This window comes from Mus musculus, chromosome 9, assembly GCF_000001635.26.
Source record: "Mus musculus strain C57BL/6J chromosome 9, GRCm38.p6 C57BL/6J".
Classification (NCBI taxonomy): domain Eukaryota; kingdom Metazoa; phylum Chordata; class Mammalia; order Rodentia; family Muridae; genus Mus; species Mus musculus.
The window spans coordinates 31,247,831-31,536,188 of record NC_000075.6 but is presented as its reverse complement, the minus strand read 5'-3'; the positions used below and the strand labels follow the sequence as shown (position 1 = coordinate 31,536,188).

At 43.7% G+C, this 288,358-nt stretch overlaps 4 protein-coding genes, 2 long non-coding RNA genes and 2 pseudogenes across 30 annotated transcripts; 4 read left to right on the top strand and 4 right to left on the bottom strand.

Annotated features, from left to right (window-relative positions):
* The first annotated feature begins 71,950 nt into the window (after nucleotides 1-71,950).
* Nucleotides 71,951-109,993, top strand: Tmem45b (transmembrane protein 45b). Of its 2 annotated transcripts, none has more exons than NM_144936.1 (6): nucleotides 71,951-72,023; nucleotides 104,669-104,868; nucleotides 107,010-107,219; nucleotides 107,484-107,668; nucleotides 108,093-108,238; nucleotides 109,233-109,993. In NM_144936.1, the coding sequence occupies exons 2-6, from the start codon at nucleotides 104,685-104,687 to the stop codon at nucleotides 109,342-109,344; spliced, it is 837 nt and encodes a 278-aa protein (NP_659185.1). In that variant the 5' UTR covers nucleotides 71,951-72,023; nucleotides 104,669-104,684; the 3' UTR covers nucleotides 109,345-109,993. The 2 variants fall into 2 exon arrangements, with proteins under 2 accessions (NP_659185.1, XP_011240784.1); XM_011242482.2 differs by lacking the exon at nucleotides 71,951-72,023 and adding an exon at nucleotides 75,184-75,285 and having other exon boundaries at nucleotides 109,233-109,636.
* Gm8162 (predicted gene 8162) lies at nucleotides 101,482-102,143 on the top strand (annotated as a pseudogene).
* A 4,862-nt stretch (nucleotides 109,994-114,855) lies between the features above and the next one.
* Nfrkb (nuclear factor related to kappa B binding protein) lies at nucleotides 114,856-150,027 on the bottom strand. Of its 7 annotated transcripts, none has more exons than XM_006510218.2 (26): nucleotides 149,919-150,027; nucleotides 147,140-147,312; nucleotides 144,025-144,226; nucleotides 141,359-141,486; nucleotides 139,692-139,866; nucleotides 139,052-139,189; nucleotides 138,396-138,469; nucleotides 137,545-137,629; nucleotides 136,860-137,040; nucleotides 136,142-136,250; nucleotides 135,486-135,612; nucleotides 135,186-135,251; nucleotides 134,054-134,133; nucleotides 133,911-133,954; nucleotides 133,115-133,175; nucleotides 132,560-132,734; nucleotides 130,532-130,638; nucleotides 126,793-126,916; nucleotides 126,265-126,344; nucleotides 125,911-126,125; nucleotides 125,552-125,822; nucleotides 124,800-125,012; nucleotides 121,405-122,172; nucleotides 117,107-117,213; nucleotides 116,240-116,375; nucleotides 114,856-116,134 (listed from the first exon to the last, which is right to left on the bottom strand). In XM_006510218.2, exons 2-26 carry the CDS (start codon nucleotides 147,272-147,274, stop codon nucleotides 116,009-116,011), a joined length of 3,927 nt encoding a protein of 1,308 aa, XP_006510281.1. In that variant the 5' UTR covers nucleotides 147,275-147,312; nucleotides 149,919-150,027; the 3' UTR covers nucleotides 114,856-116,008. The 7 variants fall into 7 exon arrangements, with proteins under 7 accessions (XP_006510281.1, XP_006510282.1, XP_030100146.1 ...); XM_006510219.2 differs by having other exon boundaries at nucleotides 133,115-133,172; XM_030244286.1 differs by having other exon boundaries at nucleotides 133,115-133,172; nucleotides 139,052-139,153; nucleotides 149,919-149,999.
* A 113-nt stretch (nucleotides 150,028-150,140) lies between these two features.
* On the top strand, nucleotides 150,141-151,186 carry 1700023A20Rik (RIKEN cDNA 1700023A20 gene). The gene has a single exon (NR_165167.1). It is a non-coding gene; the product is annotated as an RIKEN cDNA 1700023A20 gene (long non-coding RNA).
* A 3,271-nt stretch (nucleotides 151,187-154,457) lies between these two features.
* Prdm10 (PR domain containing 10) lies at nucleotides 154,458-260,079 on the bottom strand. 16 transcript variants are annotated; one of them, XM_006510464.4, is made up of 23 exons: nucleotides 255,527-260,079; nucleotides 222,568-222,762; nucleotides 219,855-220,019; nucleotides 217,618-217,677; nucleotides 210,355-210,562; nucleotides 208,632-208,873; nucleotides 206,324-206,527; nucleotides 200,800-200,872; nucleotides 198,767-198,884; nucleotides 195,730-195,859; nucleotides 194,705-194,947; nucleotides 192,923-192,934; nucleotides 189,049-189,396; nucleotides 186,922-187,077; nucleotides 182,723-182,902; nucleotides 181,604-181,714; nucleotides 178,847-179,047; nucleotides 177,038-177,181; nucleotides 176,270-176,440; nucleotides 175,228-175,368; nucleotides 173,690-173,858; nucleotides 165,262-165,365; nucleotides 154,458-157,849 (listed from the first exon to the last, which is right to left on the bottom strand). In XM_006510464.4, the coding sequence occupies exons 2-23, from the start codon at nucleotides 222,634-222,636 to the stop codon at nucleotides 157,646-157,648; spliced, it is 3,453 nt and encodes a 1,150-aa protein (XP_006510527.1). In that variant the 5' UTR covers nucleotides 222,637-222,762; nucleotides 255,527-260,079; the 3' UTR covers nucleotides 154,458-157,645. The 16 variants fall into 16 exon arrangements, 14 of the variants coding, with proteins under 14 accessions (XP_006510527.1, XP_006510531.1, XP_006510532.1 ...); XM_006510468.4 differs by having other exon boundaries at nucleotides 194,705-194,923; XM_006510469.4 differs by having other exon boundaries at nucleotides 219,855-219,944.
* Nucleotides 254,464-255,260, bottom strand: Gm10910 (predicted gene 10910). The gene has a single exon (NR_165839.1). It is a non-coding gene; the product is annotated as a predicted gene 10910 (long non-coding RNA).
* Nucleotides 260,080-260,767: 688 nt separating the features above from the next.
* On the bottom strand, nucleotides 260,768-281,387 carry Gm7244 (predicted gene 7244). 3 transcript variants are annotated; one of them, XM_011242584.1, is made up of 3 exons: nucleotides 281,338-281,387; nucleotides 264,716-265,614; nucleotides 260,768-261,448 (listed from the first exon to the last, which is right to left on the bottom strand). In XM_011242584.1, the coding sequence occupies exon 3, from the start codon at nucleotides 261,289-261,291 to the stop codon at nucleotides 260,914-260,916; it is 378 nt and encodes a 125-aa protein (XP_011240886.1). In that variant the 5' UTR covers nucleotides 261,292-261,448; nucleotides 264,716-265,614; nucleotides 281,338-281,387; the 3' UTR covers nucleotides 260,768-260,913. The 3 variants fall into 3 exon arrangements, 2 of the variants coding, with proteins under 2 accessions (XP_011240886.1, NP_001095067.1); XR_870535.1 differs by lacking the exon at nucleotides 260,768-261,448 and adding an exon at nucleotides 262,579-263,107 and having other exon boundaries at nucleotides 265,494-265,614; NM_001101597.2 differs by lacking the exon at nucleotides 281,338-281,387 and having other exon boundaries at nucleotides 260,804-261,448; nucleotides 264,716-264,788.
* Gm51733 lies at nucleotides 265,184-265,279 on the top strand (annotated as a pseudogene).
* Nucleotides 281,388-288,358: the final 6,971 nt, after the last annotated feature.

Below are 288,358 nucleotides of genomic sequence, written 5' to 3'. Positions count from 1 at the left end.
CCTTTCGATAAAATCTTGCTAGTGTATGCAATGGTGTCAGCGTTTGGATGCTGATTATGGGGTGGATCCCTGGATATAGCAGTCTCTACATGGTCCATCCTTTCATCTCAGCTCCAAACTTTGTCTCTGTAACTCCTTCCATGGGTGTTTTGTTCCCAATTCTAAGGAGGGGCATAGTGTCCACACTTCAGTCTTCATTCTTCTTGAGTTTCATGTGTTTAGCAAATTGTATCTTATATCTTGGGAATCCTAGGTTTGGGACTAATATCCACTTATCAGTGAGTACATATTGTGTGAGTTCCTTTGTGAATGTGTTACCTCACTCAGGATGATGCCCTCCAGGTCCATCCATTTGGCTAGGAATTTCATAAATTCATTCTTTTTAATAGCTGAGTAGTACTCCATTGTGTAGATGTACCACATTTTCTGTATCCATTCCTCTGTTGAGGGGCATCTGGGTTCTTTCCAGCTTCTGGCTATTATAAATAAGGCTGCTATGAACATAGTGGAGCATGTGTCCTTCTTACCAGTTGGGGCATCTTCTGGATATATGGCCAGGAGAGGTATTGTGGGATCCTCCGGTAGTACTATGTCCAATTTTCTGAGGAACCGCCAGACTGATTTCCAGAGTGGTTGTACAAGCCTGCAATCCCACCAACAATGGAGGGGTGTTCCTCTTTCTCCACATCCACACCAGCATCTGCTGTCACCTGAATTTTTGATCTTAGCCATTCTGACTGGTGTGAGGTGGAATCTCAGGGTTGTTTTGATTTGCATTTCCCTGGTGATTAAGGATGTTGAACATTTTTTCAGGTGCTTTTCTGCCATTCGGTATTCCTCAGGTGAGAATTCTTTGTTCAGTTCTGAGCCCCAGTTTTTAATGGGGTTATTTGATTTTCTGAAGTCCACCTTCTTGAGTTCTTTATATATATTGGATATTAGTCCCCTATCTGATTTGGGATAGGTAAAGATCCTTTCCCAATCTGTTGGTGGTCTTTTTGTCTTATTGACGGTGTCTTTTGCCTTGCAGAAACTTTGGAGTTTCATTAGGTCCCATTTGTCAATTCTCGATCTTACAGCACAAGCCATTGCTGTTCTGTTCAGGAATTTTTCCCCTGTGCCCATATCTTCAAGGCTTTTCCCCACTTTCTCCTCTATAAGTTTCAGTGTCTCTGGTTTTATGTGAAGTTCCTTGATCCACTTAGATTTGACCTTAGTACAAGGAGATAAGTATGGATCGATTAGCATTCTTCTACATGATAACAACCAGTTGTGCCAGCACCAATTGTTGAAAATGCTGTCTTTCTTCCACTGGATGGTTTTAGCTCCCTTGTCGAAGATCAAGTGAGCATAGGTGTGTGGGTTCATTTCTGGGTCTTCAATTCTATTCCATTGGTCTACTTGTCTGTCTCTATACCAGTACCATGCAGTTTTTATCACAATTGCTCTGTAGTAAAGCTTTAGGTCAGGCATGGTGATTCCACCAGAGGTTCTTTTATCCTTGAGAAGACTTTTTGCAATCCTAGGTTTTTTGTTATTCCAGATGAATTTGCAAATTGCTCCTTCTAATTCATTGAAGAATTGAGTTGGAATTTTGATGGGGATTGCATTGAATCTGTAGATTGCTTTTGGCAAGATAGCCATTTTCACAATGTTTATCCTGCCAATCCATGAGCATGGGAGATCTTTCCATCTTCTGAGATCTTCTTTAATTTCTTTCTTCAGAGATTTGAAGCTTTTATCATACAGATCTTTCACCTCCTTAGTTAGAGTCACGCCAAGATATTTTATATTATTTGTGACTATTGAGAAGGGTGTTGTTTCCCTAATTTCTTTCTCAGCCTGTTTATTCTTTGTATAGAGAAAGGCCATTGACTTGTTTGAGTTTATTTTATATCCAGCTACTTCACCGAAGCTGTTTATCAGGTTTAGGAGTTCTCTGGTAGAATTTTTAGGGTCACTTATATATACTATCATATCATCTGCAAAAAGTGATATTTTGACTTCCTCTTTTCCAATTTGTATCCCCTTGATCTCCTTTTGTTGTCGAATTGCTCTGGCTAATACTTCAAGTACTATGTTGAAAAGGTAGGGAGAAAGAGGGCAGCCTTGTCTAGTCCCTGATTTTAGTGGGATTGCTTCCAGCTTCTCACCATTTACTTTGATGTTGGCTACTGGTTTGCTGTAGATTGCTTTTATCATGTTTAGGTATGGGCCTTGAATTCCTGATCTTTCCAAAACTTTTATCATGAATGGGTGTTGAATCTTGTCAAATGCTTTTTCTGCATCTAACGAGATGATCATGTGGTTTTTGTCTTTGAGTTTGTTTATATAATGGATTACATTGATGGATTTTCGTATATTAAACCATCCCTGCATTCCTGGAATAAAACCTACTTGGTCAGGATGGATGATTGCTTTAATGTGTTCTTGGATTCGGTTAGCAAGAATTTTATTGAGGATTTTTGCATCGATATTCATAAGAGAAATTGGTCTGAAGTTCTCTATCTTTGTTGGGTCTTTCTGTGGTTTAGGTATCAGAGTAATAGTGGCTTCATAAAATGAGTTGGGTAGAGTACCTTCTACTTCTATTTTGTGAAATAGTTTGTGCAGAACTGGAATTAGATCTTCTTTGAAGGTCTGATAGAACTCTGCACTAAACCCGTCTGGTCCTGGGCTTTTTTTGGCTGGGAGACTATTAATAACTGCTTCTATTTCTTTAGGTGATATGGGACTGTTTAGATGGTCAACTTGATCCTGACTCAACTTTGGTACCTGGTATCTGTCCAGAAATTTGTCCATTTCGTCCAGGTTTTCCAGTTTTGTTGAATATAACCTTTTGTAGAAGGATCTGATGGTGTTTTGGATTTCTTCAGGATCTGTTGTTGTGTCTCCCTTTTCATTTCTGATTTTGTTAATTAGGATTTTGTCCCTGTGCCCTTTAGTGAGTCTAGCTAAGGGTTTATCTATCTTGTTGATTTTCTCAAAGAACCAACTCCTCGTTTGGTTAATTCTTTGAATAGTTCTTCTTGTTTCCACGGTAATGTGTTCTTTTAAGCTTTATAATCTAGAAGGCTTATACACTCCATGGATATAAATGCATTCAGTATGCAAAGAAGCCAGCAGCAATTAACACGGAGAATTAATTCTACTTTATTTTGCTCTTGCAGCAAAATTTAGAATTCTTGGCTTCTTAAAATAACAAGTGTACTACAACAACAGCAAAAACAAAAACATTGGCTCTCTTTTTTATATTTGTGTGTGCGTTCACACGCGTGCACACATGTGTGTACATTAGTGCCATGATGAATATGTAGAGGTCAGAGGACAATTTGCAGAAGTCAGTTCTCGCCTTCCAACATGTTCCCAAAGATCAAACATAGGTCTTACTATGTAGCTTGGTACCTGCATCTTCTGAGTCCTCTCGCTGGCCCAGAACTTTATACTCCTTAAAGATTTAGACTGGTGATAATGACTGCAAATAGAATCATTTAATGATGTACAAAGTGTATCCCATACATACAATATCAAAACACTTAGTCAGAGCAAATAGATGCAGACCTGGGCTTTAAATACCAAGACTTTCTCTCTGTCTCTCTCTCTGTCTCTGTCTCTCTCTCTCTCTCTCTCTCTCTCTCTGTCTGTGTGTGTGTGTGTGTGTGTGTCTGTGTGTGTGTGTGTGTCTGTGTCTCTCTCTGTCTCTGTCTCTCTCTGTCTCTCTCTCTCTGTGTGTGTGTGTGTGTCTGTGTCTCTCTCTGTCTCTGTCTCTCTCTGTTTCTCTGTGTGTGTGTCTTTCTCTGTCTCTCTCAGTCTCCATCCCTGTCTGTTTCTGTCTGTCTCTTTCTTCCTCCTCCCCCACCCCATTTCTCTCCCCCAAACAGACCACTCCAAACCCACCTACCTCTAATCCCTCCAGTAATTGGATACAGACAATTTTTTTATTTTGAAAAAGAAAAAAAAAGCAGGTTTTTCTTTTGAAAGATACTGATAAAAATAGCAAAGATGTGAAAAAAGATAGCCATCCTATGTTGAAAGTCTAGATGTAATAAATATTGTATGAAAAAGAACACTTCTGGTAACTTTGCATATATTCAATTTACATACTCTGGCTTTGCCAACATTTTCATAACACACAAATAAAATGTAAATATACAGCCCTGTACATTTCCAGTCAAAGACAGACATAAGTATTGAACACACTAGATCACCTTGAAATAAGTGTTTATAAAATGGTCCTTACAGTGTTTTGACATAAACATACCCAAATGAGCCTTAACTTTGTTAAGACTGAGTTTCCTAAGTAGTTAAAACCTGACGAAATCAGCAGAGACACACACAATCAGCTCCGTATGACATGAAATCTGGAAGCTAGGTATGGTACGCCTTTAATCTCAGCCCTCAGTAGCCAGAAGCAGGGAGACCTCAGTGAGCTCAAGGCCAGGCCACCCGGGCTACATAGTAAGAAAATAAAAGGCAGAAAAATCTGTCTTCTAAGCCAATTCCTTTCATAAATGTAAGCGCAGAACTAGGTCTTAAGGAAAAACTGTTGTTTCAGACACAGAGAATTCATTTCTAATTTTGCAGTGATCTGTAATCTTGACCTTAGAAACTCTTCTGGATACATTCACACTTCGAAACACTTTTCATAAATGTCTAAAAATAATGTCAGTGTCCTGGTTGTTTTTCTGGTGCTGTAATAAATGCCAAAACAAACAGGAGCAACTGGAGGGAGGAGACAGCAATTTCATCTTACAGCTTCCTAGGAGAGAAGCTGCGGCTATAGTTCTAACTGGATGCAGTACTGTCCTGGCTGCCGCTGACACATTAGTGCTCCTGTGAGCCCGCCACAGAGAAACTTCTTTTTGTTCTCAGTGGTGACAACACAGAAACCCAGTTGGTTAAGGTTCAGAGACCAATATACTGCCTTGTGCTCAGCCCTAAATGGGTCATCCCTAAACAGGACAGCAGGGCCGTTGTCAAAGAGGGACTTCAAAGACTGTTAAGGGACAGATGCAGCAGATTAATATTAGTCTTCTCTGTCAGTGTAAAACTTGTTTATGACAAGAAATCCAGATCTTTTCATCTTCCCTAAGACGTTTATGTAAATGTTTCAATTCATCCGCCTTTAAAACCTGGTAAAACCTCGTTCACACAGAGGTTCACTGCCTTCTCTGAAGGGAACTTGCGTGAACCACCCCGTCCCACACACCATTATTTCCATGCGCTGATTCTTTCTTAAGTCTACACAGTTTTGAGAGACTATAACTCAGTTTCCACCTGCATTAGAATAATATCAAGAGCGTTTCCTCCTCTCAGGGGTATCAACTGAACTCTGTGTAAGAAGTTACAATAAAACCAGGCACAAACCTTCACATCAGGTGGACAAGGCAACCCGGTAGGAGGAAAAGGGTCCCAAGGGCGGAGAAGAGGGTCAGACACCCCCACTCCCACCGTTAGGAGTTCTATAAGAACACCCAGCTATACAACCATAACATATATGCAGAGGACCTAGCTGAGACCCATACAGGATGTGTGCTTGTCTCTTAAGTCTCTGTGAGCTCACTAAGAGTCCTGCTTAACTGATTCTATGGGCCACGTTCTCGTGGTGTCCTCAACCCCTCTGCATCCTATAATCCTCCCTGTCCCTCTTCTGCAGGGCTCTCCTGGCTCTGCCTCGTCCAAATTTATTTCTAACACAAGGAAACAACGCTTTCCACATGCAACAGGGCAGTTGCACATATGAATTCACAGCAGTTTTGACGGTATGAACAAGGCCTGTGCAAGCTCAAGCCGGACCGACTCTCAGAATGGAGAGGGGAGATGAGCAAAAAGCCCCATCCTTGGCTGTGGGGCTTGGCAACTGACAGCTGCTAGGACCCGGAGAGTCGGGTTACTTTATGGGTGTGGCTACCATACTCCAGTGGACAGCCACACACCCAAGAGTACATGGGTAGAACAAATTGGGCATAATGGACTCTTAAAAAGAGAAAGACATAAAGTTGAGTGGGTAAAGAAGGGGGAATGGATGGAGGTGTTGGATTAATCAAAATACAGGGTACAAAACTATCCAAGAAGTAACTAAAAACATCAGGAAACAAACTTTTTGTCTTGTGTCACTGGGCTGGGGATGAGAGAGTGAGATGAGGGGGGTCTCAGGGGTGTGGTTTCTAGGTAAGGAGAAAGAGAGGGGGAGGGAGGGAGAGGACAGAAGGAACTTTTGTAGGCTACATAAGCAATTTGGAAGTGTAGCTTAAACACAGATTTTTAATTTTATGTAAATAGGGTCAAGTCAGGTGGTGGTTGGCTCAAAGAAATGGGAGCTTCACGTCCTAGTTTGACTATTGCAGTATGCAAAATATCCCAAGGCCACATATTAGCAATGGCGTTTGTTGTGCCTGAGGCGACGTGGCTTTTCTGAGGAATTGAGGATTTGTGGGGAGAGGCAGGGTGGGGAATGAGCATGCCTTTTTAACATTGCAAAGCAGACCTGGACTCCAGGTTCTGCCAGCATCTCTCAGTTCCTACCCGTTACAGGATATGGCTGGCATACCTATCTCCCTACCCTGAACATTCCATCCCAGGGGCTGGGCTGACCTTCTCCCAGAGGCTCTTCCCTATAAAATCCAGACCTTTTGGTTACCTGCTCTCTCTGTGCCTCTGTCTGCCTCCTCTCTGCCCCCTCTTCCCCGCTATGCTCCTTTCGTACTTCTGGACTCATAGACTGCTGTACTTGGTTCCTCTCTCTCCCTTCCCCTTCCCCTCTCCCCACATGGTCCAGGTTCATGACCACTCTGGACTCTCCCAGATAAATCTGCCCCTGGCTATGTTGTCCCACATACGTACAATAAACTTTTTCCTCACCACACAATACCTAGGAGCAGTCATGTCCTTCCCGTTCCTTTTTCTTTCTTTCTTTCACTCAGTGGCCGCTACTGGAGGGAGCCACTGGAACCTGCAGCCCTAGAGGCAGATCCAGGCAGATAAAAGGTGAAAGACTTCCTGGTACGTGTTAGAGTTAGGCCAGGGGAAAAGGGAGTGGAAAGCATGGAGAAGTGGGCAGATTTGACAGAGAATCTCTCCGAGGGGAGAGGTCAAAAGGAAATGAATGAGTTTGAATGAGACCTTAATGGAACAAGCTGGAATCCTCGTTAGCAGGTCTAGGAAGCAGTCTGGCTTGGAAGGAAAGAGGCGCTGACTGGAGAGGGCTAGAACTCTCCTTATCTTGTTAGGTGAAGACAGTTGGCTAGAAAGGAAGACAATTCGAGGCAACAGTTACTGTCCAGCCAGCTAGAGGACGTTTATTTAGTGCACCACATTCTTAGTTCCAGTATCTGAAGAGTAGCACACCACTGGCAGGGATGGCAGCAGTTTTCGTGACAAGAGAAAGAGCTTGAACACTGCAGCTTAGGACAAGAGTCAGATTTGAGAAGAGGGAGATGAAGCTCAGGAGACCTGCTAGATGAGTTTTGTAGAGAAGGAGAGAGAACAGGTGGGGTATTAAGAACAGAGGGGAAGGGCAACAGGAGCCAAGCCAAACTGACTGACTTCTGGATGTAGGTGGGTGGGAACCAAGCCAGATGGAAGACTGGATGTAGGGAAACTCAGACCACATTCCACTGTGCTGGGGGAAGACATGGAAGGTCTCTGACTTGTAAATCAAACATGCTGCCCTCAGATCAAAAATCACAGAGGAGGCAGCACACAATCTGACCATGTTTCAATAGAACACACGGTTTGGGGGCTTAATTGAATCCCCCTTTGACGAGGGTGGCGGTCCAGTGGTCATTCTGTAGAGTGAGAAAGGAAATTTTCAAATGGACAGGCTCTGGTGAAGGGGTGCCCCACTAGACCGGTGGTTCTCAACCTGTGGGTAGTGATTGCTTTAGGGATCAAAATGACCCTTTCACAGGGGTTGCCTTTAACCACTGGAAAACTCAGACATTTATACTACGAATCATAACAGGAGCAAAATAACAGTTATGAAGGAGCAAAAATAAATAAATAAAAATCCATGGTTAGGGGTCACCACAACATGAGGAACCGTATTAATGGGTCGTGACATTAGGAAGGTTGAGAACCAACCACTGCCACAGATAAAGACCAACGACATGCACAGATTCTCTGAAGGGACATCAGTAGTGCAACCTGCAGAGAATTCTGTACCCAGTGCCAGGATTTATGGTAAGTCTGCTTGGTGGCCAGTTAGAAAGAGGTTTTGTCACCAGGTGGTGGTTAAAGGGTCCCTGTAAGAGTTTCTCAAGAAGCAAGGGGTACAACGAGTTCATGTGGTCAACAGGAAGCACAAAAGAGCAGAAGGGGATGACACTGGAAAGCCCATACTCAACTCCCTGTACAAGCCACCAGGGTCATAGCCGTGGGAAAGCTGGAAAGCGGGTGAGGAGACCAATGGCAGCAGAGGGCGGCTCTGAGCTAGGAACCAAAGCCTACCTGCCATCTGCTTACAGGCTGGAGTCCATACAGGACAGACAATATTGGGGAAAGAGAATAAAGTTTCCTTTTATGGCCTGCAATTTTTCAATGTGTGTGTGTGTGTGTGTGTGTGTGTGTGTGTGTGTGTGTGTGTGTGTGTGTGTGTGTGTGTTTTGGAGGAGGGGGTCATCAGTGAGTCAGATAAAGGCTATCAACTGATCTAGAGGCATCAATCATGGCTGGTTATTAGCGGCAGCCAGGTTGGGGAGGGGACAACAATGGAGTGGGTAGGACAAGAATCCAGAGAAACAGGTTGCTTTAGTTCTAGGGACCAAGTAACTTACAGCTTGGGGGTTGTCATGGTTCAATTAAAATGAAGTAGTGTTACAAGAAAATGACCGTGTTTAACATCTAGATCAACAGAGCATGAAGTCACAAAAGCAAGCATAAATTTTGTGGGTCATTAGAAGTAATGGGAGGGATTTTTTGGTTTGGTTTGGTTTGGTTTTTCAAGACAGGGTTTCTCTGTGTAGCCTTGGCTGTCCTAGGACCAGGCTGGCTTCAAACTCAGAAATGAGCCTGCCTCTGCCTCCCAAGTGCTGGGATTAAAGGCTTGCACCACCACACCCAGCTGGGGAGGGATCTTTGATCCCTGAACTCATGAATGTTGACAGTGGTGGAAATATCATCCTTTGCTGAATGACCAGTCAGAACCCAAGTAGCAGCCATAGGAAACCTTGCCCTAGACTTTCACAGTACAACCACCTACCTGGCCACTGTAGCCCCAGGTTTGCCTCCCAGAAAGCTTGTCAAACTTGTTACATGGGTACCTAGATTTAAATCAACAACTTCTTAAAGTCTCCAAAAAGCCATTAAACCTTCATCTAAAACCAATTGCTTCAAGATGATGGGGATCATGGTAAAACCTGGACATAACATTAGCCAAAATCCATTTTAGCACTCTGTTTTATGTAAAAACATAAACAAACATTGCTTCATAGAGTACTATGGCAATGGGTGAGCATTTTAGAGATCCACAGATGGTAGTTTTTGGGAAATACAACATTTAAAAAAAATCTTTTTTGAAAAAAAAAATAAAGCAAAACCATGTTTAGAATAAGATCTAGTAAGAATGAAGTTTTGCAAGTTAGCTTCTAAGAAAACTTCAGAAAAGAGATCCCAGACCATCCTACAGATTCAGTTAGCTGAGAACAAGTATAGCTACTTGAAAACTGTAAGCACAAAGAATAGCCTCATATAATTAAGAGTCCTTGAGCTACCCACAAGGTTGAAACAGTAGCAACAGCAGTGACTAATAGCTAACACGGCTAGTGGCAAACAAATAAAAAATCAAAGATAGATGTAGGAGTGGGGTGGGGTGAGGCTTCAACCACACCTAACCATCCCTAACTGAGTAGGAAATCCAGGAACCATGGGTAACCAATGCCCTGCTTGGACCAGAGGAACATGCTTATAAAGAAACAAAAAAACAAAAACAAAAAAACAAAACAAAAACAAAAAAAACAAGACAAAACAAAACAAATAAATAAAACAATCCAAACAAACCACCAGAAGAGGAAGTTCCGTGGCTCTCTATTCTCCTGGAGACCACTTCTTCTTTTAGATGTTTGTCTCACCTTTCCTTCATTTCTCAGTTTCTTACTTGTCTTTCCGTCTTGATAAAGTTTGCTTCTGCTTATTCCACACCTTTAATCTTCACTGACTTGAGATGACAAACTTGGAGCCACTATCTCAGGTGGACTGTAGGGGTGGTTCTAATGCTACGGTCCTGTTCCCCAATTGGTTCTTTTTATTATTATTATTATTAGATATTTTCTTCATTTACATTTCAAATGCTATCCTGAATGTTCCCTATACCTGCCCCCACCCTGCTCCCCAAACCACCCACTCCCAATTCCTGGCCCTGGCATTCCCCTGTACTTGGCATATAAAGTTTGCAAGACCAAGGGGCCTCTCTTCCCAATGATGGTCGACTAGGCCATCCTCTGCTACATATGCAACTAGAGACACAGCTCTGGGGGGTACTAGTTGTTCCTCCTATAGGGTTGAAGACCCATTTAGCTCCTTTGGTATTTTCTCTAGCTCCTACATTGGGGGCTCTCTGTTCCATCTAATAGATGTCTGTGAACATATAAGTCTGTATTTGCCAGGCACTGGCATAGCCTCACAAGAGATAGCTATAGCAGGGTCCTGCCAGCAAATCTTGCTGGCATATGCAATAGTTTCTGGGTTTCCTGGTTGTTTATGGGATGAATTCCTAGGTGGGGCAGTCTCTGGATGATCCTTCCTTCCATCTCAGCTCCGGACTTTATCTCTGTAACTCCTTCCATGGGTATTTTGCTCCCCATTCTAAGAAGGAATGAAGTATCCACACTTTGGTCTTCCTTCTTGAGTTTCATTTGTTTTGCAAATGGTATCTTGGGTAGTCTAAACTTTTGGATTAATATTCACTTATCAGTGAGTGCATATCATGTGAGTTCTTTTGTGATTGGGTTACCTCACTCAGGATGATATCCTCCAGATCCATCCATTTGCCTAAGAATTTCATAAATTCATTGTTTTTAATTGCTGAGTACTCCATTGTGTAAATGTACCACATTTTCTGTATCCATTTCTCTGTTGAGGGACATCTGAGTTCTTTCCAGCTTCTGGCTATTATAAATAAGGCTACTATGAACATAGTAGAGCATATGTCCTTATTACAAGTTGGAACATCTTATGGGTATATGCCCAGGAGAGGTACTGCTGGATCTTCCAGTAGTACTATGTCCAACTTTCTGAGGAACCACCAGACTGATTTCCAGAGTGGTTGTACCAGTTTGCAACCCCACCAACAATGGAGGAGTGTTCCTCTTTCTCCACATCCTCTCCAGCATCTGCTCTCACCTGAATCTTTGATCTTAGCCATTCTGACTGGTGTGAGGTGGAATCTCAGGGTTGTTTTGATTTGCATTTCCCTAATGATTAAGGATGTTGAATATTTTTTCAGATGCTTCTCAGCCTTTAGATATTCCTCAGTTGAGAATTCTTTGTTTAGCTCTGTACCCCATTATTTAATAGTGTTATTTGATTTTCTGGAGTCCATCTTCTTGAGTTCTTTATATATATTGGATATTAGTCCCCTATCTGATTTAGGATTGGTAAAGATCCTCTCCCACTCTGTTGGTGACCTTTTGGTGTTATTGACAGTGTCTTTTGCCTTACAGAAGCTTTGCAATTTTATGAGGTCCCATTTGTCGATTCTCAATCTTACAGCACAAACCATTGGTGTTCTGTTTAGGCTTTCCTGTGCCCATATTTTTGAGGCTTCCCCCCCACACACTTTCTCCTCCATAAGTATCAGTGTCTCTGATTTTATGTGGAGTTCCTTGATCCACTTAGATTTGTACAAGGAGATAAGAACGGATCAATTCACATTCTTCTACATGATAAACCCCACTTGTGCCAGCAACATTTGTTGAAAATGCTGTCTTTTTTTCACTGGATGGTTTTAGCTCCCTTGTCAAAGATCAAGTGACCATGGGTGTTTGGGTTCATTTCTGGGTCTTCAATTCTATTCCATTGATCTACCTGTTTGTCGCTGTACCAGTACCATGCAGTTTTAATCACAATTGCTCTGTAGTACAGCTTGGGGTCAGGCATGATGATTCCCCCAGAGGTTCATTTATTGTTGAGAATAGTTTTTGCTATTCTAGGTTTTTTATTATTCCAGATGAATTTGCAAATTGCTCTTTATAATTTGGTGAAGAATTGAGTTGGAATTTTGATGGGGATTGCATTGAATCTGTAGATTGCTTTTGGCAAGATAGCCATTTTTACTATATTAATCCTGCCAATCCATGAGCATGGGAGATCTTTCCATTTTCCGAGATCTTCTTCAATTTCTTTCTTCAGAGACTTGACGTTCTTATCATGCAGATGTTTCACTTCCTTAGTTAGAGTCACACCAAGGTATTTTATATTATTTGTGATTATTGTGAAGTGTGTTGTTTCCCTAATTTCTTTCTCAGCCTGTTTATTCTTTGTGTAGAGAAAGGCCACTGATTTGTTTGAGTTTATTTTATATCCAGCTACTTCACTGAAGCTGTTTATCAGGTTTAGGAGTTCTCTGGTAGAATTTTTAGGGTCACTTATATATACTATCATATAATCTGCAAATAGCGATATTTTGACTTCTTCCTTTCCAATTTGTATCCCCTTGATCTCCTTTTGTTGTCGAATTGCTCTGGCTAGCACTTCAAGTACTATATTGAACAAGTAGGGAGAAAGTGGGCAGCCTTGTCTAGCCCCTGAGTTTAGTCAGATTGCTTCAAGCTTCTCTTCATTTAGTTTGATGTTGGCTACTGGTTTGCTGTATATTGCTTTTATTATGTTTTGGAATGGGCCTTGAATTCTTGATCTTTCCAAAACTTTTATCGTGAATGGGTGTTGGATTTTGCCAAATGCTTTCTCAGTATCTAATGAGATGATCATGTGGGTTTTGTCTTTGAGTCTTTTTATATAGTGGATTACGTTGTTGGATTTCCGTATATTAAACCATCCCTGTATCCCTGGGATGAAGCCTACTTGATCATGATGGATGATCGTTTTGATGTGTTCTTGGATTTGGTTTGCAAGGGTTTTATTGATCATTTTTGCGTTGATATTCATAAGGGAAACTGGTCTGAAGTTCTCTTTCTTTGTTGGGTCTTTATGTGGTTTAGGTATCAGAGTAATTGTGGTTTCATATAATGAATTTGGTAGAGTACCTTCTGTTTCTATTTTGTGGATAATATGAGGAAAATTGGAATTAAGTCTTCTTTGAAGGTCTGATAGAACTCTGCACTAAACCCATCTGGTCCTGAGCTTTTTTTGGTTGGGAGAATATTAATGACTGCTTGTATTTCTTTAGGGGATATGGGACTGTTTGCATCATTAATCTGATCCTGATTGAACTTTGATACCTGGTATCTGTGTAGAAAATTGTTCACTTCATCCAGGTTTTCCCAGTTTGTTGAATATAGCCTTTTGTAGTATAGGATCTGATGATGTTTTGGATTTCCTCGGGTTCTGTTGTTATGTCTCCCTTTTCATTTCTGATTTTGTTAATTAGGATACTGTCCCTGTGCCCTCTAGTGAGTCTGGCTAAAGGTTTATCTATCTTCTTGATTTTCTCAAAGAACCAGCTCCTGGTTTGGTTGATTCTGTGAATAGTTCTTTTTGTTTCCACTTGGTTGATTTCAGCCCTGAATTTGATTATTTCCTGCTTTCTACTCCTCTTGGGTAAATTTGCTTCCTTTTCTTCCAGAGCTTTTAAGTGTGCTGGCAGGCTGCTAGTGTATGTTCTCTCTAGTTTCTTTTTGGCGGCACTCAGAGCTATGAGTTTTTCTCTTAGGACTGCTTTCATTGTATCCCATAAGTTTGGGTATGTTGTGGCTTTATTTTCATTAAACTTTAAAAAGTCTTTTATTTCTTCTTTGACCAAGGTATCATTGAGTAGAGTGTTGTTCACATTCTACATGAATGTTGGCTTTCTATTATTTATATTGTTATTGAAGATCAGCCTTAGTCCAAGGTGATCTGATAGGATGCATGGAATAATTTCAATATTTTTGTATCTGTTGAGCCCTGTGATCAATTATATGGTCAATTTTGGAGAAGGTACCATGAGGTGCTGAGAAGAAGGTATATCCTTTTGTTTTAGGACAAAATGTTCTGTAGATATCTGTTAAATCCATTTGCTTCATAACTTCTGTTAGTTTCAATGTGTCTCTGTTTAGTTTCTGTTCCCATGACCTATCCATTGATAAGAGTGGAGTGTTGATGTCTCCTACTATTATTGTGTGAGGTGCAATGTGTGCTTTCAGATTTACTATAGTTTCTTTAATGAATGTGGCTGCCCTTGTATTTGGAGCACAGATATTCAGAATTGAGAGTTCATCTTGGAAGATTTTACCTTTGATGAGTATGAAGTGTCCCTCCTTTTCTTTTTTGATAACTTTGGGTTGAAAATCAATTTTATTCGATATTATAATGGATATTCCAGCTTGTTTCTTTGGACCATTTGCTTGGAAAATTGTTTTCCAGCCTTTTACTCTGAGGTAGTGTCTGTCTTTGTCCCTGAGGTGGGTTTCCTGTAAGCAGCAAAAGGTTATGTTCTGTTTATGTACCCAGTCTGTTAGTCTATGTCTTTATATTGGGGAATTGAGCCCATTGATATTAAGAGATATTAAGGAAAAGTAATTGTTGCTTCCTGCCATTTTTGTTGTTAGAGTTAGGATTCTGGTTTTGTGGCTGTCTTCCTTTAGGTTTGCTGAAGGATTACTTTCTTACTTTTTCTAGGGTGTAGTTTCCGTCCTTGTGTTGGTGTTTTCCCTTTATTATCCTTTGAAGGGCTGGATTCGTGGAAAGATATTGTGTGAATTTGGTTTTGTCATGGAATACTTTGGTTTCTCCATCTATGGTAATTGAGAGTTTTGCTGGGTATAGTAGCCTGGGCTGGCATTTGTGTTCTCTTAGAGTCTGTATAACATCTTTCCAAGATCTTCTGGCTTTCATAATCTCTGGTGAGAAGTCTGGTGTAATTCTAATAGGTCTGCCTTTTCCCTTACTGCATTTAATATTGTATCTTTATTTAGTGCGTTTAGTGTTTTGACTTTTATGTAATGGGAGGAATTTCTTTTCTGGTCCAGTCTATTTAGAGTTCTCTAGGCTTCTTGGATGTTCGTGAGCATCTCTTTCTTTAGGTTAGGGAAGTTTTCTTCTATAATTTTGTTGAAGATATTTACTGGCCCTTTAAGTTGAAAATCTTCATTCTCGTCTATACCTACTATCCTTAGGTTTGGTCTTCTCACTGTATCCTGGATTTCCTCGATGTTTTGAGTTAGGATCTTTTTGCATTTTGCATTTTCTTTTATTGTTGTGTCCATGGAATCTTCTGCACCCGAGATTCTTTCTTCAATCTCTTGCATTCTTTTGCTGATGCTTGCATCTATGTTTTCTGATTTCTTTCCTAGGATTTCTATCTCTAGAGTTGTCTCCCTTTGGGTTTTCTTTATTGTTTATAGTTCCATTTTTAGATCTTGGATGGTTTTGTTCAATTCCATCACCTGTTTGGTTGTGTTTTTCTGTAATTCTTTAAGGGATTTTTGTGTTTCTTCTTTAAGGACTTCATCCTATTTAGCAGTGTTCTCCTGTATTTCTTTAAGTGAGTTATTAATGCCCTTCTTAAAATCCTTTACCAGCATCATGAGATATGATTTTAAATCTGAATCTTGCTTTTTGGGTGTGTTGGGGTATCCAGGACTCATTGTGGTGGGAGTACTGAGTTCAAATGATGCCGAGTGGTCTTGGTTTCTGTTAGTAAGATTCTTATGTTTGCCTTTTGCCATTTGGTAATCTGTGGTGTTAGATGTTCTAGCTGTCTCTGGCTGGAGCTTGTTCCTCCTGTGATTCTGTTAGTCTCTATCTGCACTCCTTGGAGTCCAACTCTCTCCTGAGTGTCAGTGGTCAGAGTACTCTCTGCAGGTAACTTCTCCTCTTACAGGGAAGATGCACAGAGGTCTGGAGCTCAGCTCTGCCTCCTGGCTGAAGATGAAGGCCTGAAGGGACCCTGTCCAAGAAGCTATGTTGCTTCTGCAGTCTGCGCGCTCTCCTGCACAGACTGGTCTCTGAGAGACCCAGGATACAAGATGACAATCTCACCTGAGTCCCAAGGTCAGAGCCCTCCCCAGAAGCCAACTCTCCTCTGGCAGGGAAGGTGCCCAAAGGTCTGGGTCTCAGCTCCAATTCCTGGCTGAGGCCAGGGGTCAGAGCCCTCCCTGGAAGCTGACTCTACTCTGGTGGGGAAGATGTGTAGAGGTCTGGGTCTCAGCTATGCTTCCTGGCTGAAGCTGAAGGCCTGAAGGGATCCTATCGAAGAAACTCTGCTGCTTCCGCTGTCCGCATGCTCTCCTGTGCAGACTGGTCTCTGAGAGACCCGGAATAAAAGATCCCCCAATTGGTTCTTGATCTATCCATAAAGATGCCATAGGCCAATTGCTGGGTGGAAGAAATAGGCAGGACTTCTGGGTCCCCACATGGAAGTTAGCAGATGCTAATATGGAAGTAACTCTTAAAGACTCTTATCTTACCAGTCTAGTTAGAGGTAGGTCATTGAGATGTGTCTCAGAGCTTTTGGGATCTGCTTGAGATCTAATAGTAATAAAAGCACAGAGACGTCTATATAGGTTAAAGCTGTTGCCTGTTTGCTAGGGCAGTCTCTCCTCCTAGCTTAGCCCAACTTCTCCAGCAAGTCCCTCCACTTGGCTCTCACTGCTCCACCTTCCTACTCTGTCCCCTTTGCTGTCCATCCCACCAACTTCTGGCTTCCTCCTCTTTTATCAGCCTGCCCACCTGTCTCAGCTCTTTATCCCCACACCCACCCCCAAAAAAGCCACATTCCGTATTCATCCAGTCTGAAGCAATCAGCAAGACATCACCCATTTCTCTGTGTTGCCTTTTGGCCTTGAAGACTACAGGACCTTTGCCATGGTTGCTTTCTTTTTAACATGATAATTTCAGAGAATGGTCTTTGGGGCAGGTAAGGAAATACAAGCATTTACATATAGAAAGCAAGCAATGCATAGAAATGACAATAATATCCCACCAGCACTTGGCTCTGGCAGCACAGTAATTATTGAAAAGATATGGACACACCTGCATAGCCATTTGATTCAAGGGGTTCGGGTATCAGGATAGGCTATCCCAACTGAATGGGTCACTCAGTATAGGCAGTTGCTGCCAATTCTGACAACCTGAGTTCGATCCCTGATACCCAACAGTATAACAATAGAGCACCAACTCCTATGTATTGTCCCTGGACGTGTGTGTGTGTGTGTGTGTGTGTGTGTGTGTGTGTGTGTGTGTGTGTGATCTTAAAGGGGAGTACTAGGAATGTAGCTCAGAACATTGGCCTAAAATCTGAAAGCCCTGGGTTCAATTTCCAGCACCACTCCAAGAACATGTTAACAAGATAACTGAACTTTCAGTATACTTGTTAATTTCCTCTTGCTGTGATAAAATGTCATGACCTTACAGAGGATAGGCCTCTTTTGGGTTAAGGTTCCAGAGGGTCTGTAATGGCAGGCAGCATGGCAGTGACTGGAGCAGTAAGCTGAAAGGTCACGAGTTCAACCACAAGCAGAAAGCACAGGAAGCAAACCTGAATTGAGGTGAGGTGAGGCTATAAACTCTCAAAGCCTGTCCCAGGGACGTCCTTCCTCCAACCAGGCTTCTCTATCCACAGAGCCACTAACTAGGGACCAAGTATTCAAACTCAAATGAACCTACAGGGGAGAGTTTTCACTCAAACTACCACACTCCAGTCCCTGACCCACATAGGCTTGTAGCTATATCATAACATAGAATGTGTTTTATTCTACTTAAAAAGTCCCCATAGTTTTTCATGGTCTCAACGCTGTTTAAATGTCCAAAGTAAAAACTCTCCCCTAAGTCTCAAGGCAATCTTTTACTTGTAAAATCTGTAAAAATCAAAAAATTACATATTTCCAACCTACAGTGGTGCAGAATATATTCCCATTCCAGAAGGGAGAACTAGGGATACTAGGGAGGAAATATGGGAACGAAGAGAGACAGACACCAAACACAAACCAATTCCCATAGCTCCAGTGCTCCATCTCAAACGTCTCAAATGGTTCAGCTATGCTGCCAGCAACATTCATCTCTCCTTAAGGCTGGTTCTACTCTCTGTATGTAGATCCCCACATTCTGCCATCTCCAAAATCTTGGGGTCACTACTCCAACCAAGCCTTCCCTTCCACAGCACCACACAATGGCCCCTCAGGGTCTTCATGCAGAGACTTTCCTGCCACACATTGCCTGGTCTCACTGCGGTCTCTGAAACCCTTCATCCATCCTTGTCTCCGATGCCATGGGAGACTTCGCTTTGGAGTGTGGCCATCAGCTTAGGATGAAACCTGGCCTCCTTGGTTGGAGTAGTTTTGAATCACAACAGCCCTCCTCTGCATCTGCACCTGCCTCCAGGTTCCTGTTCTTCCTGAGTTTCTAACCCTGACTTCATCCAATGATAGGCTGTGATCTGGACATGTAAGCCAAGAATTTCAGCAGCCTGCACAGAGGGCATGTAAGAATTTCAGCAGCCTGCACAGAGGGCATGTAAGAATTTCAGCAGCCTGCACAGAGGGCATGTAAGAATTTCAGCAGCCTGCACAGAGGGCATGTAAGAATTTCAGCAGCCTGCACAGAGGGCATGTAAGAATTTCAGCAGCCTGCACAGAGGGCATGTAAGAATTTCAGCAGCCTGCCCAGAGGGCATGTAAGAATTTCAGCAGCCTGCCCAGAGGGCATGTAAGAATTTCAGCACCTGCCCAGAGGGCATGTAAGAATTTCAGCAGCCTGCACAGAGGGCATGTAAGAATTTCAGCAGCCTGCACAGAGGGCATGTAAGAATTTCAGCAGCCTGCACAGAGGGCATGTAAGAATTTGCTTTTGGCCTTCTTCCTCTCACTCTGGATGGCAAATTTTATCCTCTTGCTGAGGTTTTCTGTGGCTGGTATTAGAATCTACTTCTTCAGGACCCCAACACTGACCAAAGACCAGCTGAGACACCCAGTAGTGTGAGCTCAACAACTGTACAATTCTTGGCTTTTCCCTGGGGAAACAGCCATTGTTGGACTGGGAGAAGTGTTTCTTTCCAGTCTACACACTCTCAATGTGAACTTTGGTCAGGCCAAAGTGGTCTTTGGGGCCTCTACCGCACAGCAGTAATACCAGAATGGGAAAACCAGCAAAATAATCATAACCACGAATTTCCCCAAAGTGATGCCAAACATGAACACTATCACATGTAACCTGAGAAAGCAGGTCTGAAGTCTGGCACCGAAGCATATTAGTTTATTACCGCTACTACAAAAAGTCAAAGGAGAGGACTTTTTTCAGTCTGTCACCATCTTACAGCTACATAATTTCAAACATTTTCTATATTGTGTGGATTACCTTCCTACAATGCTGCCCATTTCCTGTGCTATACAGGAGCTTGTTAGCTCAATGCAGTCCCAATTGTCAGTCGCCAGTGTCTGTATTTGCTTTTGTTGCTTGTGGGCTTGATGTCATGGCCAATCAAAACATTCCTCAAACCAATGCCAATAAGCCATTGATATTGAAATGCATCACTTCCTCTCCTCCTCAAAATTACATGGCTTCAGGCCTCACATTTAATCCGTGTGCGTTCTGTGAACGGTAAGAGTACAGCTTTGCTCTTCCATTTGTGGATATTGAATTTCCCATCACTGTTTGTAAAGGCAACTGCTAAACATTCATAAGTAAGGGACACGATTCCACTACAGAAAGAGTCAGGCCAAATGGGCTCAGAGATGAGTTATTCCAAATATGTACTCGGGAAATCAGATTGATTTGGGAAGATGATTGTTGACGGAGCAGGGGCTGCCTAACTCCTCCCGTGACCAGTCTCATGTCAAAACCAATGACCATACAGCATATGAACATGGATTCAGAAGTCATTTTAAAAATACCAAATCAAATCTAACAGTGTGTAAAGTCTGTAGTTAACATCAATTCCACACAGTCTCAAAGAGTCGTTCAATAATCAGCCCCAACATCAGATCACAAAGTTTGGAGGATTGACCTTACCTGACATTGAGGCTGAATATCAAACTACAGAAGCGATTGGCTCTGACAGCAAACCAACCCTGGCGTAGACTGTGGGAGTTCCAGTGAGAATGGTGGCTCATCAGAGATTCATCAATTGTGCTAAATGGCCATGCTGGGGAGGATGTTTGCTCAGTGGAACTGAGGGAGGCAGGGGTTATGCTTAAATCTCTGTAGCTTTTGATTAATTTTGACATCAATTTTGCCTCTAAAAAATGAATTCTGGTTTTTTTTTAAAGTAATTTAGTAATTAGAGCAAAATAATAGCAATGACTTTTAATTGAAAAATATCATACAATGTATTTTGATCATGTGCCCCTCCCCCAACTCCTCTAAACCCTCCTTATCTCCCTACCCACCTAACTTGGTGCTCTCTTCTCTCTTTCAAAACAAAAAACAAGACAACGATGAAGAAGATGACAAGGAAGAAGGAGGAAGGAGGAGGAAGAGAGAAGAAGAAGAAGAAGAAAGAGAGAGGAAACAATGAAAAAATACAAAGAAGGAAATCAAAACAAACAAGTAAATGACAAATAAGACCTCTCCCCCACAAAAAAAGGCCAAAAGAAAAAATATCCACAGAAATACTAAGTTTGTTGTGTGTTGGTCAGCTATTCCTGTACATGAGGCCTGCCAAGCAGTGTGATTGATAATAGCCGGGAAGGCTTCACTGGAGAAACTGGATTTTTCCCTTTGCCAACCGGTGTCAATAGTAGATAACTTCTTGGTTAGTAATGGGATCCCATGTCCGCTCCCCATCTCAGTGCTGAGCCCTGGTCTGGTTTGAACTTCCACATGTCTTAGGAGTGCTGCCACAGTCTGTGAGTTCATATGATCATCGGTTCTGTTGGATCTGGAAGACATCAATAACAATGACTTTTAACGTTTATTATATATATATAATGTTCAACAGTAGCTCCCAGGCCAGGGAAAAAGGAAAAGATGTCTGTTAATGGGAGGCTTTTGCACTGCAAATGAGACACCATAGTAACCTGTGAAGTAATGTTGTGATAAATAAATTAAATATGTTGAAAGAACACATTGTGCCTGTCCTAGTCAGGGTTTCAGTTGCTGCAACAAAACACCATGACCAAAACAACTTGGAGAGGAAAGGGTTTGTTTGGCTTACACTTTCACATAGCTGTTCATCATCAAAGGAAGCTAGGATAGGCATTCAACAGAGCAGACACCTGAAGGCAGGAGCTGATGCGGAGACCATGGAGGGGTGCTGCTTGGCCTCTTTCTTATAGAACCCAGGACCATCAAGCCAGGGATAACATCACCTATACTGGGCTCTCCCCCATCAATCACTAATGCCCTGAAGCTGAATCTTATGGTATTATCTTCTCTATTGAGGTTCCCTTTTTTCAGATGTCTCTTGAGTCATCTTTTCAGATGTAGCCAGAGTTACATGTCCCTACTGACAACAGTGAAAAGAGACAAATGCAGGCCACCATCACTCTGTGTTTCTATGTCATTAGAGTAGAACAGAGCTCAAGCTGCTAAGTTCCACCAAATGCAGCCAAAGACATGAAAATATGTGGGTAATCGGTCTGTAGTCCCAGCTACTCTGGAGGCTGCACTGAGAGGAATGAATAAGCCTAGCAACTCTGGGTCAGCCTGGGCAACATAGTAAACCCATCTCAATACAATAACAATAATCATTATCATCATCATCATCATCACCATCATCATCATCATCAAACACACAAAATGGGCTGACTCAAAGTTAGAGACTTACTCGAGAGACCTAGAGGGAAGGGGTGGGGAGAGCCAAGGGACAAATGTGAGGAATGGAAACAGGTGACAACCCAGTAAAGAAAGCCGAATAAGGACGTGGGTAATTCTGATTAAATTATAAATTTACTAACCACCCAGTTATATGCTAATGTGCAAGAAACTCATTTTTGCTTGCATTTAAATTTTATTTTAACGCTACAAAAGTTTTTTTTTAATTTCTCTAAAAATTTTATATATCATGTACTATTTTCTTTGTATGGGTGTGCACATGCGCACATGCACACACGCACTCATGAACGGCACACATGTCAGAGGACAGGTTTGTAGAGTTGGTGCCCTCCTTCCACCTTTACAAGGTGTGCTGCCTAGTCTTAGCTGCCAACTCAGCATGGCCTGGAACCACCTGGGAAGAGAGTCTTTGGTTTTAATTAGAATGTTTTTCATACAATATATTTAGATTCTGTTTTTCATTGCAGTGAATCATTGTCTGGTTTGAGGCCTCTGTCTTCTGCTATTCTATCAGTAATGGAACCTCACTGGGACTCCTCTCGGACATGCTATTGTTGTTGTCCTGTGTCATGGAGATTCTGCAGTTTTGGATCCATGAGAACAGCCCCTTCATGCACGCCAGAAGTTCATCGGTATATGCTGGCATAGGCCAATTCAAAGCCCTGGATCTGGGCCTGAGATGTATCTAAACTGGTCAGCCTATAAGCTCTCCCATTCTCACAGTCTGAGGCCAGCTCACCAGCAACATTCGCAACTAGAGAAAGGTCTACCCTGCCTGTCCAGTTCCCCCAAGTGTTGCAGCTGGTGAGGGGTATGGCAAGTTCTCCCCCTCTCATGACCCTGGGGCCAGCTCTCCCACCTGCCATCAATGGCAAGGGACAAGGGAGAGGAGGAGGACATCACCTGAGCCGCCACCCAGCAGACAAGACTGAAAGGGTCGACAAGCTCTCCTGCTCTCACGCCCTTGCGGCTGGCTCACCCACAGCCCCCGTATCCAGGGCCAGCTCTACTGTGCTGCCCAGCAAAGGTGCAGGGCCACAAGAGACAGTGTTTAAAGTATTTGAATTTGAAAGTCTGTGAGACTTTTAAAGTTTGTACAATGTTTTCTATTGTTATGTCTTTATTAATGTGTAATCTTGGGTATGAACAAGAAAGGCAAGGTTGTGGCTTAACAGCTATGTGTTTGTGTGTCAAAGCTGACAAGGGGGTTAGCTGTCCTGGCTAGGTTTATGCCAACTTGACACAAGCTAGAGTCATCAGAGAGAAGGGACCCTCAATGGAGAAAATGCCTTCATAAAATGGGCTGTAGGCAAGCCTGTGGGCATATTCTTTATTAGTGATTGATCTAAAACCTCATGACACATGGTAACCTAATAAAAAAAAACTAAGAGTTTGATTAAATGAAATCTCAGTATCAGAGGTGTGCTACCTTCCTATGAGTTCTTGATATGGGAGGTCCAAGGGATTCCCCAAAACAATACAACAAATGCCACTGGTGCTGGTTGTCAAGCAGAACGAAATGGTAAGACCTAATTGCTGAAGGCACCATGTGTCCTGCCTACAGGACATAGAGAAATCCAACTGGAGCTGGGCTGGAAGATGCTCTGAAGGCTACTGGTAGAGGATTGTCCTCAACATGCTTACTCAGCTGTGGACCCTGAGTGCAATAACACCAACCAGCCCAGGAAGGTGTATCCACTGGAGCAACTGTGGCAAGTCTATTATGGGCAAAAGTAACTGCTTTCTGATTGGCAACGAGACACATTCTTCAAGAGAGAATTCATGTCAGGTATCATAAATCTGTTCAGAAGCCTGTAACTGAGGAGGAGACAAGCCCTAGTGGGGAAACTTCTGGAACTGTTCTTCTTAAGTGTACAAGCTGTCCCCATCAAACTGTTTTATGCCCATAAATCAACTTTGCTGTCAACTTTAGTGAAATAATCTTCGTTTTACAATGATTAGTGGTGATTGCAGTGATTCATAACCAGTCAGAATGCTTAAAATAAATGACTGTTGGATATTCAGCCAGAAATGGGAGATAGATAGGTAGATAGATGGATAGACAGATCACCAAGACTCAAGAAACATTAAAGAGGGAGGGAAAGAAAAATGGAAAGGGCCAAAGGAAGTGTGCCTGTGGGAGTTAGTGAGGTTAGTTAAGGATAGGGGGTTAGGCTTGGATTTAGAATCCCGGGTGATGGTTAGGGTTAGATTAGGGTTAGGTTTAGGTATAGGAGCTCCACACCCTGAAGATTTATGGGCAATTACTTGTTAGTTGGGGAAATAGGAACATAACAATTAGGAGGTGCCCATATTCCAGTAAACAAACCTTCACCTACACTCAAGTAAGGAATCCTAGTAAAGCTCATTGAGTCATTAAAACAAAAACACAAGACGCTGGTGAGATGGCTCATTGGGTAAGTGTAAGCCTGATGACCCAACCTAACATCAATGCCCAGAACTCATAATGAAAGGTGAGAACTGGTTCCCAAGTGTTCTTGGATTTCCACACATATATGAGATTTCATGGAATGCGTGGAGGTACACACACACACACACACACAGAAATAAAAATAATAGTAAAGTTTTTAAAGACTTGAAAGTAGAATGGGGGGTGCTTGTAGAAGAGGTAGGGCATCAGGAGGAGTGTAGGGCATCAGGAGAAGTCCAGCAAAGACAACAGAAGACAATGGGAAGGTGGGTATGCTTAAAACACATTAGGAACATGTATGAAAAAAAAACAGTGCTACCATTATTATATGTGATTAATAAATTCTACCTTAGAAGCTTAAAAGGAAAGCAGAAGTGACTATTTTGTGAGGTAAAGTAGACCTAAAGACAAAGACTATCAAGGATAATGAAGACTTTTGTTAATGACAGGAGATAATTAACCTAGAACGTAACAATTCTAAATGTCTATACTCCTAGTCACGAAGCTTCAAATTGAGTGTGGCAAAGACCAGCAGACATATAGGGAGACATAGTAAACTCTTAGCCAAAATTTGAATTTTACCATACCTTCTCAAATGTTTGCGGGGGACACTGTGAACTAACTTGTTCTCCTTATTCCTCTAAGATATTCTCCCCAACAGAATGCACACCCCTTTCACACTCCAAGGAACACTTAACTAAGACAGGCCATACTGTGGGTCAGAAGATAGATCTCAGCAAAGTTAAAATGACCTGAGTCAAAGTATGTACTGAGGCCGCAGTATAATTAAATTAGGAATCAAGAATAACAGTGTATCTGAAAACCCCTGAAATGTTGGGAAATTAAACACATACTTCATGTAAAAAATAAAAAAACATGATATAAAATCGTGACATGTTAACCCTGCTTCTAATAAAATCAAGGATAAGACCATGGTTATCATCAGCAGTGTTTTATATTGTTTTGGGGAATTTAACTAATGTGACAAGGCAAGAGAAATAAATAAACAATGTAAATATTGGAGAAGAAAAGAATTGTTTTTCACTTCGCTTAGGACAAGATCAAGTAGGTTCCGTTTACCCTTCATCACACTAACATGGCCCAATGGCTATAGCCTGATGTTCACATGTTTTAAGTGTTTTTATTTAGTAGGGGTGGTTCAAGCCATAGCGTGCATGAAATGATGAGAAGACAACTCTTGGGGGTCAATTCTTTCTACTCTGTGGGTTCCAAGGATAGACTTTTGTCATCGGGCTGGGTAGCAAGCACCTTTACTCACTACGCCTACGTAATTACCATCCCCAACGCTGGTACTTTGGTTTGCCCTAGCTAAAATGTACAGAGAAGTCAAGGCTATAGTAGTTTCTGATTTATCATTGTTTCGGACATGTTTACTACATCATCAGTCTGATCTCATTATCCTCCGTACTATAACTTAATAACTCCCTGAGTAATTTACTTTGATTACAATTGGGGTTGGAACTCCCTCGCCTTTGACTTTTGAGGCTACTTGAATGGTTTGAATTGCTTGTTGAGTACTTTCAATATGTGTGAAGAAGAATATAAAAAGACTTTGGGGAATTGACCTTAAGGTCCAGCAAGCTTGGTGGCGAGAAGTGCTATGTAGAGACTACTGTGTGTCAGAATGCACAGCCCCTGCTTTGCTCTTCAGAGCTGGACATGGGACAACTCTTCAGCTGTGCCTTTGCTAAGACGTCATGCTCTACTTCCATTGAAGCTTTTAGAAGCAATGTTGAGTCAAACATTATAGAAATGGCAGGTTTCCTTTCTGCAGGTCTTGGTACTAATGAACCAAAGCTTTTAAGAGGAAGCTGGGGATGGCAGAGTGAAAGCTATACTAACAGTGTATTAACAGGTTGACTAATTCAGGCTTTAAAATGTCAAAGTCAACCTCACTCTTCACTTCTTCCTAATCTTCTACACCCAGTGGCTCATTTCTTCCTTCTCTTCGACATTCCACTTCTGTCTGTATTTCTTGTGACATTTCAAACACAGAAAACCAAACCAAATCCTATTTATGATTACAATTTACGATCACATTTTTGTCAATGTTGCAAAGGCATAAGGGGATTACTAAAGAGCAGAAGATGGGGAAGGGAGGCAGGCAAAGGCATGTAAGTGTATCCTTGGCAAGAGAAGACACTGGAAGGAAAGACTCTCTTCTCAGCACTCAGCCCTACACTGTCCTCTTTTTAAAGACACTTAAAGAGTAACCAATTTGGTGCACTAAAGATTTCTCACATAAACACCAAAGTGCAGTCAGCTGGATGGCATTGACGATAAACCAGTCACCAATAATGCATCAGCGTTGCATTAAAGGACAAAAAAGAAAGAAAGAACTGGAAGCATTTCCTCCTTGTGTCATTTAGCCAAGAGCAAGCATGGATTTGACTTCTGTGTCTTCCCCTTTGTCTTCGGTGGTTTCTGTTTGTCTGCTGTATGAGTCTGGCTCTGTGCCTGCCCGCAGGCCACCTTGGTCCCTGTCCCTCTGTGTTTCTCTGTTCCTAAGAAAGGGCCCTTTCTCTCTTTTGCTGAAAGCATCACTCCAGTGAAGGAATGGGATGTGTTACATGAATCGTTACCAGTGTTTTACAAATGATTAAGTCCCCGACCCCAACTAAGCCAATAACAAAACACTATCAAGCAATATTCTAATTCTCTTTTCTGCACTTTATGGCCTGTGTTCATTTTATAAGGCTTCCTTCAGCTTATTTTCCTCTTTCAGCAAATGATGATCAGAAAACACACGCAAACCACATGCATTACTCTTGGATCAGGGTGTGGCAGAGTACATAACTTGAGATTTCAGTATGCATTAGCTTAGATTGCAAAAGCTGATTGTGTGAGAAATCCAAGTCAAGTAAGATTGGTTGTTACGTTGTTCTCTTAAAAGCAGGCCAAAGAAACAGACTGAGCTCATGATAGGAAATCATGGGGATTAAGTGACTTCGAGGTATATTATTAACTTTGGCTATGAAGTCTAACAAAAGTTCCCATCATTTAGACTGCAAGAAGTTTTTTGCTTATTTTCTTTTTTTAACCATAATGCATTGTCAGACAATATGTGCGTATCCATTATCAAAGATGTTATCATTTTTCCATTTTAACATTAATATTATATTCTCTCTACTGGAGAACATTTCCTATATGTTTCCTATGTGCCAAGCACAGTGTAATGTAAATATTTATCTGCTCTCATCTAAATTTGAATGTTTGGGTTATCACACCAACCCTATGTGGTAGATAATACCATTACCACTTTACACATTGAGGCACAGGAGTGCACAGTATTTACTGAGGTCAGAACCAGGTCAGAGCCAGGGTGTAAAGGAAAAAGAGAAAAAAAAAACAGATACAGGCTCCAGGCAGCAAACCAGACATAGAGGTGGAACCGGCCTTCACAGCTTAACTTCCAAGAATTCTCAAGGGCATGAGCAGCATCTGCCACTAAATCTTCTAAAGGAAAGAACAGCGTTTCAACATGACTCGTAAAAATAAAGTCCACCCAGGGGTGTGACCAGACTAGCAACTGCCACCTGACTCACAAAGGCATGTCCAGAACATGAAACTTTCAAGAAGCAAACAAACAGCCCCATGGAAAGTCTCATAGAATGGAGATCATATCATGGAGATGACAAAAATATAAAGTCTTTAAGGCAAGGAAAAATAACTAAAATCAATAACAAGGGTTGATTATAAAGTACAAATACACCACTTAGAAACCAAAGAGTTGGCTCAGCAGGTGATAGCACACAGGGTTCCTGAGGGCCTACGTTCAGCTTCCAGTACTCATAGTGGTTGGCTCATAGTCACATGGAACTCCAGGAGCTCTGGTGTCCTTTTCTGGTCTCTATTTGCACCCACATTCATGCACACATACCCCACACACAGACACACATGAGTACACATAAATAAAAACTAAAAATAAATAGTTTTTAAATGTACCATTTGAGGTTAATGAAAAGATCAAATATATGAAGCATGGCCATAAAGAGGGAAGAGAACAAAGCCCAGAGAGATAGCTTAACATTTAAGAGCATGCACAGCTCTTGCAGAAGGCCTGGATTCAGCTCCCAGGACCCACATCAGGCAACTCAACACCTATCGATAACTCCAACTCCAGAGTGGCAAACGCTCAACACAAACACACGTTAATAAAAACATTACTAAGGGACAGAGAAAATATTTATACATAGCCTGTATTCTCACTGAATCTATAGGTTGCCTTTAATAAGATAGCCATTTTCAACTATCAACTCTCCCAATCCATCAGCATGAGCAGTGTTACGGATCTCAGCTGTCTTCCTGTGTCTTTCCTTGGTCTTCCCATTGCAAAGGTCTTTTGCTTCTGGTGTTAGGCTTACTCTAGGGCTCTTTCTCTCTCTCTCTCTCTCTCTCATTCTTCCTCCCTCTTCCTCTCAACTGCCCCACTCTCATAGTGTGAATGAGGTTGTTTTCTTGATTTCTTTGTCAGTGTATTTGCCATTGGTCTGTAGAAAGGCTACCAATTTTTACATGTTAATTCTATATTCTGCTATTTTGCAGAAGGTTTGGTTTTGGGGTGTTTTTTTTGGTATAGTTTTTAGAATTTTGTATCATATCATCTGTGAGTAGGGATACTTTGATTTCTATTTTCTAGTCATAACACTTTTGTTTCTCTGGTCTTATTGCTCTAAGACTTCAGGTACCTTACTGAATAGGACTAGCAAGAGTGGCTACCCTTGTCTTGTTCCTGATTTTAATGGTAATGATTTGTGTTTCTCTGTTTATCATGATGTTGGTTATAGATTTATCATACATAGCCTTTATTGTGCTGAGGTGTGCCCCTTCTATCCCTAGCTTCTCCATGACTACTGTCATGAAGGGTTTTCATCAAATCCCTTTTCTGTATCTCTCAAGGTGATCATGACATTACTACTTTTGAGTCCATTTATGTTGTGAATTATATACATTGATTTATGTATATTGAGCCACCCTGCATGTCTAGAATGACCAACTTGATCATGATGAATGAACTTTTGTTGTCTTCTATGTTTCATTAGTTTAATTTATCTAAGTTTGTAAATCTTGTGAAGTGGAAATTTCTGGTTTCTTTGGAGGCGCAGTTGTATCATGTGATATTTTTCTGCCAACTGTCTTATGAGAGGATATTTTGCTGGAGCAGACATGTAGAGATTGTTTGCTGAGGCAAACATCTGAGGGGATATGTGATGTTTAGAAAGAGTATAAATAGACCCCAACAGACAGTGAATGACACTCTTGCATTGGTACGCCTTACAACACTTCGCTGGGCTTAACTGATCTTTGTTTATTGTGACTTTGAATAGGAAATGTGCCAAAGAACTTCTTATGGCACTCTGGCTGCTTCTTGCTGCTTCCTCAGACTCATGCCCATTCAACAGAGCCTTGCAGTTTCTACAGATCTGGACGCTGCTACTGAGTCATGTGTGGTGTTTGCCAATTGGACTGGATTCCACTACTGACTTGGGTTTGGTGTTTGGTGTTGGACTGGACTGCTGATATCCTGACAACAAAGATTGGAATCACCCCAAAGAACTACTCCTAAACAAGTCAATATCCCCCTTGTCCCATTAACCATCTTTCTCCCCTACCTTTGGTTGGTGAGCTAGAGAGGGAAGTTGAAGCATTTAAGAACCCTTACTAAATTAGGCTTTGAAATATCTAAGCCTACAATATTGTTTAGCTTTCCATTTGTTCTGTTTTAAAAATATTCTAGTTCTTTAATTTCTACTCCCATGGTAATTATTTCTCTCCATCTACTGGGGGACTGGTTTGTTCTTGTTTTCAAAATAAATCTTCCAAATAAACTAATATTTACCAAAACATTCCTAGTCTGTACCCAAAAGACCCCAAGTGGAAACATCAGAGACACTAGCACATCTATGTCTATTGCGATACTATTCACAATAGCTAAGTTAGATACCAACCTTGGTGGCCAACAACAGAGGAATGAGTAAAGAAACTGTGGAATATATACACAGTGGAATTTTTTGAGCATAAAAAGAATTGAAGGTGTATCACTTGCTGGAAAATTAATGTAGCTGGAGAGTTATATTAAGTGAACTTAGCCTGTTTCTGAAACACAAATAATGTATGCTTTTCCTCATTTGTGGTTTGTAGAGTTTATATAGGTTTACCATATACAAATATATCAAATGAAAGCAGTTAAACTATCTACAAGGACAAAGGGGACAAACAGGAAGAAGACTAAAAAATGGATTACATATCTAAATTAACTTTTCAAAAGGCTTAACTTTTTCTACAAGGCTTCATGGCCTAAGCCTTTTGTCCTAGCTACTTTGAAGGCTGATGCAGAGGGATTTCAAAGTCTTGTGTTCTAAAGCATGAGTACAGGGCCAATGTAAACAACTTAGCAAGTCCTTGTCTCAAAGTTAAAAATAGATTCAATACATAGGACCAGAACAGAGAGGGAGAGAGAGAGAGAGAGAGAGAGAGAGAGAGAGAGAGAGAGAGAAATGATAGACAGATACACAGATAGCTTTGTAAAAAGAATGACAAAAGAGTCTGTGGCCAGAGCTGATCCTGTGCCATAGGAGCTCCAGACCCAAATACTGCAGGGAGAAAGCTGGTTTCCCAGGAGTGCTGGCACACCTGTGAGCACAGGTCACACCACCACTCTGCTCAAGTTTCTGGCCCAAGAGGGACCCGCCCAGAGCCATCAGGACACAGGAACCAAGGGACAGAATCCTTCAGATTGCTGTCTGTGCCCCAGAGATGACCCTGTGCCACAGCTCTCCACACCCAAATTTATCCCCGAGAGAACTGGTCTCCTAAGAGTACCGACACACAGGTTTACAGGAGGAACAAGCCGCAGTGAGAGATAGCAAGACCAGCTAAAACCAGAAATATCCAGATGAAGAGAGGCAAGGGTAAGAACATAAGCAACAGAAACCAAGGTTACTTAGCATCATCAGAGCCCAGTTCTCCCACCACAGCAAGCCATGCATACCCCAACACACCAGAAAAGCAAGACTCTGATTTAAAATCACATCTCATGATGATGATAGAGGAATTTAAGAAGGACATAAATAACTCCCTTAAGCAAATACAGGAGAAAACAGGCAAACAGATAGAAGCCCTTAAAGAGGAAACACAAAAGTCCCTTAAAGAATTGCAGGAAAACACAACCAAATTGGTGAAGGAATTGAGCAAAACTATCCAGGATCTAAAATGGAAATAGAAATAATAAAGAAATCACAAAGGGAGACAACTCTGGAGATAGAAAACCTAGGAAAGAGATCAGAAATCAGAGACGCAAGCATCATCAACAAGAGATACAAGAGAGAATCCAAGAGATAGAAGAGAGAATCTCAGGTGCAGAAGATACCTTAGAAGACATTAACACAATAGTCAAAGAAAATGCAAAATGCAAAAAGCTCCTAACCCAAAACATCCAGGACACAATGAGAAGACCAAACCTGAGAATAATAGGTATAGAAGAGAGTGAAGATTCCCAACTTAAAGGGCCAGTAAATATCTTCAACAAAATTATAGAAGAAAACTTCCCTAACCTAAAGAAAGAGATACCCATGAACATACAAGAAGCCTACAGAACTCCAAATAGACTGGACCAGAAAAGAAATTCCTCCTATCACATAAAAGTTAAAACACCGAATGCACAAAACAAAAAATAATTAAAAGCAGTAAGGGAAAGAGGTCAAGTAACATATAAAGGCTAACCTATCAGAATTACACCAGCCTTCTCACCAGAGACTGTAAAAGCTAGAAGATCCTAGGCAGATGTCATAGAGACTCTAAGAGAACACAAATGCCAGCCCAGGCTACTAAACCCAGCAAACCTCTCAATTACCATAGATGGAGAAACCAAGATACTCCATGACAAAAAAAAAATTTTTATACCATATCTTTCCACAAATCCGGCCTAAAAGGATAATAGATGGAAAATTCCAACACAAGGAGGGAGACTACACCCTAGAAAAAGCAAGAAAGTAGTCTTCTTTCAACAAACCTAAAAAAAAAAAAGATAGCCACACAGACATAATTCCCCCTCTAACAACAAAAATAACAGGAAATGACAATCACTATTCCTTAGTATCACTTAACATCAGTGGACTCAATTCCCCAATAAAAAGACATAGACTAACAGAGAAGTCCTGTCCTAGATGACAAATTTAGATGTGAGTGTTAGAAAAGGCAAACCCACTGCAACAGTTGTATAACTCAACCAATGTGTCCCATAAGATTCAGTATGGTGTGTCTTCATTTTGATTGCTTTCTAGAGAGTTTTTAAGTTCTTTATTTCTTTTTATCCCTGACTAAGTGATCATGGAGATTAGAGTTCTTGTCAAAGACCGTAGGTGTCTGTAGGTCCATTTATTTCATAACCTCCTTTAGTCTCAATATGTCTCTGTTTAGTTACCAGTTTGACATGCTGTCCATTGTTAAGACTGGGTTACTGAAGAACCTCACTATTATTGTGTGAGTTTGATGTGTGATTTAGGCTTCTTGGTGTTTCATTTATGAATGAGGTTACCCTCGCATTTCAGGCATAGATATTTGGAACTGAGGTGTCATGTTGGTGACATTTTTGTTTGGTGAGTAAGAAGTGTCTATTTCTTTTGATTATATTGAAAGTCTATTTTTTTTTTAGATATTAGAATGGCACCTCCAGCTTGTTTGTTGTATCTCCTGGCTTAGAAACCCTTTTTCCAGTCCTTGGTTCTTAGGCAATAACTACCTTTGTTGCTGAGGTGTGTTTGTTTTATGCACTGGGATGATGGATCATGTTTACACATCTACTCAACCTTTCTCTTTTTATTGGTAAGTTGAGTCCATTTATGTTGAAAGACATTAATAATCAATTATTGTTAGTTCCAGATTGTTAAGTATTGAGTTTTACCATGTATTGTAATGCTAATTGTTGCTCCCCCCAAGACCTCCTTGCCCAAGAGAAGAGAGAATCTGAATGTAGAACCAAGTGATGCTATGTAACCTTGTCTCAAGTTATTTCTGATTGGTAAATAAAGATGCCAACAGCGAAAAGGAAAGGAAAGGAAAGGAAAGGAAAGGAAAGGAAAGGAAAGGAAAGGAAAGGAAAGGAAAGGAAAGGAAAGGAAAGGAAAGGAAAGGAAAGAAAAGAAAAGGAAAGAAAAGGAAAGAAAAGGAAAGAAAAGGAAAGAAAAGGGAAGAAAAGGAAAGAAAAGGGAAGGAAGGAAGGAAGGGAGGGAGGGAGGGAGGGAGGGAGGGAGGGAGGAAGGAAGGAAGGAAGGAAGGAAGGAAGGAAGGAAGGAAAAAGGAAGGAAGAACAAAAAATAATGACAAGAAAATACAAATTTGAAAAAATATTTACACAATAATCTGAACCCATTCTTGCAATTTCAGCACTAAGAGGTTGAGCATGGAGGGTGCGGTTGAGTCCTATTTGGACAACAAAGTCAAACACTATATTAAACAACAACAACAACAAAATGACATATCTAGGAAGAATGCCTATGAAACATGCACACAGAATTTTTAGAACTCAAAAAAATTGTTTTAATAGTTTAAGTTCAATTTTTAAGGTATATGTCTTTCTGTCTGTTTGTGGGTTGGTGTCCATAGGGGCACTGGATCCTCATAAAGCTGGAGTTACAGATAGTTGTGAGTTGCCCAGGGTTCTGACAACCAGACTCCATCCTCTGCAAGAACAGCAAGTGCTCTTAACTGCTGAGCTGTCTCTATAACCTTTCAAAGAGTATTTTTAAAATCCAGTTTTGTACATAGGGCCAAAAGCCTTGGCAGAGACCGTACTGGAGACAATAGCTAGACAGGGAAGATGCCTGTAAAAAGATACCTGTGTCATATGACTTCACAAAAATGCAAATTAACAATGAGGTTATCGTACTGATGCATAAAGCATTTTATCTTCATATTTTGAGTCAGAGTTTGATTGTTTTATGGTCTGTCTTAGGGTTTTACTACTGTGAGTAGACACCATGACTAAGGCAACTCTTATAAGCACAACATTTAATTGGGGCTGGCTTACAGTTTCAGAGGATTAGACCATTATTATCAAGGTAGGAGTATGAAAGCACCTAGGCAGACATGGTACAGGAGGAGCTGGGAGTTCATCTGAAGATCACTAGACGAAGACTGGCTCTCAGGTTGTTAGGAGGAGGGTCTCATTGTCCACCTTTACTGTGATACACTTTCTTCAACAAAGGCACACCTACTCCAACAAGACCACACCTCCTAATAGTGCCACTCCTTGGGCCAAGCATATTCAAGCCACCACAATGGTCCATAATGTATTAATACCTATCAGGGTTTTAGTTTAATTTTGCTTTGTTTTACTTATATAATAAAGGAGAAAACAAGTGTTATATAGTAAAGTTTTTTGTTTTTTTTTTAAAGTGCAGAGCAACAGGAACACCATTCACTGCCACATGAATGATGACTCATGCAGCCTCTCTGGGAAGGGATTTTTGAGGTTTCTTACAAACTGAAGCATAATCGTGTGTGTGTGTGTGTGTGTGTGTGTGTGTGTGTGTGTGTGTGTCTGTGTCTGTGTCTGTGTCTGTGTCTGTGTCTGTGTCTGTGTCTGTGTCTGTGTCTGTGTCTGTGTCTGTGTCTGTGTGTGTCTGTGTGTGTTTCCTGAGACAGGGTTTCTCTGTGTAACCCTGGCTATCTGGCTGTTCCAGAGTTCAATCTGTAGACCAGGCTGACCCCTAACTCAGAAATCTAACTGCCTCTGCCTCCTGGGTGCTGGGATGAAAAGCATGTACCACCACTGCTTGGCTAACAAACTCTTACCAAGGTTCTATTATTTGTCCTTTCTAATACTTACACAAAGCAATTTAAAATATACCTACATAACAGCTTGCATGGATGTTTATGAAACATTCATCCTGCTGCTTGTGCAGAGTACCCAGGTTCAATTCCCTGCACTCAAACCTTCTGTAATTGCAGTTCCAGGGGATCTGATGTTTTCCTCTGGCCTCTTCAGGAGTCAGGCATGTCCATGGAAACACCCACACACATAAGTTAGAAATGAATAAATATTGTTTAAAGTTGACCATCCAAATTTTTTTTAATTTTTGGATTGATCCATTTAAAGGAGTTCTTTGTTTAAAGTAAAAACATTGGATCCATTTGAGGACGAGCACTCCTGGCCATCTGGCCCCTCACCCAAGATATGGGATCCTCCTCCTCCTGGGGACTAGAATGATGATTGGAACGAGTTAGGGTAGGGGACAGAGGACATGCTGCTGCTGGCTGATTGAGAAAGGAGCACCTTTGTTTCCTGGGAGTGAGGACATGCAACAAGAGTTACCAGAGTCTTGGGGAAAAGATAGAGGAACTTTCTAGAACTAGACAGTGGCCTGGAAAACCATATCAAGATTTTCTTTCTCATCTTTTACAGATGGTCAATTGTCTATGTTGGATGGAGAGGCAGAAGTACTTACTGTTAAGCATCTGGCACATGAGAGCGTCAATGCTGCATGCTAGATTGCCATCTGCCCCTTTCAAGAGAAAGCTGATTATTAATGATTACATCCATTTCTGTGCTGATATTAGGCCTTCACATACACAAGGGTTAACTCTGGCTCTGGCCCTACAGGAGCAGACAATGCCTCAACCATTGGCAGTCATTCAACAAGGAAAAAGAAATAAATAATGACAAATAGCCCAACTTGATGTCAAGAGTTACTTGTAAAAAGAACTAAAGAGTTCTTTAATCTTGCCTTTATTTTACATTTTATGGATTGTATTCTGCTTTCTAAATAATAATAATAATAATAATAATAATAATAATAATAATAATAATGTTATTATTATAGTGCTGAAAGACCTGTTTAAAAAAAATAAAACTTAAATTAACCCTTTGAACTTGTATTTCTCATTTTAAAAAATTTTGTTAAATATTTTGGATGACTTAATACTGGTTTCTGCTATTTTATGCCCTGTAAAATATTAAACAACTAGCAATGCTCCTACATACATTGTCAAGCCTTTTCAGGAATTTTGCCAACAGATTGATATAACCCACAGCACACACATTCCATGTAACCCGCAGTCAATCCTTTGTGGAAAGAGCTAATAGACAACTTAAGTGTTACTTAAAAATAAAAGAGTATGACTACTCACAATATTTTATCTTCTATTTTACATACTTAAATTTTCTTTAAATGTGGGCAAGGGTGGTCTTACTGCCGAAAACTGTTTTAGGGCCACTCCCAAACAAGCCAGAACCACGGTTCTTTACAGAGGTGTCTGGCCAATTGAAAGGCCTGACTCCTTCTGGAGCTGAGGCTGTGTGTGGTTTTCTCCTTCAGGGTGCTGAAAAGTTGGGTGTGGATACCCGAAAGACTGACTCAACCAGTGGAAGATGGACTAGGAGGTTCCAAAGCTTCTGCAGAGGCTACACCTAAAGAAAGGAAAGAGGATGGAGCAATGGAACAAAACCCAAAGGACAGGGCCTCCCTACCGGTGGTGGATCACTGAGGAAGTCTCAGGGGAAGGGTGTGGCTGAAGAACTGCTGTGTCTGCTACCTTGTCTCTGTTGAATGCATTTGTCACTGCTGAGAATCCCCTGGGCTTACGTACCTGATCCTCCTGGGCTTCGCTTTGTTACCTGGGAAGGGAATAGCATCCCTGTCCGTGTTAATGACTCTGAGATCTTGGATGTCTCCCACCACTGACCATAATGTTCCCTAAGCAAAGATGGTCAGATGACAATTTAAGTATTAGTGTTCAAGCCCTGCATGATAAAACATCAACCATTCAACATTTGAAATTAGATGAATCACCCTCCTCCAAAGCTCTTATCTGCACCTATTACAGACATTCACCGTGATGGGTAGTCCCACACGGTTAACAACTAATAATGATTCATCTTTTACTAATAGGAATTTTAAGAAAATCTGTTATGAGGGGCAAATTCAACTTATCACTAGATTCCATTATAACCTACAGGTTAGACATTTGTAGAATATGCAAACTCCACCTTTAAGAAAGCAACTTTCAAAAAGAGAAAAACAGCTTGATCATCCCCCCAAGATAGTCTCACTATTATTTAATTTTTTAAAAAATTTCCCTAACCCTATTTATTACTATTTATTACTAACCCTACCCCTAGTTATTACCCAAGCGTCCCATCATTTCCAGGATGCTCAGCCTACATGTCGCCACTGTCCTGTCCCATATGGTATAAAGAACTTGGCCACTGGGTACCAAGATGAAAATTTTCAGACATTTTCTAAGCAGTTGCCTGGAATCTCAAGACAGGGAATAACAAAAGAAATTGCTGCTGTCTGACAAGGCACAGACCCTCCTGATGGCGAAGCATCATGCATTGCACTCTTGGGTATAGCATTGTACTTATCATACATCTTTTTGTACTTGTCCTAGGATTTCAAATGGCTCCAAACAAGAATAAATACCCTAAAGTTTAAAAAACAAAACAGGTCGAGAGAATGACCCATGGTGAACAATGCCTGGAACACTGTGAGAGAGGAGCTAGGGGAAAAAAAGGCAGAGAGCCTTTTACCTCTGGTGAGGTTTTCAGTTCTCTGAATTGTTCTTGGACCTCATTTCATGCTTCCAGTGTTAAACATTTACTTTCAATTTATAAAACATGTTTATTCTTGTTGGATGCCAGATCATAGCTATAGAACCTGATCTGGATAGGACATTCGGTCTTGCTTTCGTGCTTTCCTGGATATAATCTATGCTATGTGACAGGCAATTATGTTTAAATTAGTCTGTCCTGCCAGGCGTGGTGGCACACGCCTTTAATCCCAGCACTCCGGAGGCAGAGGCAGGCGGATTTCTGAGTTCAAGGCCAGCCTGATCTACAAAGTGAGTTCCAGGACAGCCAGGGCTAGACAGAGAAACCTTGTCTCGAAAAACCAAAAAAAAAAAAAAAAAAAGTCTGTCCTGAGAAAGTTCTGGCAAAGGACTGTTCATATTTAGTATGTGCTTCCCAGCATTTCATTTATTTGCTTGTTTTCCTGATTGTGGTTTTCGGAACTCAAACAACCTTCCTTGGATGTTTGCTTTGTGTATTAAAGTACACTGAAACTGAAGTCAGATTCTCTACAGCATCAGACTATAATCTGCCCCATTCCCCATTCCTCAGGTCCTCAGATCCAAGGTCCAACAGACAAGATGTGCACAGGTCAGCAGAAGTTGACACAGGGCTGGAGAGATGGCTGGATGATTAAGAATATTTGTTGTGCAAGCATGATGAGTGGAGTTTGAATATCAGCAGCCACATGCCTGAGTAGGTCTCATGTACACCTGCCACTCTAGCACTAAGAGAAACAGACACAGGAGGATTGCTGGGACTTCCAGCTCCCTGACTAGGCAAAACATAAGAGCCAGGGGTCCAGCAAGAAGGAGAGTGATGGTGTCTCCTCTGGTCTCCTCATGTGCACGTGTGCACATACACATATATCTTTACAACACACACACACACACACACAAAAAAAAAACTTCAGGGAAGTTAGGAGATATTTAAATGTGAAGAAAATGAGAACACCTTACCTCCACCACATACACACATACCCACAAGGTCGACAACGGTTCTACCTTTGCACTACACTCCAGCGAGAAAATATAAGCTGCCAAAATTCATGAGCTAAAGCAAAAGCAGGACAGGGGTCAGGGCAGAACTCCATCTGAGAACACTTGCCCAGAAAGATCTCAAATCAATAATCTAACATGACACTTCAAGGAAATGTTAAATCAAAACAACACAACAACAACAAACTAAACTCAAGTTTGCAGAAGAAAGGAAAGTAATAAATGCTAGAACAGATATAAATAAATAGAGAGAAGGAAGTCCACAAATGTGAGATTAACTCAATTGACAATGCTTGGGTTGACTGAGAAATAAAAGAAAATCCTGAAGTCATAAATAAAAGAGGAAATAATGCTATGGAATTTATATAAATGAAGAGGCTCGTGAGAGAGTTTGGGGAAACATTTTACTCCAACAAATTGGGTAACTGATACAACTTTAATGTCTGTGACCCTTCCAAAGTTCACACAAGCACTGAATACTGAAACAAAGACATCATGAATCATAACCCTTAGGGGGTCATTGAGTCATAATGATTCACCTTCATTCTAGGATCAGACACCCTTATTACAGGAGCCGTGACTATTCCTCTTCCAGTCTTTCTGCCACATGAAGATGCTGTGTGTCCTTCCTTTGGAGGGGAAACTGGACTTCTTACCACACTTCCTCAACATCACACTTCCTCAGTATTGCTTGATCTTGACCAATCCAGCCTCCAAAATTATAAGCAATACCCTTCTATTCATAGCCCATTCAGTCTTGTTATACCATAATAGGTATGTAACACACTTATTAGGTTCAGGTGTTCTGTTATAGCATCACAAATAGTTCAAGACAACAAACTGGATAAATGAACAAATTCCTGGGAAGAGATAATCTGCCAAAACTTAATCATGAAGGAATAGAAAACCCTGAAGACTTGCAGTCAGTAAGTTTGACTTAGTAATCAAAAAAAAAAAAAAAACAGTAATTGTCCAATAAAGAGAAAGCCTAATCTTAAATTACATCATCAATAAATTCTATCATATGGTTGAATAATTAACACCAATATTTCTCAAGCTCTTTAAAGAAAAATTGAAAAGAAGAGGATGTTTCCTAAGTCATCCCCATGAGTCCTACTACCAAAGACAAGGCAGCACAAGAAAGCTATAGACAAATATTCCTTGTAAATACTAATACAAAATTCTTACCCAGATACCGTCAAACTAAATGCAGTAACATCATAAAAGAAGCCAAAAAAAAGAAGCCAAATAATCCCTATTTTCAGATGATATGATACATAGAAGATTCCTTAAATTATACCAGAAAATGTCTAGAAACAACTATTTCAGCAAAAAGTGAAGTACAAAATCAACTTTAAAAAAAAAAATCAGTAGCCTTTGTAAATACCAACACACTGAGAACAAGATTATGGGAATACTCCCTTTTATAATAATATCAAAGACCAAAAAATATCTTAGAATAAGCCTAACAAGTAAATGACATCTGAAGTCTGTTGTGATCTGATAGGATGCATGGGATTATACCAATCTTCTTGTATTTATTGAGACTTGTTTTGTGACATGGTCAGTTTTGGAGAAGGTACCATGGGGTGCTGAGAAGAAGGTATATTCTTTTGTTCTAAGGTGTAATGTTTTGATTATATCCATTTGGTTCATGACCTCTATTAGTTTCATTGTGTCTAGGTTTAGTTTCTGTTTCAATGACCTGTCCATTGGTGAAAGTAGGGTGTTGAAGTCTCCCACAATTATTGTGTGAGGTTCAATATGTGTTTTGAGTTTTAATAAAATTTCTTTTAGGAATGTGGGTACCCTTGCATTTGGGGCATAGATGTTCAGAATTGAGACTTCCTCTTGGTGGATTTTTCCTTTGATGAGTATGAAGTGCCATTCCCAATCTCTTTTGATAAATTTTGGTTGTGTTGATATATTTTATTGGAAATTAGAATAGCAACTCCAGCTTGTTTCTTGGGACCATTTGCTTGGAAAACTTTTTCCAGCCTTTTACTCTGAAGTGGTGTTTGTCTTTGTCAGTGAGGTGTGTTTCTTGTATGCTGGATCCTGCTTGCATAACCAGTCTGTTAACCTATGTCTTTTTATTGGGGAATTGAGTCTACTCATGTTGAGAGATATTAAAGACCACTGTTTGTTGGTTCCTGATACTTTGCTGGACTTCAATAACAACAAAAACAATAGAAAGCCTACATGATCATGGAAATTGATCAATTCTCTACTCAAGGATAACTTGTTCAGGGAAGAAATAAAGAAAAGAAACTAAAGACTATCTAGAATTCAATGAAAATGAAGACACAGCATACCCAAACTTATGGGATACAATGAAAGTAGTGCTAAAAGGAAAATTCATAGCACTAAGTGCCCACATAAAGGAATTGGAGAGATCCTACACTAGCAACTTAACAGCACTCTTGAAAGCTCTAGAACAAAAAGAAACAAACACACCCAAGAGGAGTAGATGGCATGAAATAATCAAACTCAGGGCTGAAATCAATTAGAAACAAAGAGAACAATACAAATAAGCAACAAAACCAAGAGCTGGTTCTTTGAAAATATCAACAAGATAGATAAACCCTTAGCCAAACTAAATAAAAGACACAGAGACAGTAGCCAAATTAACAAAATCAGAAGTAAAAAGGGAGTCATAACAACAGAAGCTAAGAAATTTTTTAAAAATATATCAGATCTTACTACAAAACTTACACAACAAAACTGGAAAATATAGATGAAATGGATGATTTTCTAGACAGATATCACATACTAAAGTTAAATCAAGAACAAGTAAACTCTCTAAACAGTTCCATAACCCCTAAGGAAATAGAAATAGTCATTCAAAACCTCCCAACCATAAAAAAGCCCAGGGCCAGATGGTTTTAGTGTAGAATTCTCCCAGACCTTCAAAAAAGAGCTAATACCAATACTCCTCAAACTATTCCACAAAATAGAGACAAAAAGAACACCACCTAATTCATTCTATGAAACCACAGTTACTTTGATACCTAAACTCCACAAAGACCCAACAAAGATAGAGAACTTCAGACTAGTCTTACTTATGAACATCAATGCAAAAATACCTAATAAAATTCTCATAAACTGAATGCAAGAAAACATTAAAACTATCATTCATCACGATCAAGTAGGCTTCATCCCAGGGATTCAGGGATGGTTCAATATACAAAAATCCATCAATGTAATCCACTATATAAAAAAATTCAAAGGGAAAAAATCACATGATCATCCCATTAGATGCTGAAAAAGCCTATGACAAAAATCAACACCATTTCATGTTAAAAGTCTTGAAGACACCAGGAATTCAAGGCCCATATCTAAACATAATCAAAGAAATATATGAGCTGGCGAGATGGCTCAGTGAGTAAGAGCACTGACTGCTCTTCTGAGGTCATGAGTTCAAATCCCAGCAACCACATGGTGGCTCACAATGAGATATGACGCCCTCTTCTGGTGTGTCTGAAGATAGCTACAGTCTACTTATATATAATAATAAATAAATCTTTGGGCTGGAGCAAGCAGGGACTTAGCAAGCAGAGTTGACCAGAGTGAGAAGGAAATTGGAAAGGAAGAAGTCAAGGTATCACTATTTGTGGATAATATGAGAGTATACATAAGTAACCCAAAAAATTCTACCAAAGAATTTCTACAGCTGATAAACAACTTCAGCAAAGTGGTTAGGTATAAAATTAACTTTAAAAACTTAGAAGCCGGGGGCTGGTGAGATGGCTCAGTGGGTAAGAGCACCCGACTGCTCTTTCGAAGGTCAGGAGTTCAAATCCCAGCAACCACATGGTGGCTCACAACCATCCGTAACAAGATCTGACTCCCTCTTCTGGAGTGTCTGAAGACAGCTACAGTGTACTTACATATAATCAATAAATAAATCTTTAAAAAAAAAAAAAACTCAGAAGCCTTTCTTTATACAAGTGATAAACAGGCTGAAAAAGAAAATAGGGAGACAACACCCATCACAATAGTCACAAATAATATAAAATACCTTGGTATAATAACCAAACAAGTGAAAGACCTGTATAACAAGAACTTCAAGTCTCTGAAGAAAGTATTGAAGAAGACCTCAGAAGATGGAAAAATCTCCCATGCTCAAGGATTGGTAGAATTAACATAGTAAAAGTGGCCATCTTACCAAAAGCAATCTACAGATTCAATGCCATCCCCATCAAAATTCTAACACAATTCTTCCCAGACATGGAAAAAGCAGTTCTCAACTTCATATAGAAAAACAAAAAAGCCAGGATAGAAAAAACAACTCTCAACAATAAAACAACTTCCTGGGGGACTCACCATCTCTAACCTCAAGCTGTACTACAGACCAATAGTGATAAAAAACTGCATGGCATTGGTACTGAGACGGACAGGTCGATCAATGGAATAGAATGGAAGACCCAGAATTAAACCCACAAACCTATGGACACTTGATCTTTGATAAAGAAGCCAAAAATATACAGTGGCAAAACGAAAGCATCTTCAATAAATGGTGGTGGTGGTCTAACTGGCAGTCTGCATGTAGAAGAATGCAAATTGATCCATATTTATCTCCTGTATAAAACTCAATCCAAGTGGATCAAGGACCTCCACATAAAACCAGATACACTGAATCTAATAACAGAGAAAGTGGGAAATAGCCTCAAACACCTTGGCACTGGGGAAATTTTTCTGAACAGAACACCAATGGCTCAGACTCTAAGATCAACAATTGACAAATCAGACCTCATGAAACTGAAAAGCTTCTATTATAAGGCAAAGGACACTGTCAATAGGACAGAAGGGCAAACTACAGATTGGGAAAAGATCTTAACTAACACTACATCTGTTAGAGGGCTAATATCTAAAATACACAAGAAGTTAGACTACAAAAATCCATATAACCAAATTAAAAAATGGAGTGCAGAGCTAAACAGAGAATTCTCAGCAGAGGAATCTTAAATAGCTGGGAAGCACTTAAAGAACCAGGAGAATGAATCTAAATATGCAGCAGTAGGGGCTAGGAGGGAAGAGGAACCTCTAGAAAGTCTCAGAAACCTGGGATGTGAGAGGCTATCAGGACTTAATGGAGATGACATTAGGCAAAGTGCCCAACAGTGGGGAGATGGAACCGGAAGAGACCACCTCCAGTAGATAGACACGGCCCTCAGTTGAGGCAGGGGCCACCCACTCATCTTCAAATTTTTTAACCCGTAATTGTTCCTGTCTAAAGGAAATGTAGAGACAAAAATGGAGCAGAGACTGAAAAAAAAGGCCACCCAGTGACCAGCCCAGCTTGGGATCCATCCCATGAGCACACATCAAATCCTGACACTATTACTGAGGCCATATTCTACACACAGACAGGAGCCTAGCATGGCTGTCCTCTAAGAGGCTCTACCAGCAGCTGACTGAGGCAAATGCAGATACAGCCACCCATTGGATTGAAGTTGGGGAACTATATGGAAGAGTTAGCGGAAGGACTGAAGGAGCTGAAGGGGATTGATTGCAATCCCATAGAAAGAACAACAGTGTCAACTAACCCAGACCCCTCAGAGCTCCCAGAGACTAATCTAAAAACCAAGGAGTGTACATGAGTGGTTTGTGGCCCCAAGCACATATGTAGCAGAGGACTGCCTTGTGTGGCCTCAGTGGGAGAGGATGCGCTTAATCCTGTGGAAATTCAATGCCCCAGGGAAGCAGGATGCTGGTGGTGGTGAAGTGGGAGTGGGTGGGCCAAGGTGGAGGGATGGGTGAAGAACTCAGGGAGGGAGAACCATGAATGGGGGCAAATTTTGGAGTGTAAATAAACAAAATAATTCAATTAAAAAAAAAGATGTATGTAATGAGAACTTCAGATCTCTGAAGTAATAGATTGAGAAAGACACTAGAAAATGGACACAATCTCATGTCCTCAGATTGTTACTGTTGTGAAAATGAATATCCTACCAAAAGCCATTTGCAGATTCAGTGCAATCAAAATACGTACAGTATTCTTCACAGAAATAGGGGGGGGGGGGAAAGTCCTGAAATTCATATGGAACCAGAAAAGGAGTCCAATAGCGAAGGCAGTCCTCAGCAGAGAGAATAACATGGGAGAGATTGCCATCCCAGACTTCAAGACACTCTAGAGCTGTGGTAATGAGAACAGTCAGTACTACCACAGAAACAGACAAGTAGACGAATACATTGGGAAACCTAACTGTGAGTAATAGTAACTACAGTCTTTTGATATCCAACAAAAGACAAAACATACACTGGAGAAAGAAAACATTTTTCAACACATTGGGCTGAGAAAACTGTTACCCACATGCAGAAAAACAGAATTAGACCTGTATCTCTACCGTCCATAAAAATTAGCTCCAAGCTGGTCAGTGGTGGCACGTGCCTTTAATTCCAGCACTTGGGAGGCAGAGGCAGGCGGATTTCTGAGTTCGAGGCCAGCCTGGTCTACAGAGTGAGTTCCAGGACAGTCAGGGCTATACAGAGAAACCCTGTCTCAAAAAAAAAAAAAAAAAGCTCCAAATCCATCACAGGCCTCAGCTTGAACCCTGAACTGTTAACGGTGCTAGAAGAAAACATGGACGGTACTCTACAAGATTTGGGCGCAGGAAGGGACTTTCTGAGTAAAATTCCATTTTGCCCAGGCGCTAAGATCAACAACTGATGAGTGGAACCTTATAAAGCTAAAAAGCTTCTATAAGTTAAGGGAAAGAAATCAATGGAGTGAAGAAGCTTGTGGAATGGGAGAGAATCTTTACTAGATATATCTGGCAGAGGAATAGTATCCAGAGAATACAACTCAAAAACACAGAGTTAAGGAAATAAATGATCTAATTTGAAAATGGGCTAGGCAGTTGGCCAACACAAAACAGACCCCATGGGTTTCTTGCTGATCGTGGTGATGGTTGTTTGTTGGTTGGTTGTTTGGTTGTTTGTTTGTTTGGTTGGTCGGTTGGTTGGTTGGTTGGTTGGTTGGTTGGTTGGTCGGTCGGTTGGTTGGTTGGTTGGTTGGTCGGTTGGTTTTGTACATTTTTGTTTTGCTTTGATATATTTTGGTTTGGTTTGGTTTTCAAGACAGGGTCCCTGTGTTGCCCTGGCTGTCCTGGAATTCAATCTGTAGACCAAGCTGGCCTCAAACTCACAGAGATCTTTCTGCCTTTGCTTCCTGACTGCTGGGATCAAAAGTCTGTGCCATCACTGCCTGGTTTTGTTTTGATATTTTTGTCTTACTGATTTTCTTTTCTTTTTGTTTGTCTGTTTTAATTTTCAATTTTTGTTGTTTTTGTTATTGTTGTTGTTTTAGAGAGAAAAGAAAGTAATATGAAGTTAGGTAGGTAGGTAGAAAGTGGGGAGGGGCTGAGAGCAGTTGGGAGAGGAGAAAGAATATAATCAAAATACATTGAATGAAAAAATTAAGTAGGTTAAGGTTCTAAAGAGAGGATTTTTTTACCTTTTAATTGGTTTTTATTATTTTGAGATTATAATTATACCATTTACCCCTTCCCTTTCTTCCCTCCAGACCCTCTCATATACCCCTCTTTGCTCTCTTTCAAATTTATGACATCTTTTTATTAACATATATTATATTGTATGTATACATACATATTATATATGTGCATATACATTAATATATTAATATGTATATATACATATAAGTGTGTGTGCTTGCGAGTGTGTGTGTCTGCTGTCTGTGTGTGTGTGTGTGAGCACACATGTGGCAACTCACTATACATAATGAATGATACTTGTATGTGTGCTGTCAGGACTAGCCATTGGGTATTGGATAACTAATTGGTATGCTCCTCTCGGAGATGACTAGTCTTCCCTAGCTCAGCATTCCTTGGTTGCTTGTAGGTGTTTGTGTATGACTGGAGGATTGTTAGCTTTCTCCATCCATGTTAGCGTGTCTATAGGCGTCATTCTGTTCATCTCATGTTTAAGCAGCCATGTGCTGAGACTCTGTGAATGTAGATTATGACATTACTAGGAAACAAGAAGCTCACAGCAAACCCCCTGTTCCTCTGGTCTTTATAATCTTTCTACTCTCTCTTCCTCAACTATTCCCAAGCCTTAGGAGCAGGAGCTGTGTTCTAGATGTATCAGTAGGGACTGGGCTTTATAACTCTGCATTTTCATTGGTTTTGAGTTTCTGTAATGGCTTCCATCAAAAAGAGAGTTCCTAGTAGAAGAAACAAAAATGGCAAAGAAATCCCACACAGGGTATTTATCACACTTACTGATTAAAGAAATGCAAATTAAGACATCTTTGAGCTGACATCTTACACAAGTCTGAATAACTAAGACCAACAAAACAACTGACAACACATGCTGGCACCATGTGGGGAAAGGGCAACCCTGGTTCACTGTAGGTGGAAATGCAAACTGGTGCAGCTGAAAAATGAATCTAGCATAACCCCAAAGGACTCAGCAATCTCCTTCACAGGTACTTGCTAAGCCATGGCCACCACCAGCCTCTTCACAATAGCCAGAAAATGCAAATAACTTAAGTGTTCCTCCACTGATGAATGGGTAATGAAAACATGGAACATATACACAATGGGATACTGCCCATCTATACAGAATAATGAAACCATGACCTTTTCAGACAAATGAATGGGCCAAGAAAAGGTTATGCTGAGAGGTAACCCAGACCCAGAAAGCCAAACGCTGAATGTTCTCTCTCATCTGCGGCTCTCAGTCTCAAATCTTCAGGTGTGAGTATACAGCATGGAGTAGCCACCGAAACCAGGAAAACATCAAGGTACAGGAGAGCTGGGGAGGGGGGCTTGGGAGAGGAATAGCAGAATATAGGTGATATGAAGTGGGAAACAGAAAACCGGAGCAGGGAGCTCCCACTAGGGAGGAGAGGAGGAGGGCAATACAAAAAGAGAAGGATGGAGGAGGGACCAGGAAAGCAAAGATTGTTTGATAAAGACTCTAAAGAACTCGTTAAAAGTTAAAGACTATATATATACAAATTATACATATTAAAGAAAGGAATGTCATTAGGGCTAACAAAGTTCCCTACAAGAATCACAGACTAGCAAAAATTCCAGTACCACACATATGAAATCTCCTTTAGAATGTTTGATCAGAGAAGTCTAAGTAACTATCAAAACAAAGAGACTATGGGTGTTACCCTCAGTTGCCCCTCAGAGAGTCAAGGTAAGCCCCTGTTGCTGCAAACACTACATACATAGGACACAGGACTCAGATTATTCCAGATGGATCTAACCTGAGAGCCTTCCTGTGGTCTAGCTTCATTGGTACTAGCACACATTCTTCAAACTGCCAAGAGAAGGAAGCAATTAAGAGTTCTACCCAACTTCAATAGATAAAAAACAGTCTTAGTGGCTGTTTTATTACTGTGAAGTCACACCATGATCAAGGCAACTCTTATAAAAGAAAGTATTTGACTGGGGGCTGGCTTACAGTTTCAGAGGTTTAGTCCATTATCATCATGATGTGGAGCATGGTGGCATGTGAGGTGCTGGAGCAGTAACTGAGAGAGGCATGCCTGGTGTGTAGAGGAAAAGAGAGAGAGAGAGAGATTGGTATGGTATGGGAAAGTTCATAGCACTAAGTGCTCTCAAAAAGAAATAAGAAAGATCTCAAACTAGCAATTTAACAGCACACTTTAAATCTCTGGAACAAAAGAAGCAAACACACCCAAGAGGAGTAGATGGCAGGAAATAACCAAACTCAGGCTGAAATCAATAAAATACAAACAAAGAAAATAATACAAAGAATCATTGAAACAAAGAGTTAATTTTTTGAGAATATCAATGAGACAAACCCTTATCCAAAGTAAAAGTCAGAGAAAAAATATCCAAATTATCAAAATCAGAAACAAAAAGGGGGCCATCATAACAGACAGCAAGGTATCCAAGGAATCATTATTCCATACTATACCTATATTCCACAAAATTAGAAAATGGAAAGAAAATGGACAAATTTCTTGATCCCACTTACCAAAGTTAAATCAAGATCAGATAAACAATTTAAATAGACCTTAATCCCTAAGAAAATAGAAGCAGGCATTAAAAGTCTCCTGACCAAAAATATATAAGTCCAGGGTCAGACAGTTTTAGTATAGAATGCAAACAGACTTTCAAAGAAGAGCTAATACCAATGCGCCCCAAATTATTCCACAAAATAGAAACAGAAGGAACATTGTTAAGTTCAGTTTATGAGGCCACAGTCATCCTGATACCAAACCATACAAAGATTCAACAAAGAGAATTACAGACCAATTTCTGTAGAACGTGTCTCTCATAAACACCACCTGTCATTTAAAAAGCTGACGGCCAATGAGCTGAGGCAGGAACAGGAGGCAGGACAGTGGCAGCAAGAGAGAGGATTCTGGGAAGCAGTAAGAGATAAAAGAAAGATACAGGGAGAGCTGAGAAAGACAAGATGGGAGACAGCCTGAGAAGACAGACATAAACCACCTTCCCCATGATGGAGACTCTGAGGAAATGCTAAGAAGCCAGCCAACCGGGACTGAAGGAAAGGTTACTAACCACATGACGGACAGAATAGTTTAAATGGGTTAAATAGATTATGAGCTAGTCAGGGAATGAGCCGAAGTTTGTGGACTAGGCATAATAATAACTAGACTCAGAGTCATTACTGTTGAGAACTAAAGGGCCTGAAGGAAAAATGGATTTAAAAATTAGTTTTACAAATTTCCTTGATGGACATTAGTGTAAATACAAACCAAATCCAAAAACACATCAAAAACATCATCCACCATCATTGAGTAGGCTTCATCCAAGAGATGCAGAGATGGTTCAACATATAAAAATCTATCGATGAAATCCATCATCTAGGCGCTGGAAAGATGGCTCAGCAGTTAAGAGCACTGACTGCTCTTCCAGGAGTCCCAGCAACCACATGGTGGCTCACAACCATCTGAAATGGAATCAGATGCCCTCTTCTGGTGTTTCTGAAAACAGCTACAGTGTACCCATATACATAAAATAAATAATAAATCTTTAAAAAAAAAAGAAATCCATCATATAAACAAACTGAAAGGAAAAAGCCAAAAATAACAACAAAACAAACAAGCAAACAAACAAAACAAAAAACGTGATCATGCTGGAAAGGCCTTTGAGAAACTATAGTACCTCTTCATAATAAAAGTATTGTAGAAATTAGGAATACAAACGACAAACCTAAGTAAAGGAAACTTACAGCAAGCCTATAGTCCACATCAAATTAAATGGAGAGTGTTAGGGTCCGTGAATCACTGAAGAATGGTACCCCTAACTCAAATAGTATGCAAAAGCAAAGAATGTTTATTCCTGCATGCACAGGCCCAATTCCATCGGGATGGAAGAGCCCTGACTGAATTAGAAGATTCAGCTTTAAAGCCAAAAAGAGGAACACTAGGGCGGGGTAGGTTATCTATATCTTGATTGGTGGGTTCTATCCCTGGGGGTCTAGGCGATGCTATGATTCAGACTAACTATTCTTGCTTCATTCCAAGGAAAGGTAGCTCTTGACCTCTTGGCCACAAGTCTGGCTAACTGTCCTCTTACAAGCTGGGGAGGGGTCCCTTTTACATAAGCCTGTGGTTGTACCAGCAACTGACTTGCCCAGGTCTGGGCAGTAGAAACTCAGGCCTGGTCTCCTGGACTGCTAGTTTGCAGCCTGTCATGGAGTCAACCTCTCTCAGGCCAGTTCACTCCTTTCATTCTCTTCTACAATAAGGATCCATCTCAAATCCCTTAGTTGTTTTCATAGGCTGATATTGTTGTCTGAGAATCATTAGTTGAGCAGTGGAAATGTGTTCTTTGACAAACCTGACTAAAGCATTAACTATGTAGGGACCACATGTCAGAACTAATAGTAATATGATGTTATGGGGTCAGTTATGGTTGAGACTGGGGTGGTGAACCAAGGAGACCAGCTAAAGAGAGATGTGGAGTAGCCCTCCATTGTTCCCGAGGTGAGTCATCTGAACATTCTCTTGGTGGGACTGCAGCTGCTGGGCCATTTCTTTCCAGGCAGGCTTAACATGGGAGTGATGTATCCATGACCAGATCCCGTCCACCTTTACAGTCGTTGGTGTGGTCAGGATCACAGTGTGAAGTCCCCTCCAGCAAGGCTCTGGAGTCTTATGGGGATGCCTCTTGACACAGACTTCATCCCTTTGTTCAAAGCAATGGGGGTTAGGGGGTGAAGCAGATACATAAATCTGGTGAACGGTAGATCAGTTGCTTTGGAACCCTGTGGAGAGCTTCCAGAGATTCCAAAAATTTATATTGGTCATATTCAGCTAGAATATCAGATTGGAGATTAAGTAGCATGGAAGGGGACCTCCCATATAGTAGCTCAAAGTGGGTAAGACACAAAGTATAGAGAGTATTCCTAACCTTATATAAGGCATAAGGTAGGAGAGACTCCTAGTCACCATTAACTTCCAGAGTTAATTTGGATAAGGCCTCTTTGAGGATCCAATTCATCCTCTCTACCTGACCTGAACTTTTTTTTTTTAAGATTTATTTATTTACTTATTTATTTATTATATGTAAGTACACTGTAGCTGTCCTCAGACACTCCAGAAGAGGGAGTCAGATCTTGTTACGGATGGTTGTGAGCCACCATGTGGTTGCTGGGATTTGAACTCCTGAACTTCAGAAGAGCAGTCGGGTGCTCTTACCCACTGAGCCATCTCACCAGCCCCCCTGACCTGAACTTTGGGGTCTGTGGGTACAATGTAATTTCCAACGGTCCATCATCTAACCCAAGCAGGGTAGCTAGGCCGTACCTTGCTATGATTTCTTTTAAAATCTTTGCCACTACACTGGCAATTTCCTTCTTTGTTGGGTAGGCTTCTACCCATCCTGAGAAGTTATTTATAAAGGCTAACAGATATTTATGCCCATAGTTTCCTGGTTTTACCTCTGTGTAATCTATTTCCTAGTTGGCTCCAGGCCATTGGCCTCTGATTCTTGTTCCTGGAGTTTGTTGGCTGGGGTTGAAAGGATTCACAATCTGGAAGTTGGGGAAATTGGAGATTGCCTGGTCAGTGTCCTATATCAATTATTTTGTATTTTGGACCTCTTATCAATTCCTTCGGTTTTCAGTGGCCCAAACATGAAGCTTGGTGGACTTGGTGGATGAGCTGTCTGGCAAATTCCTTGGGTAGGATAGTGTGGCCTTCCTTGCTGTGCAACCATTCATCTTTCCTGTGGATTCCCTTGCACCTAGCCTGATCCTTCTTGTCCACTGCAGTGTAGTCAGGCACAGTTGAGATCGCTGTGAGCAGTGGGAGCCATGGCGGCTCCCCTGGCAGCCTTCCAGCCATCCTGTTTCCCCTGGCTGTCTCTAATAGTCCCCTTCGATGTTGAGGGAGAGCCATAGTGCTTCCAGTAGAGCCGCCATCTCTTCCTTATTTCTAATTCTTTTCCCATCTGCAGTCAATGATTCCCTTTCTTGGTATATGCACCCATGCATATGTGCAGTAGCAAATGCATACCTGACCTGCTATCAGTGGAGATACTGACTTTGTCCCCTTCTGTCAGCTTCAGAGCCTGAGTCAAGGCTATCAGCTCAGCTTTTGGGGTCAGTGTTCCTGGTGGTAGAACAGCTGCCCAAACAACAGAGTCCTGGGCCAAGTCCACTACTGATGCCCCTGCATACTTGGCCCCATTCTGAACAAAACTGCTCCTGTCTGTGAAATAGATGTGTTCAACATCTGGCCAGGGTGTCAGTCAGGTCTGGCCTAATGTTCTGAACCTGACCCATAGAGCACTCATGCTGTATATCTGAAGATGGGTCAGGTAGCAGGGTTGCAGAGTTCAGGGCAGATGATACCTTATATGGGGGCTTGAAGGTGTGTTATCCTGGCATTAGACGGCTGCCAGCTAGGTAGGTTCCTCAATACAATAAGGGGTGGTAATAATAAGTTCCTGCCCCATTGTTATCTTGTCGGCATCATTAACCATCAGGACTGTGGCAGCTACAATCCTTACCCAGGCTGGCCATCCCTGAGCCATTGAATTTAGCTTCTTGGGTAAATAGGCCACATGTCTTTTCCATGGGCCTAGGGTTTGAGTGAGCACTCATGCTTTTCCTCTCATCCTCATATAAGTGGAAGGGTTTGTGAATGTCTGGGAGGACCAGGGCAAGTGCCTCTAACAAGGCCTTTCTTAAAATCTTAAAAGCTGTGTCCATTTCAGGGGTCCATTCCAGTTTGTCTTCTTGCCCTCTAGTGACCTCATATAGTGGCCAAGCTATTTCAATAAATCCTGGCACCCAGCGTCTACAAAACCCAGCAGGCCCCCAAAATTCCATACTTTCCTTCAGGTAGATGGGACTGGGATACTGAGGATCGTCTGTTTCCAGGCAGCTGACAACAAACATTGACCACCCCTTGAGTTTGTACCCCTGACAGACAACCTCAGGTTGGCAGAGCTGGACCTTTTTAGCAGTCACTCAGTAGCCCAGTTGACTTAGTTCTCGTAGCAGATCCCATGTTGCTCCTTGGCAGGTCTTGGTATCTGGGGCCACTATCAGGAGGTCATCTACATATTGGAGCACAGTTATTTGGGGGTGGGCCTGCCAGTATTCACCCAAGTCCTCATGCAGTGCCTCATTGAAGGTGGTGGGTGAGTTCTTGAATCCCTGAGGCAGGCGTGTCCAAGTCAGTGTCCACTAAAGCCTCTTTCCAAGTCTTGCCACTCAAGGGTGAACAGGGCTGGCATTTTGGTGCCAAAGGCAAGCCGAAGAAAGCATTCTTCAGGTCTAGCATAGTGTATGGAGTATGCTCAGGAGGGAGGCTGCTCATCATGGCATAAGGGTTTGGTACTGGGGGTTGGATATCCTCCACCCACTTATTTACTTCCCTCAAATCAGCACAGGTACTAGTCACCATAATGAAGTGTCTTTACTGGAAGGAGGGAGAGCGGTGCTCCATGCTGATTGGCAAGGGACCAGGATCCCAGCTTCCTTCCTAGAGCCAGTTCATGTGTGAGGTTATCCCCGCCTAGGCCTCTCTTGACATTAGATATTTTCCCATGCCCCAACTTTTTTTTCCATTTTTTATTAGGTATTTAGCTCATTTACATTTCCAATGCTATACCAAAAGTCCCCCATACCCACCCACCCCCACTCCCCTACCCACCCACTTTCCCTTTTTGGCCCTGGCGTTCCCCTGTACTGGGGCATATAAAGTTTGCAAGTCCAATGGGCCTCTCTTTCCAGTGATGGCCAACTAGGCCATCTTTTGATACATATGCAGCTAGAGTCAAGAGCTCCAGGGTACTGGTTAGTTCATAATGTTGTTCCACCTATAGGGTTGCAGATCCCTTTAGCTCCTTGGCTACTTTCTCTAGCTCCTCCATTCATGCCCCAACTTTTAATTGAACTATAATTGGGGTCCTGTGATGGACAGTCCAATTGGATTTCTCTCTGTCCAAACTTCAGGGACCTCAGTCGGGAACTTCTGGAGCAGGGGGCTTGGGGGGATATTGGGTGAGGGAACAACTTGTATTCTTCTTCTAGGGCCAGGGTCAAATCATGCATAGGAGCATTCTTTTATTATTATTATTATTATTATTATTAGGTATTTTCTTCATTTACATTTCAAATGCTATCCCAAAAGTCCCCCAAACTCTCCCCTCCCCCACTCCCCTACCCATCCACTCCCACTTCTTGGCCCCGGTGTTCCCCTGTACTGAGGCATATAAAGATTGCAAGACCAAGGGGTCTCTCTTCCCAATGATGGCCGACTAGGCCATCTTCTGCTACATATGCAGCTAGAGACACGAGCTCCAGGGGTGCTGGTTAGTTCATATTGTTGTTCCACCTATAAGGTTGCAGACCCCTTTAGCTCCTTGGGTACTTTCTCTAGATCCTCCATTGGGGGCCCTGTGTTCCATCCAATAGCTGACTGTGAGCATCCACTTCTGTGCTTGCCAGGCACCAGCATAGCCTCATAAGAGACAGCTATATCAGGGTCCTTTCAGCAAAATCTTGCTGGCATATGCAATGGAATAGGGGCATTTTTAACCAGCATTTCCATTTTCTCTCAGCCAAAATGGGTTTCGGCTCCCACATTGGTGAGGAGATCTCTCTCCAGTAGAGGGTATTGGCATCCTGGGATGACCATAAAAGAGTGAGTTAGCCACCCCACTCCTAAGTCTACCTTTCTTCAGGTAGTCCATGGATAGGGCTTAGTGCCCATTGTCCCTTGTACCCATGATTTTCGATCTGACAATGGCCCCAGAGGGTTGTTTTAAAACAGAATGTGTCCACCAGTGTTCACCAGTGATCAATTGGTTTCCCCTCCACCTTCAGAGTTACGCAGGGCTCATGGATAGGAATTGAGGTCCGTTGCCCTCAGTCACTAACTTCCTCTGACTCCAGGGCTTTGGGTTTTCTGGTGGGACATCCATTTTTCCAGTGGCCCGTTTCTTTGCTGTAGGCACATTGGTCTTTCTTCAGTGTCACTCAAGGCTAGGATTCCCCACCAGCCCTACCTCTTCCTCTTTCCTGAACTGTGTCCCTCAGTTCCCTGTTGTCCTTGCAGTCTCCATTGGCAGCAGCTAGCATATTTTGGCCAATTCCCTGTTTTGTAGCTCCTTGGAGATTTCTCTATTGTTATAGACTTTCTCTGCTATAGCTACCAGCTCTGTCAACTGTTTAATCTCAAACCCTCCAAGCAGAGTTTTTGCTGTATATAAGGGGCTACCTGGTTATCAAAAGCCGTGCTCACTGCTAAGTAGCATCCTCCAGCTTCAGGATCAAAGTGGGTATAGGTTCCTTAGGCCTCCATGAGTCTTTCTAGAAGCCGCCTGGGGTTCTCATCTTTTTCTTGGGTAACCTGGCTTACCTTAGATAAATGTGTAGGCCACCTGGCAGCCTCTCAGACTCCCAGTAGAGTCTGGCTGTAGGCCCAGAGTCTCTCCTTACCTCCATCAGTGTTGTAATCCTAGTCAGGTAGAAACAAGGGAAAGTCCCCATCAATATCACCCTGAACCTAGGTGGAGGTCCCATTTGGCCCCGGAATCAACTTCCGGGTGACAACCACAGTCCTCTCTGTGGTGGTGAAGAGGCTCTGCAACAGTTGCTGACCCTCATCCCAGGTGGGCTGCTGAGTCCGAACAATTGAGTCTAGAAGCGCTGTAAGAGCTGATGGCCCTTCTGAAGTTAGGGGTGGGGGTGGGGGGGGAGTCATCTTTCAATTATACAGATTATTACTGGCAAAAGGCAAATAGGTCATGAACTGTCTCCCCAGGGGGTCCTGTGGCCCTGAGGGGTAGGTGCCTGATGAGAACCTGAGTTAGCTCTTTGGTCGGCTAGAGCCGGAGGATGGGGCAGACTCCAGGCTGAGTCAGGAACTTCGACCTCTGCCTGCGCCTACTGGGCAGAAACTGAGGCTGCAACATCAGGAGGAGATCAAAGATCCTCCTGGGGTCTGCAGGAGGAAGTAAGGCTGTCCACTGGAGCCTGCCCTCCTTCAAACGAAGGAGAGCAGGGGGTGGTGCAGCCCGTAGCAAAAAAGGGTTCCACTAAATACTGCCATGTGGCAATATAAGGCACCTCATCTGGGTGGTCCGAGGCCTCATAGAACACAGTCTTTGCCCGGTAAATGATAGTGAGATGGAAAGTCCCCTCCTGGGGCCACCCAACTTTAACAATGGGCCATTCGTTTCTGAAAAGGGTGTTGAATTTACCGAAATGGACAACCAACCCTGAATCCTCCACAACCTGGCCCAGTCCCGAAAATGGCCCAGAACCAGACTCAGAGGTATGCTCTGTGCCTGTCCCATTTTAAATTGTTGGTGGGATTGCAAGCTTGTATAACCACTCTGGAAATCAGTCTGGTGGTTCCTCAGAAAATTGGACATAGTACTACCGGAGGATCCCACAATACCTCTCCTGGACATATATCCAGAAGATGTCCCAACCGGTAAGAAGGACACATGTTCCACTATGTTCATAGCAGCCTTATTTATAATAGCCAGAAGCTGGAAAGAACCCAGATGCCCCTCAACAGAGGAATGGATACAAAAAAATGTGGTACATTTACACAATGGAGTACTACTCAGCTATTAAAAAGAATGAATTTATGAAATTCCTAGGCAAATGGTTGGACCTGGAGGGCATCGTCCTGAGTGAGGTAACCCAATCACAAAGGAACTCACACAATATGTGCTCACTGATAAGTGGATATTAGCCCAGAAACTTAGTATACCCGAGATATAAGATACAATTTGCAAAACACATGAAACTGAAGAAGAACGAAGACCAAAGTGTGGACACTTTGCCCCTTCTTAGAATTGGAAACAATCACCCATGGAAGGAGTTACAGAGACAAAGTTTGGAGCTGAGACAAAAGGATGGACCATCTAGAGACTGCCATATCCAAGGATTCATCCCATAATTAGCCTCCAAACGATGACACCATTGCATACACTAGCAAGCATTTGCTGAAAGGACCCTGATATAGCTGTCTCTTGTGAGACTAGGCCGGGGCATGAGGAACATGTGGATGCTCACAGTCAGCTATTGGATGGATCACAGGTCCCCCAATGGAGGAGCTAGAGAAAGTATCCAAGGAGCTAAAGAGATTTGCAACCCTGTAGGTGCAACAACATTATGAACTAACCAGTACCCCGGAGCTCTTGACTCTAGCTGCATATGTATCAAAAGATGGCCTAGTCGGCCATCACTGGAAAGAGAGGCCCATTGGACATGCAAACTTTATATGCCCCAGTACAGGGGAACGCCAGGACCAAAAAGTGGGAATGGGTGGGTAGGGAGTGGGGAGGAGGGTATGGGGGACTTTTGGGATAGCATTGGAAATGTAATTGAGGAAAATACATAATAAAAAAAATATTTTAAAAAATCAAGATGATGTCCTAAAAACTGGTACAGAATGACAACAGTCACTAACGGAACACACAGAGACCAGCACAGAAGGATGTTTTCCGGGAAAACAAAAGCAAAACAGGAACAGCCTTTCAAAGGGTCTCCCCCTCTGCCCACAAGAGTAGCAGAGCCCTGTGGCTAGTTCAGAAACCAGGTAGGAATATTCAGATTCTCCAGGAACCAGGTGAGGACTCTCGGGGGCTCTCCAGATTCCAGATGAGAGCACTGGGCGGGGGGGGGGGGGGGGGGTGTCTCCGGTGGGATTTCAGGTGGAGTTTCAGGGGTATCCCTCTTATCCCCCAGCCACTGGATGGCAAAATATTTGTCTGCTTTGTCCCTCCCATCCTCCAGGGTGGCACAGGCAGAAAACAAACATAAACACAGACACAGACACAGACTGAGCACTCTCAAACTAAACAATCAGTAGGGGAAGACACTTCCCAAAATGCTCAGCTATTTGAATGGGGACCTTCAGCGGTTTCCTGGCAAAGCCACTAAATGTTAGGGTCCGTGAACCCCTGAAGAATGCTACCCCTGACTCAAATAGTATACAAAAGCAAAGAGTGTTTATTCCTGATGTAGGGGCCTGTCTTAGTCAGGGTTTCTATTCCTGCACAAACATCATGACCAAGAAGCAAGTTGGGGAGGAAAGGGTTTATTCGGCTTACACTTTCATACTGCTGTTCATCACCAAAGGAAGTCAGGACTGGAACTCAAACAGGTCAGAAAGCAGGAGCTGATGCAGAGGCCATGGAGGGATGTTCTTTACTGGCTTGCTTCCCCTGGCTTGCTCAGCCTGCTCTCTTATAGAACCAAGACTACCAGCCCAGAGATGGTCCCACCCACAAGGGGCCTTTCCCCCTTGATCACTAATTGAGAAAATGCCTTACAGTTGGATCTCAAAGAGGCATTTCCTCAACTGAAGCTCCTTTCTCTGTGATAACTCCAGCTGTGTCAAGTTAACACAAAACTGTTGTGTCCGGCCAGCAGATCACAGCCTGGGTTCTAGCCTGGAAAGGCATTTGGAAACCTGGAAGAGAAGAGAGGCTAGGCGGTGAGAGAAAGAAATGTAGCTAAGACAGGCATTCTGATCAAAGCTCAAACAATCAAACCTTAATTTGTATATTAATAGTCAATGCCATATCTCTGAGCTCACAATTGCTTAAAATTGTTCGTCCCTCAGATACTATTAATTCTCAAATTTACAATTGCTTATACATATTTCTAGTTAATAAATAAATAAATTATGCACATGTGACTCTTAATAACTTTTCAAGCTTTCTAGTTACAACCGCTCCTTAAGAAAAATGATTGAAAGAGCAATTAGTCACTGCCCCTATACAGCCAAGTATTTAAAATATTTTGTCAACAAGTTATTATTTTAAAAGGTTAGGTATTGTGAAATTTTAAAACTTCAACTTCTTAAAAGACAAAAAAGAGAGAAATTGTATCCCCGTACATACTATTTAGTGTATTCCCATGCACACTATTTAAATCATACCTTTATTTTCAAAATTTTAAATTTAAATGTCAAAGAATTTAATAAATTCTTTTATAGTATCTTAAAAGGATCTACTTATTGGCTTATAGATTGATCCTAAAACAGCTACCTTATTAGAAAAGGGAAAAACAGCTTCTCTCCACAGAATGCTGCAGAAGCATATTAGTAATTCATGTGACAAGCTGGCAGGTAAGTTGACTCAGTGTCCTGATTAAAATGACTAAAAAACTAAATTAAATTCATGTTTTAGATCCATCCTTGCTTGTCATTTTTCCAGTTTAGACTAGCTTCTAGCCTTTTAACTTTATGACAATAATACATCAGAGACTATATATTCTGACTTAATAAAATTAGTCATTTAATAGTCATAATGATTTTTCTCTTTTCTTCAGTGTGACCAGTCATTCTAACTCAATCTTAGACTGGTCTAATATTCAGTCCAATGTTAGAGATTCCTATATTCTTAACTACCTAACAAAGTTAATTCAGAACACATCCCCCACTTCCAGAGAGTCTCTGGCCTTTTTACTATTCTAAAACCAGCCCAGAGACTGAGCTTGTGCCTTGCTAATTTACAACTAAATAAAGTACCTAGACTTCCCCAAAAGAAAATCTACTTTCCTACTTTCTCATTGTCTAGATTTTGTTTTTCAAGGAAGTTAATCAACATTCTCCAGCCGGACGTGCATCCCCCGCCCCCAAGAACACAGAGGTGGCAACTGCTATCTCCATTCCAAGGACATTCCAACACGTGGCTTTCAGTCTGAGTTAAAATTTAAGTTTACCAAGAGGGCTAAAAAAGTAGATATTTCTAGTATTAAAAGAGATTGGTTTTTATTTTGATAGATGGGCTTAGTTCCTTAGCTGGCCTCTGGCTTTTCACCCTTGCTGTTACTGCGAGATCCCCTTAGTTCCTCAGACTGTGGAAATAACAGAGATGAGGAAGATGACTTCCAGCTCCTATTTTAGCCACAAATCGTAGTGTTACTAATGACATAATTCTTGTCTAGGCCTTACTAAATCTGAGGTTGACATTTCTCCTTTAGAAGCTGCACAGTACTCAAAACTGTGCATACTGGTTCGTAATCATACGAATACAGTATAGGTATCGCTTAGTACAAAAAATTACTGCAGAAAGAGGTCCAGCCTGACCTGTTCTGAGTTTCCTGTGAGATATACCCAGTTTGCCGGAGGTTGGTATCTATTTACAGCTAAAAACCAAAAATATCTAAGGCTCTGCCTCCCCTCCCCAAAAGATACCAAGAGCCACAGGTATGGGTCGTGTCAGCACCCACAAAAAAAATCGGGTCAATGTCCACCCAAGCCAAGGTTAAAAGCCCACTCGTCTACGGATAAAAAAATCATTTGATCACCTCAGTTAAGCGTTGCCTTATTAAACTTAATTAATAGGGGAAGAGAGGTTGGAGACCATACTGTTGTAAGGGCAAGCCCTTCACAGCCTCCCACCCTAAAAAAGCCAATTGGCCTTGTACTACAGAGCCGGTCATACCCCTTCTTCCTGTTTCCCGCCTGTCATCCAAAAATGCGGAAGAATATCAACTCAGTGTTATTCTTAATTTAGTGTATTTCAAATTTGTTCAGTCAAACCCGCCAGGGTTCCAACGCCCTACTTAAAATTCAACTAGGAAGTTACCTATTCAGCACTAATTAACATTATAAAGTCAGAGCCTACTGCTTAGGGCTTTTCTGTTAGTTGTTTACTAGGGTAGAAAAGACAGTCTTATCCAGATACGGTTTACCATAAGAAAAGTTAGGGAATCCCACAGAGACAGGTTTTTTTCTTTAGCCCTAAAAATTCAGGCAGAACTATTGAGCATAGATAAATTTTTTGCCTCAGGCCAGCCTTTTTTTAATTTTTATTTTTATTAACAACAGGGAGGAGATGTAGTCTCCCCTCCCTCAGCCTGAAACCTGCTTGCTCAGGGGTTTCGTTCTGCCACGCCCACTGCTGGAACCTGCTGCTTTGCTGTTCGGAGCCATGCACGTGGTCACCCTGCTATTGGACCCCAAGATTAATTGGCGGGAATCGGGCCCCTTACCCTGCTTCATAACTGCGTGCAGAACAGTAAATTTGAGCTTTGATCAGAATGCCTGTCTTAGCTACATTTCTTTCTCTCGCCGCCTAGCCCCTCTTCTCTTCCAGGTTTCCAAATGCCTTTCCAGGCTAGAACCCAGGCTGTGATCTGCTGGCCAGACACAACACAAAACTAGCCAGTACAGGGCCCAATTCCATCGGGATAGAAGAACCCTGACTGAACTAGAAGATTCAGCTTTAAAGCCAAAAAGAGGAACACTAGGGAGGGATAGGTTATCTATATCTTGATTGGTGATTTCTATCTCTGGGGATCTGGGTGATGCTATGATTCAGACTAACTAGTCTTGTTTCATGTCAAGGAAAGATAGCTCTTGACCTCTTGACCACAAGTCTGGCTAACTGTCCTCTTTTCAAGCTAGGGAGGGGTCCCTTTTACATAAGCCTGTGGTTGTACCAGCAACTGACTTGCCCAGTTCTGGGCAGTAGAAACTCAGGCCTGGTCTCCTGGACTGCTAGTTTGCAGCCTGTCATAGAGTCAACCTCTCTCAGGCCAGTTCATTCCTTTCAAGTGAAATTCAAAAGCAATTCCACTAAAATCAGGAATAAGACAAGGCTGTCTGCTCTCTCCATGTCTATTCAATACAGTACTTGAAGTTCTAGCTGGAGCACTAAGACAACTAAAGGAGATCAAGGGGATACAGACTGGAAAGGAAGAAATCAAGGTATCACTATTTGCAGATGATATGATAGTATTCATAAGTGACCCTAAAATTCTACCAGGGAACTTTTACAGATGATAAGCACCTTCAGCAAAGCGGCTGGATACAAGATTAACTAAAAAAAAAAAAAAGAAAATCAGTAACCCTTCTCCCTTCTATATACAAATGATAAGAGGGCCGAGAAAGAGATTACAGACACAACATCTTTCATAATAGCCCCAAATAATATAAACTGTCCTGGTGTAACTCTAACCAAGCAAGTGAAAGACCTGTATGACAAGAATTTTAAGTCTCTGAAGAAAGAAACTGGAGAAGATCTCAGAAGATGGAAAGATCCCCCATCCTCGTGGAGTGGTAGGATTAACATAGTAAAAATGGCCATCTTGCCAAAAGCAATCTACAGATTCAACGAAATCCCCATTAAAATCCCAACACAATTCTTTACAGATCTTGAAAGACCAATTCTCAACTTCATATGGAAAAACAAAAAACTCAGGATAGCTAAAACCATCCTATACAATAGGAGAAATTCTGAAGATATCACCATCCCTGACCTCAGGCTGTGCTACAAAGAAATAGTAATTATAAAAAAACACAGTTCTGGCATAGAAACAGACAGATTTGGGATTGTCTGTATATACAAAGAAGAAAGAAAACCTCTTCAGCCAATAGTGGTGTTCTAACTGAACGTGGGCATGTAAAGAATGCAAATAGATCCATATTTACCACCCTGCAAAAACTCAGGTCCCAGTGGATCAAAGACTGCAGCATAAAACCAGACACACTGAACCTGATAGAAGAGAAATTGAGGAGTATCTAAATGAATTGTTACAGGAGACAACTTCCTGAAGAGAAGACCAACAGCTCAGGCACTAACATCAGCAATTAGTAAGTGGGATCTCATGAAACTGAAAAGCTTCTACAAAGCAAAGGACACTGTCAAAAGGACAAAATGGCAGCCCACAGAAAGTGAAAAGATCTTCACCAATCCCACATCTGACAGAGAGCTAATTTCCAAAATATATAAAGAACTCAAGAAACTAGATATCAGCAAACCAAATAATCCAATTTTAAAAATAGGGTGCAGGTCTAAAAGGAGGAATTCTCAACAGAGGAATCTGAGTTGGCTGAGAAGCACTTAAAGAAATGTTCAACATTCTTAGCCATCAGGGAAATGCAAATCATAACAACTCTGAGCTTCTATCTTATACCTGTCAGGAACATTAAGATCAGGTGACAACTCATGCTGGTAAGAATGTGCAGCAAGGGGAACACTCCTCTATTGCTTGTGAGACTGGAAATTTGTACAGCTACTTTGGAAATCATTATGGTGGTTCCTCAGAAAATTGGGAATCCATCTACCTGAAGACCCAGCTATGCCACTCCTGGGCATATAGCCAAAGAACGTTCTACCATACCACAAGGACTCTTGCTCAACTATGTTCATAGCAGCTTTATTTGTAATAGCCAGAAACTGAAGACAACCTAGATGTCCCTCAACTGAAGAATATATAAAGAAAATATAGTACATTTACACAATGGAGTGTTACTCGGCTGTTAAAAAACAATGACATCATAAAATTTGCAAGAAAATGGATGGAACTAGAAGAAAAATTATCCTAAGTGAAATAACCCAGACCCAGAAAGACAAACATGGTTTGTACTCACTTATAAGTGGATATTAGCTATAAAGTAAGGGATAACTATAATCCACAGACCCAAAGAAGCTAAGGAAGGATGGGGGTAGGGGGACATGAATCCCACTGAGAAGAGGAAATAGAATGGACATTGTGGCTGGACAGGGCTGGGGGTGTTTGGGGGGGGTGGGTATGAGAACAGGAAGGATGGGTTGATGGAGGGAGAGAGTACTGAAAGAGACAACTGGAATTTGGAGGCATCTCTAGGACAAGCTAGAAACCTAGTGTAATGGAAACTCTCAGAAATCTGTGCTAAGCCTCCTAGCAACGAACTGGCCATCTTCTAAAACCAGTCAAGACTTCCCGTGAAGGGCTGGGACACCAACCCAACCATAAAACCTTTGACCTATAATTCGCTCTGCTTATATGATGTGCTGGGGTTGGCTGAGTGGTAGTGACACCCAGCTTTAATCCAAGCACCCGGAAGGCAGAGGAAGATAAATCTCTGATCCCAAGGCCAGTCTGGTCTACAGAGCAAACTCCAGGATAGCCAGGGCTACACCGAGAAATCATGTCTCAGAGATAAATAAATAAATAGATGATAGATAGATAGATAGATAGATAGATAGATAGATAGATAGATAGATAGATGTGTAAAGGTAGTGTAGAAACTGTGGGAGTGGACAACCAAAAACTGGCCCAGCTTAAGAACCATGCCATTAGATAGAGTCCACTCCTGAGAAGGCCAGGACCCGGAGGCTGGGCAACCCAGAGACCTAGGATAGAAAATTATTCCTAATGATACTCTGCTATACTCAGAAGTTGGTGCCTAGCCCAGTTGTCAGCAGAGAGGCTCCATCCAGCAACTGATGGGAACAGATGCAGAGACTTGGAAGAGGGGACAAGAATTGTAGGAGTCAGAGTGTTCAAAGACAGCACAAGAAAATCCACTGAATCAACTAACCTTGGCTCGTAGGGGCTCACAGAGACTGAACTCCAGCCAGGAGCCTGCATGGAACTGACTTAAGCCCTCTGCATATAGAAAACAACTGTGAAGCTTGGTGTTCCTGTGGGACTCCTAACTGTGAAAGCAGGGGCTGTCTCTGCCTCTTTTGCTTGCTTTTGGAACCCTTTCCTCTTACTGGATTGCCTAGTCTAGCCTCAATAGGAGGGGAGGTGCCTTGTCTTAACTGAAACTTGATATGGTTGGTTGACTTCCATGGGAGAGAGGTCTGCCCTTATCTGAAAAGAATCAGAGGATACATAGGGCCCGTTCTCATTCAAACCAGCACAGAGAAGGTATGGCAAGAATTTATAACCAATTAAATTAGGAAAAGAAAGCCAAAAACAATGTAGGAAGGAATCTGGTTTTAGGCTTTTGATAGAGACATAACAAGCCAGAGGATAGTGAGGAAATTCATAGATCGACCTGATAAAACGGGGTTTGATGTTTAGGGCTCAGAGGCAGCCAGCAGAGAATAAAGATCAGAGCTAAAGCCTAGAAGGACAGGACTGCAAATATGAGCTGAAGCTTAAGGATCCAGCCTACAGAGGACGGACCCTGCAAGAGGGATAGAACCAAGGAGCCAGCTTACAGAGGACGGACCCTGCAAGAGGGATAGAACCAAGGAGCCAGCTTACAGTCTTACTTGGGGACTAGGACCTCTTTAGTTCTCTGATACAGCTTTGTTTATTTCTTCGTGGTCTCCACTTTTCAATGATGTAAGAATTATTTGCCAATTTGGAAACTATCTTTGAGCCACTTATTTTTATAGCCTTTATGGTTATGCTAGTGAATCAGCTCTGTGTAAGACAAGATGGACTGGTTTTAGTATTCTATGATTGCACTCTTCTCCAGAAACTGGGAGATTCTATAAGCTGGGAATTCTAAACAATTTTTTTTCTTTTTTCCTTTTTCTGAAGAAAACAAAAACAGCAAAATAAAACCCATTATTCCGTGATAAAATTTTTCAACAAATTAGAACTAGAAGAAAAATACTTCAACGTAACAAAAATCTGTATTTGAAAAGTTCACAACTAACCTCAAACTCAATGGTTTCTGAAAGAATGGGAGCTTTTTCTCTGAGATCAGGCATAAGACAGAAATGTCCAGTTTTGCTAAGCCTCCTCAACACAGAGTTATTCTACTTCAGTGAGTAAATGAAGGTGAAGGGGTGTGTCCACATTGGAAAGGGAGAAATTAAATTATCTTTGATCACAGGTGACATGATTTTTTTAAAGAGATTAGAAAACACTAAACCATTCTACAGGGGACAGGCGAAGAAAACTATTCAAAGTAATATGTGTATTCTGCTAAGTGTCAGGATACAAAAATTAACACTCAAAAATCATGTTTGTTTCTGTCCATAAGCAATTATCAACCTGAAAGGAATTCCTTCACCTTTTTTTATGCATGCACAGGGAGGGGTGCACACCAGCTGAAGAAACACCTGGAGTGTCACCTTCAGAAATATCATCCATATCTTATTGCCCTGGAGCTCAGCAATTAAACTAGACTGTGTGGCCATCAAGCCTTGAGTCTCAGGGATTCTCCCTCTCTCTGCCTCCGCAGTGCTGTGATAACAGGCATATGCTACCACGTTGAGCATCTGTGCTTTTTGAAACAGGGTTTCATGATATTGCCTTGATTAGCCTGGAACTCACGAAGTAGTCCAGGCCTCAAACTCACAGAGATCTGCCTAACTCTGCCTTCTAAGTAATGGGATTAAAGGCATGTGCTACCATGCCCTGATTACACTCAATCCTTTTACATGGTTCTGAGGACCAAACTCAGATCCCTGAGTTTCAAGGTGTGATGGTTTGTATTAAGCTTGGCCCAGGGAGTGGCACTATTAGGAGGTGTGGCCTTATTGGGGTAGGTGTGTTTCTGTGGGCATGGGCTTAAGATCCTAACTGCCCGGAAGTCAATCTTCCACCAGCAGCCTTCAAATGAAGATGTAGAACTCTCAGCTCCTCCTTCACCATGGCTGCTGGGATGTTGCCATGTTCCTCCCTTGAACCTGTGAACCTGTAAGCCAGCCACAGTTAAATGTTGTCTTTTATAAGACTTGCCTTGGTCATGGTGTCTGTTCACAGCAGTAAAACCCTAAGACACAAGATAAGCCCCTTACCAACTGAGCTCTCTCCCCAGCCTCCTCAAAAAAAAAATTAAGGTCTCACAATAGCACCCTGAGAAATGCGATTCCTCGAACACCTAGAAATACATTTGTGATCTAGGAGAGGAGGTCAGTGAGAGAAAAGGGAGGGGAAAGGAGGAGGGGGGAGGGGAGAGAAGGAGGGGAGAACCATTGTGCTAAGGATTTAGCCCAGTAGGCAGAATTCTTACCTAGCATGAAGCCCTGGGTACAATCCTCAGAACTTGTGTAAAATAGACATGATAGAAAACATCTGTAAATCTAGCACTCAGGCTGCAGAGGCAGGAGGATTTTCAGCTAGTGATCCGAAGGCCCAACTGTGGAGCAGGGTGTTGGGGAAATGGGAGAAAGAAGAAAGGGAGCATTAAAGAGGATTAAAGAGATTAAAGAGGAGAGAAGAGAGGAGGGGAGAGGAGAAGGGAGAGGAAAGAGAGAGAGATTTTGGGTATATTAACAAAAACTGAAAGCAGAGACTTGGATATTTGTACTCAAATGTTCATAGCCAAAATGTAGCAACAATCCAAATTTTTACCGCGAGATGAATGCATAAATTAAATGTTTTATAAATACACAATAAAATAGCACCAAACAAGAGAAGTGAAAATCTGATACCCATAGAATAAAAATGAAATCTGAAAATGTTATGCTAAGAGAAACAAGCCAGACCCACAAAGACAAACATTATGGAACTCCAATTACATGGGTACATCTAGTCATCAAACTCACAGAGACAGGAAGTGGGGCAGAGAAGTTCCTGGCCAATGGATGAATTTGGCCATGATATCATGAAGATTGATAGTGCTTGTACAGCATAGTGAAGATGCATAAAACCATTGGACTCTATAATCAAACAGTAGCCTAAATTGTATATGTTACATCATACATATTCTATTACAATTTTTAAAAAGGAAAACAAAATCCCTCACTAGTCTGCAAACCTTCTAATTTAACCATCCACTATAACTATTTCCTTTTCGGTGGATATAAATGTATTTTTTTGTAGTACCATACATTACAGAAGTAAACATTATGCATAACCATTGCCCAGCACTGACAACTATCAATGATTCTCTGCTTTACTTGCAGACAGGAGCCTAGCATAACTGCCATCAAAGAGACTTCACCTAGCAACCGATGGAAACAGATGCAGAGTCCCATAGCCAAGCATTAGGCAGAGCGTGGGGAGTCCTGTAGCAAAGGGAGAAGAATTGTAGGAGCCAGAGTGGTCAAGCACTCACTCACACACACACACACACACACACACACACACACACACAATTGAAAATAAAGACAGTGGTGGCACACACCTTTAATCCCAGCACTTGGGAGGCAGAGGCAGGCAGATTTCTGAGTTCGAGGCCAGCCTGGTCTACAGAGTGAGTTACAGGACAGCCAGGGCTACACAGAGAAACCCTGTCTTTAAATAAATAAATAAATAAATAAATAAATAAATAAATACAGATCTTTAAAAAGACTAAATTTATTCTTATTAAGCCATGTGTGATGGTGATCTGAGATGACATTAGTCATCTAATTACTAATTACTAATTAGATTACTAATGTCATCTCAGATCACCATGACTGAGAAGGGATAAAGGCTTTAAGATCATAACAAATTGAAGGCTAGCTTGGACTATATGAAACCTTATTTAAAAAAAAAAAAAACAACTATTATCCATTAATTCCTTACAGTTGGAAACCCCAAAGCTGTGGTTTTCAGATTAACAGGCAAGGTGAATATTATAGATTTTTTTTCCAGCCCATCTTCAAGTTTGATTTGTTGATCTTATAAACCAAGAGGGAAGTTGTTTTTCACTCGTTGGGATAGAGATTTGGCTACCATTAACAAAAACCTCAACTAGCCAAGACTTACACAGAACAGTTTCTTTTTCTTTCACATAACAGTCTGGAGATGGTCCTTGAGAGACTCACGCAGAGCAGTCCATGAAATCGTCAGAAGATCCCTCCTATACTGCTATCCTCTTGACTATAGCTCCTGGTCCAAGGTTAGCCCACCACCTTGTCACTGGTGAGAAAAAGGAATAAGGACGGACTCATCTCTTTCCTTTTAGGAAATTTGCCACTAGTTCCCTGTCTTCTAACCTCAGTTCAGTGACCTGAACTTAGTTATCTAACTCCTCCTTGAGAAAAATGGTACTTGTGGGTAACCATGTGTCCAGCTAGTAGCATGGTGATCAAGGGGAGACTGGATAGCAATCTACTTGTGTTTAAGATTGTTACTCTGTGTGCGTGCGTGCGTGCATGCGTGTGTGTGTGTGTGTGTGTGTGTGTGTGTGCTATGTATGTGCAGGTGCCTACAGAGACTAGGAAATGACTTTGATTACTGGAGCTGTGGTTACAGGCAGTTGTGAGCTGTGCCACTGGAGGCTGGAAACCAAGCTTCTAGAAAAACAGCAAGCACTCTTGACTGCTGATCCACTTCGCCAGCCCCAATGTTGAAAGCTTTTTAACACAGTTATGCTCGTAACATCTACAAAAATCAACCATTTCCCATGCCGTTCTTCTATTTCGTTTTCAGTTAGAACATAAAATAATGGATTTCAAATGACAGTTTCATACCTAGGTGACATTGTAACTTGCTGGTATTTGCCTGGTCCTCCTTCCCTCCCCCCTTCCCCTCCCACAGCTCTCCCGTGTAATCCTGACTGAAAGCAAGCAATTATTTTTGCCTTCCTTCTCCCTATTATCTTCTCATGTTTCTCCTTTTCCCCTCCTTTAGATCCCCTACCATCTTTCACATAGTCTCCTTTCACATTTTTTGTATATTTATTTAGATTCTACATCTGAGGACGCACATCATTTGTCCTTCTGAGACTAAAAAGACCACCCTCCTTTGTTAAAGTCCACACAAGGACATATCAGATACCACTCTGTTTTATTTCTTTGTGTTATTTGGAGCGTTTTAAATTATTGCTTATTTTTATTTTACACGTATGGGTGTTTTGCCCGCATATATGTCCCTGTACAAATTGTGCGGTGCCTGAAGAGAAAATTAGATCCTAAGAGACTGGAGTTATAAATCATTGTGAGATGCCATGTGGGTGTTGAGAACTGAACCCAGGTCTTTGGGAAGAGTAGCCAGTGCTCCTAACTGCTGTGCCACCCCTTCATCCCTACTTTTGTGTTTTGAGAGTCCGTGAAGCCCAGATTGCCCTTGAACTTGAAATCCCTTTGCCTCTAGCTCCTGAATGGTAAGATTATACAAATATGTGTCACCACTTGGGAGTTCTCTCTTTATCAGAAAACAATTTGATAATAATTCATATTATTGTATTATTTCAAAGTTGATTTCCTGATACTTGTCACTACTTCATTGAAACTGTTTGATTTTTATTAAAACTGTTGATCAATGAAGTTAACGACCGTCAAAGGTATACTTTAAAAACTGGTGTGTCTTAATATTTGGATGCTAAATTTGAGCCAGAGGTCCTAAGTATCTCAGGGCTGGGGAGGTAGCTCCATTGGTAAAGTGCTTGTGGGGCAAGAATGAGGGCTTAGGTTCTGATCCCCAGAATTCATATAAAATGCTAGGCGGGAAGCGGGCTGCACATCCCCGTATTCTCACTGCAGACAAGAGAGGATCCCTAAAGTTTGCTTGGCCCATAATCTAACTGAACAGGTGAGCAAGCTCCATAGTCAGTGAGTGACTTCATCTCAAAAATTAGGTGGAAGGTGAGAGAACACACCCAACATGGACCTAGCCTCCGCATGTACATACACACACACACACACACACACACACACACACACACACACACACACACAATCTCTGGGCTGAGGATGCAGTTCAATTGGTATTCTTCTAGCTTGTACCAAACCCTGTGTTCAACCACTAGAACTATATAAACCAGACACAGAGGGGTGCACACCTGCAATCCCAGTGCTTGTGAGGTACAAGCAGGAGGACCAGAAACCTAAAGTCATCTGTGGCTCTATGGTAAGGTAGAGGCACACCTGGGCTACATAAGACCCTGCCTCACAAAACATAAATGAAACTGTCAAAGCATCTTTACCAACCAGTAGCTCTATCAATAAAACTGCACACGGCTGTCTCGAGATCTTAGCCTATAAGGAAAGTAAAACAGTCCTGAGCAGAAAGCGTCAGAAGGAACTGGTGACCAAGTGCAGCCTCTCCCTGGCTGATGACTGTGTAGGGCTACTCCCTTTCCTCTGTTTCAAAATCTGCAGGTGTGGACACACTCCAGGACGGGACCTGATCCTTTGCTCTGAGGGCTAGTCCCCAAGCTGAGAATACAGATTTTTATATCGTTTTTGAAAACACAGCAGCTTTTCAGAGGTTCCTCTGCTAGTATCTCTCCCTGAGTTCTTTCTCTGAGTGTGCAGAGAGCTTTAGTGCTGGCATTCTCTTCATGTCTTTAGGAAGTACAAGGGGCAGCAACGGTGCAAAATAAGGTCAGTCTCTTAGCTACAAGTGCTACAGAGAGCAGCCACTATTGCAGCATCTTAAACACCACCCGGGAACTCCTCTCATGCCAATCCAGAACTGTGCCCACCTGACAGATTTTTGTCAAACGTGCACAAAGAAGATTGATTGGATGGATGGATGGATGGATGGATGGATGGATGGATGGATGTAGAAAAGAATAGAATGGAAAAGAAGAAGCCCACGTATCATCCACCGGAGCCTTCCTTGGCGGTGAGTGGTCAGTGACTATTTGTCCTGCGTGTTAGCTGTGGTTTTCCTGGCTGGAGAAATTCAGAGCTAGTCCCACTCAGAGCATTCCCTTCCTCCCAGGCCAGAAATCGCTTTGCATAACAGGAAGTCTCCATAAGTAGTGCACCTGGATGATCCAGGAACCTGGCTGGGCTTTCGGGAACACACTTTTAAAGGAGTGCCTGTGGTCCCCGAAAGCCTCTCTGAAGCAGGGGACTCTCTGAAGCAGGGGACTCTCTGAAGCAGGGGACTCTCAGAAACAGGGGACACTCGGAAGCAGGGAAAAGGTGCTTGGAAGAAAAGTACTGTGCTGAGCCACCTGAGGTCGTGCTAGCAGCAGGGTTAGGGCCATCTGAGGTTGCCAGCTCCTGCAGCGGGCGGGGCCGGGCGGGGCAGGGTGCAGACGCTTGCACCTCCTGGGCACCCGCGGTCACACGTGTGACCGAAGCTGGCAAGTGGACACCTCTGAGGCTCGGAAGAGGTAGGATTCCCGCTGGGTCAGGGGCTCAGGGCCGGGAGAAAGGGAGGCACCACCTGGGAAGGGAGGTGAGGATCCGGAGTCGGATCCTCAGGAAGGAGACAGAGAAGCGCTCACTCAGATGGAGGGAGGGTGCTGGAGTGCAGAGGGAGTCTAGTACCTAGGAAGCCGTTGGTTAGCCCCTTCGGGGCTAGGAGTAGTCCTCCTCACCAGCTCCCCCCGGGAGTTGCTCCTCTGTACTGTCCCCGGGGTCCTGGAACGATTCGGGTCCACAGCGTTACTGCGACTAGGTGACTAGGTGCGAAGCCTGGCATTCATTCTCAGGGAAGCAGGCGCTCCACCTTAGGTGGTGTGCCTATTAAGGAGACCTCGAGTTGTTTTCAGGGTGCCAGAATGACTCGCGCTCACTTGCACCCCATCTGTCGCTAAGACTCCATAAATACAGGAACCAGATACATTCCTCAGGCCGGGAAGTCTGATAATGAGAGACGGTTGATAACAGCTCCTCCAGGCCATCGTTTGGCCTCCGCTTCTAAAAGCCAAGAGTAAAGCCTTGGCCTTAGCAAGGAGAGCCTGAAAGTGGGGGCACCTGCCTGAATCCAGAGGGACTGAGTGGAGACAAGGCCCACCGTAATGGGAAAAAAAAAGATCTGTACTTCAGCAGGGAAAGGTGGGGCCTCATAAAATGGAACTTTAAAAGCGTAAGAGCAGTTGCCTCGCCTAAGGTCTCAGCAACGGCTGCTGCTTGCTGCTTCGTTCCATCTTTCCTGCCCCCCACACACTGCTCCCCCTGTCGCCCTTCCCTGGGTTCTATTTGACTTTGGGATTAGCATAGTTATCAAAGCTGGGAAGGCAGATGCATTTTATCTAACTACACACCTATCTAAATAGCTACTATGGTTTATTGTTCACAAGCAACCTACGCTTTCGGTTTTTTTGTCAATATGAGCTTTCTACGCAGTAGAGACTGGATTTTGAACGCCAAAGAGGCAGCTCTTTATGACAGTTTGTTGGCTTAGTAATAATGTGGTCACCTGCTGTTCTATAGTCTCCGGAAAAGACAAGAGACGGATAGTACCGCTGCACTGAATAGGAACCACTGTTTTAACAAAGGATGAGCATCGAGCAAGGTTTTATCTGGTTGCACAGTACCTGTAATAGTATTACAGAAACCAAACGTTCTTCCCTCTTACCAAAGAGCTTCAGTTTGCTCTTGTTTAGGAAGGTGGAAACAGGTACCATGGCGGCACTTTCCTTTGTATTCTGTGGTCCTTTCCCCTGCCTTCCTGGTGGATGCTGCCTCTGATGGCCAAGCTGAAGCTGTTGAATCTCACGGGATGCATCAGTCACTGTATCTGGTGTCTTCCCTGAAATGTTTTTGGCTAAAGCTATGACTTAATCTTAGCAAATGTTACTTTGAGGTGAGCACTGGAGAGGAGAGAGATTAAGAGGATTTCTGAGTCTTCCCATTACTTCAGGATGGTATCAGCTTCATGCTCAGTTGTACAAAGTGCAGACACCATGTATGATCAAGAGACGATCAAAGGTTATCACTCTTTTGCTTGTTGAACACAGTAGGTAAGGACAGCTTTGCCACTTAGAAAGCTACCTTCATAGCTGAAGTACCTGAGATTGCAAAACTTTTTAATTATAGGGAAATAAGTCACTGGTATGTTAACAAAAAATAGGTAGCTATATAAAAACATTTCATTTCCATATGTTTTACAGATGGTCATAAGACAAACAATAAATTGCTTACAACATTGCACCATACTTCAGTGAAAAATCAGAGGACACACACACATGTACTGAACTCTGAACTTTTCTACCCTTTTGACCACCCAGTTCCTTCTTCCTAGCCTTCTCTAGAGCTAGAAATGAAAACAGATTAAAGTTTAACTCTTTAGGTTTCTTTTATTGACATCCTTTAAAAGTAGATGAGCACAAGGCCCATATTAAGAGACCTGAAGAAAATTGAAAAAGTCTTTCAGTCACCTGGATGTGGTGCAGAGTTATAATGTAATGGCAAGCCACAGTGGTCCACAGCCAGGAGTTGGATCTCACAAAGCATCATCAGTATCTTGTGGGTAGGACAGCAAAATGGTGATTTAGAGACCACGGCATGACTTATGTACTAGGAGATAAGAGAAGGATCGCTAGTCCCTATGCAAAGACACTGAAGTCAAGCCATTTTGTACCTGTTCAGTGCTGTCCAGTTATGAAATGGCAGAGCCAAGCTCCAACTAGAATGTTTCCCAGAATATTCCAGTTCATACTAGGTTATTTTGTACAATTATTTTAAGTTTTATGATAGATTATAATTTGTTTCTCCTAAACATTCATATTCATTTTTATATATTGTTTGTTCTTTGAGAATTTCACAAATATATCCAATGTCTTTTGATCATATACATCCCACAATTTCCTCCCTCCAACTCATCCTGGACTACAACACACACACACACACACACACACACACACACTTTCCCTACCAATCTCATCTCTTTTCTCCTTTTTAAAAAAAAACCTACTAAATCAAATCAGTATTCCAACCATTCCTATGACTGTGGTGCCATTCACTGGAGTGTGAACCATCACAGCCCTGAAGGAAAAAATGACAAATCCTCCCCAAGTGGAGCCCAGTAGCCATTGACTGCCAATAGCTCCACAGCTAAGAATGGTATCCCATGTGTCCCTCTGCTGCCCATTCCGGAATGTTGATTGTCTTGACCTTGTGCAGGTCTTCAAGTCTTACACAGGTAACCAGTTACTGTGAATTCATGAGTAGCAGCAATTAAAAAAAAAAAAATCAGTTCTCAGAGCTTTCCCTAACCTTGGACTCTTAAAAACTTTCTGCCATTTCTTCTACAATGTTCCCTGCACCCTGGGTGGGGAGAGAGGTTATATAGACACACATTTAATGCTGAACACTGCATGGTGGTTTATTCTTTGTATTTTAATCAATTGTGTGTCTCTTCACTAATCACTGACCACTGCAAAAAGTAGCTTCTCAGATGAGAGCTGAGAACCACACTAATTTATGGATATGAATGGAAGTATTTAGAAGCCAGTTGATATTTAACTTAACAACAGCAGTAGGCTCTCCCCTAGAGCTCATGATCTCTCCAGCTGCAGGTTCCTGACCAGGGTTATGATACCAAGCATGAGATTCCCACTATGGAGTGATCCTTACATCCAATAAAAAGCAGCCAGTTACCGACACAGCACTCATGCCACTATGACGACATTGGTAATATCCTTCCAGGTCAGTCGTTACTGTTGCTCTCAAGAGTTCACAGCTGAATAAAACTGTTGCCTTTCTGCCCTTGTAGAATGCATAGAATTGTCCAGCACTGTGAAAGCTAGCCGGCTAGGAGAAAACTTCCAGTCCAGTACTGACTTGAATATCCTACAACCAAAGTGTGTGGTGTCTCCACCAATAGGGTCTTACCAGCAGGCTCTGATGGATAATCAAGAGCAATGGCATAGCTTGGGTTGTTTTAGGGATGACTGCTGAGATGTTGCTGCCTAACAACACAAGGGTATCCCATATAGGCACTGGGATTTTTGCTTAATAACTTATTGCTTCTAGAAGAAGCACCATCCCTCCATCTTTGAGTCAAACTTTTTTTTCATTGAGCTTATAAAATAGTACATTCCCATATGGCTTTTTCAAACCTCCTTAGTGTTAGTTACCCCTCCCACAACCCTTCCCTCTGCAATCCCATCCCCCGCCCCTTAATTAACACCTTCCATTATTCCCCCTTTTTCCCTCATATCATCTGTGTTCTGCTTTAAGATATTCCCAAAGCCCTTGGCAATTGTCCATCTCTAGTATCCTGGCTTCTACAGGCACCCCAAGTTATACACGCAAATCTAAGACTAAGCTGAATCCACATATGAGAGTGAGCATGTAGCATTTGTCCTTTTAGGCCTGAGTCACCTCACTTATGGGTGAGGAAAACCTGATGTTTTCCAGCTTCATAAATTTTCCTGCATGTTTTGTAATTTCATTTTTCTTTAGGGATGGATAAAATTCCCAGTGTGTGTGTACATATTTTCATTATGCGATTCATTAGTTGATGGGCATCTAGGTGAGTCCATTCCCTGGCTTTGTGATGGATGAGACCAGCAAGGAGTGTGGATAAGCAGGTGACCCTGCACTAGTTTGGAAAGGCCTTTGGGAATACGCTTTGGAGTGGTATAGCTGTATCTGTCATATGATACACACTTGGGGTTTTTGAGGAGCCTGAATACTGACTTCCAAAGAGGCTTCGCTGATTTACACTCCACCAACAGTGTAAGCCTTCCCCTTTCCCCACAGCCTTGCTGCCATTTGTTGTTTTGTTCTGTTTTGTTTTGTTTTGTTTTGTTCTCTTGATCTTTTTTTCCATTCTGTAGGCTACCTCTTTAGTTGATTAACAGTTGACTCCATAGTACAGGAAGTTTTTAATTTCATGAGGCCCCACTTGTTGGTTGTTGGTCTTATTTACCGCAAGGCCAGGATCCTATTCAGAAAGGCCTTGACCGAGTCTATATCCTGAAGTGGACTGGCTTTTTAAATTTTTCTTCTAGAAGTTTCAGAGTTTGGGGTATAGTACTCAAGTCTTTGGTACACGTGGAATTCATTTTTGAACATGATGAGAAATGATGACCTTTAAGGGTTGGAGAGACGGCTCAGAAGTTAAGAGCACTTACTGCTCTTGTGGAGGACTCACTTGGGTTTGGTTCCCAGTGCTCACAACCATCTATAATACCAGTTCCTGGGGACCCAATGCCCCTTCTGGCCTCTGCAGGCAATGCATGGATGTGATGCATCTCTTTTTCTACAGGTAGACATACAGTTTTCTCAGCACCGTTTTTTTTTTTTTTTTTTTTTGAAGAGACTGTCTTTTCTTCAATGTGTATTTTCATTAGCTTTGTCAAAAGCCAGGTGGCTAACTGTATTTAAACAAATGTCTGGGTCTTTAGTCAGTTCCTTTGGCCAATTTGTCTATTCGATGGCAGTATCTGACTGGTTTTATCACTGTGACACTTTTAGGGTCTATGATTCACCAAAGAATAACACCCTGGACTCAAATAGTATGCAAACGCAAAGAGTCTTTTATTCTGCAGAAGTCCCCCATGCTGGAGGCCCCCATTACTGAGACAGAGGGACAAGCAAGCGAGCTCACAGGCTCACTTTAAAGTACATTGGAGTTCTGGGATAGATGAACTTCATCTTACTCTATCTCTAAGCACTCCAGAACCATCACTGGAATGTAGAGGTTGGAGTCTGGATTTTTTTTTTCTATTAGTAATTAATTGACTTGCCTGGGCTTGCCTGGGCTTGCCAGGACTTGCCAGGGCTTGCCTAGTTCTTAGGCCTAGTCTCCTAAGCGCCAATTTGAAGCCTGTCATGGAGTCAGTCTAGTCTTGTCATTTCCCCCTTCAGTTTTGGGCCATCTCAAATCCTTGAGATGTTAAATAAATCTGTTCCTTAACAAACCTAACTGAAGCATTGGTTCTGTAGAGACCACAAGTCAAAGCTAACACCAGTAGGATTTGTCTTATAGTCTCTTTCTGACTAAGGCCATAGATTCTTTGGCCACCCCCTGAGTGGTCAACATAGAAACAAGATTTCTCATCTAAGGCTACACAGAGTCCTCCCTGCTGGAGGCACAGCGAGTCTAGGCCTCTTCTGTTCTGTAGGACTACCTCTGCCTGGGAGGATAGGGAGTCCTGCAGGGCCAGGATGGACTTTTTCATCTTCTGTAGATCTGCATCTCTCACCCTTCGTGGGGCTTTATAATGTTTATCTTGGAGTATTAGGGCTGAGCCCCCTACACTAGCAGCTCTGGCCAGCTCTATCCCAAGGAGAGGACCTAGTCACACAGCAGAAATGGACACACTTTTAACCCAATTTTTTGGAGGTGCTAGATGGTTGATGACATCCTCCGCAGAGAAATAAGTCAGTCTAGGTACAAATTGTGCTAGAACACAAAAATCCTCAGTCGTATTTCCATAAATGCATGGAGGAAACCCCAAGGTATAAGCCCATCAACAGTTTCTGGGGGCAGCACGTATCCTGAAACTGTAGGGGTTACAGTGCAGTTGCAGAGGTGGAAAAAGGCTACGGGTACTTTACTTCCAATGCAGAGTCCCTGTTCAGTAACCAACAGTTCTGTGTTAAGTCCTGGGAGAGAGGAGTTAAGAACCTGCTTGCTGTCCAATCACCCTTCTTGCCAGCCACTGTGAACTTGATGACAAGGCTGTTGCATCGCCCCCTGGGGTACCCACATAGTAAGGGGGCAGTGGCTGGTGCAGCAAAGCCCAAGCAGCCAGCAAGCAGGATCAGGAGCACTGGAGTCACAGTTTCAGCGGGTCGACAGGGTGTGGGGTGACATTCCATCATTCTTGTGGCAGTTCACCTGGAAGTCTCCTCCGCTGGGACCTCAGCTGTTGGATGTCTCTCTCCTAGAAGGCGTAACATGGGAGAGGTGTATCCATGTCCTGATCCCGTCTGTCTTAACAGCCATAGGCATGGTCAGGATCACAGTGCGAGGGCCTTTCCCATGAGGTTCCAGAGTCTTGTGGTTATGTCTGTTAATCCAGACTTCACCACCTGGTTCAAAGCAATGGAGGTTAGGAGTGGGGGGAGCAGACTGGTGGATGGCGGGCCAGAGTTGCTTCTGGATCCTATGGAGGGCTTCCAAGGGTTTTAAAAACTTATGTCGGTCATATTCAGCTAAGATATCAGACTCTCCAGTCTGATATCTTAGGGAGCATGGGAGAGAGCCTCCAATATAGGATTTCAAAGGGAGGGGGACCTAAAGTCTAGTGGGTGTTCCTAGCCCTATATAAGGCATAAGGTTGGAGAGATGCCCTGTCACTGCTAGTTTCAAGGGTTAATTTAGTCAAGGCCTCCTTCAGGGTTTGATTCATCCTCTCTACTTACCCTGAACTCTGGGGTCTGTATGTATAATTGGTCCCCAGAACCTGTGCTAGAGATTGAGTTACCTGAGAGATGAAGGTTGGTCCACTGTCAGACCCAAGCAGGGTAGGCAGGCCATACCTGGTGTGATGTCTCCCAGAGGCTTCTTTGTCACTGCGTTGACAGTCTCCGTCTTTGTAGGGTAGGCTTCTACCCATCCTGAAAAGGTATCTATAACAACTAGCAAATAGTTGTATCTATATGTTCCTGGTTTTATTTCTGTATAATCTATTTCCCAATCAGCCCCTGGCTGTTGACCCCTGATTCTGGTTTCTGTAGCAGCTCCTTGGCTGGGGCCTGAGTTCTCAGCCTGGCAGGTGGCACAGTCTGAGATACCTGATCAACCAAGGGTCCTAAGTCAGATACTTTGTACCTTGCCCCTCACAGCAATTCCTTCAGTTTTCGGTGACCAGGTGTGAAGCTTGATGAATCTGATGGATGAGTTGCTTAGCAATCTCCTTACGATGGTGCAGCCTTCAGAGGTCAGCAACCATCTGTCTCTTCTGTAAACTCATTGGCATTTCCCCTGATGTCAACAGTATATCCAGGGATGGTTCCCTGATGTCAACAGTATATCCAGGGATGGTTCCCTGGTGTCAACAGTATATCCAGGGATGGCTAGGAGTGCAGGGGGGCTGACAGAGCTACCAGGCTGTTGTCAGCGGAAGCTTGGCAGCCTCCCTTTCGGCTTTATCAGCTAGCCTATTCCCCTGACTGTTCCTGATGTCCCTTTCTGATTCCCGGGGCAATAAATTACGGCTACTTTGAGAGGAAGCCATGAATCCTCCAATAAAGCAAGTATTCCTTCCTTATTGTTGATGTTTTTTTCCTTCAGCAGTCAGTAATCCCATCTGCTGTCAGTGAAATGTTAGTTATGGCTCCTTTTGCCAGTTTTACAACCTGGCTTAGAACCTTTAGTTCAGCTTTCTGGGCTGAAGTTCTCAGCAGCAAAGCAGTTGTCCAAATAACAGACTCCAAGTCCATTACTGCCGCCCCTGCATACCTGATTCCATTCTGGATGAAGCTGTGCCCATTTGTGAAGTAGATATACCAAGAAGGCCACAGACTTGGATATGTTAACAATGCAACTTGCTACTTGGCTGATTTGTCCATCAGCTCTGGTAGTTTTCTGGAGTTCTGAAGATCATTCACACATAGAATCCTATCATCTGCAAATGGGGAAGCGTTGGCTTCTTCCTTTCCGATTCGTATTTGCGTGTGTGTGTGTGTGTGTGTGTGTGTGTGTGTGTTTCTCTGGTCTAATTACTCTAGCTAAGACCTCAAGCTCTGTATTGAATAGAAGTGGCGAGGGTGAGCACCCTTGTCCCATCCCAGTCTCTGTGGGTCTCAGTGGGTCTCAGTGGGTCTCAGTGGGAGTGCCTTTCAGTTTCTTTCTATTTAACATGGCGATGGCTATGAGATGACTTTTATATGACTTTTAGTGTGTTGAGATATGTTCCCTCCACCACTAATCTCTCAAGGGTTTTTCTCTCAAGATTATGTTGAATTTTGTCAAAGGTCTTTTCTGAATATATTGAGATGGTCATGTGGTATGTTTTTAGTTCACTTACATGATTAATTACACTATTAATAAGTTACATTTATTGAATCCATCTCTGAATCCATAGACTACAGGCAAATTAGTCATGGGGAATGCTCTTTTTGATGTATTGTTGACTTCAGTTTGTAAGTATTATATTGAGAATTTTTGTGTCTATGTTTATTGGGGAAATTTGCCAATAATTCTTTTTTTTTTTTTTTTTTTTGGTATCAGGGCACTGTTAGTTTTCTTAAAGGCAGTGTTTGATCAGAAGGGGTAAGTGCTAGTTCCACTGGCCCAAAGTATAAGTTAGGGCTGAGTGGAGATATAAGGTATACATTGAAATCTCTTGCATGGGTGCTATTTTTCTTCTCAGTCTTTCTACTCCAAGCTAAACTCATTGATTTTAACTTTTCTGTTCTCTTATGGAACATCTCATCTGCTGTGCAGGTTTCTGTGATAGCTAAGGCAGTCTATTGGGTCAAGGGGCCAGGAAAAGAACACCCTGATCTTGACTTGACCCCAAGCCAAAACCAGGGCCAAGAAAAACAATACCACTAATCCTTGAGTTTGCCTCAAGATCAGGCCACAAAAATCTCATCAATCCCAGGCCACCCTGGAAAGCTCACCCCTCTCTGGAAAGAAACCTTCTATAAAGTCTGCTTTCTGCTCGGCTTGCTCCTCTTTCTCACCCATCTGGAGACAGCCACCCTCCTGGGTTGTTTCCTCTCAGTAAATTTCTTGTGTGAGGTTTGCTGTGTGGTGTGACTTTGTGGTATTCCTGGGCCCCCAAATGTCAGAGTTCTGTCAGTGCAAGAGTATAATAACTCTTGGAGCAGAGCAATTATACTCGCACTGAGGGAAACCTATAGAGCTATACTTCTGTTGGAGAAGTCTTTCCCTCCAGAGCTGTAACATTTACACAATCTCTCTGCTCAGGTTTGCAGTTGCTGTGACCTGCCCCTGCTGGCAGTGGCAGCAGCGAGTGGAAGCATTGTTTAGAGGTTGTCTGTTTCAAGGTTCCCCACTGGGGTGCTCATGGTGGTCCCATGGGCAGTTGCTGAAGACCCCATGTATAAAAATGAAGCTTTTGTGGATTTTCTGGGAGCAGTCTTATAGCACAGTGTGCCACCAACTTCAGAGTCTGCTATTCTGCAGAGACAGTGGCTGCTGAGTTGGCTGTTGTCCCAGCAGGTCCATCAATGGTAGGGAAGTATACTGAAGGGCTGATCAAGTGGATGCTAGAGACTAGACAGCAGCTAATGGGAGTCTAAAACATTCCAGGTCCCTGGTTTCCCTAAGAATAATCAACTATTCCTTGCAACCTCCTTAAAATCTTCCATCTTACCAGATCTGGGTGTTTGTTTGTTTGTTTTTGTTTTTCGAGACAGGGTTTCTCTGTGTAGCCCTTGCTATCCTGGAACTCACTTTATAGACCAGGCTGGCCTCGAACTCAGAAATCCGCCTGCCTCTGATTCCCGAGTGTTGGAATTAAAGGTGTGCGCCACCACGCCTGGCTGATCTGTTTATTTTTAACACAGGGTCTCACTATGTAGTCAGGCTAACACTTCAATCCTCCTGGCTCAGACTCCCAACTGGAAGAAATCAATCATTTTGAAGTTCTTAATGAAACTGAATCATACAAAAATATAAATATATTCAATGTGTGCCGGGCGTGGTGGCGCACGCCTTTAATCCCAGCACTTGGGAGGCAGAGGAAGGTAGATTTCTGAGTTCCAGACCAGCCTGGTCTACAAAGTGAGTTCCAGGACAGCCAGGGCTATACAGAGAAACCCTGTCTCGAAAAAAAAAAAAAAAAAAAACAATATTCAATGTAACATAAAATCAGTTGTTGGAAGTAATGTTGGTGTGAACTGTTTCATGGACACTGAACAGTTACTCTTGATTCAAATTCTCAGAAGCGAATTTATAGATATTCTGCTTAGCCCATTGTATTCCCAGCTTTGCTTGGTGACCTAGGAAGAATAATCTAGAGCTGCAGATAGTCTTAAAGATGATCAAATCCAATCTCAGTCTTCAGAGATGAAAACTAAGTTTAGGGAGAACTAAACAAATCCCTCACAATGCGTCCTCAAATCGATTTCTTTTCAAAAGTCGCGATTAAGACTGGGCTCCCCCTGGCGTTGACACTATTGCTCCTTTTGGCATGTTGGGATGGGACAGAAAGGAAGAAGAGGCCAGGATACCTATCCCGTTAGAGAGCATATATCAGATGTCTTCTCAATGCCACACGGCCCTGTGAAACCAGCCTTTCACACGTGGGCCTTTGGGGACATTATAGATTCTAACTGTAGCAGACACAGGCAGGCCCATAGCTGTCCAGGATTTAAAGCTGTATTCTGTTCTTGACTCTGTTCCTACTTCTTGTTAGTTAGTTAGTTAGTTAGTTAGTTAGTTAGTTAGTTTTCCAAGACAGGGTTTCTCTGTTCTGGCTATCCTGGAACTCACTCTGTAAAACAGTCTGACCTCGAACTCATGGAGGTTCACCGGCCTCTGCCTCCTAAGTGCTGGGACTAAAGGCATGTGCTGCCACCACCGCCTGGCTCTGTCCCTACTTTAAAGCTGCTGAAAGGCTTCTGTGTGTTTTCTTTCCTATTGAAAATTATGAACTTATATTTAAAAGCAAGATTTCAGAACAGTGAAATTTCTTTAAGCACACGAACAACTAATTACTTTAGGGTAAACACTTATAAACGCTGAACGGATTCAGTAGGTTGTTATTTATATACTAATATGCTTACATGTATGTACCAATTAGAAAGAAAAGGGTCATCAGTTTCAGAGGGAATGGAGGTGATGTGAGAGAAGCTGAAGGGAAAAAAGAGGAAATGATGTAAGTACAGTACACATATGTTAAATTAAAAAGGAATAAATAAAATATGTGTTATCCAAATATAGTGGGATAAGTACTAATAATTAATGGGTACTAAGTACTAATCCTGAATAAATTAAGACCTTTGAAGACAGTAAACAGCCTGCCAAAGGAAGATCATTTTAAATTGAAAGACTTAGAGGTGGGGCATTTTACCATCCCTGGAAGCTTCCAGAAGACTTTCTAGAGGAAGCAAGGTCTGAGTTTTAGAAACTGAGTTGCAGTGAGTCAGGTGGAAAGAAACGGAAAGAACACACATGGTGGCAAGAATAACAAGGTATTCGGGAGGTTCGTAGTAGGGAGAACAGGTCAGGGAATGGGAAAAATTCCATCCTGAATAAATTCCCTGCAGTGTAAACTGATACAGACCACCTCACGCGGTAGGCGGGGCATGAAATGCTTTGCCCTTGATTGTAGTACAGTCAGATTTATTACAGGTCGTGACGCGACAGAAGGGAGTTTGATGGGGGCAGGGCAGGACGTGAGGCACTGCAAGTAGTCAAGACAAGAAAAGAACTGAGAAATGAAACAAGGTATTGTGGATGGTAAAGGAAAAAGAATGCTAGAATATTCAGGGAAACAAAGTCAGCAGCAGTTGAGTGTAGGGAAATATGCAATAGGAACTGTAAGGTAAGAACTCCCGGGATCCTGGCTTCTTGGGTCCTCGAGTTTGGGATATGAGTAGAGAAGCCAGCCTGGTGTCAAGGAAGATGGGGAATTTGGCCTGGGACATATAAATTCTGAAGGGTCTAAGAAACATCTATGTGCTTTTGTGTATCAGTCACATTAGCAGAGTGTTGGATTATAAATCTGATGAGGTCAGGCTATAGACAGAGTTATAGAAACCATCAACATGGAGATGACACTTAATCTATAGCTATACATTCTAGTAAAGGAACAGAAAATGGAAGTTAGCTTGCCTATAACAAATGACCAGTGAAGGGGGGAAATAGCAGAGCAGCCTGCAGAATGAGAGAGAAACTTCCTGGCTATTCATCCGACGAGAGATTAATATACAGAATAAAGCAAAGAACTCAAAAAAGCTAACACCAAAATAACAAGGACTGTGTCAAGTCTGCTGGCACATGCCTGTCACCCCGGCACTTAGGAGACAGGAATAGGAGGATATAATGAGTTCAACGTCACATAGTGAGTTCCAGACCTGGTGGTCTACATAATAACATCCTGTCTCAAAGCAGACAAAAATAGAGCTACTTTGTCTAGGCTCAATGAGAGAATATGTGCCTAGCCCTAATGCAACGTGCTATTCCAAGGCAGTGGGTATCCATGGGAGTCCTCTCCTTCTCTGAGGAGAAATGGGAGGGGGATGGGAAGAGAGAAGAGGGAGGGACTGGGAAGAGAGGAGGGAGGAGAAGCTGCAATCCGGATGTAACGTAAATAAATAAATGTTTTAAAAACAGACAAAAATAATAATGCTATACAGTCAATAAATGAACAAATGAACCTGACAGTTTAGGGTCTTGGAAACGTGTATGAATAGCCTGGGAATTTGACTTGATGACTTTAGAGCAATCTTTCCATTCTCACTGCCTTTTCCACTAAATTCAAGGTAGTATTTTGAGAGAGAGAGAGAGAGAGAGAGAGAGAGAGAGAGAGAGAGAGAGATCAAACTGTAAAATTAGGCAGGAACTGAGTTATCCTTGTTCATAGAAGTTTTGTTCCAAATGATGATAAGCAGGTTCAGATTCATATTACTCCCTCCAAGTGTGTTGTTCTTGAAGGGATAGCAGTGATGCTGGGAGCTGCCAAGTGTTAGAGGGCAGGGCACTCTAGACCTACTTCTATGGGTCACACTCTCGAGAGCAGGGATGGGCTTGATGGACTTCACAACAACGGCCATGTACGCACATCATCCGGTGAGCAGCAATTATCCACACCACACCTGCACTCTGTTACTAAGCAGCTCCCAGGACAGGGCTTAGTAGCAACCAGCAGGACTGGATGTATCGCAGATTGAACTTGGACAGAAAACACTGAGTTCCTGCAAAAAAATGGATAGGCTCAAAGTAAAAATGCTAACTAACATAATGAATTAAACTAATTAATTATTCACCAAACAAACGTAACAGACACTCCGTGCCCATTACAAAAAATACGCTCAGCCTCCACAGTCTTGCCATTTGATGATATGAAACTGTATTTGTTCTCTTTCATGAGTTCAGCTACTGGAAAGCAACAGACAGCAGCTTCAGTGGAACAAGTATACTTCTCTGAGCATAGAAATCCAGGTTTCTCCCCCATTGATACTGGGACCAGGTATAAAATCTCCAGATTAAAGAGAAAAGACTCATTAATTAAAACACTTACTCTAGTTAATTCTTAGTTATTTTCAGCTAATACTCCCAAGATTCCCCCAAAGATGGGGTGTGGTGGCTAGCTACTCTTCACTGATTAGTAGATCCAATTTAGAATCACCTAGGTATTCAAGGTGCGCTTCTTTGAGGACACTCCATCAGGTTAACTGGTGGGAGGGAGCATAGGCATCCTGAATGTGCAGGGCACCAGCCCATGGCCAGAGCTCCATGGAACGGCTAGGGATACCCAGAGAGCGCTGGCTTTCTTCTCCTCTGCTTCCAGCCCGACCATGCCTTAACCTGCTCTGCTCTGCCATACCCTGCCTACATAACAGACTGAAGCCCCTTTGCAAAATCACCCCCGTCCCCTAAGTCAGCCATGACAGACGTTATGCTTCGGCAACGAGAAAGCCAATACGGTAGGAGTTTCTGCCCCAGTTTTATGAAAGCCGAGAAGCAGAAATCTAGGAAAGTTGACCAAAGGTTTTGAAGGCAGAAGTGGCAAAACCAAGATTGAGTGCCGGTCTGACGCGCTACGCAGCCTGCTCCCTGGGAAGCCGGCTGCCTTCAGGAAATAGGCTGCGCTCAATGCTTCACTTGACTCTTTTTTACCTCAGGCGTTCTCCACCATGTGTGAGGTGGTGTATATTCTTTCCCAGAGATTCTTGGGCATCTAGGGCCACAAAGTCATTCTGATTTGACATTTCAGTATCCTCTTTTGTCAAATCCCAAACTTCAAGGTTTACTACCTGGTGGGTCCATGGGAGATGATGACTCATGATCTTTCTTGCTAAATGAGGTGAGAGAGCAAGGATGACGAAAATAGGTAATCTTATTCCTGTACCGATCTACCATATCAGTGAGCAGCTGCTAATGTCTGCCTGGCTTTAGTGGCATGGGCCCTTCCTGGAACTCCACCTATATTAACTGACTAATGTTTGCTTGTTTTTCAAGGAAGTTTTTGAGTCATTTCCCCTGAGTGACAGGTATTCTCTCCCATTATTTTCATACTCTCTAGACTCTAACAAAAGTTTTTATTACATATGTCATGCTGACGTGACTAATCACACATCACCGCAGCTAGAACAGGTTGAAAGCAAGGTCCTCCCTTGAAGAGCCACAGAATTTTTCAAGAGTAGAAGGCTAGACATGCAAACATGAGAGTCTGAGTACATAGTCCTAAAACACACAGAAATTCACACATGATAGCACGAGCCTGTAAGTCAGGAGCTCTTATGATGACATGGAAGGTGATATCATTTGTAGTTGCAGGTGTGCTAGCGGGTAATTCGTGGAGTTAGGGAAAACAGACATTATCAGAGAGAGAGAGAGAGAGAGAGAGAGAGAGAGAGAGAGAGATTCAACCATAAAAAGTAAAAAATGTCCATAGCTCAATCCTTTACTCCCAGAACTCATGAGGCAGAGGTAAGCATATATCTCTGTGAGTTCAGGTCCAGCCAGTGAGTTCCAGCAAAGGCTACATAATGAGACACTGTCTCAATAATAATAATAATAATAATAATAACACTTTTTTTAAAGTGAAAATTTCTGTATTACCAAGGATACCATTAAGAAAGCGAAAGCACAGCCCTGCGGTGATGGTGCACACCTTTAACCCCAGCACTCAGAGGCAGAAGCCAGTGGGTCCCTGAATTCAAAGCCAGCCATCTAGAGAGTCCTGTCTTCTAGGACAACCAGGGCCACACAGAGAAACCTTATCTGAAAAAAGGAAAGGAAAAGAAAAGAGAAGCCGGGCGTGGTGGCGCACGCGTTTAACCCCAGCACTCGGGAGGCAGAGGCAGGCAGATTTCTGAGTTCGAGGCCAGCCTGGTCTACAAAGTGAGTTCCAGGACAGCCAGGGCTACAGAGAGAAACCCTAACTCAGAAAAAAAAAAGAAGAAGAAGAAGAAGAAAAAAGAAAGAAAAGAAAAAGAAAGAAAAGAGAGAGGGAAAATGAGAGGGAGAGAGAGAAAAAGAGAGAAAGACAGACAGAGAAACCATAACTTACATAGTGAAGAAAATATCTATCAAGTCATTTCTCTGACTTGTATGTATCCAAAACACATATTAAAATTCAACAATAAATGACAACCCAATCCCAAATAGAAAATGTAGCTGAAAGAACTCTCCACAGTAGACATAAACACTTGAGAAGTACATAAAAACACATGGATTCCCAGCATTAGCCGCCACTAGGAAAACAAAGCAAAAGCGAGATACAACCTCATCCCAACTTAGGATGGAAACCACAAAGACACATTGTACTTACTAGTAGGATGTGGAGATGCTGTGGACCTCGGACATTGCTGGTGGGATTGGAAAATGGGGAGGCCCCCCAATGTTAAAATGGGACTGAGGATTTAGTGGAGTGTTAGCATCTCAAAGCCTCAGGCACCCAACACCAGGAAAGGAAACAAGCAAACAAACAAAAGTTATCATTTGGAGTTGCAGGCGTGCTAGCAGGTAATTCATGGAGTTAGGGAAAACAGATATTGTCAGAGGAAGGAGGGCTGAGACCAAACAAGATAAACCATTTATATATTAAAGGAGGTTATTCAGGAAAGCATCAGAGTAAAGAATTATTATTATTTATTTTTATCATGAGTTTCAAGATAGGGTTTCTCTGTGTAGCCCTGGCTATCCTGGAACTTACTCTGTAGACCAGGCTGGACTCAAACTCAGAGATGCCTCCCAAGAGCTGAAATTTAAGGTGTGTTATCATGCCCAGTTAGTAAAGAATTTATATAAAAAAAAATTCTATTAATTTGAGAATTTCATAGAACATATTTTGATCATATTCTTTCTCCTCCCCCAACTCAACTCCTCCCAGATCCTCTCCTACCTCTCTCCCCACCCAACTTCACGTAAAGATGGTTTATTTTAGGGTTGTCATGACTTTCATTAAAGTTAATCCCAGTTGATGGACATAGCAGCTTTAGAGTTCATGTCAAAAATTCTGATTGGCAGGGATTAGCAGACAAGTTCTTTCCCAACAGGTGACAACCTCTTCCAGTTCATAATAAGTCTCTGTGCTCAGTTTTTGAATGGATCACATTTTTAGGTACTGTTTCAGTCTTTCTTTCTTTCTTTCTTTCTTTCTTTCTTTCTTTCTTTCTTTAAGCAGAGGACTAGAACTACTGGTTCTGCATGCTTCCTTGTGAATAGGTATCTCCCGAAGTCTACTCTTGGTGTCAGTTGTACACAGCCCCAGCCTTGGGAGCCACAGAGGCCGCAAAGGCAGATGAAATTTTAAAAGAGAAGTATACTAGTTGGTTAGATCCTAAGTGTTGGGTTCCTTGAATTATTCTATGTGGGAGGGAATTAAAAAAAAAAAAGTCCAAGAAAGATTTTTAAGGTATTCGTGATGTCCAAATGTAGACAAGGTAAACCCTGGCATACAAAAGAATGATTCCACCCCTGAGAACTAGGCAAACTCCTTTGTATAAGTCTCATATAAGAAGACTATAGCCCAGAACAGGAGCAGCTCAGAGCATCTCCAACAGTCCTCATTCAGGGTATCTTATGAAAGGAATTTCAACTTTTTACTGGTTGACAGAAGTGGACTGTCTCAGACAAGCTGCTAAACTCTTCCACCACAAGAGTTCCTGTCACAGGAAACATTAGGTCACACAGAGAGGGGAGGAAGTGGGAAGAAGGAAGGAAGAGGGAAAGGGAGAGGGAGAGACTGGCTGTTTAAGAGACTAAACTAGCCAGGGATAATACCACACACCTTCAATCTCAGCACGCTAAGACAGCAGGTAGATTGGTCTCTGTGAGTTCAAGGCCAGCCTCATCTACATAGTTCCAGGGCAGCCAAGGATACTCAGTCAGACCCTATCTCAGAAAAACAAACAAACAAACAAACAAACAAACAAAAAAACCACCGCCAGGCAGTGGTGGCACACGCCTTTAATCCTAGCACTTGGGAGGCAGAGGCAGGCAGATTTCTGAGTTCGAGGGCAGCCTGTCTACAAAGTGAGTTCCAGGACAACCAGGGCTACACAGAGAAACTCTGTCTCAAAAAAAACAAAACAAAACAAAAAAACAAAAACAAACAAACAAACAAAAACAAAAAGCCCAACATAATTTGGTCTGAAATGCTCTGGCTGCCCAGTCACAAAGGTTCTAGTCCGTGTGAAATGCTTGACACAGCCCTTCTTTCTGGACCTTTAACTTCCAGCTCCTGCTAGCCAAACATCGCATTTTATGTGTGCAGAGAACAAATATTATCCCATGACCCCCAGTGTGAAGAAAGCCCGTCCCTGAGACCTGACTTAGGCAGAAGTGAGTAGGCAAGAAAGCAGCCTTCAGGAAGGAAAAGCTGTTGACAGAGCAATTAATTAAGGGGGAGGACTCCTGGAGCACACCAAACCACCACCGTCGCAGATCTGGTCTTCCTCCTTTGTCTTCTGTGTCTGACATAATGTTTACATGTGACATACAGCAGCAGTATTATTTCTAAAGTTAATTAAGAACTCAGTGTAGTCTAAGGAGGTGAAGAGATTATAGAGGTATATATAAAATTGTAAAAGAAAAAGGTTTTGATTTGTTTTTGTTTTTTGTTTTTTTTAGAAAAACTAAAGGTAGTAGCTGAGGGAAACAGGTTCTTTGTTTGTTTTTCCATTAACCAAAAATTTTATTTATGCATCCGTTTTATTTTAGGGTACTTTATTTTAAGTGGTTTTCCTAGTTGAAAAATATTGTCATACAAAACATTCTAATCAGTTTCCCGTCCTCCAACTCCTCTCAAATCCTCCCTACCCAGCCAACTCTAGGCTCTTCCTCTCTGTAGAAAACAACAGCAAGACAACAAACAAAAAAAAAAAAAAACATTTTTTTTTTAAAAAGAGAAATGCACACACAAAAAATAAAACCTACAAAAACACAAAATTGGAAACCATAATATACATGAACAATACCAGTAAGACAGAAAAAAAAAAAAAAAAAAAAGCCCAAACAAAGCAATACCGGGCACAAAATCTGCTAAAATAGCACGGCTACTTGCCCATCCACAGCGGGACCCCATCTAACCTGAACCTGCGTGTGCTGCCGCAGCCTCTCTGAGTTTATATGTGGGGTGCTAGATTTCTATTTAGCAAATTCAATAATCTTAAATATCGTCTTATTGTTTAGTGTGGCCAACTCTCATAACCTTTTCTGCCACACACAAAGCCTCTAATTTTGTCACAATATATTTTCATTTTAAATGATCTTTTAACACAAAACCTTGTTTACTATATAAAACTCACTCTTGTCCAAAACCACCTTCCTTTTTCTTAGCCTTCCTCATCAACAGTAAACTTCACACCTATGGCTTTAGATCTCTTTCTCTCACGACGGTGGTTCCTTTCTGCCTTTTGAAAATATCTTTCTCATCCTGAAAATACCTATTTCTCAACAAAGCAACTGTATCCTAAGTGACTACTCAGAAAGCTGCACGTGAGACAAAGAGGGAAATGTGCATGCTTTGTAAATGCTTAACAACCATAAACACAGCACCACTTCACATTTTAAGACATAAAGTTAGGTAACTGTCCATAAAGGAGACACTATGTAATGAAATATATCAGGCTTGTCTGTAAATCTCAAGATGTCCTTTTCTTTTAAATGATTATTTTCCCTGAGATTTTCATACAGTACATTTTGGGCATGTCCATGCTCGGCATCCTGCCACCCAGCCCCTCCCATTCCCCACTCCACACCCTTAATCAAGTCCAGTTTCTGTCGCCAAGCTACTTACTACTCTTGGACAACGTACATCGCTAAAGAAGGCTGACCCTCCCTCTCCCAGCAGCTTTGCAGTGTAGTGGAGGGGGGTTGGGTGCCCATGATACCCCCTCCATGTTGGGATTGTGTCTCGCTCGAGCTTTAGCAGGTCACAAGTGCGCTGTCCTAACTGCTGGGTGTTCATATGAGCAGCTGCCCTGCTGGGCCTGGAAATGCTTTCCTTGATGTTATCTCTCATCTCCCATCTCCATCTCTTACAATCTTTCCACCCATTCCCCGGGGCTTTGGGTAAAGGGGTGTGACGTGTCTATCCTGTTGAGAGACGAGCACTCCACGGTCTCTATTCTCTGCACACTCATCAGTTGGGAATCTCGTCACTAACTGCCAGCTACCACAGGGAGAAAGTTCTCTGCTGAGGACTGAAAGTTGTATTGACTTACAGGTAAAGAAATACATCATTAAGTCTTAATACTATATCCATTTTAGCAATAATAGTACTGGTTTCTCCCTTGGGGCCTTATTTAGCTTAATTAATTAATTAGTTCTTGGTCCTGTCAACACTGTGGGGTATAGATTCCATCTCGTGGAACAGGCCTTAAATTCTATCAGAAGATGTTTGGTTACTCCCATAACATTCGTGCCCTGTCTTAGTTAGTGGGAAAATCTGGAGAGATTTCATAACACACACACACACACACACACACACACACACACACACACACACACACACACACAAAGAAATGTAAATTTTTAAGTTTTAAAAATGTTTTAGGGCTGGTGAGATGGCTCAGTGGGTAAGAGCACCCGACTGCTCTTCCGAAGGTCCAGAGTTCAAATCCCAGCAACCACATGGTGGCTCAAAACCATCCACAACAAGATCCTCTTCTGGAGTGTCTGAAGACAGCTACAGTGTACTTACATATATTAATAAATAAATCTTTAAAAAATGTTTTAGTTTTTAAAAAATATTTTAGTTTTATTGTATCCTGGATTGACAAAAATAAGAGCTTGGTAAAACCCGCTTTTAACAGTCAAAAATCATCTTAAATGCACACACACACACACATACACACACACACACGTACACACCTTAAAAGTAAGCATATGCTGACAGTACTGCTCAACAAAATTTTTTAAATGTTTAAAATTTTTTAACATTTTTAAAGGAGTCACATATTTTGTTACCCCCCCCAGGATATAAAATGAATATAGAGATAATTACATGAAGACAATTGCCATGGATGTACATAATAGCTCATCTTCAGAGAAAATAATACTTAAACAACTATGAATGGTTGTGTCAAGATTATATTTATTATATTTAAGAGAAGGGATAGCTTTTCATTGTTGAATTCTCTGTATGAGATTCCTCAATAAATGTGCAAGAAGAGTTTTTAGGAGCTCCATCCTAAGGATTTTGGGAAAGCTTCTGTTAAACCTGAGGGGGAAAAACTCCACTGCTGTCTGACTAGAGCATGTAGTAATGTATGACTAGAGCATGTAGTAATGTATGACTAGAGCATGTAGTAATGTATGACTAGAGCATGTAGTAATGTATGACTAGAGCATGTAGTAATGTATGACTAAAGCATGTAGTAATGTGTGACTAGAGCATGTAGTAATGTATGACTAAAGCATGTAGTAATATATGACTAGAGCATGTAGTAATGTGTGACTAGAGTATGTAGTAATGTATGACTAGAGTATGTAGTAATGTATGACTAGAGCATATAGTAATGTATGACTAGAGCATGTAGTAATGTATGACTAGAGCATGTAGTAATGTATGACTAGAGCATGTAGCAATGTATGACTAGAGCATGTAGTAATATATGACTAGAGCATGTAGTAATGTATGACTAGAGCATGTAGTAATGAATGACTAGAGCATGTAGTAATGTATGACTAAAGCATGTAGTAATGTATGACTAGAGCATGTAGTAATGTATGACTAGAGCATGTAGTAATGTATGACTAGAGCATGTAGTAATGAATGACTAAAGCATGTAGTAATGTATGACTAAAGCATGTAGTAATGTATGACTAGAGCATGTAGTAATGTATGACTAGAGCATGTAGTAATGTATGACTAGAGCATGTAGTAATGTATGACTAAAGTATGTAGTAGTACATGAGGGTCTGGCCAGACGACCGCCTCCCCCTAAGTCAGAGTTTCAGAGAGCAACCCCTCCCTGGCTTTTGAGGAGGTCCCTTTTGTGGGGAAGGGTTAGGGTTGGCAGAAAATAGCCGTTGAGGTCATTGGCTGTTAGTACTTGGGGGAGCTCAGGCCTCAAGGCTGCCTGTGGGGTGGATAAGGGCAAGAATACGTCATGTGGCAGGGGAATCATCACGGGTGTTCAGGAGTTTAGCAAGGCAAAGGGGGTGGGTACATGTTGTAGGAATACAGTAGGCTTAGGAAGTATTCTCGGAAGGTATGGAGACTTAATACCAATGTGCCACACTGTGGCTCCTTACCTGTGTAGCTTTTGGTTTCACACTTCACCCAGAGAAGGGAAGGGAAGGAGGAAGAGGTGGCTGAAGGCATTTCTGGAGGCCATAGAGAAGACTGCTGGAGGCTGTATAAAGGGAGGGCATGAGCCCTCCAAGGAACGGCTGGGGGTTTAGTGTAGATATGAGGGAGAACACAGCCAGAGGCATCAGGAAGAGTCCAGAGCAGGGGAGAAAATGGGCTTCAGGTCTGACAGAAAAAGCAAGGTGTGTAAGGGTCAATGGCTCACCAAAGAGTGACACTCTGGACTCAAATACTATGTAAAATGCAAAGAGTGTTTCAGTCTGCAGATGTCCAGCATGCTGGGGTCTACCAGCTACAAAGATGGAGAGACCCCAAAGTGAGCTCAAAGGCCTGATTTAAAGCACATTAGGGGAATTCCGGGGAGGGGTAGGTGACCCCTATCTTAATCTTGACTCTATCTCTAGGGACATTCCAGAACCCTGCTGGGACAGGGGGGGGGGGGCTAGAAACTGTTGCTGGGGAAGTCTGGAAACCACTGCTGACCCATTGTCCTTGCCTCAGGCAAGTTGGCAGCCTCTGGGGGCTGGACTTGCCTGGACTTAACCGGGTCTTGGAAACAGAGATTTAGGCCTAGTCTCCTGAACTGCTGATTTGAAACGGGTCATGGAGTCAGCCTAGCCTTCTCAGGTGTCTTCTTGTAAAGATTCTGAAGGAATGGGAGGTGATGCACCAAAAGGAAGCAGGCCTGGTTAACATATGATCTATGCTACGGACACACATGACTGACGCGGATCAGAATGAAGGCTGAGGTGTAACGGCAGCTCAGCTGCCTCAGACCCTGTCGGGCAGGGGTCTAATTCTGTTCCCCATCCTATTCACAGTCGGTTTGCTCAAGGCCTACAAGTTACCTGGAAGTCCAGGATTTTCTAACTGGCAAAGCTGCTTCCGCCATTTTAGAAGATGAAGCCATCTTGGTTTCAGAACGTCAGGATCCCCCAATGAATGACCAAAGGGCAGAGCCAGTCTAGGGCACAAACCACACATCATCAAGCCAAAAAAAAAAGGGGGGGGGGGAATCACTCTCAAGCCATAAAATCTAATGGAGTTTGCCCTGCTGAACTTGAGACCCACAGCTTTCTTCTTTATGGCCCCTCCTGCTGTGATGGTGGTGTCCACACCTATTTCAGAAGCAGATCCCTTCTGCTTTTTAAGTCTCACTGGTAGAGGAGGGCTCTGCCTCAGAAAGAATTGTATGATGAGACTTGCTCACAGCCACTTGAGGTGATGACCTGGGACTTAGCCAGTGTTGCGTTGCTGTGAAGAGACACGGAAACCAAAACAACTCTCATAAAAGAAAGCCCTTCCTTGGGACTGCTTTATAGTTTCCGAGGTTTCTTCATTCTCAGGATGGGAAGCACGGTGGCTCTCAGGCAGACATGGTGCTGAAGGAGCAGCTGGGTGTCCTTCATCTGGATCCGTAGGCAGCAGGAAGAATCTCTGGGCATAAGATAGGCTTTCTGAAACCTCAAAGCTCACCCCCAGTGACACACTCCCCTCTACAGGGCCACACCTCCTAATCTTTTCAAACAGGGCCACTCCATGGTGAGCAAATGTTCAAATCTATGAGCCTGTGAGGGCTCTCATTTCAAACCACCTCAGCGAGAGCTGGAATGGATTAAGGTTTCAATGCGGCTGGGACCAAGTGAACTCACTTTGCATGTGAGAAGGCATAAAAAGGAATCTGCGGTTGAATTAGGCAGGGCGTGATAAGGTAAAGCATTCCCAGTACCTTAGAATGCGTTATTTAACACATTGAGGCCATTGGGATGAGCTCTCAGATAATACAACTAGAGTTTGTACAACAGGAAGTTTGAACCCAGGCGCAAACAGAAAGAATACCATGTAGTAAAGACCTAGGAGAGAGACCTGTATCTATAAGCTATTGAAAGAGGTCCCAAACAGAATCAAGACTTTTATTTTGGGTTTTAGTCTTCATAACTGTAAGAAAACAAACGTCTATTGTTTGCTGCCCTCCTGACTGCGGTATTTTGTCATGGCAGGTCCAGCAGACTATACAACCAGTTTAATAGTGAAACATTCAGCAATAAAGGGGAATTATTAGGACTGGGGAATGTAGCTCAGTGACAAAGTGCTTTCCTATCCCGTGCAAAGACCTGAATTTCATCCCCAACCTGGGGGAAAGGATGGTTGGGGGGCGGGGGGAAACGACAGAATTATTCATAACTGTATTGGTTAGCTTTCTGTTGCTGTGATAAAATACCATGACCAAAAGTAATTTGGGGGAGCAAGAGTTTCTTTGGGCTTACTGTTCCAGAGGGAGAGTTCATAAAGGTGGGAGAGCAAGCAGCCACAGCAAGAACTGAAAGTTCGCCAGGCATGGTGGCGCACACCTTTAATCCCAGCACTCGGGAGGCAGAGGCAGACGAATTTCTGAGCTCGAGGCCAGCCTGGTCTACAAAGTGAGTTCCAGGACAGCCAGGGCTATAAAGAGAAACCCTGTCTCGAAAAACCAAAAAAAAAAAAAAAAAAAAGAAGAAGAAGAAGAACTGAGAGCTCGGACTTCAGCCACAGACATGAGGCAGATGGCAAACCAACTGGAAGTGGCTAGAAACTCCCAAAGCCTGCCTCCAGTGACATTCTTCCCTCTAGCCAGGCTACACCTCCTCTAAGCATTACCACCAACTGGGACAATTGGAAACCAAGCGTCCCAATACCAGAGCTTAGGGAGAGCATTTCTCGACCAACCCTACACATTCCACTCCCTGGCCCCACAGGCTCATGGCCATGTCCTAGTGCAAGATGCATTTAGTTCAACTTCAAAAGCCCCCATAGCTTCCAGATTCTCGGCCCTGTTTAAAGGTCCAATGTCTCTCTTCCGAGACTCATGGTGATCTCTTAACTGTGGTTCAGTTAAAATTAAAAAGAAAATGATGAACTTCACAACATAAGACTATACATTACCAGGGCTGGAGAGTTGATTTAGAGGTTAAGACTATACATTGCCATTTAAAAAGGAGGAACATGGGTGGGCACTGTAAGGAATTCCTGGGCCAAAACCTACCAGGGAGTCCTTTCCTCCTCCTCCCAACCTCCACCCATGGAATTTAGGTTTGTAGATTGGGGAAGGGTTAAAAAACAGAACAGGACAATGAGGCCAAGCCCAGCACTCCAGCTGTGCTGTTCTTCCTACACCCTCCCTAGACACTGAAACTGAGACAGCTGCCCGAACTATGGTGCAGGTTCCCAACTCTGCCCCTTGGAAGCGTCATCTCCTCCTGCTCCTGCCACAGGGCTCCTGCTCCTCACTCTGAAAAGATAGCTCATGCATTGACGGGAGGGTGTTGAGTGTGTCCCTCTGTGAAAACATGCTCTCGCGTCTGTTTTCCTGTTGGTGGAGCTTTCTTTCTGTTGGAAAAGTTCTGCTGAATCACCAAGTATGTTGCTGGAGTGTTTATTTAGTATTTATTTTTTTTAAAAATAAACTATAGTATACATGATATTGAGAAAAAAATAAAATTTACTAATCAAACGATTTTTTTAATGAAGCAGCCATTCCCCCTTATTTTAGAGGGTGACAGAACATTGGAAGAGGGAAACTTCAGCTGCAGAGAGGACCCCTCAGACCCTTAACCTATTGGTTATCCCAATTATTAAAGATCTCTTCTTTCTAGTTAAGTTTAGTTAACCATTGTCAGGTTTCTTCTTTACTAAGTTTGACTCATCCTATAAATTCTACCATCTGTTCCACAATGTAGCTCATCCAGAAAAGTCACCCATTCATCTGTGAATGGAAGAAGTCCTTCTCCTTCTCCTCTTCCTCCTCCTCCTCCTCCTCCCCTCCTCCCCTCCTCCTCCTCCTCCCCTCCTCCCCTCCTCCCCTCCTCCCCTCCTCCCCCTCCTCCCCTCCTCTTCCTCCTCCTCCTCCCCTCCTCCCCTCCTCCTCCTCCTCCTCCCCTCCTCCCCTCCTCCCCTCCTCCCCTCCTCCCCTCCTCCCCCTCCTCCTCCTCCTCCTCCTCCATCTCTCTCCACAGACAGATCACGGTGCTCAGACTTCTATACAGTATATGTGCTTCAGGCCTGCTGTGCACAGGTGTGAACTTTAGACCACATAAAAGACATGGGCAGGGCTTGGCATCCCGTACCAAGTACACAGATGCAGATAAGGACTCAGGTACTGGGGAATGCAGGGGAATTCTGGGAGGCCAGGAAAAGGAGATGCCAGTCAATCTCCAAGGCTCTGGCACGCATTTGCAGAGCTGGTTTTTCTGCACCTTTAAAACCAATAAAATGGAACACAACGGGTTTGATAATAACAAGAATCTGAGTTAACCATTAAGCGAAAGAATGAGACGAGGCTTTGCGGTTGTATCAGAACGAAGATTATGGCAGGTAATTTCTTTCTGCAAAACAGAGGGGGAAAGGATAATGTATAAAACTAGGCAAGTCTCTCAAAACCAACCACGTCATGGACCGACCTGAAAACTAACCAAATATAAGCAACAAAGTGAGAAGCACTTACTCTTGGAAAGCGTCTATCTTCAGGCAAGGACATTTTGCCCTCAGATGCTTCTATCACTCCCTTGCTCTGTCGGTGACATTTAAGTAAGATCAGCTAATCGTGAAAATACTGGTATATAAAGACTAAATTCTAACTGTGAAAAATTCTTGGCTTTGCTGTCCATGAGAAATGAACATGTGATGAATACTCAAGGATGAAAAATTAAAAAAAAAAAAATACCAGCTTTGCTAGCCTCTCAACACAGTCGCATTTGTGGTGAGCCCCAGACTAGCCAGGAACATAGCAGAGGGAGCTTTGTAATAATGCTATATGGAAGGATTGGGAAAATCTCTCTGCACATCTCCTATGATCACATTAGGAAGACCTGGGAAATCCCAGCAACAAGTGAAGGCCAAGGAAGACATGAAAGCCAGCCTTCTCCAACCCATAAATAGATGGCTTGACACAGACCAGATGTCATGAAGAACTAAGAAAGCAAACCTCTGCTCCAATAAGTGAATGATAATCTCTAATAATTTGTTATGAAAATAAGAACGCAACCTTTACGAAATCAAACTAATAAATAAAAGATCAAGAATTGTAGCTAAATAAAGACAGAACCTGTACATCATGCAGGTCTCCATAATCCAGGCGAGCCACTATAGAGTCCAGGGTTGCTACAGTTAAAATGGATAAGACATAGAAACAGTAAATTATGAATTGCTACAAAAGCCAAAAACACAAAAAGTAGAAAAAAACCTCTAAATGCCTTGAATGCTGTTTTTAATAGACAAAGACTTCAATGCAATCATTTAAAACTGTTCAGAGAACTAAAACTGTTCAAAGGATTAAAAGAAAATACAACAAATGTAACCCAACAAATAAGATACCTAAACAGAGAAATGCAAACTTCAAAAAGAATAGAAATGCTAACACTGAAAAGTCCAATCACCGAAGTCAAGAACTCCTTAGAGTGGGGCCTTATAGCAGTGTACACCTGTGATGCTACAACTTGGCAAGCTGAGGCAGGAGGATGATAAGTTCAAAACCAGCCTGGACTATAAAGTGAGACCTGTCTCAAAGGTAGGAGGAGAAGGAAGAGAGATAGAAAGGAAAAAGGGAGGAGGGGAGGAAAGAGGGGAGGGAAGGAAGGGAACAAAGAATCAAATAACTTGAAAAATAAATAAAATAATCTAGTTTGAAGAGCAGGGGTGAAAAAGAATGGAGACAAATAATAGAGTCAGCCAATCACAGGAAAATATTAGATTTCCCCACATACATGCAACATGAACTCCAAAAGAAGAAGGTGGAGGGGGGGTGAAGAAATGCTGACTGAAAAACCTTCCAAATCTGATGAAAAACTTTACCTTATAGACCCAAAGAGCTCAGCCAAAACTGTGAACTTCAGGTTCGCAGAGAGAACCTCTCTCAAAAACCCAGGAGAGAATACCTTAAACTTCTGAGTTAAAAAAAAAAAGACAGCGTGGCATGATGCCTGAGCCCTCATTGCTAATGGGAGGTGAATTTCTGAGCCAGTAAAGGTCACCCCTAAGGCTCTCTGTCTTTTTTGCAAGATATCCCATGCCCCAGCACCAGAGAAAGAGATGGAGATGGAGAGACAGAGAGAGAGAAAGCCAACATTGACCTCTGGTCTATGTATACCCATGCGCATATCTCATGCACAGAAGGGAAAGAGGAGGAGTGGAGAGGGAGAGATGGGACTGAGAGAGAATATGAATGAGTGAGTGAATGAATGAATGAGAGAAATGAATGAATGAATGAATGAATGAATGAATGAATATCTGAGAAAGCTAGACTGACTGGTGAAGGCATTCATATCCCAAAGACCTGCAATGAAGCCTAGAGTGGATGACAGCTTCTTCAAATGCAGATAAGCAAGAGAAAGAAAACAAGAACAAAGAAACACAGGCCAAGCAACAGAGTAACACTCACAGCAAAGCCATTGCCGAGAAATGGAGGGCTGTGAATTACCAGAGCACGTGTCCAAATAACTGCTTTAAGGAAGCAAGGTGAGCTACAAATGAACAGACTGATAAATCAGAAGGAAATATAAGATCTAACCAGGAAGTCCAGCAACCAGAAATGAGATGGGAAGAGGCCCCCTGCCTGAGTCGTCTGCCCCACCCACCACAGCCAGCAGGCCTAGCAGGCAAGTAGCAAAAAAGACAGCAGCAGCAGCTTCAGCGGGCGGGCATGGTGGCGGACGCCTTTAATCCCAGCACTTGGGAGGCAGAGGCAGGCAGATTTCTGAGTTCGAGGCCAGCCTGGTCTACAGAGTGAGTTCCAGGACAGCCAGAGCTACACAGAGAAACCCTGTCTCAACAACAACAACAACAACAACAACAAAAAGATTTGCTTCGTAAAAGGTTAATTAAACCAAAAGAAACTCCAGAAGGGCCTGTATCAGATATGAAAAAACTTCCAGGGACCCGGTCAAAAGCCCAGATGGAGGTATACCCCTGTCAGCACCATGACAGTCACCAAGAGAAGACAGTGATGTAGAAAGAAAAGGTTGGGGCAGGATTTTTCTTCACTGCTGGTTCTGATTAATGTAAGCGCAGTCAAGAACCGTTTATTCATTACATATCATGAACACGAGTAGTGAGTCTGCATGACTGTGTCGAGCATCTCTGCCCACCACCAACTTCCTTGGGAAAAATAACGTATTTTTCTGAATAAATCTTAGCTAATGTTCATAATTTTGCTATAAGTGGAATAGCAGCACATCATATCTGCTTCAGTTAAGTGCCTTCTACAGGATGGGTGCTGGACACAGTCGTCCCTGGGAATTCACACCAGATCGCCTCCAGTTTTGTGACCATGGCATTGTGCGTGCACTTGCTCATTGCTAGATTAACCATCATCCTATATTATGTTGTAAATTGTGTCTTTTGTCCATTGCTTATGTTTTTCCTTATAAATCTGTAATGGCGCTTCTTCCGGCATTGGTTTCAAGCAGACCACACCGGCTTCAGGCTATTTGAAGGGTTCTACCCAAACATGGATATCAGACCAAATCACACGATTTATATCAACAATATGAATGACAAAATGAAAAAAGAAGAATTGAAGAGATCCCTGTATGCCCTGTTTTCTCAGTTTGGACACGTGGTAGATATTGTGGCTTTAAAGACCATGAAGATGAGGGCACAGGCTTTTGTTATATTTAAGGAACTGTGTTCATCACAAATGCTTTGAGACAGTTACAAGGATTTCCATTTTATGGTAAACCAATGAAAATTCAGTACGCAAAAACAGTTTCTGATATAATATCTAAAATGCGTGGTACTTTCGCTGACAAGGAAAAGAAGAAAGCTAAAACCATGGACCAGGCTGCAGCGGCTGCAAACAAGAAGCCTGGTTAGGGAACACCCAAGTCAGCTAATACCCAAGGAACTGCAGCGCCAAACCCTCAGGTCCCTGATTATCCTCCAAACTATAGCCTGTTCCTTAATAACTTACCAGAGGAGACAAATGAGATGGTGTTATCCATGCTGTTCAAACAGTGCCCTGGATTCAAGGAGGTTCGCTTGGTACCAGGGAGACATGACATTGTGTTTGTAGAATTTGAGAATGATGGGCAGGCTGGAGCTGCCAGAGATGCTCTGCAGGGGTTTAAGATGACACTGTCCCATGCCATGAAGATCACCTATGCTAAGAAGTAACATGCGGGATGCCAGTTTGGAAGGACTTGGTATTATTTATAGTGTTTGTTTTGATCACATTCGGTCAAGTCATTTTAAATTGTTGGAAGTGAAGGCGAAGTTTTGGGAGGAGTCACCTAATTTGTTTTTAGTTTTGCTGAACTATGAAATACGGAGCCTTAATTTTGTACAATAAACTTTTATTTGTATTCTGTTTACTGGTTTATTGTCCTATCATCAAACACTTATTTTTGTACAAACCTGAAAATGTGTAAAACTCAATAATGGCGTTTAGGTTATTTTGGAGCAGCTAATGATACAGAAGTTGAAGGGAGCAGATTCCAGCAGCCAGTGAGCAGCAGCATGTTAATAGTAAAATGATCGCCCTGCTGTGAGTAAACAGGACATTTGCTTCTGTCCAAAGTACAGTGCTTTGCTGGATGGAGTAGGGATCACACAGTATTAGTGGCCATGTGATAGCAGCTGCTTACTGTTGTCTAGAAAAACAGGAAATAAAATTGCTGCCTGCAGTGTGAAAAAAAAAAATCTGTAATGGCTGGGGTCGGAGAGATGGCTCAGCAGTTAAGAGTACTAGCTGCTCTTCCAGAGGACATGGGATTGATTCCCAGCACCCACACGGCAGCTTAAAACTGTCTGTAACTCCATTTCCAGAGAATCAGGCTTTCTCTTAGATATGAATGCAGGCAAAATACTCATACATACACACACACCAAAAAAAAAAAAAGTAAAATTAAATTTGAAAAAAAAAATATGTAAAAAGCTTTATAATTAACAGTCACTGTATAGCTGCCAGCTTCCTGATTTATCTCCATCTCTTAGACTTTTGGTTTAATTACATTGTGTTTCTCTGGGTGTATGTGCTGTGATGTGCCTCTGGAGATGAGAGGACCTGTAGGAGTGGGTCCCACTTCTTCCACCGAGACTGGGCACGGGTCAACAGGCTCAGCAGCCAGCATCCTTTACTGGCTGAGACATTTAACCAGCCCCTTTTTCATCATTTTGACATTAAAAAAAATGCCTACAGAGAGCTGGCCCCACCTTTCGTCTGCCGTGAGGTGGTGTGGGCACAGCAGGGATGGCTTCCCACAATCCCTTGCTGGTTTTAGAACTCAGTAGAGCAGGCTATGTGCCTGGACTGGCCAGCACTGGTGGTGCCAGTGCAGGCGAGCCCGCCCCGAGGGCATGAGAGTGGGAGAGCTTGCCCCACCCCTTATTGGCTGTGGCACTTGGGTAAGCTAGCCAGGCAGGCAGGCTGGCCCTAGTGAGATGGGTATGGGAGAACTGGTGGGCTGACCAACTCAGCTCCTACTCAGGCCCAGATCCAGGGCTTAGGGTTGGCCCACCCTAACATCTACCCCTTCTATGAACTACTGGGGCATGTGAAGGAGCCAGTCCTGCTGAGCCAAAGCTGCAGGATCTCTATGACACAGATCAACAACAAGATATCAGAGAGGAGTCCTGGTGGAGATCCAGTACTGGCAGTGTAGCAGAAGCCAGAGGCCTTGAACCAGACCGCTGAATGACTCATTACAATGAACGTCTGCAAGTGAAGGGGGTTGGACAAAAAGGGTGTATGACACTGTGACACAGTGCAGCTCCCATGATGAGATTTTTGTTCTCTTATTTTTCCTTTGGCGGGGGCAGGGGTCACAGGGGCGGAAGGCAGACACAAAGGGGCAGGGACATGAGTGGAATTGGGGTGCATGATGTGAAATTCACAGAGAATCAATAAAAAGCTTTTTTAAATTACTACATATAAAGTTTCTTCTCTCTAATCCTCTCGTTCGCATCTGTGCCTAGGAAGATATCTTTACACTGAGTCAACAAATACTGACCTGGCCTCCATTTCTCCCCACCAAACTTATTTATTTTCACAGCCCCGGGCCCGGCAGTGTTCTCCCCAACCCCAAATTACCTGGCAGACAGTACTATTCTAGTGATTTAAGGGCTTTTCACATAAAAAGCCTTGATCTTGCTGGTGTGGCTTACGATCAATTCTGCTTCTTGCTACAGTGTGGAGGGGATGGTGCTTTGGAGGCAGGGTTTCATGTCGCCTAAGCTGGCCTTGCCTTTATTAAGAAGGGGAGGATGACCTTGAACTCCTGACCCTCTGGCTTCCACCTCCCAAGGGCTAGGACTAAAGGCATGCAGTGCACCACTATGCCTGGCTCAAAATACACAGAGTAGAAAGACTTCTTGTCTATCGCGTAAAACAGCTGGGTGTGTTGTGTATCCTTGTGATCTCAGGGCCAGGGAGACAAGCGGATCTATACAGCTCATGGGCAGGTCAGCCAGCAGAGCATACTTAGTGGGTTCCAGGCCAATGAGAAGTCCTGTGTTAGAGTAAGGTGGATAGTATCCCTCAGAAGTAATACCTGAGGTTGTCCTCCAGCCTCTACACTCCTGTCTCTGTCTCTCTCTCACACACACACACTCCACATGCACACATGCACCTATATGTGTCTATATGTACATATATGTCTTCATCATTCAATCACCTAACTGCAATCCTCATCTCTTAGGCATCCTGGAACAGCGATGGCAAACTTCAAGGGCCATGCTCTCCCAGGGAGCTTCTTTCTAATAGTGGGGCTGTGGTGGTCAGTGAAGTACCCACTGAAGTACTTTCACCACAAGGGCTTGAAGAATAACAGACTGAGCCGTCAGCAGGAGCGCATTGAGATCATTGAAGGTGCAGTGAAGACTCTGTTTGCAATCATTGGTAAGAACAGAGTCATTTTCTCTTCACATCCAGATCCTTCAACCTACCTCCCAGATCCTGTGAAATAGATGTTTTACTAGCAGAGATAATAGGACAGGGTCTAGATGACTGCTAGTCTGTTATATTCTAATATCCATGTGTGCAAAGCTTTATACTAATAGTTAATAGACCCTCCTATTGTATACACTATGAATAACTACCAAGTAAACTAGTTTTTGCCCTATGAAGTTATAGGAACAGAACAAATACTAATGGAAGTCCAAGGATCTAGCAGTTACTCAGTCTCACGCAGCAAGCAGGCGAAGGAGCAAGAGCAAGAGCTAGACTCCCTTCTTCCAATGTCCTTATATTGTCTCCAGCAAAAGGTGTAGCCCAGATTAAAGGTGTGTTCCACCACACCTTTAATCCCAGATGAAAGGCATAGCCCAGATTAAAGGTGTGTTCCTTAACTCGGAGATTCAATCTTCTGGAATCCATAGCCACTATGGCTCAAGATCTTCAAACCAAGATCCAGATAAGGATCTCCAAGCCTCCAGATAAGGATCATTGGTGAGCCTTCCAATTCCGGATTGTAGTTCATTCCAAATATTGTCAAGTTGACAACCAGGAATAGCCACTACAATCCACCCCTTGTCAACTTGACACAAATATCTCATGTTCACATGAAACAATAACAAGGTTGTAAATACGCCTAACATGATATAACTATCCCTCGTACAATCACAAACGCATTAGTAAATTTACAATGGGCATTCATATTACTTTATAATCCTCGTTTCTGCAACTGGAAAATGCAAAAAAGAATTAGGGGAGTTTTTTTTTTTAAGCAATTCAAAGTTCTATATAGAGTTTAGGTTAAATTAAATCATCATTCCCAAAAAAGTCTTTATCTAGATCTCAGGCTAATTAACAACCACTCATTGGCATATCCTCCACACAAAAGTCTCAAGCATCACCAGGAGTGGTACCCACAGGACGGCCAACAAGACAGACAACAGAAAGCCCGCAGAGTGGCTGTGAGGGATTTTAGCCCTATCTCTTTCTCATCGAATCCCCCAGGGCTTCCTGCAGCAGCGCCTCAGGGACTGGCAGTGAGCTCCGCCTGGAGCCACACCTGCTTAGAGCACCAAGCGAACTCACTCTCAGTGATGCCGCTTCTCCTTGGCCTACTGTCCCCATCTGGGTGTGAAGTGGTGACATAAAATCCTCTAGCAAAGCAAGACTTAAACACCTGCCAGATTCAGCCAAGACTTCTTGCGTGCACCAGACAACGATTTGTGGAGCTCATGAGTGCTCCACAGGATGTAGTAGTAAGGAGACACTGCCTTTAAAAAAAAAAAAAAAAAAGAGTGAATATATTTGCCATCCTGTCTGGGTCAATGTGACATTGTTCAGGGCTTCCATTCTAGTATCAGTGGTACTTCTGGATCATTCCACAAACTTCCTGATCGCTTATAAGTGACTGACTTCCAGGCTTCCCCCAAATATTGTAGGTACTAAGCATAAAGGCAAATCTGCCTTTCAAACATGATAAAAGGTAGAAGGGACAAAAGCCACGCATGGTACAGGCTTGCAATTCCACAGTCAAGAGGATAGCGTTTATAGCTAACCTGGGCTTAATAGTAAGACTCTCTCAAAAAGCAAAAAATAAACAAAGCAGAAAGAGAAAGTGACAGGACCCACCCGCTATCCAAAAGGCACAGCTTCATCAGACTGGCCTCATTCCTGTCTCTCTTTAGATACCATGGGCACAGTGTGAGGCCTCGTGTTTACCGGTGTTGTGTTTTAAAGAGTCCTGTGCTGAGAGAGGGTTCCCACTCTATGGCAGCCCCCACATATACCCAGCTGCTGCCCGAGGAGTGTCTCAGCCACACCAGCAGCCCAGGGGATATGCCCTGCTTATCTCTGCTGTGGGGCAGAGTCCCTGGAGAACCAGTATACTCCATTTCCATCACTGCTTTTGCCATATACTCAACCCCTAAAGGAACACCCAGGGACAGCTGCGTGCTCCTACACTTAAAAAAAAAAAACATTCTGTATGGAAGTAGTGTTCAAATTGGTTCACTGCCCGGCAACCTTTCTATCACATTTGCTGTGCTGCCACCTCTCCCATCTCAGGTTTCACTTTTACTCCCTGGCAGGGATCCTGGCAGAGCAGTTTGTTCCAGATGGACCTCACCTGCACCTCTACCACGAGAACCAATGGGTCAAGCTGATGAATTGGCAGCACAGCACCATGTACCTATTCTTCGGTGTCTCGGGACTCATGGACATGATCACCTACCTTTACTTCCACATCGTGCCCCTGGGGTTAGACAGAGTGGTTTTGGCTATGGCCGTATTCATTGAAGGTAACTTGGCTGGAGAAAGGGAAAGTAAGATAGAAAAGTTGACCTTACGAGAGATCAGAACTTAAAAGACAAGAAACATGAACAGACCCACAAAACCAACAGTCAGCAAGTGCTTGCTGCCAATGATGGCATGGCAGCAAAATGCTGAAGAATCTTACATCGATTGGAGACAAATACAGGGGGGGGGGGGAATCCAGTAACTGGGAAGGGCCAGAGTGAATGTTCTCAAGCCAGGCTTCTGATGGCTGTCTTTGGTTCCCACAGGTTTTCTCTTCTACTTCCACGTTCACAACCGCCCTCCCCTGGACCAGCACATCCACTCCCTGCTGCTGTTCGGTCTTTTCGGAGCAGCTGTCAGCATCTCTCTGGAGGTTATCCTTCGGGATAACATCGTGCTGGAGCTCTTCCGAACCAGTCTCCTTATCTTGCAGGGAACCTGGTTCTGGCAGGTGATTACCCACACTCAATATGGTCTGGGCTGAAAAGCTCCTTGGAGATGCCCAAGAGAAATCCTGAAAATACAGCAAATACATCTGCGGGTAGGGGGTGTCTGTCTGGAACAGCAGCATTATTCTGTCAGGATGACCTTTCTACCCCCATGCTACTCCTTGACCTATGAAACTTTTCTCTGCTAATAGCTTGCAGGGACACTGGCTATATACCCGTATTCACTACACTACTCATATGAAACGGAAGTCCTCAAGTTCAGCTAATTTTAAATCAGCCTATACAACAACCAAACTTAACTAAGAGCAGCTTTCCTGTGTGATAGGGCTTCTGGTGTGAGTGAGTTGTAGGAACTGTGAGACAGTGAACAACAGCCTGCTGGCCATGAAGACAACCTACCAGAAACATCTTCCTCTCTTCCTCCAGATTGGATTTGTCCTGTTCCCGCCATTTGGAAGGCCAGAATGGGACCAGAAGGACATGGACAACATCATGTTCATCACCATGTGCTTCTGCTGGCACTACTTGGTTGCTCTCTGCATCGTAGCCATCAACTACTCCCTTGTTTACTGGTATGTTTGAAACACGTTTTGTGCAAGTTTTCTCTCCCTAACAAGTCCCCTAAGGTGACTAACCTCTATTACTTAAATGACTGCCAATGTCTTGCTAAACGCTGCACAAAGTGTTCTTCATTTGTAGGAAGTTACCACAAGTCTTACTTGCCAGCAAGTCTAAGGCTAAGTGAAACTGCCTGATTGGGTCCTAGCAAACCTGTTTCAAGAACAAGTCTAAAAGATTCTAAGCTAGTGAATGATAGGGAAATCCTCAAAGCAGAAATCAGTCCGGGCTGAAGTCCCTACTGTCACTAGTTTGGTGATTTCATCTATTTCAGGACTTGTTTTGCTTCCTTCCTAAATATGCAGGCATCAAAATATGCACCAGAGCAGAAAGTGCTTTCTATGGTCCCCTGAGCATAACAGAGATGTAAGAACGACTGACCCCTGCACTCACTGCCCCGGGCACCACAGAAAACTTAAGACACACGTTGACCTCTCTGACCCTCATCGCTGTACTGTGTGCTGGCTTTGTCGGTGGCAGTGCTTTTAACAAATAGGGAAACAAGGCTTCAAAAAGGCTAAATAATTTTACCAACTAGTGAAGGGAAAGCAAAGCTGAAATTCGCCATGGGTTATCATAGAAGTGTATTGTCCGTGGGAGCTGCCACTGCCTCCCGCCCCACCCTGTCCTCATCTACCTACACCCAAAGCAGATACACTTCACCCAGAAAGAACCCCCCAGTGACCAAAAAAAAAAGGCCGTTTCTTCTAGCTCTGATTTCTGGTCTATGAAACAGCTAGATGGCAAGAGGCTGAATCTGGTCTCGAGAGTACTAGGTCACTTACTAAGTCCCTTTTTCTACTGTGAACAGAACAGAGAAGCCAGATATGTAGATTTTGTATCACTGCTTAATAGACACCGGCAAAAGGCTCTGCCATTCTTGACATCCAAGAGGTATTGAATGGAAGACTTCAATGGCTAATCTAATGGTTCTTATGTCTACTACAGCTTTCTGACTCGGGTGAAGAGACGTGCAGAAGGAGAAATCATTGGGATTCAGAAGCTGAAGTCTGATCACACTTACCAGTCAGCCCTTTTGAGTGGCTCGGATGAGGAGTGACATCAAGCATGGGGGTGTGGAGACCTCACATCCTTTTTAAACAACACTGGAAAGGATGCAGCCTGTCCCCTGTACTTCAAGGCTTGCCTTATGTGCTCCTGTCCCTGGTACTCCAAGGCTTGCCTTATGTGCTCCTGTCCCTGGTACTCCAAGGCTTGCCTTATGTGCTCCTGTCCCTGGTACTCCAAGGCTTGCCTTATGTGCTCCTAGGGCTCTATATGCTGCATCCCTCATCTACTACAAAGCTAGAGGCTCAAATACAGGAAATTAGACCTCAAGTGTTTTTTATGCACCATGTTATTGGAATATTTAAGCATAGTTTAACTTAAAATCTGTATTAGAGTAGTAACACTGTCCACACAGAAAAGTGAACACCTTCCAGAAGCAGGCCTGTCCTTATAGAGCAATGACTCGAAGACTCTGAATTACACTAGGAAGCGACCATGTGGATGAAGCAGGCCGGACATCACGTGCTGCTTCTGATAACTTGCCCCTCTTCTCTCAATCAAGCAGGTACTTTCTTCTCAGAAAAGTACCACAAGTTAGATGGCGACAAATGTACCACATTTTCTGTATCCATTCCTCTGTTGAGGGACATCTGGGTTCTTTCCAGCTTCTGGCTATTATAAATAAGACTGCTATGAACATAGTGGAGCATGTGTTCTTATTACCAGTTGGAACTTCTTCTGGGTAGATGCCCAGGAGAGGTATTGCTGGATCTTCCAGTAGTATTATGTCTACTTTTCTGAGGAACCTCCAGACTGACTTCCAGAGTGGTTGTACAAGCTTGCAATCTCACCAGTAGTGGAGAAATGGATGTATCTTGAGGATATCATCCTTAGTGAGGTAACCCAATCACAAAAGGAGACATTAGATATGCATTCACTGATAAGTGAACTTTAGCCTAGAAACATAGAACACCCAAGATACAACTTGAAAAACACAAGAAAATCAAGAAGAGGGAAGACCAATGGGTGGATACTTCATTCCTCCTTAGAAAAGGGAACAAAATATCCATGAAAGGAGTTACAGAGACAAAGTTTGGAGCTAAGACAAAAGGATGGACTATCCAGAGACTACCCCACCCAGGGATCCATCCCATAATCAGCCACCAAACCCAGACACTATTGCATATGCCAGAAAGATTTTGCTGAAGGGACCCTGTTATAGCTGTCTCGTATGAGGCTATGCCAGTACCTGGCAGATACAGAAGTGGATGCTCACAGTCATCTATTGGATGGTACACTGGGCCCCCAATGGAGAAGCTAGAGATAGTACCCAAGAGCTGAAGGGGTCTGCAACCCTATAGGTGGAACAACAATATGAACTAACCAGTACCCCTAGAGCTCGTATCTCTAGCTGCATATGTAGCTGAAGATGGCCTAGTCAGCCATCACTGGGAAGAGAGGCCCCTTGGTATTGCAAACTTTATATGCCCCAGTACAGGGGAATACCAGGGCCAAGAAGTGGGAGTGGGTGGGTAGGGGAGCATGGTGGGGGGAGGGTATAGGGAACTTTCAGGATAGCATTTGAAATGTATATAAAGAAAATAATTAAAAAAATCAAAAAAAGGAAGGAAGGAAGGAAGGAAGGAAGGAAGGAAGGAAGGAAGAAAAAAGTTAGATGGCGACAGCTCAGTGTCTTCAATGCAGAGCCAATGCTCTAACACATTTTAAATAAAAAGCAACTCACAGGCTTTGGTATTTTCAGTGTTATCTTTTTAAATATTCTCTAATCAGTCATTCCAGAGTACTGCATTTTAGCCTTGATCAGAGATCATCCTTTTGAGGGACATTATATAGCAAGTCTGTACCTCCTAGATGCAAGGGGAAAAGATAAGGTTATGAAAAGCTTCCAATTTAAAACAGCTAAAATGTAATGATTTTTGAATTCTTAACGCAGACTTGATACAGGCCCTGCACAGGTTTTGTTTTGTAAGGTTTGTTTGTTTAGTTTTTATGCCTTTTCCTCAACAGGTATTTATTAAACATCCACTTTGCCCTAGTACTGAAATGTCTGCAAGAATTAATGAGATGTCCATCAAGGCACTGACAGTAAATGTAAAAGAACTCCTAAGGCTATCATAGGCAGTGTGGTGGGCACCTGGTAAAAGCAGGGGCAAGCCGCACACCTTTAATTCCAGCACTCCATTTAATCCCAGCACTCGGGAAACAGAGGCAACTGATCCCAGTTCATGGCCAGTGTGACCTACAATTAACTATCAGGACAGCCACAGTTTTTTGAAATCTTGTCTCAAACAAAACAAAACAAAAGCAAACGAAGCACAGGGGCTGGAGAGACAGCTCCGCTGATAAGAGCACCTACTGCTTTTCCAGAGGACCCAGGCTTGACTCCAAGCTTGGCAGTTCACTACTGTCTCTAACTGCAGTTTCTGGGTATCTGTTATTCTCTTCTGACCTCCACAGGGACCAGGTGCAAACGTGGTGCACATATACACAAGCAAACATACACATGCATAAAACTAAAACAAATCTAAAAAAAAAAGTAACACACACATACCACAGAGGAACGGGAGAGAAATGGAGAGCTGGCCCTTTAAAGAAGGTATCTCCAGACTTAGTAGTATATACGAAGCCACACAGAACATGGAAAACCAAACACACACACTAGTTCCATTGAGAAGAGGCTTCTGTGCTGACTGTGGAGGGTCTTCACCTTTCACTTGGACAACCTTGTGTGAGGCTGGGACACTGGCTCAGTCAACGCTCGCCTTCCCCTGTCCTTTAAGCAAGCGAGTGAAATCCTCCGAGGCTGGTCAGCAGAAGACCAAACAGCTACAAGGCAGAAACACCAATCACCACTGTGACCTGGAAGCCTGGCGTCTTTCTCGTAATCCACGCCCTGTTCCTTCACAAAACACCCACAAACACAAAGTTCCTCGGGTTCTTTACTCATGCAAGGGTAGCTGGCTGGCCTTGTAGAAAGTCACATACAGGGTTTAGAATCTGAAAATGCTAGGTATCAGAGAACTCCCGCACTCCCCTTTCAAGGCTCCCTCTGGTTTGCCAGCTGAGCAGGAACTCAAACTCACTTAACAAATACTAGAAGACCCATTCACCAGCAACAATACAAAATGTGTTCTTTTCTTAGGTCCAAGTTGGAAAAGGAACCTATTTCCGATTTTATTTCCATAGAAAAAGATGCACAGGTGCACTTGAGACTTTTTATACTAGCAGAACAGAGAAACAGTATTCTTGAGGGACTGGCATACAATTATTAAATATAAAACATTAAATTTTATTTTCGTGGGGCTGGAGAGATGGCTCAGCAGTTAAGAAGACTACTGACTGCTCTTTCAGAGGTCCTGAGTTCAATTTCCAGCAACCACATGGTGGCTCCCAACCATCTGTAATGAGATCTGATGCCCTTTTCTGGTCTGTCTGAAGACAGCTACAGTGTACTTGTATACATAAAATAAATAAATAATCCTATAAAACATTGTTTTTGTATCACTAACCAGTGGTTTAGGATACCTTCATTGAATAACCAACCCTAGCAAAACATTCATAAACAGTGTTAAAGTACAAGCTTTGGGGCTGGAGAGATAGTACTTCGTGCTCTTCCAGAATACCAGAGCTCAATTACCAACACCTACATCTAGACAACCTCTTCTGGCTTCCACCAGCCCCTGCACATCTATGATAAATATATGTGTGCATATATAATATAGATACATGCACACAAATATGCAGATACAACTAGGTAAAAATAAATCTTAAAAGGACAAGCCAATCAGAATGCTTTTCACTAAATCTTGTCTTGGACACATGTTTCTGAATTATTTTACCAACCTATTGACCAGAAGCTCAAAGGACAAATGACTGCCTGGAACTTTTTGAGGTCTACATATGAAGAAAGCACATGTATTAATATACTCGTGGCCGTTGCTGTAGGCACTTCTACTAAGAGGTCTCTAATCTTTACTATTCCAACAACAGACTAGAAGTACCCAAACTAGACTTTTCTGGGGAGTCAACCCCACACACTAGCACCTCAAAACAGACCTGTATTTTACATCTGTGCTGTCTAGGATATATATATCCGATACACTTACACATACAGGCAGTCAGGTAATCTAGCACCATAAAAGCTTGGGATACATCTGAAGCTAAATGTGAGAGAATTTTATGAGATTTGCTAAGTAAAATCAGAAGAGGTTTATCAACAGTAAATATCTGAGATATTATCACCTACTTTCTCTTACTGTTGTCAACAAACTATCAAATGATTTTCTGTGTGAAATATATTCCAAAATACAAAACTCCATGTCAGCTCTATTCCTCACTATGGTCCTGAGCACAGTCTTGGGGCACCCATCAGGAGTGTATATCGAGCTAGGCCTGCCTTCAGGTTTCACCAGAACACATCCCAGCGAGTTTCACAGCACATGTGGAGGGCCATGATCATGGTCTGTACTCCAGCTGACTGGAAAGGGCTGGGAGGCTGCTTCTACAGTGCTATCAGTGACTGAATGTACAGTTGAGAGATATGGAAGGCTCCTGTGACAACCCCACCCCACAGCTCCTCCCTGCCACAAAACGGTGACAACCTAAACGGTAAGCCATCGAAGAGACCTCTCAAGGAGTGTGATGGGGATGCTGAGGTGTGACTCTCCAGAGCTAATGGCTTCTGGTGGGAGTGTGGGAGGAGAGGGACCCAGTTCTGAGGGGTGAGCCACTGGGAGTTTGACCACAATCCTCTAAGTATGTGGACAACACAAACTGGACCTGTTTTCTATTTTATCTTATTTGGAGTGGGGGAGGAACTGGTCACAAGGGTGACCCCCACCCTTTTGACCAATCCTTCCCCCGCCCCAAATAACAGACGTGGAAGGCTGGGAAATGAGCGTGATTAGGATGCATGATGTGAAATTCCCAAAGAATCAATAAAAATATTATGTTGGGAAAGAGTTCAGCACAAAGGGAACGTGACTTAGGAAGGATCTAACTTTCTTTTTCCAGTGCTGAGACAGGGTCTAACATAACACCCAGGTGGGCCTCTAGCCAGCTGAGGTGAGCAGAGCGAGCCTGAGTCTGAAGTCTTAATCTTCCAGCTTCTACTTCTGGAGTGGCAGGGATTCCATTATAGGCCCATGTGACTCTACCATGTCCTTTTTATTGGTGCTAGGAATCCAACCCATGCCTGTGGTAGCTAGCTGACAGGTTCTCTCACCACTGAGTTTCACCTTCAGCACCAGGTCTGACTTAGAATTCCAAGACCAGGCGCTCATATTGTTTTTCTCTAATTCCCCCTCAGATTTATATCTTCCCATCATTAAAAAGGGATGCCAGTTATATCTGACATAATTGCTGTAAGATTCAAAAGCAACTGTAAAGCCATTCTGTAGCTAAACTACTTTAACCCTTTTCTGTTTCTCAGCAGCTTGCCAAATGAACCGGTTTCAACACACCTCCCACTTAAACCAGCATTTCCATTCTACATGTCCCCTAGTTGTTTCCCCGTAAAACACAATGATTAAAGGCCCAGAAATTAAAGATACATTTTTAATAATTTGGATACTTTCACAAAGAGACAAGGAAGCCCTATCCCTGCAGAAAGGTTTTCCCACCCACCCCTGCACCACAGCAAGCTACAAGCAGTCCATAAAGTACTTGGACTTTGTAAAGTACCCTCTGAGCTCTGTCTGTGGCTGATGGTGGCTAAGAAATGTGAAATGGCCAGGAATAAAAACACCAAACTTACTCACTTCTCCTCTAGCTGGCACTGCCAGGCAGTGCCTACCCCTGCCCCTACCTAACCATTTCTTCTATGTTCCAGTCAGGTGGCCAGCTCCAAGGGTCTGGTTTGCAATGGCTGTTGTACAGCAAGGAGAATGTGCAATGTCTGGGCTGTAAGCAAGTGCTCTGAGAGCAGCATCCCACCGGCTTTCCCTACTCTCTTGTCCAACAGCTCTGAACCTCCATGTGAACAGGCTTGTTGAGGATAACCCCACAGGAGAAGACGCAGGGACAACCAAGATCAGACACTCATATTCAGTACACTGTGCTGAACTAGTCCCACTTGAGGGGTCCATGCTACCTCATGGCCTACATTTCTTACTATATAACCTCTCCACTATCAAGTAAGCCACCAACCTACTAAGAGCCTTGCTATGTTCTCATTCTGGTTGAAGGGGTAAGTGATCAGTTTAGGGGCACTAAAGCCCAGGTTTCTATTTGATAAAAGACATATAGTAGGTTCTTTAAAAAAATAAGTTACACAAAAATTTTCTGGACACAAAACTCACATCTCAACAAGTCACCAAGAGGATCAGAAACTAAAAAGTAAAACCTCACATAGAATGAGGCTTATTCCCTGCCGGCCCACTCAGCAACTGGCAGGCCTGCTCCCTGGACATCCAACACTCGGGAGGTAACCCTGGCTTGTGTGACTGTGACCTCCCAAGACTCTGATGTTCTCTCTTCCTGGACTAGACAGATTATCCCTGGAGCCCTAAAGAGGGACCCCTTTCAGAGCTTCACTCTGGAGCGTGGCAGCAGAACCTAGGCCGCAGTTGCCATCACTCTCCACCACCCTGCCTCAAGCAGGACAGCTCAGAAGAACGATGCAGCCTCCTGCTGCTCCCTTTCTGTCGGCCGAGATCCACCGGGCCTGGTCTCTTAGAGAAGCCGCCTCTCCTCGGTCACTGCTGCTCAGGTGCTTGTTTAGGAGATGGAGCTGTGGTCACAACAACAGTGGACACTGCTTTGGAGGAGCCAGAAGCCGTGCCCTGTTGCAGATGGGATGCCGGGACGGTCTGGATGCGCACCTGCTTACAAAGAGAGGAGGTCTGATCAGTGGACTGCACTGTTCATCAGTGAAGAAAAGAAAACAGACAAACCTGAGCTGGTCAACAGTCTGCATCAGACCTTACCTGTGTAGCCTGACCTTGTTGCTGAAGCTGCTGCAACTGCTGAGCAGTGAGGAAACTCACTGGCTTATTGCCAGCAATGAGTTTGGTACCTGCTGGCATGGTCGTGAGGATGATGTTGCGACCCAGCCCACTGAGACTGTGAAAGGGAAACGGAGGTAAGTATGACGACATTGCTCAGGCTCAGAATGAGGCTACGTATTGCATGAAGGACAACGAAGAGGCCCAGGAAGAATCTTCTGGATTCAAATGCAATCTCATACTAGGACATTTCTTCTAGCCTTCCGTGGCAAGAACCGCCAGAGTAGTGGATAAAATGGCCTAAACTCTACACACGGCCCAGGAAGAGTCAGGCACTACCAGGAAGCATGTATCCCTAGCAAGGAACTCTCGAAGTTGGACAAGAACTCAGAGTATCCCAGAGAGTACAGGAGTGAGTCAGCCTCAGCAACCCAGGAAGATGCCTGTCTCTTAGGAAAGAAAGGGCCACCCCACATCCCAAAACAGCTTTATAGTGATTAGGAATGCCAGAATGACTGCATGAGTCTTTTATTCCTGTTTAAGTCAGGGCCAGAGAAAACCAACATTTGCCAAACTATCTTAAGCTTGGCCTCAAATACAGGGCGGGTCCCTTACAGCATCCCAGGCCAGCACCCTGCACTTCCTCGCTTTCTACACGCAATATATACTGCTTTACTACCTCCCCCCCCCCCCCCCCCCCGCCCGTCGGATTCCTCTCCCTACTCTATCCAAAACAGTACTGGGGATGTGTATTACTGATGCAATGTGTATTACTGATGAACATGTCAGCTGCCAGCCACCTTCCCATTCTGGACCAACTGTATTTGCAATTCTACAAACAGCACTCACTTGGCTCCAAGGTTGCCTTTGATGATGGGGGCTGTGACCACGCTCTTGCCCTTCATTGGCTGGCTAATCACAGAAAGAGGAACTGTGATTCTGGTAGGCAGTTTCCCCTACAAAGAAAACAATTAGCTTTGTGGGGAAGAAGGAGATATAACAAAACAGCTAGTGTTTACAGAGAAGAAGCAAGAGCACTACAGACACCTCCAACCCTCATTTCCCCAAGGGTCCCAATGTTCCTGAAGACAGAACCCAAGCAACTCTAATAAATCGGCTTATAACAAGTTATATATCATTTGTTCTACTATCTAAAGAACAGCAACTGTCTGTCATGCGAGGCTCGTGTGTGTGTGTGTGTGTGTGTGTGTGTGTGTGTGTGTGTGTGTGTCTGTCTGTCTGTCTGTCTGTCTGTCTGTCTCAATTCAGTCTTCCTGCCTTGGCTTCTGCAGTGCTAGGACTCCAGGCATGCACCACACACTCAGCTAATAGCCTGGGACTTTTAAACAATGCGGGCAACTCCATTTTCTGTGTAAGTAAAAGCCTTTGGAGACAAAGGGTGCAAGAGTATAGTTTCAATAGGAAATGTCCCCCACTGGCTCATACACTGACTGCTGCCAAGACTAATCTGAAAGAAGACAGACACTTTCAGGAGAGGTGAGGCCTAGCTGGAGAAAGCAGCCAGGGGGAGTATGATCCTGAAGGCTAGCTTGATCCCTCAGTCTGGTCGTTGCGCCACTGGATGCTCCCTCTCATGAGCTGAGCAGCCTGAGACATGCTCCTACCACTATTATTCTCTGCCTCATCACTGGCCCACAATCGACAAAGCAAAAGTCTGGGCTAAAACCTCTATGACCATGTCCTGAATTCATCTCCCTAAGTTGTTTATGACAGGATTTTGACACAGCAATATAAAATCTGACAGAGGGCTGGTGAGATGGCTCAGTGGGTAAGAGCACCCGACTGCTCTTCCGAAGGTCCAGAGTTCAAATCCCAGCAACCACATGGTGGCTCACAACCATCTGTAACGAGATCTGACGCCCTCTTCTGGTGTGTCTGAAGACAGCTACAGTGTACTTACATGTAATAAATAAATAAATCTTTAAAAAAAAAAATAAATAAAATCTGACAGAATATAATTCTCAAAAATTATTTTTTTTTACATTTTTATGTTTGTATTTTACCTGAATGTGTGTATGTGCACAACACATGTGCCTAATGCCAGTGAAAGACACGAGGGCACTGAATCTACTGGAACTTTAGTTATAAATGGTTATGAGCCACTATGGGGATGCTGGATCCTCTGGGTATAATTCTTTATATACTCCTGGATCTGTAGAACTTTTCTGTCTAGATCCATGAAGAATGCTGGCCTACAGCTTTTCTTTACTGCAATGTCTGCATCTGGTTCTGGTGTGAGGATGGTGCTGACCTCACAGTCAGATTAAGTGATTCTACTACTCCTACAAAAAATTTACACTATTGTGACATTCTTTCTTCCATAAGCATTTGGCAGAATTGGCCATGGAAACTCTTCACTAGTTATAGTTCCTATATTAAGTATTAGCTCAATTTATGAGAAATAAGTCAACTGAAATGACCCACTTCTTCCTTACATAACTTTTCATTTTGTATTTATCACGGAAACAAACAACTCTATACCTGAACCACAAAGTGTGTGTTTACCTGGCAGTCCTAGATCCTGAGCCACTTGGATTGATGAATCCTATCTGTCTAGGTGTCTATAACACATGATATAGTGCTGGGAACTCAGGAACTATATGGTGAGGAAGGACAGAAGACCGCTAGTGTTAAAGGGAAAATGGACAGCACCCCAGTGGAATGCAGGCTTACCTGGGCAGGCAGCAGGACAATCTGATAAAAACAAGTCATATTTCTCCAGAGATAAGGAAGGTTAGTTAGGGGACACTAATAACAAACTTGGCCAAGTAGAAAAAAAAATCTAACCCCAAAGTTAAAAAGGTCCAAGAAGAAAAGGAGACTGGGAGAGAACGTGTACACATGGGAGTGCAGAGGTCCAACAGCCCAGGGTGTTAGAGGAAAGAAAGAACACTATACCATTAGGGGTCTAGTTTCTGATGTTTGGTTAGTAATAAAAGTTAATATATTTTCATCTTTGCTTAAGCAAGGCACACGTACAAAACATTTAAAGCATTAAAGAAAATACTGATAAAGTAATAAGAGAATACTAAATACAGGCTTAAGAGGTAAGAGAGCTGCCTATGTGTATGCATGTATCTATGTTTCATTGCCTCCAGCTAGGAAGGATAGCCTTGTTTTACTATCTCAATTCAATGACAAGAGCAGTACCCTAGCCCCACAGGAGCTGGACCCTAAAAATAGATGGACTACTTGGGATATGTTGTTCTTTCTGACACCATGTAGAGTGATGTCTCTGGAGCTACCCATGTGTACTGCTAATACTGTCTACCTTCCAGGTACAGGTGAGATTTGGCATCCAATGACTTTATAATAAACTGTCTAGTTTCTGATGCTGATTTTCCTACAAACTCTTCAGAGTCCTCTTCTCCCAACCACAAGAACAGACACTTCTCCTGAGATGTTGCTCTCATGTTATCTAGGTATCAAGACAACTTTCTTAGTTTTTCTTTTTTATTATTTTACTTTTTCATACAATATGTTCTCTCTTCTCCAAATTCTACCCACCCAACTTCATATTCTTTCTCTCTTATAAAAACAAATTTAAAGCACAAAAACATTAAAAATGAACAAAAATGAAAAAAAAAAAAAAGAGGTAAGAGAGCACACTGGGCTCAGTGAATGTCCTGGAACTCAGGAAGCTAAGGTGCTCTGTCTACAGAAAGCTCACGTCAGCCAGGAACATAGCAAAATCACCAAGAAAGAAAAGAAACAAAACCGAACCTAAGGTAAGATCAAAGGAAAATATTTTTCTATAGCAGTATGGCTAAAAGCCAAAGCCTTGAGCCCACTAGGCAACCACACTACCACTGAGCTACTTCTCCAGTTCCAAACTGGAAGAAAATACTTCCTATGCACATAAAAATATGTAGCTGACAGTCTTTTTGGCAGCACAGTTAATGTCAAAACTTTCAACACACATTATCTTACAGTAGACCACTGCTGTGGCGCTAACAGCGGTGGAAACAGACCCTCAATAGAGCTGATGGACAACTACTACATCACTAAAAAGGACATGGTCGATAGCTGAGACATTCTTAACTACATGCACACGCATGGAATGCTCAGGATAAGGACTAGAAGGATAGATACATTATTCGTTAGCTCTTGTAAGAACACAACACCAGAAGGGAAAGGAAACTTTGTACTTTACCCTATACTTCTGATACTGTCCTTTGTTTTTAATTTGGGGGGTTGGGAGTGGGAATGTTAAGACAGGGTTTTCTCTTGTGCATCTTTGGCTGTCCTAAAACTAACTCTGTAGACCAAGCTGACCTCAGACTTAGAGATCCATCTGTTTCTGCCTTCCACATGATAGGAGTAAAGGTGTGCACCATCACCTAGTTCTTTGTAATCTGTATGTATGTATGTATGTACGTATATGTGTGTGTGTGTGTGTGTGTGTATATATATATATGCATGCATGCTACACTTTTGTAAATTGCATTCCAAAAACAATAGCCTAAATCTGTAAGTCAAATGGAGTGATATGGATAGTTCTCAGTCTCCTAAGGGACAGGGGCTGACCCTAAACAACTTCCCCTTGCTGGTCTTACATGCCTGCAATCCCAACACGTGATGGACTGAGACAGAAAGAGCAAGCAATTTGTAAGGAGCAAGAGTCAAGACCAGCTTAGACACATAGCAAATTCTAAGCCAGCCTGGGCTACGTAGCAAAACCCTGTTGTCCTGGCTCAGTTTATACCAACTTAACACAAACTAAGTGCCATCTGAAAGGAGAGAACTCATCTGAGAAAAATGCCTCCAAAGTCCCAGCTGTAAAACGCTGCCTTAGTTATTGATGGGGAGGGCCCCAGCCCATTTTGGGTGATTCCATTCCTGAGCTGGTGGTAGTTCTGGGATCTAAAGAAAGCAGGTTAAGCAAGGCAGTAAGTAGCACCCTTCCATGGCCTCTAGGGTCCTCTCCTGATTGAATTCCTGTCCTGGCTTCCTTCAATTATGAATAGAAATGTGGAAGTGTAAGCCAAATAAAACAACCCTGTCCTCCCCAAGTTGCTTTTGGTTATGGTGTTTCATCACAGCAAAAGAACCCCTAAGACACGCGTCTCTTCCCAGAACAGTTTCTTGAGCAGAGGGCTAAAATCTTTACCATCAACATTACTCACAGACTGGGATGTGGACACAACTGTAGTGTTAACAGGAACCTGTCGCACGGTGGGGGCTCCAGTCCCGATGCTGATGGGGGTGCTTGTTGCCCCAGAGGCCACAGCCACAGTCTTTGACACAGCGGCATTTATACTGGGTAAGGACACCGTTGAAGAATGGACAGTTCCAGACCCTCCAGCAACAGAGGCTCCTTGCTTTGCATGTGCTGCAACAGTAATGGTCTGGCCTGCTTTAGGGGGCATCACTCCCAGCCCCTGCACGATGCGGATTGTGGCGGCAGGTTTTGCTTCTGAAGAGGCCACTGTGTTCTTTCCCTTCTGATCTGCCACACTTACACCAAGAGCTGGCATCAAGCGAAAAGCTGAATTTGCAGTTTCTGTCGGCTTGAGATCAGGAGTTACTTTGACCACAGTAGTACCTGCTGGAGCTGATGAAGGGACACTGGCTGAAGGGGCCTTGGCAGGGCTGTCAGCCGCGTGGACAGGGTTGGAAGTAACATGCAAGGTAGCAGAGATGCCTTTGCCTGCAGTGCCACTTCCTGCTCCAAAGAGGTCCTGAGTCAGTTTGACTGTGGTAACCTGAGACTTGGCCAATGTGGCCATCATGTCTGGAGTGATTCTCAAAACCGTCTGGCCCTTGGCATCTGTGGTGATGGAAGAAGGCGGCAGGCGCAGTACATCCTTACCCTGGATACGGAAGTTTGTGGCTGTGAGTGGAATGCTGCTGCCTGTCTGGGGCTTCACACCAAGCTGTCCAGTGATCGACACCTAGATGGGAAAACAGAGTACAAAGAGATTCACAGTGCTAAACTGGTCATCAGCAAGACCAGGCAAATGTCTACCCATGGGCATACACTTCATGTATCTCTAACATTTCATTTTGAAAAACGGTAAACACAAACAAAAGTAAAGAAAAATGTAATAAGCCATATAACCTTTACCCAGCTTCAAATATCATTACTTTGTCAATCTTATCTGTCCTTTCCTGGCTTTATAAGGCAATGGAAGAGATTTGAGCTGGAATTTTCAGAGTTACCAGCAGCAGCATGGATACATGAGGTTTAATAAAGCAGACATGCCCTCACAAAGGATGTTAAATCCAGGGCCTCACCACTGAGCTACACCTACCAGCCCACACCATAAGAACTGGGATATTTTAAAGTATATCAAGATACATTATTTTGTGATTTTATATATATATATATATATACACACACACACATATACATACATACATATATATGTGTATATATATACATATATATATATATACACACACACACACACACACACATATATATATTATATGTGTGTGTGCATGTATGTGTGTGTGTGTGTATTTACAGAGGCGGGGAGGGAGACATAGTTATGTAACTTAGCAAAGGTTTTGGTTTTTTTTTTCCTTAAGCTAAAAACACTAACCACAATGCCCTCACCACGCAGCAAGTACTATCAGCACACACATTCCTGCCTGTCCTTCTCCATCTCCCTACAATCCTCTGGTATGCTAAATCCATCTATTTACAACAAGCCCACCAATTTTGAGCAACAGTGGTGCACCAGCTCCAAGAAGGGGGTTCTGGAACCAGACTTCCTGGATTCATCACTTACCAGCTTCACAGTGCCCAGTAAATAATAGCTTAACCCCTTTGTTCTACTCAATGCCTTTCTCTCAGTGTCCCTTCTACTGGATCACTGCTATTAAAAAACAAAAAACAAAAAACAAAAAAAAACAACAACAACAACAAAAAACAAAACAAAACAAAAAAAAAAAAAACAGGTACAAACGATACTGGCCATTCCAAAAAAAAAAAAAAACCCATCAAATATGATTGATTCACCTGCACACAACACTCTAATCCAAATTATTGCCATCTTTGTCTTTAAATTACTCACTTATTTATTTCCAATTCCTCATCTGCCATTCCCTTTAACAATCCATATCCTGGTCCTAGTCACATCTACTTGACAGTCACACACAGTGATAAGTCTCATCAATACTTTGTACCATAGCCCACCCAGGTGCTGCCCAATCTGCAGGCATACACTAATAATCTCTGTGTCCCATATGGTCCACCCTCCAACTTTATCCTTCTCATAATACCTACCCATTCCATCCATAACCCACAGGAACACTTTTTTTAGATTCACATTCAAGCTACCAGCAAACCACATAAGTTATGTTCACTTCTTACCACATCTAACAAATGCCCTCCAGACCTCTCACCTGGCCCGCTGCAACTGCTCTACATAGTCTCCTTGGTTTTATTCTTGCTCCCCAAAGTGCACTGTATCCAGTAGCTAGGGATTAACTGCAAACCAGTCCCACAGTCTGCCTGTGGCTCACCATCACATTTAAGTGAGCATCAAAGCTCAACACCATGTAAGCACTATCAACCTTCCCAAATGCACTGCTTGTGCACTAATGTGACCACAGTGACTCGGCATGACACATAGTGTTTCTGATGTAAGACACTTACTTTGCAGGTCTACACAGAAAGTATTCTATCTCCAGGTCACCATTATGTGGCACAGCAGCTTCATTCATCTCCTTCAAATCTCACCTCCTCAGAGAAGCCACTTCCCATCACCGTGGCAAAAGTAACCATGACACGGAATCTCCCCTATCTATCATCTCCCTCTCCTGTGACACATGAGCTCTAGCGAGGGGCTTAGTCTGTCTAACAACGCCTACATTCCCCAAAGACAGCATGCGACTGCTGAAGGGAATGTCTGCTTCTTCCTCTGCACACTGGCGTAGTTACACCACCTACCCACAGTGCCAGGACTGAGGCCTGACATCTCTAACCGCACAGTGGGGTAAAGCACGTGCTCTCATCTGCTCGAGTCCTAGATGTCAACTGGCTTCACAATTGTTCTTTACCCTGAGGCAGGGTTTCTCTGTGTGGCCCTAACTGTCCTGGAAATCGCTCTGCAGACCCGGCTGGCCTCGAACTCAGACATCCACCTGCCTCTGCCTTCCAAGTGCTGGAACTAAAAGCACATGCCACCACTGCCCCATGGCTTCACAAGTACAGAGATCAGACTTGCATATTCACAGTGAAGGAAAAAAACAAATATATACTCCACCTTTACAAACGACAAACTGAAAACCCTGCAGTAAAGTATGCCACGGGAGCTAACTGCATAAACTCAGGGAAACTGAAACATAACCCCAAATCTCAGCTACCAAATGCTGAAATACAAGGAAAGAGAAGAACATGAAGGCTGCTCTGCCTCTGAAGGGTCAGAATGTGGTACTCACCTGACAAGTCTCCAAACCAGCAGTCAAAGGTAACAAATCCTTCCCCATAGCACCCAAGCTATTCGGCAATGTCCTACACCATCAGTCATTTGCTGTAGCTTTGGGACCATTTAGAGTCAGGTCCACCTACCTGCTTGATGATGTTCTGTCCTGTGACGTTCTGAATAACGGCTGTGGTGGAGGCACTTGGAGCAGAGTTCCCAGGAGAACTCATGGCTGTCTTGCTCACGGGGCTGACTGCAGCCGGAAGATTCGTCACTGTGAGCCCTGTCTGCCCAGGTCCAGGCCGTTGCACAGAGGCTGCTGCAGTTTGCCCCTTGACTGGAACTGTTGCCATAACTGCCTAGTTCAGGATGTGAAGTCAAGAGACCAATTAGACACCAAAATACTTCCAGCCAAGGAAGCAGGGGCCCTACTTGAATTGACACCGCATTTCCTATATTTGTACAATGTTTGCAATGTTTTACATTCAACATCCTATTTCATTTCCTTATACTGAAAACAAAGGTGATTCTTCGGTTTTACATATAGGGAAGGAAAATGAGACAAAGACAGGACTCTGTCTTGAATCACAAAGGTATGGCAACAGCACAGTGGGAACTCAGAATCACAACCTTTGAAATCTCAGTCCACTTCTACAGAGCCTTGTCCAAGAGTGAAGGTCTTGTTTCCAACATGGAAAACAGAGTACCTAAAAGTACTTTCCCAGCTTTCAACATCTTCCCTGAAGCTCTGAACATTAGATGATTACTTCAATGAGCTTCACTGTCAACACCAACAATATGTGACTTCCAGGTCTTCAAGCTCTGCTTGTTTTGACTCATTAGTCTACCTCTAGGCCCACATGGCCCTGTATCCCAATGGCATGCAGCATCCATTTACCTGGGGTACTACTTTGGTTTGAGTAGCAGTGACTGGCACACGAATCTGTGGTCCTGCTGGCATCTGGGGTAGTGGCTGTGCTGGCCCTACTGACTGCTGGGAAACAGCAGGAAGGCTGGGCTGGGCTACCACCCGAACCTGGGGTAGTCCTGCTGAGCTGGAATGGCTGACAACCCGAGCAGTGGCCTGAGAACTGGGTGGAGTCTGGATGGAAGCTGGGGAAAGCATCGTCCCTAGCTGTGGCATTGTCGGTGAGGACACCAGAAGCACACTGAGGAAAAGCAACAGGAAAAACAAAAAGTCAGGATGTAAGTCTGAAAAGACTCTGAGGGAAGAACTGGGAAGACAAAGGTGCTTACCCTGAACTAGACTGGGCTGGCTCAGAGACCGTGCTAGAGCCACTTCTGTTCACCGCTGACACGGGTGGAGGAGAGATGGGGGTGGGCAATGCTGGCGTGGTGGGTGTTACAGGCGTAACTGGGGTGGGCGGCATGCTAGAGTCACTGAGGCTCATCTGGCTCTGCTCGGAAGGACCGCTAAGGCCCTTCGTGGAGCCCTCCTTATTACTGGACTTCTAGAGAAGAAAAAAACAATCTACCTTAGGCAACATGAACGAAGGCTCCCGAGGCACTGGGTCAGGTGAAAGCCGAGTATCTATGCTACGCTGTCTCACCACAAATCTCTACAGGAAATGCTCTTATGAGGTAACTTACCACCTTGGATGGCGGCTTGGGTTTTTGTTGAAGAGCTTTTCTGGCTTTAGCTGCCGCTGCTTGAGCTTGATGAATCCGTTCTATAAACAAGGATGTTATAAAATTTAGGAAATTTGACTTTGTTAAAAACCAAGGCCTCTCCAAGCAGAAGCTGTAATCCACTCACTTCTTGGAGACTGAAGCAGGAAAACAGTACGGTCAAGGCAGCCTGCTTAGACTCTCTCTCAAATCAAATCAAAACAAACAGTTGGTTGTGATTTGCACAACTGTAAGCCCAGAACTGGGATGACAAAGGTAGATCATCTCAAGTTCAAAGCCAGCTTGGCCCACAGCAAGTTCCACACATCGTCATAGCTGGCTAAACTGCAAGATTCTTTCTCAAAAACAAAGTAAGATAAGCCAGGCCTTGGTGGTGGACTGGATTCTTGTTCCATAACCCTATCCTAACTGAATCCAACAAACAGAATAATAGATATGGAACTGAAAGGCAGATGCCCCCCATTAGTCAGCATACTGAAGGCCTCATACCAAACTCTTCCTCACTCCGGTCACGATGCAGGTAGATCCACAGCTTCCGACCGATGTCATATTTCACACAAGGGTCTTTCTCATAATGCAATCGATCCAGTGCGCCACTCACCACTGTGTTCACCTAAGAACAGAGCAAAGGGAAATGTGAGACAACTCTAACCAGTAGCTACAAAAGCCAGAGAAAAAGCAGACTGGACCTCAACCTAGCTCTGTCCTACCACTGGCTCATCAATCACTCTGAAAAGAATGGTGTACAACTAAGATGCTAAACTCATCTTCACTGTAAGGATCCTGGGAACTAACTAACTGTAGAAACCTTTCTTTTGTTATAGAATAAGGAGGGCTGGAGAGATGACCCAGCAGTTAAGAGCACTTGTTGCTCTTCCAGAGAACCAGTGCTTGGTTCCCAGGATCCGTATCAGATGGCTCCAGCCCTGATAACTCCACCTCCAGGAGATTCCATGCCTTCTTCTGGTCTCCATGGGCACCTACACTCATATGGCATACATTAAAATAGGCACAGGTACACACAAAATTTTTTAAAAATGAATCTTAAAAAAAAAAGACATCTTGCTCTTGCCTTCTTGCTCCCTCTCTGTCCCCTCTCTCTCTCTCCACATGCTCATAACCAGCCTCTACTCCTCTATTCCTTCCCCCCTCCCCCTCTTTCTCTCTCTCTCCTGCCTTTCTCTATCTCTACTACCCTCTTAAGGTTCCCCTCCTCATGCCCTGAATAAACTCTATTCTATTAAAAGAAAGAAAGAAAGACAGACTGACAGACAGCTGTGAATTACCATGTGGCTACTGGAAATCAAACCTGGGTCTTCTGAAAGAACAGTATTCTTAGCCACTGAGCCATTTCTCTACCCACCTGGTTGTAGTATTGTTAATGGATTTATCTTATTATTCTTATTGTGTACATAATGTGAGTACAGCCATACATTTGCCACAGTGCATGTGTGGAAGTCAGAAGGTCACACACAGGTGGTTCTCACTGTTACTGTTCTGGCTGGTTTTATGTTCCAACTGATGCAAACTAGACTCATCAGAGAGGAAGGAGCCTCACTTGACAAAATGCTTCCATGAGATCTAGCTGTAAGGCATTTTCTCAATTAGTGATCAACAAAGGAGGGCTCAGCCCATTGTGGGTGGTGCCATCGGTGGACTGGTAGTCCTGGGTTAAGAAAGCAGAATGAGCAAGCCAGGGGAAGCAAGCCAGTAAAAGCACCCCTCCATTGCTTCTGCATCAGCTCCCACCTCCAGGTTCCAGTCCTGTTGGACTGTCCTGTCCTGTCCTGACTTCCTCTGGTAATGAACAAAGATGTGAAAGTGTAAGCTGAATAAACCCTTTCTTCCCCAACTTGCTTTTTGGTCATGGTGATTCATCACAGTAATAGAAACATTGACTAAGACAATTCCCATCTACCTTGTTTCTGAGGCAGAGTCTCTCTTGCTGTCTCTGCCTCATTGTGTATTCCAGGCTAGCTAGACCATAGACTCTAGGTAATTCTCCTGAAGTTTGAGGATGAAAGATCTGCCACCTCATGCAGCATCATATGTACACTCTTACCCACAGAACATTCAGGAGTTTATGCTGTCCAGGCTTCAAGTTCAAAATCCTCCTACTTCAGCCTCCCAAGGTAGCTGGTATTACAGGTACATGCCATCATGCCCAGCAAGTTTTTCATTTGATTTGGGGGGAGAAGGGTTGAGACAAAGTTTCTCTGTGTGGCTCTGGGTGTTCTGGACTCAAACTCAACCTGTCTTTGCTTCCCAGAAGCTGGGATTAGAGGCATGCACCACCACACCCAACTTACTCATTCTTTTTTTCTTTTTTTTTTAAGATTTTATGGTACAACTGCACAACTGGTGGTTATCATGTAGAAGAATGCGAATTGATCCATTCCTATCTCCTTGTACTAAGGTCAAATCTAAGTGGATCAAGGAACTCCACATAAAACCAGAGACACTGAAACTTATAGAGGACAAAGTAGGGAAAAGCCTCGAAGATATGGGCACAGGGGAAAAATTCCTGAATAGAACAGCAATGGCTTGTGCTGTAAGATCAAGAATCCGACAAATGGGACCTCATAAAATTGCAAAGCTTCTGTAAGGCAAAAGACACCGTCAATAAGACAAAAAGGCCACCAACAGATTGGGAGAGGATCTTTACCTATCCTAAATCAAATAGGGGACTAATATCCAATATATATAAAGAACTCAAGAAGGTGGACTCCAGAAAATCAAATAACCCCATTAAAAAATGGGGCTCAGAGCTAAACAAAGAATTCTCACCTGAGGAATACCGAATGGCTGAGAAGCACCTGAAAAAATGCTCAGCATCCTTAATCATCAGAGAAATGCAAATCAAAACAACCCTGAGATTCCACCTCACACCAGTCAGAATGGCTAAGATCAAAAATTCAGATGACAGCAAATGCTGGCGAGGATGTGGAGAAAGAGGAACACTCCTTCATTGTTGGTGGGATTGCAGGCGTGTACAACCACTCTGGAAATCAGTCTGGTGGTTCCTCAGAAAATTGGACATAGTACTACTGGAGGATCCCGAAATACCTCTCCTGGGCATATATCCAGAAGATGTCCCAACCAGTAAGAAGGACACATGCTCCACTATGTTCATAGCAGCCTTATTTATAATAGCCAGAAGCTGGAAAGAACCCAGATGCCCCTCAACAGAGGAATGGATACAGAAAATGTGGTACATCTACACAATGGAGTACTACTCAGCTATTAAAAAGAATGAATTTATGAAATTCCTAGACAAATGGATGGACCTGGAGAGCATCATCCTGAGTGAGGTAACTCAATCACAAAAGAACTCACATGATATGTACTCGCTGATAAGTGGATATTAGCCCAGAAACTTAGAATACCTAAGATATAAGATAAAATTTGCGAAACGCATGAAACTCGGAAAGAACGAAGACCAAGGTGTGGATACTTTGCCCCTTCTTGGAATTGAGAGCAAGGCACCCATGGAAGGAGCTACAGAGACAGAGTTTGGAGCTGAGACAAAAGGATGGACCATCTAGAGGCTGCCATACCCGGGGATCCATCCCATAATCAGCCTCCAAACGCTGACACCATTGCATACACTGGAAAGATTTTGCTGAAAGGACCCAGATATAGCTGTCTCTTGTGAGGCTATGCTGGGGCCTAGCAAACATAGAAGTGGATGATCACAGTCAGCTATTGGATGGATCACAGGGCCCCCAATGGAGGAGCTGAAGGAAGTACCCAGGGAACTGGGGGGATCTGCAACCCTAAGGTAGAACAACAATATGAACTAACCAGTATCCCTGGAGCTCCTGTCTCTAGCTGCATATGTATCAGAAGATGGCCTGGTCAGTCATCAGTGAAAAGAGAGGCCCATTGGTCGTGCAGACTTTATATGCCTCAGTACAGGGGAACGCCAGGGCCAAGAAGTGGGAGTGGGTGGGTGGGGGAGTGGGTGTGGGAGGGTGTGAGGGACTTTTGGGATAGCATTGGAAATGTAAATGAAATAAATACCCAATAATAAATAAATAAATAAATAAATAAATGATTTCATGGTAGGCAAACACATACAGCTCGCTGGTAAAGCATGTTCCTGATGTGTACAAGACCCTGGGTTCAACCCTCAATAGCATAAGACAAAAAGGTGTAACTTACATTTCCTAATAGTTTTTCTCAAATACATTCTGAAATGAAGCCAAAAGCTGTTTCTCTAACTCACCTGAGTGCTGGTGACATCTGGAGCCAGAAACTGAGAGTCCTTGAGCAGTTCACAGATCTCTGCCCGAGTGCCTTCTCCATTAGGCAGCCGAGCTGCAGCATCCCGAACTGACAGTAGAAAATGCAAAATCCAGGAGTCAAGCAAAGCTTCCAATGAATTACAACACCTCCTGACCTGCTCTGGTGGGGCTGAGCTCCCTAGGATAATGGTTCCTGAGCCTCACCGGCCCGGTCAGGGGCACACTGCCCTCTACTGGCCATCAACGCTGCACTGCACCTTCCTACAGGGTTAACACACCTATGGCAAAAGAATACCTTAGAATTGAATAAAGGGGTTCTCATTCCCAAACAGAAAATCACACTCCCATCTCCCAAGGAATGTTGTAGAAGAGAGGGTGAGAAGATTTTAAGAGACAGAGGTTAAGGAGAACTGATAGAAAACAGTACCTTTTGGACCTGACAGGGAGCTGTTGTCCTAACTCTCAAAAGCTGTGGTCACTACACAAGACCTGCCCAAGATCTATCTAGTCACTACTCCAGCATGGATAGGCGGGATCTGAAAGGTTCCATTTCTGACCAGGGCAGCAAGTCGGAGATAATGTCAGTTTTGTTTTGAGGAGAGTAGATTACCCATGCTACAGTGGACATACCCACACCACACCCAGATGCATGCAGGTGACACTAACTGGACTTAGTGGGATACACACAAACATACAATATCCATTTTTAGTGAAAAAGCTGGGAGGGTGTCTGGGAGGAGGGAGTAGAGGGTAGATTAGACCAAAATAATGCATTCATGTATACAGGGAAGGTGAGAGATGACTCAGAAGTTCTATACACTTGGTAAGAAAAGTAGATTAGCACTTCTTTCAGTTATCAACAAACATAAACCACATACTGCTATTATCATGCTATTACAATAGCAATCAAATACTTTTCATGATACAAGTGTAACATACAAAATCACTTACACTGACCCCCACTGGAAATAACAGAAATTAAAACACCTGGCACCTGGTCTTATCACTCAGTATCACAACACAACAGTTTTGCATTTAAATGTTTTAACAATTTAATAATTACTGAAATAGTATCGTCCTTTTCTGTAACTTAAAGTATTTTGAGAATTAAAATGCAAGGGGCTGGATAGCTGACTCAGCAGTTAAGAGCACTGACTGCTCTTCCAGAGGTTCTGAGTTGAATACCGAGCACCCACATGGTGGCTCACAACTAGGTGTGATGGATCTGCTGCCCTCTTCTGGTGTGTCTGAAGGTAGCTACAGTGTACTCATATACATAAAATAAATAAGTCTTTACCCTTCCCCCCTAAAGAAAAATTTTAAATGCAGGTGGGCTGTGGTAGTGTACACCTTTAATCCTAGCACTCAGGAGGTAGATACAGGTAGATCTCTGAGTTCAAGACCAGCCTGGTCTACAGATCGAGTTCCAGGAACAGCCAAGACTGAACAGAGAAACCCTATCTAGGAGTTTGGGGGGCAGGAGGGGAGGGGGATTCAAATGCATCATTTTAACTCTGAGGAGGACTCCATAGGTCTCACTACCAACGGACTCATGATACAAAGAATTCCTTGTTCTTTCATTTTCTGAGACAATGTCATTGTGTGGCTTCAAATTCACTGTGCAGCCTAGGCAGCCCTCAGATTTACAACAGTCCTCTAGCCTCAGCATCCTAAGAACTGGGGTCAGAGGTATGTGTCACTGCTCTCATGAAAAAACATCCTTTGAGAAAGCAAAATCCTATACCTAATGTTACTATTAGCTTGTGAACAGTTTATCAAAACGAAGATGACTCTAGAAAGAAACAGTGACTCTTGCCATCAATCTACCAGGGTAGAATCCACCCTGACATCTCTCAGCTTTGAAAACTTCTAAGACTGATTGATCTTCTAGCCTATCAATGGACAGAGTGAGCAAGGGGGTGGAGTTTTGTACAGGAAGTATCAATTTAATGTGAGGAAAGCTTTGGGTACAAATAAGAAAGCCCTAGTAATAAATACATGCTACATACCAAGAGACAGAATGGTGACATAGGCAGGCCGGTCAGAGCGCAGCAGTGAATGCTCACGAGCCTTGTTGAGGGAGGTCTCCTTGTCAAACACGCCCTTCACTGGCCCCACCACAGACTCAAAGCCATGCATGCGAAAGGTGAATGCCTTATGGGGTTGGCTATACCTGTAACGCTCCTACCAAAAAAAAAAAGGCAAAAAATTGCTATTTCAGAATTAGTGGAGTTCTCCCTAGATCGATCCCTTAGATCGATCAAATGAGACGTCAATACAAGGAGGAAAGGAGTGACCTCACAAAGAACAGTGACCAACCGTAGTGGGAAAAGACAGTCCACAGATGGGCACCCAAAATATGATAAGAAAGGAAAATACATTTTGCTAGCTGGTAAAAAAGATAGTCAAAAGTTTTCTTACCCTTTCACCAAACTATTTCTACCCCAACAAACAGCCTCGACCAATGAACTATCTGGATTGAAGGCTCTGAACCCCAAGGAGTTGAGATCAAGGAAAGCCAGGCTCAGTGCTTCTGTGTCTACTTACTTCTAAGGAGATCTTACCTGTTCTTGAAAAACCCGTTTCTCCTCTCCTGTGCTAGGCCGAACCACATAGTCAGTTCTTCTGGAACATAAAGAATTCTGTGTCATCCGAGAGCAAGAAGGACCATTAGCCCCTTCCTGGCAGTGGTAGAATTCCTCTCTTTCAGAAGTACTCACTCCTGCTCAGTCTGCTCTCCAGCTCCTACCACAGAAACCCGACTGCTTTCCCACATTGCCCTATTCTTAGGATCGCAAGGGTTTGGAATAAACACAGCGAGGGTGGCACCCTCACCTCTGTTTTTCAGCACTGTTGAAAGCCAGCTCAATTTCAAAACAAAAAAGTCACTCTGGGGGAACAAAGCATTTCAAGTCCTGAGTGGGTTTTCTGCCTTCCAAAGAGCCCAGAATTTGAGTTCTAAACCCCCATTATGTGAATGGATATGTGTAGAGTGGGGGAGGGTGTGTTTGTGGGTTACACTAAGGCTGGTCCTCTGCACTGTAATGTGAGCAGGTAGGAATAGGAAAATGAGCTGACTTGGAATGAAGAACACAGTACTACAAGTCAAGGATATGAACATCATGACTTCTTCACAGGCAGACCATCCATCTTTAGAGACCACTGCAGTCAGGAGCCATTCTTACTGAGAGCACATGTGCCCTCCTCAAGTATGTTAAGGCATATGAGTCAGTGGACTTCTGGGTCTCAAGGGTCCATTACAGCTCTAACACACGGGAGCATTGTCAGAAGATCCAGAGCAATCTCAAGCTACGACACGGCTTCCCAGGCATCCACCCACCACAAGAACAATATACTCACACTCGAGGGACAGGTGTCATGGCATCTGAGCTGTCTTCATTTTCCTGAAGAAAGGAAAAATCATTACCAGGTAAATGGGCTAGAGAGTTGTCACTAACTTAGGGGCTCTAACAACCCAAGTAGTAAGAAAGTAAGAGACATACCTTACAGAAGGCCTGGTCTTTGGTTTCCAGCCACAGGTGGAAGAGAGCAGCTAATTCCTTTTCATTATCTTGAGATTGACCTATGGGGTGAAGGTGGGGCACACACAGAAAGAAAGAAATGTAAAGGATTATTCAGAATCCTGCCTCCTCTTTACCAGCTCTACCTATGTCAAAAAGAACCTGTCAGAACCTGTCACTGGCCCTTCCCACACGCTCGTGCCTCTCCTCACTGCCTGGCTAAGCCCCAGGACGTCACTCTTTCAGATCTTTCATTCAGCAAGTATTGAAAGAGTAGCCACTGTGCAGCAGGCAGGTGCATCAAGCTGGGATCACGAAATGAATTCACTTTCTGTCCTCAGAGGTCACGTCAAGTGAGTAATGAGGTCATATAAACAGAGCCAATTCCAGAAGGTAATGCATAGGATGCTACAAAAGTTTACGCCAGGGAAGGACCCTGCTCTTGTAGGTGAGAAAATTCACTCCTCACACTGGCACAGCAGTAAAAAGACCTGCGGCAAGAAGCCTAAGTCGTCACGTGACCTCTTCCTAAGTCACTTTACTCAGATTCCTAGCAGGGTAGCTGGCTCATGATGGTACCCACATCTCTTACACAGGCTACAACCACCATGGGATCAGGACCACAAAGGCAGGCTATGTCAGAAAGGCCAGCTCTGCTCTCAACACAAAATCACAAACTACTTCAGTGATCTGCACTCTGGCCTTTGCAGTACACCCAACCATCAGGCACCGGGTGAGTGCAAGAGAAACAAGCGATGGGCAGAGGACGCCACAGTGAGTACAAGATGAAGAGCCAGCACTGCCACAGCCATTGGACCCTCACGGGTCATGTGTGCTCACACACATAATCTCCCTGCTCTCCACCCTCCACACGTGCAGTGGATGTGAGCCCACTGCTCTGGGGCCACTGTCTCCCTTCCCCCTACTTTAACAAGAAATATAGTTCCTCCTCAGAAACGCTAAGGCACATCTCCATGCTTGCCTGGCTCTCTAGCCACTCCTCTCAGTGACAATCTTCCCATCATTGATTCCTCTCATCAAGGAAAAAAAAAAAAAGCGGGGGTGGGGGGGTAGGCAAAACAAAACAAACCTCTTCAAAGTCTAGACTACTTACCAAGCAATTTCCACTGCTGGGTTTTCTCTTTGAATTCAACAAATGGAGAGAAACTAGAAGGAACCGCTGCAAGAAATAGATCGCATGAACAAGCATAACCCTTACCTTAATACAGACACAAGACTAACACAGACACAAGCTCTGGCACAGCTCGAGTTGGTTTTGTTGTTGATGCCGTGTGTGTATTTCTGTGTGTCAGAAAAGACACCTAAGGTGTGTCTGATGAAAATGGAGAAATCTAGTGCAAGAATTTAGACAAAAGAGGGAAAACATGATAAAATTTCACAGACAAGACCTCACCTCGGCTTTCTCCAGCAAGATACTGCAGAGCAGGCAACACCAACTCAGCCCAGTTGGGGGCAGCAGAGAACCAGCTGTTGAGGGAGCTGGCTGGAGAAGACTGCCAGTCCAAAACTCGATCCTCCAGCTGAGGGAGAGGAAAAGATGGACCACAATTAAGTTTCTCTTTTTTACCAACAATTCCAAGATGTCAGAGCAGGGCGTGTATATCCAGTTTGCCAAATTCCTAAATTAGCTGCAGTGCTGTACAAGGAACCCAGCTGAGTCTACTTCCCACAAGTGCTGTTTGCTTTGTCAAGGTGACACAAGCTAAGTCATCTGGGAAGAAAGCCTTTCTTGAGGGACTGCCTCCATCTGATCTCTGTGTGTGAGGCATTTTCTGGATTAGTCATTGCTATGGGAGGCCACCCCTGGCCATGGTCCTGGGTGATCTAGAGAGCAAGATGAGCACTCCATGAAGAGCAAGTCTGTAATCCTCCATGTTATACCTCATGTCCCTGAAGGCTGGACTGTAAGCTGAAATAAACCCTTTCCTCCCCAAGTTGCTTTTTCTACAATCTTTATCATAGCAACAGAGAGCAGGCAGAACCAGAAGCTAGAGACCACTCAAGAGCATGGCAATTACAAAACTTTAACAGCATTTCTAAAACTCTTACCATAGGAAGGCTAGCCTGACTTTCCAGCAGCAAGATCTCTAACAGAAGAGAGAAAAAACTGGAAGATATTTCATTGATTCCAAGGCAAGGCTTGATGTCTTCCAGGGGTCTAACAAGCAAGGAAGAAAATGTAAGCGTTTGATGTCTGGGTCCCACACAGTAAAAGGTGAGAGCCAATTCCTCCAAGCTGTCTTCTGACTTCCACATATATAACAAATACACATGCATATGCACCACACCCCCACACACACACACACACACACACACACGCAAAACACACACACATACACATACATACACAACACACACACACACAGACACACACACACACCACACACGCAAAACACACACACATACACATACATACACAACACACACACACACACACACACACACACACACACACCACACACAAAACACACACACATACACATACATACACACCACACACACACACACACACACACTCTCACGTATGTACGTTTTGGATTTTTTAATGTAGGAATAATCAAAATGACAAAGAGCACATGCCAGATTGATTCAGGTTGTAAGCACAAGAGCTCAAGAGCTTAAGAAAAGAGAACACGGTACATGTTCCCAGCAAGATCTCAGAGCTCACTCAGCACATATAATCAACTCACGTAGTCTCAAGACTGGCTCAGCCCATGCTTAACTCCCTCCGCCGGCCCAGTGCAACCAGTTATATCTGCCTACTCACTCCTCCTTGATAGACGATATTGCCAGGGGAGAGGGGGCCTGTGAGAGAGTTGGGACCCCTTCAGTACTGCTTAGGGGCTCAGCCAGATCCTCTGCTTCCGACTTAATCAACTTTATTTTCTTCTTTTTCTTCTCCTCCTTTTCCTTCACCTTTTTTTTAAGAACAGCCAAATCATACAAGGCTGGGAACAAGGGAAACACATACATACAAGTCACAAAATTGCATCATGAAGTGACAGGTCTTAGCTGCATACCCTTCCCCAAAGCCTGTCTAAAGACTCAGTAGTAAGACACTTAAGTTTTTTTGAAAACCAAACTCAGTGAGTGACTTCTAATTTAACATCTAATAATAATGCTGTGCTGATTTGGTTTGATTTCATTTTATGAGGTCCTAGCTTGCCCTCCAGAGCACTGGGATTAGAGAGGGCTGTGTGTGACACCCAGCTTTTACATGGGTGCTGGGAATACAAACTCTGATCTTCACCCTTGGACAGCAAGCACTGTATCCACTGAGCTCTCTCCCCCAGGCCCTGCTGTGCTAATTTTAAATTCAGAGAGTAATTACAAAACAAAGGTGGTTAGCATAAAGGAGGCTATGGTTCCACTTATTTTTGTCACATAGACAATATGCCACACAATTTAACATCAGAAGTCAGGTATCTAAGAGGGGACCCATAGTCTTTTACCTGCTAGGGAGCCCTTCCTGCCGGCATTTACTCGAGTCATGATGTCACTGAGGGTCAGGTCCCCTGTCAAAAGGTCTGGGTGATCCTAGATATGACATCAAAGATCTGGTTATAAAGGTCTAAAAAAGAACCCAGAATTGATAGTGTCTGTGACAATTTACCTAATAAATACAGTATGTTAGGGATACCTGAGGTAATCATGTTAAATTAAAATATATAAAAATACCAACTACTTACTGCTCTTCACAGTGCTGAAAAACCTGGCTCCCCTTCCTGCTACAGGGTAGCTGCAGGTCATAAAGCCCTCTGCACTCTTATTTCACATGGTCATACAACAATCTTAATACTAAAATACGTCTCCTGAGGACGTAAAAGACAAAACTCAATTTTCTTCGGCCCCTGCTCTTCCTACGTCACCTCTCTCAGATGGCTCTGTCCTCTGCAGTATGTTTCTCCACCTTGATGTATTGTCATATGGAAATGGCAGTGGGGGCCACACAAAATACAAAGCACGAAGCTTGATTCTTGGCTCTGCCACATATGGCTACAGGACCAAGGATAAACTCAGCCTCTGGGAATGGAGGGGAGGCCATATTATCACATACCAGTATAACCACAAGACTGAAGGAAGCACACATTGTCAACCATGCCTTGTAAAGTCAAAGTACTTGACTGGCTTCTCATACCTCTGATGCTAAGTAGCCTTTCTTGTTGCTCCTGTCTTTGACAGTGAAAAATAACAACAACAACAACAAAAACCCCACAACCCAGGCACTAACTAAAACTGTCTCAGGACAAATCAGAGGCATCGCACTGAAAATTACAAATGGCCACTCCCACCACAATCTTACTGGTTGATGTTTCCGCTTCTCATGGTGCTTCTTTAACATTAACTTCAGGTCACTGTCCCCCAGTTCTATTTTATCTGAAAGTAAATGAACCAAACCACATGGACCAGGTCACTCACTCTTAGATGGAGCTCTTAGATCTGCCTAGTCACTCAGATATTCAAAAGCACCGAGGCCTCTGGTCCCACTGTGCCACTAATTCTGTGTGCTATAAGCAGCACAAGTCTTCATAACGCCCCAGGGTCAGCAATCCATCATTTTTTTTATATATGAACCAATAAATGGTTTCAGTTACTTAGCAGACTCATAAACACGTCCGAGAGGCTAGGCATTCTCCTTCGGTTCCTATTCTGAATCCAAGTTCTTTTTTGTCTTTACAGCCTACTGACTTGCTATGGGTCTGGCTACACATTCTACTGACAGTTCAAGCACGATTTTGCTTTCTTTAACCAAAAATAGCAACTGATCAGTTTCTGAGAATGACTTCAAAACAAAGGAAAGCAGGGACACCTGCACGGTGCCATAGTTCTTCACATCTCCCCCTTCTAAGTAGCACTGCTGTTTGGTGTCAGGCCAAGAATCCAGTCCCACCTCCTTAAGGAACTCTCACTTTACACCATGATGTCATGAAGCTGCAGTAGAATCAGCTCGGTTCTCACCTGCAGTTTTCATATCCGTGGTGGAAAGCGTGGGCACCACCCTCAGGGGCACCGCAGGACTAGGAGAACGTGCTGGAGAGCTTGGAAGCCATGAGCTGAGATCTTCAAAAGAAAATTTTTCTTGTAAATCCAACGTGGCTGTGGACTCCAATAGGGGAGATTGGGTAAGTGGCCATTTGGGTTCAACAGGGCTAAGCCAACCACATGGAGGCCAGGGTTCCACATTCCTTTCTGACCCTTCCCCAGATGAGCTGGAGCACACATTTAAACGGCTCTTCCAGGAGAGAGACTTCAACAGAGTGATGGGGTCGCATTGCAGCAGGCCAACAGTCACTACTACTCTCCTGTAAGGGGAAAAGCAGTTCTCTCAAGTGGCACAATGGGACCAGAGGCCTACTGTGCCAAGTCCCTGTCCTGCAGGAATCTATCCAAGACGTTCTATCTAACCTCGGTGCCACACAGCACAAGAATCAAAAGGGCATGGAGTCACTCCCCAACAGTGTCTCAACAACTCAACCACCAGCTGGTAAGCCCCATTCTCCACCCCACCAAACAAGACAGAGGGCCCATTTACTGGGAAATATATGGCTACCACTGGCTCCAAAACCCTAGACTCCCAGAAATACCCAAGGACACTCACCCTCCTCATCAGAGGACAGAGCAGTGTCCCCACATTCCTCCTTCACTTCCCTCAAGACTTTCAAGTAACGCTGCTGGGTCCGCCACTCCCGCTCCTCGGGGCTTCGGGACGGTGAATGGTGCTTGTGTGGAAAGGGAAGAGCAGGGCCACTCCTACGAGCCATCTCCAAGAGATCCTATTGAAACCAAACGAGGGGCCAGGTCATCACCAAATCTTGCCTTTTGGACAGTCTGTAAGTCCATGTTTTACCCTCTTCAATGTTTAAAAAAAGAAAAAAAGACAATTCTCCCCCTCCAAATGACATAGAAATATATACAGACATGATTATATACAATAAAAAGTACCTAAAGTCTGATCATTCATTATATAAAAAGACAAATCAAAATCTGAAATTTCTTAAGTACCAACACGACATCACAAAGTGAAAAATACTGCACTGTATCGTGTGTGCCACAGACTGAAGCCCAAACACAATAAATGAACACTGAAAATATGGTATACCATTACCTTCAGGCTCCAGGAGTTGCATATTAAACCTAATTTTGTTTACAACTGTTTTTTGCCCCCTCCCAAAAAATACATAAGTATTCCAAAAATCTAAAAGAATTCTGAAATTCAAAATATTTCCAGGGGCTGGAGAGATGGCTCAAAGGTTAAGAACACTGACTGCTCTACCAGAGGTCCTGAGTTCAATTCTCAGCAACCACATGGTGGCTCACAACCATCTGTAATGGGATCCAATGCCCTCTTCTGGTGTGTCTAAAGACAGCACCTATGTACTCACATATGTAAAAAAAAATTTTTTTTTTTTTTTTTTTTTTTTTGGTTTTCCGAGACAGGGTTTCTCTGTGTAGCCCTGGTTGTCCTGGAATTCACTTTGTAGACCAGGCTGGTCTCGAACTCAGAAATCTGCCTGCCTCTGCCTCTGCCTCCCGAGTGCTGGGATTAAAGGCATGCGTCGCCACAGCTAGCTATAAATAAATTTTTAAAGAAACAACTTCTGGTTGTAAGTAAGAAAGAAACACTCAACCTGAGTTACATGGTGAAAAATACCCCACTTTAGTATTGACCTGCTTCACTAAGAATTAATACTTATACTAAACATCTAGGTATTTGTATACAAAGCCTCAAAGAACAACTTAAAGAAATCATTAAAGGGCCAGTGAGGTGGCTCAGAAGGCAAAGACACTTGCCGCCGAGCCTGGCAAACAGACTCCAGTATGTTGTCCTCTCTGCACCACACGTGCTCTGCGTGTGGCACACGCACACCTACACATAAGCGCTCACTTGCAGTAACTTCTGTCCCAGAGAATTATCAAACTGGTAAGGAGCCTGAGGCTACCAAATTCTATGCTGTGCATATATGTGACAGAATCAGATCAGTATGTACTTCACATCAACTCCAAAGCATCCTAGATACCCTAAAACCCATGATGAGGCTGCAAGCCTTTGCTGTACTTCGTAAATACTGATCCCAGGAAGCACTTTGTTTTTCATGTTTTAACATCTCTGGAATCTAAAACCCTCACTCATAAAAGGACAAGACAAAGCCCAACTTCTGTCAGTGGTTCTTTTGGCCTGTCTCAGATCACGTGATGCCATGATACTGACCAGGTCACGCCCATTCTGTATACCATGTTGTATACCTAGCTCCGAGCAGTACTTACACTCCTGGAAGCAAGAATCTGTTTCAGCAGCCGGTGGAAATACTGTTGTTGGGAGTTGAGATACCGCTTGTACTGTGACTTGAAGCAGAGCTGACGATACTTGACCACCTCAGGGTTAAAGTGTCCATCTTAAAAACACAGAGGTACAACTGTATATGCATAAGTCCATACATATGTAGTGAGTATATAAGCAATGTGGTTGTAGCACATAAAGAAAACTTGACTATTTAGGAAAGACACCTAAAGATAAGACCCAAGGAAGAGAGAGACCCAAAAATAACAGAACAGTAAAAATAAATAAAACAAAAAACAGCTCAGTTAAGGTTACTCATAGTAACCACAGTAACAATTATCTTCAGCAAAACTAGAACTGCACTACAGTACCGAGTCTGAGAAATACACAACAATCCCTAGCCCCACCTCTGTGTCTTGTTTGTATACTTACCACACAGTAACACTGCATGAGGGTGCACAGCACACTGCCCATCTCTACAAGGACCTTACGCATGGAACCTTCGAAACCCTGCCAGGGTCCTACCCTGTATTGCCACCAGAAATCTGGGCCATAATCAGATTGCTAACACCAACGGTGAACTCGTATTTAAACTAATAACCCATCAAAGGGAGACAAGCAGCCATATATGGCAGTGTGCCTGACACCCCAGGAATGTGGAAGGTCAGGCAGGGTTATAAGCCCAGGTTAGGGCCATCCTCACTGGACAACCAAATGAGGACTGTCTCTTACAAAAATGAAGAGGGTTTGGGGCTGCAACTCAGTGGTAAAATATTCACCTAGCATGTACGTGAGTCTTAAAATCCTCAGAATAACAAGAGATTTGAAATGATAGGCCTGTTCTTTCTCTCCAGTCTTCAGCCACAATCAGGCATTCCAGTTTAACAAGACTCAAGAGGCTAACGCTGCCCCTTCAGACCAATCTGCCAAAACAAAGACACCCAAGAACAAGGAAGGAAGAGGCTTCTGGTCTTCTGCACAGGTCAGAGAACAAACTGTGATCTAAGAGTGACCTCCAATTGCCTTGCAATGTCCGAAGTAATCGCTGATTCAGGCAAAGACCATTGGTGGAGAGGAACCCTAGATGAAATGAAAGCTTCTAAGAAACAAGCCTTGATCCCAAAGCACCCCCAACAAACGACTTGACGAAAAAAAATTGTAAGAACCCCTATACTCAAGAATTGCAGGGGCTGGCAAGATGGCTCAGCGGTTAAGAGCACCGACTGCTCTTCTGAAGGTCCTGAGTTCAAATCCCAGCAACCACATGGTGGCTCATAACCATCCGTAATGAGATCTGATGGTGTGTCTGAAGACAGCTACAGTGTACTTACATATAACAATAAATAAATCTTAAAAAAAAAAAAAAAGAATTGCAGCAAGGCATTGTGGTCCATGCCCTTACCACAAGCAGAGAGGTGGGTGGATCACTGTGATTTTGAGGCCAGCATGGTTGCAACTTTACCAAGTGAACACAGGTGACCACCATTCCCAATGATAGGAAACTGGTACCGTGTGCCTCTTGAGATGGTACAGTGGGAAGGAAGGAGATTTCCCACATAACATTGTTACCAAAAGCACTTGACACAAACCTAATATGGAAGCAATAAGACAACAAATTCCCAGAAAGTAGAAGTGTACAACAAAAATCAGCTGTACAAATACAACAAAGCCTGCCTGTGTCCAGAAAAGAAACAAGCATACAAAATCCTCCATACACAGAACTAATAGACAGACACAAATCAAAACACACTGCATGCTCCCTGAGGATGTTATGGTTTTAAACAGCAACTTACAAAGAGATTTCAGGAGCAGTTAAGAAAATAAATGTGGGGGCTGGAGAGATGGCTCAGTGGTTAAGAGCACTGACTACTCTTCCAGAGGTCCTGAAATCGATTCCCAGCAACCACATGGTGGCTCACAACCATCTGTAATGGGATCTAATGGGATCTTCTGATGTTTCTGAAGACAGTGACAGACTACTTATACGAAATAAATAAATCTTTAAAAAATGACAGAGAAAGCCGGGCAGTGGTGGCGCACGCCTTTAATCCCAGCACTTGGGAGGCAGAGGCAAGTGGATTTCTGAGTTCAAAGCCAGTCTGGTCTACAGAGTGAGTTCCAGAACAGTCAGAGCTATACAGAGAACCCCCCCGCCCCCCCCCCCCAAAAAAAGACAGAGAAAGAGAGACAGAGAGAGAAAGAAGACAAATTCAAGGAGTATTCTATATTACTTGCTTCAGTGTAAATTCTTTTACAGATAACTAACAGGACTAGATTATGTGGGGGATGTCCTTTGTGAAAAGATCTATATCTTAAGACTGGAATGATGGCTCGTGTGTAGAATCCAAGCAAGCTAAAGCAAGAGGACAGTCATAAACTCAAGGCCAGCCCAGGCTACACAGTGAGGCTCATCTTTAAAAGAGAAAGATGCACACAGTTGTAAGATGTCACACTTCTCTGCAGAAAAAAAGCGAACAACAAGCTAGTATCCACCTGCCTTTCTCTCTTTTTTAAAACTCGTCATGAAGATCCTTTGGCAATGCTTTATTTCTTTTGATGGTTTCACAGCTGAGTTCTATTATGTACTTTCTATTCAGTCCATGAAAGTGAAGACTGTAAAAGCATGTGTACAGTAGTGAACGGAGCTACAGACCTCGGAAGAGCTTCTGGGCGATGTGCAGCGGGTTTCCGAAGCGGAAGTTCTCCCCACTGAATAGGGCAAGGATGAGCTCCCTCTGCTGCTCCACACTGTCCGCAGGAAACCGAGGCAGGAACTGCTGGAGGTGCTCACGCTGAGAGTCACTTAATACTTCCTGCCATGTGGACAGGCTGACGACATCAAAGAATATCTCGGGCTGGGAGAATGTGAAGAAAAAGCAGCAGATAAATATTTTAGGTTTTGTGTGTCGATGCAATCTATTTCACAGAACACAAAATTTACCATTTTATCACTATTAGGTACACAGTTCAGGAGTCTGAAGTACATTCACATTTCTTATGTAGCCATAACTATGATCCTGAAGTGTTTAAACAGACTAAAATTCTAATGGTTTTTGACTCACTTCTCAAAACTCAGAGATGAACTGGCTATGTATTCCCAGCATTTAGGAGGCAGAAGCAGGATTGTGAGTTCAAGTCCAGCCTGGGCTCCTTGGCAAGGCCCTATTTCAAAACAAAATAAGAGCTTACTAAAGAGAGTACACAAATTACAATATAGCAGTGTATGATAACCCAGGGGAAATGATCCCAAGAGAAAAGCCATCTCTGCCAACCAGGGTATGATGGCAGCCATGTGAACTCAACTTAAAGCAAGTAGCAGGAAAAAGTTACTGAGGCGGAGTGGGTGTCTAAGAAAGGACTGAACGGTGAAAGGAAGCAGGATGACTTCAGCTTTCTAATTAACACACAGTTTATTTTATTGTGAGATTGTAGCTTTGGCTGTTTGGAACTCACTCAGTAAAACAGGCAGCTTTGAATTCAGAGAGTTCAACCTGCCTCTGCCTCCCAAGTGCTGGAATTAAAGGTGTGCGTGCACCGAGTCCAGCACAGACTTCATTTTTAATTCAGTAGCTACATACTGGATGTCTACATAGTGAATAATAAACTTAACACAAAATTACAAAGTAGCTTAAGAACTGTGAAAGTGTAGAGAAGCCGGGAGGTGGTGACACACGCCTTTGATCCCACCACTCGGGACGCAGAGGCAGGTGGATTTCTGAGTTCAAGACCAGCCTGGTCTACAGAGTGAGTTCCAGGACAGCCAGGGCTACACAGAGAAACCCTGTCTCGAAAAGACCAAAAAAACAAAGAAACAAAACAAAACAAACAAAAAGTATACAGAAGTACATAGCTCAAAAAAGCCTTCCCTAGACAATGTTAAGATAGTTAAGTGGATCAGAAAGGGGAAACATGCTGGAAGAGTTAAACAAAATAAACAAAATCATAGAAGCAAAAAAACTAACAGCAAAGAAGAGTGATTCCCACGAGGAAATTGAAGGTAAGACGACAGCAGAGGACACCTACGGACTTAAAGGGTATTATTCTGCACTACCCTAGATGGTTAACTACACTGCGGGAGGAGAAACCTATTGTGTTTTGGTGGTGTTTTGTTTTTAAGATGGTCTTGAGCTAGTGAGCTGAAGTGATCTTCCTGCTTCAGCCTCCAGAGTAGGTAAACACACTGGTAAATGCCATTCATACCTAGACATGAATGTTTCATCATTGCTTAAAATATATACATGTATGTAAATGTGCCAATATATAGGTATTTACTTTTTATTTATTTTACTCATATCTGTGGTTTGTTTTAATTAGCAACTTCAGAAAATGTTTCATTTGATCAAGGAAAGGAAGGGTATAGCTGCAGAAAGAAGGACATTGTACTGGCTAGATTTTGTGTCAACTTGACACAGGCTGGAGTTATCAAAGAAAAAGGCGCTTCAGTTGAGGAAGTGCCTCCATGAGATCCAACTGTAAGTCATCTTCTTAATTAGTGATCAAGGGGGAAAGGCCCCTTGTGGGTGGGACCATCTCTGGGCTGGTAGTCTTGGTTCTATAAGAGAGCAGGCTGAGCAAGCCAGTAAAGAACATCCCTCCATGGCCTCTGCATCAGCTCCTACTTTCTGACCTGTTTGAGTTCCAGTCCTGACTTCCTTTAGTGATGAACAACAATGTAGAAATATAAGCTGAATAAACCCTTTCCTCCCCAACTTGTTTCTTGGTCATGATGTTTGTGCAGGAATAGAAACCCTGACTAAGACAGATATATAAACCTGTTAGATAATTTTGACTTTACCCTAACAACATAACAGAGCCACATGATAACCATAAAATACCCTTTCATGAATGTATCCCAATCACCTTAGACTCAAAATAATCTAATATCTTTTTCTAAAATCTTGTGGGGTTTTTTTTGTTTGTTTGTTTGTTTGGTTGGTTGGTTGGTTGGTTTTGGTTTTGGTTTCTCTGTGTAGCTGGCTGTCCTGGAACTCACTCTGTAGACCATGCTGGCCTCGAACTCAGAAATGCACCTGCCTCTGCTTCCCAAATGCTGGGATTAAAGGTATGTACCACCACTGCCCAGCTTAAAATCTTGTTTTTCCGTCCAATTTTAGTTTTAGTATCTAACTTGTCTGGCATGAACTAGGTACATAATAAAATAAGCACCTAATAATAGAACAGATCTCATAAAGCAGTTTCTTGAAAGAGAACACGGAGAAGATACAAGTGAGGGAAAGAAGGGGAAGGGGGGAGAGGGGAGTTGAAGGGAGGGACAGCGAGCACATACACACCCTCTCTTAACAGATGGTAGCTTCCCTACTAATGAGGACTTTACATCTCACCTGCGAAAGTAACCAACGGCATGCTGATGTTCTGTCCCAAGACACACACTACTCCTGACTAGAAGGTTACCATATGAACACACACAAATCAATCTGGGTTTGTTTAATGTTTCACAACAGGAAAATCATTTAAGGGAAACACAATTATGCTCTTAAAATATTCCACCTTTTTTTCTAACTAGTGAAAATTATCTTGTTATAATATGGTTCATTTATATCATGCTGGTATTATTCTGATTGGTTGATCAAACATGTAGACTATCTTATACTGTTTTCCTTAATCAAAATACTAACTTCACTATGCTTTTAAACATAAGGGAACACTGCTGAAATGTGGAAAATAAAAGGGTACAAGGAAGGCAGAGGGCAGAGGAAAGGGGGTCAGAAGATGGGGAATGAAACACGTGCAACAATGTTACTACTCACATCCTCCAGAAGGTCTTCGGGCAGACTAACCCTGGTACCACCCAGAAGGCAGTCCTCCATGATTCCTGTACTGTGACCATCTCCACAAGGACCAAGTTCAAGGGGATCTGTCAGCATGTGGTCCAAGGAATCCATTGCTTCTTCTCCACAGGTAGACTACATAAAAATACACCCTGAGACAGGAAAGCAGAGATCAGATGGATGCTAATATTCAATCTCAAGTCTTTTGTTTTTTAAAAGCAGGAAGCAGGGTCTCATTCTGTATCCCAAAATGGCCTAGAATTCACTATACAGCCTAGTCTAGCCTCAAACATGCAACAATCCTCCTGCCTCAGCATTCCTACAGTAGATTACAGAGAAAGTAACCATGGTTCCAATTTCCTTTTACATCACGTCCTTTTCTCTAACCACATAGCTGTCCTTCCACCCTTTAACACCCCATTTCCACCAAAGTTTCAAGCCTACCTAACCTAGTAAGACTTCTCGAAATGCCTCTACAACAACGTCTGAATTCTTACGCTCCTTACACTTTCCTTTTATATTAGAGTTAAGACCCAGGAATTGAGTGCTAACCAGGCATGATCCATCGAGTGCATAATCCCAGGACTTGGGAGGATAGGGCGGGAGGATCACAAGTTTCAGGTCAGCCTGGGGTATGGGATGAGGCCTTTGTCTCAAAAAATAAAAAGTAAATGACAGACCATGGTCCACAACTACAAGTTCCAAGGTCAATAATCTATTTGAACCATTATAAATCCACAGGCAGGATTGGCAAGACACCTTAGTGGGTAAGAGTGTGTGCCACACAATGACCTGAGCTTGATCCCGAGACCCACAGCAGAAGGAAAGAACCTCCAGAGGAGTGCTATGGATATCCGCACGCACGCACGCACGCACGCACGCACGCGCGCACGCACACACACACGCTGATGGTATTTTTAATTTAAGATTGTTTTTAAAAAGCCATTAACATTAGTAAACTCAGATACTAACTTATATAAATTATCTCTCAAGTCTTGTTTTTTAAAGCAGGGGGTAGGGTCCCATTCTGTATCCCAGTTTTCAAGTAATTCTTACAGCTGTGCTTATTATACCTATTATACAGGTACTAACTGAAGATCAAAGCTTGGAAATCGCTTACCCAACTCTTGGTTGGCTTGCCTGCAGATGTTAATATCATATACAATACTTCTTACATACTCTCAGTTTAAACTGTAAACACCTGATATGATTTTATTCATCCACATAAATTCCTAGGGCTCCAATCACCAGACTGTTATTAGCTGTCAGTGGCCAATCTGACCTTCAGATCCATGTAAGTTAATGCAAGCATTTCCCAAAGCTGGAATCAGTATGAAGCTGAGGCCACGGTTCTGAACAGTGCTAAGGCACAGTGAACTGGAACTCACCGCTGTACCTCAGTGGTTCCCAGCCTTCCCAATGCTACGGCCTTCGAGTTGTGGTGACCCACCTCCCAACCATGAAACCGCTTCTGTTGCTACTTCATAGCTGCAATTTTGCTGTTACGACTTGTAATGTAAATATCTGTGTTCTTCAATGGTCTTAGATGATCAGTCTGAAAAGGTCACTCAACCCCCACTCCAAAAGGGTCATGACCCAGCTGCTCTACATGTACTGGACTCTTATCACTATTACTGACAAACAGACCAACAAGCCCACAAAAGTGGGAAGAGCAACCAGATTCTACCCTGGGGCCGTCACTATCTGTGACATCTTACCTCACCAGGTGTCAGGCTCCTTACCTGTAGTTAAGGAGGAGTTGGACCAGGCCCTTCCTACCTTTCTTTTCTCTTAGGATCTTAAAGGGAATCTCCAGCTAAGTGAGCTTACATTAACAGTGAAGATCCTTCCCACTTCCCAAGTTCTCAAATGATAATGGGTAAGTCTGTAATATACCTAGAATGGAAGCTCTTTTCTGCAAAATGATTTCACGTTCTGACAGTATTTCAGATCAAGGAAAGATACGGCGAGTGTTACATGGACACAGCTGTGTGGTCCCCAGGTAACTGTGCGCGCTCATCGTCAGCACACAGAGAATTGAGGACATCCTGCACGCATGTAGCGCCTAAATAACTGAGTGAAAGTGAGAAAGGAGCAAGACACCTGCACGTAACAAAACTTAAAAAAAAGAAAGAAAAAAAGAAAGGAAGGAAGGCCGGCAGGCAGACCGACAGACAGAGGCAACCTGATGCTTAGAATAAACTCCTCTTAGCGTAAGTGGCATAGACAGCGTGCAAAGCCAGTTACCTCATCTGACAGGTGCACAATGTACACAACTCACTCAGAAGCTGCTTCCAATACCGGCGGTTGATTAAGCTACACATAATTATCTAGCGACAACCGCTGCCTTGCCACTTATTCTGCACAAGAACTCAAAATACAAAAACAGGGGCGCTGCTAGCGAGCCGGAACCCCGGAAGCTGCCGATTTCTAAGTGTTGGGGGTGTCCCGGGCTGCTTCGCTAGACCAGGAAGGCCTCTTCTCTGCACCTGGGCTAGCCCACCCTCTAGACCCTCGCGAGCAACCAGCAAGCAAGGACCTCGGACCGCAGCCCCACGTCGCCAGCCCCACCTGCGCGCAGCGCGCCGCGGCCCGCCCCTCCCCCACACGTCCTCCCCCTAACCCTCGCCCACCCGGCAGCCGCACGCCACGCGTGGGGCCCGCCGCGTGCCCACGGCAACGCCCCGCTTCTCCCTTTCTCCCCGCTTCTCCCCTTCCCCCGGCACCCACCAAACCCGACGCCTGGGCCCGCCCTCACCTCAGCAGAGTCCGCGGGTCTCACCCGGGGTTCGTCGGGCCGTGGGCTCCGAAACGCGCTCGCTCCCGCAAGGCGTCTGGGTACGCGCACGTTCCGGGCTCCGGCAGCGGAAGGGGCGGGACCTGTGGGGCGAAACCTAACGGCGGGGCGGAGCGTATTGGGCAGGACGGGCAGGGGCGGAGCCTGTGGCAGCACCTGAACCGCCCCGACGCGTCTGGTGCCACAAGCTACGTCGGTGCGGAGAAGGCACGATCCATTCTGTGCGGGGTTCTCCTGGCTCAGGAGCTTTGGAGGATAGAGCGATGTCGCCTTTTGTCAGCTGCGAAGCAAGAGCACAGTCTGACAGGCACCGTGCTAACCACCACTTCTTGTGTGACAAAATTTTTCCAGGGGATACTCAACACGACAAATCAAAATACCGAGACCACCCAAGTCCAACTTGGTGAACTACTATTGGGATTACTTGCAGGCATATGGGTGAGGGTTTACTTAACAAGAGCAGAAATGACTTAGCTGAAAAACCAAGGCTCACCCCAGCATGAGTGACAACTCACAAAAGCTGGGAACCTGAAACACTGCACAGCCTACAAGCAGCTCAACAGGTTGCAATGAGTCCTTTCCAGGTGCCTCAGTTGGTCTACACCTTTCCAGGCAGCTCAGCTGGTTTCTGCTGCCTCCAGGTAGCTGGTCTGGCCTCAGAGTCGACTTTGTAGCTTTTTCCCCAACTCAGAATCCTCAGTTTAGCGTCCTTCCATCTGAGAAGGTCTCTCAGCTTTTATCGTTTATTCTGGCAGAGAGGAGCCTAAAGAATCTGATCCGTTTCGGGGACTTCCTGAAGCTATTTTGAGTTGCTTAAAGAGCTTTTCTTGAGTTGTTTAAAGAGCTTCCCTGCAGAAGAAAACTGTTAGACACCACCACTCTGTCGGGAAGGCTTTGCTGAGGCCACCAGACAGTGGAGGACCTCTTGCAGTCTTGAAGGTTGGGAAATATAACACAGACTCTAACCCATGTCTCCAAGTCCGCACAACTTGCAGAAAGTGAAAACATCGACAACTTACTCTTATGATTCATCATTACGCCTTCTTTCTCTAAGACCGTCTTATTTAGAATGTCTTCTCAAGTATTCTACAGTTCACCCTCTGGTCCTGCGTGGGTTAGCCACTGTTCCTTCGGTTTAATAAACATGTCAGGGGAGCAGGGCATGCCAGGCATGTCCTTCTCTCAGTGGAAAATAGTGCTTTCCAAATAAAGCCAAATCTTTGCACCCATGCGCACGCGCACACACACCCACTGACTCTATAAGCGTCCTTGGATCAGCGGGGCATGGTGGCGCAAGCCTTTAATCCCAGCACTCGGAAGGTAGGCAGAGGCAGAGAGGCAGAGAGGCAGAGAGGCAGAGAGGCAGAGAGGCAGAGAGGCAGAGAGGCAGAGAGGCAGAGAGGCAGAGAGGCAGAGAGGCAGAGAGGCAGAGAGGCAGAGGCAGGTGGATTTCTGAGTTCAAGGCCAGTCTGGTCTACAAAGTGAGTTCCAGGACAGCCTGGGCTATACAGATAAACCCTGTCTCGAAGAAAACAAAAAACAAACAAAAAAGATGTCCTTGGATCCTGTTGGAATTAGAAACCACCAATTAGAAATGGCAGTGCAGCGTCACTCTGGGTGACCAGACAGGAGAGCATTAAAACATTACAAACTGCCATTTTCATTAGCCCTTGTTCTTAGAGCAGTTTTAGGGTCATACAAAATTTAACAAAGCATAGGTTTACCTCAACCCCCGCCCCCCCCACACACACACATACTCTTCACCCACAAGTGATACATATTTCTTTTTTTTTTTAAGATTTATTTATTTATTATATGTAAGTACACTGTAGTTGTCTTCAGATACACCAGAAGAGGGCATCAGATCTCATTACGGGTGGTTGTGAGCCACCATGTGGTTGCTGAGATTTGAACTTCGGACCTTCGGAAGAGCAGTCGGGTGCCCTTACCCACTGAGCCATCTCACCAGCCCCCCCCCCTTTTTTTTTTAAATAAACTTATTCTTTTTTTTTAAGATTTATTTATTTATTTATTTATTATATGTAAGTACACTGTAGCTGTCTTCAGACACTCCAGAAGAAGGAGTCAGATCTCGTTATGGATGGTTGTGAGCCACCATGTGGTTGCTGGGATTTGAACTCCGGACCTTCGGAAGAGCAGTCGGGTGCTCTTACCCACTGAGCCATCTCACCAGCCCTACATATTTCAAATAACTGACAGATCTATGTAATATTGTTTCACTGTCCACCCAAAAATTAACCTACTCATCCTTACAATTCCCCTCCCCTTCTCCCTCCCACCCACAAACACTGATGTTTTAAGTGTCTCCATCACTTAGCCATCAAACTTGCCACGTTCCTGCTTTAGACCTCCAAGTACTGGCATTATCATGAATGCCGCCACACTTGGCAGAGATTGCATCTTTTTTCCAACTAGATAGTAAATATTATGGTCTGGTTCTGGTAGTAGGGACGGAATGCAGGCACTCTGCCACTGAGCTGCACCCTGAAAGCTTGTATTGTTTAAATATTAATTTGAACTTCCCTGGTGCTAACATGTGGAGCATACTTTCACATGTTCATTTATTTGTGTATATTCTTTATGAAGAAATCTTCATGCCAGTTCTCACTAGGACTGTTTGTTTCTTTTTCTTCTTTGTGTACTCTGGCTAACAGTCCTTTATTAGACACATAATCTGAAAACATTTTTTCCCTGGGTCTGCCTCTCCATCTCTTTCTTGCTCTCACTGTCTTGAATTCTGTCTTGATGGTAAATACCTTTAAGCTGTGAGGCTTTTGTTTTTGTGTTTTGGCTGGTTGGCTGGCTGGTTGGTTGGTTTCATTTGTTTTTTTGCCCTATAATTTTCGTTTTATTTTACAGTGCACACATGGGGCCACATATATCCTAAGGATCAGTATTAGCTCCGGACCCCCAAGATCAAGTTCTCAGCACAAAGGAGATTATTTACCTCAGAGGGACCAAGGGCTGAGAATAAGAGACAAAGTCAAGTAATAGAGGATGAAGGAGAAGGAGATAAGGGAGAGAGAGATTTGTCCCAAAGGGAGACAAAGGACTGCCTCTGGAGAGAGGAGACAGTCTTTTATTTTTATTATTTTTAGATTTATTTATTTATTATTATATGTAAGTACACTGTAGCTATCTTCAGACACACCAGAAGAGGGCATCAGATCTCATTACGGATGGTTGTAAGCCACCATGTAGTAACTGAGATTTGAACTCAGGACCTTCAGAAGAGCAGTCAGTGCTCTTAACTGCTGAGCCATCTCTTCAGCCCCAAGGAGACAGTCTTAGCACATACAGAAATGCTAGTTTATAAAGATAAAGGGGGGGGGGGAACCCCATGTAAGGAGGAGGAGTTTAATTTTAATTGGGCATGTTAAATTAGATGAGCCAAAGGGGACTTTTGATTGCTGGACATCAATACCTGGATCTTGGTAGTCAGCCTCAGGAGGAGATGGCCAAATAAGAGGATAACCCTTGGCAGTTAGCTCTAGGAATGTAATCTAAGGGGTTTTAGCAAGGCAGAGGGAATGGGAAGAAGGGCAAGGCATGCCAGAACTTGGCTCACCGTGTTCCAGCTGGTCAGAGTCCCTCCACTAGGCAAGTGCTCTACCATTGAGCTCTATCTCTAGCCCATTCCATTTCTTCTTACAGCTGAACAGAGAGAACTGGTTAACATTTTCTAGAGACAGGCCTTTAGCGGACAGAGAAGTGGAAGTGCTCTAGGGCCCTATCATTTGGTCTTGATTTCTTCAGTGAGCATATGAGTCTCAGCAGTGGCCTTCTCCAATGCTTCTCATACTCAATGGATGGCTACAGGCGGCTGATTTGAGCATTCCATTCCCCCAGTTCAGCAAGGCTCTGAGAAACTCTGCAGGTTAGGCTTTGGTTAACTAGTTTCCCCTGAGCTATAAAATAAGGTTCTCTGCTGTATTTCATAGTGATTTCTTAGCCTCTCCCTCTGCCAGGGTCACAGGGAATCTTTATCAGCGAATCTGATTAAACTCAAAAAATCGTAGGACCTTTCCTTCCCCAATGACTGGATCCCCTGGGATTTTGAAATTGTGTATGTGTGTATATATGTGTGTGTGTGTGTGTGTGTGTGTGTGTGTGTGAACAGGTGCCTGAGAAGGTCAGAGGCATCAGATCCCTGAAACTCCAGTAACAAGTGGCCATGAGTCACCCAAAGAGGAGGATACTGGGAGCAGAATTTGTGTCCTTCGCAGAAACAGTGCCGTTTTCCGTTTGTTTGACTTTGTACATGTTAGAAGGAAGATGGCGAGACCATCTCCAAGGTTCTTAAGTAAGCCACTGAGAACCAGAAAGCAAAGTGCACTATTCTGAGGACACAGGGATTCACCCTGTAGCTTAGACTAACCTAGAAATCACTATGCAGACCAGAATGGCTTGTGCAAGATTTAAAAGGAAATATTTAACCATATCAGTGGTCCCTCTGTATACATGCACAAGAAAGAAACATGCTTATTAAAAAAATATTTATTAATTTTTTACACCTGCTGTGTAGCACAAGACTATTAACACTATAACTCACTGAATATACAATAAATGTTCACATTTAAATAACAAGATAGAATCAATACTTTCAACCAATGGGCCAGCTTCAGCTTCTCATTAGGTACTTTTTAGCTCTACATCTTTTAAGAATTTTTTTTGAAAGGATAATTCCAGGTCAGAAAATAATTCAAGAACATCAAAACAGAAAAGTCTTTCCAGAAAAATAGGAATGTTACATGATGAAATAACCATTTTTCTGGGCACAAACTAAACAATAAAAATGTAAAAAAAAAAATATACATCCAACCCACTTCAAAATATTCCCGCTGTAATGAATGCAGTCTACAGTGTCAATGTGTCTGGGAGGGAGAGATCACCATAGAAACCTTGGCCACATGTTTCCCAGATTGGGCTGTCAGAGGGATTATACTCTGCCATCTCTTCTGTCACCTCGGGATAAATTCATAAAATACCTGATCTTAGAATAGTGATGGTGTATGTTCTGAGATCTACTTATTTCATATAAGGACCAAAAAAAGAGAAAGAGATGAAAAGGTCCTTCAAGAGTATTTTCCTCTGTATATTTTAAAAGTTAAAAATAACTGGCATAAAACCAACATTCCTTCAGTGATTGGCTTTATTTTAATCACTGGGTTATTCCTGAGAAGAGGGGAGATACCTTGCTGGCTCACATTAAAGAGAATCCAACAGATCAAATTTATTTATTTACTTGTGTAGTTTTTTCAAGTCAGGGGTTCTCTGTGTATAGCCCTAGCAGTCCTTGAACTCTTTGTAGGAGCGGCCGGCCTCCAACTCAAAGAGAATCCTGTCTCAACCTTCCAAGCGCGGGATTAAAGGTGTGCACTCCCACGCCCAGCTCCAGCAGGGCAAATATAAATTACAAAAACTCCAACTGTACCTTTGAGATGGTCTACCGCTCCTTACCTCCTAAGTCTCTCTGGATAAGACCCTGGGATAGTTACAACACTACAGGCTTTTTGGAAAACCCGAGACAGTTACAGTCATTACACCACAGGACTTGGGGGAACAGAGTCTTGCATTTCGTGACTGGAGTCAACATTTCATGTTGAAATTACTGTTACCTTTTTGTTGGCAAAGATACAGAGTCCATTTTCAGTTTCCACACATTTTTTGAGGTAATTTTCCCAGGTTCTTTTCATGCCCAAATCTTCAGACATGGTCTATGAATGAGATCCCAAGAGGGAAGCACAGGATCTACGTAATAAATAAAGTGACTTCAAACCAAATGATTACTTTTCAGGAGGGCGTCTTTACCACCCAAAAGTTACTCTATATCTTAAACCACAGACCCAGTTTTTCCTTAGAAATGTAAATAAAATAAATTAGTTAACTTCATTTGAAATTAACTTAGGTGTCCCTGATCTGGAGTGATAAATTCACTCTACAATAATTATTTTTAAATATGTCACAAAAGTTGTTAAAATACAGGCTTTGAAGATGTCTTATGGGTACAACTGGAATGCGTCGTAAAAAAAAGGGCGACACCTCCCCACTAGATCCACAGCAAATACGACTCCCAAACAGGAACACATAGAAGACCACTATCACACAAACAACTGCTCCTCTCAGAACTAACTGCATTAATATTCCTTCACACCCATCCCTTTATCTCAGCCTATTACAATGGTCCCTTTATTTTCATTTTTGCCCTCAGTGGGAAGTTGGTTATCTTATATCAAGGTCTGGGTGAGTTAATGACAGGCTTAAAGTTTAAAATGCTTAGAAGTAAGAAAGGCCACCTTTCTACCCAACCTTAAAGAATCTTCATTTTTAAGACAGCATCGAAAGATCGAAAGTACTAAAATACGCCCAATGCTGGGAACCAGAGTGCGAGGTGGGGGCTGGAGTTGTAGCTCAGTGGTGGGAAACCTGCCTAGCATGCAAGAGGCCCTGGGTCTGATTTCTAGCATCACACACAAAAGTGTTATACATAAACACCTGAGTTTATGTATGTAGAGTAAGGAACCCATCCTTTATAAGTGGACAATATGTGTATGTGGATCCCGCAAGGCAGGCCAAGTCTTCAGTTCTCATTCATTCTCTCTCTCTCTCTCTCTTTCTCTCTCTCTCTCTCTCTCCTTAAGTATGTATGTATTTGTATATATATGTCTATACATATATATATAATTTATATATTTTTCGTAGAACTATATCTCCTTCTTAAACACAGCTATATATACCCAAAGCCTGGAGGCAGAGCTTTAACAAAGGGGCTCAACTCCTGTTCAGATCATGCGTCCTTTTGTCTTCCAGGGAGTCTGCTTGTGGACCGTGAGGCCAGATCGGCCTGGGGACAGCATTTGTAGGGAGGACTGCTGCTGCCCAGGTTTCAGGTTTTCTGAAACAAGATAGTTTAAAAACAACTGCCATGATAGTGCCTGACTGTGGTCCCAGCTACGTGGGCAGCTAAGGCAGGAGGATCCCATTAGCCCATAAGCTCAGGGCTATACTGGGCAGCAGAGTAAGACCCCATATAGGAAAGAGAGAGAGAGAGAAAGAGAGAGATCAGCAATAAGAAAAATGTAGATGGCAGTTTCGTTCAGAGCACCACCATCAAACCTTTATCTTATTTTAATTTTCCCCCCAATAAGCTAGCTGCCTTTGTTAAAATTACTGAAAACTCAATGCATGAGATATAGCGGTCCTGACCTAATCACACCCATAAAATAAATGTTCCTTCTCTTTTGATGCCATAGCTTGGATATCAGAAGTCCAGTGGCCACGGACTTGGTACATCCTGTCTCCACCTTTGGTATGAACATAATACCAGCCACTGAGCATTTCCACGAAGGGCAAGTAAGGCTTGTCAGTGTGTTCAAAAACAAAAACAAAACAAACAACCAGCTCAAGAGCAAAGGCGCAAGTTCCTCCATCTAGAAGTTAACTTTCCCCTGAAAGAGCTGCATTCCATGGCAGAAATCCCAAGGGTTTGAAGAGTCAATTGACTCAAGGTGACCTTGGCAAAAATCACCCTTGGTCTACGTTGTCAAAACTGCAGTTTCCAAACGCTTGAGAGAGTAATAAATCTTTAAAAAGAGGTCGCGAGGTGTTTGGAGCTTCAGATTCCAAAATTGTGGTGTGAGCTCTGGACTCCAGCTATGGGATGAAGGCTACGGCTTGGTGATGTGCACTTCGCTGCCCCCGTTGCCATTGGTGGTGGTTGTGATGATGTACTGTGTAGTCTGCTGTTGGCTGGGGCCTGTGGAGTCCAGGGAGTCACTGTGTGCAGAGGGCTGAACCTGGACTGCTCCAGAGAGAGCAGAGGCTTGCTTTTCCTCCAATTCTGGCTGGCTTTCTGATAACACATAATGACCCTAGAACAGAACAAAAAGATCTTTGAAAAGAACTAGGGTTGGGAAGAGATCGAGGAAACTACTACAAGGGAGGAGGAGGACACGTACGTACAAGTGGACCTATCAGGTGCCTGTGTGAGAAGCTTGACCTATGACCTTTGTGGACAGGTCATAGGCTCCAAAAGTAGCTCAAAGGAACACCTTCACTGTGTCATCAGATAATGTAATGAGGAACCTTAGCTATAGACATTTGCAACTTGATGACACTTTGTTGGGCAAAAAAAATTTTTTAATTAAAAATAAACAATTAAACATGCTCTTTAAAAGTTGCTCCTGAGAGTTTAGAAATTTGTTTTGTTAATTAAATGTTAAAATTCATCCAAAATGAATTGAAAACCTCATAAGGTCTCTTTGTAAAGGGGCTGACTGGTATCTAAGGTCTTCAACACTAATGGTTCCCAGATAATAGAATTTCAAAGCCCAATAACATTTAAAATAAAACTAGATAGGGCTGGAGAGATAACTCTGTCAGTTAAGTTTTTGCCACAAAAGCATAAGAGCTGTTCAATTCCAGGAAGTGGACCCACCTGTAGAAGGTGTTCTGTACCCCAGTGTTACGGGGGGAAACAGAAGTAGATCCTTGGGCCCCAAAGATTCCTAAATTATATTTTTCCAAGTAAAGACGTTTAGAATATACTAAAGCAAAGGCTCCAGAGATGGCTCAGCAGTTAAGGGCTTACGTCCTCTGTCCATAGAACAGGAGTTCTGTTCCCCACACCTGTATCCTACCTCCAACAGATCTGCTCAGGCACCTGCATCTACATGCATGTATTCCCCATAGACACATAATTACATTTTCGTTGGTTGGTTAGTTGGTTTTGAAACAGCTTTTCTTTGTGTAATCCTGGCTGCCCTGGAACTTGTTCTATAGACCAGGCTGGCCTTGAACTCAGAGATCCACCTAGCTCTGCCTCCCTAGTACTGGCATTAAAGGTGTGTGACATCACTGCCCCATCTCTCTCTCTTTCTCTGACATATTACACCTCAACTGCAATTCCTTCTCCCTCCCCTCCCCCTAGTATCTTCCTCCCACATTTCCCCCACACCCCCATATTCACCCCCAACTCTGCCTCCCCTCAGATGAGTAGGCCTTGCAGGGACATTAAACATGGCATAAACAAGCTACAATAAGACCAGGTGCGTACCATCACATCAAGGCTAGAAAAGGCAACCCAGTAAGTGGAAAAGAGTCCCAAAGCAGGCAAAAGAGTGAGGGACAATTGGGGACTTTTTAGATAGCATTGGAAATGTAAATGAGGAAAATTAAATTACCTAATAAAAAAAAATAACTCTTTAAAAAAAAAAAAGAGGGACAGCCCCCACTCCCACTGTTAGGAATCCCACAACAACAGCTATTCAGCACTAACAGATGCAGAGGGCCTAGGTCAGACCCCTGCTGGCTCCCTGATCTCTAATCCTTCCTTTCCCTCCAAAAGACCCTGAGCTCCACCTAACATTTGGCTATGGAACTCTGCATCTGCTCCCATTGATTGCTGGTTTCTCTGGTAACAACTGTGTTAGGCTCTAGTCCCAGAACTGCAGACAGGACAAACTGTGGGTTGGAGGTTTCAGGGTTGGGTTGGTGTCCCAATCAGCTTGAGGCCTTACCTGGTTACAGGAGAGGGCTAGTTCAGGTCCCATGTCCCCCATTACTAGGAGTCTTTGCTAGGGTTACTCTCATAGATTCAACCCAGTTCCTGCTACACTAAGTGTCTACCTTACTCCCCAAATGTTACCCAATTCCAGTTTCTTTCAGCATTTTCTCTCCCCTCCCCCATTAGATCCTTCCTGTTCCCAACCCCACCCACTCTCAGTCCGCAGGTGAAATCTATGCTATTTCCCCTTCCCAGGGAGGTCCTTCCTCCACCACCACCACCACCCCACCCCTGCCACCTGCTTAAGCCTTTCTTGCTATTTAGTCTCTCTGGGTCTATGGTTTGTAGTAGCATTATCATCTTTTACTTTACAGTTAATATCCACTTATAAATGAGTACGTACCATGTTCGTCTTTCCAGGTCTGGGCTACCTCACTGAGGATGATTTTTTTTCTAGTTCCATCCATTTGCCTGCACATTTCATGATGCCATTGTTTTTAACAGCTAAGTAATACTCCATTGTGTAAATGGAGTACCATGTTTTCTTTATGCATTCTTCACTTGAAGAACTTGTAGGTTGTTTCCAGTTTGGGGTTATTTTGGGTAAATGCCCAGGATGGGTATAGCTGGGTGTTGAGATAGATTGTTGATTCCCAGTTTCCTGAGAAACCACAATGTTGATTTCCCGAGCTGGCACCTGTGGTTTGAGCTTAGCTGTTCTGACAGGTGTAAGATGGAATCTCAAAGTCATTTTGATTTGCATTTCCCTAATTGCTAAGGATGCTGTACATTTCTTTGTTTCTTGGCCATTTGAGATTTCTCTGTTGAGAATTCTGTTTAGCTATATACTCTATTTTTTAATTGTATTATTTGGGTTTTTTGATGTGTATTTTCTTGTTTTTTTTTTTTTTTTTTTTTTTTGGTTTTTCAAGACAGGGTTTCTCTGTGTAGCCCTGGCTGTCCTGGAACTCACTCTGTAGACCAGGCTGGCCTCGAACTCAGAAATCCGCCTGCCTCTGCCTCCCGAGTGCTGGGATTAAAGGCGTGCGCCACTACACCTGGCTCTTGGATTCTTTATATATTTTGGAAATTACCCCTCTGTAAGGTGTGAGTTAGTGAAAATATTTTCCCATTCTGTAGGCTGTCATTTTGTCCTATTGATGGTGTCCTTTGCCTTTCAGATTGTCAGTTTCATGAGGTCCCATTTATTAATGATTGATCTTAAGTGCCTGAGCTGTTGGTGATGTTCTACTCAGAAGTTGTCTCCTGTACCAATGAGTTCAAGGCTTCTATTCCTTTATAGTACTATTTAAATTGTTTATCTGATCTTGTTTAACTTTGTTAAACAGCATCTATTAAAAAAAATTTTGTCTATTTCTTTTAAATTTTCCAGTTTTGTGGAGTTTAGGTTTTTGAAGTATGACCTAATGATTCTTTGGGTTTCTTTAGTGTCTGTTGTTATGTCCCCATTTTTGTTTCTGATGTTGTTCATTTATATATTTTCTCTCTTTTAGTCAGTTGGATAAGGTTTGTTGGTCTTGTTTATTTTCTCAAAGAACCAACTCTTTGTTTCATTGATTCCTTGAATTGTTCTCTGTTTCTATTTTATTGGTTTCAGCCCTAGGTTTGATTATTTTGTGCCAGCTACTCCTCTTGAGTGTGTGTGCTTCTTTTTGTTCTAGAGCTTTCAGGTATGCTGTTAAATTGCTAGGAGGAGATCTCTCTAACTTCTTAGTACTATGAACTTTCCTTTTATCACTGTTTTCATTATGTCCCATAAGTTTGGATATGTTGTGCTTCCATTTTCACTGAATTCTAGAAGTCTATAATATCTTTATTTTTGTCTTGACCCCAGTAGCCATACATATAGTTGGGAGTTGTTTAGTTTCTACGATTTTGTAGACACCCTGTTGTTTCTGCTGTTGAAAAGCAGCTTTATTCTGTGGTAGTCTGACAGGAAATGAGGTTGTTTCAATTTCCTTGTATCTGTTGAGATTTGCCTTGTGACCATGTACGTGGTCAGTTTTGAAGAAGGTTCCATGAGGTACTAAGAAGGTCTATTCTTCTGTGTTAGGGTAAAATGTTCTGTAGCTATTGTTAGGTCTGTTGCTCCATCATTTTTCTGTTTCGTTTTTGTCTGGATGTCCTGTCCACCGGTAAGAGTAGAGTGTTGAAGTCTCCCACTATTAACTTGTGGGAATTAAGCTTTAGTAATGTTTCTTTTATAATGTGGGTGCCATGTGTTTGGGGGATAGATGTTAAGAACTGAAATGTCATCTTGGTAGATTTTTACTTTGGTAAGTATGAAATGCCTTCCTCTATCTCTTCTGATTAATTTTGATTGGAAGTCTATTTTGTTAGATATTATAATTTATACACCAGCTAGCTTCTTCTGTCCATTCAGTTAGGAAATCTGTTTTCAACCCTTTACTCTGAGGTAATGTCTATCTTTGCTGTTGAGGTGTATTCCTTGTATGCAGCAATGGATGCTGGTTTTGCATCCATTTTTAGTCTGTATCTTTGTATTGAGGAATTGAACCCATTGATATTGAGAGATATTAATGACCAATGGTTGATTGTTAATGTCTATTGTTTTGCTGTTATTGGTGGTATTATGTGTTTGTTCTTTTGATTTTGTAGGTATGAAATTATTTACCGTGTGTTTTCTTTTTTCTTTTCTTTTTTTTTTTTTCCGTGTGATTTCTTGGGTATAGTTAACTTCCTTAGGTTGGAGATCTAGCACTTTCTTTAGTGCTGGATTTATGGATTGTTATCATTTAAATTTGATTTTGTCATGGAATATCTGGTTTTCTCCATCTATGGTGATTAAAAGTTTTGTTGGATATAGTAGTCTCTCCTGGCATCTGTGGTTTCTTAGGGCCTGCAAGATACCTGTCCAGGCCCGTCTGGCTTTTAGAGTCTCTGTTGAGAAGTTGGGTGTAATTCTAACAGGTCTACCTTTATATGTTACTTGGCCTTTTTCTCTTGTAGCTTTTAATATTCCATCTTTGTTCTACATGTTTAGAGTTTTGTTTTTTGTTTTTTTGTTTTTGTTTTGTTTTGTTTTTTGATAGGGATTCTCTGTATAACCCTGGCTGTCCTGGAACTCTGTAGACCGGGCTGGCCTTGAACTCAGAAAGTGCTGGGATTAAAGGCATGTGCCACCACTGCCCAGCTAATGTTTTAATTGATTGTGGCAAGGGGATTTTCTTTTCTGGTCCAATCTTTTGGTGTTCTGTAAGTTCTTTTTTGTTCTGTTTTTTTGTTGTTGTTTGTTTTGTTTTGTTTTTTGTTTTTGAGACAGAGTTTCTCTGTGCAGTCCTGGCTGTCCTGGAACTCACTCTGTAGACCAGGCTGGCCTTGAACTCAGAAATCCATCTGCCTCTGCCTCCCAAGTGCTGGGATTACAGGCATGCACCACCACTACCCGGCTGTACTGTAAGTTCTTATACCTTTATAGACATGTCCTTCTTTAGGTTAGAAAATTTTTCTTCTGTAATTTTGATAAATATACTTTCTGGGTTATTGATCTGAAGTTTTTCTCCTCCTATTATTATTCTTATGTTTGGTTTTTTTCATCGTGTTTCAGATTTTCTGGATGTTTTATATTCTATAGTGATGTTTGCATCTGTAGTTCCCATTAGCTTACCTAGACTTCCATTTCCATAATTACTTCAGTTTGCATTTTCTTTATTACTTCTTTCTCCATTTTCAAGCCTTGAATGGTTTCCTTCAACTGTTTGTTTCTTCTTGGCTTTTATGGCATTCTTTTTTTTTTTTAAAGGTTTTTTATTTTAAACTTTATTTATATGAGTATACTGTAGCTGTCTTCAAACACACCGGAAAAGAAGGTATCAGATCCCATTACAGATGGTTGTGGGCCACCATGTGGTTGCTGGGAATTGAACTCAGGACCTCTGGAAGAGCAGCCAGTACTCTTAACCACTGAGCCATCTCTCCAGCCCTTCTTGGCATTCTTTAAGGGATTTATTGATTTTCTCCAATATTTTGTGTTTTCCTTGATTTATTTAGATGACTATACTATAACTGTTTTTGGCCACAGCAGAAGAGGACATTGGATTCCATTACAGATGGTTGTGAGCTACCATGTGGTTTGCTGGGAATTGAACTCAGGACATCTGGAAGAGCAAGCAGTCAGTGCTCTTAACTGTTATACCATCTCTCCAACCCCGTTCCTTGATTTTTTTTTTTTTTTTTTTTTTTTTTTTGGTTTTTGGAGACAGGGTTTCTCTGTGTAGCCGTGGCTGTCCTGGAACTCACTCTGTAGACCAGGCTGGCCTCAAACTCCAGAAATCCGTCTGCCTCTGCCTCCCAAGTGCTAGGATTAAAGGCGTGCGCCACCACACCCGGCCTCTTTCCTTGATTTCTTAACAGGGTTTTGTTTTTGTTTTTGTTTTTGTTTTTCATTTCCTCTTTAAAGACCTGTATCATCTTCATAAAGTTGGTTTTAAGGTTAATTTCTTGTGCTTCAACTGTGTTCAAATATCCAGGTCTTACTGTTGTAGAAACCTGGGCCCTAGTGGTGCCATATCGCCTTGGCTGTTGTGGACTGTGTTCTTACACTGGTGTTTAGGCAGTACGGATGATTACAGGTCTATGTACTGATTTCTGAGTTTGCCTTTGTTGGATGGGTGTTTTGTTCCTTGGTTTCTATTTCCTCTTTGGTCTTCTGGTCTTTGAGACCTGGATTTCTGGCAACTTGCCTGACCTCTGTCTGATCCAGTAGGGAGTCTCTGTTGAGCTTGGGGACTGGACTTCTGGACTAGGCTCGGCCTAGCTTGCCCTTTGGTGCAGCAGTGGGTCTCTGCCAGGGCATGGTATACAGTGATGATGAGGGGAATGGGGACTGGGTGTACTGAGAGAATAGAGGAGGTCCTCTGTTGGGATGCCTATCTATGGTTCTGGTGGCCAGTCCGAGTGGTCTCTGGTCCAATAAGGAGTCTCTGCCTGAGTTCACCTATCTGTTGGCTTTTACCAGTTTTTCTGACTAGTGTGGCATGCACCTGGGCAGCTGTTCTTCTGACTGCTGTAGCCTGAATCTGGACAGTGGAAGTCAACCCAAGTTGAGGTCAGGGACACTGCAGCAGGAGGGACAGCAGTGAAACAGGATGAGTGGGGTGGGGGAGGGAACAGACAGTGGAATAGGTCTTTAGGAACTGAATCTAGGGAGTGGGGCAGTTCAGCTAGCAAATGAATCACTTCTGACTGGCATGACCTGCAGCTTGCACACTGATCCTCTCTTAAGGCAGCCTGTGGCTCCACCTTTGTACAAGTAGCACCCTATAGCCAGGTTTCCCTGAACCTCTCCTGACTTTGCCCCAACCCTTAGCTTTCATAGTGAAACCCTGTCTCAAATACACACACACACATATACACACACACCATAAATAATTCATTATATTATTCTCTCCCAGCTAAAGTCTTGTAATATTTATAAGAAGTGCTAGATCTGGTAGGTTTATTGTAGTTAGGAGCTGGATCGACATTCACTGGGCACTAGTCTACTGAGCAATTCACTAAGGATACAGCAATAAAGATCCAGCTTTCAAATCATCAGCTGTGAAAAAAACTGACCTAATCAATTAAAAGAAACAGGAGGCCAGGGGAGGTAACTCAATGGTAGATAACCTACCCAGCAAGCCACCATGTACAAGGTCCTGTGTTCCAATTCCAGCACTTCAAAGGGAAGGAGAGTGGGAAGGAGGGAGGGAAGACAGACTGGGACAGCTGTAACACAGCCCTGGAAGAATGACTTACCGGAGTCACTGCTTTCACTTGCCCAGAAGTAACAGGGGTTGCCACACCACTGTCTGTGATCACAAACTGACCTGGGGGCAGTGTCATCATTTGAATTTCAGATGCTGAAAACAGGAAATAAACAAAATTTAGTGGTCTTAGATTTTAGTTTAAGTGCTAGAAAAAACAAATGCTTCTCTACTTCTATAATGGGGTTATATACCAATAAACTCACTATAAACTGAAAATACAGTTAACAGGAATGCATGTAACACATAAATTGCCAGGTATTATAATGCACACCTTTAATCCCAATACTAGGGAGGCAGAGGCAGGAGGGTCTCTATGAGTTTGAGGCCAGCCTTGCCTCCAAAGTAGTTCCCAGACAGTCAAGACTACAAAGCCTCTTTCAAAAAAAAAATGTTTTTACATATATAAATTACCAAGCATTATAGCTTAGCCTATCCTACCCTTGGCATATTCATAACCTGTGTATTAGCTACAAGAACAACCCTGTCAATTCAAAGCTCACTTTATAATAAAGTGTTGATGGCAGATATACACGTAGGTACTCAAGAATAAAGGTGAATCAATCACTTGAACCAAGGAAAAGGCTTAAGGTGGGTGGCCCAGAACAGCTAGAGTAACAAAATGAGATCACCGTCTGAAAAGCAGAAACCCAAAATGGTGTATGGTTGTATTCTTGTCCCACCAACAGTAATCCTCTGCTGAAAATCCCAAGTGCACTGGGCACAGGTCTACTACCCAAGCACTCAGCAGGCTAACACAGAAGGACCACTTTCTTTCTTTCTTTTTTTTTTTTTTTAAAAGATTTATTTATTTATTATATATGTACACTGTAGCTGTCCTCAAATACTCCAGAAGAGGGCATCAGATTTCGTTATGGATGGTTGTGAGCCACCATGTGGTTGCTGGGATTTGAACTCGGGACCTTCAGAAGAAGCGCTCTTAACCACTGAGCCATCTCGCCAGCCCCCCCCACTTTTTTTTGAGATAGAGATCCATGTATCCCACGATAACCCTAAACTTACTACAAAGCTAAGAATGATCTTGAACTTCTGGTTGCCCTATCTCTCACCTCCTGAGATTACCGGCACCTGGTGCCATGCCCAATTTATGCTGTGCTATATATTAAACCCAGGGAGTCCTGAATGCTACCAGCTGAGCTATCGCCCCAGTCTAGGCTGCATAGTGTATTTGAGACTTGCCTGAGCTATATGGGACCAAAAAGCCAAGAGAAGAAAGATCCCAAGTCCTAAGCTAGAGACCACCCCTACTTGCCGATGCTCACACTCCCACTGAGACAGATCCCATGGTTTCCCACATTTGCAAGATCTTACAATGGTGTGATTGCTTTTACTCTTTCTTTTTCCCTCTTTCTCTTTCTCTCTTTCTTTTTCTTTTCTTTCTCTCTCTCTTTCTTTCTTTCTTTCTTTTTTTGGTGTTTTTTTTGTTGTTGTTACTTTTGTTTTTGTTTGTTTGGTAGCCCTGACTGTCCTGGAACTAGCTCTATAGACAGGGTGACCTTGAACTCAGAGCCTGCCTCTGCCTCCCAAGTGCTGAGATTAAAGGTGTGTGCTACCACACCTAGCCTGACGAGAACAGACCTGATGCGAATGATAACTACATGCATGTGAGACGAGTGCAAAGGGCTCATCTAAGAAACAACCAATGCCTCCTCACTCAAAAGACAAATACTCAAACTTTTTTTTTTAAGATTTATTTATTTATTTATTTATTATATGTAAGGTAGCTGTCTTCAGACGCACCAGAAGAGGGCATCAGATCTCATTACGGGTGGTTGTGAGCCACCATGTGGTTGCTGGGATTTGAACTTCGGACCTTCGGAAGAGCAGTCGGGTGCTCTTACCCACTGAGCCATCTCACCAGCCCTAAACCTTTCTTACTCTTTCTTTTTTTTTTAAATTTATTTATTCATTTATTATATGTAAGTACACTGTAGCTGTCTTCAGACACTCCAGAAGAGGGAGTCAGATCTCATTACAGATGGTTGTGAGCCACCATGTGGTTGCTGGGATTTGAACTCCTGACCTTCGGAAGAGCAGTCGGGTGCTCTTACCCACTGAGCCATCTCACCAGCCCCTCAAACTTTTTATACTTTGAAATGAGTTATAAACATTTACTTTTTCTGGCTTGGTATTTTTCTCTTTTATACTCAGATATGAACTCATGGCACAAATGCCTTTACAGCTGCCTAGGATCACAAATGAATAAGCAGTGTTAATATTCCACAAAATGGAAGAGAGATGAGTAGGCGATTGACTGATGCCAGCTCTGGGCAGCGACAGAGGGTAAGCCTGGAACATTGTGTCTTCCCAGCACAGGAAAGGGTCATGGGTGAACGATGCAGAGGCCAGGGTAAACAGCCAAATATGAAGTAGCCTAAGCATCCACAAAGGTAATAAATGCAGCAGGTCCAAGCACATCGTGGCATGTGTGTGTAGACACATCATGAGCACAAACTAATACTAAGATGCACACCACCACTAGCTTTCTGGGGTTATAATGGAAGGAAACTCACTGTTTTCAGATACAGTAAAATAAATCATGAATCTGCATTTAAAGTGTCTGATTCTGCTTTTTGTACACAAGCTGTATCTTAATTTTATGATTATGGTAATTTTTTTCTTCATTATCTTGTTTTGCTTTCATTGTTATTTTGAGATCTGTTTTCGCTATGTAGCTTTCTAACCTCAGCAAACTATGTAGACAGGTTGGTTTCAAATTCACAGAGATGCCCTGCCTCTGCCTCTGCAATGGAAGGCATGCTCTTGTTTGTTTGTTTGTGATGGTATCTTTCTAGGTAGCCTTGCATGGCCTGGCAATCCTCCTGCTTACCAAGGGCTAAGACTGCAGGCTGAGGTTACAGGTGTGTGCTACACCATACCTGGCCCAAGTTTTTGTGGGTTTTTTTTTTTCTCTTTGTAAAATGTTTCTACCTTATGAATGGAATGACAGAGCCATATTAGAGTATCACAACTGTGCAAGTCCTGATGAGACAAAGAAGCTAGAGAATACACTAGTGGCTTTGAACATTACAGAAAGAGGAGTGGCCCAACCCCTGTACCAGCCAAGGCCCCTGCGGGAAAAGAACTGAACCCTGGTTAATCCTCTAGATCTAGTGAGTCTACAGGAAACAAAAAGAAGAAAGTGCATCAAGTGAGAGCACTACCGGACTCATGGCTGGTATCTCCAGCAGACACAGCAGCTGCAAGGGAAGGGTTGAGAAGGTGTGGAAAAACAGTTGAAGATGCAGTCAGCTGCAAGGATGGCCCTTGTTCAGAACTCAGTTCAAACAAGAAACTCAAATACCTTTCTCAGACGATCAGAGAAATATGAGTTGTAACTGGGTATTAGAACTATATTTAAAGGTGTTAAAGAATTATTTCCATTTATTTTTAGGCTGAATAATAGCAATAACATGATTTTTTTCCCCCAATGTGGGCTAGGTACATTTTGGACTTAGTAGTAGAGCAAGTACTTAGCCTTGTGCTCCAAAAAACAAACAAAAAGAGATCTTTGTGAGGTTATTCTCATTTATTCTCTTTTTAGTGCTTTTGGTTGTTGTTGTTGTTATTAGTGTGTGTGTGTATGTGATACATGCATGCAGGCTAGAGCAAGACATGGGGTATCTGCCTCTGTGCCTCTGTTACTTTCAACTTATCACTTATAACAGAGTCTCTTACTGAACTTGAAACTCACTTTTTATCAAGCTAGATTTGGGTGTAATAACTTTTGTCTGTTAGTGTCCTATCTGGGGTAAAAGACAGTTCTTCACGTGTCTCCAAGAAAAGTCCCACGGCACAGCTGGCACCTGAACAGGGACTGGCAGAACCAAAGATGGGTCGAGAACAGTGGCTGCAGCACACTGCTCAGTGTGACTCGGGTGCTCCAGGGGAGCCTGCATCCGTGGGAGCGATCCCAATATGGCTACCTTCTCCCATAGCATATGAAATGATGTGTCTCTTTGCTACAGTAGTAACTGAATGTAGGTGAAATGATAGATACCCAAAGCCAAGCTATTTGAGAGTGGTGCACCTTGGGGGTTAGGGAAGAGCAGACCCCGGGAAGGCCACCTTCCCGTACACGGTCTGGATAAATGAGGTCTACCACATAAGTACAGGAAACCCCCTCTCGCTCCCCCAAACAGCTGATGTATTACTGAATATATTACAGACCTTAAGTAACCTGTTTGGGATAAGAGCATAAAGAGGTGGTGAAAGCTGTTACACGGTCTTTGCTCTGAGCAATAAGGCATATAGCTGGGGCTGAGCTGTCTGCCCAGAAGTAAGTTTCCCATGGAAGGGCAGAATTACATTAGAGAAAAAAAAAGTGCATGCTCTCCTCAGCATTCGCCTCTGGCCTTGTGGGAATGTGGGAAAGGGGGAGATGAGACAGAGAGGAGTTGGAGTTGGCTTGCCATATTTTACAGCTAATGGAATGCATGGGAAAGAGAATCAAAAACCTCAGAACCCATGAGGAGAATTAAGACTTCGAGAAGGAGTAGAAAAGGATGAAAACGATAGAAGAGCCCTCTGGTCTGACCTGCAGTACAGAGCAAGAGAAAAGCCTATGATTCGGCGTGTGGATGGGCAGTACGGAATAATAACAGCCAGTACGGAAACTACAATGACCAAGAATTACTCTGCCTCTGAACTTGAGTGGGAAAGACTTTTTTCTTTTTAAAGATTTCGTTTATTTATTGTATGTAAGAACACTGTAGCTGTCTTCAGACACCAGAAGAGGGAATCAGGTCTTGTTACAGATGATTGTGAGCTATGATGTGGTTGCTGGGAATTGAACTTAGGACCTCCAGAAGAGCAGTCAGTGCTCTCAACCTCTGAGCCATTGCTCTAGCCTTGGGAAAGACTTTTAAACAAGGGATGAAAGATCCTGTCTCTGTCTGGCTCGTGGAACTGCAAGATGTGGGGTCAGATGCACTCCGTCTGAAGGCTACAGACAAAAAGCTAAGTAATAACATCCATGCTTCCTTGAGACAAACGCTGAATAATGCGAGGCAAGGAAGGAATTAGGTGTCTCAAAGACTGGTCATACAAGCCACCAGAGACACACGGTCCTGGCTGGGGTTCCCGTCAACATCAGCAACCAGAGGACAATAGTGGAAGGACAGTTGTTGCTAAAGAAACTGAATGCTTAGCACACTGGGCCACATTCTACCGTGTTCAGCAGACAGTTAATTCAGCATGGGCTCTGGGACTGGCATAGAGGTTTAGTGGCTTTGCTATGTCCCATGGGGAGATATGATATTGATGAAGAAGAGACTCTGGCAGATCTGGATGACCTAGTCCAGCAGAACCAGGAGCCTATTAGGTCACTCAAATGTAAACACATAAAGATTTGTGTCAAGATGTCATCCTAGGAAAAACACTGATAGTAAATCAAATTAGTGTTAGTAAGCCTGGAGGGCTTTAAAGCCACAGCAGTTGATCACAGAAGACATAATTAAAAAAAAAAAAAGTGAAAAATGTCAAGTTTGTTCTAGGGGAAAACAGTTATCTATGTAAAATATGCTACATAAATTGTTCCCCTGGGAGAGAGGTTACGGGCGCAGAGAGGTTATCACGCAGCCTTGACCCTTTCAGCAGCCAGCTGTGTCCAATGCAGAGGCAGCAGCCCCAGGGCCGGCCTGTCAGAACTGGAAAGCCAGCTCAGTGGCAAGCACAGCAGGTTAGAGTGGGGTCCTGTTCCCTCCCCACTTAGGCCCGAATCTAAGAACCACGCACGGGGAAGCTGTGCTGGGGATCCACGCAGCAGCATGACCCCTGGAAAAGAAGGCTGGGAAAGATGTGGGTTTCCACTGAGGTAGGGAATCACTGCGGAAACCTACTGAGGGCAGATAGAGCAGTGCCCTCCTCTCTGCTGCTGCTGCATCCAACACTGCTCTGCTGCACTGATGCCAGGGATGGACTGTTTCATACACTACACCTTCATAATGTTTCTTCGTAGTATCCCCTTAGTCACTCAAGACCAGTTCTTGGTGTGAACACTAACAGGCCTTAGAGCTCCTGCACCCCACACCCATTTAAAAAAAAGTTATATCATATAAAGCTGTCCTGGAGTAACTCCAGGACAGACTTGGAAAAGCATCTCAATGAACATTAAAAGAGCAGTTGAAGTGTCTGAATGACGACAAGCTGTATGGGTGGGAAAAGAGCATTTTCTGGGAGATGTAGATTATTGAATAAAAGCCCAGTATGGGTTCTTTGCCAGGGAAGTTCCTAGAGACCCACACATACCCACAAGAGCATTGCCACTACTGTTGCTTGCATGCCAAAAGTAGGTGGTAAGACCCTACTGCTTAAAATACTGTACTTCTTGCCTCTAGGGCACAGAAAAATGTGGCTGGCATAAGGTTGGAAGCTCCCACTCTGCTAGCTGGCTTTCCCTGTTCTGACTGCATGTAAGGTCCACTACAATGGAAGGAACTGATGTCTCATATTATAATCCAGGACAGGACTGTGACTGGGGACATCACTGACCAAGCGGGGAGGTGTCTATATAAACAGATGTGATGTGTCTGTCAAATGCTTTTCAACATTTGTGTTTATGCCCAAATATTTCTACTGCTATCAGCTTCAGATGTGGGGGAAAATCTTTTTTACGGTTGCTAGTGGTTACTGCAGATAATCCAAACTCCTGAGAATAAGTGACTATTGGTGTGTCACAGTGGCGCAGTGCCTCAGCAATAAATGGAAGAAAATAATCAGACATCTATGTCACCCTCTCCAAGACTCAGTCAGGAAACATGGTGGAAAACGGGTAGAAAGAGCCTACGAGCCGGTCAGAGGCCTGAGTGGTGTGTAGCCATTCTCTCTTCTGGTGACGTAAGGGAGACTTGGAAAGCCAAGCAAACACACACAGCTAAAGAAATGTGGTGGTTACAAGCTCACAGGGCCTCTCCTCTAAGTTACAAAAGCAGTGAACATTTCTGATGAGAAACTCTCCAATAGAGCTTACTACAAACTGGGCAGAGTTCCAGGGCTCCAGCTTTTATGAGTTGTCACCATGCTAAAATGGGCAGTTGATGATCAGATGCTTCCAAGTCCCCTGTAAGTAAGCAGATAGCCATCCTCCTGCAGACAATCTGAACAAACCCACTGGTTCACAAACCTGCAGCTGAGTGGGGTCACTTCCTCGAGCTATTGTGGGCGCCCTACCTGGGATGAATAGAAGTTTGTTCCTGTCTCCCCAGGAGAAGTTACAGAGCAGCACACAAGGAGTTACCAACTCTCACCTCTGACTGCCAGCCTGTTCATACTTCCCGAGCATGAACCTCAGGATTTCAGAACATACTACTCAAATATGTCAACCTCTCTGCTACATGATAATCTCAAAGCTTTTAGGAGATGCAAGTGAGATGATTTAGCATGTATGATCTGGTGCCAGAACTCTTGGGATTACAATCTTCTGTTGATTCGTTAAGTCTCTTGGGCAAGTTATTGTATGTACATTGCTTTATGTATAAAATGCAAATAATCACTGTACTTCTATCATAATTGTAAATAGCAATTTTGATATACCTGGGTGAGAACCATTCCTGCAGGAAGATCTGGATGAAGTTGTATGAGGATACTTATTGATGTAGGATAAGGTCAATGTTAATTTTTACATATTGTGGTCTGAATGAGAATGGCCCTGATAAGCTAGTATATTTGAATACTTGGTCCCCAGTTGGTAGAACTGTTTGGGAAGAATTAGGAGGCATGTCCTTGTTGGAGGAGTGCATCATGGGAATGCTATTCCCAGTTAGCTACTCCTGCCCCACGGCTGTTTCAACAGATAGGTTCTCAGCTACTGCTCCAGCAGAGTGTCTAACTGCAGCCACACTCCCCACTGCGGCGGCCATGGACTCTCACCCTCAGAAACTGTAATCCCAAAGTAAATGCTTTCTTATATAAGTTGCCTCCGTCATGGTGCTTTGTCATAACAACAGGAAAGTAACTAAGGCACATAAACCCAGGGTCAAGTGTAGTGACTCTTACATCGATGGACATGCATGAGACCCTGGGTTTGATTCCCAACACCAAATATATACAAATATACAGATAGATAGATAGATAGATAGATAGATAGATAGATAGATAGATAGATATAGAGAGGTAGATAAAACATCAAAATCAATAAATCCTCACTCCATCTATTCCATACCTTAAATCACTGCTTCATATCTTCCAGTAACATACTTAACATCTCTGAAACTATAACACTGGCACTCTGAGGTCAGAACACTGCCCTAACTTTTCTATGATATGCATTCACATACACGTACCAAAGAGTACTGAAAATGAGCAACCGATACTTCAATCCAAAAGCCTATTATAAAGCTAATGAAATGAAGACACACGGCCAGAGATCCCCCACCCAACGATTGTCCCCTTCTCCTTACAGTAACCACGGAAGGAGTTCCAAGCATTGGGGAGGTATGTGTGTTGTACAGAGGAATTCTGCTGCTGCTGGAGAGCCTGCCCTTGTGTGGAAGAACTGCCTTGGATATGGGAGGGGCTGAGCCCCTGCTGTACCTGCTGAGCAGAGGGGCTCAATGGCTGCCCAGCTACCTAGGGAGAAAGAGAAAACAAAGGGAGAGAACTGTGAGATTCCAGGAGACTTAAGACTCATAAGTTATACTTTAAGTAAGAGCAGGATGCTGGGCGTGGTGGCACACGCCTTTATCCCAGTACTTGGGAGGCAGAGGCAGGCAGATTTCTGAGTTCGAGGCCAGCCTGGTCTATAGAGTGAGTTCCAAGACAGCCAGGGCTATAGAGAGAAACCCTGTCTCGAAAAACCAAAAAAAAAAAAAAAAGTAAGAGCAGGATTAATGAAAAGCAATCATAACTCTAAAACTCTATATTGTTTTCCAAGGGCAATCTACAAAGATATTAAAACAATGGATTTCAGTTAAATTGCTGGAAAGGCAAATGAGTGGAATTGCTTACAGTAGCTAAGCTTAAACCAAGGAAGGTGAAACAGCTTGTCCAGTCACAAAAGTAACCATTTGTGTTTGGAAACACAGCCCAGAAGTCATGGCTCTCATTGAGCAGCCTTGGCCAATCCACCCAGAGTAGAGCTAAGCACAGGTGCACACCGGGCATCTGGTGGAGAGGCAGACTCCTGACTCCATGGCAAGTCCACACTCTACCATCTGCAACTCAGGACCATCCACGTCCAACTCCTAACTAAGTATCACTGCCCGCTCCTAAACAGAATAACATTTTAAATAAATCTGTTATAATTTCCTATCTCCTTTTATTACTCAAAATGTTATTTAGAATATAATTCCTTCCCTTGATGTCATGATAAGCATATATATAGTCCCCCTTCAAGAACTAATTTAAAAACTAAAGAACAAAAATGTCCTTGATCCCCAGCTAGGCGGAATTGCCCCCTCCTCTGAATTTCCATACCTCCCTTTATATCCCAGTGACAGGCTCAACCTTATTCCAAGTCACAGAAGCAACTGAAAGCTCTTACTGTAGAAAGTTTTGTTTTTAGGATCTTAAACCATAGAGCCCCACCGGAAGCTGGTAACTTAATGCAAGACTGTTTGCAATAACAACATAAAAAGTGGGAGCAACAGTAGAACTGATAAATTACGAATATAGTGACATCGCTCAGTGACCGAGGGCAATGAGTTCACTGTTATTAATCTGACAGCCCCTGATGTCCCCTGAACTCTCTGCATCTCTCTTTATGTGTGTGTGTATACATATTTTTTTTGAAAAGACAAACATGATTTTAAATACCCCCATCTTCTTATCTGTGTATAAATGTCAGAGTTCTCGGTCAGACTTGAAAACACTTTTGCACAAGTCCTTGGCAATCTCTAAATTGTTCTTGGTGACCTTGATAACCCTTTGATCAAAACTGAGGTCAGAGGGACATATAAAAAAGTCACCTTTCTCTCTGCATCTCTACAGAGAAATGTACCTGGGATGCTGACGGAGCCGCAGGGGCGGGCTCTGTGACCTGGATGTGTTGCACCTGGATGGCGTGCTGCGTGTAAGTCTGAGGGTCGTGCAGCTGGCCAACGTCCACTGTGGACTGCTGAGACTGATGTGGGGAAGTGGCCTGGAGGGAAAAAAAGAACAGGTTCCAAAACAGATCTGTACTCATTGAGGGTAGAAGAGATCCCCAGAGAGAAAGTTCACCTAAACAGAGGCAAAACTGGCAAGAGGTTTTGAGTTTCAGGCCAGCTGGGGCTATGCAGTGAGACCCTGTTGGCAAAAGAATAAGTCAAGGTCAGGCATGGTGGTGCGTGTCTTTAATCCAGCATTCAGGAGGCAGACAAAAGTGGATCTCTGAGTTTGAGGCCAGCCTGGTCTACTAGCGAGCTCCAGGCCAGACAAGGCTACACAAGGAGACCTCCTTTTTAAAACAAACAAACAAAAAACCAAAATAAATAAACCAAGTAAGGAATGGTGGATGCCGGGGTGAATCTACCAATTTCCACACATTTAAAACTGTATTGGTTTTCAATTTGTGAGACTACATTATTTGAAAATGACAATGTTCACTCATGTCTTAAATCTACTTCCTTACAGTGTGCATACACACACACACACACACACACACACACACACACAAATGACTCACTAAAACCTCTCCCTGAAATAAATTATTCAATGCCATGTAGGTATTCCTTAAACTGGCTCATTATGAGACAGTCAGCCAGGATACTAAGGAACAGCTCAAAAAGAGGGGTCACTAGAACTGTACTGGCTGGCTGTGTGTACAGGAGCTGAGCCCTTCCATCTGCAGTAGAAGCCTCTTAACTCTTCCGAGTCCAGAGCCATCATGATGAACAGATGGAAGACGGCAGTGGAGATGCTATTCTCCTAGTGCCTCAGACTCAGCACTTCTGTGCAGCTGCACCTCACACAGAGCCAAGGATGCTTTTGACTCCTGCTACCATGCTGGCCACTGGCAATATGGTGTTCATGCAGGTAAGAAGAAGTAAGTGTCACAGTACCGGAGCCACCTGCACCACTTGCAACTGTATGTGCTGAGGCTGCTGCAGACCAGATGCTGACTGAGACACAGGGATATACTGAATCCTTTGGTAGTCCCCCTGAGGTGTTCGGTAATCCGTTGTTAAGGTCTGGGACAGTTCTGTCATCGCCTGAGTTAGCAGGTCTGTTGTCTAGGAAAAAAAAAAAAATCACAAAGCATATTAGTAACAACACTGTAGCAGTCTCAATACTCTTAAATCCTGCTACAATTCGGTTTGGCATGGGGCACATCAAGGAAACACAGACTGGCCTGAGGGCCTGACTCTGACCAGTGGATCTGAACCGGCACTGCTCATTTCTCCACTGAGAAGGAAGGCGTTAAAAATGTCCTGCTTGGGGCTGGTGAGATGGCTCAGTGGGTAAGAGCACCCGACTGCTCTTCCAAAGGTCTGAAGTTCAAATCCCAGCAACCACATGGTGGCTCACAACCATCTGTAACAAGATCTGATGCCCTCTTCTGGAGTGTCTGAAGACAGCTACAGTGTACTTACATATAATAAAAAAAAAAAAAAAAAAAAAAAAAAATGTCCTGCTCCTCCTTTGGCAGGGAGATATAGATGGCACCGGCAAGGAGACCCAAGCATAAGCACAATGCTAGAAGCAGCAAGCAGCAAGCTGAGGGTAAGGAGCCCTATTGGCAAAATATTGATAGATAATTGGCATGGCCTTGTTGTAAAGAGAGGAGGGGCACTGAAGGAATAAGACACTCTTCCAAGTCGCCCACTTACCACCACAGTCTCTCCAGTGGCACTATCTGTCGTTAAGACAGCTGGGGTGGCGCTGATCACAGCTGTCGTCAGTGGTGTGTGGATGGTGTTGGGAAGCTGGGCATACTCTGGGTGTTTCTTTCGAATGTGTTGCACCATCTTGGTCTGGAAAATGAAGGAAAAATAAACAATTACTGCAGCTAAAGCAGGAAAGGCATAAATTTAAGTCCAGCCTGGGCTAGATACCAAGACCTTGTCTCAAAATAAAGCAAAAAGAACAATGACCACGTGGTAGCTTGAATATGCTTGGCCTAGGGAGTGGCACTATTAGTTGTGGCAATGTTGGAGTAGGCATGGCTTTGTCACTGAGTAGGTGGGCTTTGAGGTCCTGTGGTCAATCTCCACACAGTGTAGAAGACAGCCTGTGCCTGGTTGCCTGCAAACCAGAAAGAGAAAACAGTCTCTTTCTACCTGCTTTGGAATCAAGATATATGAAGGGGGTGGTTCTGATGTTAAAGTCCTAGTCCCCAATTGGTTCTTGACTTGTCAGTAAAGAAGGCCGGGGTCAGTTGTTGAGGGGAAGGTACAAGCAGGACTTCTGGGTCCCAGGAGGAAAAAGCAGACACACAAGGAAAGAGAGGGGTCTTTCTGCCATGCTTTAGAGGAAGAACACAGCAACCAAATGAAGTCTCTGGGAGAGCTTGGGCCTGTGGCCTCCACTACAGGCAGGTTGCCAGGGATGTTTGGCAGGGGCCAGGTGGGACTAGCCACTAAGTTAGGGCAGGTGAAGAGATGGAAATAACAAATTGGTAAGGGCGTGTTTATCCAGACAGGAGATATCTGTGCCCAGCAATTCCAAAGGTTCTTAAAAAGTATTTTATTTGATGCCCTTAAAAACAATCTCCGTCGGGCTGGAGAAATGGCTCAGAGGTTAGGAACACTGACTGCTCTTCCAGAGTTCCTGAGTTCAATTCCCAGCAACCATATGGTGGCTCACTACCATCTGTAATGGAATGCCCTCTTCTGTTGTGTCTGAAGACATCGAAGTGTACACATATACATAAAATAAATAAATAAATCTTTTTAAAAAAAAGTTCTGTCTTGCAAGGGGGTTGGAGGAGTGTTGGTTGGTTCTTGTTTGTTTGTTTTTGTTTGTTTGTTTTAACCAGGCACAATGGCTTGTATACATAAGGCCAGCTCCTTGGGAAGCTAAGACACAAAAGATGATTTGAGCCCAGGAGTTTGAGGCCAACCTTGGAAATACAGAGTGATTCCATCTCCTAAATGCAATGAAGAAATCAAAGCAGCACTGACCACATTGGGAAGTGACCACACTGTCAAAGCAAAACAGAATGTGGGGAGAAGTCAGAAGGAAGAGGGGACACAAACACTTATAGGACTCTATACCCTTAGGCAGCATCCAAACCCTCAGGCCCCTTCTTCCCAGCCCCCAGGAGGTAGTCAAACACTTGTGGTGTCCCCAGAAGTGGGATTCCCACCAAAGTGACCCCCTTTTCAAAAACTTGCATCTCAGTTCCTGTATAGGGATTCTAGAGGATGAGGTTGTAAACTGTGAACAAAGTATACTCAGATACAAGGTGCAAGCAGGTCAAGAGGAAAGCAGTTGAGTGCTCAGATTACTGGTAAATAGCAGTAATTTGGAAGAGTAAAAACCAACTGTTCCATTCCCATAAGTGGTCCCCACTTATTTATACAGGGCTCCTTCAGCCAATCAATGCACCATGCATGACACCTGGATGAGAAGGCAATTATTAAGACATCCTTGCGTAGAGGTTCTGACATCACACTTGGTCAGAGCCAGCACCATACCTTGCTGCTATACTGCTTGGAGCAGTGTGGGCAGCAGACAGGAGGGGTGGCAATGGTACCCGTCAGCTGAGTGTGGGTGCTCAGCATAGGGTCAGGCTCTCCAGGGCCAGCAGGACGCAGTTTCCGAATACTTGGCGGGAGCTCAGCTCCTGGGTGGTTCTTCAGAATGTGGGCTTTGCGCTTGCTGGCGCTCTTATAAACCTGCAGGGTTAAATATTTGACCATGAAAGCAATGTACAGTGCCACTTTCTTGCTTAAAGCAAAGTAAGACATCTCATTCTAAGAAAAGGAGAAAAATGCATCAACATTGCCCCAAATAAAACGTATCATCAAGCATGGTATATATGGTGGGCCATGCCTGTAATCTCCGGAGACATCTAGTCGAGTGCCACCTTGGAGCACTCAGAGAGTCTAAGCCAGTATGAACTAGAGTGAAACCCTATCTTAGAATAAGAAGACTGTCAGGTGTGGTAGCACACACCTTTAACCCCAGCTTTTAGGAGGCAGAGGCCAGCCTGGTCTACAAAGTGAGTTCCAGGAAGCCAGGGCTCTGTTACACAGAGAAATCCTGTCTTGAAAAATGAAGAGGGGAAAAAAAAGAGAGAGATAAGAAGAGAATCTGGGCCTGGTGCTCTATAATCCTAGCTATAATCCTAGCTCTCAAGGAGCAAGGGCAAATGGATAAAGTAAGAATCTAATATAGATATGCTAGGTAATTTCCTTGAATTTCCTGTATAAATAAGTGTGGTAGTTTGAAGTAAAAATTCTGTATAAGATACTGTGGTAGTTTGAATATGCTTGCCAGGAGTGGCACTATCAAGAAGTGTGGCCTTGTTGGAGTAGGTGTGGCCTTCTTGGGGAAAGTGTATCACTGTGGGGAGGGCTTCAAGACCTTCCCCTAGCCACATGGGAGACAGTCTTCTTTTGTTTGCCTTCAGAACAAGAAGTAGACCTCTCAGCTCCTCCAGCACCATGCCTGCCTGGACACAGCCATGCTTTCCACCATGATAACAGACTGATCCTCCGACTGTAAACCAGCCCCAAGGAAATGTTGTCTTTTATAAGAGTTGCCTTGGTCATGGTGTCTTTTCACAGCAATGGCAACTCTAAGACAGATAGTAACTGTAAAAACACCCTTCACAGAAAATGTAAAAGATACACACCATAGGCAGCAGCCCTGTCTTGTGTAACTGCAATAAAAAAGCAGAGAATTTAGGCTGGAGAGATGGCTCAGTGGTTAAGAGCACTGACTGCTCTACCAGAGGTCCTGAGTTCAATTCCCAGCAACCACATGGTGGCTCCCAACCATCTGTAATGGGATCCTGTACCCTCTTCTGGGGTGTCTGAAGACAGCAGCAGTATACTCACATATATAAAGGCAAAGAATTCTACCACACACCTTTTCACTGCCTAATCAGTCCCCGAGGAGGCCCGATCTACCATGCAAGCTGACAGACTATTTTACATCTTGGACATTTCAAATGATTTCATATTCTAGGTAATACATATTCTCTATTGTAAAAGTCACAGACAGAAGGGATAAGAAAACAAAGTCAATGAATTCTTCAAAAATGCTTACATTTAATTTTTTTAGCATTATAGTTTATCTAGCTAGCCTTTTCTTTTCTTTCTTTTTTCTTTCTTTCTTTCTTTCTTTCTTTCTTTCTTTTTTTGTTTTTTTGGAGGCAGGATTTCTCTATATAGCCCTGGCTGTCTTGAAACTCACTCTGAAAACTAGGCTGGTCTCAAACTCAGACATCCACCTACCTCTGCATCCCAAGTGCTAGGGTTAAAGGCGTACACCACTACTCTCCCACCACATTTAAAGTTTATGTTTTTAAGATTTATTTATTTATTTTATGTATGTGAGTGCACTGTAGCTGTACAGATGGTTGTGAGCCTTCATGTGATTGTTGGGAATTGAATTTAGGACCTCTGCTCACTCCAGTCGGCCCCACTCGCTCAGGCCTAAAGATTTTTATTTATTATTATAAATAAGTACACTGTAGCTGTTTTCAGACACACCAGAAGAGGGCATCAGATCTCATTACAGGTGGTTGTGAGCCACCATGTGGTTGCTGGGATTTGAACTCAGGACCTTTGAAAGATCAGTCAGTGCTCTTACCCACTGAGCCATCTCTCCAGCCCCATATTTAAAGTTTTAATTAAAAATTTTTATAAAGCTATTATATGTGCACATATGTATTTGCATATGTGCACATATAAGTGCAAATTTCCAGAAGTACAGTATCCCCTGGAGCTGGAGTTACAGGCAGTCTGTGAACCATCTGACGTGGGTGATGTAACTTAAACTCAGATCCCCTGGAAGAGAAATGCTCTCAGCCACTGAACCATCTCCAGCCCCTAAAATTTTATATTTTATTTAAAAGTGTGTGTATGTGCACTTGTGTGTGTGTGTGCACATGTGTGTATGCACATGCACGTGTGTCTGTCTCTGCCAGGCTATAAGTGTACCATGTTTGTGTAGTTCCTATGAAAGAAAGGAGAGGGCATCACGTTCCTTAGAGCTGGAATTGCAAGAGGTTGAGCTGCCCAGCATAGGTACTGGTAGAGAATCCATGACAACAGTTCCTGCTTTTGACCACAGAGCCATCTCCACAGCCCTTGGCTTACAATGAGGCTGCCTTTCAGCCTTTTCTGTCTAAATGCTGAAAAGCCCTGGTAGGCATCCATCCGTGGCCTAAACCCACCCCCAAGCCCCAGCAGCCCAGCCAGGAGGAAGATTTTTGCCTTTACCTTATCACAATACTGACAGAAGTAATCTCGATTGGGTTTTATGATGGGCAGGGTCAACTCAGGCACCTCTTCTATCTTCATGTCTGGATGTCTCTTTGATAAGTGATTTACCTGGAAAGAGAGAAAGAGAGACAGACACACAGGGAGAGCACCATTACAAACCAAAGTTAAGCAAAACACCTTGAAACTGATAGCTAAAGGTTAAAACTCTGAAGCAAGTGCTCCAATCAGTAAGGCTGACTCCAGAGCATAAGACATGAGACACTGGACACCGAAGTGTCCATGGACCCTGTCAACAGGCGTTAACAATAAACCACTCAGCAAACAGCCGAGGGCGAGGGCAGTCAGTCACCTGAGGACCATCAACATTCTGTCTAGAAGAACAATCATTAGAGAGAGAAAGTGCCGAGCACGAGTTTACTGTCACATTACCCTGATGTAACCCTGGCTTTCAGTTTTCAACTGTCCTAGTGGAACTGCTGAATGGATACAAAGCGAGGTTCTAATTTTAAGTACTAAGACTTTCTAACCACCTTAGTAGAAATATACAGTCTGAGTCAGCTGAAAGCAATGAGCTGTCCTGATAATTCCCCTAAGCTGCCACACTCTCTGCTTTGAAGGGAAGTTTCCTTATGTCGCTATTTCCTAACTCGGCAAAGATGGCATTAATAGAGAACACTGGGAAGGAGATAAAGACCCCACCAGATAGAATAGTCAACAAGTGAGAGGAGGGAAGTCCAACGAGACAAGACCAAGAGATCAAGGTAAAGAAAAACAAATCAATAGTGAAAACTGACAGAAGTCTAGGGATGTGGCTCAAGGGCAGAGCACATGCCAGCCGGGTGTAAAGCCCCAGCATCAACCCCAGCATCGACCCCAGCATCGACCCCAGCATCGACCGGACAAGGAAGCACATGGGAACAACGGTCTCTCAAAGGTTGTCCAAAAAGTGTTCAGAAGGGCAAAGGGAGAAAGGAAAGAAGCCCAGACTCGGGGCTGCTTGTCCTTCCTCTCTCCTAGCCACTGACTGACACATCCACAGGGTTAATTCGGTATGGCTCGTTGCCACTGACAAAGGGGTGGGTCTGGAGACAGTCTCCTGTCTGGTCCAGCACTGACCAGCATGCCTCGCCGCCGGAAGCCCATCATGCACAGGCGGCACTTGAACGTGAAGCTGTCGTAGTCTGTGGATGTGATCCGTGGTTTGAAGGTCTTGGAACGGCTGATGCGGTCAGCTTTCTTGGCCTCCCTCTCGGGGTTATGCATCCTTTGCATGTGCTCTCGGAGTTTGTCTTTTCGCTGTTTGGAGAATTTTTGTTAAAAAAGGGGTAGGGGCAAGGATAGAGAAATTTTAATTGAAGAGTAATTTTTAAAAAACAAAACAAAATACCAATTCCTCCGAAAACCCACTGGCCACTCCAGCCAGAAACCCAGGTAGGCTAACTGCAAATCTTCGCCTCTTCCTAATCTCTTCCAAATCCATTCCCAAGTCTCATGCCCAGCTTTGTAGATCACCTGCTACAGCTCCTGCCTGTCATGCCCGGGTGGATCACACAGATCTTTCCTCTCTAGTTGTTTGAAAGAAAATGGCCCTAGGTTCACAGGAAGTGGCGCAATTAGAAGGCCTTGCTGGAGTAGGCATGGCTTTGTTGGAGGAAGTGGGTACTGGGGGTCAGCTCTGAGGTCCAGAAGTGGCTCATTCACTTCCTGCTGCCAGCAGATCCAGATGCAGAACTCTTAGCTACCATGTCTGCCTGTGTGCCACCAAGCTTCCCACCATGATGACAATGGACTAAACCTCTGAACTGTAAGCCAGTCCCAATTCAATGTGTTCCTTTATAAGAGTTGCCACAGTCATATTGTCTCTTCACAGCAATAAGATCCTAAGACACCTCCAAACTTCTTTCCCTCGACTCACCAACTTATCCCAGCCCCCATCTCCAGCAAGTATCCCCTGGGAACCCACTAGCTAAGCCTGCCAGAGAAGCAAGTGGGAGGGCAATGCAGGTAGGTGGGCTTCAGATCACCCATCTCCCTCCTCTCCGCCACGCCCAAATCACCAGTCTCACCCCCAGCTCTGTAGCCGTCTACCTGTTGTGGCCTCTCTTCACTTTCTGCCTTCATTCCCAGGGGACGAACCAGATCCTGGTGGAACATCCTGCTTTCCTCCCACTTGTGGTCCCCCTCGGCCCCTACTTTCCAGCCCATCTCCATTCCTAAGTGTCAGCCCACAATACCTAGAAACAATTTTTCCAGGAATCCCCCAGTGGCCACACCTAGCAGAATCCCAGAAGAAATCCCTACCAGGCAATGCACAGCCACCATAACCCACCCCTAAGAAACAGAGGGGGGAATAGAAACTAACAGCCTCCAAACAAAACCAAGACCAGATATCAGCACCTAGAATTATAATCTTCCCAAACCCAGATGCCTAGACACCAGCAGGCAAGCACAGTCAGTAACAGGCAGGACAATGTGTCTCTGCTAGAGCCCAGCAACCCTCCCACAGCAGACCCTGAGAACTGCAACATAGCTGAAGCACAAGAAAAAAATAAGAACAGCCTTTATGAATACGATAGAGGTCCTTAAAGAGGAAATAATAAAGTCCTTAAAGAAATCTATGACAATACAAATAAACAGTGGAAGGGATTGAATAAAACAGTTCAAGACCTGAAAGTAGAAACAGAATCAATAAAGGAAACCTAACTGAGGGAACTCTGGGCTGGAAAATTTAGGAACTCCATCAGGAACCTCAGAGGAAGCCTTGCCAACAGAAATCAACAGATGGAAGAGAGAGTCTCAGGCACTGAAGATACAATAGAAGAGATAGACACCACAGTCAAAGAAAGGGTTAAACCTAAAAACTCCTGGCACAAAACATACAGGAAATCTGGGACATTATGAAAAGAGCAAATCTAAGAATAATAGGACTAGGAAAAGGCAAGGCAACCTAAATCAAAGGCACAGAAAATGTTTTCAATGAAATCACAGAAGAAAATGTCTCCAGTCTGAAGAAGGACAACTTGCAAGTCAGTTCTTAGTATGTGGCTCCAGGGACGAAACTCAGGTTGGCAGTCTTGGCAGCAGATGCCTTTACCTACTGAGCCATCTGGCTGGCCCAACTCTCTTTGTCTTTAACCTTCCTAAACATTAAAATAATAACTGGCACAAAAAATATAGTCAAAAAGTATTAAGTCATGCCTAGTGGCCCTTGTCTATACCCCAACACTGATGAAGCAGAGGGAGGAGGAGCAGCTCAAGGCTAGCCTAGACAACACATCCCACTCGGGGCCAGCCTAGGCTACACGAGACTCTTTCTCAAAGTAGCAAAAACAACCAAGTGCTGAATGGGTAGAATGGGTGGATTGGCAAATGCTAGATCACAGCACAGGGATTCCTTTAGAGAGAAAGTCTATGGAGCTGGAGATGAAGTTGGTTGGTAGAGCCTGTGACTAATATACACAAAACCCTAAGTTCAAACCCCATACCCAGCATAGAAGGTGTGGAGGGGCAAAGGGAAAAGAGGAGAGGAGAAGGAAAGGGAAGGGGTGGGAGAAAAAGAAGGAAAAAGGAGAGAATTGGAGAGGAAAGATGAAATGTAATGGAAAAGTGTGAAGGGAAAAGGTGTAGTTAGAGCACCGGGCAGCACACAGTGAATTCACAGGCTGTAATTCTAACAGGGCCAAGACAGAGTGCTGCACACAGGAACGGCTTGTGGACATGGGGAAGAGAAAGGGGAGGAGAGTAGAGGAAGGGGAGGGGAGGAGAAGGGAGGGGAAGAGGGGAGGGGAGGAGAGGGAGTGGAGAGGAAAGGGAAGGGAGAGGAGATGTAACTATGGTGGTGTGTGTGTCTGTAATCCCAAGACTCGGAGGGTAAAAGCACAAGAATAAGTTTTGAGACCAGCCTGGTCCACATAGAAAACATTGGGAGAGAAAAAGAAAAAGGAAGGTGGGAGGAAGGTAGGTTGGGCAGGAGATGGGAGAGAGGAGGGAAGGAAGGAAGGAGGGAGGGAAGAGGAAGGCAGGGAGGGATGGAAAGAAGGAAGGAAAGAGAAAAGATAGGAAAACTGCAGTCCAATTTATACTGTTCACATTGGAGTTCTTTAAAACTTGTGTGTGTGTACAAGCATGCATGTGCACATGACATGGTTTGCATACAGACAGAGGATAACCCGTGGAGCCAGTTCCAGGGATCAAACACAGGTTGTTAAGCGCAGTGGCAAGCAGCCCCGCCCACAGTGACATCTGTGTCATCCGCTCATGTTGGTTTTTGAGACAAGGTCTCACTCTATTCCCAGGCTGGCCCTTAACTTGCTACATAGCCTAAGCTGGCCTCAAACTCATGGCAATCCTCCTCTGTCAGCCTCCTGAGTACTGAGATTCCAGGTAGATGCCACCATACATAGCTCGTAGTGGAATTCCTCAGAGATTTCAATCATGATGATATACTGTAAGCCATCACAAATATAACCCATAATTAATCGATAATGGATGTACTACAGAGCTTAAGCCTTTGCTCTTTAATGTTCACAGTCCACAGGGACATACCCCTCATTCTCCATAGGATCCATTTCAGCTTCTTCTTCCTTATTTAATTGTATCAATCATTAGTGTGGTGAAGACATTCAGGTACCACAAACACATGTTAAGGGCCAAGGACAACTTTTATGGGTAGGTTCTCTCTGTTCTCCATGGGGTTTGGGTATCAAACTCAGATTCTCAGGTTTGTGTGTCAAGTGCCTTTAGCCACTGAACTGTCACTCTGGCCCTCTACAGCAGTGTTTAGTGGTGACTGTCACTAACAAATGCTGAGTTTCCAGCAGACTTCCCCTTGGTGTCTTCTTAATTCTAGGGCCACTTTGCTTTCATTTGGGTTCACTGTGTAGCACAAACTGGCTAGCCATTAACTATATAGCTCAGGCTAGCCTCAAATTCCAGACCCTGCCTCAGCTTCCTGAAGATTGGGATTCCATGCCAAGCTATGCGTATTTCACCAGAGTTCTTGAAATCATTACATTCTCTAGAATAATCCAACCCTCGGACATGTCCCCTCTACCATCTCATCTACTAGAGAAGATCCGGCTGCCTGGATGGCTTACCTGCAGGCTCTTATCTGACTAAATGTTCAACAAGAATGACCTCTTGATTTAAGCAGCAAGTAAATGTACTGGTCTCTTTGGACTCCACAATAGCAATTTAGTTCTAATAACCATCACTTAGGGCATGTGCACAAAGCCACGAAACAAGCAGGTGTCCGTCCTGAGCCTGACTTGATCCAGGGCAGGCCAGTCCCCTCCGGCTGCAGGATGGCTTCCTACCTTAAACTGCTTCCCGCAGGTGGAACACAGGAAGTCCTTGCGGTCGGAATGCCGGAGCATGTGCAGTCTCAGCTTGTCGGGGCGACAGAAGGCCTTGTCACACTCTGTACACTGGTAGATCTTTTCAGAGTGGAAACTTCGCACGTGCTTTTTCACCTGGCAGAAAAGACCAGGAGGATGCTCAGGCCAAAAGAAAGGACCAGAGGTGGCTGTGACGCTAGAGGGAGCCCACGCACCACTGAGGACTTTCAGCAGCCTGGCCAGTCATCCAGTCTCAAGGGAAGACTGCCCTGAGTAACACACACTGTCCAGGCCACAAAGAAACAGAAAGGACAGACAGCCCCATAAATCTGAACCTCCCAGGTGACTTAAAGCATAAAAGTAGGAGCACTGGCTTGACCTTTTGTGCCATCTTCTTCCTTTTTAAGGCTAAAGGCAGGATGGCTTTGGATTTAAATGAATCTTGCTAAAAATTACCTATAAGAAAACAAAAGCCATTTGTCCTCATTTTTGTTTCTACACATTGTAGAGGTAACTGCGTCATTAGTAGCTGATGCTTTCATCTCTTCCTATTAAAGCAGGTCTGGGATGTAGCTCAGTGTGACATAACTGCCTGCAGCCATGCACGCTCTGGGTTCACTCTCAGCTCTGGAAGAAAAGGGTTCTGAAGAATGAGAGATAGAAATCAGGTGACACTGGCGACACCACTTCATGAGCACAGCCCTGACTGCCATCCTCCCTGACGAGACAGAATCCCCTGACTTTCAGATAATTTTATAGCTTCACCTTGGATTCAACTCCAGTACTTGGGTGAGGGTGGGGACAGAGAAAGACAGGTTCTGGACTCTCTTAGCTATAAATAATAAATGAAAACGCGCTTTGGGAGAAGCTAAAGCTCAACAGAACAATGTGTGCTTAGCATCCGGGATACTTTGAATCCAACAGCCAGCACTGAAGTGAAAAAGAAAACAGCAAGTCAGCTATGGACAGAAGCTGAGTAGAAAATCCTCCTAGCTAGGCCTTTAAAGCACATGGATTCACTAACACTGGAGTTCCTGTTGCTATTACATTATGCCTTAACAACTTTCCTAACGGTACACAGAAAAACTAACTCTCCAACACTCTTACGGTCAGAGAGCTAAGAGTAAATCCCACCTTCCTTTTGCTTTTGCAAATATATATATATATACATATATATATATATATGTATATATATATATATTTGGATTTATGAGACAGGGTTTCTCTGTATAGTCTTGCTTGTTCTAGAACTGGCTCTGTAGACCAGGGTGGCCTTGAACTTATGGAGATCCACCTGCCTCTGCCTCTCAAGCACGGGGAATAAAGGCATGAGCCACCATACCCTGCAGTTTAAAGACTATTTACATGATATATTGTGATTTAATCATTTACTGAATGAAAATATTATCGGTTAAAATGAGATCAGGGATGCTCCGGGACTTCTCTAGTCCCACTTTGCCCCAATACTACAGGAGAGACAGTCAGTGCTTGCCACAACAACGTATCATAGACCAACTCTGTTTCCTTCCAAATACACAGCCTCACTAAAGCAAGAGAAAGCGGAATGGAAGGGAGATGTTTCCCATTCAGAAATGATGGAAGACGTGTGGCAGACTCTATACTGCTTCATGAGTAGTGGATATTTGGCAAAGATTTTTAAAAAGACTTTTGAAAAATAATAACCAGATGTAGTGCTTCAAGATGAATTTTATATTTCTTTTTAGTGCACGTGTGCAATGGTGCCCATGTAGAGATCAGAGGACAATTGCAGGGGGTAGCTCTCATGTGGGTTCCAGGGACGGAACTCAGATCTTCTGGCTTGGCGGCAAGCCCCTTTACCCACTTGGCTATCTTGCCAGCACAAGATGTGGTGTTTATTACTAGAAATATAACTTAAGACATTTAAGTAACACTGATCTGAACAGCTAAGGAAAATAATACTCTGTACATGAAAAGCAGTTTGAAAACTATTGCAAAGTTATTTAAAAAAAAAAAAAAAAAGGATGAAAAGGCAGGAGCTGGACAGTATGTCTCCGTTTTCCAAAAATTGAAGTTTCTTTTACTAAAAGATGGAAGCAGACAGGAATGTCAGTCACAGACACTCACCTGGATAAAATCTGGGAACCGTTTCTTACAAGTTGGGCAGGTGAAGCAGCCATCATTGACATGAATGGCCACATGATCTTTCAACAAATCAAGGCGGTCAAAGGATTCTGGGCAAAAAATGCAAGAGTAAGTCTTCTGGTCCGAGTGCAGCTTCATGTGGCTCTCCAAGGAGGCGCTGCTGATGAAGCCCTTGTTACAGAGATCACAGGTCAACGGGCAGTTCCCCTCCCGCCCATGGAAGCGCAAGTGTTGGTCCAGTTTGTCCTTTTCCCGGAAGGCCTTCCCACACTGCAGACACTTAAAAGGCCGGAAGGACTTCCGGATAAACAGATGCTGAAGAGCTGCATTCTGAAAGACACAAACAGGGCCGTGTGCTGAGGAGACCCAGAGTGACGCCTGCAGTTCAGAAGCTGAACTCAAGGACACACGGGCAAGTAAGAAGGGCTAAGGCTGACACAGCCCCAAAGTCTGTGGTGAAGAAACGGTTTCAGGGTTTCACTTTATATCCATACGTGCGCACTTCCTCTGGAGAGGGTTTAAGTAAATTTCAAACCATGTTTTCTCTCTCTCGTTCTTTCTTCCTTTCAAGATAGGATCTCACTATATAGATAGCTCTGGCTGTGCTACAACTCACAGAGATGCCCCTGCCTCTGTATCTCAAGTGCTGGGATTAAAGGCATGTGCCACTACACCCTGCTCAAAACTTGTCTTTAATAGAAAAAAAAAAAAAAAGAAATAGAAAAAGAAGGAAAGAAGGAAGGAAGGAAGGAAGGAAGGAAGGAAGGAAAGAAAGAAAGAAAGAAAGAAAGAAAGAAAGAAAGAAAGAAAGAAAGAAAGAAAGAAAGAAAGAAAGAAAGAAAGAAATCAAGCCCAGAGCAGAACAGAAGAGAGCCTGGAGATGAGGAGGAGGGCACTTGGGTAAGTGACACCTGCGTGGGGAGAGAGGAGGGTGGCAGTCAGTCAAAGCCCTCCATCAAAGAATCTGAAACAGATGAAAATGTTTCACAGTAAAGTTAAGAGGAACCAATGGGCAATCAGACCTTCCCGGGAGAGGGAGGGGGGACAAAGAAATAGGTATGGGGTTCCTTTGGACATCAGGCATTAAGTCAGTCATGGATTTTTCAATATGTGTATTACAGATCTCAATTCAAGAAAATGAGCACAATGGGAAATGAAGATTTATGTGAATGTATTTGCTCATGGGGCATGGACGTGAACACATCATAAATGGAAAATATGCACTAAAGATCTTAGAGAATGTGAAGGACTAGTTCCTATGGTAGTTCTAGAAAAAGCTACCCTCACTGCTGCCCTTCTGGTCTAAACAGGTCAATTTTGCTCTTTCCTTTTCAGGACAGATTGCCCTTCTGTGGCCGGTTATCTGCCTCATAAATCTATACAACTCTCTCAGGGAATCCAAGCCGAAGAAGGTAGATGCTCAGTGGAATCTGTCACAGCTGCTGACAAATAACTGGCACGTCACCAAGAGCAAAGCCCCACAAATCTCTTTCACACAGAGAAACCAGAATCAATACTTCGTTGTGCCACAGGAAGACTCATTCCTAAGACCCTCAAGGCACAGAGGCACAGGTCTGCATGGCTTTACGGTGGGGAGCTCTCCAGAATATACCTGGGAATGTGCGCACCTGGACAGCTCTAGGGGAAAGTCACTGAAAGAGCAATAGGGATTGTCATGTATTATCTATGCAATGGAGAAAAGGCAGAGATCAGCTTACTTTCATTTGCTTATCAGAAGCACCTTGAAAAGTAAATTTGTTTGTTTTGGTTTGGTTTTGTTTTTCAAGACAGGGTTTCTCTGTATAGCCCTGGCTGCCCTGGAACTCACTCTGTAGACCAGGCTGGCCTCGAACTCAGAAATCCACCTGCTTCTGCCTCCCAAGAGCTGGGATCAAAGGCATGCGCCACCACGCCCGGCAAAAAGTAAATTTAATAGGAAGTAATTATGGGGAAAAGCGAAATATTTATTTTTGATCTACAGAAATTTCTGAACATGGTCCAATTCACATACCAGGAAACCTTCTCCAACAAGCCTCGGAGAGGTATTTACCGTGCTAGCTAGTCATTTATTTTGAGTGGTAAACAACAATTCCGTTGTCTTCCTAAGCTGACTGAGGCTGCAAGAGGTATGGGAGGGGAGGACCACATATTCTTCCCTTCTGTATCTAGATCCCATAATAAACTACTTAGTCAGGGGAAATCTCACATATTGGCTTGAAAACTAATAAATTGTATTTCAAATAAAACTCTAACATTATTCCTAGGTGCTTTCCGACAGTATCCACAGAGATCCTGCAGAACGGATCTTTTCCAAATCAGCCCCGGCTGCTCTCATTTCCTCGAGCTGCTTGGCGCATTAGCCTGACACACACTTGGCAAGAAGGCTCTTCCTACTTTCCTCTACCTTCAGAGTGTTATGGGAAGATGCCAGAAAAACAGATGCTCCTCTAAGGTTCAGTGAAGATTTGGGATTTAGATCATGTCTGCGTGTAAGAAGCACTTCCTTGATCTAGCCTAGGACAAGTTTCTGCGGACAGACCTGCTGCACAATCGCACAGGGGCCTCCATCTCTCCTGGGTGCTAAATCCACAGCTCAGCTCTGTGTCACTCCATTGTGCTCCTCAGTCTCCCGTCAGTTCTGATTAGCATGAGGCCCTTTAGACACTTGGTTTTAACAGAGCAGCCACCTGGCTGCCCTTCCTTAGCTCCACGGTGTCGTTTCCATGGAGCCCTGAACATTGAGTGCTCAAGGGCTGGCCTGCTTCTCTCAGAGCTAGAGGGTCTCATGTTGCAAGGGAGTGAGCACAGGGCTACCCTACCCTTGACCCACTCGTAGGCCACTTCTGCTCTAAGTTTCTCTCACGCACAGCCGCACCTGGGCCATTTCTAGAAGAACCAGGGAGGCTGGGCACAGATGCATAGTGGGTCTTCTAATCCCTGAGCTCCAGTACTCGGTGTCACCATAACACATGGTACATTAACTGCTCTGGGGATGCCATAGTAGTAACCTTCTAACCGCTATTGACTACAGTGAATCCTGAGAGAAGATCTTCTCTTATAAAGTGTTTCTAAAGTTTGAGATTAAAAGCTAAGGGAACCCACACTATTAACTCATTGTCTTCTGATGCCGAGACTAAAGAGGAAAGAATCAGCTTGCTTGTTGGGTTTGGGTTTGTTTATTTAAAAAAAAAACCAAAAACCAAATAACTCTTCAGTTTATCATGCACCCAGCTTTCAAAACTTGTTGTAGGTTAACAACACACTCTCTCTACTCTCCTCCTTCTGATACCCAAACCAGGGTCACGACGCTAACTGCCCCATAACAGCACCACAAATATCTGTGCCTGTGCCTCCGACTCTATGGCTGACATCCTGTAGAGTTATCTACCTCCCACAAGAGATTTCCTGACTTCCCTATATCCTGCCTTTTGTTCTTCTCAGTTCCTAGAGCAGTCCTGGGCTGCACTTGGATATTTGACCGAGAACTGCAAATCGCTCTCTGTTAACTCTGGCTCCTTATTAGACTAGAAACGCTAGAGCCCCGAGCTCCGTTGGTTACCTAGACACAGCTGACTATGCAGTCTGAGTCTAGCACCAGGGCACACATCACTGAGATTGCTGCAGAGCTAGCAGGGGCCTTGGAGATCACTTTGTTTGCATAGGAGGAATCTATAGCCCACAATTTACTAATTTATCTATTTGCAAATAAAATCTTATCACTCATCAATTTGCATTTACAGGGGCATCCAAATTGTGTTTTCCATCTGGATTTAGTAAGTACAGTGTGCAAAGAACAGCAGGTCAGCAAACACTTAAATAACATTCTGGGTATGTGAAACACAGGAAACAAACCTACCTGCAGCTCCAGCTGAGCAGGCAGCATTAGAGGAGAGAAAAATAGTTACATTACCAATTGGACTGGAAGATTGCCCTTCAGTCGGTCATTACCAATCTGGATAAAAAGATGAAAAAAATATATAGCCCTACTTTTGAGAAGGTGTAAGAGGGGGAAGAAAAAAAAAAAAAAAAACAAGACAGATCAACTGAGATTGACCTCCATAGCCTAACACATGTGGCTTCTGCTCTGATGCAAGGAACCTTGTACTGGAACCGTACCCCACCTCTTTTAAGAACCGAAGTGCTCAAATAGCCACTTGACTACAGGTATGCCCCACGTGGTTTTTTTCTCCTTCGAACCAATGGGATGGAGCAAGCATTTCCCTGAACTTGGTAAAGCGCACGTGATGACAGCTGGGCAGGGGCCAAGCAGAGCCGGAGGTAATATTTAGGATGGATCAGAAACATCTGCTCACACAGCTCCTCCTTCCGGCTTGGATTTATGAAAGTCTTGAAGTTATATAGAGTGATCTGAAAGTTGTATGTGTTTTGCTTACAGGACCCTCATAAAGGATATTTAAACAGTTTTCAGAGTCCTTCAAGTCTGCTATGTGACTAAAAATGTGTAAATGTACCGTTAAACGAAATGCATTTTCAGGGTCCCTTCTAGCCTATAAGCAGACCAAAAGAGGGAACAGACCAAGTTCTCTCATTCATTGCAAGATCCCAAGCCAGGAGCCATTGCACCTATCTCCAAGGCATACCTTGGATGCCCCGACTAGTCACTGTTTAGAAAGAAAGAAGAAAGGAAAGACCCAGCAAACCTAAGCTAGTATGACTATCCATCTAAAAAAGGCTAGGGAGTTGTGTGGTGTTTGTGTGTATGTTTGTGTGTGTGTGTATGTGTTTTATGTATAAGTCAAGTATTCACAAATCTTTTCACACTAGCTGCCATAAAAAGACACAGACATTACACAAAACCATATTGCTTTTCATATGCACTCTCTGCAGTTCCTAGCTCAGGCTCAAAGACAGCCCACAAAAGAGTAAAAGGAACATGTTGGAAACAGAAGTTGGGGAAGTCGGAGAACCTCTGCAGACTGGAGGTCGAACATGGAGACACAGACCTCACAGAAACACACTGGCCAGCTCCTCAGTGCACAAGTCTGCCTAAGCTGTGCCAGGCGTCCCCTGAACGCGCCCCATGCACTGAGACAGAGCCCTTCTCAGGAATGCTTGCTAGTTTCTCCTGGAAACGACAAATAACTAATTTAGTTACCCATAACTTCCTTGCAAGCTATGATTACACAAAGATTAGAATGGCTAGAAATGCAAATATTTTAGTTTGGAAAGTATAGCCTGGGGGAAAGAGTCCCTGCTTAGCCCTTGTAGGGCATTTGGTTCAATCTACAACACCAAAGAGAAAAAAGAAAAAGAAAGAAAAAATTAAGTCAAATAGAAATAATTATTGTAATTAAATAAACCTAAGTCCCTATTTTGAAACTCTGAATTCAGGAATATAGGGAGCCATCATACTTTACATATACTAACTAGCCCATGAGCTGCGCAAACCCAGGCCTGTGTTGACTGACTCTAGGACAGTCAGCCATGTCAGTTTGCTATGAACAGGATCATTGAGAAGAAGTACTCTGGTAAAATAAGGTAACAGAAGGGGCACGTGAAAGGGCAGATGCAAGATTTCGAAGTGAATGGTCATCAGGCTGGGCCTCAAAGCCCTAAAAGAGCTGTCCAGGAAGAGAAAGGTGCCGCCAGCCAGGGAGTGTGCACACTTCCCACTTACTCGGATGCGTTTGGCCCTGCGCATGTCATCGGCTGTCAGAGTGGTCTGGGTAGGCACGAGGCTCTCCTCTTGCTGTGGCTGCAGGTGCAAGGTGTGAGTTTCTGGTTCCTGCTCCAGAGAAGGCGGGGTTTCCTGTGGCAGCTGAGGAATTGGGATGGACGCTTGTTCTGGCTGATCTAGTCCATTCAGAGTAGCTGGTTCTGCCTCATCAAACTGTTCCTTTGTAGGGAAATGCAGCAAGTCCTGAATTTTGTAAACACCAGAAATTACCACCCTATCTACATAGAGATCAGTGATACAGAGGCTGTTTACTGACTCAAACTCAGAATCAGTGGTAGTCATTTACTTAAGAAATAGGGTCTTGCTACATGTTCGAGGCTGGCCCCAAACTCCTAGGAGCAAGCAGTCCTCCTATATCAGCTTTCTGAGTGGCTAGGACTATGGAACATGCTACCAAACCCAGCTACGCCTTTTAAAAAAAGGATTAGCATTATGGTGCTGATATAATACTCTTCCTCTGAGAAAGTTAACAAACAGGTGAATGTGTCCACGATGCAAAAACTGTAAAATATCCCTAGTCACAGAACAAGGAAACTGATACAGTTTTTCTGACACAATTCTAATGGCTTAAGTTAATTAAGCAAAGTCTTCGTAGAATACCTCCAGTCAGTTTTAAATTTTTAGCACAGTAAAGTTAAATCTGAGCCGGGCGTGGTGGTGCATGCCTTTAATCCCAGCACTTGGGAGGCAGAGGCAGGCGGATTTCTGAGTTCGAGGCCAGCCTGGTCTACAGAGTGAGTTCCAGGACAGCCAGGGCTACACAGAGAAACCCTGCCTCGAAAAATTAAAAAAATTAAAAAATTAAAAAAAAAATAAAAAAGTTAAATCTGTACTGTATGTAACACTTGAAAACGTGCCTTTGTCTTGTTCCAATCCCGCTTTAGTTACCAGGACAGCACTCTAAGAAGGCAGAATTATAAACATCAAAACAGTGAGCCTGGCAAGAGCTCCCCAGAGCCCTGTACCTGTGTTCCGTCGTCACTCTTTTCCCCATTTTCACTGGTGATTTCCAAACGGATAAATTTTGGAGGACGCCCGGGTCGCCGGCCAGGACCAAATCTCCTCTTCCCTCGACCCCTTCCTCTCCCTCTAGTCCTGGGGACAAGAGATTGGGTTACAGTCATCACTTGGTGCCCCAGACTCCAGTTTCTTGGTTTCTCATTTGCCTGGTTCTTTTCTTTGACAGAACTAAAGTGTTATGCTAATATGTGCTTTCTATACTACCCAGCGTTTCTCTATAGCACAGAGATGTTATAAAATTATTGGGGGGAAATAAGAGCAATAAAAACAAAACACTGATAACACTCTGCTTCAGAAAGGAGGTGAGAAATGCAAACAAGACAGACTTGCTTGCCCCAGGGCCCCTCCCACGATTCAGTTCACTCTTTCTCCTTTGCATCAGCTCCGACTCCATCCCAGAAATGTGGCTAAATTCAAATTACAGTCTTATTTGCCACAGCTTTCTAGACAAATTTCTAACCCAACTGTTCCATAACAGGCCAATTAACCACCAATTAAAATAGTCCTCTTTAACTGATTACAAATACATAAAAGAGCCCTATCAGATAAGACTCCTGGGCTAGGGATGTAGCTCAGTAGAGTGCTTGCCTAGCATCCCCAGGACCTTCGTACGCCAGGGGTGGTAGCATGAGATTGTAATTTCAACACCCAGGAAGTGAAAGCAGGAAAACCAGAAGTTCAAGATCACCCTCAGCCATGTGGCGAGTTCAAGGTCAGCCTGGACTACAGCAACCGTATCTCAAAACAATGACATGGAGGGAGGGAAGAAAGGAGGGAGAGAGAGAGAGACAGACAGACAGACTGCATTACAGTCAGCAACAGAACACCTGCCCAACATGTATGAGGCCCTGGCTAAGGCAGAAAGTAGGGCAGGTGGACTCAGAAAGAACATCACACATTTATTTTGAAAGACCTGTGTGATGGCTTGCTTTGACTGTCAACCTGACTAGGCTGAGAAGCACCAGGGCATCACAGTGTATGTGACAGTTCTTACCCTTGGAGATCTGGTAGAGATGTAGGCAAATAAACCAAAAGCCATAACGCAGTATAAAAGTGCTTCACTGAAGCCTTGTACACACTTTCAGGGATGTTCAACCAGGAGTGACTTAAATCCCAATGCACTGCCCCCTTCCACCAAGACATTCACTCCCATGGTCCCATCCTAGGCCTTGCCATCTTAGTATAAAGCCCCATTATCCCTAACCCATGCATCGTCCACCAGAAAGTATCTCTTTGTTCTCCAGATCACGCCATCTAGTACCTGGACCCAGCCTCTCATGCCCACTTCCAGCCCTGCCCTGGCTTCTTCCGCAGCAGGCTCTCCCAGGACGGTCATTATAAGCACTGTTTGCTTTTGGTCCCCTCCCCTATTGCTGCTTCTTTATTTTCCATGTGTTGAGGTGCGTAATTAAGCCACAAGCCTGTGTCATTAAGCTCCCTGTACTATCTCTACTAGTCTTCTTGTGGCTGGAAAACAGCACGCACGCTTGCTGTGATCGCTTTCCTATTTTGTGACCCTGAACCCAAGGTGGGCACTCAGTATTGCAGGCAATTAGATGGCTCCTCCCGAGAACATCTTCTTTCCCATTTCCTTAAATGTGGTCTTATGCCAGCACCTATCCCTCCAAAGGCTACAGAAGTGGACCTGATCCATTACTACTGCCTTGTTCTAAGGAAGTCTCATCCTCCACTTAGCCTGTTGAATAACTTCTATCGAGACTTGATTTTCATTCTTACCCCAGTACTAGCTAGACTAATATTCTCAATTTTATCCAGAATGGTCTTCTGAAACCCCGACATCACAACTTGCTCTGACCAGGACTTCCTGGAGACTGCCTGTCACACTTAAAGTTTAAACTTTGTACCATCTCTCAGGAGCCCTATCAGGCCCGGCCACTGCCTCCTCCATCCCCCATGACTCTCCCTGTCTCTGCTTAATACAGTGGAATTAAGCAATCATGGTGCTCAGAAAAGTGTGAAAATCAGAAATGCATATTACTTCAAACATATATGCAGTCTTAAGGAGTCTTGATTCAGGGGGCAGAAGCAATGCCTTAGTGGTAAAGAACATCGACTGCTCTTCTAGAGGACCCAGGTTCAATGCCCAGTACCTACATTTCAGCTAATAAGGGTCTGTAACTCCAATTCCAGATGATCTGACACCCTCTTCTGGGCTCCTCCAGTGCATACATATGGTGTTTAGATATGCATTCAGTCAAGCCACCCATTGATGCAAAATAAAAAGTAGTAAAAAAAAAAAATATCCCAGTCAGGCGTGGTGGCTCACGCCTTTAATCCCAGCACTTGGAGGCAGAGGCAGGTGGATTTCTGAGTTCAAGGCCAGCCTGGTTTACAAAGTGAGTTCCAGGACAGCCAGGAGGCTATACAGAGAAACCCTATCTCGAAAAAACAAACAAACAAACAAAAAAAAACAAAAAAAAAAAAACAAAAAAAAATCCCAATTCAGAATCTAGTTAAAGGAGAGTTAACCAGGGTAAAGGATTTTTCAGTATAGGTATGGGTTATTCTGGAAAAAAAAAAAATAGGGCTGGTGAGATGGCTCAGTGGTTAAGAGCGCTAATTGCTCTTCCGAAGGTCCCGAGTTCAAATCCCAGAAACCATATGGTGGCTCACAACCATCCGTAACGAAATCTGATGCCCTCTTCTGGAGCGTCTGAAGACAGCTACAATGTACTTACATATAATAAATAAATAAAATCTTAGAAAGAAAGAAAGAAAGAAAGAAAGAAAGAAAGAAAGAAAGAAAGAAAGAAAGAAAGAAAGAAAGAAAGAAAGAAAGAGAGAGTAAATAAAAAAGGCATGTCCTCAAGGTCTTCATCAGCCTACCTGGTTACCTGTACATGCATGCATCTGTGTGTGTATGTACAGACACACACACACACATACTCCTTCGCCTTCACACACTCACAAATGATTTCAAACCACTAAGGACCAAGTGTGCCCCCTGCCTCCCGTGCCCACCTGGTAAACACGTCCAGTTTCTCATCGTGAGAATTAAGATGCTGCTGCAGCTGCTCTGAGCTGATAAACCGCCGATTGCACTCATAGCACGGCCAGTTCTTCTCTTGCTCTCGAAGAACTGTAGCCAGGGAAGAGAAATCGTAATTTTTGGCTGATGATCAACAGACACCAGGAAGATGCAGCTCCTGCTATCCCCTCCATTTTTATCTCCCTGTAGACAGTAGCTGCTATTTGCATTAATTTCTTGTTATAAAACAAAGGCTAAGGTTTGGCAGAGAAGTAGATCTTAGGATCTTACTTTTTAAGCATTTATGTATGACATCAAAAGACCCACACTATCAACCCACCCTCTCTTATCCTCTCAACACATAAAAAATTTAAGGAGATCTTTACTTAGATAACTTCTTGTTTCAGATCCAAGTTTCATAATTAAGGATATATCTTATCACAACAAAAGCCAGTGGTCAGTGCAATCTAACAAAATGTCCAACCGTATCTCCAAAGGATGAATATATGCATACCCCATGACCCAGCATCAATGCCTTTCCCAGCTATACACCCAATCAAGTGTGCACAGATGCCTCCTAAAACACATGCATAAGAAGACATCCCGGTGTTGTCTTGTCCACAGATGTATGATGGAAAAGATCTGAGAGCCGTTACGCCTGGTCCTTTGGAGGTAACCTCTAAGCCACTGGAATTTCCTGAATGACAGGAGGTCCTTTGCTATTCAGTGGGAGCCCCTCATCCCATCTGACTTTATCCTGACAAGTCTCTAGTTGGGAGCTGCTGTGGCTAGAAAGACGTGACCGTGTGATTAGATGGTTGGCGTTTTGAGTTTGCTGATGTGTCTTACGTCAGGAGGGAAGGGACGCTAAAGACAGAGTTCAGTCACATGGTCAACCATTCCATTAGTCATGCCTACGTAATAAAGCTTCAATAAAAGCTCTGGGCAACAAAGTCAAGCCCTTACATTTGGGTTCAACAGTTCAGTGCCCCAGGAGGGCTTATGTCCTGAGGACACATACGTCATTCTAAGATGTATGTCGTTGCACCTGGCTGGTTCTGATGTATATCTTTTATTTAAAAACTCTAATCCCTCATTTTAGTACTTTCCTGGGTCCCAAGAGTCACTCTAATAAATTATGAAGCCTGCAGGGGTACGGGATGCCTAAATTGTGGATTGAAGTATGAGTGGCATGGGAACCCCAGAATCCTAGAGGTCCTGTCTGAAGTGAGTCTTGTGGAAGACCACGCCTTTAAGTGATGAGGTACCACCTAATTCTGTATACTTCACATTATAACTAAACACAACTAAATCGATAACAAGGTAGACAAACGGTTATACAGCTATGGGTAGAGTTCCCAGCAGCAATGATAATATACTAATTGATATAAGCAATGTGGATGCATCTCAAGACTATGTTCACCTAGCAGTCGGGAGTTTGGCTCACTGGTAGAATGTTTGCTGAGCAAGTCCAAGGCCATAGGTTCAGTTCCCAGCTCCAGAAGCAAAGAAAACACTACGCTCAAGCAAAAGATGCCCAAACATAAAAAATGTGCACGTTATGATATCATTCTGTTCATAACAACTCATTAGTAAGCAATTAATGTGTGATATTAGAAATCAGGACAGTACACTTGGGGAATCTACACAGGTGTGTTCCTGTGAAAACTAACTAAGCTGTGTACACTTCATTATTTGTGTCTCTCTCTGTAGGTGGAATATACTTCAATTACATTTACATTAAAAAAACAAGGTCAATGTTGGCTTTGCTATATACCCAGATATGATTAATTCTAGATAGGGATCTTCCTCTGACACTAAGGTCCTAATTTGATAGCAGGAAGTTTTCATTATATTAAATACTATTTTCTAGCACTAGATATGTAAACCTGTCATTTTAATTTGACCCTAGGATTAAATGGAGACATGTAGCTCTGAGAAACCGACTCTCATATCTTGTGAGATATACTGAGATGGGAAAACCAGATGCTACGTGTGAAAGAGGCACACACAAAAGTCCAAGCACCTTTCCTCTCTTCTTCAGATATGTCATGGATTTTCTGATTCACGAACTCAGCGTAGGATGCAGCGTACCACACCTAGAAGAACCAAGGACAGCATTAAGAACCAGCAGACATCACCAGCTGGGCTTGGCATGCTTAAATGACTTCTCCTGCTTACATAAAACAATTTGGGCATTTCATTAACATATCCATTAACGGCAAGGACCACGCTGTGAGCCTCCATGATACCCATCTGGCAGATGACCAAGGAGCATCGAGGATGCAGATGATCTGCCTGTTTCCTTCTTCCTTTTTAAAAATTGATGTTATTTTAAAAAAATTCACAAGGCTTACATTCATAGTATCTTTACCTAAATAAAACAGCCTTTTAGAACTCTACATTTAAATGTGGGTTTTTACACAGCTGTAATCATAGACGCTGTGACTCAGGTTAGTGATGGGATCATGGATGGGACTGTATCAAATGTTCCTGTTCCCAGTCTTCTTACCCCCTTCTGCATCTGTTTCACTCTCCTTGACCGTCTCCAGCCCTGTCTACAAAACTTCCACAGTTTGCTGCTGCTCCATGCTTAGTCTAAACCCTGAGTCTTCTTATTTCCTTTCTGGTATCACACCCATTTTCAACCAACTCTATGCTGATAACTAACTCCTACATCGTTTTCTTTTGCTTTAGTTTTATCCCTAGAGACTCATATATCCCAGGCTGGCCTCAAACTCAGTCAGTAGTTGAGAATGGCCTGGTTATAGGATTATGTACCATATATGGCTTATGCAGGATTGAAAATCGAGGCCAGGAACTTGTGCATAAATCCTCAGCCCTTTTATAGTTTTATCTTTAGACAAGATTTTACTAAGTTGCTCAGACTGGCCTCCAACTTGTAACTCTCCTGCCTCAGCCTGCTGAGTAGCTATGACTACAACCATGCACTGCCATGCACAGCTTTCATCCTTAATATTTAAGCAAGAATGGCTTTGCTGTCGTTTTGAATTTGAAGTGCTGGGAATGCAGCCCTCTGTATGTGCTGGCAAACTGCTCTACCACTGCTAGAACTAGCCATCTCAAATTCTCAATGTCCTACCTCCCAACAGCTACTCAGACATAAAATCTAAAACATGTCTTCTATTTCTCCATTCATTTGAGTAATCTTTAGCAAGAACCGTCCTCGGATGTGATATACCACCTGTTCAGTGTTTGAGCTACCAGATGCGTGCCCAACACCATTTTTTTGCCTAGATTACCACCTGGCCTTCTAACTAGCCTCTTTTTCCTTGCAATTCCCAATCACAATGGTAGTGGTGGTGGTCGTCGTCTTCTTCTCCTTCTGTTTAGTTTACGTGTATGAGTATTTTTAGCTTCATATCACATGTGCCTTGCCTGAAAAGATTATCAAAAACCCTGGAACTGGAGGTTACAGATGGCTGTGAGCCATCATGTGGTTGCAAGAAATTGAGCCTGGGTCCTCTGCAAGAACAGCAAGTGCTCTTAACCTCTGAGCCATCTCTCCAGCCCCATGGACGTCTTCTTAAAAAACTGGATTTTTCTGTATGGGTTTCCATTTGACTTTTCATTGTATGATAGACCTGAAAGTCTTAATTAATGATGATTCCCCCAAAGAACTCTGTGATCTCCCCAATACATCGCTACATACCTCAACCCTGTCACTACCCACCAATGGGCCAAGACGGCTTGCTCTTGGCTACCTGAGCATGCAGCGTACTTTCCAGCCTGGAACTGGACTCCAGGAATACAGTGTTGGTCCCTCTAAGTCTGCCATCCTTGCCCTTCACCTCTTAGCAAGCCTTCTATCCAGCATATGCAAATCGGTCCCTGTCTGTTACTCACTTTTGCATACGTCACTTACTCATTTGATATTGTTTGTTTTGCAACTTTCTGTTCTCCTCTCCCTTAGACTCAAGTCTGCTAAACACAGGGAAAGCCTGCTTTTTCTTAATGTAGGAAACACACGTGAAGTTCACTATGTATTAACTTCTAAATGAATTAATCATGCATAATTTTATGTGCATTAAATATATGAGTGTAGTAGTATAAGAAGACTTCTGTAGAACAGTGTTTTGTAGACTCTGTGTTCCACAATTCCTTAACTATGCCCCTCTGCTTATATTATCTTTTGAAGTTTGTCATTTTCCTATTACAAATTCTGTCCTAATCCATTACTTCCAAGACATATGTTTTTCCATCTCAGAAATCAAAATATAACTGGGTACAGTAGCATATATCTAGAACCTCAGCACTTAAGGGAGGACAATGCTGGGCTGCACAAAAACCCTGTCTCAAAGAAAACCAAAACAACCCCTCCCACCCCCCTGCTCCTCAATTCTGCACAGGCCTGGCCTGGCCCTGTGGGCTGTCCCCACCTCCTACAGGGCTCAGAGACTGTAAACAATTGCTAAGCAATTCAAGTGAAGATTGGAGGAAAAAAAAAAAAAACCTGTCATTTCAAAGCAGCACAAGGTTGGTGAGCATCTACAGGGTCTTGCTAAGGCACCAAGCAGAACTGTCAAATTTCCTGCTGATTTGATCAGAAAGCTCATTCATTCCCATGCACTGTTCACTTCAGAATAAATGCAACCCAATGGGACAGTGCAGTGTCAAGACTTGCAGACAGAATAGCAGTGATGTGAGAAAACACCCAAGAACATATCACTTACTTTGAAAATACTCAGGGTGTCCAGCATGGTGGGATAGCCTGAAATCCCAGCACTGGAAGGCTAAGATAAGATAGCCAGTGAGTTTGAAGATAGCCTGAGATACATAGTAAGTTCCAGGCCAGCCAGGCCTACACAGTGAGACCCTATTTTTAAAAAGAAAAGTACTTGGGGCCAACCATGCCTTGTTACTCACGCACCAGTGGGGCATAATTTTTAATTGAGCTCTAATCAAATGTAGAGTAGCTCCTTGGATGATGATGATGAAACAATCACTTTATTGATTTTATGAATAAACTACAATTTAAAAAAACCTGACAATATTCTTAATGGAGCATCTTAATAGCTGTTATGTCTTAAGAGCCAGTAAATATACCCTTGCCATGTTATAATATAACTAGTTCTTTCTGTTTTCACAACGGTTTCCCCAGATTATCTTTGAGAGATCTTGAACATTTTTTGTATTGGTTCAGAAATATTCATACTCTATAAGGTAATGCTGTAATCAAAGTCTCTGCTTTATGGTGGTGGTGGTGGTGGTGGATGTCCACCCGCACAGGGCAGGGATACGTGGACAGAGGTTAGGAGAAAGTCTCTTAGGAGCTGGTTCTCTATTGCCACCTTGTGGATCCAGGGACTGAATTCATGTCATCAGGCCTGTGTAAGTGCTTATCTCTACCCACTGAACCATCTCACCAGCCCTGGTTTTAAAACTGTCACTTTCTTTTTCTGGTAATTTAACCCAACACAGACAGTAACTCATACTTTGCTGGTTGATACCCTTGTCTTCTGCAATATTGAGGGTTCTCTCCAGAGTGCCACACACAGCAGGCACCCTCCACCGAGCTTTATCTTGAGCCCTTTTCGCATTTTTTAAATTATTGAGAAATCATTTAAACATGTTTTTACGATTGGTTTCTTCCAATTAAGCTCTGTTGCTGCAGTTCTCCACCTGCATCGTGAGGCCGGACTACAACACACTGCTCCACTTTCACATGCGAACATGGGAGTGATTACAGAGACCTCTTCCATCCAACTGCTTCCTTTTTATCTGTTTTGGTTCAGTGGTTGGTTGGGTCTTCTCTCTCTCTCTCTCTCTCTCTCTCTCTCTCTCTCTCTCTCTCTAACTATCCCTGCAGAGCAGCCTGGCACTAAACCCTGTCTCCCGGTGCTGAGATTAAAGCCATGCATCACCACTCCCAGCCTTCTTTTGTTCTCTGTACTGCTAGGTATCAAGCCCCGGGAGTGTTGCCTATGCTAGGCAAGTCCTCTACCCTGAGCCAGGTTCCTAGCCTTGGCTATTTATTACATCTTGCTGTTCTTTGGCTCTGCCCATCATCACGCCCACAGCTCCATCTGCTGTTTCAACGAGAGAGAACTGGGGGTGCAGCTCAGCAGCTCTCCACCCAGACCCAAGGGAGAGGGATGAGGAGGGGAGACATCTTTCTGTAACTAAAAAGCATTCTTTTCTTTCTTTCAGGCCATTATTATTATTATTATTATTATTATTATTATTATTATTATTATTACAAAACGTACTGGCTGCTACTCTTGGTACTATAAGGAGGAGGGAGCAGGAGACCAGGGAGTCAAGGTTGCTCCTTAGCTAAGTCATGTGAGTTAGAGGCCAGCGGGGACTACAGAAGGCCCTGTCTCTTATGGTTCTGGATAGATGGACCACAAGCCAGGGGATGCCCACCCCAAGCACAAACCAGAATCGATGTGTTATTGTTGTTTAAAAGATACAAATTTGGGGGGTAGGGAAATGTGGGCAGCTCTGGAAGGAGTTAATGGGAGGAAGTGGGAGTAACTATGACCAAAATACACTGCATGAAATTACCAAAGAATTAATAAAAATAGTTTTAAAGACCCTAACACAAAACAGACAAAACTTGTGTGTCAGTTGAGCGCAGTGGAACATGCCTGTAATATCCGGATGAGGGAGACTAGGCCAGGCACGTTTAAGAGCAGCCTGAGCTGTGCAGGGAAATCCACAGGCCCGGGGTGTAGCCGAGTGGGTGACTATCATGCAAAAGTACGAAAACCCAACACCTGGCAGTGCAAAAGAGAAAAAACAAAACCCAAAAAACAAGAATGCTCATGACATAGAGAATCATAGCACAATTTTTATTATGTCATTGAGTTCATAAATAAATTCTAACAATTATCCTCAAAAATTATTTCTGAAATCAGAAGCCAGCACATAAAATTATTTGAAAAAAAATTAAATTTTTAGATAAAGAAATCTTAGGCATACATCTGAATCTCACTTTATGAAATCTCCCATTTCACAAGAAACTCTTCCTCAGTACATACAGTGGCATGGGCACGTCAGCCACCTACCACCAGCACCAGTCTCCCCCACAGTGAGGGCCTCACCCCATGCTTCACACCCTGCTGTAGGCCCCTGACGAACATAAAAAATGGTCTATTCCCATTCTATTTCATTGACAAGATTATTAAAAGTCTACAGTGCACAATACAGTCAGCCCTGCTTGTTCAGGGTTCCACCAACAACAGAGTGAAAATACATGAATAACATCACCATCTGTACTGAAGCCCAAACATTAGGCATGATGACTATTTACATAGCATTTATCTTGCAGGAGCTATTATAAATAGACTGGAAATTATCTGAAATGTGCGTGAGGACATGCATGGGCTCTATGCATACACATATGTAAGAGATTTGAGCATCCGTAGACTTTTGTAACTGTGAAGGGGAGGGAGGGATCCTGGAAGCAACAGGAAGGCTGAAGTCACTCAATAACAGAGGAATTATCAGGGAAGGATCCTTTTATAGGAAAGAGCCCTAATCATCACCCTGGCTGGCAGGCAGCTGTGGATCCAGTTCTGTACCTTCAGTTCCTGCTTGGGCTCCACGTTCTTTATTGTTGTGTAATACACATGGTGGCCATATTGGTAAGCTACCAGGTTCTGTTCTAGGTGGTTCTGGGCTGGGCGCACAAACATCATCCAGTTACAAAGAGTCTCATCGGACAACTCAAACCACAGGTCTTCATGCAAATCCCTGTCTTTTCTGTCTCCTTTATCAAGAGAAACCTGTAACCAAAGAGAAGGTGAACTGAACTGTGTCCTCCAGAAAGGCAATATGCATTCTTAACTGCTGAGCCATCCCTCCAGCCCTGAGGAAGCATGCTTTTCTTTTAAATATATTTTTATTTTGTTTTATGCATGTGCCTGAGTGTTTGTCTGTGCATCACATGTACACAGTAACCCACAGAGTCAGAAGCAGCAGCAGATCCCCTGGAACTGTAGTTATAGATGGTTGTGAGCTGCCGTGTAGGTGCTGGGAACAAAAGCCTGCTCCTCTACAAGAGCAGAAAGTTCTCTTAACTGCTGAGCTGTGTGTCCACCTCTGCCATCCCCTGAGAATTATTCTTTAACACAAAGAACGCCACAAGTCAGACCTATTCCAAGACTCAAAACAGTCTCAATGCAACTGTTTCAGCACACACGGGGCACCCACTGCCACAGATGTCTCCATACTCTAGTTAAAGTCTTTCTTTTGGACACAGGACCTGACCCTAGGCCCAGGCTACCCTGGAATTCACAATCCTCCTGCCTCAGCCTCACAATTGCTGGGATTATAGGTATGTGCCACCACACAAGCTCTAAAATAAAAACTTTGTTTCAAATAGGTTCTCACGTAGCCCAGGATGGCCTGAAGCCCATCATGTAGTCAAAGGTGACCTTTATCTTGTGATCCTCCTGTCTCTCCCTCTCGGATGCTGGGATTACAAGGCAGATGAGCATTCGACCAAGATGCACTTCCAGCCCTCCATCATTTGGTTTAGAAGAGAAGATGCAGTTAGCATGGTGGTATGTGCCTTTCATCACAGCACTTGAAATCTGTATGTTTGGGGCGAGCTTGGTCTACACAGATTTCCAGTACAGCCAGGGCTATTTAGAAAGGCTCTATCTCAAAAAAATTTTTTTTATTAAAATAAACAAAAGAGAAAGTACACCAAGCTATTAAGAGTTTAACTTCATGATCTCCCTGGTCCCCCCAAAAAATCATGTGGGAATCCTATAATCCTGATTCCTCAGATGTGACTACAGTGGAGTCAAGATCTCTAATAGGGTGATTCTGCTACCACAGCATCATCAGGGCCGGCTGTAACCCAGTAAGGGGAAGCATGAACACAAACATGCGAGCCGGAAAAGACAGCCTACCATCATCTTCGCCTTGGCCTGGCAGTCTTCTGAGCTTTGAGAAGTACATTTCCATTATTTAAGCTACCCAGCAGGTACATGCAGTGTGCACATGTGTGCGTGTGCATGTGAAGACCAGAATATGCAATTTGGATTCTTTCTCTCTCTCTCTCTCTCTCTCTCTCTCTCTCTCTCTCTCTCTTTCCCTTCCTCCCTTCCTCCCTCCCTCCCTCCCTTCCTTCCTTCCTTCCTTCCTTTCTTCTTTGAGACAGGGTTTCTCTGTGTAGCTCTGACTGTCCTGGAACTCACTCCGTAGACCAGGCTGGCCTCAAACTCAGAAATCTGCCTGCCTCTGCCTTCCGAGTGCGGGATTAGAGGCGTGCGCTACTGCCCTGCTTCCTCTGTAGCTCTTCCTTTTATTCCCTCAGGCATCTTTTTGATTCAATCTAGCTAGCCAGCTCCAAGGATCCTGTCCCCACTTTCAGATTACTGCAATGACAGGTGGGTCACCATACCTATTAGGCTTTTGGTTGTTGTTGTTGTTAGTATTGTTTATTTTATATGTGTTAGTGTTTTGCCTGCATGTATGTATATCCCAGAAGGCGGCACTGGATCACTCAGAACCAGAGATCTCCACGTTCTGAGCTGCTGGATGGGTGCCCAGGAGCTGAACTCTGCTCCCGTGCTTGCATGCCAAGGGTTTTGTCTCCCCCAGCATCCTGCAGTGTTTTAAGATGAAAGCCCAGCATACTACTCATAGCTCCCCAAATTCCCTATCTCCAAACACTTTTGTAATGTCTTAACCAGATGCCATTACCATCTCTAGTGCTCTGAGGATGCAGACCAAGCTTCCATAGAAGCAACGTAAAGCACGGAAACAAAACTAGCAAATAGCTGGTGTGATCTGGAAAAAAGGAGACTCGGGGCAAAATATAAGTGACTGTTGGAAAGTCTTAACAGAAGGAGTGCACTGGTAGAAAGCCCAAGTTACCTTGAGATGAATATAGCAATCTTTCAGCTCCGATCCCCTGACCAGCGGCCCCTCCACTGGGCCGAACTGGGTGCGCTTGGGAATCCGTCTTTTGGAGAACACTCCTCCGAGGAACCTATCTATGTAGAGGACCAGAGGCAGGCTCGCTCTTGCCCGGGTGAGCACAGGCCGGTTAGGGATGGGATGCAAGGGGCCATGCTTCGGGCACACGGAAGAATGTGCATTGTTACACTCCTCACACCCTGCAAGAGAAAGCGAGCTTAAAGAGAAGTCAAACGCCTCGAAGCCTCTTGAGCCAATGAAAAAGGTGCTGACCTAAAAACAATCCCAAATCTAAGTTTTCAGGCCAAATTCAGTTAACTCCTACAAAGACGCTAGCAATCTACTATAAAGTATTCCCTTCCATAGCCCAGTGAGAATGCTGTAATTTCCCCTTAATTAACATCATGCTAATCCCCTTATGCCTGCTAAAAGTAATATGCAACTCACGACAATTCCCTGCTGAACAGTGGTTCCAAACAGTAGACACAACTTACAAATCAATTATAAGGAAAAAATGAAAGGCTTGTTAGTTAGATGTTGTAAAATCTGATGAGACAAAATTATTTTAATAAAGCTGTTGTGGAATTAACCCTGACAAGACCGTTTAATCTACTTCCTCCCAGTGAGTTTGAGAAGCTATAGCACAGGGGCAGTCTAAGGCAAACAGAGAATGCTATTCTCTTCAGGCCGCACAGCCTTTCTTACTCAGACAGCACCGTTAGTCCAGCCCTGGCGGGACATACATTTTCAATCGATGCTGGAATTCTGAATTTGCCTCAAGCCATTGAATGCTCTCTCCCTTTTCAAGAGGAGCCTGGATACTCAGTCACAAATCAGAGATAAGTAACCAGACCAAACAGAGTTCAGACTCATCACACCCCTCCCACTCTGGCTATGTGCTGACCTGGTTTAGGTATTTAAAATTTCCACAGTTCTCAAGTAATGCAGAGTGACTTTGTAGTAACATTTATAAGATAAATAAATTTTAGTGCATTTGATTAAGGAGCTGCCTTGAAAACTTATTCAAAGAAAAACAAAACAAAGTTCTTTGTTACATGGGGCTTAGCTGTGGGGCTGAGTACTGCCCCAACCAGACAAGAGGGTGGTGCAAAGCCACAAACTTGCTCACTCAGGACAATGAAGTCAGTCTGCCACGTGGGCATGAAAAGCCGCAGAAAGAAACAATGAACTGGAAGGGAAACACGGAAGCCTGAGCAGGCAGGACAGAAGGACGATTCAGGGTGCGGCATCCCACCCCGAGCTGGAGTCAGCTCTTCCAAGGCACTCAAAGTTATAACCTTCAGAACAAAGCCAGCCTAGAAAGGCTGTAGAGTGCACCTGTGCAGCAGTGCCTGAAAACCTGTAAGTATTCGTACACATCCCATGAAACAGACAAAGCAACTCAGTGCACAGCTGACCTAGGCCAACTCACTGTAGCTACTAAGATCCCCAGTGTGGGCTGGTTGCCCACTCACTCGACCCTGGGAAGGTACTTAACCTCTTCTGGGTTTCAGGCTCCTTATCAGTAAAAACAAAAAACAAAACAAGGGTCCAGACCTCCCTCCTAGGGCTGCTGGGAAGACAGAGAGAGATGATGCGATAGCATATGGGATGGACAACTGCTATGCACATGACCACACTTGCACATATCCTCCCAGCAGAGTCCAATGCCTGAACTTACACAAGTCATGGGGGTCAAAAGGCCGGGGCGGGTCAGGCTGCCAGTCATCAACATCTGTGTCTTCAGCATCCTCTTCCTCCTCTTCCTCTGTATCCTCATCCTCATCTTCTTCTTCTTCCTCTTCCTCTTTTGCATCTAGTCTGGCAATGGGGTTCTGCAGAGTCGCCAGAGGGTCGGAACCATGCACACTCTCAATGGAAGGCAGCACCTGGTTATGTACAGGTAATGAGGCTTGGACAGAAACTTACAGGACAAAGCAAGCAGGCATCTCTTTTAAGCATACTAGGACCCACACGCATGCACAACAAATACACTCTTGACAGATATATTTTTTATACTAGTTTCTTGCAAGTCTCTGGAAAGAACAGCTTTTATCCATAGGCAACTTCATCCACAAGTCTAACTTCCTTCCAGATGTCTAATGCCCTTGGCTTTTAAGTGCAATTCTCCCTCTCGCCTTCTGCCTCATATCTGAGCAGACTGAGACAATGCTGACACACACCAGTACGAGGTTCAAATCTAGCTCCATTCCTTGCTTGCACAGGACATTTCACGTTGGCCTACAGGACCTGCCCTCCCTCTCGAGAGGCTTCAGGTGCACGCGAAGCATCTCCATTGCCTGGAGCCGGGGCTGCCTGTGAGACAGTCAGTCTCTGTTTGTTTGGTTGTTTGTTTGTTTTTGTTTTTTTGTTGTTTTTTGTTTGTTTTTGTTTTTGTTTTTTTGAGACAGGGTTTCTCTGTGTAGCCCTGGCTGTCCTGGAACTCACTCTGTAGACCAGGCTGGCCTCGAACTCAGAACTCCACCTGCCTCTGCCTCCCAAGTGCTGGGATTAAAGGTGTGTGCCACCACGCCCGGCTCTAGTCAGTCTTTTTTATCTGGATTAAATCTGGGGCAAGGGTTCCTCCTTCCTTTTAAAAGTGACTCTGTCACACAGGGAAAGGAACATGCGGCTTTCTTTTTCAATTACTTTGCTTTTCTGTAACCCATGCTTGTGTGATGTGTGCACATGTAAGTGCATGAGTGGGCACACTTGCCTCTCCGTACATATATGCAAGTCAGATATCAACACTGGATTGATGCTTTTTTATCACTTCTCCATTTTTAAAAATCAGTATGGCATATGTCCATGAATGCAGGTGCCCACAGTGGCTGAGGTGCTGGATCCCCTTGGAGCTGGAGTTATAAGGAGTTGGGAGTCACCTGATATGAGTGCTGGGATTTGAACTTGGACCCTCTAGCAGAGTAGTACATGCTCTTAACCACTGAGCCATCTCTCTTGCTGCATTCTATTTTTTGATGCAAGGTCTATTGCTGACCTTGAGCTCATTAATTCAGCTACACCAGCTAGCTAACAGGCCCCTGGTATCTGCTTGTGTCTGACTGTGGCACTGGGATTACAGGCAGGCACACAGCACCATGCCCATTTTTATGTGGGTTCTGAGAACCCACACTCCTGTTCCCATGCTTGTACAACAAGCATTTCCCCACTGAGCCTCTCCCCAGCCCAGCTTGTTATTTTTCAGACAGAATTACTATGTTGCCCAGACAAGCTCTCCAAGCTCCTAGACTCAAGTGACCACCCCCACCCACCCACCCACCCCCACCCCCGCCTCCCAAGTGTCTGGGACTACTCATTCCCCTTAGTGTTTTGCTTTGTTTCATTTTGTCTTCAGTGCTGGGAAGAGAATGCAGAGCTTTCTGCATACGAGGCAAATGTTCTAGCACTAAGTACATCCCCACTTCACTTTTCAAACTAAATACAGGGTATATACAATACATGGTTAGAACAACTTCATAGCTGATAGCTCTCCTTTGAAACACTCTGAAAGGCTTAAGTGTTTTGGACAGAATGAAAGAAGTGAATATTCCCTGTGCTTAAGTCAGGGTTACAAAGAAGCAAACACTTAGGTGACATACAAGATTAATGTTGTTCATCACATGCAGAAATAAGTAGCACCCTGCAAAATGAGTGGTACATGCTATATAAGACCCTAAGTTCCTTTTGGCCAGCATCCTCTCTTCTGACCGTATTAAACCCCTGTCCTTCTTAGTCATTTAACCATTTATTTGTCCATATGCTGGTTTCCTCTGCTAGGATGCTATTCCCTTGTCTCCCTTCAAAATGCAACCATGTTCCTCAGCAAGACACATCTGACACCCTGACCCTCCCGTATTCTGAACATCTACTGCAACTGGAAACACAGTCCGCTCGTCCAACAGCTCTGGGCCTCAATTCCTCCCCAGGTAGCCAGAACATTTGAGAAGAGGCTAGCACATCTGCCCATACTGAGGTACAGTAGAAAAGTCTAATGTTTCTGTCAGGTGATACAAATATTCAAGAACTCAAAAATTCCTAATTTATGCCATCATTTTTCATACAGCCAAACTTCCAGCCACTTGGTCATCTTGCCTGCTTATTCCCTAGTGAGTTACACATGTCTATGAACATGGCATCAGACCACACCAGCATATGACAGCCACCTTTCTACTGCCAACTTAGTAGACTAAATCACTTAGTAAACTTAGACTCACAGATGCTCAGCCATTTCCCACTCATCTTCCCCCCTGACTTTTTTAAGTAAGTCTTGCTATGTAGTTCAGGCTGCCCTTTAACTTGTGAGCCTCTTGTCACTGCTTCCTGAAATCTGGAATCATGGGCATATACCAGTGTCTTATTTAGGGTTGTACTGCAGTTAACAAACACCATGACCAAGGCAACTCTTGTAAGACTTAACTCTTATAACTCTTACATTTAACTGGGGCTGGCTTACAGGTTCAGAGGTTCAGTCCATTATTATCAAGGCAGGAGCATGGCAGTATCCAGGCAGGCATGGTGCAGGAGGAGCTGAGAGTTCTACATCTTCATCTGAAGGAGAAGACTGTCTTCCAGGCAACAAGGACGGAGGGTCTTAAAGCCCACACCTACAGTGACACACCTACTCCAACAAGACCACACCTACTCCAAAAAGGCCACACATCCTAATAGTGACACTCTCTCGGCCAAATATATACAAACCATCACAGCCACCAAGCCTAGCAACTCTTTTTTTTTTAAGAGCACCACATAGCCAGGCATGTTTATACATGATTTAATTCCAGTACTCAGGAGGCAGAGACTGGCAGAATTCTGTGAGTTCAAGAACAGCCTGCTCTATACAATGATAATGGACAGCCATGGATATAGAGAAAGACCTTGTCTCAAACAACAAAGAGCCATCAGAACGCCTTGAACTTATGATTCTTGACACGACTTCCCAAGTAGCTGGGATACCAGGCATGCAGGTGCATGTTTGGCCTGTGTTTGTTTGAACTTGCAGTCGTTTAACCTAGACTTTTACACAACATTCTATCTCTGAACCTCTGAGTCTTTCAGAATGTTTTCTTTTAAATGGTGTCGGGGGAGGGGGAAGTAGGAAGATACTCTGCCTCAGCCTGGACACAGACTAGATGCCTCCTGAAGGTGGGGAGAGAAGGCGGGGAGTTCTGGCAGTGCAAACTCCTCAGGCTCCTCAGCACATCCTTATCACCTTGAGTTTACTACCCCACCTTCTCTAAGCCACTTATCAATGCCAGTGTCAGCAGCACCACATACACACACCTCAGCTCCTCACAGAGCCTGTCTCTGTGCAGAGCCCACCAAAAAGATGCACTCCCCACTCTAAAGTTACTCTAAAGCTACAGTGAGACATTTTTTCTCGGTAGATGTGGTTCAGCGAGGTTGCTGCTGGCTTCTCGACCCTGCTGAGAAAGCTGGCATGAGAGTAGTCGTGACAACCTTCCCATGTCCCACACGTCAGCATTAGCTTTGAGGACTGATGCTGGAGCAAAATACCCGAAGCACAACAAGCACTGTGGGAAAAGCAGGGGAAGCATCAAAGAGCATTTCTGGGTAAGACCTGTCTCTATGTAGACAGCACAGACCTGAACACACAGTGGGATGCTGTGCAACTTGGTTTAATTCAAATTCCCCCGGCATCCACTGAACTCTAGGTATGTATCTAAGTTCCTTTGAGATGAGGTACGTCTCAGTCCCCAAGCTGCAGACATGAAATTCAAGTTCTGTCACTACTTGGCTTTCCCACTATGTCACAATAGCCCCTGTGGAATTCAGTCTATTCAAGGAAGGCAGCAGCCGATGTAAACACCCCTTACTTTGCCCCTCCTTGAATACTAGGCAACAGGCTAAATACATTCACTCCTGGTGATGGCCAGGCAGTGGTGGGTGACCCGTGTGTGCCTGGTTTACACAGAAGAAAAGAATTTGAAAGGAAGCTACTAGTCCTATACATTGCACTCTATACAATCACAGTGACAGGAAAAGGAATTTGCTAAGCATGCTGTACACTTTCTTCTTCCCATGGAATGCCGCCCCGTGATTAATTCCAAAACTATACGATGCATTGCAGGACACGATTCATCTGAGAAGTGAAACGGGAGATGACACTGGGCAGCAGCGAGTAAGACAGAGTGGTCTGAGGCTCCTACTGGGCCCAATTATCAAGAAAGCATATTTTCCTCTCTGTGTGTGGGAAGTCACACACGCTAAGTTTTGGAAATAAAGAGGAATGGGTGCTTCCATGTCTGTGCACCACTGCTACCTCTCTTAAAGACAAAGGAATGAACAGACAAAAAGAGCTTCAAACGGTCTTTCCACCAGTAAGAACAAAAAAGAGGCCTTTCAGCTAAGGCAGGAAGAATGAGAAAGGCAGAGACTCAGACAGACAGACAGACAGACAGACAGACAGACAGACAGACAGACGAAATTGGGGGTGCAGCTCTGTGGTACTGTGTACTTTGCATGTACAGGGCCCTGAACTTGACCCCAGCATGAAGAACAGGAAGAGCAAGCCCAAGCCAGGCTCTAAGCCAACACTTATAGTCACACTGTTTTATAATGCCAGGGTTCACAGAGCTATCTAAGTACAATTTTCCTTTCATACAAAACATGAAAGGACCAGATTGTTTCAGGAGATTGGAGATGAAGAGCCCTTTGAGGTATAAATGGAAACAAAACCATCAATTAAAGCATGCCTGAATAATAAAACAACAAAATGCATTTGTCCATCAGATTGTCAAGATCTGAGAGGACTGGAAGCACCCCAGTGGCAGGGTGGGAACAGGCATCTGCATATAGGTGACAGGGATAGAAACGTCTTTAACAGCCAGAAGCAATCTACAAAGAACTGTCAAAATGGTTTTCTTAAACAAGACATGGTAGTTCACACCTGTAATCCTAGCCAATAGAGGCTCAGAGCCAGCTTAGGCTACAATGCTAAACAACTACCTCAAAAAAACAAAACAAACAAAAAAAACCAAAAAACCAAAAACCTGTTTTCTTACTCATAAAAATAAATATCAAATGCATCAATCAAGCAGAACAATGCAACAAATTCCATATCCTTGCCATTTAGATTCAAAACACTAATTGATCTCCCACCCTCTTTACCTCTCACTAGATTACTGTGAAGCAAAACCCATACACTTTATAGACCATCATCTTTAAATAGTTGTGTGTATGTGTGTGTGTGTGTGTGTGTGTACATATTAATATACAGTGATCTTTATAGTTTACATATTATCATTTCTAAGAACTTACTGCTTTTAGTTTAATTAAAAATCTTTCAGCTGGGTATGGTGGTGCACGCCTTTAATCCCAGCCCTTGGGAGGCAGAGGCAGGTGAATTTCTGAGTTCAAGGCTAGCCTGGTCTACAGAGTGAGTTCCAGGACAGCCAGGGCTACACAGTAAAACCCTGTCTGGAAAAAAAAAACAAAAAACAAAAAACAAAACAAAAAAATATTTCACTGTTGCTATTTTTTCCCAACTGTCTCCCTCTTTTTTTACACTTGGTTCAATATAACCAGAATCCAAATGAAAACCATATACAGCATTTATTACACTGATACATCCAAGTCTCTTAGTTCCCCTCCTCTTCTTTTCCCTTGCCATTATTTGTGAGAAAAGTCAGGGACAAAGCTCAGTAATAGAATGCTTGTATAAATGAAAAAATTATATAGCAACAAAATCCAAACAGGTTATCTAGGTGGGATGTGGCTCCACTCATACAATGTTTGCCTCACATGCATGGAAGATCTGGGCTCGATCCCCAGGACCCATATAGTAAGTGTGATTGATGCTGCATGCCTGTGATCCCAGTGTATAGGAAGTGAAGGCAGGAAGATTGGAAGTTCATCTTTGGCTACATGAGTTCAAGCCTAGCAGCTTAGAATACACAAGACCCTTCCTCAAAATCAAAATAAGCAAAAACCCCAAGCTCGAGGCCATTTCCTTTCTCCTGTAGTCCACAGTAGATCTCACCAGGAAGCCTTAGACACCCTTGACTCATCCAGTTTGTCTGCCATGCATCCTGTCAGCTGCAGAGCCCTCAACAGACTTGGTCAGGTTCAGGTTTGATTTTCTGGGATGCACCACACGATATGACACATCAGAAAGTATACAACACTAGGAGACATATAATGAGCAGCCATGCCTCCTCAGTCACAGGTACTTGCTGACGTACTTGCTACCACCTGGGGTGTCCATCCAAACCCTCCTCATCAGTCTCTTTCAGGCTGCTACTGACAGCAGCCACCAGAACTACACTTCATTGGGATGAAAAAGGTGCTGTGATCATTGTCTGGAAAACAAACGTCTCTCTCAAGTAACCATCAGGGAGCCCCCTGCGCATGAAAGTCTGGACAAAGGGCTTGTCTGCCAGCTTTCAGGGCGGATAATGGTCTGAGTATTTCTGTTTGTCTCCCCCTGTCTGTCTCTCTCTTCCACACTGCCTTTCTCCTGAGACAAAGCCTAGCCATGTAACTCAATCTGGGTCAGAACCGGTGGCTTTCCAGCCTCTGCCTCCCAAGTGCTAGTGTCATAGAGCCACCAGGTCAACAACAACAACAAGCCCTTATGATCATTCCTTTATTAGAACTTGAACAAACATTCTACTTAGGTTTGTGTCTGATCTGATGAGTCACTACTATTTTGCTCAGGCTGGTGGACTCAACCAATCCTCCTGTCTCATCAACCTCACTGGTCTATGCTTACCTTTTAAAACTTCCCTAACCATGCACTCTTTCTTAGCAGCCTATTTCAATATACTGACTGCAGTGTGTTAGTATTGTGTTCTGTCTTGCTTGCTTTCCATTAAAGAAGTTAGAGGATGCACATATAAAATCCAAGCACTCAAGGTGGCATGAGGGTAGAAGGACACTGCAGGAACATGACAGTCACTATATGCCACAAAGGGCTTCTCCTTACCTGTTGAGCTGTGGCATCCTGTTGGACATAAGCTACCTGGGCTGGGTCTGTAAACAGAGTCTAGAGAAAAACAAACATATCAAGAGCTTAGACTGCTCACCTCCACAGGGAAAAATGACTCTCCTAAGAGAGTTAGCTAAGAATTACCTTGACTCATAGCTAGTGATCCTTCATTAATGCAGGAGATAAAGACAGTATGCTTGCACCTGGCTACAGCCTTTCATTCACAAGGCTCCAGAGATTGAAGAAGCAACCATCCTAAAGGGCTAACAGACTTTAGTGTTCTACTCTCCAGCAAAGCCCCTCTTGAGGTTGAATGTCGCAGCTAATTAAAAAGGCATGTCATGCTAACATAAAGACATGCCATGAATGGAGTGTACCACTCAGTCTGAAGTCTACTCAGAGAGAGACCTGTTTGTGAGTGGATGAAAATGGACTGAGAGGTAGGAGCACACCAGAATGTTAGGAACTTGGGTTCATAAGCTATTAGAATAGGAACTTGTGTTTATCATCAAAAAAGTAGAAAGAACACAAATTGAATGTATAGCCCGTGGATTCTTTTTTGATAAAGCCAGTGGCTACAATAATGACAATTAGGAAGCTTAACCACGATAAACACACAACAACTAGAAAAGGAGAATTTCCTTAAGTTACAGCTAAGACATGGTCAGTATCTCCAATCCAGAGAAAGTCACTCTGTCAAATCTTTTTGAAAGACTTTGATTTGCTCAAGACTTTCATAAATCTATGGAAATAAAAACTGGTTAAATCTGAATTCCAGAGGAACTGGTGCAAGAAGTTGAGATTTCTTCACTTTGATATTTTAAAAATTATGGAAATTCAGACATTTACTTAACATTATAATAAACTAGCACTTACATACAGGCCACTCTTTACACAGACTCTGGATGTATTTCAATACAGTCAGAGGACGAACACTAAACCCAGGCATTCCCACAGTACCATGTGAACATCTGACAGTTTCATCTCTGTATAGACTGGAAATGTACTCATGAGATGAATCTCTTTTTTTTTCTTAGAAGTGATATGAACTTCTTGATGAAATATTACACAAGGACAATTTTATGACAAGGATCCTACTATAAAAAATATGCATTTAAAAAAAATGAGGGGCTGGAGAGATGGCTCAGCAGTTAAGAGCACAGGCTGCTCTTTTAGAGGACAAGTCCCAGCATGCACATGGTGGCTCATGACCATCTATAATGGGATCTGATGCCCTCTTCTGGTGTGCAGGTGTACATGAAGATAGAATGCTCATATACAATAAATAAAACAAATCTTCAAAAAAAAAAAAAGAAAGAAAAGAAAAGAAAACCCCAAACAAACAAACAACTGAAGCCAGGCATCATGGCACATGTGTGAATTCAAGGCCAGCTTGGTCTACATAATAGTGAGTTCAACTCAGCCAGGGCTACGGAGAAAAACCCTGTCTCAAAACAAAAAAGGGTTCAGGGCCAATGCTACAGGCCACTGGTAGAGCAGGCACCTAGCATGCATAAAGGTCTGGGTTAATATGCAACACAAAATGAAGAAATAACAATAGTATAATGTGCTACATACTGACTCTAGCCTCAGCCTTCATTAGTGTGTGTGAGCATGGTTTGTGGGACCTGTGTACATGTACTCTATGAAACACATGTATACAGGTAACACATTATAAACACTTTGTACACTGTAAAGTGCCAAAAACATTTGTGGAATATTTGTGTATTTTTAAGACTCTAAGTCACTGGCAAAAATTAAAAGCTATACAGTTTTTGTGAATACATGCCATAACTTCTATTATAGTCCTATAATCCAGTAATTTACTAACAAACACCATAAGCTGGTAGTAGGATGCTTTGCTCACACATTTAACTGAAATGATCTCTATGCTTTCAGTGAGCCAACTTTGATTTAGCTATACACTATGTAATAATATACAGAACAAATGCTTGGTTCTGGATACTCAGTAAAGGTAACAAATTGCCAGCCACCTCAGTGGTCACTGGAGACAAAGGCTAACATGAGACTGGGGTTCTAACTCATTTCTGCACTTGATTTAAATAAATGTACCATCTCTTTCATTGCCAAATTCATTATACATTCCTTGATAGCAAAAAATCTTATCTGACTGTTTACTGAATCAAAACATCTAGGACAACAACTGACCCATAGCAAGCATTAGCAATTGGCATAGTAATTAATAAACAAGTCAGAACCAATCCTTCACATGCCTGTGCAGCTTCCACCGGGTGGATGTAGACCAGTGTGTGCTCTGGACCGTCCACTGACGTGTAGGAGGCACCATCTGCTGTATACACCACCTGCTGGGGTGGACGGACTTGGTCGTCAGTGTATACAATCTGAGCCACAGTTCCGGCATCCGGAACAAAGTGCACCTGGGGAAAGAGCAGCCAAGCCTGCAGCATCTGCCTTTATAAAGCAAAGTCAAGCTCACAAAGGCACACGGCCAACCAAGCACAGCTGAGCTCACACACCCCAACACAAGGAAAAGAAGCCTTCATCCATGCTGAGCTAGAGCCCAGAAGGCAGGATGCTCCATGCCAGAGAGCTGACTTGAATTCTTTTGCCTTAAAAACACAATGTAAATAGATAACTTGTGGTGACTCACGAGGGGGCAATTAATTGATCCTGGAAAAGCAACTATAGATTCCTGCATGACACCACTGTTACAATACAAAACACACACTGCTTTGTGATGTAGGCCTAAAAGCAATTGCTTTCAACACATCATAAAAATTCTATTTTATAATGAATACTGCTTTCCAGCAGACACATTAAAATAAGGTCACTTTTACCCTACGTGCTGTTTCATATGTGAAGGACATACTGCATGGAGCAAATCAGGAAACGTCACTGAATTGATAGATGTGGTATAACTCCTTCTCGCCAGCTAAGTAAAGAAGCAGAAAACCTTAATGAAGTACTTTTAAGTGGTTCTGGCCAAGAAGTTCAGCTGTCTACAGGAAAGTACTCATCTGCATCCTAAGACCTAGAGAACTAAAAGGACTGAGTTGTCTAAAGTCCTCTCTGAGTGCTTGGCAGTGAAAGACCGACTGTGGAGGCCCCAGCATGGCATAGGCCTCATCCTTGATACGTAAAGTCTACAGGTGGATAGCCACAGCACACATCTGGGGCAGAAATAATTGATGTGCTGACATCCTGGGTTGGCATCCTTATTCTTTTCCTGACTTGCTACTGGTCCTAATGTTTCTACAGCAGTTTTCTCCAGTAGGAAATAATAGATTTCACAGATGACACATAAACTAACTTAATGCCCAGAAAGAATGCTAGAGGCCAAGTGTAATTGAGCACCACAGGAATACAACAGGTTTCCTGCTAAGTGACTAGTCTGTCTTCTGTATACTTTCAATTTACGCCTGAAGATAAAGCATCCACATGGGGAAATTAGGCTCACAGCACAGTGCCACAGCTCGCCATGGCTGTAAGGTAATCTTGTGACTTAAGAGGTTTCAACTTTCTCATTCATACCAAAGCTTTAAAATGGGGGACAAATGTTTTCCTCTAAAAAGGAGAAAGCTAAGCTTTTCCACTTGTTTTTTCTCACTCAGTCTGTAATAAGAATTTGCACAACTATGGAGCAGAAAAGACTGGAAATAAAGAACGCAAGGGGGGTGGGGGGCTGGAGAGATGGCTCAGTGGTTAAGAGCACTGACTGTTCTTCCAGAGGTCCTGAGTTCAATTCCCAGCAACCACATGGTGGCTCACAATCATCTGTAATGGGATCTGATGCCCTCTTCTGGTGTGTTTGAAGACAGTTACAGTGCACTCATACACATTAAACAAATAAATAAATCTTTAAAAAAAAAAAAAAAAAAAAAGAACACAAGGGGGATCCTGACCACAGATTCCCCACAGGCAGGGCCCCTGATCAAAATACAGAACCTCACAAAAACATTTCTCCCCACCCCCACCTCTCTCTCTCTCTCTCTCTCTCTCTCTCTCTCTCTCTCTCTCTCTCTCACAAAGTCTCACTATGTGGCCCAACTGCTTGGAACTCACTAAGTAGGCCAGGCTGTCCTTGAAGTCACAGAGATCAACTGCCCCACTCCTCACCTTTTCTCCTAGTTTTGGATAAACATAGTATATAAATTAATGAACGTCGTCATCAGAACAGTTTCCATGAGAAACCAGTGTTCTCAGTTATTCTGCTGAAACCATCTCTGGAATCACGTTCTCTAAACCTTAGACTGTAGCCTGTAAGTCATATTATATCACCATGATTACTTACTGCAGTGTTGATTATTTCTTAATTACATAATATTTGCACATGTAAATCTTTCAAGGTTAACTTTTGATTAACAACTGATTTTGACAAGGTGCTATGGTTTTACAATTTAGTGAAAAACTGGATCAAAACCTCCTGTTTATCATATTGTTTAAAACTGAGTTTATGGGCCTAGCTTCCTCCTGTTATCACTTGGAAGTCAGAAACAGGCAGATCTCTTATGAGTTCAAAGCCAGTCTACACCATATAGAGAGTTCCAGGCTAGATAAGACCGTGTCTTAAAAGAGAAGATAGGTCACTTACTTGATAAACATACCTTAGGTTTCATTACTCATGGAGAACTGAAACCCTTTACTGACTAAGGTAAAAGTAGCCAGCAAAAGAAGCCAGCAAAGGCTTGGGGTTTTCAGGATCAGATAAGAATAGCATAGATAAGGGGGGTACTAAAGCAGCATCTACCAGCCAAGTGCAGAGGTAAGGCCTATGGAGTAGAGGAGTAGCCAAGTGCTAATGCATTCCTGCTTCTCCAAGCAAGTTCTCAACGTCCACTCCCTCCCAGCCACACTCACTATAGAGACAACGACACTGCTATTTCCTTAGCTGTGTCTATCCAACAATCTACCCAACTGAAAGACTGCTGCCAACAGTGAGCTGGAAGAGGCTGTCCCGTCCTTCACCTGTGCAGTGCTCTGTTCATGGTCTGCAGACGTTGGCCACACATGAGCGCTTTCATCTTTGGGATCCATTCCCTCCTTGTTGGACAGCTCCAGGTCTGGCCCACCTACAGCAGCAGCGCAGGACAGAGAGCACTCCTCTGTGCCCTACGCCCTGTACACGTGTGCTCATCCAGGGCAGGAAGGTCTCGCAGCACCCTGAGAAAGACAGGAAAGGAACCACGCTTGAAGTGGATAGCTATGTTTTAATACATTAGTTTCAACCACAAAGGGGAAAGAAAAGGTTAACATACCTCAGCAAAGGGTAAGAATAATGCATTATATGTGGCAATAATATAATAAAATTTGTACCTGCTATATTTTGGACAATTATTAGATGTATGTCTATACATATGTATATATATATGGGAACTATATATAGAATGCAAGCCTCATTATAAACATTAAAGGCAATCTTAGTTCTTTTGAGAAAAATTATTTTCCTATGTATTAGCTATATGTAAATATGAGACTAATGTTCTAATCTGATTGATGTATAGTCCAAATTGACCTCAAATGGTTTTTTTTTGTTGTTGTTTTGTTTTTTAGAGACATCACTTTTCTGTGTCTACTGAGTCAGTAGACCAACTAGGCTAGTCTCAAACTCAGATAGATCCACCTGCCTTTGCTTCCTGAGTGCTGGGATTAAAGGTGTGTGCCACTGCCACCACCAGGCTAGTTAGTCCAGGATTTCTCCTAGTAGACATGACCTCGGGAACACTAACATTTCTACCCAAAATGAAGAACAGAATAATAAAAATGGCAAAGCAAGGGATAAACTGCTCATGAAAGAAACTGAATTTCTCAGCTCACAGTCTTCCATTCTTTTGGGTCAGTACAGAGTGAACAGTGAGCAGTGACATTGATCCAACACCAACACACCAAGTCCGTGCGGTCTAAGATAGGACTCTTTTTAATTAGTTATTTATTTTATGTGAGTACACTATAGCTCTCTTCAGGAGACACCAGAAGAGGGCATCAGATCCCATCACAGATGGTTGTGAGCCACTATGTGGGTGCTAGGAATTGAACACAGGACTTCTAGAAGAGCAGTCAGCGTTCTTAACCACTAAGCCATCTCTGCAGTCCCAAGATAAGACTCTTTAAAAGATTATTTTTATCTTTTAGGTGGGAAAGGGTTCAAGACAGAGTTTCTCTGTGTAGCCCTTGCTATCCTGAAACTCACTCAATCAGACTGACCTCAGAAATATACCTGTTCTCTGCCTCCCAAGTGCTGGGATTAAAGGCATGTGCCACCACTGGCTTTAAAAACTTATTTTTAGGGGCTGGAGAGATGGCTTAGTGGTTAGGAGTATTGCTGCTCTTTCAGAGGTCCTAGGTTCAATTCCCAGCACCCATATGGCATCTCAAAACTGTAACTCCAAGTTGAGAGGATCCTCAGCACCTCAGAATGACATACATGTAGTTAAAACATCAATGCACATAAAATGAAAATAAATAAAAATATAAAAACAACTTGTTTTTTAAAAGATTTACTTATTTGTACGTATGATTATTTACCTATATGTATACTACATGTGTGCCTAGTGGCTGAGGAGGCCAGAAGTGGCCATTATAGTCCCTAAATTGGAGTTACAGATAGTTGTGAGCTGCCATATAGGTGCTGGGAACTGAACACGGTGTCATCTGCTAGAGCAGCGAGTGAGCTTAACCACTAACCCATCTCTCCAGCCCAGGACCACAGCTCTTCTTAAGGTGATGCTCTTCCCTTTGATGAGGAACAGAAAACACGGCATCCCACAATATCACTGGACATTAATCATGCTTGATCCACTTCTAGCCACTCCCACCAAAGTAGACAGGGGAAGGCAGCAGTCAGACAGGAACGAGTGCTGGCCAGCATCCACCAGAGTCTTCTCTGTTATTAGTAAAGATGTGATGAGAGGCATGTCCTATACCACACACACTCCAATCTCTACATCAAAATAAAGCCCAATGAAGGATACCATAATGCCCTGTACCTAACTTGACGGCAGGAACTGTCATGTGTGAACTGCACAGCAGCCAAAACCCCCCAAATCCACACAAAAGCCAGGCCCAGGCAGTGGAAGCCTGCCTTCTCAGCATGTGGAAAGTAGACAGGATCCACACTCCAGCTTTCATGATTACACGGCAAGAGGTTCCACTGCACCATCTCTGCGGTCACTTCTCTCTTCTCACTGCAGCCATTTTAGAGTAAGTTACAAACACTGCTTCTTTGCCTTGTCTTTTTTAACGGCGTCTTGCTAAATTACCCAGACTAAGGTGGGTGGTGAAGGTTCATGGCTTTGATCCCAGCACTAGAGAGGCAGAGGCAGGCAGAACTCTGTGAGTTCAAGGCCAGGCTGATCCAGGGTTCCAGGACAGCCAGAGCTATTACACAGAGAAACCCTGAACCCTTGTCTAGGGGAAAAAAATTGCCCAAGCTAGTCTCAAAATCCTGGGGCCCACATGATCCTTTTGTATTGGCCTTATGAAATAATTCATGTTCTATCATCCACCTTACCTCCACATTCCTAACTAGTTCCTAAAACTGAGAACACTGTCTTAGAGGCATGAGACCATAGTTAAAATCATGCAGGTGAGACTGGAGCAGCAATTCTACTTTGCTCACACACTTCCTGGGATTTCATCAACTGTCAGGACATATAAGGACATTTTACTGTCCTTAACAGCCAAAAGAACAACGGCTTTCTCCCTGGCTCTGATGCAATCTGGCATCAACCACTGCTTATTGTGTGTGCTCACTGTGTGTGTGCTCACTGCGTGTGTGCTCACTGTGTGTGTGCTCACTGCGTGTGTGCTCACTACGTGTGCTCTCTGTCTACTTCACTCCAACAGCTTCCTATTCCTGGTCTTCAGTGATACAGAATGGTCTTCAGTTTATCTGATATTTCTCTGAGGTTAGATTCAAGATACAAATGTTTAGCAAAATTATCGCAGAAGATATGCAGTAGTATCCTTCTCATACAAGAATTGGAGAATCTTTTTATACCATCTTTTAATACTAGCCATGGGAATACTTGGACCAGGCAGTTATACTGATGTCCTTGCAAGCTGTACACAACCCCTCATGCCTCCTCTTAGTTTAATTTCTAGAACGGTGTTTTGTACTTGGAGGAGAAGGTGGAACCCAGGACCTCACAGGTGATAAGTAAGCAATTCACACTGATCCCAGCCTGTCTTATTTCTTTCATTTATTTCTAGTTTAATAAGCATTAAATAAAATTTCCTGTAAATTAAGAGTACAAACAGATACCGTGGACAGTCACCCTCCCCAGAGTCTCTTAGTTACTTTTCAGGAACAATTCCTAGAATCAGTTTGTTTTTCTTTCCAAAGACATTTTATTCACATACAAGCAAATACATATACAATATATTTCTATCTCCCCAGGTGCAAACAAATGAATTATTGACTCCTTCAAGGTAACAATTCTGCATGCGCTTTTTCTGTGTGACAACCTATCTTGTGCACTGTTCCATCCACATACATTTGCTTCATTTTTTTATTCCAGCTGCATAATTTCATTGTATGAATATATTGTGATTTATTCAACCACCCTTATGCTGCTAAATTGCTAGGTTTTGGGACCTGTGAGATAGCTCAGTCCACACAGGGCTTACCTTGTAAACCCAGAAACAGGGTTCAATCCCCAGAAACCATTTAAGGAGCCAGTGTTGTGGTTGGTAAGTTCTAGGCCAGTGAAAAATGGAGTTGGGCACTCAGTTTCTGGGGGCTGACCCCTGAGGTTGCCCTATAGCCTCCACAAGTAAGTGGACATCTTTACATCCCCGTACACATCAACCCTCGCAGACAATGAGTACGGGTAAAGCCATGCGCTGCCCACCTGGCCGTTTAGGTTTGCTCTGATCTTTTACCATATCATAATGGCAGTTAACTCTGGACACATTCAGGAGTTGTGGAGGTTGGTGTCTTATAGTCTTTGTTCCAAGAAGATACTGCAGCAGTTGAAGTGCTGTGTACAATGAGACCATCATTAGTTTCCTCACCTACCCTGCACCCAGCACTCTGAGCACACCTGAGGCCCAGAGCTGGAGAGTATTAACAAGCACGGGAGACAGCCTCGGAAAGGGTGTGGGCTGGCCTGGGTTTTAGTAGCAAGTTAGCTAACCTTGAGCAAATCTCAAAACGTCTCTTTCTCTGTTTTCTCTGTAAAATGAAGCCCCGTGATTACTGACATAAAGCAGTGGGTGGAAAGTGCTTTAGCATAAAGTTTGCTACAAATAAGTAATCACATTTCAAAAGTTATCCAATCATGGGGGAAAAAAAAGTTATCCAATCGGGTTCTAGTCTCCCCCCTGCTTATCTTAAGCCTCTGAGTTCCGTAGAGACAAGGAGTATGTTCTGTTAACTGCTGACATGAGGAAGGACTTGGGTGATTTTTCTCGAGTAAAGATATCCATCCTACTGTGAGACTGGAGACAGAGGAGGGGATGTCTAGCCCAGGTGTGCTGAGATCACTAAGTGTAACAGATGTTAGGAAGAAAGCAAACACCAAAAGGAGCAGGACAACCACTACCATCTCAAGTGCCCTTGTTAAATCTTAGTGCGTCAAGGAACGGGACGTGATGTAAAGCACCCGCAGCCTCACAGAGCAGGGCTGGGCCGTGGCTGGGAGGGAATCGAGTCTTAGCATGTACACAGAGAAAGACATGGAGCGATCAACCAATCCGCTTCTAGGGAAGAACAGCAGTAACCTCTAGCAATGAGGATGAGACTCACTGCCCACAAAGGCAGTTCCCAGTAAGTTCCTAACACTGGTAGCAAACACGGCACAGTGTGGTAGCAGGAAATACACATTTGGTCTTTGTCCCCTTTACCTGGCAGGTAAATCCTAAGTCCCTGGCCCCTACAAAGGGTGTTAATGACACAGCTGATATTGGCACCCTGGGGAGGGTCACGATGGGTGCTATTGCTAAGACAATATGAAAAAAAAAAAAAATTGTGGATTCAGCCCTCTGAAGTCCAGCTTCTTCTAACACCCTCTTCTCCTTCACGTTTGAGTTCCCACTGTCCTGTACCAAACTCTTTTAAAAAAAAAAGTGTTCAGGGAATGACACAGATAACAGACTAAAGATTAAATTTAGCACCAAAGGCCAAAAAAATGACATTTTAGCCAGCTTCAGGATAACTTCCAGGAAGAAGTACGTCTGGAGAGGGTAGGACGCCCTCTCCCCTACCTCTTGTTCTCTGTATACAATCATCTGGAGTTCACCGACATCCTTTTTAACATCCTTAACAGGGCAGTAAACACCAAGAGTTCGCTGAGGTCTATGACCTATTCTAGGGAAGAAATGGAAGTCCAGACATGAGGTGGGGAATGTCAACTTAGAACAGGCCGTCAGAAGCACAGGTAAAACAACCTGCAGTTGATAGTGGCATCTCAAATAGCAGCAGCCTTGAGAACTGAGCCACCAACCTGGGGGAGCTAAGCTATCTGCAGGAAACCAGCATCCCAGCTGGATTGCATTTGGTTGGTTTTTGTTTTGTTTCTTTTCTTTTCTTTTCTTTTCTTTTCTTTTCTTTTTCTTTTTCTTTTTTACAAGACAGGATTTCTCTGCGTAGCTCTGGCTATCTTGGGACTCGTTCTGTAGATCAGGATGGCCTTGAACTCAAAGATCCACCTGCCTCTGCTTCCCAAGTGCTGGTTCTTTTTTCTTAATGACATACAATTGTATCTCTTGGCATCAGCATCTTAAATTCAATAAAACCTGGCACTATTTGTGATCACACAGCATAATGGCAAACATGCAAGGACTGGTCACAAAGCTCTCACCCTGGTGAACACTGAGTACATTTTTAGTACATGGTAAGCACTGAAGAAAAAAAGGTGTCCGTAGCTGTGCCCCATAGGATACAGCACCTACTGGGAGACCCAAGAACCAACTTCCCTGTTTACTCCACAGTGGTGGAGACTATGGATAAGACATTTCTGGAGTGCTCAGCCTCTCCCTCCACTTCTCAGTCACACCTACACTTCCATCCTGTCACCAACCAGTGTCATCCCTCAGCATCTGTCCTCTCACTCACATCACCACTGGGCCATTCCTAGCTAATGCCACTGCTCCAGAACCTTCTGAGAGTCCACTGCCTACACTGCTACGGAAAGGTTACAAGGAGCCCAACTCTGTGGTGTAAAACAGCAGAACTGGTTCCAGTATTTAAACATTCCAGCCGTTGTGGATGCCACTCGATTAGCAAAGTGCTTGTCCAGCATACACACACAAAGCCTTAAATTCAGTTCCTAGCACTGCATAAAACTAGGCATGGTGGCACATGCCTGCAGTCACAGCACTCAGAGGGGTCACAGGGTACCTGCCTGCAGTCACAGCACTTAAGAGGCAGGAGGATCAGAGGTTTAAGATCACTAAACAGTGAACAGGAGGCCAGCTTAGGCTACACGAGACCCTTCCCCAAAAGAAAAAAAGAAAAAGAAATTCCATGTTCATGGTTCTGAATTACACTCTGATAACAGAACATCATGAAATGTTACCATTTCCCTAGATATAAAAAAATGTTTCAGTCATTTGAAAAGCCAGGTCAGGATACTACAAAAGCACCCGCCGCACGCACAGCCTGACAATCTGAGTTCAGTCCTTGCAATCCACGGGAAGGTGGGAAGAACAGCAGCTCAACCAACTGTCATGATGGCCAGGAGTGTGCGACGGAACACTCACACACATGCATACACACTCACAGATACACACTACTCACAATACAGACAATAACAATAAAAAAACAACCATCTTTTAAAAGTAGCTATGGTGGTGCTGGAGATGGCTCAGCAGTTAAGAACACTTACCGCACTTGCAGAGGACCAGGGTTCTATTCCCAGCACCCACGTGATGGCTCACAAGCATTTGTAACTGCAGTTCCAGGGGACCCCATTCCTCTCTTTTGGCTTCCTTGGACACCAATCACATGTCAGGTACACACACACACACACATGCAGGTAAAACACTAGTACACATGAAACAAAATAAATACACATTGAAAAATAGTAGAAGATAATAATGCTAGAGAGAGGACTCAGTCCGTTAGTGCTCCTGCCGCTGCACATTTACAAGTGGTTAAGTGGGAACCTTTCTCCATGTTTCTCTATAATAAAAAGTTGAAATAAAAAATTCATAGAAAACAAGTAATAATCAAGCCGGGCGTGGTAGTGCACGCCCTTAATCCCAGCACTCGGGAGGCAGAGGCAGGTGGATTTCTGAGTTTGAGGCCAGCCTGGTCTACAGTGAGTTCCAGGACAGCCAGGGCTACAGAGAGAAACCCTGTCTCGAAAACCAAAACAAAAAACAAGTAATAATCACTGTCCCACTTCATGATGCAGCTGGGATGTCACTGGGCTCTTTTCTCACAGCAACCAGGAATCAATGCATGGCTACCAAGAAGCAGGAGTTGGTACATTCAAGGGCAACCCTGCCTCCCAACCTCCCTCCACCCAGGCAAATTGGCACTGTTAGCTCTCTCGCTCCCATTGCAATCTATTGGGCTCAGGTCCTGAACTGTAGCCAACACCATTCTTCTGAAATCCTTGGAATCCAATCTGCAGCTTAGGCAGCAGGCTGACTATAACATCACTGCCCTCCAGCTCAGCACACAGTAGTAAACAGTAGGTAGCAGTGGCAGATAACAGCACTGCGGTCTGTCTACAAGTATAACCTTAGCTGCACTCTTTACTTCTTGAGTTGTATTTGCACCAGCGCTGGAGTCAGGGAAAAGACAGGGTCTCAGGAAACACTGTAGTTACCTAAGGTACTGCCACTTAAGAGGTTTGTAGGAAGAAAGAAGGCAAAAGGTGAAGGAGACAGCAGGAGGCTACAAAGGATGCTCCTGTCCTACTCACTGGCAAGGCGGTATAGGCCATGCTGCCAACCTAGTTAAAAGCCAGCTTCCACACTCCTACCCTCATCTCATTTATTTCATAAAGTCTCGGACTTTGGAGCTAAACTTATTTCTTGGATCTCTGACTACTGACCAGATTCTCAAGAGTTTTTGTTGTAGCTGTTTCTTTTTTATGCAAGATTTAAGAAAACTCCCCGTCACAGTTTGAATGTGCAATGCCCCACTCCCCAACAGGCTCCTGTGTTTGACTACTTGGTCCCCAGAAGCCAGTGCTGTTTCAGAACTTTAGGAAATAGGTCAGTGGGGGACAGAACTTCAGGTTTTATAGATTGGCCTTGCTTTGTGTCCTTTCCTTTGTATCAGCGGAGATACAAGCAAGCCGGCAGGCACTCCTCCCACCGAGGAGCCGGCTAATGCCTTTCCCACCGCCTTGTCCCTCCAGGATACACTGTATCACTGAAACCTCTGCCAAAAGAATTCTTCCTTCTTTGTGTTGCTTCTAGTCAGATATTAGGTCAAACTAAGGGGGAAAAAGTAAGTCACACTAGCAGTGCCTACCAAATGCAGTTCTTTCTTGGGAACAGAGCCTTGTGGGAATGGCCAGAGGGAAGCAATGGGCTCAGTTCCAGTCACAAGCACGAGATATTGAAGATAAATAACTCAAATTCATCTCAGTCAGAATCCAAGGAGCTCACAGTGATCAGCTCAGCTCATTAATTTAGTGCCCACACCAACCCAAAGAAGTTGGTTAAATCTCGGGTTCAGAAAATGTATCTTAGCACACAGTAGCAAGCAGGCGGACAATGACAATGAATAAGAAGCCCCACATTAAAGCTGACTACAAGTGCAATCAACAGAAATGTTCTGTTCACAGTTGGGATGTGAGTTAAAGCTTTTACACTTAACTGATTCCTGGAACAAATAACTGGAATTCAGGAAAGGAATCATACTGACCTTAGTTTAACTGGTGAAAAGAAACTGAAGCAGAAATACAATAGACCAGCAACAGAGTGATGAAATTCCAGTTCTAATTCTTTATTCTTGCTATGAACTGCAAGCCTATCTGATTCTTCCAATATGTGCTGGCTAGTTTCATGTCATAAACTTCTTGACTTAAGCTAGCATCGTTTTGGGAGAGGAAACCTCAACTGAGAAAATACTTCCTCCAGATTGGCCTGTGGGCAAGCCTGTGGTGCATTTTTTTAGATTGATGGTTGGTGTGGGAGGACCTTGGGCTGGTGGTCCTGAAATATGTAACAAAGCAAGCTGAAGTGAGTCGTGGTAGGTGACCCATCCCTTTAATCCCAGCACTCAGGAGGCAGAGGCAGGCAGATCTCTGCGTTGAAGGCCAGCCTGGTCTACAAAGCAAGTTCCAGCACAGCCAGGGCTACAGAGAGAAACCCTGTCTCGAAAAAAGAAAGGAAGGGAGGGAGGGAGGGAGGGAGGGAGGGAGGGAGGGAGGGAGGGAGGGAGGGGGAGGGAGGGAGGGAGGGAAAGAAGAAAGGCCAGGGACGGACTGCTGTTGAAAAGTGGGATGAGTAGTCATATAGTATACACAGCAAACATCAGTACCCTCCTGCCCATTGAGGTTTTCCAAGTGTTTTGAGAGAGCCTGCTTCATCTGCTCTTCACCTCAAGAGCTGAAACACTCTATTCCTGGTGAGAGTCTGGAGAGAGGTTATCACCTCTAGTAACCCAACAGCCCACTGTTCGTGCTGGGGTAGCATAGTCTCTCCACCTGCAGAGCACAGTGTCCACCACCATAGATAGCAATTTGACTCCAACTAATGAGCTACTGGAAACCTAGAAGCAGAGGAGGATACGTGGCTAAAATCGTTCTCTAAATGCTGCAGAAAATAAAACGTAAACAATTTTAGCTAGGATACATATGCCTGAACAGTTGTAGGCTTTCATAAAGGATTTCAGAAAATGCAAAAATGGAAGAAAGTGGTGGTTTCCGCCTTTAAGTCCAGCACTTGGAAAACAGAGGCAGGCAGATCTCTAAGAGTTCAAGGACAGCCTAGTATACAGAGCAAGATCTAGGACAACCAGGGCTACAACAGAGAAACTCTGTCTCAAAAAACTGAATGGGTGCAGATATTGCTTGGTGAGAGAATATTTGCAAAGAGGGTTTGATCTTCAGTACTGCAGGGAGAAGAGAGACTATACCTTTGACTAATAAAATTGTTTAGATGCTGGGTTTGTTTGGTTTTTTGGTTGGTTGGTTGGTTGGTTGGTTGGTTGGTTGGTTTTTCGAGACAGGGTTTCTCTGTGTAGCCATGGCTGTCCTGTCACTTCTAGACCAGGCTGGCCTCGAACTCAGAAATCTGCCTGCCTCTGCCTCCCAAGTGCTGGGATTAAAGGCATGTGCCACCACCCCCTGGCTTGGAATATTTCTATATAACCAGAGACGTCTAAAGTTAAGAAGAATAAGAACATGACAGTAAGGGCTATTGCATGGATCTACTGAGGGTACCTTTAACAACAGCTATAAATGTCAACAATGAAACTAAAAACAACTGCTCCAATTGTAAAAACAACAAAGCCCCATCAGAAATAGAGTTCTATGCCATCGGTTGGGGATTGGTAGTCAGAAGAATTCAGACACCAGTGAGGAAGGAAAGCCAGATCAACTTTAGAGTCAACAGCCTTTTGTATGACAGCAAGCATTTTCAACTCAATGCAGCTTAAAGAAATGTTCCCTGGGGCTCCTGCTGCTCCAGCAAAGGTCCTACAACTACACAGCAGCTCACAACCACCCAGACCTCCAGTCTCGGAGAGGAGATAGCCTCTGGCCACCACAGGAACCTGCACACATATGGTGTACATAAACTCGTGTTGGTAAACACACAGACAAAATTAAAACTAAATAAAGAGATTAAGACCTTTAAGGAAGGAAAGGGAGAATGAGGGAAGGAAGGAGGGAGAAAAGAAGGAAAAGAACAAAGGGAGGACGGAAACTCGTTCAGCAGGCTAGCCAGATGCCTTAGTGACTAAGAACCCTGGCTCTAGCAGAGGACCTCAGTTCGGCTCGCAGTCATCTGTAATTGGTAATTCCAGAAGACTCTACACCTTCTTTGGCTTCTGCAGGCACTGCACACGCGTGGTATACTTACATCCGTGCAGGCAAAACACTTATACACATAAAAATCTTAAAATGAAAGAAAAAAATTGCTCCTAGTTGGTTTTTCTGACCACCATCGGGAAAGATATTATGTACCCATGAGAGAGTTGAACTATGATTTAAAAACAAACAACAACAGACAGACTGGAGAGCAGAGAAGAGAAGCAGGGGCAGGTAGGTGTGAAATCCACTGAACAAGGCTGGGGGCTGGGGGGAAGGGGCACTCCCTCTCCATGCAGAGTCCTTCAAGCAGGTCCATAGTTCCTTGCTTTCCTTGTACACAAAAGGATTCTAGGATCATCACCTAAGGCTTTTTCTTCTAAGGAAGGTCCATTTTCTCCTGTTAGAATAAGGGCACTCCTTTCTTCCCACCTCAAAGGAGAAAGCAAGCCAATCTTTCCTGTTAACCAGGGAATGTGGACTTTCCCCTTCTTGTTCAAATAAGAACTTTTCATGTCCCCAAAACAAAGGTGACTCCTCCCATCTCATCTGACAGTCTGCTCATGAGGCAGTAGGGCTCCATCAAGTCCTTCAAAGAAATCTCTACCATTCACTCAAAGAAAAGAAAAAGCCAGGTGATGTGACTTGTTGGGGGTCTCAGCTGTCAAACCTACATGAAAATCCTTGGGAGTTCAAAAGGGCTGTGTGAGTTCTAAGGGATGACAAACCTTGATGTCTGCCTTTGCCTTCTCATAAAGAGTAGCTGCTTGGCTGATAAGATGTGAGGGCAATTTCAAAGAGAAAGCTGTCAGGGGCCTCTTCTGCTCTCAGGAGCTGCTAGGTAGAGCCTCAAAGCGGCAGTGTGTGTGTGCCTGCCTGTCTGCCTGCCTGCTTGCCCGCCTGCCTGTGGAGCAGCAAACCACCTAGAGCATCTGAAGTGGGACAAATGCACCATGCACCCAGCTGCTGGGCCAGGGGGCGCCTCCCTGTCTTTCTTCTGGGCCCACTGTCCCCTGGCACGCTACAACCATGGTTCCGCAAGGCCTGAGCTGATCTATGGCTGGTCTGTTGTCCAGAGGGGTCCACCTGAGGGCCAGCTCTTCCAGTGTTGAGGGTCAATTTCAAAGTGTATTTGAGTGACCTTGCACCTCAGCTTCTGTGTGTTCAGGGACATGAGACTACCAAACATCCCATTCCTCCAGTCACCTGGGTTCAGACCTCCTGCTAGGTCCCTAGCGCTGGAATACTTCCCCCCTCCCCCCAACTACTGACTTCCCCAGCCTGTTGACATTACCTGTAGGTTCTGCCTCTCAGCAGCCCTGCTGACAAACTCCCTGCCCTACATCAAGAAAGCATACAGGAAACTGAATGCGGTTTCAAACATGTGCGCTGTGGTCAACACTTCTGTTATCTTATGACTGCGTTTATCAGAAACTTTTGAACCTACCAATGCCAGTACAGGCCATCCCTGACAAGAGCAACATTGCCTTATGACCTACTAGAAAACCAAAATAAAGCAAATAATAAGACAGACATCCGGCCACAGCAGGCAACACAACACACTGCGTTCTGTCAAGGAAGGGCCTGCGTTCAGTTCCCAACACCTACATCAAGTGGTTCGCAACTCCTATACCTCCAGCTCCAGGAGGATCAAAGCCCTCTAGGCTGGACAGTGACCCACATACACAGACATGCACATAATTTAAAAATAATTAAGACAAAATGACAAGGGATCTGAGTAAACATTTTTCTCTAATATTTACAAATGGACAATCACATATGGAAAGCTATTTACGAGCTGAAGGCATAGCTCAGTGGAACAGTAGAACTTGAAGGCACTGCATGACTAAAGGCCCTACATTCAGTTTTCAACACTAACATACACATACACACAGTATCTCAAAGGAAATAAACGCATAACTGAACCTCTGAAAACAAGATAAGCAGGACAGGATGGTACATGCCTATCCTAGCACTCAGCGCCCAGGGGCGCTATGAGTGTGAGATCAAAGACTCTGTGTGTGTGTGTGTGTGTGTATATATACATACAGAAACTGTCTCAAAACAAAAATAAAAAGAAGAAGAAAAAAAAAGCAGTAAGTGGTCGGGTGTGGTGGCACATACCTTTAATCCCAGCACTTGGGAGGCAGAGGCAGGGGGATTTCTGAGTTCGAGGCCAGCCTGGTCTACAAAGTGAGTTTTCAGGACAGAGAAACCCTGTCTCGAAAAACCAAAAACGGAAAAAACAAAAAAAAAGCAGTAAGTGAACAAGACCAGCCACATAGCCTGCTTACTCCGTATCTAAAGTCCAGAACTAGTAAGTGTACACAGACAAAATGTAGACAAGTGATTGCTACAAGCAGAATTTGGGAGAGGGAGGATCTAAGGAGTACACGTTTCTCTGAGATGATGAAAATGTTCTAAAAACAAACATGTATGTGGATATATTTTTAAGTAAACACTGAATTAGAAAAAATTATGATAGTATAGAATTGTTTTAAATAAAAAGTAAAAGCCACCCACTCCCTTCCTACCCCATCTCTAGATGTGGCCACTGTTGATATTCTCTTGTGAGTCCTCCCACTGTTACACAAAGACAGCACACAGAAAACAACTGTGTCTCTAAGCACATGCTTAAGGAGAGCCGTACGCTTGAGTCACACTTTAATATGCTGTGGGCATCTTTTAAGACACATAAAAGTATTTTTAGTAAATACCACTTATAACACAGTAGATATATCAAAAACGTCCTCAAATACTTACCTACTAAAGGAGATGTTTCGGTGGTGGCGGTTCCAGGGCCAGCCCCAACCCTCGGCAAGCACACTGCCACTGCACTACACCCTCTCAGTATTTTCATCTTTACCCTTTTGGAGGAGGAGGAGTTTTCAAGAGAGGGCTTCTAGAACCCAGGAGTTTGTGGCCACCTTCAACAGGGTAGGGAAGCCCTGCCTGGCTAGAAATATGCAAAATAAAGCCAGGCGCAGTGGTACATGCCTATGGTCCCAGCCCTTGGGAGGAACCTAGTTTTTAAAAAAAATTTCTAGGGGCTGGAGAGATGACTCAGTGGTTAAGAGCACTGACTGCTCTTCCGAAGGTCTTGAGTTCAAATCCCAGCAACCCCATGGTGGCTCGAAACCGTCTGTAATGAGATCTGACTCCTTCTTCTGGAGTGTCTGAAGAGTGCTACAGTGTACTTACAGATAAATAAATTAATAAATTAATAAATCTTTAAAAAAAAAGAGCAGATAGTGGTAGCACATGCCTTTTAAAAAGGAAAATTTCTAAATAAAAATAACTTAGACAAAACACTAGTCATACACATGTTCATTGTTCATGTGTGTACAGGTGTTTGTGAGGGGAGGGAGGATGTTAGTATGTGTTGGTGGGGATGCTTGTGGGAGGGTATTGGGGGCGGGCAGCAGTCAAAGCTGGATATTCTCCTCATTGTCCCCATCTTATTACTTGAAACAGGTCCCTCACTGACCCTAGAGCTCAATTGGACTACTTGCCAGGAGGCCCCAGGGTTCCTCCAGTCAGCAGCCCGTGTGCTGGTATTAAGATTAAGGGGTGTACCACGGTGCCCTGCTGTTATATGGTCCTAGGGAATAGACTCGAGCTCTCAGGCTGTGCAGCACACAACTTAGGCCACGGCAAGTGACTCTCCCCAAGCCCACTTCACTTGGATGTATTTTTAGCAGGCACAGCCTTGGACTCAGGGTCTGGTGCCAGTGTTCCCAGTGAGCTGTGTCCTAGCTCCACGGTGACAATTACTATTACGTAATTTCTTCACAGCTCTAGGTGCTTTCTGAACCTTTTGCTTTTCTGCCTGTTTTCATTTTGGAAACAGGTCTCACTATGGAGTGCAGGCTGCCTTTGAACTCACTATCCTCCTGTTTCCACCTCCTGAGTGCTAGGATTTTAGGCGTCACTGTGACATGCTGCCCAGTTTTAAATTCTTTTTAATGGTGTTCAGTCTGGGGTTTGTTTGTTTGTTTGTTTGCTTGTTTTATGTCAAGGTCCCATCAAGACCCCAAGCTGACCTCAAGCTGAGCATGTAGCAGAGAACGACCCTGAATCCTGATCCTTCACCTAAGTGCTGGGCTAGCTCAGGAAGGACTAGACAGTGACCGCTAAGACTGAGCAGATCTTTGTTTCTATACAGCTGATGCGTACTGCACTGTAAACAGCCCTGCGGTAGCCAAAACACTGCAGTAATTAGACATTTTTATTGGATTAAATTTCAAAGTCCAACATTATCGAGCCCTCTTGTAGACCCCTGCCAGTTTCACATCTTCCCCATTCAAGAGGTAACCCTTTATGGCTATTGATTGGTCTTGCTTCGTTTGGTTTTGGTGCTGGAGACCAAACTCTGCCCCAGCAACCCTAAGCATTTACCCTACATCTGAGCCTCACCTTGGGCAACAGTGACTTCCAAGAAGCGCTGAGCTGGCTGAAGCCTGGTCCACCCCTGCATCTTACACTGTATGTCTGGGCTCCACTTCGCCCAGTACCTTCCACAACCACTCACCACAGCTGTCATACGGCTTTTGAGACAGGGTCTCTCACTGAATGCAGAGCCCACAGGTTGGCTGGCTAGTGGCAATCAGAGATCCACCAGTCCTGCTCTCCCCAGCTCTGGGATTATAGGCACAGGATGCTGTTCTGAACTTGGGTCCTCAATTACTTTACCCACTGAGCATCCTCCCAATTTCTAAGCTCTCACTTCAAAAAGGAAACTTTTCCTTCCTTCTTTTTCCAACTGAGAATACAACCCCAGCCGAAAAGACACCTCTCCAGATGCATGTGCCAAAGGCAAGCCTACACCACACTCCTCACCCCACTGGGCCTTTCAGTAGGATCTGCAACCTCCTTATCCTTAGAGCCCTGTCGCTGATCCTGTCTCAAGAGCATCTCGATCTGGCTGCAGCTGTGTTGCTTGGGCTCTCTCCAGGCCCTTCCCCACCCCACCCCCTGTAGCTTTATACCCTCCCCAGGTTCACCTGCTCCAAGGACAGGTGCAATGCTTTGGCAATATTATAGAAAAACTAATTGCTTTACATCATTCAGATGCCAAAGTCACTGTTACCTCCTTGGATGGCCATTCTGACACTCTCACCTGAGTCTCCTTTAACATTCTGTTAGGCATTACCATCAATTAAAAAGACTGGACATCCAGAGATGTGGCTCAGTGGCAGAGCACTTACTTACCCTGTGTGAGGCCCTGGGTTCTATTCCTGGCACTTCAGGAGAAGAGAAGAGAAGAGAAGAGAAGAGAAGAGAAGAGAAGAGAAGAGAAGAGAAGAGAAGAGAAGAGAAGAGAAGAGAAGAGAAGAGAAGAGAAGAGAAAGGCAGGAAGTCAAGCATGGTGGTGCATGCCTTTAATCCCAACAGAGCCAAAACTCTTGAGTTTGAGGCCAGCATGGTCTACATAGTCAGTTCCAGGCCAATCAGGGCTATGTAGAGAGACTATGTCTCAAAAAATTATTAAAAATTACCTATAACTGCTAACACGGTGAAGAAATTGTATGTGACATCAAGATCTATACCTGAACTTGAATAAACCAGAAAGGGTGAAAAAACACTAAAGGGGAGGGGCAAAGTATTTCTGAGAAGATTTGAATTCTTGCCCTCTATACAACTGAAAAGGTACAGAGAGTTCAGCTGCTCTTATTATGAAAAATTAAACTTAAAATCCATTCTTTTGCAAACAAAGAATAGGCTGGAAGCCAGATACGGGAAAGGAATTCTTTAAAAAGTGTGACTGTCATACTACAAGGCATTCACTGGTGACTACTGGCTTACGTGTCCCCTCACCCACAATCTGTGACCCACAATCAGAACAGCACTGCAAGGTCTGTTGAGCATCTCCATACCCCAGCAGAGGTCTCTGCACCCACAGTGCTTACAGCAAGGTACAGCTAGCATGAGCAGGTCCAAGGTGTGGTCTGCTACAATGCAGGCCTTCTGCCTCGACACCCAGTGCTCCCAATCTGCTCAGTGAACAGGAAAGGCCAGACCCAGGATGATAATGATATTGGAAATCACACAATAGCAGTTTGTAGCTGTAAGTCCTTATGTAATTCTTTGTGCCTTAACAAGCCTTTCCAATAGCCTACCACAGACCAAACTAGTTCTTCCTTCAGCTCTGGCACTGCCATATGCCACTGCTGGAAGAGGTGCCAGAACTTGAGGCAGGGGAGTTAAGTCACTACAACTGAACCTCTCCCATACAAATGCTAGCAGCGCAGTTATCCACAGCTACCATAGAATGGTGAAAGTAAAAAATAAATACAACAGGGCTATGGTATGTATGGCTCAGAGGTGTGGCTTAGCACGCATGAAGGTTCAATCTCTAGCACCAAAAAATAAAAAGTAAATTAAAATGGAATTATGTAACCAAAAAACTATAGAAAGCACATAATGCATGACTGATACATGGAAGCCTGCAAAAAGGCCCCTTGTCATGAGTGCGGTTGCTAATAAAACTACTAACAGACCTCATAGCTCATGGACATCCTCAGATTTCTATAAGAAAAAACACACCACAGAGTCTTTTTGCTCTTGCATAGGCAACACATCCCTCAAATTCAAGGCGTACAAGCTGTGAACTATAAACTCCCCACTAAAAGTAAAGGTTTGCCCAGCTTCAGAAAAACAACAAGACAGAAGGCTGGAGTAGCCCAGTAGTGGAGCACTTGCCCAGCTTGTATGAGATCCTGGGTTTGGTTCCCCAGGACATCTTTTTTAAAAAAAATTAAACATAGGTGTGGGGAGTTCAGTTTCAGCAAATACTGACATTCTCAGTGAGAGCCCAGCCTAGCACCAGGCAGCATTTGCAGGCCATGTTGCTGATTACACAACAATGATTCTCTCAAAGACGTTCTAGTGTCTACGATCCTCATTTTGGTAGGATAGCTTCATTTTCTCAACTTTATTCTACATTTTGATATAGGAAGATAAGAACAAATGGTGAGACTATAGAGAAACTAGAACCTTCATATGCTGTCGGTGATTAAAATACTGTAGGCTCTTCAGTAAAGAGTCTGGCAACTGATCAAAAGTCTAAATAGCTATCAAATGACACTGATTCCTTATGAAGATATAACAAACCCTAGTGGAGTAACATATTTCCCCAAAGAACTTGTCCATAAATATTCATAGTGTTAGTCATAAGAGCTAAAACTGGAAACAATCCAAATACCCATCAGCTAACAAGAAGATGAATAAAATACAGAATATCTATATACTTATATACTTATAAAAGGGATGTAGAATTGGGAGGGTAAGGCAGAAGGCTAGCAAGTTCGAGGCCAGCCAGGTCTTCACAGACAGGCCATTTCTCAAAACGAAAATCAAAACCAAAACAAACCGCAGCTACCCATGTTCCTACAGCAACACTGATTAAACTCCATGGGTTGCCAAAAGCTAAAAATGAAAGGAAGGATTAAAAAAGGAAGGAGGAAAGAAGGAAGAAGGGAAGGAGGAGAGAGGAAGGGAGGGAGAGAGGGAGGGAGGGAGGGAGGGAGGGGAGCAGGAGGGAGGGAGGGAGGAGAGCTCTATCACTGAGCTAGATTCCAGCTTTTGGTTTGGGGTTTTTTTTTTTTTTTGGTTTGGTTTGGTTTGGTTTTGGTTTTGGTTTTTTGCTTGTTTGTTTGTTTGTTTCTTTGTTTGTTTTTTGAGACAGGGTTTCTCTGTATAGACCTAGCTGTCCTAGAACTCACTCTGTAGACCAGGTTGGCCTCAAACTCAGAAATCCACCTGCCTCTGCCTCCCAGGTGCTGGAATTAAAGGCATGTGCCACCACTGCCCGGCGGTTTGGGGTTTTTTGGTTTTGTTTTTTTTTTTTTGTTGTTGTTGTTTTGTGTTGTTGTTGTTACTGTTTGAGACAGGGTCTCACTTTGTACCCCAAGCTAGCCTGGAACTTATGCAAGACTCCAACCTTGGCCTCTTAAGTGCTGGAATTATATTCATGAACCACCACGCCCAGCTCCAAGGTCTATTCATGATTAAAAAGATGGAAGTTTAAACAATATAAACTTTTACCAAGAGGAAACGTGTAACTTGTGAGAGTTCCAGGACAATGCTCAGGTGTGGTACCCATGAGAAGGAAGGGTCAAAACAAAACAAGGGGTGGGGGGCTTGACTCAGTGGGTAAAGTCTCTTGCTATGCAAGATAAGAACTAAACCCTAGCACCCACGTGACGCCCAGAGCATGCCTGAAATCTCAATGCTCCTTCAAGACTCAAAAAGGAGGAGCATCCACAAGGCACTCATGGGCCAACTAGCCTGGTGTGTTTACTATCAAGCAAGGCAGCTGGCAAGGACTGATCCCGAGGTCGTCCTATGACTGCATGTGCACCATGTTGGCACTCACACAGGCAAAGCTATTTTTTTAAGCATCAAACAGGAGCTGAAGACACAGCTCAGTGATTAAGAGCACTGCTGTTTTTCCAGAGATCCCAGGTTCAGTTCCCAGTACGAACATGGAAGCTCACAACTGTCTGTAAGTCCAATTCCAGGGGATCCTACCCTCTTCTCCAGCCTCTGCAGGCAGCTTGGTACCAAGTGGTGTACAGACATACATGCAGGCAAACATTCACATACATAAAATCATAAAGTAAGACTAAAAGGAAGAAAAAGAGAAAAGAAAGAAAAAGCATCAAGCGGTGGTTAGAATGGTCTAAACCTGGTCTAAAAGGTGGAAATCTTAAACCTCATCCTGCTGATCTACCAAGACTTTCAAGGTTCATAAACCAGTTTTTCTGACTTCAAACAAGGAGCTGGTGAAAGGCGAACTTCAAGGCCTGACTCGTGAAGAATCCCTCGTAATCAGTTGCACATCAAAAAAAAAGCACAGAAATCTTTGTAAATCTCCAGGTGATCCTGGTGTAAGTCAGACCTAACTCCAGCATAGCACGGAAAGAAAACTGCACAGTCGTTTGAAAAGCAACTTGAGGGCTCCGTACCATGAGGTCAAGACCCGCTTCTGATAATCAGGGCAAAGAGAGCTCAGAATTCTTAGCCATCTTAACAATCTGAATAAATATCCATATGCAAACTTCCAAAGGTCAGAGCTCCCACTCTAAAACAAACAAACAAACAAACAAACAAACAAACTTGGTCTGTATAAAAAGCTCAGCTCAAGTAAAAAGGCACTTGAAACCAAGCCTATCACCTGAGTGCAATATCTGGAACCCACACCAATAGAAGGACAGAACCAGCTCTTGAAAGTTGTCCTTTGACCTGAACACGTGCACACATACACACACACCCAGATACACACACCCAGATACACAGACACACAGTCACACAGACACACACACATACACTGGAGTTGGAATAAAACCTTTTTTATTGCTACACAATAACTTAGCAAGGACACGCACATCCCCCTTCAGGGTGCAACTCAGAGGATCCTTTCATCTCCCTGAGGGTCTCTGTGTCTTAGAGCCCTGGAGGAAGTAGGGTGAACTCTCTACCAACCAGGCTGTTCTCGCAGTTACTTGCCAGCTTCCCTTACTACATGGAAACAGCAAAGCAGTACCTACACCTCTGTGGATACCTAAAGGGAACTTTGAATGTAAACACAGACTCACAAAAGTCACCTCAAGACTAAAAGCTTGCTGTCAATGACTTAGTGACTAATACTGGACGACCCTGTTACTCACTACACATAGATTTACAAAGCTCCAGCACTTTCCCTCCAGCTCCCTTCCAAACAGCGGCATCATTTGTAGACAACTTGCAGGCAGACAGATGTCACCTGTGGCTTGGGTATGCCTCTGCATGGATTGCCATAAAGTAGCAGTCACAGTAACTAAGTAAGAAACGTAGCAGTGGGTCTCCTGCAGCCTGTAAAGCTGCAGGTGACCATGCCTCCAACATTACCAGCCTAACACCTCAGATAAAATCCCAGACAATGGAGACAGAGGCACAGTCTGAAGAAGTAACTTTGTTTCCTCAGTAACCTCATGCTAACTTAACCACTGAAAAAACATAGTCTTCTTCAGAAACTGACTGCAGACTAAGAAGCTAATTGGTACTGGTTTGAAGGCATTCCCTTTACAGCTAATCCACTGCCCAGTAGACAGGCTAATGAGGACGTTACCTGTTTCCCACTGCCAGATTTTCATTCTGCAACTCATGTGAAACGGGTGAAGTACTTTATAACAAGGTGATACATTCAGATCATGACACATTGATGCATTTGCTGCTTTTTCAAACTATCTGAGGTTAGGGATATGGCTCAGTGGTAGACACTTGCCTGGAATGTACAAGGCCCTGGATTCTATTGCCAACACAGTAAAGAACAAGAAATAACATTAAAAAGAAAAGAAAAGAAAAGAAAAAACCACCTATCTTGGGAGCTGACGAGATGGCTGGGTCAGTGAAGCGCTCACCATGTGAGCATAAAACCCTGAGTTGGGGTTCCTCACTCCTAGATTGAAAGGCCAGGTGTGGTAGCACACAGCTGTGACCCTAGCACTGGGGAGGCAGGCAGGCAGGACCAACGGAGCGTGTTGGCTAACTAATCTTGTTGAACTGGTGACCTCCAGGATCAGCAAGAGACCTTGACTCAGAAAATGTGCAAGTGATAAGTACCTAATGTACACTTTTGGCACACACACACAGTGCTCAGAAAACCTCTCTCACACCAGCATGTAATTAAAGTTTCTAATAATACTAAGCTTCCACCTCCCCCATCTTAATAAAACTCCTACAGTAGGTCATCAATCTCTGATCTGGTGTTCAGATATGGAGCCAGGACCCACCCCAACCCCTATACTGTGTCATTCTGTAGCTCACCTGTCCTGGAACTCCAGAGCATCCCAGCTCAGCCTCCAGAGGTCTGGCGTAAGAGGAATGTACTATAACCCCTGGTTATCACCAGGACATTTCTTTTTTCTTTCTTTTCTTTTTTCTTTTTTTGGTTTTTCAAGACAAGAGTTTCTCTGTGTAGCCCTGGCTGTCCTGGAACTCACTCTGTAGACCAGGCTGGCCTCGAACTCAGAAATCCACCTGCCTCTGCCTCCCAAGTGCTGGGATTAAAGGCGTTCGCCACCACTGCCTGGCTTACCAGGACATTTCTTAAAGCGTTTTCTCAGCATGGAGTGCTAGAAAAGTAACAGACTGGAAAACAAGCAAGGTTTTTTTTTTTTTTTTTTTTTTTTTTTTTTGGTTTTTCGAGACAGGGTTTTTCTGTGTAGCCCTGGCTGTCCTGGAACTCACTTTGTAGACCAGGTTGGCCTCCAACTCAGAAATTCGCCTGCCTCTGCCTCCCGAGTGCTGGGATTAAAGGCATGCGCCACCATGCCCGGCAGGTTTCATTATCTTGACAACTGAAATAATATCTTTGCTAACTCACATTGCCATTGGTAAGATAAAGCAGAATATTTGTTATTTTATACCTTGAGAGTAGAGACTATGTTGTGACTCAGTTCTATTAAAACTAAACTGTGCCTTGTCCAGAAAAGTCCTACTTCATTATTAAACAATCTACTTGGGAATAAATGTCTTTTTACTAGAGACATGAGTTTTCTCATACCTGATCCATTTCACCAGAAAATGTTTAACTTCAAAATGACAGAATTTTTAAAGGATGTGATTACTAATTTTTTTTTTTTCCTGCATGAAGAGGCATTTAAAAATCAGCTCTCCCAGCCAGTGGCTTTGTGATCACAAGTCCTTGTCCCCAAAGCCTGACCTGAGGCTGACTGCAAGGCCCCCATGGTTAAAGGTGAAGGCCACCTCTGCTGACCTCCACACAGGGTGTGCCTTCTGTGCAGGTGGCACCTCCAGGTTAGACTCATTGATGCCTGCACTGAGGGAGTTAAATGAGATCACAAAACTGGAATCCCTTGATAGATGCAGCTCTTTATTTTAAAAATCAGCATAATTGCAGTTGCACTGGCTCGAAATGCAGACTGTGGAAAGCCAGTGTTACCTGAGTAAACAAGGCGTGGGCAGTAATAACAGAGCCATTCCGGAGCAGTCTGCAGGTGCCAGGCACTATGAAATGCCCTGTAAATACCAGCTTTCAAAAAGTCCTCACCACAACCAAGAACGGCTGCTTGTCCAAGCTCAAAACACTTCGTGGGGCTTCACTCAGACCCATTACCACAGAGCCTGGACCTCTTTCCCCACTGCAGCAACAACTTTCACCCTAGACAGGCTGCCAGGGCCCGGCCTGGTTGGCATTTGCTGCTGTCTCCCAGCTTCCACCAGATGATGCAATCACAAAGCTAGACTGCATCTCAAGGGGAGCAGAGGAGGTGGTAATTTACTCAGCCCACAAAGAGCGTTAATTGAGCAAATTGCTCAAAAGCCAGAGAGCTAAGCAACTACAAAGCCACAGTGAAGGGTTCCCATTGGGGAAGGAAGGAAAGTGTGTGTGTGTGTGTGTGTGCGTGCGTGAGTGCGTGCGTGCGTGCGTGCGTGTGTGTGTGTGTGTGTGTATGTGTGTGTGTGTGTACAGGAACATGTACAAGCTAGCTGGTCTTTTTAAAGAGACAGCTGCCCAAAAGCCAGAGAGCTAGGTAACTAACAAAGTCATTACTGAAGGGCTCCCATTGAGTAAGAAAAGAGAGAGAGAGAGAGAGAGGGAGAGAGAGAGAGAGAGAGAGAGAGAGAGTGTGTGTGTGTGTGCGCGCGCGCACTTGTGATGGACATCACAGGACAATCTCAGGTGTCACTCCTCAAGCACTGTCCACTTTCTCAGTGTTCCTAAGACAAGGTTTTTTACTGGCCTGGATCTCACCAACAGTGAGCTTCACAGATTCTCGTCTTGGTCTTGTCTTGGCCGCCCTGCACTGGGATGACAAACTCCACCAGTGTCTAGCTTTAGTATCTACTGTTCGAATAATGTTGCTTTCCAGGAAGCTCTGCCAAAAAAATACTCTTCCCAGTCTTGTATGCAGATCACTACTGGTCAGCATCCTTAGGATTTGGAGTTGCCTACTTCAACTTAGATGTGTGAGAATATGGATGGGCTGGAGAGATGGCTCAGCCGTTAAAGAATAGGCTCACAACCAAAAATATAAGAGAATATGTCATTGTGGATTTAATTTATGTTCCCTTAGTTACTCACAAGGCTGAATAGACATAAATATATGGGTTTCTTTCTCATTTTCCAAGGGCCTGTTGAAGACTTTTGTCTGTCACACGTACACGCAGCACCTCGCTTAAGGAGTCTCTTCTCTAAGCAGAGGCTGTGCACGTACTTTTCCACATTAACTTCCAGAAGCTTGCTCATTATGCTCTTCACCTGCTTCCTGGGTGTTAGAATATGTATGAGCCTATTTCCGGACTGCTTATGGTGTTCAGTTGATATATCATTATTAATTTGTCAAAAGCAGCATTATGTTGTTTGAAGTATCAGTTCTTGGTCTCTGGCAGAGAAGTTTCCCAATCTGCCCCTTTAGAAGCAGTGTGTCTACTTCTTCATAGGCTGTAGCAACACACATAAACGTTTCCAGGTTTGCCATCTTTGCAACAATGGAAGGTCCTTGAACTTCTGTAATCCCATATTACTCAAAGTTACTCCAGAAAGTTTTAGATTTTCTTTTCTACAAAATCTTACATATATTTTGTTGAGTTTAATTTATCTGCAGGGGTAGGATTACACATCAGTCACAGACTCTTGACTGGCACATGTTAAGGTTCGCAGTTGATCAACAGCACCACAAATAAATAAATAAATAAATATAAATATAAATATATATATATATATATATATATGCACACACACACACGCACATACTCTGCCGTTTATAACTGTTGAAAACCATGCATCTGGAGGTGTGGTATGAAAAAAATATTTTTGTAAGAGGAAAAGATGTCTTAGTTAAAAATGCCCTAAAGAAATGTTGGGCATGGTGGCACATGCCTTTAATCCCAGCACTAGAGAGACAGAAGTAGAGGCAGGCAAGAATATCTGTAAATTCAAGGTCTGCCTGGTCTACATAAAAGTTCCAGGCCAGCCAAGACTACAGAGTAAGACCAAGTCTTAAAAGAGCATCAACAGTCAGGCAGTAGTTGCACACGACTTTAATCCCAGCACTTGGGAGACAGAGGCAGGTGGATTTCAGAGTTGGAGGCCAGCCTGGTCTACAGAGTGAGTTCCAGGACAGCCAAGGTTACACAGAGAAACCCTGTCTCGAAAAACCAAAAAAAAAAAAAAAAAAGAAAAGAAAAAGAAAGAAAGAAAAGAAAAGAACATCAACAAAATGTCCCCTAAAGGCCTATGTGTTTAAGGCTTGGGCCTCACCTTAGCACAACTGGGAGGTAGTGAACATTAAGAAGTAGGTACTTTCAGGTCACCAGGAGAAGGTGCCCTTGAAGGAGAGGGTGGGACACTGGACTCTTTCTTCACTTTCTGGTCATAAGGCCCTACCAATATGTTCTTACTGTGATAGGCTGTGGCCAGTTGGTCATAGAGAAGAAACTCCAAAACTATTAGTCAAATGATCCTTTCCTCTTTATAAGTTGATTATATTGAGTATTTGCTCTAGGGATGAAAAGCTGGGTAGCACAGAAGGAACTTGAGATAGTCATCATAAATATGAATATTACCTTACTAAAGCTTTTAAATCAAAGTCTACCAAAACAGTGATTTAATCTCATTTTAATCCTAGAATTGCTCTTTTGTTGAAGACATTTAAAAGAACCTAAATGTCACATTAAAAAGCATTCCAAGTCAGGTAGTGGTAGCATACGCCTTTAATCCCAGCAATGGGGAGGCAGAGGCAAAGAGAATCTGAGTCTGAGACCAGCCTGGTCTACAGAGCAAGTTCCAGGACAGCCAAGGCCACATAAAAAAACTCTTGTCTTGAAACCAAAAGAAAAAAGAAAATAAAAAGCATTCTAAGAGCCAGGCGTGGTGGTGCACGCCTTTAATCCCAGCATTCAGGAGGCAGAGGCAGGCAGATTTCTGAGTTCGAGGCCACCCTGTCTACAAAGTGAGTTCCAAGACAGCCAGGACTAAACAAAGAAATCCTGTCTCGGAAAAACAAACAAACAAACAAAAAAAGCATTCTAAGGCCAGGTGTGGTGGCATACACCTTTAGTCCTAGCACTTGGAAGGCAGAGGTAGGCAGATCTCTGTGCGTTCGAGGCCAGTCTGGTCTACAGAGTGAGTTCCAGGACAGCCAGGGCTACACAGAGAAACCCTGTCTCGGGGGCAGGGGGTAGGGGTGGGGGTGGGGAGAACACTATTCTATTGATGGCATGTTTTAAAGTTTTGGGGTTTTAGTTTGGTTAGTTTTGGTTTTGAGACAGAGGCTCACAAAGTAATGGTGATTGGCCTCCAACTCACTTGTAGATCTGGCTGTCCTCAAACTCATAGAGATCCACCTGCCTCTGTCCCATGAGTACTGGAATTAAAAGTGGGCACCACATGCACCCAGCACACACTAAGAATTAAATGTAAAGTTGAAAAGTTGGTCAAAGGGGGATGAAGCAACAGCTCAGCAGTCAGGACTGCTTACTGCGAGGCCCACAGGCAGGTGCTACTACCATGAGCAGGGATGTGGTAGAGAGATGGAAGAGAAAGAGAAGCAGAACAGTTTGGGGTACAATGGAGGGAGGCAGAATTGAAGAGTCAAAGGCAGTGAGGAACAGCCTGATGTGAATAGCTACAATGTCATCTGAAGCCATGATGGAGTCCTGGCCCACGCTGCAGCTGAGGGCAATGCCTGGGTCCGTGGCCCTGTGACAGCAGGGTTCTGTGTCAATGCCCATGGCCTGCACAGAGCTGGCCTTGCCCCTTGCTGACTGTACCACTCTGAAGAACACTCCCCACTTTACCTGGGCAGCACAAGAGAGCAGGCCCTGGGGAGCCATCCCAAGGGTGTGAGCATAGGAGAGCAAGCCCTGGCACTAATCTGCCATTTGTTTCTTTCGTTACTTTATCTTACTTCATTTTAGTTTGTTTTCTTTTAGGGGGAGTTTGCAAAGGCAGAGGGCACATATGAAGAGATGGGGAAGTGGGATTGGGGTACATGATGCGAAATTCACAAAGAATCAATAAAAAGACTTTTGATTTTTATTTGTTTTGTTTTTTAAAGAAAGTGCTTACTGGGCTGGAGAGATGGCTCAGCGGTTAGGAGCACTCACTGCTCTTCTAGAGGTCCTGAGTTCAATTCCCAGCAACCACATTGTGGCTCACAGCCATCTGTAATGGGATCCAATGCCCTCTATTGGTGTGTCTGAAGACAGCTACAGTGTACTCACATACATAAATAAATCATTAAAAAGAAAAAAGAAAGTGTTTCCTGCTCTTGCAGAGAACCAGGGCCTGGTTCCCAGCACCCACACCATGGCTCACAATCATCCCTAACTCCAATTCCAGGAGATCAAACACTCTCTTCCGGCCTCCAAGGGCACTTCTGCACATAGTGCTGACATACAAAGCTAGCCAGATAGACTATAAACTTTGCTTCCAGGACATGAGAAGTCAAGGCTGCACTGGGCTGGAAGCTTCATCTCAGTGACTAGCTGTCAAGGTGCTATAGGGTACTTTGTAGGCCACTAGGGGAGAAAAGTCATTAATAACAGCCTTCCTCAGCTGTAGGTTCTGCATGCTATACTACCAACCTCCCAGGCAAGCTGTATCCACTGTGCAATAGTGTATGACCGTTATGACAGTAACCAACTGCTTTGTGCTTGGGTTTGAGGCCTGTCCACAGTAGAGAATTCCTGCCAGGCATGTAAACCTGGTCAAAGGCCTGATGCTACAGGCAGGGATCATAGGCTGCAGTGAAGAAACTACAAGTATTGTGCTAAATAAATGTATTGTGTCCATCAAATTGCCTTCTTTTTTTTTTGTTTTGTTTTGTTTTTTGTTTTTTTGAGACAGGGTTTCTTAGTGTAGCCTTGGCTGTCCTGGAACTAACTCTGTAGACCAGGCTGGCCTCGAACTCAGAAATCTGCCTGTCTCTGCCTCCCAAGTGCTGGGATTAAAGGTGTGCACCACCATTGCCTGTCAAATTGCCTTCTAAATACTTATATTTATGCCCACAGACTAGTGCTGCTATCAGCTCTGGTCAAAATACCATCTTTGTTCAACAGGTAATAGTTACTGAAGAGATTCATAACTGGCTGAAGCACTAAGAGTAAGTAATTGCTGAATGCTGAGTCATAAATAGGGTATCTTTAACATACACATTCTTTTTCTCTCTCTCTCTACCCACCTCCCCACCCCCAACACACACACACAGACACACAGACACACACACACACACACACACACACACACACACACACACACACGTTCAGAGAAGATCAAAGAAGAACGGATGGAGGATGCAGGAGAAATGGCTCCCGGGTTACCAGTATTTGCTCCTTTGCAGAGAATCCGGGCTCAGTTCCCAGCACCTACATTGTGGCTCACAACTGTGTAACTTCAGTCCTTGGGATCAGGCAATCTCTTCTGCCTTTCACTAGCACCAGGCATACACATATGGTCCACATACACACACTCATACATAAAAGAAACCCTCGTTTTAATTTAAGGAATACATGGTGGAGAGCAATAAAGAACAGCTGCTGCCCACAGTCTCCAACTTCCACATGTGCACACACAGACAGACAAACTAGATCTCAGTTTGCTATTATGTTCAAACAATTAGCTGAATATGCATTAATTCTATAACATGTGACTCAACTATTAGGAAGTGGTTCGAAGACTAAGACACTCTTCAAAAGAATACTTGTGGGTTTGTGAGAGCTATCATAACCACTAGAAAAACCAAACACACCTACAATTAGCACTATTAGCGGACACTAGAAGAGCCTAAAGACAATAAGCACATGGTATTATTGCTGCTTGAGAACACCCCACCCCATCAGGCTAGGGCTGAGGTAGTCAAGAAAAATACAGGAGCCACATCATCTGGAAGTTTCCAGTAACCAGGAAGTTTAACCACAGAAACAGGTGAAGTTATGTTATTTAACTGTGTAGCCCACATATTATCATCTCAATATTTAAACTATTTTTTTCAGACTAAATCTCAAAAATGTGCACATCCACACTAGCACACTGCATACACATCATAGTTCAGAAGGTTGGCAGACACAGGCTACTGGCTAATAGGATACTGTATATGCTGCCGAAAGGGAACAGAGCAGGGAAACACTGAATAAGTCACAACCTTAGAGACCCTGATGCTGGAAGACAGTACAGAGGACAACCTGAAGTGAGTTCTCTCCTTCCACCTTTCGGGTCTCGGGACTGAGTGCAGGCCTCAGGTTTGGTACCAGGTGCCTTTAGCAGCTGGGCCATCTCTCCAGTCCCCTCACTCCGATTCTGAAGTAAATGAGTTAAACATGGCGTTACAAAGGTATTTCAAAAGGACAGGAACCAGATAGCATTCTACCACTTATATGATGATTCAACTCAACCACAAAAGCAGTAGAAAAATGTCTCTGGTATGGACCAAAGCACCCTCTTCACTCTCCCACTCCTATCCCGCCTGGCCCCAAGGAGAACTGCTGTAGATCCACTCTGCAAAAGTCTGATTGGCCCAAGCGGTTGTGTGGTAGGGGGAGGGGCATGCACTGGGAACTGAACTCAAGGCCTACACACTATGACACACCCCAGACAAACTCTGCCACTGAGCCATATTCCCAGCCCTAACGCTGCACTATTCTTTTCTTTTTTTCTTTTTTCTTTTTTGAGACAGGGTTTCTCTGTGTAGCCCTGGCTGTCCTGGAACTCACTCTGTAGACCAGGCTGGCCTCGAACTCAGAAATCCACCTGCCTCTGCCTCCCAAATGCTGGGATTAAAGGCGTGAGCCACCACGCCCGGCTCGCTGCACTTTTCTTAACTCACTAGGCTTAATTTCCACTTGTTAATCTGACAGAGTGTCTATCAAAAACAGAAACAAGTTCTGCATGTAGGAAAGCAGACAGCAGGACTGCGAGTGTCTACCCTTCTAGGAGAATATGTATTTCAATGGCAGTAACCATCTGAATGGCACTCAAGTTTAAAATAAACTACAACCAGATGCTTACGAGTTTTCACCATATAATCTTTTTATCAAATGAAATCCTGCAGTCACCATGTATTTACTACTGTGAAGTGTAAGCCTACTGAGGAAATGGAAATTACAACTCAGTGCTCCTCGGTTCTCGGCCGGTCAGTCAGTTCTACCTGGTGTCTAGAAGCCTATCCTTTTCTGTTGTTTTTGCTTTTACTCCTGGGTATGTGTGTGTGTTTACTGGCCTGTGGCTGCATACCGGGAGCCCAAAGACCAAGTATCTTTCTCGAATACTCTCCACCTTACTTTCTAAAACTGAGACATTCATGAACCCACTTAGCCTAACTGGGGGAAACACCAACTCCCCAAGATCAGCCTGTCTCCACCCCCAAGTGCTGTGTCACAGACATGCTGTGACGTAACTGGCTTTTATGAGGGTACTGGGAATTAGAATTCAGTTCCTCATGTTTACACAACAGACACTTTATCCACCAATCCACTGGCCCCAAAGTTTTGCTGGTTTCTCTGTGTAGCCTGGCTGTCCTGAAACTCAGCTCTATAGATGGATCTGCTTATGTCTCGCCAGTGCTGAGATTAAAGGTGTATACCAACTTTTTTTTAATTGTTCGGGATAGGGGTCCAGGTGTACAATGTGGAGTTAGTTCTCTCCTTCCACTAGTATATGGGTTCCTGAGAACAAACTCTGGGAACTGGGCTTTCCAGGCAGACAACTTTACCTGCTGAGCATCTTCTCACTGACCCAGGGTTTGCTTTTAGAAAGTAAAAGGAGCCAGATGTACTGGCATACACACCTTTAAGCCCAGGAGGTGGAAGCAGGCAGATGTCCTTGCGTTTCAGGCCAGCCTGGGTCTATCTTTTCAGGCCAGCTAAAACTGCACAGTGAGACTGTCTCAAAAGAACAAAGCAAAACCCGGAGTAGCAGGGCTTGGTTTTAATCTCCATTAATCCCAGCAGACACAAGCTGCTCTGAGAGTTCCAGGCCGGCCAGCCAGCCAGCACTGCACGTCTCAAAATAATGTTTTAAGTAAAATGAAGAAGAAAATGACTCTTTTAGTTCATAGGACTGAGTGTGGCAAATCACCAGTGAAGTATTTAAGCACCCATCTACACTTAAAACAGATATTAAGCCACAGGAGGTGCTCACACGAATATCTTGTGTACATTTGTCCTTGCATGCAAAGATCTAAAACACACCAATATTAGTAGTAAGGATTTTATCTAGTCATTATGTTTTAGGGCTTTTTAGTTCTTATGCTGTTTCTATGATAATCATGTGTTACTTATATTAAAAAGGAAATTGGCCAGTGCACTCTGAGGTCATACTGGAGTGGCATTCCATAATCACTAAATAAAAAGCATTTAGGGGGTCTGAAGACACAGCTTGCCTCACTTGGTCATGCTCACCTACATCAAGGTCTGCAATACAATGTACAAATTGCTTTTGGTGGAATGTTACAAATCATTACAAAATGTAAAAATGACTTAATCTGGGGGGGAAAAAAACAAACCTTAAGGGAAAACTAGAAGGTGTATGTTATTGGAATAATTGAGTCCGTTGGAAAAAAAAAAAATCTTGATCCATAATAAAAATGTAAACCTACTAAATGACAGAGGAAGTCGTTCTCCTGAAAATAGTTCATTTTGTGTCAATTTCGCCTCATTTTGTAAAAAGTAAACCCAGTGAAGTTACTAAATATACTAGATGACGCAAACATTGTATGTTACTTTGCCCCCAACCAATCCCGATTTCGTTTTTTCAGTCCTAGAGCAACAAATAAGTACAGTTCATGGGTGCAGAAGGTATTGTGGTGGCCCCAGCGGAGGCGATGGGTACAAAAGAATACAATGTAATGCCGCACACCCTCGGGCCCACAAAGACCTTACTGCTGCAGTGGCGCGAACAGGTCAGAAAGCGAGGCTAATCAAGAGTACCTTTTGCTTTAATGAAAAGTAGATACATTTGCCCTTAAACACAAGATTAGTGAAAGATGTGCAGGCAGGCTCTTAAGAATTCAGGGTATGGGATTTTTAGCTGGGTGGATTTCATCAATGACACCACAAAACCACCCCCTACTCTCTGGCTTAAGTGTACACACACATATATATCGGTTGAAATCCAACTAATCCATCTAACAAGGCTAAAATTAATGGCACCCGAATTTAGTAGCCTTCGTACACCGGGAAGGCAGATCGCAACTATGCCATTTTTCCTAGTACCAATTCAACCTGGCTACAGACTTTCCTAGTTTTAGCGTTAGCTCAATGAGAGCCCGACTCCTAAGAGACCCGCCTCGCTCGCCAGTTTTCTTGGTCCTCGGCCTCCGCCCTACCCAGCCCGCCATCGCGTTTGCAGACCGACCCGCAGGGGCGATCCCCACACCTCTGCGGGCGGGGTGGCTGGGAATCGCGGGCCGGGATACCCGCACGAGAACCCACGGCCGCGCGCGCCACCACCCCCCGCACGGGTCCGGCCGGCCGACACCCGCCCGCCCAACCGCCGCCCGGCGCGCAGGCAGCCCAACCGCCGTCCCGGCCCAACCAACGCGGGAGGGGAGAGAGGAGCGCACGGCCGGCCGGGCAGGCGAGCCGTTCGGGGGGCACGGGGCAGGCGGCGCGCCGGGGAGTCGAGGCGGGCGGCGCCGAAGCCCACGCTGGACGCGGGGCCCGGACGGCTTCCCGAAGGGGACTCTCCCCTCTCCGCGTAGAAGGTGCAGATGGTTTGACCCCCCACCCCGAGCGAGGTGCCTCGTCCCAGCCCCGGCTGGACTGTACCATCGGGCGGTGCCGCCGGGATTGCTCCCCCCACCACTACCATCAGTTCCCCCCCCACCCGGGTCCGCGGTCGGTTGGCCCCGGCCGGGCGCTGAGACGCAGAAAGAGCTGGGCGCCATTTTGGGTGGGACTAAGCAAAGACGAAACACTCTCCCAGGCGATGGGATCCTCTGGACCCCGGTTTATCCGGTTCCCTTAATCCTTTAGGTACTTACACGACGTTGGGTGAGGGGAGCTGGAAGATCAGCGGGTCCCGGATCCTCTCTCCCTAGGGGTGATGGAAATCAAACCCCCCCGCCGCCTCCAGGTGGTTCTTCCCGCCGCAGAGTGGGAGCAGCATAAAAGGCGGGGTCTTATTAGCATAATCTGCCTGGCAACCTGATCTCAACGTTATGTGATTGGCTAAACTCTGAAAGTCCCATGCTGTTCCTAGAGACTGGGAACGCTGGGCCGAATTGACAAGCCCAGATTTAAGAGTCATGACGAAAATCCTGGGACGCTAATTCAGTCGGCAGAGAAGCCAAAAGGAGACTCACACAATGGCCCAATGACTGAAGGCCTCTTTATTTCGTGCTCTGCAGTTCGTGTAAAACCCAATAGAAGAGCGGGTCTCTGGCGGTGCTCGCCTGCGTTTGTACTCTAAGCCAATCAGAAAGCCCTACTGTTTGCATTCGGGGTCAAGGCCCATCTAAGAACCTTGGCGGGCAAGTGAAGGGGCACAGTTCAGCATGCTTGAGCGTCCGCTGTGGGAGATCCAATGCACACCCGAGTTCCCAGCCCACCTGTCCCGATCCTGGAAAGCTCTCGAGGTGTGGGCTGTGCATATACCCGCCCCAGGGCGGACCTGCCCAGAACGCGCGCGCCTGGGGCACTACTGGGACACGCCTTTCCGGGACTACAGAAACCGGTTAAACAGACTGCGGCCCGCGGGCCCAGGAGTGGCCTATCAGCCTTCCAGACACAAGGGGACTGGGTCATCAGACCTTGCCATCCCCTTAGAGCGCCTACACTACCCCTCTCTTTTCCACCATTTACCATTCTGGAAAGGCGTTTTTCAGAAGCAATCGGAGTGAGGATGTGTCTCAGAGTGCTTGCCTACCACACTAAGTCCGGTGCTCCAGCCCCAGCACCACATAACCCTGGAGTTGTGGTGTACCCGGAAGGTGGAGGCAGTAGGAGCAGTTAAGGCCAGCTTAAGCTACTTGGGACTGGTTGAGGTTTAGTCAACAGTGAACAAACAAACAAACAAACAAACAAAAATGACAGAACTCCCTTCTTTCTTAACTTAGGACATCCACATCATACTGTCCCTAAAGACTGCCTTCTCAAAGTTCAGCCAGGTGTGTAGAAACAAGCTCAGGCTTTGAAATGAGACAAACTGGGAACTCCCCGACTGAAAACAGGAATGGCAACCAAAGGCCAGAGACCTTCGCTCTTTGTGTCTGCAGGGAATATTTTCATTGCCCATGACCTGTACTTTGCTGTGTTGCTTTGAAGGTTAAATGAGATCATACTTTAAAATTCTCTTCCAACACTGACTAGAACTTTAAGAAACAGAAATGTTAGTGATATTAAAGCCTTCAGAGAGACAGCAAGATAACCCAAACTCCTAGTCCCAGTTCCTGAGTGCAAAGGCAGACTTGTTTGAGGCATACACAGTTCCAGGCCAGCCAGCAGTATACAACAAAATTCAGGTTCCAAAACAAACCCCCGTACAAAACTACTGGCTAGCCAAGAAAAAAAAGAAATACCAGGAAACAAAAGACTCGAGGATAGCAAACATCCACAGGGAGAAATACTAAAGTCCATTCGACTATATTGCCTACAGCTTTGTTTAAATGCCTTGAGAACAGTGAAAAGCTGAGGCCAGTTTTTAAAACTCAAAGACAGGGCGGCTGGCCATGGGAGGCAGGACTTAAGGAAGAAGCTACGATTTGTTCTTCTGTAGACTTGGGAGCAGGACGTGGAATCAAGGCCGTCAGTCAGCAGGCCCTGCTGAACCCAGTAGAAAAGAAATCATGAAAGGGAGACAGATGAGCCGGGCTCGCATTTGTCACGTGCAGCACTGGTGTCTCCTCTTTGGATCTATTAAAAAGAAGCCATGTGCTTCTGGAATGTTTTATAGTAGCCAGAAAAGTCTCTGGAATGATTGCCAGAGGTAGATGGGTCCTCTATGGCCTTGGAAGGCTGCCATGCCCTGCACCCATGGCCTCTAGAGATCCTTTTGAGATTTAACAGTATTATATCTTCTCTGATGGATTAAGAGTCCCAGAGGTCAGGTTATCAGAGATGACAAGAAAGAAAACTCAACAGGAGAAACGAGACTACCTATCTAACTGGGACATAAGTAAATGCTCTAAAAACCTTCTTTTTTATAACCAGAATAAAGTTACTGTGATAGATGAAGCCAATTTTTATTTCTATATATTTCTTTTTCCTAATGTCTTAGGAATGTCTTCTTTGCAGTTGTCTTCATTCCTGTTTGTGTACATACATGTACATGTGTGTACACGGGTGCACTGTTAGGTCTCAAACCCAGAACAAATGGCTGAGGCGCTCATTAATGTATCAAAGCAGACAGTGGCCACCATGTTCTGCCTGCATCTTTCAGTCCCTACCTGTTATGTGATATGGTTGGCATACCCCTGCCCCTACCCTAAACTCCAACCTCGAGGCTGGGTTGCCCTTCCTCCAGCTGCTCTTCTGCCCATATAATCCAGCTGTTTTGGTTACCAATCCTTTTTGGTCCACCTTTACTCTCTTGGCCAGTCTCCTGGCCCAGGCTACCCACCTCTGAACTCTCCCAGATGTCTCTGCCCCTCCCTTTTATCTACAATAAACTTTCTCTAACATACCTAGAAGGGGTCATGTCCTTCCATTTTTATTTTTTTCATTTGTGAATGTGTGTGTGTGCACTCCATAGTTTATGTGCAGGGGTGCATATAGAAGCCAGAGGTCAGCTTCAGCTCTTGTTCCTCAGGATAGCTACCTATCTTATTTTTTAAAGTAGGTTTTCTTCCTGGGACTGGTCCTTAGAGATTCAGCTAGGCAGTCTGGTGAGTGAGTCCCAAGGCTCACTGCTGTCTCTGTCTCTCCGGTGCTGAGGATTACAAGCAGACACACATAAGTCATGCTTTTGTGTTTTGTTTTGTTGTGTTGTGTTTTCAAGGTAGGTTTCTGGGTATAGTCCCGGGTGTCCTGGAACTCTCTGTATAGACCAGGCTAGCCTCAAACTCACAGACATCCACCTACCTCTGTCTCCTGTGAGTGCCAGGACTAAAGGTGTGTGCTTCCACTGCCCCACCCCATGTCATGCTTTTTATGTGGGTTCTGGGTTATGTGCTCCTTCATTATCTCCCTAGCCCTAAGACATCTCATACCTACAGTACAGGAGACCTAGCAGGCAAGTGCCTTTCCACTGAGCCATAGCCCTGCCCTCTTTCTGATTTTTAATTTTCAGGTAGGGTCTCATTAAGTTACCCGGGCTGGTCTTGAACTCACTCTGTAGCTTTCAGGGTAGCCAGAATTAAAGGCCTGTGCTATCTGGCCTGTTCTAAAGCTTTGATAGGCACAAGTACTTCAGTGATGCGCAAGCCTACCAACTCTTCAACTGTCTGACGTCTCAAAAGGCTTGCTTGCTTATTTATTTATTTATTTATTTATTTGATTGTATACATACTAAAATTTTCTGTGCAGGAAGCATGCATGTGTGCCATGAGCCAGACACTGTTCTAAGCAATGAAGATGGGAGAGAACAGAAAAAGCGATGTCATTAAGCTTCCAGTTAAACGGAGGCAAGAACAAAGTTCCCAGATAATTCCAAGGGATGGTGTGACAAAGGAAATAATGCAGGGAAATGGAAAGGATAGGGATGCCAACTGTTGAAATGCGTGCCCCAAAGTCCCCAGATCTGTTTAGTTTTTGTTTGGTTGTTTGGGTTTCTATTATTTGGTTGGTTGTTTTGTTTTTGTTCCACCTTTGTTCCCCTTCTGGAACAAGGTAGCTATGTATGTAGCTGGCCTAGAACTCCCTGTGTAGAACAGGTTGGCCTCAAACTCACAGAGATCCTACTGCTTCTGCCTCCCCAGTGCTGGGAACGAAAGTATGTGCCACTATGCCATCTGGACAATGGCTCTGTTGATAGAGGATTTTCTCTGCAAAAATAGGGGCCTGAACTTAATTCCCAATGCCCTCATAAAAGATACCCAGTGCCATCATAAAAGCCAGACATGGTAGTATATGATCATAATTCCAGCTGTGGGGACAAGAATGCAGGGGAATTCATTCATTCCTGGACTCTCTGATGAGCTGCAAACTAATGAGAAACCCTGTCTCAAAAGACATAAATGACATTCCTAAAGAAGGCATTCAAGGTTGTCCTCCAGTGTCCATAAATGACACACATATATACTTTTACACACACACACACATATGCACTTTTAACAAGAAGTCCTCATAAAATACTAATAAGAATGGGGACTAGAAAAAGGCAAAAAGACCAGCCATGTTACAGTTTGAGGGAACATTCCAGTCTGTGAAGATAGCCTAAAAGCCCCCCCCCCCACACACACACACACAGGTGAAATACTCTTATATCTCATACAGAACATATTGAAATAGAGCATCACTTCTGAACACAGAACAGCAGGCCCTGGCTTTCTATAAGCTCCCAACAGAACATAAACCATGGCCTCAACAGAGTTCCTTCTCCAGGTGGTGGTGGCGCATGCCTTTAGTCCCAGCACTTGGGAGGCAGAGTCAGGTGGATCTCTGTGAGTTCAAGACCAAGCTGGTCTACAGAGAGAGTTCTAGAATAGCTAAGGCTATTAGAAAGATGCTCTCTCTCTCAAAAAACAAAAAGAAAACAGAATTCCTTCTCCAGAAGGAAGGAGGGGGTTGGGCAGAGAGACAGAAACAGTGTGCATGTAAAAACTGACTCCATAGTGTTGGTATTCTGTCTGGACTCCACCCCCAAAGATAATTGGCAATAGCAAGGTAGGCCTGGCCCTATAAAAGTGGATGCTTGTCCCCTCCCCTCTCTCGTTGCCTCTCTTTGTCTCTTGCCTCTCTCTCTTACATCTTGCCCCCCTTGCTCCCCTCCCCCCCACACATGGTCATGGCCCACCTCCACTTCTCTACTCTCTCCTTTTCTCTGCCTTTCTCTGCTTCTACTACTCTCTTAATTCCCCTCCCCATGCCCCAAATAAACTCTATTTTATACTATACCAGTGTGTGACTGGTCTCCCAGGGGGAAGGGATGCCTTGGCATGGGCTGGCACCCACCAGAACATATTCTTCTCTCTCCCTCTCTCTCTCTCTAATTTTTAATTTTTTATTTTATTTTATTTTTTGGTTTTTCGAGACAGGGTTTCTCTGTATAACCTTGGCTGTCCTGGAACTCACTCTGTAGACCAGGCTAGCCTCGAACTCAGAAATCTGCCTGTCTCTGCCTCCCAAGTGCTGGGATTAAAGGTGTGTGCCACCACTGCCGGGCCTCTTTCTCAACACATAGGACTTTGCCAGCATCATCTGAAACTATACATCCCTTGCCTGGGTTTGGATTCGTTGGTCTAGCAGACTTAGGTCTGGGGATGTGTACCATTCAGTCTACCCCCATCTTCTTATTCTGCAAAGAATCATCGATAAAGGCTTGGCATTCCATTGGGTAAAAGGGCTTATACACATCAACCTTATTCGGAATCCGTTTTGGGGTTTCTTGATAGTAATTCTTCTTATCCCGGGCCATGGCCTTATCGTCCTCCTCATGATTCTCCACCATATAATGAACATAGTCAATAAGGAGGTCCAGAGACAAGGTACTTCCTTTCTTCTCTGGGAGGCTGGCTTCTGCCTCCAGGTCCTTTACCACACAGGGCTTCCGTACAAGATCCTTGGGTCTCTCCTCCGTGTCTACCTCCATGGCCTTTACCTTCCTCTTACGGAGGGGAACCGCCCTGTTGGGGTCCACGGCCAACCCCATCTCTGCCAGGTTCCGACACTCTCAGTTGACATTGTAACTGAATTTCTTCAGAGTTTTTTTCCCTTAGCTTCGGGCATCACACAAACTTGAAAACTGCCGCATCAGCAGCTCAAACTCTGAATGGCGCGCTCAGAGCAGCGTGATCATAGTCGCTCTTCTAAAAGTTAAAGGGGAGACATTATGAGGCCAGTGAGATGGTTCAGCAGTAGAGACATTTGCCATGCAAACCTGATGACCCGAGTTCGATTCCTGGTTCCCATGTCATCAAGATGAAAGGAGAGAAACTCTACAAAGTTATCCACTGACTTCCACATGTGTGTTCTTGCAAGCATAGCATGATACAAAAGCCCTTCCCTATCATGCTCACACAATAAATAATTTCAGCCATAGCATGTATGCATTCAGCTATTCCTTCATTGTAGGAGTGTTCATTGAGGGCTTACTATATATGCCAGGAGGCACTGCATCGGATGCTTTGAGATTCGTCCTTTTGTGATAGAGCATAAAAACCCATGGCTTTCTGGAGCTCCCCCCCGCCCCCCGCCCCCATCAGTCTGAGGAGGACTGAGAAAGGCCAGGGCAAAAGTCAAAGTCACCAAAATAGTCAGGGGAAATAGTCAGGGGACATCACACAGGGCTTTGAGGCAACGCTATTGTTAGACATTTGAATGCATTTTAAACAAGGGAATTAACTTTTACCCCACCCCCACCCCCACCCCGGCTTTAAGACAATCTAGCTACTGCAGGGTGCTCAATTTAGTTGGAGGTGGGGGGTGCAAAGTAAGAAATGAGACAAGGAGTCTCCCTCTTCCTGCTTTAAGCAGGAAATGATTGATGATCTTGGCCAAAGTGGAATCGTGAAGGGAGGAGGGCTGGGTAGACTTACAAATGGACTGGATACGGGACTTGTGGGGTGAGGAGGGGAGCGCTAATGACAAGATGGTGATCAAGCTCGGCTCAGGAAGTTAGGCCTGAGGGACTAAATGGTGATGCATTAACTGAGAGCTGAGGAGAGAACTGGCTAGAAAAGCCACTGTTCTCTTCCTTTCAGGACAAATCGGGAAAGCTTTTGTCCTGTCTCAAAAAAAGGAAGTGAATGAAAGAACGAATGTCTTTTTTTGTTTGTTTGTTTGTTTGTTTGGTTTTGTTTTGTTTTTTGTTTTTTCCAGGCAGGGTTTCTCTGTATAGCCCTGGCTATCCTGGAACTCACTCTGTAGACCAGGCTGGCCTAGAACTCAGAAATCTGCCTGCCTCTGCCTCCCAAGTGATGGGATTAAGGCATGCGCCACCACGCCCAACGAATGTCTTTCAAATTAAAGAAATACACCAAGGTTGCTGAGATTCAAGGGAAAGACTAGGTTTAGAAATACAATTTTAGTATTCACCAGATGTATGTACGTATGTATGTATTTAGAAATTCTCTCTAACCCAAGCTGCCCTCTAATTCCCTGTCTAGCTGAGATGACCTTGAACTTCTGAACCTACACTTCCCACAGACCCCATTTATGCAGCTCTCAACCAACAGGATTATAACCCCAGCCTTATTCGCCAAGTTGCAAATTGTGTTTGAGCATGGCTGGAGAAGTAGGTCAGTAGTAGAGTGTGTGTCTCCGTATACAGGATTAGACAAGACCCTATTAGACACAGCCATTTACTGATGATTAGACGTGGGGTGGAGGTGCAGGAACGAGAGTGTCAGAAGCCAGCTCTGTGGACTCTGTGGAGCTACTGAATCTAGAATGGGCAGCAGGAGGCTGAGCAGTGCTGGGTGTGTGGGCCATTCCAGTCAGTTTCTGTAATCCCAGCATTTAGGAGCCTGAAGGGAGAAGATTTAGTTTGAGGTCAGTCTAGGCTACACAGTAAGATGCCACCTCAAAAATGGGGAGGGGCCTAGTAACTAGTAGAGACATTGTCCCCCATGTCTTACACTCCCAGAAACTCAGGATAGGACATAGTAATCACTTGAGCTCTGGGGTTCAAGATCAACCAGGCAATAAGCAAAATCCCTGTATCCAAAAATCCCATTAGGTGCTGCGGAGAAGGCTCAGGGTGTAGTTTTCCCAGCACCCACATATGAGAGCTCACAAATGCCTGTAACTTCAGCTTAGGGGATCCAAACACCTTTTCTACCCTCTTTTGCCACTTGCACGTGTATGTGCACTTACCCACACATAGACATACGTGAATACACAAGTGTTTGTTTTTGACACAAGGCCTCACTATGTAGTCCTGGCTGGCCTGGGTCTCACTATGTACACCAAGCTGGCCTTGAACTTACAGAGACCAGGCTACCCTCTGTTGCTGGGATTTAAGTCATGCCCCCACCACACCTGGCTCATAATTAATGTTTTAAAAGTCAATTAAAATGGCTGGACAGGCCAATAAAACAGGAGAACCAAGTGGAGACAGTGTCTAAGAAACCAGGGGACCTAGCATTTCAAAGGAGATGTAGCTGTCAGCTACAGCAAATGTTACTGAGAGATAAAAAGGAAGACAGGCTGGTCCCTTGGATAATGGCACCCTCAGGGGAGAATTAGGAAACACAGTTGGAGATGGCTGAGAGAAGCATAAGGATGGTGAGAGACATCTGTCGCCAATTGTACGACAGATAAGACACACTACCTGCAAATCAACTAATCGTCCCCCATGCACCCCTACCCCCACCTCCAGTGCGCTGCTCAAATCAACTAACCTGGACAGGTGTGGGAGCAGGAGGAATGAGAGTTTCAGGTCAGCTACCAGGCAAGGCCCTGGTGAGACAAGAGCTGGAGGGAGAAAAGGAGAGAGAGAGAGGCAGAGAGAGAAAGGAGGGACAGAAGGAGAATTAAGGAGAGAAGGAAGGAGCTACGTATGCTATTTATAAAGGATTCTTTTTTAAAAGTATTACAAAACTAGCACGAGAAGGACTGCCTAGCATACGTGATGCTCTGAGGATCCCCAGCACAAAACAAGTAACCTCAAGGACACAAAGCAGCAGAGCCACCTGGGAGAAGGGAAGGTTCTGAGCAGGGAAGGAAAGAGGAAGGCTGGGGAAAGTGGCCATAGTCATGGTCAAAGTTTTGGCCAATCACGGTGGCATATTCCTGTAATCCACTCAGGAGGGCGGGGCAGATTTGGAGCACAAGGTGAGCCAGGGCAACATGGCGACACATCACTCTAGTTCAAAACAAGACAAGACAAACAAACAAACACACCTAAAATGTAGCTGGGCACAATGTTCTGGGAATACTCAGGAGACCCAGACCTGAGCATAGTCCTGTGTTTGGATCTTACCCAGGCTATACAGCAAGACCCTTTCATATCAAAAGAACAAAGCAAAGGTTTTTTTCAAACAGTATCAGTGGATGCTAACACCATGGGGTAAAATGCTGACACTTCTGTACCAACACATTCAGCATCAAGTCCACCACAAGAAGATACTCACCTTTCTTGTGGGAGGCTGGCATCAGAACCAAGAACCCCAGCTCGGTAGGCATGCTCTCTAACGCTGAGCTGAGCCCTAACCTCATAAAAGATACTTCTTAGCTATAAAAGGAAAAGGAGTGGCTTCACAGTGAGAAATTTAGCAGATAACTACCTTCTGTGATCAAAGCTGCTATGCTAAGTGAGGGTGGATGGTTTCCAGCTGCTTGACAGGCTAAGGTGAGAGGATCGCTTGAGAACTGAACTATCCTGGGCAACATAGCAAGACCTCTAATATGCTCAGGGATGGGCAGTAGATTCTGTGAACTTCTGCAGCTGATCCTTAGAGAACCACGCAAGCTTCACTTCTGCAACATAGCTACTCAAAGCTAGCAACTGGAATCTAACCATAAGAAAACAAAAGCCAACCCCTAAGTAAGGGGCATTCTACATAATCACTGGCCTGCTCACTTCTTAAAAATATTAAGGGATCCTTTTGTGGCTCACAACCTTAATGATTCGGTTTTTATGCCACATGTGAGACCTCCTTCAAGCCTTATTCTGTGGGAACATGACTCATCTGACATGGAAAATGTATTAATATAGTAAAAGACAAAGCCCAAGAAACTGCTCCTGATTAAAGAGACTAAAAATACATAATTTAATGCAGTCTCTGAATTGGATCGAACCAGGAACATGAACGTGTAAACAAACATGCATATGTCTACACAAAATAAATGTAAAAAGATGTAAAAGAAAACAAAGGAGCTGAAATTTAGATCAATTGGTAGAGTGCTCACTTAGCATGCACAGTGCCCTGGGCTCCACCAGGGGTGGTGGGGCACACCTCTAACCCAGCAGCAGTCAGGACGATCAAGAGTCCCAGACCATCCTTGGTGATGTATCGACTTTAAGGCAGGCCTGGAATACAAAAGGAGAAAGAGAATGTGGGAACTCGAAGACACAGATCGCAGTGAGGACCTGTGGAGACAGGCAATGGTGGAGAGCATGGTTCATTCATGCCCCTGTTGCAGACACTCTGTCTCTAGAACTCAGAGAATAAACTGTTGTTTCAACCCATCTTGTCTGTGGTGATTATTTTTTTCTTATAATTAGATGGGTCTTATAATGAGATGGGTCTTCATTGTTTAACGCTGTCTCCCCTGGAACTCATTGTGTAGACCATGCTGGCCTCAAACTCACAGAGATCTGCTTGCTTCTGCCTCCCAAGTGCTGGGATTAAAGGCCTGTGCTATCTTGTCTGGTCTTCTGGTACATTTTTATGCCTGTTGTCACAAATTAATTCCACATTACAAGGTAAGTATTGCAGGCAGTGAGATAGCGTAGTGGGCAAAGGCACTTGCTGCCAAACCTGGGGATCCAAATTGAATCCCCAGGACCTACGCAATGAATGGAGCAAAGGACTCCCACAGATTGTCCTCTGATGTCCATACATACAGCATGGTGGCCATACATACAGCATGGTGGGTGTACACACACACACACACACACACACACACATTTGCGCACGCGCGTGCGCACAAAATAAAATGTAACAAGAACTTCCAAAAGAAAGAGAGAAAAGTGAAAACTGCATATGTATCACGAACAGATGAAAACCGTCCCCATGAGTGGTAAGAGGAATAAAATCAGACATGGAAAGAGGCACGCCGGGGTCAAACCCACTTTCTGCCCTCACTCCAAAGACATACATGGTAACCGAGGGCTCACAACAGACCCAGGGATTAAAAACACATCAGCCGTCAACATAGATGCAGCAAACAAGAGTCAGCCTGGACTGGCCAATGAGCTGCCTACGATTGCACCCAGACACTGGCCAATTAGGCTGTCAGGCTTGGCAGAACATACCTTCATCTGCTAAACCATCTCAAGTGCCCGCTGGCTTTGAAAACAACATATTTAGATGTTTTTGCCTGCATGGGTGTCTGTGCACCACAAGAGTATCTGATGCTCAGAAGAGGGCATCTGATTGCCTGGAACTGGGGTTACCTTGAGCTGCCATGTGGGTACTGGGAACTGGACCCAGATCCTCTGGAAGAGCAGTCAGGGCTCTTAACTACTGAGCTGTCTCTGTAGGGCCCCCTTTGGCTTTTGTGTGTGTGTGTGTGGGGGGGGGGGGTGTTCTAGGGATTGAATTCAAGTCCCCATGATTGCAAAGCAAGCATGTTACCAGCTAGCTATCTCTCCAGCCCTAAAATCACCATTCTCAAGAACAGAAAAGACTGCCAAAAACAAAACAAAACAGACCAAAAAACCCCCTGCTATTATGAGATGTTTGCTTTTGTTTGTGCCCAGATACCTAGATTTTTAAAGTCACTGTAAGAGCTAGGAATAGCCAAAGTGTCTTTCCTGCTTCCATACCCTCAGTACAAAGGCTTCTGAGACCCCAGCACATACCCAGAACATTTTCAGTAGATACCAGATGGGGACCCTCCAATTCAGTTCTGGCATAATCTACCCGGCTAACCCACAGGCTAAAGGCTCAGTCCCTAAGATGTCTCCCACTTCAGACACCATTCGGGGTTCCCAATAAATCATCATTGGCTTCCACTTGCTAAAATGGTTCATAGAACTCAGGAGGGTTAACAATTACTAGCTTAGCAGTAGGAGGTTCACTGTGAGATCTAGGCCAGCCAGAGCCACAGTGAGAGACCCTACATCAGACAATAACAACAAAACCTACTAGATGATCATAAAGAAGATTGCAAGTGACAGACACACACAGAGAATAGATGCATAGACAAAGGACGTGCGTAAAGACTGGGACCTGCTCACCTGCTTTTGAACCACACCCCAGTAACCTCCATACATTCAGAAAACCAAAACCCCTGAACTGGCTCCCTTAGGGGTTTTGTGGAGGTTTCATGGTGTAGGCAGGGTTGATTAATGACTATGTCATTGGCCATTGGTGGTCAATTTAATCTTTAGTGAGTGGTTTAGTCCCTCTCATTACTTCAGATGTGGGAAGTGGGCCTGAAAGTCCCAGTAGTATTGGTCTTCTTAGAGGCCATTCCCCATCCTGAAGCAACTAAATCCTCCATTTATCTTCTTGGCATCTGAGACATCTGCCATCTCCCCCACACACTTGAAGGGCTTTAGGACTAATGTGGCAGGAAACAGGAAAAGCCAGATACACATTTATGTCACACTAGCACATCACAGAACTGGATTGTGTTCATTCACAGTCATAGATGTTAGGGGGGAAGAGTTAAAAAGACCAGAAGAAACCTTAGAAATTAGTCCCCAGAGAGAAGCCACAAGGAAGATTTCCAGTCAAGTTGGCTCTCTCGTTGTCAGAGTCAAAGTTTAAAAACAAGAAGCACATGAAATGGAAAAGAACTTCCCATCAAACACTTTACTGCAAAACAAACCTCTGTGGGGAAAGATTTGCTCTGTTTTAGGAAATGAAAGTATTGCCTGAGTCTAGGATCAAATTTAAAGTTGATCTTAAAACAAAGCAAAACCAACAGAGCTTTTTGGGTGGGATTCAGTAGGAAAGAATTTTGGACCTTGATTCAGATGTCAGTATGAGGGAAACTGTCTTCTTCCTGTATATGAACAACTCTGGCAGGTTTTTGTGTGCAGGCAATGGCAGCCCTTAGATAGCTTTAGATGGAGGCTGTTACCTGAAAAATCAAAACAGGATTAGAGAGATGGGACTTTCTATCCCATCCCCTAAAGGTTAAGCTTTTCACCAATAGGCAATGGCCTAGTCAACGAAGCCTCCTTAAGGAGAGCTTTCATTAAAGCCGTAAGGAGCAGAATCTGGCTTAACCAGTACACGTGAGCATGTGGAAGTTCTTGAAGGGTGGTCCATCCTCCCACCTTACCCGCTGTTCCCCATCATCCGGAGCTAACCAGTATCCTCGGTAGTATCACAGCAAGTTCTGTGAGTTGCCGTAGTGACACAATAGAACCAAGGTGGAGTTGTGGGAATGCCAGCTTAGAACCGGCTGTCAGAAATGCAGGCAAACCATCTCAGGGCTGTGGTTGGCATCTTCAGTGTGCAGCAGCCTAGAGGAGTGAGCCCTCGGTCTGTGGGATCTGAGGTGTCTTTCGGAAAATAGCATATGACATGGGCTGGATTTGAGGATTATGGTTCAAAAATGCTTGCTTCCTTGCTTGCTTGCTTGCTTGCTTGCTTGCTTGCTTGCTTGCTTGCTTGCTTGTTTGCTTGCTTGCTTGGTATATATGTTGAAGATCCTATACATTTTGTCCCAGAAGTCTACTCCATTATATTAAAGTATGACAGGAAAAACTGAATTTGGAGGTTTCTTCAATAAATCCTCAGAGCTGTTCATTCTGTTTGTAGTGACCTCATTTGAAAGTGGGTTGTGTGGGAAAAGCCTTTATCAGAGATATGTCATTGATTCCTGAGAATCAACAACCCAGAAGGGAAACAGAGGCAAGAAAGATCCTTAAGAAATAGAGGGGACATAAGAAGGAAAAGGGCCTCTTCAACCTTCCTAGCTCTGGTCTGTCACCCTGACTAGCCTATCCCAGGCGTCTTCAATGCTGGCCAGACCACCAGCAGAACTTGACTCCCCTTATTGAGAGATAACCAGAAATGTAAGTGGTAAAGATGGCTAATGAGAGGCTGGAGAAATGGCTCAGGGGGTGACAACAGTTCTTCCAGGGGAACCAGGTTCAGCACCCCCTTGGCAGCTTACAGCTGTTCCAGGGGTTCCAACAGCCCCACACAGACACACATGCAGTCAAAAACAACAAACAGAGCACATAACATAAAAATAAATGATTTTTTAAAATACAGCTAATGAACTACTGTGTGAGTGCAACCTCCCTGTGGCATACTAATAGGTGGTTATGATTTCTTTGATGTTATAGCTGTGGTGATATAGCTCTGCTATCCTTCCCACCTCCAATAGTCTCCCTTCCAAGAATAGAACTCTGAGAATAAGAAAGAGGAACTCGGCAGTACATACTCCATCTAACTCTGAAACTTAGGTTCAGATAAAGTAGCTTTGAAGCCGTCAGATCACTCGAGCAGCTAACGCTGAGACCCTTTGGTGTGTTTCTCTCCTAACACCCCACTTGACTCTTTCCAATGCACCTTGCTTTCTGCTTAGCCCCAAAACTCCCTAAGGTTCCTTTCTTCTCAGTCATCCCAGGAGTCTTCTCTGTGACACCCAGAACTCAGCTACACTTGAACAGAGTTTCCCATCCCCAGGGGGATTCTTCAAGCACCCAGCAGGCAACAGCCTGCTGAATTTCCTGCTGCCTGTGACAAAGCCTTAGCCTGTGAGAAATGCTGGAAAGCATCCAACTCAAATAAAGCCCTCAGCGTTTAGAAACCTCATACAGAAAAGACATTCATGAATGCAGTGAATGTGGAAAACCCCTTAGGCAAGGCAATACCTCTTAGATTTGAGGGGAATGTATGTAGGAGAGAAAGAACATCTGTGGGCTGGACATAACTGAGTATTTTTTCCTTCCCCCAAATGATATTCTCTCTATGTATTTTCTTGCCTCCCTCTAACTGGCTGAAAATTAAAACTTGGACCTCCCATGTGCAAGAAAACCATTTGTACATCTGGTCTACCTCCTCAGGTCACCGAACATTATCTTGAATCCCATTACCCATTCTATATTTAAGAATCCATACAATCCGGGAATGATTGGTGGGAACCTCTAATCCCAGCACTCAGGAGGCAGAAGCAGGTGGATTTATGTGAGTTTTAGGTCAATGTGGTGTATATAGAGAGTTTCAGACCAGCCAGAGCTCCACAGCGAGACCCTGTCTCCAAAATTAGAAGAATCCATGGACAAATGATAAACATGGAGGCATGCCAGCTCTAGTGAATACTGCACACTCACAGGTCTTAGGATGGCAGGAAAGCTACTTCATTGTCAAGCCTCCTTAGCTAGAAGCAATACCTCATTAAAGATAAAAACCTTTGTACTGGGAAGGAACCCCACATATGTAGCAAATGCAGTAATCTCCAGCCCAAAGAAAAACTTCCCTGATAATCAGCTATTACACACAGGGAGAATTTTGAATGTCATAGGCATGAAAAGGCTTTTTAGAAAGAAGCCATGAGTAGGACTAGGGATATAACTCAACAGTAGAGTGCTTGTCTAGCATGCTTCTCTCTTACTCGATCATCAGGAACACACACACATATGTACACATACATTAAACACCAGAGACTTTTTTTTTTGGCTTTTAGAGACAGGGTTTCTCTGTGTAGCCCTGGCTGTCCTGGAACTCACTCTGTAGACCAGGCTGGCCTTGAACTCAGAAATCCGCCTGCCTTTGCCTCCCAAGTGCTGGGATTAAAGGCGTGCGCCACCACTGCCACACCAGAGACTTCATAATGAAGACAAACCCTGCATGTGTAAGGAAGGCAAGAAATCACTCACTCAACGCCAAACTGGATCTCCCTTTTAAATTCATACTTGTGGTATGCTCTATAAAACTTGTCTTATTTTGTCTTGGTTTGGGTATGGTAGCTTGGGCCTATAATCCCAGCACTTGGCAAGTATAGGCAGGAACATAGTGAAGGCCTGGGCTAGCAGAAAGCCTGTCTCAAAATGAGCCAAATCAAACCAAAACATAGTAATGAGTGTGGTATGATCATGAGGAAATACTGAGGCAGTGTGACACTAAGCACTCCGTGAATGCACCAACAGGCCTGGTTTAGTTGAGTTGCTTCTTATGCATGCAAGAACCATACTAGCAACTCTAAAGTCCTGGTCTTCCGCGCCTTTAATCCCAGTCCTCCGGAGGAAAAGCCAGGTGGATCTCTGTGAGTTCCAGGAAAACCTGGTTTGTATAAGGCGTTCCAGGACAGCCAGAGCTTCATAGTGAGACCCTGTCTTGAAACGAACAAACCATACATGTAACACATACTATGAGTGTGCAAAAACCTTCTTTTAGGCACTGCTTTGAGTTTGAGTACTGAAAACAAAAGAAAAAACTGATTTTAGTGATCTAGGGACAACTCAGAATATGTACCACATTGGACACAAGTGAACATACACTCACTAAAACCTTACAAATACTTTGGAAAAGTTTCACCAGGAATTCCTATTTTATAACATAATAGAAGTCTTTCTTCCTTCTTTCCTTCCTCCCTCCCTCCCTCCCTCCGCTCCCTCCCTCTCTCCCTCCCTCCCTCCCTCCCTCCCTCCCTCCCTTCCTTCCTTCCTTCCTTCCTTCCTTCCTTCCTCCCTTCCTTTTTCCTTTGAGACATCTCAAGTAGACCAGGCTGACCTCAAAGTTGCTAAGTAGTTGAAGATGACTTTGAACTACTGATCCTCCTGCCTCCACTGTCCAATTGCTAGGATTACAGATATGAGCCACTAACCCTGATTTTTGTATGGTGCTAGGAATCGAACCAGGGTTTTATTCATGTCTAAGCTCTCTACCCCTATGTATTTTTAATAAGGAAAATTTTTTTCAGAAAATAGATACTAGAAAAGAAAAGCTTTCACAACAAACATTATTAATACTATTTGTGGGCATGGGAAAACAGAGTCTTATGAAGCCCAGACTGCCTCATACTTTAAAAATATGTTTATTTAAAATCATATATATGGTGTCCATGTAGGTGTATATGAGAGTGTAGATACTCTTAAAGTCCAAAAGAAGGAGTTCCAAAAGAGGGTGTTGGATCCCCAGGAGCTAGAGTTACAAGTGATCGTGAGCTGCCTGACCTGGGTACTGGGTATCAAACTCTGGTTCTTTCCAAGAATTCTAGATGCTCTTAACTACTGAACCATCTCTTCCTCCCCTACAGCAAAGTTGATGTAGCAAAGGATGACCTTGGACTTCTGATGTTCCTACCTCCACCTCCTGAATGCTAACATTTCAGGGACAGGCCTCCACAACTGCTTTATTAATGCTAAAAATTTAAGATTATTCCACCTAAAGGTCATAAACAAATGATGTATCTGCTGTACTACTGCTCATTATCACGGTGTTTTCCTTTTTAGGAGACTGAAGCATTCCATCTTGCTGGACACTCCTTAAGTGAGAAGATGAGTAACTCAAAATAGCTTCAGGAAGTCCCTGAAACTGACCAGATTCACTAGGCCCCTCCCTATGAGAATAAGCAATACAGACTGAGAGTCCACCTCAGATGCTGAGCTGCACAGAAGACTGAGGCAGCTGAGCAGCCAGGACTCAAGCAAGCTGAGCTTCAAAGAAGATTCTCAGAGGAGAAAACCAGCGAAGACAACTCAGACCAGATCAGCTTCCTGGAAGAGGTTTAGCCTGGAAACCTGAGGCACCTGGAAAGGACACTCTTCAACCTGTGGAGCTGCCTGATGACTGTGCAATGCGCTTCAGGTTTCCCACTGTGTGAGCTGTCACCCATGCTGGAGTGGGCTTTCGTAATATAGCTGTCTTTGAGTTATTTCTGTTCTTGTAACTAACCCCTCATCCATACTTCTGTAGGTAATCCAAATGAACTCAATTGTTCACCAAGTTGGACTTTTTTGGGGGGGTATCTCTACTTTGGACTCTTGTGGGTTCCCTGTCTAGGGTAAGTAGACATAAGAGTTACATTTCCCCTCCCCCTGCCCTGAAAATTTTGTCATACAACACATGGCTGTAGAGTTGTTGCACAATGAAAGAGACAAATCCAAAAAACATAGGATAAGAAGAGAAAAACAAGGTCTTAGGCTGAAAGGAAAAGTATCATTCTGGAGCCTTAAGACCAAGTTCTCAGCAGGGAGGAGATTTGCCCCAGGAGGACAGGGGGCAGGGGATAAAAGACAGAGACGGAGATGGGGGGGGCGGTGAGGGTGGGGAGGGGACAGGGGTGTTTGTCCCAGGAGATAAAGGACTGACTGCCAGGAGAGAAGACAGATGTGGCCCACAGGCAAATGACAGTTTATAAAGGTACAAGAGGAAAACCAGGTTAGGGTGAGGTGTTTAATTTTATTTAGGCATGTTAAATAGGGCAGCCAAAGAGGCCTTTGAATGCTGGACTTCAATACTTTGATAGCTTGACCTTGGTGGTCAGCCTCAGGAGGAGGAAATGGCCAAATAAGGAACTAGGCCCTGGTGGCTAGCTTTAGGAATGTAATCTAAGCGTTTTTTTAGCAAGGCAGAGGGAATTGGGGAGAAGGGCAAGGCCTGCCAGAGTGCTGGCAGCCACGCTCCAGCTGACCAGAGTCCCTTCACCTAGAATGCAAAAGCCACAGATTCCTGTTCTTCAGCCTTGAATCAGGAGCAATGACACAGGCTTGTAGCTCCAGCACTTTGTCAAAAAGAAAAAGAGAATGAGAGAAGGGGGGGGGTGAAGAAGGAAAGAAAGAAAGAAAGAAAGAAAGAAAGAAAGAAAGAAAGAAAGAAAGAAAGAAAGAAAGAAAGAGAGAGAGAAAGAGAGAAAGAGAGAGGGGGGGAGGAAGGAAGGAAGGAAGGAAGGAAGGAAGGAAGAAAGGTCTAAAACCAAAGAAGACAGCCTCAGAGATAAGTGTGTATCAAACCTTGCTTCATTACAGGATTCTATAGACTTCTAAGATCTGGGGTCTCCATCTTAAAGAAGTAGAAAGTGCTGGATGTAGCCAGTGGTGGAGAGCCCTCGCCTAGCACGTATAGGGTTCCAGGTACCATCTCCAAGGGCAACCCCTTCCTATGGGCCCCCTCAGAGAGAGAAAGAGAGAGAGACAGAGAGACAGACAGACAGACAGAGACAGAGAGACAGAGAGAGAGACAGAGACAGAGACAGAGAGGATATGTGGTACATACCTGTAATTTCAGGACTGGAGAGTCTGAGGCAAGAGGCCAGCCTGGGCTACGTAGTCAGACACCAGTTCTTAAAAGAACCTGTACAGAGTATGAGGACGAGACTACAGAGATAGAGCCCTGAGCCCATTCAAATCAGAAAGTCACAGAGAAGAGACCTTCATATAATTAAATTACTTAAAGGCGTACAACTCTACTATGCAGCAGCTCAACTTTATATGAATTTCATGAGAGATCTGGAGAAAGTCTGACATCTTCTTGAATTGATCACCTTGTGATCAATGTATCTCAGCCCCGTACTCTTAAGTATTAACCAGAGAAATGAAGGTCCGAGTACCTTAAAGACTCGCACATGGATGTCCACAATCCTTTTGTTTATAAGCCGCTCAAAACTTGAACACTCCATTAGCAGCTGAAGGAAAAGAAATGTCTTCTGCCTGGGCTCAATATACATATATTTTCCCCAAACAAATGAAAATTAAGAGAATTAGAGAGGGGGCACTGGAGAGATGGCTTAGCAGTTAAGAGCACTGACTACTCTTCTAGAGGACCTGGGTTCAATTCCCAGCACCCACATAGCAGCTCACAGCTGTCTGTAACTCCAAGATGTAACACCCTCCCACAGACATACATGCAGGAAAAACATCAATGCACATAAAATAAAAATATATAAATTAAAGAGAGAGAGAGAAACAGAAGATTAGAGTGATTGCAATGCATGGTGGGAGGGAAACAGGCAAATTTCCTGGCTCGAGGAGACATGTATGGGAATTCATAGCTCAGGATATTTGATAAGAAGGGCCACATAGAGAGCCAGAACATCACAGAGAGATGGGCTTCTCATAAACAGTGGGGGGGGGGGGAGGGGCTTCAGGGGAGGAGACAAGGAAGCCCTGAGTGTGTGAAGTCCTGAGTGAATGAGTGGTGGTGACCTGTGCCAGCCATGTTTAGGACCCCAGAGGCTCAAACCCATGGGAAAATGACAAAGCTTTCCCAGCCCGGTGTGAGACTCAGGGAAATGGCAAATCCCCCCTGTCTGGTCTGTGTGTGGACATTAATCATGTATTCAGAAAATGTCCACCATAGTGTTTGTCCCCTGTGTATTTATAGCCTGAAGACTGCTCCCCTACAGAGCACACTCCTACCAAGATTAGCTAAACCTGTCTGCTTGATACAGCTTCGTCCCATAAGCCATGCCCCCTTGTTTGTCTATATACAATAACCCTGCCTCCTTCTTCAGCTGTAAGCAGTCACCCCACCTCTCTGTTCACCTCTATATAATAAACACACCGAACTTCTGGGGTGCTGAGGTTTCTCCAGCAGGGAGTCCAGACTATCAGATCTGAGCTTTCTATCCGTGTGTCCATCTGTCTTTTCTTCAGTCCTTCGTCACTCCTAGTCAAGTCTAAGTTCCAGAAAACATGCAATGACTTGGCAGCAAACAAGTCATTCTGTGGTGTTGTATCACAACACCACAGAAAATATATGTGCACAAAGATTTCTCACTGAGAGATGGTCTGTGTTGGCAATAATTAAGCAAGCCCGGTTATTTCTCTGGGAAATATCATGCAGATTCCTGGTAAATATCCAAAAGATTGGCCACATTAAATATTAAGAAAGATGAAGGGCAAGTAAGCTGGAATACCCCACCAGAGGGAAGTGAGATGGTGTGAGTGAGTGTGAGTGAGAGAGAGAGAGAGAGAGAGAGAGAGAGAGAGAGAGAGAGTGTGTGTGTGTGTGTGTGTGTGAATGTTGATATGAGTACAGCTGCCCTGGGAGGCCAGATTCTCCTGATGCTGGCATTAGAAGCAATTGAGATTCACCCTATTTGAATGCTTGGGAACCAAACTCAGGTCCCACAGAAGAGCACGACACACTCTCGGCTGCAGAGCCCACTCTCACAAGCCCCCATTTAGCAGCTTCTTAAACCAGCACTTTCCCCTATGCCTCAGTCCTGCTACTATGCATTTACAAAAGAGATGCAAAAGTGCACATCCATACAAAGACGTGTACATGAATGTTTATAAAAGGTTTATTGTGTAGCTGGGTGCGGTGGCACAATGCCTATAATCCCAGTTCTTGGGAGGTAGACGGAGAAACCGGAGTCAAGGTCATTCCTGGCTACATTTGGAGCTGAGACCAGCCTGGGCATCGTGAGATCCTGTCTCAGTACATAGGGGTAGGAGAGATGGGTCAGTGGTTAAGAACATTGATTGCTTTTGCAGAAGACCCAGTTTCTGTTCCTAGCACCCACGTGACAGCTCACAACCATCTGTAACTCCAGTCCCAGGGGATCAGAGCCTTTTTATGCTCTCTTAGGGCACTGTACTGGCTAGTTTTGTGTCAACTTGACACAGCTAGAGTTATCACAGAGAAAGGAGCTTCAGTTGAGGAAATGCCTCCATGAGATCCAACTGTAAGGCATTTCCTCAATTAGTGTTCAAGGGGGAAAGGCCCCTTGTGGGTGAGACCATCTCTGGGCTGGTAGTCTTGGGTTCTATAAGAGAGCAGGCTGAGCAAGCTAGGGGAGGCAAGCCAGTAAGGAACATCCCTCCATAGCCTCTGCATCAGCTCCTGCTTTCTGACCTGCTTGAGTTCCAGTCCTGACTTCCTTTGGTGATGAACAGCAGTATGGAAGTGTAAGCCGAATAAACCCTTTCCTCCCCAACTTGCTTCTTGGTCATGATGTTTGTGCAGGAATAGAAACCCTGACTAAGACAGGCACGCATGGAGCAGGACATACATGCAGACAAAAACAACAATACACATAAAATAAATAAAAAAGTAAAACTTTAAAATAATAAATAAATATTTAAAAGTCTTATTTGTAGCCGGGTGTGGTGGCGCATGCCTTTAATCCCAGCACTCGGGAGGCAGAGGCAGGTGAATTTCTGAGTTCGAGGCCAGCCTGGTCTACAAAGTGAGTTCCAGGACAGCCAGGGCTAGACAGAGAAACCCTGTCTCAAAAAACAAAAACAAACAAACAAACAAAAAAAGTCTTATTTGTAATAACTCCAAATTGGAATATCCATTAACAGTTAAATGGGAATTATGTAGTCATATAATACAGTGCTTTTTAAGCAATGAAGGCAAATTAGCAGTTTATGTATGCAATAGCATAGATTAACCTCAAAATGATTATGCTAACTAAAACCAGCATGACTCCCACAAAGTTCCTTACAGCACGAATCTATTTAGATAAGTAAATGTAAACTGATTAGTAGCGATAAGAAACAGATCACAGGTTGCCTGAGCAGTGAGGATGTCAGGGGAGGGACTAAACAAATTCAGAAGAGAACTTTGACTAGGGATAAGTATGCTCACTTTTTCCACTGCAGTGACAGATTCAGGATGTGTACATATTCCAAACCCTATTAAGCTGCTTACTATAAACATGTGCAGTTTAGGGCATGCTCTACCCCTAAAAGTGCAAGAGTTGTTTTAAGATTTCGGAGAATTATAATAAGCTAAGGACAGTATAAAAATAGATTAGAATAAATCTCCATTTGTAATACAATCAAGACTTAAGATGTCTTAGACTGTGCCTCAGTTTTACAAGACACTAAAGATATTAGGAGCTGGAGAGATGACTCCGTGGTTAAAAGCACTTGCTGCTCTTATAGAGAACCTGGGGTTCAGCTCCTAGCACCCAGATTGGTGGCTCACTGTTTCCTGTAACTCCAGCCCCAGGGGATCAGATTTTCTTTTTTGGCTTCTACAGGCACCTGCATGCCCATATTGCATATAAGCATATAATCTCTCTCTCTCTCTCTCTCTCTCTCTCTCTCTCTCTCTCTCTCTCTCTCAGCACACACACTTGTGGAAGCCAGAGGTCAATAGTGAGTACCTTCCTCAATCACTTCCTACCTTTTTTTTTTTTTTAATCATTACATGTGTTTATTTGGGGGAGGGAGACATACCATGATACCTGTATGGAAGGCAGAGGACAGTTTGTGGGAGTTGATTCTCCTCTTCAACCATTCGAGCCACAGGGATCATCACACTCTGGTTTGGCAACAAGAGCATCCACCGAGTTTACCCACTGAGATATCTCGCCTTCACTCACTGAACACAAAGCTCATCAACTGGATTAGAACAACTGGCTAGTGAGCTCCAGGGATCCTCTACCCAGTGCCTCCAGTGCTGAGATCACAGCTGCACTTGTTTCTGTTGCTGTTGTTTAATGTGGGTGTAGAGATTGAACTCAAATCCTCAGGCTTCTGTTGTGAGCATTTTACCCACTAAGCCACGTCCCCTAAATACTATATATTTTGAACAAGAAGAACCTGTTCATCAGATCATAGAAATTGGATTCAAAAGCTATAACAACAAAAATGGCAACTAAATGTCTATGTTTTTAAGATCTACCTTATTTTTAACTAGGGAAGGCAGTATGTGCACTGAATTCTGGAGCTCACAGAGATACAAAGTTCCTTGGAGCTGGAGTCATAAGTGGTTGTAAGCCAGGGCTACACAGAGAAAATATTATATGATACATAATGTATGATGTATGATATAATACAATGCCATATATAATATAATACACAATATGTAATATACTATATAATACACAATATATAATATACTATATAACATACAATATAACATACTATATATACATATATATGTGTGTGTATCTATATTTATATATGAATGACATCTAGGTTTTACTATCTCTTCTAGATATGCTGATGGCCTTTTTACCAAGATTTGAAGTCAAGGAATTATAATATGGTTATGGAGTCTAAATTGAATGTGGAAGTTTCTTTGCTTGCTTGCTTGTTTGTTTGGCTTTCTGTTTTTTGAGATAGGGTTTCTCTGTGTCCTCTGTGCATTGGCTGTTCTGGAACTTGATTTATAGACTAAGCTGGCCTTGAACTCACAGAGATCTTCCTGCCTCTGCCTTCTGAGTACTAGAATTAAAGACATTCTCCACCATGCCTGCCCATAGAAGGAATATTTTAATTATATGTAAACAGTTATTTTGACTATATATGCCATAAACTGTGATGAACAATGTATTTCAATTTGTACTATAGAGATCAAAGAATAATTTTTTTCACAATAATGTTTATAGTGGTTAGGATTAGACCAGGGCATCATGCACACTAAACACATATTGTACCACTAACTGATATCCCCAACTCCCTAAAATTTCTTAGATATTCTGTCCAGTGGTAAAATAAATAATATAAATGTCCAAATTCTCATTAAAGGTGCTTAAACTTTATGCATCATAGAAATGGAAATTAAGGGAATTTGGGGTCATTTTATAGTTATTAGAGAGAAAAAAAATTAAGACCAGTAGCATCTACTGTAGTAGAGTACTTGTGTTTCTGTTGGGAGCAGTAGGAAGCAGTCCAATCTCTTTGGGAAGCAATATAGTAACGCCAGTTAATGGTAACTCTGTTTCTAAGAATAGGAATGTTATATTAGGCATCCCTGTTGATCCTGAAGAATGGCATTCTAACGAGCTAATTATTTAAACTGGAGAGCCTTCGTGAACAGCCGATCTGATCTGCGAAGGGACTTCACGTTGACATCCCTTTATCTATTCAAATCCAGACTCTCCAAAGAATACAGTTACTTTATTTCCTTCCCCGAGTCTTCATCAACTCACCCCATATCTTCAGGAACCAAGACTGAAGACTGTAATCACCACAGGGCAGGTTTTTTCATAAGCCATTGATCATCCCCTAGGCCTATTCAATTCCCAAACACAGTCCCTCACTAACTGCTGTCTAGCCTGGGCACAGTCCCTCACTAACTGCGGTCCAGCCTGGTCACAACCCCTCACTAACTGCTGTCCAGCCTGGGCACAGTCCTTCACTAACTGCTGTCTAGCCTGGGGTTCATTTATTCCGCTCATATTACTCTCCACTTCCCAAGTTGGTCATCTTTCCCGTCTCCCTCTCCCCACAAAGAAGGCAACAGAGTTCTCTAGACATCATTGGTTAGTGGGTAATGGCACTTCTGAGGTTGTTCCTCATGCATGCTAATAGATGTGTTTATCTTTCTCTCCTATTAATCTTCAGTTGTTGCCCCATTCCAGCAAGTCCTTGGAAAAGGTAGGGGACACTTTCCCTTTGCCCTACATCTACATAATCGTTCAATTCAGTGGGAATAAGGGCAGTACAGGGCAGTTAATGAATTTTTTTTTTTTTTTTGCAACAGGATGGATGAAGTTAGAGATAACCAAACTATAAAAATGCTAAGAAAGTTCTGCACACTGATTAAAGATAATGAACTATTGCTTTCTCCATGAGCTTGGAATGACTTCCAAGAGATACTGTTGAGTGAAAAGGGCAAAATGGAAAAGCATAGAGCATAAATCAGTGCTCTGCTGGAGAAACAGAGCTACATAGAGACTTCTGGAAGGTCATTGGGGCTGGGGGCGGGGGAGAGGGGAGAAGAGCAAATCTGAAATGCAGAGGCCAAGCCATAGGTCAGAGGTGGGGCAGCTGATCCCTCCACTAGTATATTTTCTTCTTCCCAAATGTCTTAGTTCTGCTGTTAAGGACTTGCCTGTTTCTGGATTGTCGGTTGGTTGGTGGGTGGGTGTTGTGATGGCACTCTATGTACCAGGCAAGTCTGCTACTGCACTGCATCCCGAGGACCTCTGAACACCTTTAAGCTCATTGAATAAGACCCACAGAGACGATCAAGAATATTCCCCTTTACTCAAAGTCAACTGATTGTGACTTTAATCACATAGCCAAACACCCTCAACAGCAACACCAAAACAAACAGTTGATGGAATAACTGAGTAGGCACGCTTGTTTCTCCACAACTAGCCGCCAGAGGTATAATGCTCCTCCCGTTCCCTTTGCACTTGATCTTAGCCACAAGGCCAACAAATGATGTTTCATTTTCTTATAAAACAAATAATGAGAAATCCTGCGTCATACCTTCCACACTACCTTCTTCTTATCTGCGGTACCACTTTGTGCAGCTTTGGTCAACCGCACCTACTGATAGCAGAGTTCAAGGGAGTTAGCTCCTCCCAGTTTCACAGCTAGAGGCGTGGTTTTTACTGTAGCCACTTAAGCATGCAACTAAGTTTTCTTTTCTAATTAAACAGATAGCCTCCATCTTCCCATTTAAAGGGAGCACCAGCTACGAATTCTATGAACAATAGTTCCCTGAATGGTGACCACAATCATGGGGAAATGTGTCTACAATGAATCCTTTTGGATCTATGTGATGACCCAGTTATGACGATTGTGCTTCAGAGAGCAGCATTTCTTCCCCAGGCACAAGGACCAGTTTGTGTCAGTTCTTGTCTGGGATCTGTTCCCTTGTCAAGGTTACTTGGGATCTTCTCTGCAGCCCTCACTGACAGCTGGAAACACAAATGAGCAGTCTGTGTTGCTCTTTTCTGTTTTTGACCTTGCTCCTAAGGGACATTTCAGAGGCCCACGTTTCTTTCTGCTTTTGTGTGATACGGTGGCTGGGGTGCTGGTGTTTCTTGGAGGTCCCTTTCAGCCATAAATCCAGAGTACAGTTAAATGTAAACTAATTTAAAACGTGTTTTTATACCAGAGCAGGGGGGGGGGGGGCTGGGAAGTAGAAGATGACTCAGCAGTTAAGAGCACCGGCTGCTCTCCCAGAGGATAGAGAAGCCAGCTTTGGTTCCCAGCACCCACATGGAAGCTCACAACTGTCTGAACTCCAGTTCCAGATCTGACACTGTCATCTGACCTCCGAAGGCACCAGGCACCCATGTGGTGCAACAGACGTACATGTGGACAAGATACTCATACACATAAAATAAACAAATGAAGAAAACTCAAAAGTAAACAGAACAAAGCAAGAGCTGGAGAGATGGCTCAGCCGGTAAAGAGCAGCAACTCCTGAAAGCTGACCTCTGTCCTCCGCACGCATGCTGGGACATGTGTGTGCCTGCAGAAACACACACATAGGCACACACGCACTAAATGAAAATAAACATTATTTTCTAAAAATGAAGACAGCTGGGCAATGGTGGCACAACCTTTAATCCCAGCACTCGGGACTCAGACAGGTGAGTTCAAGGTCAGCTTGGTCTACAGAGGGGGTTCCAGGACTGTTAAGGCTGCAGAGAGAAGCCCTGTTGGGGGGAGGGGAACCCTGAACAAACAGTGGTCAGCTTTCCCCTCCGAGTCTGATTTGGCGTCAGCTCTAGCCGAACAATGACGAGGAAATGACAGAAGGAAATGACAGGGACAGAATGGAAAGACAGCTGCAGGATCTGGTCCTCTGGCTTGATTGTTTCCTTTCCAAACAAAGTAGAACCGCGGAACTAGGGAGCAAACCGGAAAAGAACAGGACCTTCAGGAGGGTGGGCTGAGAAGATGACTGACAGGCTCCACAGAGCGAGATGGTTGCCAGAGACCAATCGAACTTTCTGGGGCTCAAGAGATGGCTCGGAGGTGAAGAGAGCTAAGAGGTTAAGATCTTCAAGAGGAATCTGGTTCAATTCCCAGCACCCACATGGCAGTTCACAGCTGTCTGTAAGTCTAGTTCTACGGGCTCTGACACAGACATACATACAAGCAAAACACCAACGCACATAAGAAATAAAAAGGCATCATCAAAAAGATTGTTAATGGAAAAAAAATGAAAAAGAGAACACTTTCTAGGAATTCTCACCAAGGAAGCATATAGATAGCTTATCTTTTTTAAAGTTTATTTAAATTTTAGTTTTTGAAGCCAATGCAGGACAAGCTGTCTCTATTTTGAGTAATTCTCTGTTTTTGTATAAAGCCCCACAGCTTGCCCAGTCTTGTCTTTACAATACAGATCTGTTTGATCCACAGGAAATTGCAAAAATAGGGGATGACCAAATGTTAAACAAGGTGAATCGTAAGCCCAGAGATAGAAAAGAAATAGAAGATTTTTTAGAAAACCAAACTCTAAGCCAAATACAGAGATTAAAATCCACCGGAACAGGGCTCTGAGTATTTATGGGTAATCCTTGAATAATCCTTAGAAATAGATATCACTGATGCAAATCAGATGAAAAGGACTGGATGGATTTTTCCATCACATATGGCAACAAGGCCTGTGTGGGGGAAAAAAACAAACAAACAAAAAAAAACAAAAAACAAAAACCAGCGAGGCTCTTAGCAGGGTCGTGGATGCACAGTTCTGGAGACAGACAGGAAGTAAAGTGATAGTAACAGAAGTAACCCTTCTGCTCCGAGGACCACACCCCTCTGGTTATCAGGAGCAGGAGGCAGGGCTGGGGGCGTGGTCTGTGCAGAGAGAGCACTTGCCTAGGACGTGCAGGACATTGGGTTTCATCCCAGTGTTATGAAATAAAGGAAAGAAAAAAAAAATCAAAGGACAGAAAGCAAGGACCTCGCTGTGAGTTAATGGCTACAGAGACTCGGTGTTTGGTGTTGGCTTGTTTTTTTTTTTTTTTTTTTTTTTTTTCGAGACAGTCATGGACCTCTCGCTGTAGGCCAGGCTTGCCTCAAATTCGCAGAGATCCTCCTGCCTCTGCCTCCAGAGAGCACAGAAGCACTTCAGGGTTTGATTTTTTAGTTGTTAAAGCTTTTTACTCCTCAGCAAACAAGACAAACAAGAGCCAGATCCTCTGAGCGTTTCAATTTAAATAGGACCTTTTGCCCTTTTTTTTTTTTTTTTTTTTCGAGACAGCGTTTCTCTATATAGCCCTGGCTGTCCTGGAACTCACTCTGTAGACCAGGCTGGCCTCGAACTCAGAAATCTGCCTGCCTCTGCCTCCCAAGTGGTGGGATTAAAGGCATGCGCCACCAGCGCCCGGCTGACCTTTTGCCCTTAACATCCGTTGTTATTTACTTTCCCTCAATGGTCCTGGAAAGCAAACATGCTCATTAATGTAAGCTTCTAGATCACAATAAAATGGCTCTCAGAAAGCTTGCGAGCTAAGCAAAAGTCTTTAGTTTCAAATTCCAGTATGGCATAATTAGATTTTTTATTATTATTATTTTTAGCCAGAAAGAAACATTAGTCACTAACACCAAAAAATATAATCCATGCTGGGGACAGGGTCTCTAGAGAAAATAGCTTTAGTTTCGTCTCTTCACCAAAAAAGTCACACACACAAACTAAAATCCATCCATAAGCAATATGTCTAAGTTCAAAAGTGAAGAAAATAGCTTCCTGCTTATGAATTCCTCTAAAACTTACAGGAAATACTATGTTCAAGGGCACTTGTACACGTCTTTTGATGAATGCATTCAAATGTTCTAGTATTGGCTCCTAAATCCAAGGAGCCAGGACCCCATAGACCATTATCTTGGGAAAGCCACAGACAGGACTTCTGTGTTGTGGTCCACAAATGCTGGGGGTGGGGGTGGCCTGTTACATTGTTGTTGTTGTTGTTTAAACTTTGTATATGAAGGTGGCTGGTGGCCTGCAGTTCTGTCCTCTTCCCTTCAGGCAGCTTCAAGGATCTCACTTCAAGGATACCATCAAGATAGTACAGCAAGCAGTTTTACAGCCTGAACCATCTTGCTGACCCTGTTTGTTTTTGCCATGGCAGGAGGAGTCTATCTATGTAACCTATAAAAGCCTATGCAATCTGTTGCCTCAGCCTCCAGAGTCTCACTTTGTAAAGCTGTACCACCATCCTGGCTCTGTAAATTTGTTTGCTTTCTTCCCTCCTCTTTCCTTCCCTTCTCTTTTCATTTTGGAGACAGAGTTTCTCTGTGTAGTCCTGGCAGTCCTGAAACTCACCCTGTAGACCAGGCTGCCCTCGAACCCATAGAGATCCACCTGCCTCTACCTCCCAAGTACTGGAATTAAAGGCGGGTGTCTCCAGCCCCACATAGCAGTAAACTTCCTTAATATAGCAAAATATTTTTCTTCCTTTCTTTTTTTTTTTTTTTTTTTTGGGTGGATGGGTGGGTGAGTAGTTGAATCTTGGAATCTTGGATCTTTTTTTTTTTTTTTAAGATTTATTTAGCCAGGCAGTGGTGGCATATACCTTTAATCCCAACACTTGGGAGGCAGAGGCAGGTGGATTTCTGAGTTTGAGGCCAGCTTGGCCTACAGAGTGAGCTCCAGGACAGCCAGGGCTACACAGAGAAACTCTGTCTAAAAAAACCAAAAACAAGACAAGCAAACAAACAAATATATATATTATGTATATGAGCTACACTGTAGCTGTACAGATGGTTGTGAGCCATCATGTGGTTGTTGAGAATTGAACTTTGGTCCCGCTCGCTCCAGCCCAAAGATTTATTTATTCTTATATGTAAGAACACTGTAGCTGTCTTCAGACACACCAGAAGAGGGCATTAGGTCTCATTATGGATGGTTGTGAGCCACCATGTGGTTGCTAGGAATTGAACTCAAGACCTTTGGAAGAGCAGCCAGTGCTCTTACCCGCTGAGCCAGCTCTCCAGCCCTAGTTGGTTCATTTTAAGACAAGGTCTTACATAACTCATAGTGTGTCGTGTAGTTAAGGATGGTCCCTGGTCCCCCACATCTCCACCTCCCATATGCTGGGATTACAGGGACCTGTGATTACTTTTATTCCTTTTGTGATGTCAGTGTTCAGACTCATGCTAGACAAGTGCTTGCTTTCCACATCTTAGCTCGATAAGCATCGTCATGTGTGGGGACCCTGTTTAAAATGTAGACTGAGGTTCAGACCACCTAGGCTAAGATTTAGAAATCTGCACTTCAAAGTTCAGGCGATGCTGGTCCGGGGGCCAAAGATCATGTGAAGAGAGCAGAAAAATTCACTCACTAGCATCCAGGAAAAGCTGGCCAGTGGTGACACACACACCAGCACTGCTCTGCCGCACTTAGTGACTGTGGAACACGCTCACTAGAGTAATGCTATCACATCTGCCTAAAGGCCTGACGCTGGTTTCCACAGGCATCATGAAGACGCGCCACATTCCCAGTTTCCATTTCTTTCATTACCCCCCGTACGTAATCTAGTGTTACAGGAGCTTACTAAAATGCTATCTGTCCTTCAGGTACAGATGTAGATAGAAAGCGATGGTGTAACCAGGCAGTAGTGGCACATGCCTTTAATCTCAGCACATGGGAGGCAAAGACAGGCAGATTTCTGTGAGTTCAAGGTTAGCCCAATTTACACAGAGAAACCTTGTTTTGAAAAGCATCATCATCACCATTGTCATCATCACCACCACCAATTTGCTAGTTATTGTGTATTTTAAATGTCTCTGCTTAACATGAAATATAATATCACATGTGAGAGATAGGAATTTGATGGAGGACTACATAGATGTGAGTTGAGTTTCTCTGTGTAGCCCTGGCTGCCCTGGAAGACCACTCTGTAGAACAGGCTGTCCTTGAACTCAGAGATCCACCTGCCTCTGTCTCCCGAGTCCTGGGATTTAAAGGCATGAGCCACCAATGTCCAGCCATTGATTATTCTTTAAAAACAATACACACTTTTAACCACTGAACCTTCTCTGACACCCCCTTTCTTTTTTTACCTAAGTTCATCTTAACTCACACAGTTGTTTTTATTGTAACACAGGGTGGCTTTACAATCCTCCTGCCTCCACCTCCTAAGCACTGGGACTACATCCCTGTGCCACCAGGCCCAGCTACAACAAATGCCTTTTAAATATCTGCATCTGTACCTGAGGGACCAGCGTTAAAGTGGCAAGGCGAAGCCAAATAAGCCTTTTTCATTTGGTGTTTTGGAGTAGAATGTCGCCATGTTGTCCAGGCTGGCTGAGGACTCATGGTGTAACCCACACAGCTCTCAAACTCATTAGCTCAGCTTCCAAAAGGCCAGGGTAACAGGCATGTGCCACCATGTCCAGTTGGGCTCTGTATTTCTCAACTCTATTAATACCAACCATGGGGGCTGGAGAGATGGCTCAGCGGTTAAGAGCACTGACTGCTCTTCTTTAGGTCCTGAGTTCAAACCCCAGCAACTACATGGTGGCTCACAACCATCTGTAAAGAGATCTGATGGGAGACCAGAGATACAATTCCCAGCAACTACATGATGGCTCACAACCATATGTACATCTACAGTGTACTCATATACATAAAATTAATAGATAAATCTTTTAAAAATTAATAACCACGGCCAGTCATAAGAGAGCATAAAGTAAGTATTTTTAAAGAATAAGGAAGCAATAGCAGAATATGCAAAGAGGAAAAATGTCAAGGTCCCTGGAACTCTCTATGTAGACCAGGCTGGCTTAAAATTCATAGAGATCTGCCTGCCTCTGCCTCCCAAGTGCTGGGGCCAAAGGGTGTGTACCACCCCACCCAGCTATGAGATATTTCTTTGCAAGGTTTTTGGTAGCAGTCACAAAGTTGCGATTGTCTTGGATATGCCATTTACTTAGCAATGAATGTCATCATGTGTATAATTTCCATGGCCAGTGGCTTTCTGTAGAACTACTTGATAGCTACATAAGCTTTTGATTTAATTTTCTTTTCTTTTTCTTTTTTGGTCAAACCTTGGGCCTCTGCATATTATCATTCGGCTATATACACAGCCTTCCATTTTTTAAAAATAATTTTTTAAATCTGTGTGTGTGTGTGTATGTGTGTGTGTGTGATTGTATATGTGTGTCTGTGTCTCTGTGTGTGCATGCAAGTGTTTGGGGGACCACAGAGGCTAAAAGGGATTATCTGTGCCCTTGGACTTGTTAGCTGTAGGTACTGGGATACAAACTCAGGTCTTCTGCTAGACCAAGCTCTTGACTGCTGAGCCATCGCTGCAGCCTCCTGATTTGTGTGTTTGCTTTAAACCAACTCATAACAGTAAAAAAAAATCTCATTGTTTATGGTGTGCCCTAGGATGCTTGGATCCACGTCCATTCTGTAATGTTCACACAGGGAAATAACCTACTTCCTCAAACATTCGTCATTTCTTTATTGTGAAAACATTCAAAAATCTTTTCTTTCAAACATTTAATATTTTGCATTTGTCATAAAATATGTCAGATATGCAAA

What these genes read in the sequence shown, in the direction of transcription:
- Nfrkb (XM_006510218.2), bottom strand. Translation starts at nt 147,274, where the DNA reads ATGGATTCCTTGGACCACATGCTGACAGATCCCCTTGAACTTGGTCCT. An exon ending in CCGAAGACCTTCTGGAGGAT is followed by an intron (nt 144,227 to 147,139) that starts GTGAGTAGTAAC and finishes ACATTCTCCCAG; the next exon opens with CCCGAGATATTCTTTGATGT. An exon ending in AAACCAAAGTAGTACCCCAG is followed by an intron (nt 125,013 to 125,551) that starts GTAAATGGATGC and finishes ATCCTGAACTAG; the next exon opens with GCAGTTATGGCAACAGTTCC.
- Gm7244 (XM_011242584.1), bottom strand. Translation starts at nt 261,291, where the DNA reads ATGGGGTTGGCCGTGGACCCCAACAGGGCGGTTCCCCTCCGTAAGAGG.
- Tmem45b (NM_144936.1), top strand. Translation starts at nt 104,685, where the DNA reads ATGGCAAACTTCAAGGGCCATGCTCTCCCAGGGAGCTTCTTTCTAATA. An exon ending in GACTCTGTTTGCAATCATTG is followed by an intron (nt 104,869 to 107,009) that starts GTAAGAACAGAG and finishes ACTCCCTGGCAG; the next exon opens with GGATCCTGGCAGAGCAGTTT. An exon ending in AGGGAACCTGGTTCTGGCAG is followed by an intron (nt 107,669 to 108,092) that starts GTGATTACCCAC and finishes CTCTTCCTCCAG; the next exon opens with ATTGGATTTGTCCTGTTCCC.
- Prdm10 (XM_006510464.4), bottom strand. Translation starts at nt 222,636, where the DNA reads ATGGATCCCAAAGATGAAAGCGCTCATGTGTGGCCAACGTCTGCAGAC. An exon ending in ACCCGGTGGAAGCTGCACAG is followed by an intron (nt 217,678 to 219,854) that starts GCATGTGAAGGA and finishes GTTTTTCTCTAG; the next exon opens with ACTCTGTTTACAGACCCAGC. An exon ending in TCTGTCAGTATTGTGATAAG is followed by an intron (nt 179,048 to 181,603) that starts GTAAAGGCAAAA and finishes TTAACCCTGCAG; the next exon opens with GTTTATAAGAGCGCCAGCAA.